This window comes from Budorcas taxicolor, chromosome 5 (assembly GCF_023091745.1).
Source record: "Budorcas taxicolor isolate Tak-1 chromosome 5, Takin1.1, whole genome shotgun sequence".
In the NCBI taxonomy this organism is placed as follows: domain Eukaryota; kingdom Metazoa; phylum Chordata; class Mammalia; order Artiodactyla; family Bovidae; genus Budorcas; species Budorcas taxicolor.
The window spans coordinates 64,366,780-64,655,137 of NC_068914.1; the positions used below are offsets into that span (position 1 = coordinate 64,366,780).

The following is a 288,358-nucleotide window of genomic DNA, read 5'->3' on the forward strand; positions in this document are numbered from 1 at the left end:
ATGTTGCATGCTATGAGATACCAGGATATGCTGCCCCCAAATATGCCTCTTTTGCATAAGGATTATTGTAATCTGATTATTTTGAGAAAGAGCAGACACCAAAGGCACTCTGAAATCAGAGTAGAAATTACCCTTTTGTAAGGAAAATTTCCATTCATAAAAGAAATCTCCATTTGTAAAAAGTGTCTCTCTATACCAGAGAGAAGAAGACTTTAAATCACAGAAACCTCTTCTCCATAGAGAAGGAAGGCGCAGACGTCATTCTGCAAAACAAGACTTACTCTTGTTTATTATATTTTCCTGGTCACCTTCCCTTAACTTGGCACTTCCCCTCCCACCTTTCTTCTTTTGTTGTAGCGGAAGATAGTGTTTAAGTCCAAATTCTAAACCACTTCTGAGTCACTCTTCCCAGAGTTTCTCTCTGTATATGAGGCATGCTGCTGCTGCAGCTATTTAGTCACTCATTCGTGTCCATCTCTTTGTGACCCCATGGACTGTAGTCCCCCAGCTCCTTTGTCCATGGCATTTCCCAGGCAAGAATACTGGAGTGGGTTGTCATTTCTTTCTCCAGGGGATCTTTCCAAGCCAGGGATTGAACCTGCATCTCTTGCTTCTCCTGCATTGGCAAATGGATTCTTAACCACTGTGCCACCTGGAAGCCCAGGTATCAGTTCAGTTCAGCTCAGTTCAGTCGCTCAGTCGTGTCCGACTCTTTGCGACCCCATGAATCGCAGCACGCCAGGCCTCCCTGTCCATCACCAACTCCTGGAGTTCACTCAGATTCATTTCCATCGAGTCCGTGATGCCATCCAGCCATCTCATCCTCTGTCGTCCCCTTCTCCTCCTGCCCCCAATCCCTCCCAGCATCAGGGTCTTTTCCAATGAGTCAACTCTTCACATGAGGTGGCCAAAGTACTGGAGCTTCAGCTTTAGCATCATTCCTTCCAAAGAAATCCTAGGGCTGATCTCCTTTAGAATGGACTGGTTGGATCTCTTTGCAGTCCAAGGGATTCTCAAGAGTCTTCTCCAGCACCACAGTTCGAAAGCATCAATTCTTCGGCACTCCGCCTTCTTCACAGTCCAACTCTCACATCCATACATGACCACTGGAAAAACAATAGCCTTGACTAGACAGACCTTTGTTAGCAAAGTAATATCTCTACTTTTGAATATGCTATCTAGGTTGGTCATAACTTTTCTTCCAAGGAGTAAGCGTCTTTTAATTTCAAGGCTGCAGTCACCATCTGCAGTGATTCTGGAGCCCAAAAAAATTAAGTCTGACACTGTTTCCACTGTTTCCCCATCTATTTCCCATGAAGTGATGGGACCAGATGCCATGATCTTCGTTTTCTGAATGTTGAGCTTTAAGCCAACTTTTTCACTCTTCACTTTCACTTTCATCAAGAGGCTGTTTAGTTCTTCTTCACTTTCTGCCATAAGGGTGGTGTCATCTGCATATCTGAGGTGATTGATATTTCTCCTGGCAATCTTGATTCCAGCTTGTGTTTCTTCCAGTCCAGCGTTTCTCATGATGTACTCTGCATAGAAGTTAAATAAGCAAGGTGACAATATACAGCCTTGACACACTTCTTTTCCTATTTGGAACCAGTCTGTTGTTCCATGTCCAGTTCTAACTGTTGCTTCCTGACCTGCATATAGGTTTCTCAAGAGGCAGGCCAGGTGGTCTGGTATTCCCATCTCTCAGAATTTTCCACAGTTTATTGTGATCCACACAGTCAAAGGTTTTAACATAGTCAATAAAGCAGAAATAGATGTTTTTCTGGAATTCTCTTGCTTTTTTGATGATGCAGCGGACGTTGGCAATTACACATGTTAATAAACTTCTGTTTGTTTTTGTCTTTTAAACTGTCTTTTGTTACAGGCTTCCCTGGTGGCTCAGATGGTAAAGCATCTGCCTGCAATGTGGGAGATGAGGGTTCAATCCCTGGGTTGGGAAGATCCCCTGAAGAAAGAAAACCCGCTCAGTACTCTTGCCTGGAAAATTCCATGGATGGAGGAGTCTGGTAGGCTACAGTCCATGGGATCACAAAGAATCGGACACACTGAGCAACTTTACTTTGTTACAGGGACCCCAGGTGAGAACCTCAAAGAGAGGAAGTAGGATTTTTTCCTCCCCTAAGGCCCATCGTATGGTAATGAAGGTATCAAGCTGGAATTTTCCTGGCAGTCCAGCAGTTGAGATTTTGCCTTCCAATGCAGGGGGTTGCAGGTTCGAGTCCTAGTTGGGGAGCTAAGATTCCACATTCCTTGTAGCCAAAAAACCAAAACATAAAACAGAAGCAATATTGTAAAGACTTTAAAAATGGTCCATTTCAGTTCAGTCGCTCATTCATGTCTGACTCTTTGTGACCCCATGGACTGCAGCATACCAGGCCTCCTTGTCCATCACCAACCCCTGGAGCTTGCTCAAACTCATGTCCATCAAGTTGATGATGCCATCCAACCATCTCATCCTCTGTCATCCCCTTCTCCTCCCACCTTCTATCTTTCCCAGCATCAGGGTCTTTTCAAATAAGTCAACTCTTTGCATGAAGTGGCCAAAGTATTGGAGCTTCAGCTTCAGCTTCAGCATCAGTCCTTCCAATGAATATTCAGGAATGATTTCCTTTAGGATTGACTGGTTGGATCTCCTTGCAGTCCAAGGGACTATCAAGAGTCTTCTCCAACACCACAGTTCAAAAGTATCAATTCTTTGGTGCTCAGCTTTCTTTACAGTCCAACTCTCACATCCATACATGGCCACTGGAAAAACCAAAGCCTTGACTAGATGGACCTTTGTTGGCAAAGTAATGTCTCTGCTTTTTAATATGCTGTCTAGGTTAGCCATAACTTTTCTTCCAAGGACCAAGTGTCTTTTCATTTCATGGCTGCAGTCACCAGCTGCAGTGATTTTGGAGCCCAAAAAGATAAAGTCTGACACTGTTTCCACTGTTTCCCCATCTATTTCCCATGAAGTGATGGGACCAAATGCCATCATCTTAGTTTCCTGAATGCTGAGTTTTAAGGCAGGTTTTTCACTTTCCTCTTTCATTTTCATCAAGAGGATCTTTAGTTCCTCTTCACTTTCTGGCCCACATAAAAGAAATAAAAAGGAAAACAAATAATCAGGATGCGGTAGAGTGTTACTCTCAGGAGGGTGACTAGGGAGGCATCACTGTAGAAATAACATTGGTGGAAGAGTCTGAGTGAAGTGAGGCAGGAGCCACACGGCTTTCGGGAGAGGTGCTCTCAGCAAGAGAACGGTAAGCAAAGGACCAGCAGCAGTGGCGACATGGGTGGCGTGTTGCTGCCCTCACTCAGCCAAACATCAGGTGGTACAGCCTGCCATCGCCACCCTACACCTGATCAGTGGGAGGTACTCATAGCAGTGGGCAAACAGTGAGGCTGTAGATGTACTGTTTCAACTCTCAGATGGTTCTCCTCTTGTTCTTAGTTCTTTCTCCTGAGACAGGAAGGAAGTGGGCAGGAACAACCATAAAAAGACAGACGGAGCTACTGAGGATACAGCATAAACTGCTTAGAACCTACTAGGCCCAAGATGGCAGAAGACTTGGTTTCCAGTAGACCCTGAGTCCAGAGAAAGCAGTGGCACCCCACTCCAGTACTCTTGCCTGGAAAATCCACGGACAGAGGAGCCTGGTAGGCTGGAGTCTATGGGGTCGTGAAGAGTCAGACACGACTGAGCAACTTAACTTTCACTTTTCCCTTTCATGCATTGGAGAAGGAAATGGCAACCCACTCCGGTGTTCTTGCCTGGAGAATCCCAGGGACGGGGGAGCCTGGTGGGCTGCCATCTATAGGGTCACACAGAGCTGGACACAACTGAAGTGACTTGGCAGACCCTGAGTCTCATTATATGCTCACTGTAACACACCAGCATGCTAAATGACATACCCACAGATGCCATGAAAGTTCTAAGGCCAACACTAAAAGGCCAAAAAGTAGGTGGTGATCCAATTCCCGCAAATTCTCACCCCTTCCCCCAAATAGCTGGAACAATTCTCCCACTCATTAGCCTAGGAAATAACCCAGCTGGTAAAAATTAACCACCCCCACACTAGGGGGTTGCTCTTGCCTTTTGAAATGGACCTGCATTCTACCTATGGAGTGTGCATCTCTGTTTTCACTTTACTCTGGCTCATTCTTGAATTCTTTCCTGCAAGAAGCCAGGGAACTTTGTGAGACCTGGGACATGACCATTCTCTCAAGCCCCATTTCCTGCAACCTCTTTACAAAGGATATAAATAAACCTACTTCTTACCTAGCACTTTGCCTCTCACTGAATGCCTTCTGCACCTAAACATAAAAACTTGAGTTTCATTAAGTCCGGAGATGAGTCATGAAGCTTCAGTTGGAAGATTCGAGTCCCATCTGAGGTGTGCAGTTTCACTCCCACTTGCCATGGCAGCCCTTCCAAACATGCACACATCTCCAAACCAAAAATAAAACTAAAACACAGCAATGAAACACAGCCCTTCCAAACATGCACGCATCTTCCAAACCAAAGATAAAATGAAAAACACAGCAACAAACTTTTACTTGAAGCCTCTATGCTGCCGGCAACATGTTAAATTTTTTCCCACACATTTAATTCATTTAGTCTCCAAAAATATAGGTTCAGTTCAGTTCAGTCGCTCAGTTGTGTCCAACTTTTTGTGACTCCAGGAACTGCAGCATGCCAGGCCTCCCTGTCCATCACCAACTCCTGAAGTTTACCCAAACTCATGTCCATTGAGTCGGTGATGCCATCCAACCACCTCATCCTCTGTCGTTTCCTTCTCCTCCTGCCCTCCATCTTTCCCAGCATCAGGGTCTTTTCCAATGAGTCAGCTCTTCACATCAGGTGGCCAAAGTATTAGAGTTTCAGCTTCAGTATCAGTCCTTCCAATGAACACCCAGGACTGATCTCCTTTAGGATGGACTGGTTGGATCTCCTTGCAATTCAAGGGACTCTCAAGAGTCTTCTCCAACACCACAGTTCAAAAGCATCAATTCTTCAGTGCTCAGCTTCCAGTGGCACCCCACTCCAGTATTCTTGCCTGGAAAATCCCATGGACGGAGGATTCTGGTAGGCTGCAGTCCATGGGGTCACGAAGAGTTGGACACGACTGAGTGCCTTCACTTTCACTTTTCACTTTCATGCATTGGAGAAGGAAATGGCAACCCACTCCAGTGTTCTTGCTTGGAGAATCCCAGGGATGGGGGAGCCTGCTGGGCTGCCATCTATGGGGTCCCACAGAGTCAGACATGACTGAAGTGACTTAGCAGCAGCAGCAGCTTTCTTTATAGTCCAACTTTCACATCCATACATGAATGAAGGCTATGAAAAAGCATAGCCTTGACTAGATGGACCTTCGCTGACAAAGAAATGTCTCTGCTTTTTAATATGCTGTCTAGGTTGGTCATAACTTTCATATTTAGGCACTTCTATTTTATAGATGAGAAAATTGAAGCATAGGGATGTTAAACTTGACCAAGGATCTCACTAGTAACTGGTGGAAAGTGAAAGTGAAAGGGTTAGTCACTCAGTCAGGTCTGACTCTTTGGAACCCCGTGGACTGTAACCTGTTAGGCTCCTCTGTCCATGAAATTCTACAGGCAAGAATACAGGAGTAGGTAGCCATTTCCTTCTCCAGGGGATCTTCCCAACCCAGGGACTGAACCTGGGTCTTCTGCATTGCAGGAGGATTCGTTACCATCTGAACCACTAGGGAAGTACAGTAACTGGTAGAGCTAAGAGTCATTTTTTTTTAAAGACAATTTACTTCTTGAATCTTTTCTATAGGAATTGTCAACATTTTTGTCCATAGTTGAAGCAATTTTTTAGTGTTATATGAAATAATGGTGCTTCTGATAATCAGCAATCACTTAGATGTGATGATAGTTGGTGGGTAATTGTATCAGTAATTGTTTGACCATCCCCATGCTCTTCATATTCTGAGCAGATGAAGTAAGAGATTTAGAGAGGTCGTTTGCCACTGTAAGATGATGGAGTAGAAGGACGTGTGCTTATCTTCTGCGAGAACTTCAAAATTGCAGCTTGCTGCTGAGCAACCATCGACAGGAGAATGTTGAATCCCACCAAAAATAGGTACTCCATACTCAAGGGTAAAGGAGAGGCCCCAACCAGACAGAAGGAGGGCGAAATCACTTAGAGTCAAACCCCATAGCCGTCAGAGACACTCAGAAGGGTTGAAATAGAGATGAGATCAGTTCAGCCCTGACTCTGAAGTAACTGGTAGAACCGATAGTCAGTTCAGAGCCAGGGCTGAACTGACCTTATCTAAATTTCAACCTCATCCCTGCTGGCAAACAACCTCTCTGCATCTCTTACTTCATCTGCTCAGAATACGAAGAGCATGGGGATGGTCAATTACTGACACAATCACCCACCAAATTTCATCAAATCTAAGTGACTATTGATTAAGAAGCGCTATTATTAAAAGTGCTTCAAGTAAATTAAGGAAAAAAATGTTAAGACGACTCCTATATAAGAGATGGTTCAAGCGGTAAATTTTCTTTAAAAAACGGATGATTTTTAAGTATGGTACATCCATACCCCTCAAAACCTTTTTCTTTCCTGTGTCAAAAGCTGAGATATCCCTCCTCCAAACTAAAATTCTCTCATTATGTTCTCTATTTTTTTTCTCCTCCTTGACCTTTTCCCACTGATTTTTTCCCTTTCTCTCCAGTGTTTTTCAGTCCAACTTCCTCAGACTAAAAACATCTCCAGGTCTGTTTTGTCTAGAAAGTCATCAGCCTGGCTCTCATAATGTCATCCTCTAGCTATTATTATTCCATTTTGCTCTTTCTCTTATTTTCCTTCTTTCCTTTCTACTATTTATGTTGAGGCTCATAAAGGCTATCAGACATCAGATATTCAGATACTAATTATAAAAGCCTACTGTGTATCTGCAACATCTTTGTCTTTTCTTTGCCCAGAAGCCCCCCACTAGGGAACCCATCTTCCCTCACACCAACCCTCAGAAACATTGCTTAGGAGAGCTGACTCACCCAGCTACTTCCACCAGGAATGCACATGTGATCCAGGCCCCGATAGAATGCTACCTCAAGACTGACACCATGGGCAGGCACATGATCTAAGCCAGACCCAATCAGATTTCTGCCCTGAACTTTCCTCTTAGCGCGCATGAGAGATGGAGTCTTTCTATGGAGACTGTCCTTTCACTGCTGGTGGCCATTTGGTCCATAATGTGAAAACAGCCTAAGTGGTGGAGAAAGATACGGACCCTTCAGGTCATTCTTTGATGTCATAGATACAAATATGCATCAGACGAGGATCCTCCTAGACTGTCCCCTACATGAGTTAAAAACGTTCCTTTTTCTTCATGCTGCTTGATTTGTGTTTTAGTTACTTGCAATCAAAGGTGTTCACACAGTCTTCTGTGTGCTTTTATGTGATGGTCAGTCAAGGGCAGCCACAGGAGGAGACACAGGCGAGCACAAGAAAACCAAGTTTATTATACTCACGGGTCTAGACTGGAGTCACTGTTGCCATACAGGGTCACAGGAAAAGCACCAGAATTTGGGTTTTATCTTCAAGCAGAAGACAAGAAAAAGGAGGAAAGCTGAGGCTAGAACTTTTTTGCAGTTTCCTGGGGAAAGTCAAGGCATCCCAGGGTAAACAGTCTTGTTTCTGTGGGCTCTAAAGTATAGTGTCAGCCACTCAGTCATGTCCGACTCTTTGTGACCCCAAAAACTGTAGCCTGCCAGGCTCCTCTGTCCATGGGAATTCTCCAGGCAAGAATACTGGAGTGGATTGCCATTTCCTTCTCCAGGGGATCTTCCCAACCCAGGGGTTTAACCCTCATCTCCTGCATTGCAGGTGGATTCTTTACCATCTGAACCACCAGAGAAGTCCTAGTCACCTGACCCCTGGCCTAGGATGGTTAAGGCAGAGGGATATTGCCTGCTGGGATGTGAGGCCTGATAGAGGACAGCTCTAATTGGTTTGTTGGTATATCAAAGGTGTGCTCCCAGACAGGCTCTTGAAGCTAAGCAGTCACTAAATTGTGTTCGACTCTTTGTGACCCCATGGACTGCAGCCTGCAGTGGTTCTTTACCACTTGAGCCACCTGGGAAGCCCTTGGCTACCTCTTAAGTTTGCTAGCTCTGGGAAGAACAGTCTCTCTCCAGCCAGAAAGGCTTTTAAATTTGTTTTAAATTCATTTACCTTTTATTGAAGGATAATCGCTTTACAGAAGTTTGCCATTTTCTGTCAAACCTCAGGTGTCAAAATAGCAAATAAACAGAAAATAAAAATATATAATACTTAAAGTTTCACAGTTTTCAAAGAGCTTTGACACTCTTTGTTTCACTTGATCTGATGGCTTTGCAGGGCAGGACATGTTTGTCTTGTCTTGCTTTTGCTCATGAGTAAATTTCTGGGACTTAGCACGTGCTGGACATATGACAGTTGCTCAAAAGTATTTGTTGAGTTAAATGAGAAGGATATATGTTATTATTTCTCCCATTTTAAAGAACAGGATACCGAAATCAGAGAACTAGTTAGGTCCTAGAGTTGATTTAGAATGGTCTAGATTAGGAAATTCTCTGGCAGTCCAGTGCATGAGGCTCTGCCTTCCAATGCAGGGGGCACAGGTCAATACCTAGTCAGGAAGCTAAGATCTCACATGCCAGCACGGTTCAGCCAAAAAAGGAGAATGGTCTAAGTTAGACTAGGGTAGGAGGCTATGGTGAGAAACTAAACTGGAAGTGTAGGATGGACTTGGATTGCAATACAGGTGACAAATTCCATCTTAGTTTTTTTTTTTTTTTTGGAGTTCTGCAGCAGCTCTTAACTGTCTCCCATTAACTTTTCCTCCTCTGCAATCACTCCATCCACTCAACAGCCAGAGTGAACTTTTTAAAGTGTCAAATCAGATCCTATCACTCTTCTGCTGCAAAGTCTTCAATCATGCCCCTTTACTTTCAGAAATAAGAGCTCCAATCTTCAATACATAGTGTGAGGTCCTTATGACCTGGCTGCTTCTGCCCATCCCTTGGACATCTCCTCCTGTCCTCCATTTCCTCCTATCCTTCTTGCTGCTCCAGCCCCTGTAGACTTCTTTCCATTCTAGAAAAATACAGTCCTCTCCCAATTCAACGCCTTTGCCTGGAACACTCTCCCTCCTTCCCTCTGTTTTTTTTTTTTTAAAGTATAATTTCCATTTTATTGCATTTCAGAGAACCCAGTATTTCTTTAATCTTTAAGGGCTTGGATTCTTACGTGGGCTTTGGAGGAGGGCATGGGGTAGCACCTGGACATCTAAATCAAGGGTAGAGGTGTTCGGTCCTTCGGGGCTTCCGAGAGAGTCTCAACTACCTTACTATGCATTGCACAATACATGCAGTAATGGAAGCTTAGGAAGCACATGGGCATCAAAGGCACTCGCTTCAAAAATGTCCCTGAAGGCTGCGAGCTCCACGATGTTCTAAATAAAGAACTTCTTAATAGACTTATCCTCGGGCAGGCAGCAGGCGCAGTTGGTACAGCGAATAGGCTGCACGTGCCCGAGGCCCTTGTTGGTCCAACCATTATTGTTTTTGGTCATGATTCTTTTCTTGGTCATCTTGGAAGCGCCAGAGGCAAGAGAGGTCCTCCTTCACTCTTTATCTAGTTAATTCCTCCTCGGTGTTGAATTTTCAGTTCCAACATCATTTACTCTCGAGCTTTCTGAGCTCTCCTTCCCCACTCTCATTCTAGACCAGCTCTCTTGCTACCCACCCTTATCCCCGTGTTTTGATTTCATAGCCTCTCTCATGATTTATTGAGTACAGACTCTCCAAAAGACCACCAGCATAACCTGTCACTCAAGTAAAACTTAGAAATGTCTCAGAAAGGGGAAGTCAGGAGCTGATATGATAGAGTTTTGAGGTCTTGACTCAAGTGATTTTAAGGGGATTCAGTTGAGATCAGCCAAAGTTCTTTATTTAATCATTTAGAAGTAGTGAATTAAGAGTGAGCTGGGGGTCTTGAAGCAAGGAGTTATACAGTGAAGAGTTCTGTTATCCTGAGAAATTGACTGTTTGAGCAGCTAAAGTTCAGATAAATTGATTTTTTTAGGAAGTTCCTAAAGCAAACAATAAAGGTACTTACCAGTGTATAGTCTTAGCTCCCTGGGCAGGAATTATTGGAATAAATCATGCAGTCTTGTTGATGTAGGTGGCCTTAGTTCTGAGTCCCAAGTTACAATGATATGTATGCAAGCAGTCTCAGTCCTCTTGACATGCCTGTGTCTCTGTCATCTGTGGCAATTGTAACTTTAAACCAGACTGATGCCCATCTCTACCATGGACTCTATGCTTTGTAAGGGGAAGTTGTACATCTGTTTTGCTTACCATTTTATTCCCTATACCAATCAGAGAACCTGGAACATACAAGGTATTCACCTGATATTTGCTTAATGACTGAGACCTTTGACAAGAGCCTCTGGGAGGATGGGATAGAAATCAGAACCTGCATTTGTCTTCACGCCTACATTTGAGTGGCTCTAGTAATGCCAAGTTGGGTGCTGGAAGAATTTCTTTAAAGATGAGAAGTTCCACTTTGGGAAATGGAATTTCATCTCTGACAGCAAACACACATCTAGAATTCAGGAAAGGTAAAAGTCAGGGCAATATATGCAAATGTAATGAATTTTGTTGATTCACAATGGCTTAAAAAGCAAAGTAATGTGGAGCTGTCAGCTAACTATCGTTGCTATAAATCTGATTTTATCAGAAAAAAATCCTTAAAAATCCATTTAGATTGAAAGTCCTCCTCAATCTTGCACAGGCAAGACTAATTAAAGTGTACTAGGTTGGAAAGATGATGATAAATACATACATAATACCTTCTGTGTGCCAGGTACTTTTTCTAAGTGCTTAACCTCCATTAGCTCATTAAACCTCATAATAACTCTATGAGGTAAGTGCTAGAATCATCTCCATTTACAGATAAGAGACATAAAGAATTGAGCAAATCTTCTTACAACTATACAAAATAGGACTCCATGAACATAACTTTCTACACCAGGAAGTTCTTGGCCAGAAGATAGAGCTTGTAAAATATTTGTCTCAAGAACATCCTGAAATCTGAAGGCTAGACAGCTCAACTGGGAAAACCAGACTGCTTATCAAAGAGTTGTCTACTTATCAAGAGTCATTTCAAAACCTACACCTTGCTGAATTCACCAGTCTTAAACTGTGTGTCACACACTTGGTCTAGCCACAAGCAAGTTCCCACACTGGAAATCTCACCTTCACCTTATAAATACCCATCCTTGAAGTTCCACTTTGAGACACCCTAAGATGATGCCAATACAAGGCTCTCTCCTTCATTGCAATGAGCAGCAAACTCAGCTTTGCTTGAGCAATAGATTAATTTGGTGTTCTTTTCAGGGGCCCAGCAGTTAACAGAACCACAAGACTAATGCCTTGTGACTTGACTAATGGGTTCACTAATTCTGTGTGGAGAAGGAAGAAAAACCAGAATTTATTATCCAAATAGATGCCCACTTCATTTGGGTAAAGACAGTTAAGTTTTGAGAAAACTGAGGGCAAAATTCTTTGTATCTGAACCAGAGTCGAGTAGAGCTTTAAACTGCATTAAATAAAATCATAGAGAACTCAGTGCTTTCACTGCCATGGGCCCTGGTTCAATCCCTGGTCAGGGAACTAAGATCCTGCAACCCATGTGGCAAAAAAAAAAAAAAAAAAAAAAAAAATTAAAAACAGATACATATATATATATACATATATATGTATATATATAGTCATAGGCTAACAGATAAAAGCAAGATACTTCAGTGAATATAGCCAAAAATGTCATCAAAACCAGCCAGGTGAGAAGGAAGGTTAGGATGCAGAAGGTCCTGTCAGGCACGGAGATGAAAAGCACTGGCTTTGCATTCAGAAATGAGTTTAACTTCTGGCTTCAACACGTAACAGCAATTTGACTTCGGGCAATTAACTTCCCAAACCTCAGCAGCTCACCTGTAAAACAGAAATAATGTTCATACCTACATCACAGAGTTAACATGAGAACTGAACGGGACAGCATATGCCGAGTTGGCCATGGTGTAATTGGTGTACGTGCTGCAGTTCATGGGGTCGCAAAGAGTCGGACACGACTGAGCAACTGAACTAAACTGAACTGAACTGACTGATGGCACCCCACTCCAGTACTCTTGCGTGGAAAATCCCATGGACAGAGGAGCCTGGTAGGCTGCGGTCCGTGGGGTAGCGAAGAGTCGGACACGACTGAGTGACTTCCCTTTCACTTTTCACTTTCCTGCATTGGAGAAGGAAATGGCAACCCACTCCAGTGTTCTTGCCCGGAGAATCCCAGGGACGGGGGAGCCTGGTGGGCTACCGTCTATGGGGTCGCACAGAGTTGGACATGACTGAAGTGACTTAGCAGTGACTTAGCAGCAGGATTTTAGGGCTTGGGAAGAGGGAAGATAAGATCAGTGGTGTACTTGAAGGAAACTGGAGAATTCAAAGAGAAGAAGAAAACTGTCTTGCTGGCTAGGAATTCAGTGTTGGGCTTTTCTGTCATAATCTGGTATTTTTCCAGGAAGACTAGTTACCAAGGCCCGAGGGGTAGTTCCCCAGCGAAACTTTCTCTCTCTTTTTGACACTAAAAAAGATGCCTCTGTTTATCTCCCAAGAGGCAGAGTGTAGGACTGTAGCTGAAGTTAGATATTAAAAGTTTAAGAATTCAGAACCCTGAGAGAGAGAGGGAATCTGTCAATGAGAAACACCTAGGCATTTTTGTGTGGCTGGCTATGCATGAGGTGAGCACTGTGCAAAGGAACAGGAGCTCACTCAGCCAAGACGTGTTCTTTTCCAAACTTGCTTTTTCATCAACCATGCAAGTCTTGCCCAGAAGCACAGATAGGAGGTGTTGGGTGGGTTCAGCGCTTACTGGAGCCACCCCAGCTTTTTGTCAGGTCCCCAAAGATGAATAATCTTGGAAAGGGAGGCCGTTTTCTCATGACGAAGAGAACTGTGGAGTCAATGTTTATTTTGTATTTATCATGAGCCTCTAGGGGCTGCTGCTTTGCCTGCAATACCTTATCGGATCCTTCTCCCAAACCTTTGCAGGTATCATCATTCTCGTCATTGAACTCCTCCTTGATTTACTTGTGTTTTCTTTATTAAGTACTCACAGCTTTGCGAAAGAGCCCCAGGGTCGGGAAAATTCAATGCTTTGTAAGCAGGCAGGATAGACGTGGTGTGGCGTTTCACTGAATGTGGAAACAGAAAACAGTAGAGGATCAGCGATCCCAAGTGCTAAGTAGAAGCAACAGGATGGAAAGATGGTAGGCTGAAAACTAAGAAAGGCTGCTGCTGCTGCTGCTAAGTCTCGTCAGTCATGTCCGACTCTGTGCGACCCCATAGACGGAAGCCCACCAGGCTCCCCCGCCCCTGGGATTCTCCAGGCAAGAACACTAGAGTGGGTTGCCATTTCCTTCTCCAATGCAGGAAAGTGAAAAGTGAAAGTGAAGTCTAATAACCCCTATTTTAACAGCGTGGCCTTGAATCGTAATTTCACATGCAGGAAAAAGTCTCTAAAAAAAAAGATGAGTTTTGAGGGTGAACCTGAGAATATGAGACTCGAAAGGGTGAATTTCTTTCTGATGCTAATGTGGCCACTTGGATAACTGGGTGCTTTTCCAGATCCTAAATGAATTCTTGGAATAAGGTTAAAAGGTATAAAACAGAATATTGTATGTATATTTTCAGTCTCACCTTCAGCTTTATCTCATGCGACTTGATTTTAAGTTAATACTATGTCAAGATACAGTCCACATGGGTTTTAATAATCTAAAGTCCATCTCTTATTGCTGTGTAAGAGATAGGAGAGTGTACACGAGATATCCTATAAGATAGGAGAGTGATTCACTCCTGTGTTAGTTAATTTCAACCCTTTCTCAGATACAGTCAAAATTAATCAAAGTTCTTCAAAAGTAACCTAAGGGCAATAGAGCTGTGCCAGTGTTGTGAGATAGACATAAATCCTTTCACAAATGTTCTAACTTGTTGAACTGTGTATTTCCAAGTTTCAAGCGTAACGAATCCATTATGTAATCTTAAAAGAGGAAACATCATCCCAGAAGAAATGAGAATTGCCAAACTCTTCAAACCTTCTTCAACAACTTAGCGAACATTCCTGAGCTTCTTTTATGGGTGATGCTCTCTGCATGTTTTCATATATATATGGAAATGAGAGAGCATAAGCTGGACAAAAGTTATAACACAAAGTAGGAAACGAGTTAGCACCAAATCTCACTGAGTTTAGAAAAATCAGACATGGGATTGTTCAATGGAATACCTTAGGAAGCAGGTGGGGTTTGAATTTTTTCTTGGGTAAGTGGGATGCGGTGGAGGGTAAGCAGTGGGAGTTTGGAATAAGTAGAATGGTTAAAGGGCTTCCCTGGTGGCTCAGATGATAAAGAATCTGCCTGCAATACAGGAAAGTGAAAGTCACTCAGTCGTGTCCAACTCTTTGCAATCCCATGGACTGTAGCCTACCAGGCTCCTCCATCCATGGGATTTTCCAAGCAAGAGTACTGGAGTGGGGTGCCATTGCCTTCTCCAGGTGATCTTCCCAACCCAGGGATCGAACCCAGATCTCCCACATTGCAGGCAGATGCTTGACCGTCTGAGCCACCAGGGAAGCTGGAATACAGGAACCTGGGTTCAATCCCTGGGTCAGGAAGATCCCTAGGAAGGAACCTGGTTTCAGTCCCTGGGTCAGGAAGATCCCCAGGAGAAGGAAATGACAATCGACTCCAGTATTCTTGCCTGGAGAATTCCATGGACAGAGGACCCTGTCAGGCTACAGTCCATGGGGTTGCAGAGTTGGACATGACTGAGTGACTCACACACACACGCACACACACACACACACACACACACACAGAATGGTTAATAGCCTACTTTGATTGAAAAGGGGATTATGGTGATTAGGGTCCCATGATAGGTCCGATGCTGTAAGCTTGCTGGTTTGCTTCCTAGAGAGAGCCATTGAATATTGCGCAGAGAAGTGATTTCCTTTGCTGTTAGTAAGTAATGTGAACAGGATCAGGGCCTAGGATGTCCCTCTGCCCTCCAGACACATTTCTACTCTTTCCTCCTGCTCTCCTCCCCGGTGGGCAGGCCTGTGGAGGCAATAGGACAAGCATCTCCCTTACCTCCTGGTTCAGCCGCAGAGTGACTTGCGAGTGATCCGAGGGAAGGAGGTGAGTGATCCAAGGGAACCTATCTTCCAGGCTCCATCCTTGCAGGGTCATCCATGCTGCTGCACCCCATAGAAGAATTGCACACTTCCCCTTGGGTTCTGATAGCCATTCCTTCTTTTCTGGTTGGGTCCAGGGGTGGGGACAGCCCAGATTGAGTGCTATCTTGTTCCTGCTCCCTAGAGCCTGCTCACCTTGTTAGTTGTCTTTTTCTTACACTTTCCTCAAGTTGTCCTAAGATGAGTGCACTCTCTCTTCCTCACTGAGACCTCCCTCAGTCCTGAGGTAGAGACGTGCAGGGCATCTGCTCACCCTGATCCCAGGCGGGGTGCCAAGGATCCATGTTTGTAAAATGGGGTTCCACGCTCCAGGCTATAGTTCATTCAAAGAATGTTTTGACACCTCACCCAAATTAGTCCAGTCAGATATTCTTCTGGGGAGAATGCCTGAAGGAGTTCTCCATCTGGACTGAAGAGGAGGGGAATGCAGGGGTTGTGCTGTGCCATTTCCACCCACCAAGTGGCCTGACAAGCTGAGTAAATTGGTCCATAGAGAAATTCACTCATTGAAATCGTGTGAGTTCTGAATGGTTGTGCAGTTTTAGCTTCCAGTCCCTCTTGAGGACCAGGTAGGTTCTAGTCCTCAGGCCCCATGAGATAACTATTTTTTTTACAATAAACACCACACCACCACATCCCACATTCTGCGTGTGCAAACACACACACACACACACACATGCATGCACACAATTCTTTGTTGATTTTAATATGTTGCAGTTATTTTCTGTTCACAGAGATTTAACAGAAGACCCAATACATATACCCCTCTTACCACTTATGAAGCGTTTAGTGTGCACCAGACTTCGTATGACTTATCTCGTTAAACCCTTCTAACTCCCTGAGAAGTAGTTCTTGTGACTCAGCTCTCTCTTGGGTTAAAAGTTTCCTCTAATAGCTTCGAGTATCCCCAAATATTTTCTTGTGTTACCCAAAGGTGCCTCATTAAAGGGGCCCTGGTCACTAGTTCCTGAAGGGAGAGGGATTTCCTCATAACACCAACAAACAACTCTCCAGCATCAGCTGGTGTCCTGCCATTCAGCTCAATTCGGACTCTATCCACTCTAAGACCGCGTCAGTTTCCATAGGTAAAGGGCTCAGTCCCACGAGACCATGCTCTATTTCAGATGCCAGTGGCAAACCCAGATTGTTACCTGTACCTCTGATTGATGGAGTGTGAATCAGAGGGTCCCAGGACTCCCTCCTTGGGTTTGATTAATTTGAGGGAGTGGCTCACAAGACTCAGGAAACCCATTTATTCACCAGATAACCAATTCATTACAAAGGGTACAACTCAGGACCAGCGAGATGAGAGAGATGCCTAGGGCAAGACATGAGGAAAACGTGGAGCTCTAGTGTCTTCTCCAAGGGCAACGCTGTCCCCATATCTCCATGTGTTCGCCAGGCCAGAAGCTCTCCGAACCCCACTCTTTTGGGTTTCAGGGAGGCTTCATTACACTGGCATGATGGATTACATCATTAGCCATTGATGACTGAATGCAATCTCCGGCTCCCATGCTCCCCGGGGGTTGGGGAGTGGGGCTAAAAGTTCCAGCACTTCAGTCATGCTCAATTCCCTTGGCAGCCAGCCTCCACATTTAGGGCTTACAAAATTCACCTCATTAACATAAACACAATTGTGGTGGAAAGGGGCTTGTTATAAACAAAAAGGCATCTATTCCACCTTTATGGTCCTGAAGCGATTTCCAGAACTGAGGACAAAAGACCAAATATTATGACTCCCATAACTCTCATCACCCAGGAAATCCCAAGGGTTCTGAAAGCTGCGAGCCAGGAACCTAGGACAAAGACCAAATATATATGAGAAATATATTTTAGTCATCTGAATGACCAAATATATGTTCCTTCTAAATCGCAATATCTCACTCATAGTTTCTTATAAACCAGCTCAGTCACCACACAGACTGTTCTGTTCTCTTTCTTCACACGCAGATGTCACTGTGAAACAGCATCTACATTCAAGATCTCAGCTACAGATGCTACTGAATGTTCTGGTCCTTGGGGTGCCCAGACATCTCTGAGTTTAATGAAGAGACAGGGAGAATGTTTCCTTGCCCTCTGTGTCAACGCATACCTTTAGCAGTTCTTTGCATGGCCAGTGAGTAGCTTGTCAAATCTCCTAATGAGAAGCAGGGCTTCCTAATAGTGTGCCTGGTGGCACTGATGACCCACAGAAGCTACTGGGGATATTGGTCCCCTTGGTCCTTGGGGCAGCCTGGTGGGACTGGAGTGACATAGCTCAAACACCTCCATCTAACCTTGAGCAGTCTTTTTCATCACCCCCCAGTGTGGCCTATAGATACTATCATTTTCTGTACATACTATGATATGAATCTAGCCATCTATACAAATTCAACCACACAAACCTGTGCCAACCACAAAAGGGATAAAAATCCAATCTGGACCAGCTCAACAACAGACACTATGCCATTACTTGACTGCTTGCCTTTCCTGTTTTCTGGTTTCTCTTCTTTGTTAGGAAATAAAACTTGCATGCAAAGGAAGAGGCAGACTGTGGTGTATGTATGAGTGTGTGGGTGGGTGTATGTATATATTGTTAGATATAATATTGTCTATACAGATCTTCCTTGACTTATGATGGGGTTATATCCTGATAAACCCATCACAAGTTCAAAATACTGAAAGCAAAAATGAATTTTATACCCTAAACATACCAAACATCAGAGTTTAGCCTTACCTAGCTTAAAACTCCAGTGTTCTTGCCTGGAGAATCCCAGGGACGGGGGAGCCTGGTGGGCTGCCGTCTATGGGGTCGCATAGAATTGGACACGACTGAAGCGACTTAGCAGCAGCAGCAGCAGCAGCTTAAAAAAGAAACTGTAGGGTTACAGTCGGGCAAGATCATCTAACACAAAGCCTATTTTATAGTAAAGTGTCAAATACCTTATGGAATTTATTGAATACTGTACTGAAAGGGAAGAATGGTTGCCAGTGTATTGGTCACTTATGGTTGCGGGGTTCCCTGGAAGCTGAGCTCACTGCCACCGCACAGCATCATAAAAGAGTATCATATTAACAGCCCGGGGAAAGATCAAAATTTGAAATTCAAGCTACAGTTTCTACTGGATGTGTATTGCTTTCACACCATCATAAAAGTTGAAAACTCATGAGTCAAATCATAAGTTAGGGACTGCTTGAACTCTCTTTGTTGTTGTTCAATCGTGTCCAACTCTTTTGTGACACCATGGACTGTAGCCTGCCAGGCTCCTCTGTTCAAAGGATTTCCCAGGCAAGAATTTTGCAGTGAGTTGTCACTTCCTCCTCCAAGGAATCTTCCCTAGCTCAGGGATCAAATCCATGTCTCCTGAATAGACAGGCAGATTCTTTTCCACTGAGCCACCGGGGAAGCCCTGAACTCTCATTGCTGCTGCTGCTGCTAAGTTGCTTCAGTCATGTCCGACTCTCTGCGACCCCATAGACGGCAGCCCATCAGGCTCCCCCGTCCCTGGGATTCTCCAGGCAAGAATACTGGAGTGGATTGCCATTTCCTTCTCCGGAACTCTCATTAGCCAGCCCCAGAGACCCTCTTAGAACGACCCCACCCTGACCACTGTGGACTGTCTTGGCCAGCCAGGTCACCTACCTGAGGTCCCATGTTAAATGACAGCTGAGATTCCAATCTAGGCCCATTTGGCTCCAGAGACATGTGCCTGAGTCTTCATGATCGCCACATCCTTCTTCTTGATGCTGCATTGATTAGGATGAGAACTTTAACTGTCCGTTCAGAGACCAAGTTCTGGGGCAGCTATGGAAGCATGCCTCTCAGCACTCCCCCACAAGAGGGAACTTCATAAGGAGTGGAGTCAGGTGACAGCTTCCAGATGCAACAACTTCGGGGTTTGGTGCGACGTTTGAGGCAAGGACACACTGTCTTGGCATAGCTGTGGCCAGCGACTGAGCATGGTAGGGATACCAGGGCCTGGCCACTTCTGCTTAAGTTGGGACTCCTCTTCAGCAAGTCAGTGAGCTGGAGCTCTCCCTTGGGCTAGCCAGGATGGTCTCAGAGCTGCATCATGGTCCAAGGCTCATGGTGCCTTTTGCTTTACCCCTTTACCATTCATAAGCATTACCCCCTGTAGATCTCCTGCCCTCCTAGCTCTGTCTTGGTGTTCCTTCCTAACACAAGTTCCTGGAGAGGTGGGCCCTCCCATATAATTCTATTTATCCTCCATCAGCACCTAGTACATACAACGTTTTGCACATAATGAGTGCAAACATAAATTATTCTTTTTTGTGGTGGGGTTTAGGGAGAGGTTAACAAGCAGTTTTGCATGGTGGTAATGAGCAGTTTCAATATTTTTTTATACCAGTTCTGGGGAAGCTCTGGACCCATAGTAACAGAGGTCAAAGATCCCCCCCGCCACCTTTTTGGCCGTGCTGCACAACTTTCAGGATCTTAGTTCCCTGACCAGGGGTCAAACTCCTGCCCCTGGCAGTGAAAGCACCAAATCCTAACCACTGAAAAACCAGGATATTCCCAAGGATGGCTTTAGAGCATCAGATTCAACTTTAGATTTTGTTTAAATGAGGATTCTTGTGTCCCACGCTCAAAGATTCTGACTCAGAGCCATAGGGAAGGGCTAGGACACCTCATTTTCAGTGAGAATCCCCAGCGGATTCTGAGCCAGAGGTCCTCAGACCATACCTGAGAAGCACGGATTTTGAGACTGATTGCACGGCTCCAAAATTCTCCTCTTCTTCCACCGCTACCATATTCAGTGGTGCATGCATCCCTGAGAACTGGGGGTCGGGGTGGGGGAACCTTGGCATAGTCTAGAATGAGGGTTTTTCTAACTTCTAAATATATTCCCGCCTGCATTTAGAAATGAATAGGGCCCCAAGGACTGAAAGGAGATCAAACCAGTCAATCCCAAAGGAAATCAACCCTGAGAATTCACTGGAAGGACCAATGCTGAAGCTAAAGCTCCAATACTTTGGCCACCTGATGTGAAGAGCTGACTCATTGGAAAAGACCCTGATGATGGGACAGATTGAGGGTGGGAGGAGAAGGGGACGACAGAGGATGAGATGGCTGTATGGCATCACCGACTCAATGGACGTGAATCTGAGCAAACTCTGGGAGATAGTGGAGGACAGGGGAGCCTGGCCTGCTGCAGTTCACGTGGTCATAGAGAGTCAGACACAACTTAGCTACTGAACAACAATGGCGCCAAGAATAGAGTGTAAAGATTTCCTTGAACTTGGAAGAGACATAAATTGATGCTATTCCCAGCTGAATATGGACTGGACTGGGATATGTGGATATGGATGGGGATCATGAAAGGGAAGTACTAGGCTCATCTTCCAGTGTGGATTTTTGGCACGGGAGTATGAGGGTAGCCATTCAGTTTAATCCAGCCTTGTCCCTTTGTTATTCAAGCAGAATGTCTTCTGTTCATCTCTTATCTTTCCTACAAGGAAAGTCTCAAATCACTTTCTGACTCCTCCAAGTGCACAGCTGCTACCCAGACCCCATTGCCCCTTGTATTTTTTTTTTTAATGAAATACATTATATTTAAGTTACTTACTTCATGTATCCTTTTCACTCACTCGCTCACCTGAAAATTATTTGAGAGTGAAGTCCATTTCCTTTTATGTCTTCATTCCAATGCCTACCCCAGGATAGACTGTAGTAGGAGCTCAATTAATGGGATGGATGGAAAGAGGGAAGGATGGGAGGATAGTAGCAGGGATGAACTCAAGGTGACCAGACACCTCCTTGAGACTGCTTCGGTTCACTTCACTTTGCTTCCCATATGTTCATTCAATATCACATGAACTTAAAAATAAATGCTTATGTCATAGAAATGTATACACAAATATCTTTTCTTTGTGCTTTCAACGGATTTAAATCTACATATTTTTAAAATTGTAATTACCACATATTTATTTGTGGCTGTGCTGGGTCTTCATTGCTGTGTGTGGGCTTTCTCTAACTTCAGTGAGTGGGGCTACTCTCTAGTTGTGGTGCGTGTGCTTCTCGCGGCAGCGACTTCTCTTGTTGCAGAACATGGGCTCTAGAGAATGTGGGCTTCCATAGTTGCGGCATGAAGCCTCAGTAGTGGCAGCACACAGGCCTAGTTGCCCCGAGGCATGTGGAATCTTCCTGGACCAGGGATGGAAACCTTGTCCCTTGCATTGGAAGGCAGACCACCAGGGAAGGCCTTAAATTCACTTTAGGTGAATTTAAAAATATGAGAACATTTTTAAAAAGTAAAAAAAAGAAAATTTTCTAATCACAATGAAAATTTATATTGTAGGAGGCAGTGTGATATAGCAGGCTGTGGAATCCATTATGCTGAGGTTAAAAATCCCACTTTGTGACTTACTGGTTATATAGCTTCAGTATCCTCACATGTAAAATGGGATCCATAATATTTATGTCATAACAGTTATACAAGCCCAGGCCAAATCCCCGACACATAGTAAGGGCTCAACAAATATTAATTAGCTTCTTCTTCTTTGGCCAAAACTTAATAGAATCCTTGTACTTGGAGAACAAACCCATGTCGTCACTTTAAAAAAATTTCTAAACGCACACACATAGATTAGATACTCAATAAGTACATGTTAGATGAATGAGAAAATTGTTTCATTGCTTCTAGCTTATTCCAAATTCTAATTTTAGTTCACTTCAGTGTTCAGAAATGAATTTAAAAGCATAGTGACATGACTCAAAAGATTAAGATTTTCTGTCCAGAAATCTAGATTTAAATCTTCAGTGGTTGACTTCTGAGTGGAGTGCAAATGTTGGCATTATCTTCTTTATTAGCAATTTGTAAAGAGCTGGGATCTCACACAGCTGCGTGCAGCTCAAAGATGTACCGAGCAAAGAATAAATTTCCTGCCCACGCAAACTCGAGGCAAAAAAACCACAAGCTGTCTTATATTATTCTGACAGCCCAAGCAAGACTTCTCCTTTTTCTCATAAAAAGACTTGACACAATTACAAGAATTTTCCACTATGTAGAGTTTTTACCTTATGGGATTGGTAAAGCTGATGATATATTTGTTTTAGGAGAGACCAAAGTCTCAAGAGTTACAAAAATGTACAGATCTCACTCTAGCAATTCAGTGAACGAAACATTTCTCTTTTAAGCCTTCAGGTGATTACTCCTATGAACTGAACTGGGTCTGCTCCCAGCATCTGCTGAGTTACATTTCACACTTTGTCCTCACAGTCATAGTGTACCCAAACTTGTGGCCCAGGTCAAAGTGGCCCACTCCACCTTGAAACTGTGCTGGAACCTGGTTCTTATATAAAGTGGACAACAAAGGGAAAAAGGGGTTCAACGGGGGTTCTGCTTACAGGTCTATGTATCAGAACCCATCAGTGTGAAGCACAGACAGGGCTGTAGACATCTAACCTTCTCAATGAAGCTCAGGACTAAGCAAAGACCAAGAAAATCCATATCTTGGGCATTTATTCTGGAATAGGCACTTAACATTATTAAGTATTTGTGTATTTATTTTATTTATGCCTTCTTTCCAGAAGGAATATAAAACTTATATTTTAAGTTATAAGACAACACATAGGAAAAGTGGGAACGCTATACAATAGGAAATAGCAGTGAATCCAGAAGTCAGGGGTATAGATGGCACAGCAGTCCCAGTGCTCCTGCCAGCAGGGGCCTGCCATCTCAGCTCAGAAATTTGTCCCAGTCAATGAAAGATCACTCCACGTGGTTCTTGGTGTCCAAAAGGCAAAAGCTCATCAGTTCTTCTGAAACACAGAGCAATTCTTGATACTGAGGCTTCAGGGAGATATTTTCCTCTCTATGCTTCTGCAGGGTGAGAAGTTTTAGTGTTTTATACAACTACCCTACCTGCTCCACACACACTGTCCCAGAGCTCATTCTTCAAGACCCTGTATACACAAAAATAGAAGAACAGGAATCAGATTACTACCTGCTTAATAGATGCTCAGCCACTCATTATTTTCCCAAGCCAAGGTGGTCTGGGCTAACCACCTTTGGCATGATCTGAAGGCTTGCAGCAGCAGCAGAAGTCAGCTGTCCCCCTCCCCCTGGAAACGCACATGTAGGTCAGTTTTCGGAGTCTGCCTCCCCTACTAGATGGAGTGCGAGAAAGAGCAGGACATAATTAACCTGGGAAAGAGAATGTTGTCATCTGTGCGATAAACCACCCCAAACTTGGTGGCACAAACAGTAACAGGTTCTCATGACCATTGTCTCTCACGGCTCTGAGAGCTGAGGCGGCGAAGTGAAGCGTCCTCACACACAGCCTCTCCCATGGGTGCAGTCCTGTAGCAGCCGGGGCTGGGATCATCTTAGAGGCCTCCTCACACATGTGTCTGGTGCTTGATGTTGGCTGTCATTCGAAACTATCCCTGGGACTGTCAGCTGGAATGTATGTATCAGGTGCCGCCAGGGACACTGGACGTTCTCACCCCTTGACATCTGGAATCAAGAATAAGTGGGGTGTGTGAGGGGAGAGGTGGGGGAAGGAGGGGAGGTCTGGATGAAGCTATAGTGTTAAAGTGTTAGTTGCTCAGTCATGTCCGACTCTTCACGACCCCATGGACTGTAGCCCTGCCAGGCTCTTCTGTCCATGGGATTTCCCAGGCCAGAATACTGGGGTGGGTAGCCATTCCCTCCTCCAGGGGATCTTCCCTACCCAGGCATTGAACCTGGGTTCCCTGCAATTGCAGGCAGATTCTTTACCATCTGAGCCACCAGGGAAGCCTAGATGAACCTATATCACCTCCTTATTTTCAAACACACTTTATCTTGGAATAACTTTAGATTTATAGAAAAGTTGCAAACAAAGTAAAGAGTTTCTATACATGCCTCACCCAGGTTCACTTTCCCCTAACGTTACCATGTTAAAATTAAGAAACTAACATTGGCTCATAACTATTCATTAAACTCTAGACTTCATCAGGATTTCACTAATTTTTTTCAATAATGTCCTTAATTTTTTTTTTTTCTGTTCCAGGATCCAATCTGGGATCCCACTTTGCATTTATTTTCATGTCTCCTTAGTCTGCTTGGGTCTATGATAGTTTTGAGGGGTACTAGTCAGCTACTTTGTAGAACACCCCTCAAATTGGATTCATCTGATGTTTTTCTCATGACTAGACTGAGGGGATGGATTTTTGGAAAAAATACCACAAAGGGGAAGGGCCTTTCCCACATGTAGGTATACAATATTCATGTGATATCACTGGTGATATTCGCCATGTTTTACCAGAGCAAAGTTTTTATTTCCCCCTCCCCCCATATGCTATTCTTAGGAAGCAAGTCACTAAGTCTATCCCACTCTCAAAAGGGAGGGTGAGGCTAAACTCCACATCCTGGTGAGGTAGTGTCTGCAAGGATCATTTGGAATTCTTTTCTTTGAAATATCTCTTTCCTTCCTCACTTACTTATATCAGTGTGGATTCACATATATTTATTTTATACTTTGGATTATACTACTACAAGACTTCCCTGCAGGTCCAGTGACTAACATCCCATGCTCCCAATGCTGGGTGCCCAAGTTTGATCCCTGGTCAGGGAATAAGACCCCACAAGCCACAGTGAAGAGTGCATACGCCACAACTAAAGATCCCACATGCCTCAACAAAGGTTGGAGATCCCGTGTGCAACCATTAAGATCCAGTGCAGCCAAATAAATAAATGAATATATTTTTCAAAATTACTACAATAATACATTCCTTTATTGCTCAAATTATTCCAGCTTTGGGCATTGGGGGGTCCTTTAGTTCACCCTTGCGTTCCTTTGACATGCCTTCATTCTTTAATTTTTTAAAGCACTTCCTGGTACTATAAGACATTTGCAGTATCACTTGGATTTTCCCTATCCTATGCTCTAATTTCTAAAAGAAACCTTGGTTCCTTTCGCTGGAGAATGGTATTGCATTGCTTTTTGTGACTTAGCCTCAAGTCACAGATTCTCTGTCTGCCGACTGAGTGAGGCACAAAGTTTCATCCAGGTTCAAAGGGAAAGGGGCATCAAGGCCGTATGTTAGCGAGAGAGTGAAAAGGGATATTGTTAGGAGAGTCTCAGGATGAGATATTTTCTTGGCCATATTTGGAAGATTCAAGCTGTCACAGGGGGTAATGGCATCAAAGACTCACAGGAGGTGAGGAAGTCAGCTATGTGGCTATCTGTGGGAAGTGTCCAGACAGAGGAAACAATGAGTGCAGAGGCCTTACAATGAGACCACACCTGGTTAGAGAAGGGGATGATGAGCAGGGTCATAGAAGATGAGGATGCAGGGGTACAGGGCTGAAGACGCTTGGAGAGAAGGAAGGGGTGAATGGCTTGTGTGTGTGTGTGCATGTGGTTAGGAGGTAAGGTTGAAGTTAAGTGAGCTTCTTCGCTGGCACCAAGAGAGAGAAAGTCCCAGCTTCCATAACCGCTTTCCCAGCTGTGCAGCAGAAAAAGAAGGGGGATCGAAAAGCTACCAGCTGTCATGCATTAACAATGGAGTCAAGGGCCCTTATTACAAATACGTGCCACAAATCTCTTAGGCGACAAGAATAGCATGGTGCTTAAAACTTTAAGCCTGGAGTGAGGCTGAAGTTTCAATCCTAGCTCCTTAGCTATGTGATTTTCATTAGCTCTTTGAGCTTGTTAGGCAAATTAGTTTCTTTGCTGCATCTCAGTTTCTTCATCTGGAACAAGGCCACAAATTAGGTAACTCCTTGGTTGTGGTGAAGCTTAATGATGTTGGTAAACTGTATGCACAGCTTTGCAATTTAGCATGCCACATACTCTTCTCTGAAAATTCTGTGATTGAGGTTTCTATTTCAGACATATGTGATCTTCATGGTAGAGCCATGTCAGGTTGCCATCCGTTCTAAAAATGTTATTTTTCAAAATAGTTGATTTCCTTTAATTTTGAAATCATTGCATATTCACTGCACAAAATTTAAACTCTTCCTTTATTCTCTAAGCTCCTCTAATAGTTTACAGTTAGAAAACAAAACAACACTTAAAAAACCAGAGACGGAATCTTGGGTAAATCATTTTGTAAGTAAAGAGTTCTTTCAATTTAGATATTAATTTATCTTTGAAGTTTAATTTTCATAGATAGATTTTCTTAAGTCATAGGATGCACTTGATGTGTTTTGAGATAGTAAAAGCATGACTTTTCAACATTGGTTATTGGCATCTCCTATATGTTTAACACTCATTCGTTCATCAAATAACTATTGTGTGCTTAGTTGCTCAGTCATGTCTGACTCTTTGCAACCCCATGGACTGGAGCCCGCCAGGGTCCTCAGTCCATGGGATTCTCCAGGCATTCCCTTACTCGAGGGAATCTTCCCAACCTAGGTATCAAACCTGGGTCTCCTGCATTGTAGGCAGATTCTTTACCATCTGATCCACCAAGGAAGCACCAACTTTGTTTGAAACCAGGGAATTATGCCATGTGAACAACCAAATAAAGACTATACTCTTAAGGGATTTGGTTGTCTAGTGGGTTTGATGGACAATCAAATAATATCATTCTAATAGGGTTTTTATTTGTAAAAGACAGAAACTCTGGTTACCATAAAGGGAAGAGGCTGTTTTGGAATGATGCTGCATAGCCCGTAGATACTGTAGGAAATCACGAGAGCAATCTGCATAGAAAACGGGTATGTTGCTAAGGGAGTCTGAGCCCCTGAATCAGGTCAGAGCCCAGTCCAGACATCCCTGCTGCCTCTGCTGGGTCCTGCATGGAAATCACTGCCACCACGGACCATCAGTGCAGCCTCTGCCTTCGCTTCCTCATGGCACCCACTCTATGCAAATCCAGGAACAAAGGCATTCAACTAGAGGAGCCCACAGCTTTGCTGTTGGGTTGAAGAGGTCAAGAGGAGGAGGTTTTGTTGAGGAGGTCATGAGGAGGACCTCCAGCTGGGAGGTAAGAAATGCTGGGTTTTCAACCAATCAACTGAATATAATTACATCCATCACAGGCGCAAAGAAGAGTTTACTCTTGTTGAGTGCTTTGACGGGGCACCCACAACAAAAACACCCATTCTTGTGCTTCCCAGTCTTCTCTAGGGCTGCAACCGCTGCTGGCATGCCTCCTGGGGAAGCATCTTCATCCAGGGTTAACCATACCTCGTTATTCTCACGTCTCCTTCCCCAGGTGGCCAGAGCCGTGCCCTGTCTACATTCACACTACATTCACACTCTCTTACTTAAATAAATGTATTTACGTGTCGATGTATCACTGCTGTAAATGGAAAGACAGCATCATTCATCATAAATAGATGGTAGAAGTAAGAATAAATACAATGGAAGGAAACAAAGCTAGGAAGACCTAGCTACCTCCTTTACTGAAAGCTCTGAGGCTGTGGCCCACTTACAGCAAATGTTAGGTACTGAAAACAAACTGTCATCAATCAAGAGATTTTATCTTTGACCATATTAGAAAACTTAAAAGAGGACAGAAAAGGGTCAAACCATCAAACTTTGTATTCAATGCTTTTCAGAATGCTTCCTGGGCACCATTTAAAATTACCTTTCATGCCATTAGTAACATGTTTCATGCATTGAGTGATAAATGTCAGAAGGAGTGTGGGCTTAAACATGGGCAAGCTTTGAGTCTGAATTTTAGCCCCTACACTTATGAGCTCTGTGACTTTAGACACATTATGCAACCTCTCGGAGCCTCAATACGTTGTTGTTGTTGTTCAGTCGCTCAGTCATTGACTCTTCGCGACCCCATGGACTGCAGCACATCAGGCCTCCCTGGCTCTTCATGAATCACTGCCTTGCTGTGGCCAAGGGGCTTGCGTAACTCAATGAAGCTATGAGCCAGGCTGTGCAGGGCCGCCCAAGACAGATGGGTTGTAATGAAGAGTTCTGGCCAAACGTGGTCCACTAGAGGAGGGAACAACAACCCACTCCAGTATTCTTACTGCGAGAACCCCATGAACAGTATAAAGGGTATAAAAAGAGCCTTAATATACCTCTATAAAATAGATGCAATAATACCAGTTTTCCTGGTGTCTTAAATAGATCAGTGCTTCCTGAACTATATTCTACATATGAATCACTGGGAAATCTTGCTAACTGTAGATTCTGATTCAGTAAGTCTGGGGTGAGGCCCAAGATTCTGCATTTCCAAGAAAATCCCAGATGATGCTAGTGTGTGGGCCACACTTTCAGTAGCAAGGCTATAGTTCTGTGCTGTCAGGATGGAAGTTATCAGTTACATGTGCTATTGAGCCCTTGAAATGTGGGCTAGTGCACCAAAGAAGTGGAATACTTTAATTTCAATTAATTTTTTAAAAACTGATGCTTGGTTCAGTTATCTGAAAACATTTTTTCGTATGTTCAGAACAACTTGTGAATCTATCTTTTCAGCTATCAATTGAATGAAATCTAAATAGCTGAACATCTTTTTCCAATGGAAACTTAACATCTGAATTGAAATAAGCTCTGAGCATAAACAACAGATTTTGAAGACTTAGTTAAAAAAAGGAAAATATCTTTTTAATAAATTTTCTAATGATTGCACATTGATATCTTAGCTATGTTAGGTTAAAATATACTATTTTTGAAAAATGCATTTATTTTTGGCAGCCCTGGGTCTTTGTTGTTTTGCATGGGCTTTCTCTAGTTGCGGCGAGCAGGGGCTACACTTCATTGCAGCACTGGGGGGTCTCATTGCAGCACTGGGGGGTCTCATTGCAGCGGCTTCTCTTATTGCGGAGCATAGCTCTAGGTGTGGGGCTTCAGTATTTGCGGCTCATGGCTCTAAAGGATGGATTCAGTAGTTGTAACACACATACTTAGTTGCTCCATAGCATGTGGGATCTTCCTGGACCAGGGATAGAATCCTTGTCCCCTGCACTGGCAGGCAGATTCTTATCCAGTGTTACCACCAGGGAAGTCCAAAAAATATACTGTTAAAGTTATTAATTTCATCTGTTTATTTTTATTTTTTAAATAAAATAAAATAGTGTGGCTCCAAGAAAATTTAAAACCACCCTTGTGGCTTACTTTATATTCTAGTGAGTCTAGGGGCTGGCTTGGTCAGCTCTCTTCCTTGGGTCTGAATTGGGTAGGTGAACTCCGGCTGGAAAGAGCAAGTGAAGTGGTGGAAAAAGACTAAGTTTCTTCCTTCCACAGTCAGGAGGCCATGGCAAAAAGCCAACATTAGCAGCAAGTTCTTTGGCCCACTGATGATTTCTTCTGTGGTGAGTTATTTCCACCACATTCCAAAGCAGGCTCTGCTTTCTGAAGAGGTAAAAAAAAAAAAGAAACACATCAGCACCCCAAAGTAAGTTGCTCCAAGCTGGCTCTCCTAAGATGATCACTTTTCAAGAGTTAAGGGTCATGGCGAGGGGCCCACTCAACCCAACCTTCTCTGTGACATTCAGGCAAATTAATTAAAACAGGCTGGCCTCCCGCAAATAAGTTGCATTATCTGCTGGTCCACTCAGCAGTTCCCAAGGAGGCTGAAAGTTTAATGAGGAGCAGTAATGAAGGCGTCTGCAAATTTGACAACAGCTAAGAATTCAGCCAGAAGAAGTTATGCAGAAATCAAAGTTAGGTTTTTTCATAAGTTTCATTATGGTAACTTCGCTCCCCCTATTTGTGTGGAAAAAGAAAATGTAACCCACTCAGGCAAATATTTACATGTCGAATCAGACCTGGCAGCAGATTCAAAGGCCAGCAAGAGCTGCTTCTGTATCAGAGGCCTGGAGACTCCAGATCTCCATTAACCTTTCTAAACAGGAACTGACAGCCTTGGATGGAAAATGTGGGGGGAGATGCAAATGTTTCTGAAGAATGTTTGACTACAAAGTAAACAGCCCAAATAGAAAATATTAAATCAGATGCTGCCTCCACATTCCATAAAACTGAGTACACAGTAACATATACTTTAAAAAGTCTTCTATAAAAGAAATCAAGAAACAGTTTTAGCTTTGTGATGATTCAAATGTCATGGACTTGGTTATGTTGGCATAACACAGAGAATTTATTTTTTCTAATTATATTAGATCTTGACATGAAGTTATATAGTTGGCAATGAAGGTATGATTTTAAAGATATTTATCTTTAGGCCTTCTTGTTCTTTCTGTCACCAAATTAAACCATGAGAAAATATTTACTAGGTAAACCATTCATTAAAGGGTAGACTGTTCTTTCAGTAACCAAAAAAAAAAAAAAAAAAAGTTTTTAAAAAAAACACAAAATAGTACAGTAAATATTTATTATTCTGATTCAGGATTTGTTCTGCTTTAGATGCAAGTGAAAGAAGGTGAGTTTAGCAAATTCTTAGTATAATCAAGATCGTAAGGGAAAAGGAACAGCGCATGTTAAAATCACACATTTCTAAGCTATTCATTGTCAGTTTCTAAAATTCTTATTATCCAACAGTCATTCTTGTCTGAACGCCTTGGTATGTTTAATACAAGCCCACATCTTCAAGAATCTAGCTGATCAAGATAAGCCTTTCCCATTAGCCTGTTCTACAGAGATTTTTACTGTATTTTAAACATTCATTATTCAATTAACCTTAAAGGGTAGTGGATTCAGAACAACTGCTTACCTGACAAACTTGCAGATGATCACGGCAAAAACATCTCCATCTTCTCTGCATGCTGCATCAGCTGCTTTCTCTCTGGACTGCCTCTGTCTGTCTCTCTGGGCCGGCAGAGCTCCCTCTCTCTCTCTCGATCTCTTGCCCTGAGGACTTCTCTGATAAGCATTCTTTACCCCTGGATTCCCATCTTTGTTGGAGCTAACCCCAACATATATTGTTTGACATCATTATTGCATTTATCACATTATCATAATTGTTCCCGAATCAGTCTCAGATACTGAGGATTTTGTCTTTTTCATCTGGTACATTTTCTGCCAAGGACAGTCCCTTCATAAGATGGATACCCAATGAGGTTTCTGAACCAGAATTTAAAGCATCAGTTTTGGCTTCCCTGGTGGCTCAGAGGTTAAAGCTTCTGCCTCCAATGTGGGAGACCCAGGTTCGATCCCTGGGTCGGGAAGATCCCCTGGAGAAGGAAATGGCAACCCACTCCAGTATTCTTGCCTGGAGAATCCCATGGACTGAGGAGCCTGGTGGGCTGCAGTCCATGGGGTCTCAAAGAGTAGGACACGACTGAGTGATTTTACTTACTTACTTACTTGAGTGATTAGCATAACCAAACTGCTTATTTCTGCTCTGGTCTGCTCTCCCATTGGGTCTTCCCATTGGGAAGTTTGCTTCCCAATGGAAGTTCCCATTGGGACTATGCCATTTGACCTTCTTGAAAATCTACCTCCATCTCCTTCTCTGACTGACGGAGAAATGGCTTCTCTGTGTATGTCCTTGCCTCAGTTTTTGATGGTTCCATAGGAGAGTGGCTGGGTTCATGGCAACAAGGCTGTTTCATCCCACAGTCCTCTTGGAAGGTGGCCTTTACTGCATAGTTGCCAGGCCTCTGACCACACAGCTCTTCTGTTTCATGTCTTCTTTCTCAGGAACAGCACTTACTGTGAGCCAAGGTCCTCGGCCTTCATCCCCTCTGCTGGTCTGCTCACTAAGGATCGGCAGGCCATGACTTCAACCTTCACAGATGTGGACTTTTTTTTCAGGGTGTCCCTTGTTCCTTCCACCAATTATCATGGGATTGCATTAGACTCGTCCTAAAATCCATCTAATTTTTTTTTTTAATATCTAAAACTCCAGTTGTGGACAGTTCTGAAGACATGAGCTGTGGTATTAACTCACCGAACAAAAGCTTCTAAATATACATTCATATTTTAAGTCTGTGTGATGGGGTTAAGGGTAGTTTTTCTTGTCATCAGATACTTTCCTTATTTAATAATGAGTATAGATTATTCTTATAATCTAAATAATACTAATAATCTTTGAAATAAAAAACAAAACTATTTATGCTTAGGATTGTTTCATAATGAATATAATCCAAAATCTCCTATATAAAACTGTTTTAAATCCAATGATAAAAGGTAATATTCCCAAGGGAAAATATAAAATGTTTTCTTAATGGAATTACTAGCCATGTTGCTTTGTTCTATCTTTAAATTGACTCAATTAATCACACCATAAATCTCAAAAGAACTTTTTGTTTTTATACATCCTAATTATATCTCTCGGCATCACCGACTCAATGGACAAGAGTTTGAGTGAACCCTGGGAGTTGGTGATGGACAGGGAGGCCTGGAGTGCTGTAATTCATGGGGTCGCAAACAGTCGGACACGACTGAGAGACTGAACTGAATTATATCTCACTTAGGAGAGTCATTTGTGAATTATCCATGTCATCTGCTTTCCAACTCCTTTGGGCTGTTTCCCTTTCCAGAAACTGGAGAGGGGAAGAAAAAGAACATAAAAGTACTGAAAAATGGTTTAATTCAGCTGTTTGTTATTTGTATTCAGTACTGTTTTGGAGAAGCTTGAAATCAATAGTTAAGAGTAATTACAGACACATGCATGAATCTATTATTCACGGGGCTTCTGGTTTCACAGGTAGTCAAGAGCCACGTCCGCAACAGACAACACCAAAAATGCCTCCACATACAGGTTTCAAGGCTGCATGGCCTTCAGGGACAAATTCTGTCCAGGTTCTCCATTCTTGAAAAAAACGAAAACCATCAATGCAAAGTACAGCACTTTTCAAATGGTCTTTTAAAATTCACTATAAGCACTGCAACAAAACTATAGCTTCTTGAACTAAAAAGCTTCTTGACATTATTGGAAAAACGCTAAAAATATGCATTTAAAAAGCCATGAATTACATATGTATTTTGTAGAGGGAAGAGGTATTAGAGAGTTTGTTTCTGAAGAGAATTGACACTAATTTCCATTATTTAAAAATTAAGACAAAAATGATAACATGTTTAGGAGTCTGAAAAATAGACAAAACTCTACATGTGATTCAGCCTCAAATTTGTTTCTAACTAAAATCTTGGGCATGTCACTGTCTCTGAGGGGTCTTAACTCACGCATACAATGAAGAAAAGATGATTACCTGGTCTAAAGTGCTGGTTTGTTACAGCTCTAGAATTTTATGACAGGCTACAGGTTACATACAAACACCTATGGGGTCAGGTAGGTAACACATATTGAGTGAAAAAGACCTGAGTGAGAAGAATTTTTCTTGAATGCTTATCAATCTTACCTTATTATTCTACACTTGATAGCAATAAACATATTTCACTTTGCTCTTAGTTTTACTCTGAAAGAAACAGTAATAAAGGGCCACCAATACTGATAAATGACGGTGTGGCCCTATAGGGAGACATAGAGGCTGTGGCAAACCAGCGAGGGCAGGTAAAGCAACAAGACGGCATTACCATATGGGAAGCAGGGTCTAGTTTTGCCAGATACTAATCATTTGAACGTTTTTAGTGCAATCTAATTGTCAATGCAGGCAATCAATTAAGAACATTGGAAAAACAAAAACAACCTTTTTTGGACCATTACCGTTCTGGCCAAATGAAACACACTAATGGATCAAATATGGCTCCCAGACTACTAAGCTTACAATATCAGATCTATTTGTCTCCCTCATGGTGCTGGGATCAGCACACAGTAAATAATTTGCTAATAATACTCCTTTAATGAAAGCTCATACTGTCATGACCCACAGAGTATTTACTGAGGTTTTTTTACATGCTACGCTCTGTGCTAGGACTCTTTGACATTTAATCTCCTTTCATGATTACAGTAATCCTGAGAGGTGGGTAGATATACTGTTATCCTAACATCTCAGGATGAAATAAGGCTCACAGAGACCAAATAACATGTCCTAAGTCATGTAACTTATTTTTTAAGAAGCTGAATCTAAAGTATTGACATGTAATTATTTATAATATAATGCATGATGAAAACAGACAGCTATAAAAGTATACATGACATAAACTTCCTTTTTCAGACTTTTAATGATTCCTTATTATTCTATCATGAAGATGTGGTATAATATACATTAAAAACCTTTGCTACTGAACACTTGAGTTGCTAGTAAAATCAAGTAGGGAAGTCTTTTTGCAAAATCCTGACTTCATTCACTTGAAATTATTAATTGATGGCCTATACATCAGTCATTTGATTATATGCTGTTCTCGAAGAAATGTCTGATTTGTAATTGTATCTTTGGTGAGCATAGATACACACCACCTGCCCTATCCCTACCCTACCCCCCACACACATGGTACAGGGCTTCTATGAATTTTAAGGAAGTCCTCCGATCAGCTTCAAAAAAATTTAAGACATTTAAGCATTCACCTCTGAATCAGAGGTCAGGTCCCAAATTATATCTATACTTGGTCTCTTGGGTGGAAAGCAGCTGTCCTCCAGATAGCTCAGTGTGGAGAATTACACAGTAGATTACTAGCTGGACTTCTCAGCTAGAAACTTTAGGAGATTTATTGAGATTTATGTGCTGAACTTTTGCAAGATACCCCTACCAACAGGATGTACTTTGGAGTCTCTTTGTCATCCATGCCAATGACAAAAAAAAAAAAAAAAAAAAAGGCTCCCCATCTTTTCTCAATTTTCCACTTGTCAAAGCAGTAGAATTTCAAACTCCACGATTTCAAAATAATAGCTGTCCGACTATAGACACAGGATATAGACACATTAGACCAAAGGGACCAAGATGATGTTACAACTTAAAATATAATTTTTATCATTCCATCTAGAACACTTTTGAAAGTAAAAGACAGGAGATCTTAATAATCACATAGGGATGGCAGGTTTGTATACAAAGACTATCCCTGGGAACCTGAGACGTATGGTCAACCTACTATGAAGAACAGTTGTAGAAACTGGCAATGGTGAGCATGGAGGAGAGAAGGTGAAGACGTGGAGGGACCTGCAAGCTGCCTCACGTATCTGCTGCTGCCGCTGCTGCTGCTAAGTCGCTTCAGTCGTGTCCGACTCTGTGCAACCCCATAGATGGCAGCCCACCAGGCTCCAGGCAAGAACACTGGAGTGGGTTGCCATTTCCTTCTCCAGTGCATGAAAGTGAAAAGTGAAAGTGAAGTCACTCAGTCATGTTCGACTCTGTGCGACCCCATGGACTGCAGCCCACCAGGCTCCTCCATCCATGGGATTCTCCAGGCATGAGTACTGGAGTGGGGTACCATTGCCTTCTCCTCAGGTATCTGAAAACCCCACAAAGAACTGGTTTGATATGATCCTTATTCTAGCCCTTGGAGTGACTGAACCAAGCTCAAGAGGCTTTACCATCTGATGTAATGGTCACAGTCTTGGCTGTTGAACAGTTCTGGATTCAGCCCCAGATGAGGCTAACTAGCTGTGTGAGCATAGGTAAGTCTCTTCTTATAAAAGGGGAACAGAGTTGTAATGACATACTGTAAAATAGCAGAGCAAGTGACCCAGAATAGGGGTTCAATAAATATTGCTGGGAACAGCCGAGCACAGGGACAGCGGTGCAATGCTGCCTTAGGGATTAGCTAAATGGATGATCAGAGCCAACCTTTTATTTTCCTGAGTAATTTAACTTTTATTCTTATAAATAGAAGAAATAAATTAGTAATTTTTTCCAGGTACAAGATAAAGTGATTTTATGCAAATCTTTAAGATGCTCAAATAATGAATGATAAATATTTTAATATAATATTTAATATTCATCATAAAATGACATTTTCCTGTCAAGCTATATATGCTGTTTACTTTTAACAATGCAAAAAAAGCATGTTAGAAAAAATTTTTAAATGGCATATAGCTTGATTTTGAGACTGCATCTGTAAAGAGATTAGAATTTAAGAAACAAACTTCCATTTTATTTGAAATCCCTTCATTAAAGACAATTGATTTTAAAATTAGTCATAATCTATTTTTCAAATAATAAGACAAAGAGGTTTTTACTTCTTACTAAAATGTATTTTGTTAGTTTTTAATGACAGTAAATTAAAAAAAAATCTAAATATAGTCCTCTAGTTTATTTTCTCTTGCTAACATTGATTTTTTTAAAAGTACTAAAGAGCCTGATTTTTTAAATGCATTTTGTCCAAGTAAACAGAACTTCTGGTACTGAACATCTTGAAGGGCAAGTTTATAAAAAGATTACTGTTTATCCTCTTCATTATACCTTCTTTTCCTTCAGCATTGTAGTTCTCAATGCCTCATTGTTTACCCCAGTAGTTTCCAAACTTTGGCTGCATAGTAGGATCACCTGGGAAGTTTTTAAAACTCCTGAAACCCAGGCCACAGCCTCTACCACAACGCCTGGGGAGTGGAAGCCAGTATGTTTTAACGTTCCCTGGGTGACTCCACTGTACAACCAAGTTTGGGAAACATGGCCTTATCCCCTGGCCCATTATAGAAATAGTTATGACTAGGATTTAAAAAGCCATTAAAACTGGGTTCCAAAACCATCAGTGGTGTTTAGCTAAATACCATAGTTAAAAAAAAAAAAAACTTGAGTGGGTTTCTAGCACACTCATCTGATCTCCACCTCCAGATGTGCAAGAGGCAAGCAAACTGCTTCTTTTTAAAATGTAGAATGTTTATAGTGACTAAAAGCACAGAAAAAAGGAAATGGAAGCGAACACTACTACTTCTAGCAAGATGAATCTCCAGGGTACTCTTCACAAAGCCTTGGGTGTTTATAAACCAGTTGAGATTTAAGGGCACTTTTCAACTCTGAAATTTTCTATTTAAACCAAATTTATTGGGAGAGACAGGAATAGCTCTTCACAGGATTATTTCTGTCGCTATTGAGTCAACAGTACCATCTTGCATTGCCCTTTATAATTATCAAAGTGCTTTCATGACTCCAAGCCCATCTGAACACCCAGAGCTGTGGAAGAATCGTAATGGTTGCACTTCTGTGGAGGAAAATAAGGGCTCAAGGTATTATAAGCTGGCACAAAGCACAGTTGGAACCAGACCCCAGGGGTGACTTCCATGGAAATGCTCTTCTGATATCACATCACCTCCACCTAAACCTCAGCAATCTTTAAGCCTCAACGTCCTCTGCTGGGGAGCTGATTTTTCCTCTAGGAAAACACTCCTCCCTATTTCTCCCTAATACATCTGAGACGTTGAGGTCCGGTGGTTCAAGCACTACAAAGAGGTGTGAAGTACCAAAGGGGCCAGGAACATGGAGCTTCAAGGAGGAATCCATAAGAAAGGGGAGAGAAGACGGACAGAGAACGTGCTCAGGGCATGGAGAGCGGGCACGCGACAACCATGTAAGGCCAGAATTATCAAGGAGCAATTAAGGGGCATTTAAAGTGTTTGGAGAAGGCAATGGCACCCCACTCCATCACTCTTGCCTGGAAAATCCCATGCATGGAGGAGCCTGGTAGGCTACAGTCCATGGGGTTGCGAAGAGTTGGACTCGACTGAGTGACTTCACTTTTACTTTTCACTTTCATGCATTAGAGAAGAAAATGGCAACCCACTCCAGTGTTCTTGCCTGGAGAATCCCAGGGACGGGGGAGCCTGGTGGGCTGCCGTCTACGGGGTCGCAGAGAGTCGGACATGACTGAAGCGACTTAGCAGCAGCAGCAGGGGTTACGTGTTATAATGGACTGATGATGGGAGAGGACAGGACAGGGATGTGGATCATATGGTTAAGAAACCTAAGTATATGGGTTTGAGGTAAAGAGGGAATAGATTAGGGCAGTAAGAGTGAAAATCAAGAAACTGACAAAATGCTGGAAAGCAAGGATGAAGTATCTATAGCAAAATAGGAAATGCAGCTATTTCAGTAAGATATTTGCTTTCGGATCTGATGGCTGTGTGTAGGATGACAGAATACTTAATGAGGTGACCCCTAATTGGTTGAATGACTGGATTAAAAGGGCATTAATAGACTCTGATGCTGGGAGGGACTGGGGGCAGAAGAAGGGGACGACAGAGGATGAGATGGCTGGATGGCATCACTGACTCGATGGACGTGAGTCTGAGTGAACTCCGGGAGTTGGTGATGGACAGGGAGGCCTGGTGTGCTGCGATTCATGGGGTCGCAAAGAGTCGGACATGACTGAGTGACTGAACTGAACTGAATACCAACCTGGTAGTGGTTTTGAAAAGCAAGGTGAAGGGTTGTTGGCAGATCTGTCTTATGTCTTTCCATTTTGGTGAGAAACTGGTTTCCATAAAGGAGTAGAAAGAAAGCTAATCACTGTCTTGGGCAGCATTAAATTGAGAAGGGTCAGGGATGAAACTAGATGATCAAAATAGGAGTCACAGTGATATGAAAGGACTAACACAACAGTTTACTATCAACAGAGGTAAAATCTTGTTCTTTGGGACCCCAAACCAGTAGTAGAAGTACAAGGTGAGGCAGATGTCTGCTAAAAACGTGTGAATAAATACAGGATTGGTTGACAGTGAGAGGTAAAACGGAAAGGTATGTTCTAAACTGAGACAAACCACATCTTGAATCCTTGCCCTGAGAAAAATGTAAAAAGGTTTGGAATATATACAAAGAAGAATGACCCTTAAGATAATAAGGGATTCAAGTCTGGTTTGAGCATCAGTGAGAAAAACCAGAAAATGAATGTGAACTGTGTTCACCAGCAAGACTGTGAGCATACTCTGAAGCTGAGCACAGATGTGAAGCTAGGGGTGGTTCAGGATTGCGCACCAAGGTGTGAAATGTCAAGGAGCAAAGCCATCTTGGTCGATGACAGAGCAGGTATGAGGCAGCCTACTGGAGTGCCTTCAATAGGATGGGGCCAGGAAACTAGCTAAAAAAGACTAGGAGATGAAGGAATCAAGACTAGCAGTCACGCTTGGTATAAAAAATAAAGTTAGCAGGTGTAAAGAGCTTTCACAAAGGAAAAAAAAAAAGAAAGAAAAAAAGGCTAGTTTGGAGAAGGTGCAATTATAATCTTAGAGACTGAACAGCTGAAAAATGACTATATTCTATTTGTGACCACGTTTCTGAATAACACAGTAAAAACGTAGTACTGTAATTCATGTGGGAAAATGCAGAGACTGAAGCAAATGAGGAAAATACCTAGGTTCTGCGAGGTGACTAAAAATGCCAGCCTTCTGTCATCTGTATCAAGCATAAAGGTAAAACATATAACAAAATAAGGGGTCCACAAGACTTTTTTAGTAGCCTGAAGCTTCTACAATACAGCTTTGGGGCTACAAAAACAGAATAAGCTAAGCTGGCATGGAAAGCATCCAAAAAAGGCAACAGTTTCCTAACTGGTTTTCTAACTTCCAACCTCTCGCTCTGTTGAACAGCCAATGAGCCTCTCAAAGGTTGGACCTGCTGCTGCCCGGCTCAGAAACCTCCACTGGCTTCCCATCTCACTCAGCCTAAGAGCCAACACTCCTGCCAAGGCTTATAAGGTCACGCAAGTCCTTGCATTACACCTCTCAGGCTATACTCTACCACAGTCACACTGGTTCACTCCACTCCAGCCACACTTGTTTTTCCCCAGCTACCAAGCACCAGCTACTGGACCCTTTCTTTGGAAGGGTCTTCCAGGCAACCACGAAGCTGGCTCCTTCACTTCCTTCAGGTCTCTGCTCAAATGTCACCTCGTTTGAGAGGCTTCCCTGACCACACTATGTAACATAGCACCGTCTCCTATCACCTGATATAGGTCTCCCACCCATTACAATACAGTCTCCAAGAGGAAGGACCTTGATTTGTTCTCCTGTCTAGAATGGTATGAATTTTCCCTTGACCAAATGACTGGAGAGGAGACGCAGACAAAGAGCAGGAGAGTAGTTGCTGGGAGGGAGGAACCAGGAGACAGACACTAGAGTAATGTTCTTAAGAAGTTAAATCCCAGACTCAGGAAACACGGCGTGGTTTCACTGTCATACTCTCCTCCACACTGTAGATTAAGAACTATGTGCCATTCTAAGTCTGTAAGTGAGACAGTGAAATATTTCAGATACTTACAGACTACCCTTCTTGGAGGATTTGAAGCCAACTGAGAGTAGGCTTATGGTTGAAAGAGCAGAATCCTAGATCCATCAGAAACATTCGACATTTGAAATTCTAACCTCAGATAACACAACTCTCCCTGAGTTCACATTAAAAAAATTTTGCATTCGTCTCAAACTACTCATTAAGGTATGCCTTACGCTAAATTTTTATGATTCTAAGAACAGCCTTACAGGAAAAAAAAGAAAGAATCTTAAAATATTTTATCATCAGTAAGATAATGTTACCTTAAAGATTATAAAAATCAGCAAGTATCTCATTTTGACAGACTGGGAGGATGGCTGTTCACAAACTATAAACAATGTTAATATAAAACGGTATTAAAACAGCTGTGAAATAATGGGTGCAATTTGCTTATTTTAAAAATTATTGAAGTCTAATGTGCAATAGGGTTACTCCCTTAGGCTAAATACTAAAACATTAAAAATTTTCACCAAGGAAAATACAACTGGAAGACAGAATAATTCTTTAAGAAATATACCCTATTGTTTTGGTTTCAAAAATTTCAAGACAAATGCTACTATCTCATCAGAGTGATCAATTTTCACTATACATCACTTAGGAAAAGAAGCAATTGCTACTGAGTTTACCTTACACGAGGTCTGATTATAAGGAAAGCTTGGGTTATACATCTTAATATGTGATTCTTTCCCTGTCTCTTCATAACCTAGCAAGGTTGCGAAGAATCTTCAAGACCAACTCTGATGCATTTGATGTCAGAAAAGAACAACAACAAAGATACATTTAAAAGTTAAGGTTTTTAGGCACTGGGCCTGGATTCCAGATAACAAGATGTTAGCACTGCAGTAAAGCCAATAGCTACCAGCCTGGGCTCTTGCAAAGATTTGTTTAGTGTCAATTCCAGCTCATCATGTGACCCAGAACACGTTACTTAAACTTGCTAAGCCTCAGTCTCTCCTTATGTAAAATGGCAGAAGTAACACAGGGTTCTTACTTACATAGTCCACATAAACAGCTTAGCATATAGACAGATCAGGTACTCTATACATATTCACCTGTGATGTGACAAGATTCCTTTGAATAGTAAGGAAAGTATCAGTGTCTATATTTAATTACCTAAAAAGTAATTTGGAAGCTATGTGGCCCTTGTAATTTGGATTTAATTCAGACTTCCCTGGTGGCTCAGACAGTAAAGCGTCTGTCTACAATGCAGGAGACCTGGGTTCGATCCCTGGGTTGGGAAGATCCCCTGGAAAAGGAAATGGCAATCCACTCCAGTACTACTGCCTGGAAAATCCCATGGACAGAGGAGCCTGGTAGGCTACAGTCCTTGGGGTCGCAAAAAGTGACTGAGCGACTTCACTTTCCTTTAAGACAATCTTAGAAACTTACCACATTGAACCCCCACACCCAGATTCACGTAATACTGACTTGGAAACTTGTTTTCCTAGGATACAGTGCGGGTTAAGAAAGTTGGGCCAAAGACTGATAATATATAAGCACATAGGCCTACTTCTTCCTTTAGTTTTCTACTTTGGAACCATTAATGTTAACCAGTTTAATAATGACACTGAATTCAGAGAATATAGCTTAAACATGCTATAATATGTTTAGTATTATCATCTATAAGCAGAATAGGGACAATGTTAAAGAAGTTGTTCTTAAGACAAAAAGTGGAGAAGTAAATTATCGAGAATCTGAGACAAAACCACCCTTACAAATTACAGAAGGATATTTCCTTTTGCACTGAGGTACTGCTGAGAAGTACAGGAACAGAACCAAGACTCCTCTTCCAGCATGGAACATTCTTTATGGTATTTTTATAATGCCTATTCTAACAGAAAAAATTGGGGGCAGGAGAAGGGATGACAGAGGATGAGATGGCTGGATGGCATCACTGACTTGATGGACGTGAGTCTGAGTGAACTCCGGGAGTTGGTGATGGACAGGGAGGCCTGGCGAGATGCGATTCATGGGGTCGCAAAGAGTCGGACACGACTGAGCGACTGAACTGAACAGAAAAAAATTTTCAAGGATCTTTCTAAGATTGCTTTTAGGTAGGTAGTATCACTACACTAATAAAATTTTTTGGTCTACAAGTGAATGTAAGACCAACTGGAAAGGGTAAAAGGCAATGTGGGATCTGGACATTAGGGTCCCAGAGTGGCAGAGGTTAAAGGAAAGAAAGCAGCTGTAGTGTAACAGGAGCTCTCTAAAGACACAGGCAAGAAAAAAAATGTCAATACACAAAAACTTATAGAAACTTTCCTTATTCTGTGAATTTTACAAAGGGATTTCATTCAAAATTAAATCCTAATATTTAGTACACTTACAGAATTGAACTTGATAAAGTGGAAGAAATCTCTCCTCATAAATATGGTACTCATATACTCATCAATTGAATAATATTTACTAATGGAAAAGAATAGTATTTGTAATCAAAAAAATTCAAAGTTTTCTCAGTAGTTCAAAGTTGCTAATTTATGTTAAAAATTTGTTATAAAAATACCAGCAGAGGGCAAATTGATTAATTTTGTTACCATAAACTTTAGATAATTGCTATTGACAAGTTTGGATTAGTTAATGAAAAAATCAGGTCTTACAGTTAATGTGAAAATATAATCTTTTCTAAAACCAAAACTTTACTTTCCCCTGGACTGCAGAAATTAACTCTTGAGCTACAAAGACTGAAGATGGTGGGCATGAGAGAATGGACAACATACCCACATTCATTCTAGGGGCAAGATCATGCATATTAGGACAGTGATTCACTGTAACAGAACCATAACATTTCAAGTACATTACAGAATTCTCATTAATTAGATTTTTAAAATTTCAAGTAGAAAAAAGTAATTTTAAAATATGATGTTCAGATTAACTTAAATATTCAAAAAGTTCAGTCAGTCCCCATTCAGAAACAGATAAACAGTATATTTATTAAATGAGTTAAGACAAATAAACTTTACAAATAGACAAATAATAAAAGGCTCAGTGGCTAAAATAGATGGTAAGCATCATTGAAAGAAATCAACACCATCACGGTATCTCAGTTGGCTTACACGTGTAAAAAGAAATTTTCAAAGAGCAGTTTCACAGAAATGAAGCCAGTTTTTTTTTTTCTTATAAACAAATTGCCATTTCTTGGTTCAAAACTGACATCTGTTATGAAAATTACCATATCACATATTTATAAGATGACAAGGAGTAACTCATCTTCAAAGTGCAAGTAAGTCTATTTACAACCACAAAAAAGGCAATGATGAGGAGAAAAAGATTTTTAAAAAATATACAAAGATTAAAAACATTTGGGATGCAAAATTAAACAATTTTTTGGTTAGAGGATAAAAGAGAAAAAGTGATTGAATTACAGATGCTGATTTCGGCAATACATACTATATAATGGGATCCAAGATCTTTAACAGCTTGCTTGCATTTTTTTCCTACTTACATAATGCTCTGGAAATTTCTGGTAGAAATTACAGTGTCTCAAAGAGAGAAATACACACTAAGCATGTCTTGCTATACTTCATGGATGTCATAAGACCCGTTTATGGATTAGAGTTGGTGTAAAAAGCCATTGCCTTGAGTTGAAAAACGAATACTGTAAAAGCTCAGTACAAACCCTCCAAAGCACATGCACTTCTATATCTTTTGGTAATTACATTCATATTTAAGCATAATCAAAAGAAAAAAGAAAACTGAAAACACTTCCCTTTTCTCTATTCCCTATGCCTTGTAGGCTCTCCAGTTGATAGGATAAATTTTTAGAGTTAAAAAGGGTTCTTCCAGATAGTCGAGTCCACCACCCTTGTGTAGGGGAGATGATTTTCCCAAGGTCATGCAGCACATTAATAGCAAAACCCAGACTAGAAACCAGGACTTGATTTCCAGCCTAGTAAGCTTTCCAGCATATCATGCTACCTCTTTTTACAGTATGGTCACTCTAAATACCTGATGAGTAATGTACAATTACAAATGCTGACAGAGCCAGTGTGTTTCTAAGTCTTGCAGAGGATAACTGCAAAGGATTGATGGAGAGAAAAAGATTCTCCCCCACCCACCAAAAATATCAAGCACCATCAACTAAATGTCTCTTTGCTGGGTCAGCATTTTCAGATGTTGTAGTAGTCCTTGTAAACTTTATGTCAGCCTGAGGATTGTATATCTGGTGAAATCTGGGCCCTAACACAGTGCCAGTTCCTAAATGGTGAAGACAGAGGCCAAAGGGGAGAAGGCAGACAAAAGAAATAAAGACTTAAAAAATCCAACTGGGTTAGACACAGGCATTCCAGCATATGGTTAAGTAAGATATCTAAATATATATCTTTAGGGCCTTTCCCATCTTTTCACATTATCATTTTAACTGATTTGTTATTTGGCCACTTAAGAATGAAAACAAATGTATCAGAGACAATGCGGTTGTTATTATTATTTTTTTAAACTCTGAGATTATTTTAAGCAAACTAAATAAACTCTATGAAGAACATGTCAAACTGCAATGATTTTCTTAATCTGGTTCTAGTAGATTGCCACCAAGGAATTAAAGAGGGTACCTCATGGGGCTGTTACCATCTTGAAATTTATTCCAATTGCAGTTAAAGAGAACAGACCGATGTACCACATAGGCAGAATTGAGTAAAGAAGCTCAAAGTTCTTTTTTAAAAAAATTGCTGTGTATTTATTTAATAAAAGGGCATATTTATTTATGTTTACAAACAAGTTTCAAAAACAAAAGGAAAACATGTATGCTTCTACTTATTAACCTTTTTCAAAATGCCAACAGCCCTCATGCTGTATGAAGGTTTCTAAGGATTTATTAGAAAAAAATAAAATCAATACAGTTCACTCACAGTTCACCAAGACATCACTGAACTAACATGTTTAGACAAAAACAAAAAGGACTAAAATTCTCTTGTCGTTTGATAGTTTGATTTAATTTGATTTGCCTGAAATAACAAAAGCATTTCAAGCATCTTTCATTATGTCGTCGATGTCCTGCATTAAACAATCTACTAAATTCTGAACAAAGGTTATTAGCAAGTTTTCAAAAATTTTAAAAATTAAACAGTTGTTTCAAAACCATTAAGTAGTAAATGTATTTAAGAAACTAATTAAGACAGATGCCATAACTTCATTAGAACACCACTGCTCATGTTTTTTTTTTTGTTTTGTTTTTTTCATTGTTGTTTTTTTTAAAACAAAGCATTAGTGTTATCTATTTGGCTATTAGTATTAGCAATTTATCTACAGTATTTAACAAGGTAAATTGTAGGCAAAAATTTAGTACAGTTTCAATAGAAACACCCCCCTCCTTTTTTTTTTTTCCTGAAAATACAGCAGTATTTGAAGGACTAATTTTATCTCTGCATCAGTTATAAGGAAGCGTCCCATCTATGAACAGGAACAAAAAAAGTATCTACAAACCTTGTAAACAGATCTGCATCATTTATAAACATAAATAATCCAAATTATTAACAGCCAACAGCAGAAATTAAAGCATCAATTCAATGATCCAGGGCTCTTTGCTTGTTTGCCCAGCTTTACTCCTCCCTCTCTCCCATCAAGGATTGAGATCAACTAAAACTTTGCTAATATACTGTTCAGGACCATTCTTAGGTTCTACTGATGATCCACAGGTCGACTTATGCTGAGTTACTGTTTATCTGTCAGTTCATTACTCCCACCCCCCAAAAAGCACCCTCAGTCTGGCAGAAAGCTTTGCTTTTTTTTTTTAAAAAAATAAATCTACATTCGTACAAGTATGTCTTCTGTTGAAGTCCAGAGACAAGAATACTATCTTGTCCGTCACAATATGTGAAAAGACCCAGTTTCAATTTGTCTCTTTACAATGCAGCTAGTGTGTTGACATTCAGCTTACAATCAGAGTGATGTCTCCAAGCTATGTAGTGGGCTTCCTGGGGATGAAGAGGTAGCAGACTTGCTCATTTCTATTGTAAGGTAGATCCCGCTGTCAACAGCATTGTTATTTTTGTTGGGAGAGGGTGGAGGACTGGAGTTACGTTTTGTAGGAGCATCATCTTCAGCATCAGTGTCATCAATAAGGGGAATATGAGGCTCTGAATCTTCTATCCTAAACTCAGGATGTGTCATAAAGTTGTGAATTGAACTTCTTGATTCCGGTTTTTCTAACCCTTCATATAAAGAACTACGAAATGCATTCACCACTCGAATCTGTAAATATCAGAAAACACAGAGACATATCAGTACGCTGTTACCTTAATTTAAAAATGGTTCATTTATGAGTCTGAATCCACAAACAGCTAGGGATGAGTGAATCATATTTGCATGTAATGCAGTGGAACTTGCAATACACTGTAAAAAAAATGAATATTTTAGTAGGACACTACAGAACAACGAAACCACATACTCTAAGAATTAAGGGGTATAGAATTCAAAGTAATACTAAGAATATCTCATTGTCACTGGCTTAGAATTTAACAGCCATTTTATAGGATATTTTTCCCTAAGAAAACAAAATCAAAGAGAAAACAAACATAAAATTAACCATACACAAGCGTTAGCTGATTTTTTAAATAAAAGAAATATAATTTTTAAAAACAATTCAAATAAGTTAACGAAGTCAAGCACAGAGGGTTACTACTCATCATGCTAGGAATTAGGGAGTCACCGACTATGAAAAAGCCAAGCAAATATAAGCTGAATGCCACAATGAACTCACATCTACCCCACTACACCCTTAATTAAAAAAATAAAAATAAAGACAAAACCCAAATAAATATCTATGAAGTGCCATTAAACAGCTATAAATATTTGAGTATATGCCATTTGTCTATAAAGTGTTAGTATTTTTCTCTATAATAATAAAACTTAAATAACTTTATGTACTACACTCCACTGGAAAGAACAGATTTAAAATAAAAAAACTTTCAGAGATTCTTCTGTGAAAAATTTCCCAAGGAGAAGAAAAAGTGTTCAAGCATTTTCACCCTTAAACACAGAGACCAACAATTCATCTTCCTTCTCAGAATTCTGCTATATGGAAGAAAAGAGGTCAATGAGTAATCAACTCAAATACATTACTAAACATACAGACTAGGGGTCTCATTAATCCAGTATCATAAAGACTTAACCCCAAATAACTGGATTATTATTATTTATTATGTCAGTTATCCAGATATTACTGACATTGACATTTCAGGAAAAAACATGACTAAAGTCCTAAGTCACCAAAATCACCTCATAAAACAATGGTATTCAAAAAATAAATTTCTTCACAGGGATATTTCAATTTATTTTGTAAAAATGGAACAATTTATGCCCACTTTTTTACTGCATATATTTAAGGCATACAAGACTATTTGATACACATCTACAGCATGGAACAGTCACTACAATCCAGTTAATCAACATATTCACTACCCCACATAGTTATTGTCTGTGTGTGTTGAGAACACCTGAGGTTGGACTCTGCTAGCAAATTTCAAGTAGACAGTAGTGTTGTTACCTACAGTCACCATGCTATACATCAGACTTCCGGAACTCATTCATCTTGCATAACTGAAACTCTGTACCCCTTGAACAGCATCTTGCAATTGCCCCTCCCCCTGGTAATCCCCATTCTACTCTACTCATATGCATTTGACTCTTTCAGATCCCCACTTCTGAGACTTTAACCAAAGGAACTAAAATCAAGATTTTGGAGTGATTCCTGCACTCCCGTGTTCGCCGCTGCCAGTGGCCAGTATGCACAGAGAATCTGAACTGGAGGACCAGCCAGCCTATCTGGCAGGTGATGAGCTGCTTAACGTGACTCTTATTGGTGCTTATTGGACTTGTTCGCTGGTATTGCTAACGGAGCTAGAGAAGCAGTCGAGGTCTTTCTTTTGTTCTGACCAGTCTGGCTGGAGGAGAGTAGTGAAGAATCACAGGGAAAATGAATCAATTTTTGAAATGTTAAATTTGTTAAACAACCAAAGTGAAAATATTAAGAGTTCAGAAGAAAGTTATGGGTGTAAGTTAGAGATCTGGGAGTTTAGCAAAGCTGCAGGACGGGTAGAGTGTAAAAAGTAATAAGCAGGTGAGGGCAGCAAGTGTATTTATACATACAATTACACACACCGGTGACAGCTGAAATCAGATTCCTTTCCACTGAAGTTTTTCAATTTTTCCCCCATCTGACAAAATTTATTATGTTATCCTAGAACATCGAAGCTTGAAAGGATATTTGAGATAGTTTTTCAACCACTTTACAAATAATACAACTGAGCAACTGAAGACAGGTGGCTGCCTTGCCAGGTCCCTCCAAATTAGCGCCAGAAAGTCTTAAGAGCTAAGGTTTCTGGACTCCAAACTCCAGGTTCTTTCAAGTCAATAAGAGAAGAGAATACATGGACATTAACTTTATAACTAACTTTACTAGAATAAGGTACTTCCTAGGATTAAGGTAAGCACAGTACAAGGGAAGCTTAGAAATGCTCCAAAGCAATATACTTTTCAAGACAACAGTTCTCATATTAGGCACACAAAATAACATCTAGATTAACTAGGGGTCACTGAAACAAATTTGTTTTACTTCCTGCTCATTAAATAAGAAAGCACCGGATCTAAGGCATGCCACTGAACTAGTTATATTTGCTCTCATCTCTGTAACTTTTATAGGTAAAATTCTCACAGTACAATAATAATTCTGAATAATGAAAAAGCACAATTGCATGCATTATACTGTAGGTAGATAGAAAATTATTTTAATACCACAAAGAAATCAGTTTAAGCAGAAACTGATTACCTATTTTTGACAATTCAACCCCTACTGTTTATTTAATCCAGTCTTTAAATGCTATTCTTTTAATAGCAATTAAGACCTACTATGTACAACACTATTTAAGGAAAATTCAACAATTCCTATGTCAAGAAAAATTTTTTAAGAATAAATTATTGAGAGGAAAAAATCTGAGGCATGAGGCACATATGGCAAACAATACATTGAAATGATTATTATAATAATAAAGTAATTTTAGGAAACTGGAAGTGATGACTAAGGTAAGCACTACATTAAATCTAGCAAAGTAAGACCATGTACCATGCTAAACCACCCATTTTCTTAAATATAATCCTAACTTTCGATAGGAGAAAAGAATATTACTGACCAAAACATGGTACACAGGAGACAGTTCTATTTTACCTTCTACAACAGACTTTTCCTGAACTTTGTCATCATACTTTTACTACAGGCACTATAAATTAAAGAATTTCAATGGTAAAGTAAAAGATACTTTGCAACAGGAAAGAAAATTCTAGGTTGCTTTTCCAAGTTGTGTCTTTGTACATCGAATTTTATCAAAGTGACACCTGTGTAATACCTAATGTCTTAATTATCTGCAGTAGGAGTTGGGAAATATTTTCTGTCAAGTGCCAGATAGTACCTACTGCATAGCACAGAGGACTACGTTCAGCATCTCGTAATAATCTAGGATGGAAAAGAATTTGAAAAAGAGTGGATATATATGTATAACAATCACTCTGCCGTACCCTTGAAACTAATACAATATTGTAAATTAACTACACTCCAATTTAAAAAAGAGGTTAAAAAAAAGAGTCAAAGAAGTTTGACATAGATATTCCTAAGATTATTCTCTACTAGGGCAGGAACCCAGTGATAAAATTAAACCTTCCATTAAATGAATTAACACCATTACCCTGGCTACCTGTGCCCATCAACTCAGAGGTTTCGTACAGAGTTGTGCGTCAGAAAAGAAGTCTGCAGCAGGTGTGGGTGTGTAAGACTTAAAACAGAGCTTGTGACTGATTTGATATTTAATATAGAGCCTGGGACACAATTCTACAGAAATATACAGTTAATATGATACCACACCTAGTGAAAAAAGTCAACTGTTTAAAATTTTGCTGAAATAAAAATCAACAGAATTTATACCACCTAGTAGATAAAACTTGTCAAAAGAAGTTTAACTTCAAGCTAATCAAGAGGAAACAGTCAAATTCAGAATGTAGGACACTTTATGAAACAATCTGCCTGGATTTTTAAAAAAGAAAATCAATGTTATGAAAAATAAAGGTAGAGAAAATGGATCCAGGTTAAAGGAGAGAAGAGTCATAACATACACTATTGAATGTCCTTTCTTGGACCCAGGATCAAAAAAGCTGTAACATATGACATTCTGGGGGCAACTGAAGAAATCTAAATATGGACTGTGTATTAGATAAAATGGTTTATATTAATATTATAAAGATAAAGCAGACATCATAAAACATTAAGTAAGTAAGTGAAGCCGCTCAGTCGTGCCCGACTCTTTGCATGGACTGTAGCCTACCAGGCTTCTCCGTTCATGGGATTCTCCAGGCAAAAATACTGGAGTGGGTTACCATTTCCTTCTCCAGGGGATCTTCCCAACCCAGGGATCAAACCCGGGTCTCCCGCATTGGAGGCAGATGCTTTAACCTCTGAGCCACCAGGGAAGATACCATAAAACATTAATAAGTGGTAAATCCAGGCAAAGGGATTTTGTATGGATTAACCTTTCAACTTGTCTATCAGTTTGCAATTTTTCAGTTTTGAGGGGAGGGAATATATCAGGATTAAGTCTCAGTTTGGCTCCTTCTGTGGATATAAATAGAAGCTTACTTTCCATTCCAGCCTCATCAACTCCTTCATTTCATTACTCTTTTAGTTTTAAACTGTATCAGCTGGGATCTGCTTTCCTCAACCAACAAATTTTATCAAGGGGTCAGCTTGGGAGTAATTTCCTTAGGTAATTTTCCCTGACTTCTCAGGGAGGGGTGAAGACTCTGTTGTAACACTGTTTCATCACCATGTCGAAATTCCTATCTTCTCATCTGCTTCTCTCCCTAAACGACAAAGTCGGGAGGTTCCAGGGCATGTGGCAGGCCTTGCAGTGTTTATGAAATACAACAAAGTGAACACTAAGGGCAGGAGATGAAGGCAGGAGTGGTGACATGCCCTCGAAAGCCAGGAATCACGTGGACTCCAGATGAGGGAGGCATGCAAGTGACGTCAGCCATCCCAGGCCTAAGGCCGGGCATAAGGCTGCCCATTCCACGTCATTCAGGCAGGTGGCACCACGGTAACTTCTACGAGGAAGATTGCTATCTGTCCATGGATACAAATGTAACATCCTAAAGTCAGTCACCCTAAAGATATAACACGTCTAAAGTTACAGGGTCAGTTTGTCTTTTCAGCACCTGGGTGCTCTTTGTTCATGCTGCCTCTGCTTATTAGCTATGGACACGTCATTTAAACTCTAAGTCAGCATTCAGACCTGTAAAATGGGGATAGTTCCTATTCTGCCTGCTGTGCAACACTGTCAAAAATAGCAAATGAAAATTACTTAAACAAACAGTGAACAGGTAGACTCTTAAGTGAACAGTCTTTCTTTTTCTTTAAATAGCATTGTTTTCTCTTTTAATTTATCCTCTCCCCAGTTTCCCAATGGATGTGAGCTTGAGCCAACTCTGGAAGATGGTGAAGGACAAGGAAGCCTGGTGCAGTCTGTAGGGTTGCAAAGAGTTGGACACAAGTGAGCGACTGAACAACGTTTCCCAAGATTTCTCTTTAGTCTCTCACTGGCTAAAGATCAAATGGAAAAGATAAGTCACTGCCCAAATCAGGTATCACGACTGAGTTGGAGGGTATGGATGAGGGGTGGGTGCGTTTATATCTTTAATGCTTCTAATATACTGAGAATCCACCATGGAATCAACAAGCTAATTCAGAGTAAGGATGATAAAGGTTATAAGACTTCTGGAGAGTTTACTAAAATGCAACAATCTGTTGTATTTCTTTATACTAATAACTACGTGAAAGGGAAATTAAGAAAACAAATCTCATTTACAATTGCATTAAAAATAATAAAGTATCTAAGGAATAAATTTAACCAAGGAAGTGAAAGACCTGTATACTGAAAACTACAAGACAGTAATAAAAGAAACTGAAGATGACACAAATAAATGCAAAGATATTCCATATTCATAGGCTGGAAGGATTAATAGTGTTAAAATGTGCATGCTACCCAAAGCAATACAGATTCAATGTAATCCCTAGCAAAATTCCAATGGCATTTTTCACAGAAATAGAACAAACAAGCCTAAAATTTGTATGGAATCACAAAAGACCCTGAATAGCCAAGCAATCTTGAGAAATAAAAACAAAGCCAGAGGCATCACACTCCCTGATTTCAACTGCATTACAAAGATGTAGTAATTAAAACAGTATGATATTGGCATGAGTTTGTATAAAAATGGACATACAGATCGATGGACAAGAACAGAGACCCCAGAAATAAACCTATGCACAGGCGGTCAATTAATTCACAACAAAGGAATCAAGAATATACAATGGGGGAAGTCAGTCACTTCAATAGATGGTGTTAGGAAAGTGGGACAACCACATGCAAAAGAATGAAACTGGACCACTACCTTACATCACACACAAAAATGAACTCAGAATTATAACGACTTTAACATGAGATATGATACCATAAAGCTCCTAGAAAAAACACAGATGCTAAGCTTCTTGACATAGGTTTTGATGACGATTTTTTGAATCTGACACCAAAAGCATAAAAGGAAAAATAAACAAGTGGGATTACATCAAACTGAAAAGTTTCTACATATCATGAAAACCATGACCAAAATGAAAAGGCAATATTTTGTTCTCATAAAATGTGAGAAAAAATTTGCAAATCTATGTATATAATATGGGGTAGATATTCAAAAAATATATATATATATATATATTTACAAATCTATACAAATCAATAACAAAACCCCCAAATAGTCCAATTAAAATATGGTCAAAAGATCTGAACAGCCATTTTCCCAGAAAATATATACAAATGGCCAAGTGGTACATGAAAAGATGCTCAATATTGCTAATCACAGAAATGCAAGTCAAAATCACAACGACGTATTACTTCACATCTATTAGCATGAAATGGAAACAAGGTTAAGTGTTCACTGATGAATGAGTGGATAAACAAAGTATGGTGGACACACACATGAATAGTATTTAACCATAAAAAATAAGGAATTCTGGACATTTACAAAAACACAGGTGAACCCTGAGAGTATTATTATCCTAAATGAAATAAAACAGACAGAGAAAGACACATACCATATGATTTCTCTTGCATGTATATGTGACATATAAACTGCCCCCCCCAAACCAAGCTCACAGATATTAAAAAAGCAAATGGTTGCTGTAAGAGGTGGGAGTAGGCAGCGGTGGGACAGCTGAGTAAACTTAAAAAAAAAAAATTGTATAAAAAAAAATCTTAATGCATTTTCCCTACTTCTTTGGAAAACTCAATAGAATATCTTATCTAGGAAGCAATTTTAAATTGATTGTATAAATTAAAAAAAAAAACCTCACATAAATACCAAAGAACTTAGAAGCTTCTATAGGGTTTCCACCTCAAAACAAAACAAAATAAATACAAAATTCACAGCAAGCCCACAAAGTCCAGGCTAAGGAGGCAAGTGAGTGAAGTGAAATCACTCAGTCGTGTCCGACTCCTTGTGACCCCATGGATTGTAGCCTACCACGCTCCTCTGTCTATGGGATTTTCCAGGCCAAGAGTACTGGAGTGGGTTGCCATTTGCTTCTCCAGAGGATCCTCCCAGGGATAGATACCATATACCCAGGGATCAAACCCGGGTCTCCTGCATTGGAGGCAGATGCTTTACTGTCTGAGCCACCAGGGAAGTCTAAGAAGGCAAATACCTGGGTATATGCTCAGAACTTTTCTTCAGGGTACCAACTTACTTTCTAAACTGATCAAGATACAAGTCAAGGCACTAAGTTCATTTTCAGCTTTAAAAACACAATTTCTTGGTTCTGTTAGATCAGTTTCAAATCACATGCTTTTGGGAATCATGCAGAATGGAATATGTTTAAAGGCATATACTCAAAAATTTATAGTAGTTTCACAAATTCTAAGCTACAGTTTTATTCCCCATATTAACTATCAGAGTTAGCGTAGAGACAAAGATTTCATGTCTGATCTTTGGTTTCAATTGTTCCACCTGTTATCTAGCCCTCTAAGAAATAAAACGACAACAACGACAACACTTTGAGGTCTCAATCCACTTTACGAAAAGAAAGCTTTATGAAAAGCCTGAACAATGAATTTAAACATTAAGGAGAAAATGAGAAACGTTAGGTGTGTGAAGTAGGAAATGTTAATTTCATGCACTTAGGAACACACACTCACACCCCACAGTAGTAGAAGCAGTAGAAGAGGAAAACACTACATGTGTAGGGGTAGAAATATTTGTTACATCATGATGCTGGCTGGCGATGGAGGGTTGCCGCCTTAGTGCCCCCTGAATGGAACTTCCACTCTGGAAAGCATTCACTACATCCATCTGCAAGGAATCAGAGATTGTGACAGCTTGCTCAGCAAGAGAGAGAGAGAACAAGAGAAAGGACCATTCCATCTATCAACATATAAAAAGTAAAGAAAAAGGCACTTTTTACAGAGCAGATAAATAGGCAAGAGGAGCATTTGGAGATGAAGGGGGTGGAAAAAAAGCTAGGAGAAAAGGAGCTTAGGGGCATACGGACACATTCTTTCGTGGTCAGTTAAAACTTGCACTCATTCCAGGCACCAGTACTATTTTTCAAAGAGTAAGTTCTGTGGGTTGGGGAGGCTAGAAAGGAAGCGAAGGAGCACATTCAAACCTCCTCCCCAGCTCCAGAGGCCCCTGGCTCCCGCTCCCATCGTCTCTCCTACCTCTCCACCAGGCCCATACCTGCGTCTGGATTCTGTTCAGACCTCTAAACCACAAGATCTGGCCACGCCGCAACTCCCGCTCAGCGTGATCAATCTCTTCCACATCCTCCGCTAACTCCTCCTCGGGTATTTCCTCCTTTTGTGTGCCATGACCAGCTTCTTTGAGGAATTTTAAACGGCTAGTTGGAATTGTTGAAATAAGCTACAACACAGGGGAGAGAACTTAGAGACAAACCATATCAAGATACAATGAAACTGATCAACTTCAATACAGAAAAGGAATGAAAAGCTGCACTCAAGAGCCAACTATCTTTACCAATGAAGCAATGAAACCTTGTCCATCATAGGCCTTCGTTCTCAGAACAAAAAACATTCTTCTGTTAGCCACACAAAAGATTTAAGTTTGAAGGGCAAAAGTTTCCCTGAATGAAAATAATCTGATTACATTTGCAAATTTTATTTAAGACATTCGAGACCATGAATCATTCAACCATGCTTTGATATATATACATATATACACACTTAAACTCATATTTATTTCAAATAAAATGAAAATCGATCTTATAGGATGCAAAAGAAGTTTACATTTCATTAGCGCTTTAAGAATTCAATGAGGAAAAAACACACTAAAGTTCAGAAAACCTTCGAGGCTGCACTGAAAATAGATTTTATTCAATGTATTTATTTTCATAAAGTATAACTATTTAAAATTGGATTAACACTGATTGAGAATGATACCAAACAGGAACAAATGCCCCAGAAGACATAAAAGAGAGAACAATACCAATATGCATTAACTTGTAAGTGTTAATAGCCATTTCTTAAGGAAGTTAGGAGAAACAGGCATGCAGTGAGTATCAGAACTGCTCCGAGAACTTCTAGTTCAACCACCTCATTTTAGAGACGAAACAGGTTCAGAGACACAGAAAGTGACTTGTTCATGGAGTGACTAAGACCCTAGGTTTCCTGACTTAACAAATCAGTGCTTTCTACCATGGCACCTAAAAATCAATGGACAATGTCAACCAAAGACAGTTGCTAATGCCTACTAGGCATGTACATGATATTGAATTTCCTCTTCTTGAAAATAGCCAGGTGTGGGGGGACGTTGGGGGGGTTGGCTTTGCCTGTGAGGGAACATTATAAAGTAACTAGAACAGTTAAAAGAAAAATGTGGACCTAGTACAGACCCTACTTAAAAGAAGATCTCTGTTAGAAAAGGTCTTTACAATGAGTAAGAAGAGAAAGCTCAGAGCCTAGAAGCAAAAGAAAAAGATAAAAAGCACATAAAGATTGAGTTAAGGTTAAGCACAATCTGAATGTTTAGTCTGACTTGCAAAATAACCATAAATTAGTTCACATCAATTACACACTGTAACATGTGCTAACTTGCATTTATGAAAATGTTAGTAGATTCTCTATCAGTTTTCTAGTCATGGTAATAGACTTAAAATGAACATACACACTGTTATCACTTATCTCTGAAGAAACAGTGACATACATCTGCAAGTCAGCTACCCATAGTGAAGATGAAGGACATCTCATTTTGGAGGCAGTGTATTTTATATGTACACTGTTAAAGTCATTCAATCCAAATCATCTAAAATGTCATTTTGTGGCCTATTTTTCCAGACACCAGGAGTTTTATGGAAACACTTGTCATATCAACTGAAACCCAAGATTTTTTTAATGCTACATTTCAATGAAATTATATAACAGAATGATAAAATGGCTAAAGCATATTTTTATTAAAATATTAATTCTGAAAATGCAAGGTAGGTCATAGAGCAAAAGATACAGATATTAGCATTCTGACCAGTTATAAATGTATCATTTTAGTAACAGTTGTAAAACTTGTTCTAAAATACAAGTTAAAAGACTACGTAAGAAATTAGTGTTTTATTGCATAGGCATAATCATAATTAATACCAAGTGACATACTAGAACAAATATTACATTAAAAAGAATCTCTGAATGTCCTTTCTTGACCCAGAATGAAAACTACTTAGAATCAAGTTATAGAATTGATGAAAGAGTATACACACTAGAAATTAAAAAAAAAAAAATCACTTTAGGTTTGAACAAAAAGTGATGAGATTTTTTTACCTGGCCCCAGAGTAATGTTCCCATTCCTAGGAATATTGACCATAGCCACTGTTCTATTGAAAGTTCTGAACAACTGAAAGGTTTTCCACCAAACTGCACAATTATTATCTGGAGGAATAATCAAGAATAAATTTGTTTAGTGAAGCTGCTGACTTACACTCTGACCCATGCTCCTTATATCTCACTGTGGACTTGCAATGAACAAACAAAATAGCTGATCCAGACATGCTTTGAGTAGCACAAAGGCACTGAAGAATGACCTTACTTCCATCAGTTGTCCTGGGCATATCAATCTAGGCCAGCAACTAAGTGTTATCAGACTTGCTTGGTAGAGAGACAAGAAGTTATGTTTTTGCTATCCCCATATATTAAAAACATAAAATAAACCTAACTTTGACAGTAAGGAGGAACTAACATTTTAGTGTATCAAGAATAATGATTTCTTTTAAATAAAATACTTCCAGAAACTATACAACAACTAAGCAAGCAACAGTTCCTCTCAAGTTGACAGAAAAACTGAAAGCTAAAACAGAAATGGTTTGCAGAGAAATAATTGAGAGTTTGGGTTTCAGAATCCAGTGCCCAAGGCATAGAATGAATAAACGCTTCAAAATTCTTAGACCTTCATTTTGAAACTAGCACCGTCACTGTCTGATTCTATCTTTGAAAAGCTCACTTTTTAAATCTTACTGTGTTTACTGACCTCCTGATGTGATCATGCACCATTCACCCACCTGCTTTGATTCCAGATTCTGCTATTAACAGTCGTTTGCATAGAAGAGTACCACAGAATTCAAGGTGGTATAAAACATAGGTATAACACATAATTACGTAAAATTTACCACACGTAAAGTGATGCTTAGTTTGCTCTTATTATGGTCTTTATAAAAATGGCAAAATTCGGTCCTTTCTATTCCTTCTCAGCCTCACTATTCATACCCCATCCTCCACTTCTCTTCTGCCTTGTTTTGACAATATTACAAAACATAAAACTGGCATATAACCAACTCAGGATGCAGTCGTTTAAAATCATGTGGATTTTAAAATACTTATTTCAAAACCTATTTTTACTTAATAATGAACTCAACTGTAGAAATACAACTGCTATTAATTGCTAGAAGCAATTAAGGGATCACTCTAGGTAGACTAAGAAGTGGTTAGCTGTTAAGACTGGCCTTAAATAAGATCAACAGTATAACAGTTTTCATAAAAGCAATGTAGAATAGATAATCAGAAACAGAGTGAGCGTGAGCAAACACTGCTGTGAGCAGTGTCGCAGCCGCAGAACCAGTAGTGCCACTGAAGGGGTCCTAGTTTAATATGCTCATTCATAGGCAGAACTTCAGGATGGGGCAGATTTTCACTTGAGTTGTGATATTTAAAATTCTTATTTGATGTCATCAAGGCAATTCACAGAAGGCCCACACATTGAGGTCAAGTATTTTCTGGAATAAGCCACCTGCTTACCTAAGATCTTCACACAGTAATCATATTTGAAACGCTCTTTTACAATTACCCACCTGTACCACAAAAGTGCCTAAAACAATTGTGCAGAAGATGGCATTATTAAAGATTCCTTCAAACACATTTCTTTCACCGTGAATTTTCCGTGCATTTATTTCGTTGAAAAGTTGCATCAGTACAAAGGTGTTAAAAACAATAGTATAATGTTCCGATGGAGGAGCATGCAAAGGAGCATTTCTTCCGCTATCAATATCAAAAAACTTTTCTCCTGAAAGAATGGAAAATTATTGCTTTGTAATTATCATACAAAATAACTGAACATTTTAAGGAAGCATGCAATAAAACCTAGCCAGACCTTTCTTTGATCTCTAACAGCAGCACAGAAAGAGTTGTGAGGGACCTGGGATCCTCCAGTACCACTCTCTTATCTTAGATGGAAGGAGACTGAAGCCCCCCTGAACTATGGTGACATGTTCAAGATCACATCTAAGTTAGTGGCAGGGCCAAGGATAAGAAATCAGGACCCTTTACTTCCCACTACTATCACACTGCCTCTCAAAATGTACTAAGCATCCACTGACAGAAGAAATTAAAGATAAATGGGGAGCCAGAAAGAAAAATAGCATACATTCTTGAAAAATCTGCAATATGAGCTCAGGACCAAAACAACTGAAGCTTTACTGGGCCCTGAATTCTTACCGGCAAACAAGAGTGTAAAGACTACAACAAGCTGATAGAATGCGTGACCCAGAATATTCTTCATCATCGTGCGTGAGATGAGAGGCTTATTTCTACCATAAGGTTTCCGAAGCAAGAGAGATTCAGTGGGGGGTTCGGTCGCCAGAGCCAGGGAAGCAAGCGTATCCATGATGAGGTTTACCCATAGCATCTGCACAGCTTTAAGTGGCGAGTCCTAGAAAAGACAGGTGTCTTAACAGACACTCACAACTTTTCAGGGATTCAGCAATTCTCAGGAAGCCATTTCTATTTAAAAACTTAAAGTACAGGAGTTAAAAATTACATGTCTGTATTAATTAACCTAAAATGCTAAGCCTGAACTTATTTAAATACTTAAATATTCGAAAAAGGCAGGTTATATACATTTGTGCTCTAAAATAAGCAAGTTTTAATAAACAAATTGTCAACCTACTTGAGTAATACAGGCGCCCGTGAAAGCAACAATCACTGCTACTACATTAACGGTAAGCTGGAACTGAAGGAATTTTGAGATGCTGTCATAGACATTTCGTCCCCACATAACTGCTTTAACAATGCTTGTAAAATTGTCATCCGTGAGAATAATATCAGATGCTTCTTTAGCTACATCAGTTCCAGCGATACCCTATTAAAGAAAATTTCTGAGAATTAGACTGAATGTTTAAAATACAACTTTTAAATATTTGAAAGGATATGTATTTTACAAACAAAAATTTACTATTATACTTAATAATTATTGACTTACATTTACTGTAAAAGTCTAAGACACTGTCTCCCAGAAAGACATTCATCTCAGTAGAAATTGAAAATAATAAATGAGACATTTACAGTAAAGTTCAACTTCGGTTTAAAAAAAAGAGAGAGAAATGGACACAAGTACTACCCCAAGTTCCTTCCAAAAGTCACATAAAAGATTTTTTTAAATTAAAAAATAAAAATTCTCAATGGCTAAAAGTTAGTGGGAAAAGAGATACATCATAAGAGGTTGGAAAGCAGATAACTAAATAGTTAAGAAACTCAACAGACCCAGAAAGCTGAGCCCTAAACCAACAGTAGGGAGAGCAGAGTAGCCGCTTTTTTTGCACCCCAGGACTCTTCTAAGTAAGGCTCAGGACTTACAGCATCGGATGAAGAGGTGAAGGCGTGAATAAAAACAGAAGAAATTCTTACGTTTACTGAAGACACTGAGGAAGTACTTAGAAGGTCTAAACTAAAATAACAGAGTCTCTCAACAGGGGAATGGGATAGATGAGTAAGTTGTGGATTAATAAAAATGAGTGAACTACAGCTCTATGCAACTACACAGATGAATCTCACCACAATGATGCATAAAGGAAGATGGACTCAAAAATCACATGTAACAGATAATCATAATTACAAAGTATAAAAACAGACAAAGGGAATCTTCAGAATACTGGTTATCTCTGTGGAGAGACACAGCAGTAATTAGGAGAGAGTGTGGGTGAGGAATATGGGAACACAGAACATATATTTCTTGCCTTGCACGGAACAGGTCTGTTGATTCGGGGTAATCCATTCAGTGCATACTTATGACAGAGAAACTTTTCTGTATGTGTTACATTTTAATAACAAAATTAAAAGAAAAGGCAACTGGAGCCCCAGAAGCCCTCCCCAAGCCCACACAACTGGGCACTTTGCTACTCTCTGGCCTGGCAGGAGACCGCCTGCTAACTGACCAAAGAGGGCCCAACAGCGAACTTTAGACTCAAGGGTGCCACGTGCTGCTGAGTACAGTACTCTTTTTCTTCTACTTGTTTCCCAGAAATCAAGATTGCCCTGTAGGCAGCAGATTTGAAAACTCTTTCCTGAAAATCTGACCATCCTAGGAGATAAGACCGACAGATACCAAAAATTCACGGCACCCTAAGAAAGTGAAATGGCCAAGCCAGATCACTTTACTGGGAAGCTTCTGGTTGATACGTTGTACATAGAGGCCTCAGGCTTTCCAGCTTTTCAGCTTCCTACTGGTAAAAATATGCAGAAACAACCAACCATCACTTTGACATGTGATGAAAGCACTAACCTGAAAGACACAGATTAAATTAAAGGGAGATAGAGACAGACTCTACAGAGGCACACAAGCTGATTTAAAAAAAAAAAAAATCGGGGTATCCCAGGTGGTGTTAGTGGTAAAGAACTCACATAGGAGACATTAAAATTAAAAAAAAAAAAAAAAAATCAAATCCTTAAAATGACAAAAGGCACAGCAATGAAACAAGAACTCAGAGATCTAAAAACAACTCTTGGAAATTAAATATATGATAACAGATATGAAAATACAACAGAAGCTGAGGAAATACTCCTGTACTCCTGCAAGATGATAAAAGTATGGCAGAGAGGAGGAAAAAAAAAGACAAAATAAGGCAAGCCCACGAGGTTAAACAACCAGGGGGACAAATCCACAAAGAATAAACAGTGGAGAAGAAATAAGACGAGTATAAGAAAATGTCACAAAATTGAAGACAATGAGTTTTCATAGAAAAAAGTTGCCCTGAGACAAAACATCATGACGTTTCAGAGGACTGAGAACAAAGGAAAGACTTACATACCACCAAAATGGAAAGAAAAGCAAAAGGAGGTTCAAAATTCAAAATGATACGCAGTAACAATGAAGGTACAAATCCAAAATTCTGAGCGAAAGTAATTTTCGATCTAGATTTTTATACCAAGCAGGACTAAGTATCAAGGAGAAGTCTTTGAAGAAAGAGAGATTTCACTCATAAAAGTTATGAAAAAGTTTAACTTTCATGAATCCTTTTTCTCAGGAATCTATTGGAGATGGCATTACTACATGAGAGGGTAAACCAAAAAAGATGATGACATCACACAACTTCATAAATCAAAAAGAAAATTACATCAAATCTAAGAAATTCAAATGCAACATAATAGAGGGGTAAGGAGACAGCTGTGCAGCAGGCTGAGCAAACAGTTCAGATGAAAGCCATGTCAAAAGATCTGGGAGAGGTAGTAGTAAGAAGGCAGAACGGTAAAACTGCCTGACATCTCTGGCATAATGGAAGGAGAAGATGCTGATGAATTAGTGTTAAGAACATTACAAAAAAACTAAGAAAATAAACAGATAAAGATTAAAAGGTGAATTGAAAAAGAAAATGTATAGTGAGTGCAAAAAGTCACACAAGGAAGTAACAGGAATTATCAGCGACCACATGGCTCAGCTTTCCATTAAATATAACCAGTCACACTAAGGATGGTATACTGACAGATCTCTAACTCTGATGGAAGAAGGCAGGATAAGAAAGTGTGCATGAAAGCTTACAGATGTCTCTGTGTGTGCCTATCAAAGTGCTAAATCCTTACCTCCCTAAATGAAAAGTCATCAACAGATGCTTTTTATTAAACAAATTTAAAAAATCCTTGTTATTGTGCCATTTAGATACATGGAGGCAAACAACTAAGGAAAAGAAACAGCAAAAATAGTTGGTTTTCTTTAGTCAGAAAATGAGCTGTAAGAAATGATAAGTGGTAGGGGATATAGTTTATCAAGTCTTATACAACTGTCTGACTTTTTAAAAGCTATGTAATATTGTTTTGATAAACAAAAACAAAGTCCAAATCAAGCTTTTCTTAAAATAGTTCATGAAGGAGCAATCTTAATTTAAAATTTTGGTTTCTAGCCCCTAATCTGAATATTTTACTTTTAATGTGCGACATGCTTAACACATCCAAACCCAACACATTTCCCTGCCTCTAATGGTTCTCCATCTTTAGCAAATGCAAATCTCACAGTCCCCAGCTCAAAATCTTTTGAAATTTGAAAAGCAACTTTAAGATGTTAATTGGTGTCCAAATAAAAACTAGTTCCATTGTGAAACAAGCCTGGGAAACTTTATATCAAAAAGAGTTTAAAATAGCTTTTTTATGAGCTTCTTAAAGCTGTATGCTGCGGCTTTCCAGGTGGCTCAGTGTTAAAGAACCCGCCTGCCAATGTAGGAGACCTGGGTTCAATCCCTAGGTTGGGAAGATTCCCTGGACAGGGTTGCCAGTAGTATTCTTGATACTGGCAACCCACTCCAGTATTCTTGCCTGGAGAGTCCCATGGACAGAGGAGCCTGGCAGGCTACAGTCCAAAGGGCTGCGAAGAGTCAGACCTCAGAAGTTTGCGTGGGAACTGCTGATCTACAGGATAAAAGAACAAATTGCCCAGCTTCATAGTCAAGGCCCTTCTGATCCTCACATCTAGTATCCACCACCACACCCTCTTCTAGTGAAGTCAGGCTACTTGCAATTCTTGGGAGTCTCCTGGCAGTACTTTTCTCCCTCCCTCGGCTCAAATGGCACCTCTTTCAGAAAACCTTTCTTAGCCTCTAGAGGCAGAGTCTAGGACTTCTTCCTGGAGGCACTCTCCGTGCTGTGTTTAGCCCTTCACTGTTGCCACTGTGCTTCACTGATGTACTCCCTTATGTGCTGAACCCTTAGGAGGCAGCAACTACTCACCTCTGGACCAGATACTGGGAACAGCTTCTTAATGTTTGGAGATGAAACAAATGTTTATTAACCCAAAGTCTGAAAGCATTTTAAATTAAGATATTTTAACTACCTCAGGGAAGATTTTATTACCACAGATGCATGCCTGCTTTTAGAAATATTAATACATCATGGCGTTAGGCAGTTAGAATAGAAAACAGGAGTCCAAAATGGCAGTGACTAAAAGACAAGGAAGGGAAAAGCTGGCGAAAACAGAACAGAGGAAAGTCAAAGGAAGGTCCGAGGACCGGAGTGAGGACTTCAGGTAGAACAAACAGCCCTCCTGGCTGAGCCCAATTTGCACAGAGCAGGCCCGGGGGGAAGAAAGCACACAAAAAGAGGAGCCAAAGGGCGCGCTTTCGCTGCCCCCCACCCCCGCGCACCGGGGCGCTCTTCTCTTCACGTCTTTGACTCAACATGCCCTCACACCTGGAAGACGGATTTTCCTGCTATTATCTAAATAAAATAGAGCTGTAACCCTGACTTGTCTAAGAGCTATAACACGGTCCGTTCGAGACCTGAGAGCTATAACATGGTCTAGGACCCAGGAGCTGGGACATGCTGAGGGGGCTTTAATGTCCGTCACTCCAAACCTTTGTTGTGACGAGACAGAACCGAGGAGCATACACTCGCCTGACATCGATGGTGCCGTGACTCGGATTTAACCTGGCTGAACAAACCGGGGCGCTGGCTGCAAGGATAAGCCAAGCACAGCAGGAGCCCAACGCAGTGCAAGCTCCCGCAGAAGCGGGACACCAAGAAAACCTAGAGCAAGGGAACTGACAAAAGAGGCCCATCGTGCTGGAAACCAGGACAGCGAAAAACGAACCCAGCAGAAAGGTCACGCGTCTCAGTCTCAGATTCCAGAAGACCTCCAGTTAAGGTAGCAGGTCCTTGCTCCTATGGCTGGAGGGACATGCCTACCAAAATCTTAATTCCTTTACAATCTCTCATTTCTTGTTTCCTTGAACCCCCGTGAACAGGCGGGAGGCAGTAGGTGCAACTGAGGGACTCTGGAGAGGCTACTCCTAGGCACGTCCCAAAGGCGCTACCTGCTGGGCCCCAGTAGCTGTTACCCAAGCCGGTGCGGGTTCTTCTGTCCTTTCTCTTCTCTGTGCCAAGGATCAGGCCAATGAAAGCTGTGAGCACAGGTCAGGAATTTAGCAGGCTTTCTGGCAGGCTACGAAGGGGATCCCTTGGCATGTTTTTCCCACTGCTTTTTCCTCCTGTCCTTCAGCTCTCTCTCTCCCAGGACTCAAGCCTGGCCAAAACCCATGAAGCTCAGGCTCGGTCTCACTGCAAAAACTCATTGAGACAAAGTGGTAAGTAAGAGGTAGATTTGTTAGGATTCAGAGAAGCCATTCTTCAGGGTGTGGGCCATTGCCAAAGACAAGGGCTGGGGCCATGGAATGCAGCCTGGCTAGGTTTTGCTGGCGGGGTGAACTCATATGCTAACGAGTGGGAGGATCATCCCAATCATTGAGGAACCACCCACCCCTCCCTCTTTTGACACTGCCTTAGAGCTGTCCTGCCATCTCTGGGTGTGTCTTTTGGTTTACAGATTGAGGATTAAGGTTTACTTGAATTTAACTTCATGGGAAATAGATGGGGAAACAGTGTCAGACTTTATTTTTCTGGGCTCCAAAATCACTGCAGATGGTGACTGCAGCCATGAAATTAAAAGACGCTTACTCCTTGGAAGGAAAGTTATGACCAACCTAGACAGCACATTCAAAAGCAGAGACATTACTTTGCCAACAAAGGTCCATCTAGTCAAGGTTATGGTTTTTCCAGTGGTCATGTATGGATGTGAGAGTTGGACTGTGAAGAAAGCTGAGTGCCGAAGAATTGATGCTTTTGAACTGTGGTGTTGGAGAAGACTCTTGAGAGTTCCTTGGACTGCAAGGAGATCCAACTAGTCCATCCTAAAGGAGATTGGTCCTGGGTGTTCTTTGGAAGGACTGATGCTAAAGCTCAGTTAAACTCCAGGACTTTGGCCACCTCATGCGAAGAGTTGACTCATTGGAAAAGACTCTGATGCTGGGAGGGATTGGGGGCAGGAGGAGAAGGGGACGACAGAGGATGAGATGGCTGGATGGCATCACCAACTCGATGGACCTGAGTTTGAGTGAACTCCGGGAGTTGGTGATGGACAAGAAGGCCTGGTGTGCTGGAATTCATAAGGTGGCAAAGAGTCAGACACGACTGAGCAACTGAACTGAACTGAATTTAACTTGTCATGTTGGACCCAACTGATTTTAATTGGTTTGCGTTATGCCCTTGTGCTATGTTATTCTTTCAAAGATTGTGCTCTGCCCCATTCCCTCCTGTTTCACGCTCCTTTCCTCAGCCCCATCCAGGCCCACAATGTTGCCTCTACAATCTTTTGGAGGGACAACCAGAAAATAGCTGGCCTTGGGAGGGAAATACTATATAATATCCAACCCCTTAATCCTACTCAGCACTGGTCACGCTGGAGGTCTTGGGGATGCCCAACTCCAGTCCGGGGGTCCCAGGAGGTCAACCTGCCTTGACCTGCCTAGGGATTTGGTCCTCGAAAGGGTGTCACGCCTCAACCTGCTCAGAGATCCGCCAGTCCCAGGGAACCCAGGAGGTCGTCACACCTCGATCTGCTCAGGGACCCAATTCTTGGGAGGCCGTCAAGCCTCAACCTGCCCGGGGATTACATCTCCAGGAGGCTGTCACGCCTCAGCCTGCCTGGGGATCTGCATCTTGACCTGGGAACGCCTGGCTCTCAGGTTGCAACAGTACTGGGTAGGATAAGCTTCAGAAAGACTCACCCCTAAGGAAGTCCACCCATGGAAGTTGAAGGAGGCCTATTAGTTTTTTCTCTTCCTTTCCCTCCCTGTCATGACTGTTTTTCAGATGGGAAATAACCAATCCACTTCCCAGCAGACACCCTTGAGATGCATCCTTGATAACTGGAAGCTGTTCGATCTTCTAACTCTGAGGAGGAGTCGCTTAAAATTTTTTTCTGCCACTGTGTGACCACAGTATCCACTGGGGGATGAGGAACACTGGCCTGAGGATGGGACTTTTAAATTACAATACCATCCTGCAATTAGAATTATTCTGCAAAATACAAGGGAAATGGACAGAGATCCCCTATGTCCAAATTTTCTTCCGATTAAGAGATATGAAGGAACTCTGTTTTAAGTACAGGACTATTGTATGCCCTAAAAGTGAGCCTACTAGGCAAATGGTGTTAGGCACAGGCAACCAAGAGGAGGAATTCCCCCCCCCCCGGCCCGCCCCCATAAAGGCTCACCTCCCACAGCTCACAAGTTGTCTGATGCTCCTTCCTTGTATCCAAACGTGCCCCCATATCCAGGAGCACCCCCTCCACAAAAGCCACCTCAAGTATGTCCCTTAGTTGAAACTGGAGAATTCAGACCAACCCGGGTCCATAAGCCCTCTCCCTCTTAGAACTAAGACAGATCAAGTAAGACCTGGGAAGCTATACAGATGACCCAGGCAAATATCTAGATACTTTCCAACATATTACCTTGGCCTTTGACTTGACATGGAAGGACATCATGGTCATATTTAGTTAAACTTTATCTGACCCTGAGCACCCTAGGGTCTTAAAGGAAGCCTGAAGGCATGCAACAGGGCTTCACAAGTCAAGCGATAAATACCCAGTAGAGGAAACTGCAGTCCCCTCTTCCGACCTAATTGGAATTATAATGACCCTGAGCACATCTGGGAAAGGGATCATTTTCTAATCTGCGTGAAGGCAGGATCAGTTATGCCCACGTCTCAGCAATAACTCAGGAGCCCAACGAGAACCTCATTGCCTTTCTGGAGAGGCTAAAAGAGGCCCTCCAGGAGTTTACCAATCTGGACTCAGAATCTTACGAGGGACAGGTGATTTTAAAGGACAAATTCCCGTCCCAGTGTACATCAGACATCAGAATTAAGTTACAACAGCTACAGCAGCAGGACCCTGCTGCCTCTTTAGATGAGATGGTCCAGACAGACACCAATACCCTTTACAACAGAGAACAGGAGAGGGAGGCCAAGCCCAGGAAAGGGAGAAAAGGAAAGAGTGTCCGAACCGTGACAAGTCTCCCAGAACGGCTTGCCACAAATGCCATCAACTAGGACACTGGGCAGCACTCTGCCCTTGGGACCCAAGAGCCTCAAGGTCAAGCGCCAAGCCTTCCCTCATGATGGTTCAAGAGGACTGAAGTGGCCCGCTCCAGCCAGCCCGCCTGTCACAGATAACCATCACGGGGCTGGAGCCAAGGGTGCAACTGGATGTGGCAGGTAGGTCTGAGAGCTTCTTGGCTGACACAGGGGCTACCTACTCTGTCTTGATCTCCTTCTCCGGAGCCTTCTCCTCCCAAACCTGTACCATTCTGGGTGCTACAGGAAAAACAATTACTAAAAGATTCACCCGAGCACTTCTTTGTTGCTGGGATGGACAAATATTTTCCCACCAGTTTCTGGTGGTCCCTGAGTATCCTACTCCCTTATTGGGAACAGATATACTCATTAAACTGGGGACCACCCTTGTGATGGGAAGCTTTTCAGCCCTTAGAGCTCTACAGCTCCTGGCTACTACTGAAGAACCCATAGAGAGGGACCAAAAACTAGGGGAAGACAAAATTAACCCCCAGGTGTGGGACCAAGGGATTCCTGGATGAGCCCACCAAGCTGAACCGGTCATCATTGTCCTCCGAGATCCCACTCGGTTTCCTAACCGGAAACAATACCCCTCTCAGAAGAGAGGCTCGGGAGGGACTACAGCCTTTAATAAACAAATTCCTTACTTGTGGGCTATTGGTCCCCACCAATTCACCATGGAACACCCCAGTCCTCTCAGAAAAGAAAAAGGACGGAACCTGGTGAACGGTTCAAGACCTCTGGATCATAAATGAAGCTGTAGCCTCCCTCCATCCCACAGTACCCGATCCCTATGCAGTCTTGGGAGAAATCCCACCCAGGGCCAAGTGGTTTACAGTCTTGGATCTCAAAGATGCCTTTTTTTGCATACCACTGGCTAAAGAATCCCAATATCTTTTTGCCTTTGAGTGGGAGGCCCCAGGAGAAAAATACCAACAGACGACTTGGACAGTATTATCTCAGGGGTTCAGAGATAGCCCCCATCTGTTTGAACAGCCCCTTAGCTGGGATCTCCTAGATCTGGACCTGGGACCTAACGGGAAAATATTACAATATGTAGATGACCTACTAGTCTGCTCTCCAGATGAGAAAAGCGCCCAACAACATGCAATTCAGGTTCTAAACTTTTTGGCAGAAAGGGGATATAAAGTCTTCTGTGCTAAGGCACAGATGGTCGAGACAAAAGTCACTTACCTGGGAGTTCAGATTACACATGGGTCCGGGAGGCTGTCCTCTGATCGGGTACAAGGAATCCTCCAGTTGCCCTCTAGTTGCCCACGACTTGAAAAAACTGTGAGCTTTTCTGGGGCTAACTGGGTATTGGAGTATCTGGATACCCAACTGTGGTCTAATTGCCCAGCCCTTATATGAAAGCTTAAAGGGACAGGATGATTCAATCCCACTGATGTAGGGAACTCCTCAAAAGAAGGCAGAGGCTACACTAAAACAGGCCTTAACTCAGGCACCTGCCTTGAGGTTGCCAGACCCAGAAAAAGCATTCCAACTTTATGTCCATGAAAGAGAGGGAATAGCCTTGGAAGTGTTAACTTGAAGGTTGGGATCTGAGGCCCAGCCTGTAGCTTACTTATCCAAGAGGCTTGATCCAACTGCCTGAGGCTGGCCCACCGCCTTTGAAATCTTGCAGCTATTGCAATCATGATAGAAGATGCTTTAAAACTCTTCTTTGGGGGCAGACAATTTTTACCAGCCACCAAGTAAAACAACTCCTAAATGGGAAAGGCCATTTATGGATGTCTGATCAAATAATCCTCAGATATCAAGTAATGCTGATGGAAAATCCAGGCCTCACTATATCCCCTTGTGAGGTTCTTAACCCAGCCACCCTCCTGCCTACCCCTGAGGGCTCTCTCCCCTTTCACTCTTGTCTAGAAACCTTGGACCACTGGACAAAACCCCGAGAGGGATTGTCAGAAGATCCTCTGACCAATCCTGAGGAAACCTGGTACACTGATGGAAGCAGCTTTGTCTTGGATGGAATAAGAAGAGCTGGGTATGCAGTAGTCTCCAGTTTTGAGATCATCGAGGCTAAGCCTCTGCCACCAGGTCAACAAGCTACAGCGTGCAGTGCCAGTTCAACAAAGATATAAAACTACGGCCAGCCATGGAAAATGTCACTCACCCTTAGGTGGACCCCACTATAAGGACTCTGAGGCTTGAGACTAGCAAGAGGGAGAGGCCCAATGCCCCTCGCCGTCCCCGTTCAGCAGGAAGTAGCCAGAGAGACCCTGACACCCCTATTCCCAAAGAATTGGGCCTCTCGTCTCTTGAGGGGGGAATGTTAGGTAGTTAGAAGACAGGAGTCCAAAACGGTGGTGGCTAAAAGACAAGGAAGGGAAAGGCCCGGGAAAATAGAACAAAGGAAGGTCAAAGGAAGGTCCGAGGACCGCAGTGAGGATTTCAGGTGGAACAAACAGCGCTCCTGGCTAAGCCCAATTTGCACAGGGCAGGCCCAGGGGGAAGAAAACACATAAAAAGAGGAGCCAAAGGGCGCGCACTCTCTCTCTTCCCCACGCGCTGGGGCGCTCTTCTCTTCACGTCTTTGGCTTGACATGCCCTCACGCCTCGAAGATGGATTTTCCTGCTATTCTCTAAATGAAATAGAGCTGTCACACTAAGCTGTCTAAGAGCTATAACACTGATTTGTCTAAGAGCTATAACACGGTCCGTTCGAGACCTGAGAGCTATAACACAGTCTGTCTAAGACCCGAAAGCTGCGACACGCCGAGGGGGGCTTTAATGTCCGTCACCCCAAATCTTTGTTGCGATGAGACAGAACCGAGGAGCATACAGTGGCCTGACAATGGCATTCAGGCTTTGACGACAGAAATATCTGTAGATGTGTGGTTAACTGAATTTTGGTAAGAATGCGTGGATGCTAAGTTGCTTCAGTTGTGTCCGACTCTTTGTGACCCCATGGACTGTAGCCCATCAGGCTCCTCTGTCCAAGGGATTTTCCAGGCAAGAATACTGGAGTGGGCTGCCATGCCCTCCTCCAGGGGATGGTCTCAACCCAGGGATTGAACCCACTGTCTCCTGCATTGGCAGGTGGGTTCTTTACCACTAGTGCCACCTGGGAAGGCCCTCGGTAAGAATAATGCAATATAATTTTAAAAATAAGGTAATCATATTTTAAACACAGCATGGAGACTTGCCATCTAAAGGAATTCTAAAAGGAGTGGCTAAGTAGGGGAAAATGCCAGGTCTCTTTGCAAGCTAATAATGTACTCACATTAGAGCCCCTTTATTTTATTGTTGTAAATTTTAATGTTGAATTTGCCAAATACACATAGATACAGACACAGAGAAAGAGAGAGAAAAAGGGAAAGAGAGAGAGGAAAAAAGGAGAAGAGAATAGACTTTTAAAATACTATTTGTCTGAAATTTAAGAGACAGGTTTAGAAAGATCTAATCGATAGCAATTTTTTGTGAGTCTCTAATAAAATCCTGAGATAAATAATTTTGTCTTTCAGTTTTAAAATATGAAATTGAAGAAGTGAACAAATACACAAATTAAATTCAAGCTTGAGCAAGAATGCTTTCAAGTCACTTGAAAGTGCTTTTCAAGTGGCTTCCAAGCCACTAAGTACTTTCTCTTTCTCCATACAAAAAAAAAAAAAAATCTAAAATAAATTTAGACTTTTTTTTGACATGCTACCTTTAAAAAAACAGGTGGTAAAATGGGCTTAAAACTTTCATGTCTTAAAAATCAAATAAGACTAGCAACTGTATTGTGCTTTTGTTTGAAATACTATATTTACCTGTCTTTATTTAAAGCCCTTAGCATCTGCCTTATGCACTGAAGTTTCAGGAAGAAAGTTTTTTGTTTTTGAATTTTAAAGTGCACTGTACATAAATACATTCCTGGTCAGCTGTCCAGATGAGAGCAGAAGTAAGGATCCTGCTAAATGCTCAAGAGCAATGATTCTGTGTTTCCAAAGTGAACCTGTTTTACTTACAGCCAAAGCAACGGCCCTGAAATATTCCTTATCCTCTCAGCTACTTTTCTCCACTCTTCAGAGGTTCCCACCAACGTCCTGCTTACCATAATGAGTCTGGGACAAGGCAGAGTGGGAAACTCTGGGTTCACAGCTACTAGTTGAGGGTACTTTACCCGTATCATTTCCTTCTTCCATCTCCCTAACTTCTGCTGAAAGGCAGCCACCATCGTGATGGTTCTGCTAAACCTCTATTTTAGCAGTGAAACATCAGAGGGATAAATTATGTAAACAAACACGGGTACACATAAATATTCTCTTTTCTGAAACACCTGGGCCTGACTGTATTTCAGAATTCAAAGCCTGATCATACTCTAAAAGCACACACCTTCTATCACAAATTCTCCCAGACAGGCTTAGCATCCCATAACACACATTAATATTTCTATTTCTACAATGACTATGAATGTTCATATTAAGTGTGATAAATAACACCCTCACATTATCCAGAATATTTTTTTGCAATAAATGAGTGTGCTGCAAATTTAGGGGAAAAAATTCAGTTTTGTATTTTTGTATTTGAGAATTGTGATTTTGGACTTGTATATTCTAAAAGTTAAATAAATCAAATTAAAATTAAATAAAATACTTAAATTTTCTATGTCATGGTAAGTACAAAGATTCATCCCAACACTGAAACATTAGGATTGGACTCAAAGATTCAACAGTCTAATTTTAATCATTAAACATTTATGTAGCATGCGTATTTCATGATATCTATTTTATAGTAAACACTTCATCAGTACTATGGCTACAGTATAAAGAAAATAATGAAAGGCTAAAATTTCCTTGCACTTTTTAAATAATCAAATATAAATTGAGAACTTAGGTGGCGTGAAGCAGATTGTTTTCAATCAAACAAGATTAGATCTATTATACATTAAATGATTATTCTGAAAAGTTATTTAAGACATTTTCAGTTGAGTGCAAGATTTCTAATTTTATTCTTAAATACGCATAACTAATTTAATGCATAACTATTTATATGCATAAATAATTTGACAGGACCACTATAAGGTTTAGATGAGATACAGATACTTCTGTACTTTACAGAGTACAATGTAAATGTATGATCGTATTATAACTGTTCAAAAGAAGTCTTCTTCCAGCATCAAAAAAAGTTATTATATAAACTAATTAGACTTATAAACCAATTTCGGCTTACATGTTGTTCCTCAAGAGTAGAGGGACGGTGTTTAAAATCAACAGCAATTTAGTAACAAAGAAACCAAACAAACAGAAAATTCAGCCAGTAAATTATGTCTAACTGAATATTTGAATTAGGTGAGTGCCTACCATTGCAAATCCAACATCAGCTTTCTTTAACGCTGGGCCATCATTTGTACCATCACCAGTGACAGCTACCACCTGGCGTTGTTCGGAAACAGTGCTGTCAATTATACCTGGAATAAAAGTATTTGTGCTGTAAAAACGATTTGTTTAATTTAATAGTGATTCTGTAGGATATACCTTGGCTGGCCAGTTATATAGACTCAAAGTTCAAAATAAATAACTAAGCATAGAGAAATGGAAACTGCTGAGATGCTGGGCAAGGAACAACTCCAGAAACTGTGGTATTAGCTATTATATCCTGTTTTACTCACTGAGAATAAACACAATCCACCTAAGGTATCAACAGGAAATGTATTTAGATTTTATTGGCAAAGATGACATCCATGAGTCAATCTAATATTCAGTATCTGTTACTATTTTAGGAAACAATGCATTTCTGTATCAAAAAGTTGTGGGAAAATTGCAAAACCTACTCACCTTTAACCAGTGTATGTTTGTCAGTAGGAGATGATCTTGCAAGCACTCGAAGCTTTGGCCAAATCTTGTCTATCCGCTCTTGCTCAATCTATAAATTTTCGTCAAAGTTAAAACATGCCCAAGCCTAGTTTTCTAATTCCAAATTAGCTATCTAGCATTTGTATCAGTGGTTCTCAAAGGAGGGTTACCAGACCAGCAGTATCAGCAACTCCTGGGAACTTGTTAGAAATGGAAATTGCTGAGCAAGATCCAAGGCCTAGCTGATAAAGATAACTGTGAAGTGGGGCCTAGTAATCCATGTACTACACAAAGCTCTCCAGGTCACTCTGATGCAGACTCAAGTTTGAGAACAATGTTATACATATTATTACAAGATCAGATTTTAACCATCTCCCCACTGCCTATGAACATAAGAACTCCTTAGCATAAGCAGTACAAAGTCTGGGGCTTCCTAAAATATGTTCCATAGCAACCTGTCCAAAATCATCTCCCCTTACTGGCTTACACATACTGTGTTTCTTGGGCTCGGACTGAAAAAAAGAACCGCTCACTCCCTTCAAGGCAAACTTCTTTATCACTTGTTCCCTCTATTTCCTAAAATGTTTTGCTTCTTGAGATGAGGGCTGCACCTTTCCAGGTGTGATGCCTAACACACAGTGCATATTCAAAGTGTATCTGTTGAAGGAAATTCCTAATATACTAAAAATATAGCAGCTTGAAAAGCAAAACACCCTTACCTCTCCTTTTTCATTTCGTATTCTCCTGTTGAAATCTTTACCTTCTAGGCAAAGAAAATCTTCCCCAGGATGTAAAATACCACATTTGGTGGCAATAGCCCGAGCAGTATTAATATTATCACCAGTGACCATCCGCACAGTAATTCCAGCCCTCTGACATTTCTTTATTGCATCTGGCACCTGGTTAATGTGGAAAAAATTCATATCATGAAAGAAAATTAGAGTATTTCCAGGATGGGGAAAAAAAATCCCACTGAACAAATATAGTTTGCCTCACAGTCCCACAAATGACAACCTTCATTTCATCTCAAGATATTAAATATTTCTTGCAGTATTCCCAATAACCTCTTCTTTCCTTTTCCACTGCCACAGTCCTAGTTTAGGTTTCACTTTATCATTTGACTTAACTTGCCTGCATTATTCATTTGCCAACGGCCTTTCCCAGAGCCTTTCCCCTGGTAACCAACAGGCAATTCTTTCCTGGTTGGCTTTCTACCTTTAGGGTTCTACTGCTCAGACATCAGCATATACTGTTGGTGTTCTTGGGGTAAAGAGAGACTCACTTTCCACCCAACTCTTTATTTTTTAAGGGTCATCTCTCCTGTTCTAGAACCTCCAACCACCATCTACGTGCTAATTACCACCATCTACGTGCTAATTACTACATGTTTTTCCCAGCTCACTGTGAGAGTTGGATTCTTAGTTATACCAGAAAAGCAGACATCAGAATGTGGGTGTCCAAAAGGAAAACTATGCTTTCTATCTAACAGAAACCTAATGATGATCTGACCTCCTCCATCTCCCTTACCCCCTACATCCTTAAGGGCGAAAGAATCCTGCAAATTGGATCGCAAACCTTCCCTGAAATTCCCATCACCATGCTTGTTGCCCGAGCTATTGCAAAAGCTTTTTTTTTTTCATTGGCATCCCTGTGTTTATGTTTGTTTCCCCTTTAAAACATCTGATATATCTGACAATAGAGTTCTTTTTCTAATACACTTTCTTAAAAATACATGATGATTACTCAACTGTTATACTATAAACCACAAAGTTCTCAGTATAACAGAGTATCACACTTGAGCTTCAGAATAGTTTCCTAGTTGATAAACAAGGATTTATTGTATAGCACAGGGAACTATATTCAATATCTTGTAACAACCTATAATGGAAAAGAATAAAAAAAGAAAAAAATGTATAGCTGAATCACTTGGCTGTATACCTGAAACTAACACAGTATTGTAAACTGAATACATTTCAATTAAAAAAAATACAAGATGACCAAATACTATACTACTGGACACGCTTACATTAAAAAAAAAAAAAACCTGTTTAGATAAAATTGAAAATTTAGTTGGGTGTACAGTATTTTATCTGGAAACCCTACTCTAGATCTAACTACCAGTTTACAGGGAACAGAAGGAAAGCACTCAGCAAAATCTGGAATGTAGGAAACTCCCCAGGACACATGTCCTTCTACAAATAATCTGCAAAAATACGACAGTGTATTTGCTGATTAGGAGAAAATAAAACTATTTGTTCTTTGACAGATAATCTGAAAGAATGGAAAAGAGAGGAAACCTATAGATGCTCTAGATGAAGACTTTGAGGGGCATGGCAACAGATTTAATGTGTGCACTGGGTGATTCTGATTTGAATACACATTTGTGGTATAATTTAGGAAATTTTAAAAATAATGAATACTTAGGAATTATTGTTAAAAGTCTTAAGTATCATGATTGTGTTTCAGAAAAGAATTAGAAAAAAAAAAGCTTCCAAGATCTAAATTTTTTTCTATTATACACTTAATCTATGTATAATTTTGGGGTCTCTGCTTCTGCAGTTCCCTTTGCCTAGAAAATCCTTTCCTGTTCTTCTCTAACCAGAAAATCCATGACGATCCTTTCAGAACAGAGGCTGCAAATGCAAATACCCAGAGGGCCATGCAGGTAACAGAAATGAGGAAAGCAGGCTAAGAAAGTGACAATTGGTCTCGGTTAAAGCTATGCGGCAAACGGTATTTAAGAGAGCAAACTAAATTATTAATAGTCCACTAATCACCAAACACATCCACTTAAAACTCACGAGTTACCTCCAATTTTACAGAGAAACTGAAGAGAAGCCAAATCTTTTTAAAGCATCTATGCATATTCAATAAAGCTGGATTTAGTCCAGGTATCTAACTAATCAGGATTCTCTACATGAGGACTATACTGTCCAGGAGACGCACTCTGGAAAGCTACCTCCTGTTACACTGTCTCATTCCTCTGAAAGCACTCATCTCATTTCGTGATACTGAAGCAACGAATTGCCACTTTCATGTTAACAAAAAAATAAACCTGTCAACCTCAGTGCCAGGAACACAAAATGAGCAATACATCTTCCAAAGGACAAAAGTTGAAGGAATCCTGATTTAACATTGTATTTAGATGAGATTTAAGCCATAAATCAATGTATAAAACTTTGAATGGTTTTCCTTTGACCAAAGGTTGGCAAACATGATTTATCTGGATGTCTCACAAGCATCTGAAACTCTAGAACTCCGAACTGAATTTACCTTGATCTCTAAATAGGCAGCTTTGTCTCTTATACCATCTACCAGCCACTCGGGTATGCAAGCTGAAGAGGGATTCCTACTCCTCCAGAAGAGTTACTAGGAGATAGCTCTGTCCTAAGTCTCTAGCTATACATTTTCCTCCAGAGATTCTCTTGCCTACTTCACCTTCAGGCTTCTAGTTCCAAATGTCTACTTGACATATAACTGGCTCTTTCGGACACCTCCACAATGTCAGATAAATATATCCAAATCCAACATATGAATATCTAGCAGTTCTACCTCCATTTCCTTTGAAATCAAACTTTTCCTTCCAACTTCCCTGGCACAGCTGAAGTACTAAGCCATGATCATCTCTGTCTGAGATCACTGCAATCAGCTCATTGGGTTCTGTGTGTCCACTTTTCTATTTCTTAGAGTACTCCGTGTACAATTTTAACATGAATCATGTCACTTCCCAGCCTGAATTTCTTCAATGACTTCCCACTGCATTTCAGAATACAATTCAGAGCCCTTACTGCCTGGTAAGGCCAAAGATAATCTCATCTGCCCTTTCTTGTTCAGGCTTACAGCCACACTGCCCTCCTTTCTATATTCAAAAAACTAAATACTTCCTGCGTAGCTCAGTCGGCAAAGCATCTGCCTGCAATGTGGGAGACCTGGGTTCAATATCTGGGTCAGGAAGTTCCTCTGGAGAAAGAAATGGCAACCCACTCCAGTATTCTTGCCTGGAGAATCCCATGGACATAGGAACCTGGCAGGCTCCAGTTCACGGTATCGCAAGAGTCGGACATGACTTAGCACTATCTTTTTTCTTGCCTTAAGGCTCCTGTATTTTTTGTCCCCTTTTCCTGGAATACTGTTCTTGCAACTACTTAACATGGTTGGCTCACTGCTAGCCATCAGAACTCAACTTAAATGTTAAATCCTCAGAAGTCTTTAACGTGGGGTCTCTGTTATCTTTATTACTCTGTGCATATTCTTTATGGCCCTTATTTCACTTGTACTAGTCAGAGTTGATGCCCCCTCATACCCCATGCCAACTAGATTAGAAGGCCTATGATGGCAGGGACCAAGTCTTATTCCTTACAGAAGTGTTTTCACTTGGCACACTGAGTACCTCTCATTTTATCTGTTGTGTTACCTCTCTAGAGTATAAGTTTCATAATTATTGTGTTTACTACAGTATTTCCAGTTCCTAGATGACTGCCTGGTATTACATATTGGGTGCTGAAACAATTGATGATAGTTACTGAACAAAAGCTATTTTTGCCTTTGTGCTTTTTATTCATGTTGCTTTTTTGCTCAAATGTGCTTTCCTCTCTCTCTCTCAGTCTAGCTAATACCTCTTCAATCTGTAAGACTCACATCAGGTAATCTCTGGGAAGTCAGTTACTTGATACCTCTCAGGGTTAATATAGCACAGTGGATTTTTAAGCACACATAGCTTAAGGAGAGCTAGGTTTGAACATACTAGCTCTATGGTTTACAGCTAACTTCTATAAATCTCAATTTTTTTCTTCATCTTTCTGTAAGTTATAATACTTATAGCTCAGAGGTGAATATTAAGTAAAATAATACACGTAAAGCACTAAGCACAATAGCTGGCACCCAGTAAGAAGGCATTAAACGTTATTGCTTTCAAAGGCTGGGGGCTCAAGTTCTGTGCTCATATAACACACTTTCCATATGTATCTGTGCACTAATATGCTGGTCATAACTATGTATTTGTCCACTCCCATCCAGGACAGTGACTTCTTTGAGGCTAGGAACGAGATCTCAAAAATCTTTTTGTCTCCAGTATCCTCGTATAGTCTCAATAACTTTAAAAAAGTTGTTGCTCAATAAACTTTAAAAAAAAGAAACTAAGAAAAAAAGCAAAGTCTAGAGCTGCGGACTGTCCAATATGGTAGCAAGATGTTTAAACTGAAAAAAATTTTTTTTCATTCCGTTTTTCAGTTGAACTAGCCACAGTTCAAAAGCTCAGTAGTCACATGTGGCTGGTGGCTGTGATATGGAACAACACAGGACAATTCCATGGTTGCAGAAAGTCCTATTGGACAGTGCTGGACCACAGAGCATGAACACAGATAACTTTAAGGTGTGTACTATATAATTTAATATAAGTATCAATGGGAAAAAACCTGCTGAGTTCAAGGCACTGGTTATGGTGCTATATAAACATGGAGGGTCCCAAAGAGCAGTTACTGAATTAAAAACCATGAATAGGCAGCACATGCATCCCAAGTACTATTATTTCACTCATCTTGGATTCACATTGGAAAGAAAATCACAAAGGCTAAGAATTTTACTAGAAAACCGGTTACAGTTAGTGCCTTCTGCACATGCAGAACACAGAACGTTTCACCACCTCAGGTCTCACAGGATCTTCAATCCCCACAACAGCAATGCATGTAAGGCCGGTGACAATATCATTTTCATTATCCCACTCTGGTTCTGGTTCTCCTGCTGGGAAATCTCTGAATGCAAGACATATGGTTCTCAAGCCTTCTGATGCCATCGGTTCAATCACAGTTTTTACAATATCATCACGGTCCCTTGGTCTGAATACTTTTGCCTCACCATTAGCACTCAAGATTTTGAAACACCTATAAGGAAATGTTGAATCCAAACATCAATAATTAACAAAGATAAAAGTTAATGCCATTTAAGTGACTTGGACGGGCTAGAAATCATGTAATCTGATTATCGGGAATTCAGAGAACTATGCATGTTGCGTTTTTACAGGCTTCAACCATATTTACTTTTCACTCTCCCCTTTACAAAACAGTTCTTTTTTTATAGTTCTCCTTTGATCATTCTTCATTGAATCAGTTACTGAAGATATTCTTAAAACTTCTCTTTAGGAAATGCAGGGCTTTAAAATTTTCACCAAAAACCCCTAGTGGCAGAGAAGAATAAACTACGTACCTGAACATTTTGGTATAGATTTAGATATTAGTCTTAAGTAACACAAAATTGCCAAATATGTCCTTCTTTTAAAGTAAAAAGCCACGTTCAATCAACCCCTTACCTGAGATGTTGTTTCATCACCTATATTGTTTTAACCATGAAAGAAAAAAGTAACTTACTGTTAAAATCAGCCTTCTATTAGAATGAAAGATAATGCCAAAATAGTTTTAGTTTCAGTGAAATGAACTACAACCTTTTAACAATGTAGTAAATAAAACTGGCATACATAAAACTGTATATACTTCCCTACCTAAAGGTTTTCACATTGCCTCTCTTGTTCTTCCTGCTTGGTGATGCCACTGCTTCCTGCTTCTAGGAAAGTGATTCCCAAATCCCCATCTTCTGTTCTGATTGTTTTTCCATCCTAAGAGTCCACTCAGATGTTGTACCAGTACCTTAAATTGACTGCAGGCGAGACTACAGGCCATCTCCTCACTGACTATTGAATATATATCAACATTACTACCAGTAATTTCAATGGGAAGTCTAAACTCTCACTTGAATACTTCCTTTCCCCTCGTCATCTATATAGTATTAGCTCCCAAGTCCTATGTACCTGTCCTCTGAACAGTCTTCTGAATATTTCCTCTCCTTCCTATTGCCCCTGCTTCTTCTTGCTCTTACTTGGAGCTAAAGCTGCTGTAATAGCCTTTTAATTGATATCAGTCTCCAGCCCATCCTTTCCCCTCCTCCCAAACCACCTTATTCCCTGATGCAAGAATTATCCTCAGTTCCACAGTTTTTTTGCTCACTCTGCTACCTGATGAAAAAAGTTCTTTAGCTGCATTATCTGGCCTACTTACCTGTTTTAACTGCTGAGTCTAGAATTTAAGAGCCTCCACAACAAAATGTAAATTTCACTGTGAGAAGAATACTGTCTACTTAGCATACTCCATGTGAGATGTTTCACATGCATTGTTTTATCTCACCGTCTTGGAATTCGGGGTCATTATCCTCATTTTTTAGTGAAGTAAAAATGGAAGCTAAAGGAAGATCTCAAAGCTAATGAGTTGCAACAGAGCCACTACCTGACTAGTTTTGACTCAAAAATCTCCTCCATCCATCTACCTGCTTCCCAACAAGCCTCGGAAACAAGATAACTCACACTTCAGGGAAGTCAGATAACCAAGCACATGTAAAGGGAAGAAAGCAGTCCTATGCGTCACAAAAGCCCATCACCACTCAGCTGAACTGTGCGACTATTAGCTATTCTCCCAACATGGTCTGCACATTCTCACCTCCTTCCCTCCAACGCGGCCTCCTTCACCTTCACGTTCCAACTTCACACCAAAACCTGTCTTAAATGCTACACCCTTCACAGTGTCATCTCTCAGCTTAAAATTTTGTGTGCATCTGTCATATTTTGCATTAACATTTATGTATTTTTCTCTTAATCCGTGAGATTATAATCTGCTGAACACGTTATAACATTGGATTATAATCCATTTATAAGCAAACTAAAATGGAAATATTTTAAATATTGCAATTTCAAGTGAGTTCTAATTTTCCAGAACTGCCCTCAAGTTTTTAAAAAAGTTTTCTATTGGAATTAAAAAGTCAAAATAATTTCAATGCTTGTAATAACAGATAAGCATTAGGAAAATTATATTTAAACATGTGATGTCAAAACTGGGGCCACTGGTCTGTATATGGACAGTACGAAAAAAAAAAAGATTACCATCCAAAATGAGAGCAGGTGTTTAAATACAACAATGCAGTAGCATTAAGTATGATAAAATCTCACTCTGATATAAAAGGAGGAGCCTCAAGATCAAGTTTTAATGCTTTATTATTCTAAAAACTAATGTATAATTCATTCATCACTATCTACAATGCCGTATAGAAGACATGACCATGAATTTTTCTTCCCAGGAGGCTTTTATTTTTTGTGATCCTATACAGCAATGGACTCAACATGCCTAAGAACAAATATCAATGTTCATTTTGCTAAACCATACAGATGGAATATAATGGGCTTATTTTCCCTGTAGAAGAATACTAAGAAATAAAAGAAGCTGGAGTATGAGAATGGCAGAATACCCTGGACAAAAGATCAATACCATTCAATTACACTAATAAACTCTTCAGGTCCTAGCAAATGCCTGATGTTCACAAAAAGAAAGCATCAACAATAACAACAGGGTAGGTATTCCATAAGGTGACCACAGTGAGCAATTTATTCATCTAAGCATTTTACTCTTACTTTTTCAGAATTATCTCAGATGCACCCTTGCTGAATATTCGGTAACTTCCATCTGAATTTTTCAGGACAGTGCTCATGGACTTTCTGACAGAATTGAAGGTGTAGACTTTGTATAGTGCTTCTTCTGGTATTTCATTTCTAACATCCTGATAATCCCGCTTTAAATCCAAAAGAAGTCCCAACAAGGCACATTCAGTTTTATTACCAACATGACGAGGTAATCCACCCTCTTTCTCTGGTGGCTATAAGAGAAAAAGGTTTAGAAGCTAGTACCATACAGTTTAATTTAGAACGCAAAGCAGAACGAGACATTCTAAGCAAAATCATATAGGAAACTTGTATTAGTATCAGCATTTCAAAGAGGAACATAGAAAAAGAAAGGCTGAAGGAAGGTCTGGGGCAAAAATGACATGGATTCCACTCTCAGCCCTGCCAATTACTAGCTATGTGAATTTCTGGCAAGTTAACTCAACTGCCACGGTTTTTGGCTTCAACATCAGGACAACAGGAGCATCCAAGAATTAAATGAGGTAAGACATGTAAAGTTTGAAGTTGGTTCCTGACACATGCTGCTGTTGTTCAGTCACTAAGTCATGTTTGACTCTGCAATCCCATGGACTGTAGCATGCCAGGCTTCCCTGTCTTTTACACTTTCTCCCACACTTTGCTCAAATGCATGTCTATTGAGTTGCTGATGCTATCTAACCATCTCATCCTCTTTCATCCTCTTCTCCTTTTGCCTTCAATCTTTCCCAGCATCAGGGTCTTTTCCAGTGAGCTGGCGCTTCACATCAGGTGGCCAAAATATTGGAGACTTAGCTTCAGCATCAGTCCTTCCAATGAATATTCAGAGTTGATTTCCTTTAGGATTGACTGACTGGTTTGATCTGCTTGCAGTCCAAGGGACTCTTAAGAGCCCTCTCCAACACCATAGTTCAAAAGCATCAACTCTTTGGTGCTCAGCTTTATTTATAGTCCAGCTTTCACATCCACACATGACTACTGGAAAAACCATAGCTTTGACTATATGGACCTTTATCAGCAAAGTGATGCCTCTGCTTTTTAATACACTGTCTGGGATTGTCATAACTTCCCTTCCAAGTAGCCAGTGTGTTTTAATTTCAGGGCTGCAATCACCATCTGCAGTGATTTTGGAGTTCAAGAAGATAAAATCTGTTACTGCTTCTACTTTTTCCCTTTCTATTTGCCATGAAGTGATGGGACCATATACTGTATCTTAGTTTTGCACACTGAGTTTTAAGTCAGCTTTTTCACTCTCCTCTTTCACCTTCATCAGGAGGTTCTTTAGTCCCTCTTCACTTTCTGCCATTACAGTGCTATCATCTGCATATCTGAGGCTGCTAATATTTCTCCCAGAAATCTTGATTCTGGCTTGTGATTCATGCAGCCTGATACATATAGGACTTAATAAATTTTAATTCCCTTCCTTTTCTCTTGTTTTCACAAAAGTTTGTATTAAATAGTTCAAAATTAAATCTACTTTACCATTTTTTATGGCTTAAAATTACAGTCATTAAAATATAGTTGCCTTAAATACATATAAAACCTTTATTTCCTTCAGAGTATCTTCACAAATACCTCCTTCTGTAATCACAACAGTATGAAGGGCAGATAAAACCATCTTCACTTAACAACTGAAGAAAGTAAAGCTTAGGCTTTCAGCTAGGAAAAGACAAAGCTAGATGCAGAACCAAGATCTCATAGCTTTCCAGTCCAATAATCCAATTCATGCAATATTAACTGCGTTTATGATCTTCATCCATAAGTCTAGAACACATAACAATCTCATGCTTTATGTTATAAATGAAACTTTTTAAATGTGCAAAGTTAAAAATAGTTTATTCTAAGGCACCACAAGTCTAGAGTTACTTGATTCAGTTAGTGCCAAAGGTTTAAGAATCACCTTATAGATACGATCTACTGAGAAACCAAACAGAGCCTACAGCAAGCATATATGACACATAGTAAGTTAAAATCTGGTTTCAAAATTTGCTTCAGGAAACTGAAAGTTGACTTTCTACAGTAAGATAGCCTAGTCTTTCACAAAATGAATGAAGTAGAAATGTTAAATTGAGGACTTCTTCTGATTATATGGCTCAAAAGTTTCTAAACACAGAAAATTCAAAATATAGAAGAAAAATATAAGTAAACATAATATATACACTGATCAACAAATCTTATTTAAAAACACATTTCTTCAACTTATAAATAATAGTGATAGGGCTTAAGAACAACATATAGGCAAATCATCACAAATGGAAAAATTAGTTTTCATAAATAATTAAAGAAACCTTACCAATATTTTTGATGTATAAGCACAATTCACAGAAATTCCTGTTACAAGATAGGACAAAATATTTGGTGGAATAGCTTCTGGGTCAGGAATCTTTTTATAATGTTTTTCATTTATGTAAGCTTGAACAACTGTCATTCGGTTCATTGTCAATGTTCCTGTCTTATCTGAACAAATAGCTGTAGCATTTCCCATGGTTTCACAAGCATCCAGATGTCTTACTAAATTATTATCTTTCATCATTTTCTACAGTGACAAAAAAAAGACGTAGTTAAGCTACACATAAAACCAATGACCTCATTATATCAAAATGATTGTAAATTGCTTTAAAATCAGAACTGTAACTCCCAACTTTACTTGGATACATAGTATAAAGCACCGATTTAATATTGGAAGAATTTAATATAAATGGCCTATTCAAATAAGCTAAACAAAGTACTAGCTTTCTGTGGCTTCAATAAGTTTCCCACTACATAACACAGTCTAGTAAATGAAGGCAGATATCCACATGCAAATCATGTTGACATGCCTCCAACAGCTTGTAGGAAGCATCCTCAAATTCTAAGAGCAATGACAATTTGTACTCACAGCCATGTAACAGTGTATTTACATGTAAGGTTTAAGTCTCCTTGTTAAGTGGAAAACAAAAGATTCTTGAATCAGTCAATAAGAAAAAAGTAGCTTTTATCAGTTAAAATATAGAATTTGTGGGCAAGTAGTTGCCTGAATTTTTTTTTTTTTTTTTGACTCTGACAGATTGAAGTAACATATCAAAACCAGCAAGGGTCACTTTTATCTTCTCCAAATGGTGATACACTGGTATTCTCATCCTAAGGATCATCCCTTCCTCTTATTTACAAGAAAAAGATAAGTTCCTAAAGAAAATGAGTTTTACTGTAGTTCCAAAAGGCATTTAAGCTAAAATGCTTAATAATTGATTCCTGAAACGTTAACTGGAATGGGTAAAAAAATGCAAAGAGTTATTTTACAAAGTATGTTCAGTGTCCACTGATGTGCAAGATATTCCAAGAAACTGGTTCCTTGAAGAAGTAGGTTTGGGGAAGGAAGATTACTGTGATCTGCGTTAATACTAACGATTAAAAGAAAGTTCTGCAGTAAAAAAAAAAAAAAGGTGTTCAGTTTTGCAAAACACTGACAGAGGAGCCATAAGGACGATGGCTCAGTGAAAAGGAAAGTGGTTAACGTTTGGGCTAAAGAAACATTTAATGAGAGCTTACAGAACAACAGTCAAAATGCTCCTACTCATTTTCGGTCACAGGAATGCAAATCAATTCTGCCTGTATCTTTTTGATCAACTGAAAAATCAGTATATTAATGACTACTCAAAATGAGCTAATTTCAGTACCAGTAAAATGATTTTACCTATGTGTCTAAAACTTACATTTACCCTCAATTGTTTCTAATTATTTTAAGATATCAAGTAGAGGAACAGATTGTATCTCACTATTACTTTGATACATTTACCACTTCATTTTTGAAACAAAAGATGTGAAATGCTTGAATATAAACTTAAACAGGAAGCCCCAAAATATTCTTATCAAGACAGGTCTGCTGAAAATTCTTGGGAACACGGAAGATGAGAGCGCTAGAGCAGAAACTATGATTAATTACTCTGTCTTGCTTTCTGCCATCAATGCTGCTTAGGAAGAATACTAATTAACATTAGAAAATTGGCAAAAGCAGCACTCTTCTGTTAGGTAGAATTTTATATGTGAAGGCATTTTGAAAGAAAGGTCGAAAACTGTCCAGGCTGAAGACTTGTAAGCAAGCTAGATGTCCATCAACAGATGAATGGATAAAGAAGATGTGGTACACACATACAATGGAATATTACGCAGCCATAAAAAAGGACGAATTTGAGTTAGTTCCAGGCAAGTGGATGAGCCTAGAGCTTGTTATACAGGGTAAGTCAGTCCGAAAGAGAAAAACAAATACAGTATATTAAGGCATATATACTGAATCTAGAAAAATGGTATTGATGAACCTATTTGCAGGGAAAGAACGGAGAGGCAGATGTAGGGAATGAACCTGTAGACACAGTCGGGGAGAGAGCAAGTGGGGCGAGTGGAAAAAGTACTATCAACAAACATACACTATTGTGCATAAAGTGGATAGTTGGGAAGAAACTGCTATATAACACGGGGAGCCCAGTCTGGTGCTCTGTGATGACCTAGAAGGGTAGGGTGGGGGGAAGGGAGGGAGGCTCAAGAAGGAAGGGATATATATATAAATATGGCTGATTCGTGCTGTTGATGGCAGAAATGAACACAACATTACTGTAAAAATTAAAAAAAAAATAAAACAAAAAAACTGTCCAGGCTAACTCTTTTAAAATCCAATTTGCTTTTACCATTTAGGATATAAAACTGATAAAAAGAAAATTAATAATCTTCAAACAGAATATTCCTTTAAGTAAAACAGCAGTCAGCAAAAACATCCAAGCTCATTTTTTCAGCATTCTACTTTGAGAACAGAAGGACTGTATTACTGTACACAGAGTGGTCGGAGACAGTAACATGTGAAGAGAGCTGAGTAAAGTTAGAGAGCTGATGATTCAAAGAAAGGAGCACACAGGTCGAAAAGTGAGAACAGGGCTGGAGTTTTTGAGAAACAGCAGGAAGGCTGGTGAGGCTGGACCAGAGTGGGAGAAAGATGTGGGAGATGAACAGGAGAAGAAAGAGAGATTGGGCAGACCAGGCAGGCCGTGCAGGCCACGGTGAGGGACCCTGGATCTCATTCTGATGAGAAGCCACTGGAGGGTTTTTACACAAGAAACAAAAACGATCTGAATTATTTTTTAGAAACATGAATCTGCCTCCCATGTGAAGGCAGGACCGTGGGGTCATGAGGGTCCAACAAGGAGGCCTGAGATTGTTGGAGGCAGGTCAACCACTCTGCTCTTGTCCCACAGGCAAATGACAAACATGCTTACTTCAATTTTACAGATGGGAAACAAAAGGGGACTGGACATCTTAACTATCGTATGCGGAAACGTAAGCTAGAACTTTCCCAGTGGAGTTCTGCTTAGCTCTGTGTCAAGGCTGCCCTTTCAGGCATCTATAGGCCTCGGTGCAGAGATCTTCAACTGGGGAGAGGAGGAGGGGACCAACAACAGAATTTCTAAAGGAAGCAGTGTAAATTTATGGAAGTCTCCAACTTTCAGAACCCAAAAGGAAAAGGGCAGTCGTGCATAAGTCTTTTCCGCTTACCTTGACTGAATAAGCTAGTGAGATAGTGACTGCAAGGGGCAGACCTTCTGGTACTGCCACCACCAAAACCGTAACTCCAATAATGAAGAACTTCACAAAATACTGTATGTAAATCGGTGTGCACTCCGCAAGCCACGGTCTCTTCTGAACCCAGAAGGTATCAATCACAAAATATAAGACAAGAATGATAACTGTGATGGCAGACATCAACAAACCTTTCAGCACACAAAGAGAAGGAAAATGCAATCATTAAATATTCCAGACACGACTCATTGTCAGTTACATATTAGCCACTGGAAGAATCATAACTACTTCGGTGATAATTAATTTCTCTGAGAAACTGTTACCTACTCTTCTGCACCTAACTCATCCCTTGACATTGTTAGATTTAAGTTCCGCTTCTGACTAGGAGAGCTGGAAAAAAGCGTTTATGATTCTTTTCTAGACTTAACTGCATCTTCGGTCTTTTACTAAAGCTGAGACAAAATAACAAGCAATGACAAGGAAATACCAAAAGTGTAGCATAAGCTGCTTAATGACAAAAGAGAAGTTGGTAAGAATCTGATCAATGCGGAGACCTAGAATTAAATATTCAACTCTATGTTTTTTAAGGAAAAAACACAAATTACTGAAATTAATTTTTTCATCTATCCTTACTGATTTATTAACTAAGAAAACCAAGAGTTAATCATGTATTACAAATCATTTACCTTTCCATTTTGTGGGGTGTTTAATCTCCTTATAAATGAATATTACAAAATAAGGCATGTCCACATATCTGGAACTAATAATCCAATCTGATGTTTATTAAAACACCATCACCACCTTAAAGCCATCCATTTCTGCATGATTCAGTATTACCATTTGGCTAAATATTACAGAAAGCAAATATCTCCTAGATAATAAGCTTTCTGAGGACACAGGTAAAATCTTAACTTTTTCTGAGACAATCCCAGGGAGTAATAGAATGATGCAATGTAAGTGACTTGAATTGTTGTTCAGTCGCTAAGTTATGTCTCTTTTGTGACTCCACAGACTATAGCCCAACAGGCTTCTCTGTCCATGAGATTTCCCAGGCAAGAATACTGGAGTAGGTTGCCATTTCCTTCTCCAGGGGATCTTCACGACCAAGGGATCGAACCTGAGTCTCCTGCACTGCAGGCGAATTCTTCATTATGTTTTATTTCCCCCTGAAGAGTAGTTCTATTTAACAGGTGTTTTCTAGTGATGATTCTAATTTATAACTTCAGTCTCACCAGGGTGATGCTGTAAGTATTCCACTCAATTTAAGTAAACTGCAATTTTTGGAAAAACACGTTACCTAATTTTTTTTTCATAGTCAATAAAAAGGTGAGAAGATGTGTGGTGAAATTTCTTTTTATTAAAATATAGCTCGGTAATTTGTATGGAGTAAGCCCTCTCTCTATTGTGCCCAGAAATTCAGATACGAGCTCATGGGCTTGTGAATTGGGTAGACTTAAGCACTAATCCTAACCTGACCATTTATTTATTAGCAAGTTGACAGAGGACACTCCCTCTACATAAAGTGATGATAACAGTTCCCAAGTTTCAAAATATTATGAGACTCTCTAATAACTCAAAAGGTACACTGTAGATAAAACTGAAAATATTATTAACTCCCCTTCCACTCACAAAGCAATGATTTGCAGTCTTAAGTACATCAAAAGATATTTTTAAATAGCAAGTCAGCATATTTTAAAACAAAACATCTTATTTTCTTATAATATCATACCTGCTTTGCCAATCTGAACAGCTAGTTTCGTCAGTTTCCCCTGTAAAACGGATTTTTCCTTTTTTGGCAAATTTGCTTTCTTTTTGTCTTTCTCATCACCATCTCCACCTTCTTCACTCTTCAAAGGCTGCATTTCCATGGCTGCGCCATCCTGGGCTTTTGCTATGTTGAAGTGCACAGATAATGTTAACATTTTCAAGCAATTTGGTGTGTGTGTGTGTGGGGAAATCAATTTCTTATAGAAACACAAAGATTTAAACATTTACCTTAGTGTGTATGTCTGTGCCTACCCAGAGAAAATAAGGCAATAGTGACACTAGGTTTTGAAACTTTGTACCAGATTTGAGAATGCTGTGGTAGGAAATAGAGATGAGGCATAAGAAGAAATACAGGGTCCTGAAAGAGCTAAATACCCAATCATTTCTCCTCCTGTGTGTTGTGTCATTCCAAACACCATAAATTCCTCCCAATAAGTTATAACCATAACGTAGAACATCATGTGAGACCATACAAACGAGAAATGTACATATGCTTACAGACTTAAATAGATGCCAAAAAATCTACATTACATATTTTGTTACTTATGCATTTCTGCCAGCAATCACATAGTAACCAATGATAAAATGCTTGAAATGTCTAAGTTTAAAGTTACCTACATCTGGAGCTTTCTAAGTTTACTACCACATGCCATAATTAAAATCTTATATCAAAAATGTTAAGGCAACATGAGTCAGGCACTGACCAGAGAGACATACACCCAAGTAATACAGGTTGTTAATTTTCTCTGCTACAAGTATCCTACTTTTGGATGAATACAGTACACAAGAGAAATAGTTTTGGCTATAATAAGAATAAGCTAAGTGTACTTTTAACCTCCTGAATTTACCTTTGTTGCGATTCTCAATAGCTCCATCTTGTTTCTTATCTGTAGGAACAAAACGGGAATTAAAGCTTTCCAAAAGAAATGAATACAGCCATGCTAAATTATGCAAAGGTAGTTCACATTACTATAACAGAAATGTTACACAACGGGGTGTGTGTGTACAGATTAGAAAGCATTTGGCTTGTCATGACCTGCTGGCTCAATCTCTCCCTAGGTCTTAACCATGGGGGAACATTCCAAAATAATTTGGGGCATTACATTTGGGTTGACTTCTCCATAAAATTTTACTCTTTTATGCTGCAATATCTTCAAAGGTTTTCAAACTAAATATAGATGTAAGCCTAAGAATGTAGGAAAGAGACAGGTAGAGAGGGAAGGAGTGCCCTAGGAAGACCACAGGCACACAGGACAGCTTTGATGGGAAAGAGAAGCAAATTGGTATGTGTAACAGAGAGGAGAGGCAAGCAAGTAAAACTGGAGCATGAAAATACAAAGTCAGTCAGTGAGACTACTAGGAAGGGTAATTCCTAAATTAGCTTAGATTAGAAGAACGCAGAAAGATGAGACCATCTGAAGTACAAAGTAATCAAGGAAGGAAGGGGTCTACTGTCTGGAGCAGGCAGTATAATATTAATAATAAAAATGACAAAGAGGAAAGTGAATTTATCCATCAAGGAGTGGTTCCTTCAAACTTGAAAACCTGGAGCAAATATGGTCAAAGAGGAACAGATACTCAAGACAGGCAAGGGAAACAGAATACCTAGCTACTTTGATGAGGTCAAGTCTGGAGTGAGCCCAAACATTCACATTTTGGATTATGAAGGGAACAGAAACAGATTACCCTGGATTATACTAATATATAATATTAATTTACTCAAGGGAATAGGAGAAGAGCTGAAAGTCCACAGATGAAAAAATGGTCTCTGCAATTTACACACACACAGACCCCGTAAGAATAAAAAATTGTAGACAATCAGTCAGATGCCAATTCCTGGGAATACTCTTGACTGCATTAATAAAAATAGGTGTGTAACAGATCTTAGGAAAAAATGGTGCTTACTGGAAAAGAAACTGGAGTCAATAAGAACAAGGTCATGATATGAACTTCCCTTTCTTTTTTAAATAAGGTCTGTTGACTTTAGTCTTCTGAAAATTAGGATGCAATATAATATACTGTTAAGAATACAGACTCTTGAGTTTGACAAGCGGGACTGGTCTGCCACTAACTAAAATCTTTAATCTGGAGCAAGTTATATAAGCCGCATAAGCCTCAATCTACTCATCATTTAAAAAAAAGATAGTCTTAGATTATTGAGATAATGCATATAAAGTACTCAATAAATGGTATCACCACTGCTGCTACCGCTGCTGCTAATTCGCTTCAGTCGAGTCCAACTCTGTGTGATCCCATAGACAGCAGCCCACCAGGCTCCGCTGTCCCTGGGATCCTCTAGGCAAGAACACTGGAGTGGGCTGCCATTTCTTTCTCCAATGCATGAAAGTGAAAAGTGAAAGGGAAGTCGCTCAGTCGTGTCCGACCCTCAGCGACCCCATGGACTGCAGCGTTTCAGGCTCCTCCATCTATGGGATTTTCCAGGCAAGAGTACTGGAGCGGGGTGGGTATCACCACTACTGGTTTCTAAACTGACTTCTATTCTGCCTTAAGAAACCTTAAGGTGGCATACAGAGGACTTTTGTGAGTGGGACAGGAAAACACCTAGAATGTGGAGCCTGCCACCCTTGCCTGCAGCCAGAGCTTTTCAAACATGTTTCTCTTTGAAAGAAAGATTTCACAGCTAAAGATAAAGCCCAAAGAATAAAACCTAAAGATTTAACCTAAAGATTAAAAGCAATGATGTAGATATAGCCAGCCAAGCATTTATTTTAGAAGATTTCAGAATACTTATGTGCGTGAGTAAAATATGGGCTTACTAGCCTAAGTAAAATGAAATAAATCTAAGTGGTTAAACCTCAATAAACTGCTGCTGCCCTAAAAGGAAAAACCCTGGAGTAAACGGTGGTACAGTAAATATTTAAAAGAGTAGGGAAGGCTTTTTAAAAAAAGTGACATACTGCCCAATGAAGTGATTCTGATAACTATTTCCCTATGTAACAGTGCTTCTTATAAGATCCTTGTGGATAAACTATGGTTATCAAGCTTACTAATAACAGATCTCATGTAGGGACAGTAGACACAAGGGATCAAGATTAAAATTTTTAACACCTTGATAAGGTAATAACAGGCTGAATAGAACAAGACAAATATACTAGGTGTCAAAGTGAAGTCTTGATCTTATGTCTAAAAGCCAACAACCTAAGATGCTACCTAAGCAGTAGGAAACTTGAAAAAGATGAAAAAGTTCAATAAGGCCAACATGTCATATGTCTGACATATCACAGTTGATATGAAAGTAGTTAAAAAAAAAAAGTAAATAGGAACTGGGAATTTAACTCACTTTGCTAGTCAAATGAAAATGACAGGGAGATTTTAAAGTGTTCAAGGAGGTGTTGAGTTTGTCTGACTATGGTAAAGGGGATGATGTCTTCATAAAGCCTTTTATGAACTCTTAAGTCTTAAAACAAAAAATCCCTTCTATCAATTCTAACACCTGAAAGTACTACATTGGGTAACGAACTCTTTGTAGAACTCTTTATATCAAAACCTGATGAAAGAGTGTATTTATTGGGTGAGTTATTACAATCCAGCTGCCGTATTTCCAATTACCAATTCGTATAGCATATTGCTATTCTTACTTTTCTTTTCCTTTTTCTTCTCATCTTTCTTCTCTTCCTCTTCACCTCCGGCTCCAAGTAAGGTAAAGATAATTCCAGTTTGAGAATTTATACCTACAGCAGTAACTACCATTCTTCCAGAGCCTTCCATTACATGAGTACCTATAACAATAAAAAATTTGGTTTTAAAATCCAGTAAGACATTAAATAAAGCCTAAGTTCTTGTGCTTAAGGTTTTATGTTCGTAATATGTCATCTGAGTTCAAAACCCACTCTACCACTCATTTATCCTGTGATACGGGGCAAAGTGTAACATCTCAATAACCAGTCCACAGATGGGGATAACAGTACACGTACACTTTCTAAAAATGAGAATCAAGTATAATCTAGGGGTTCAGTGAATGGTCAGTATTTAAATTATAACTGTGTTTTTATCACTAGGGACATTTCTCTGAGAAAGCCATCACTTAGAGAGAAATATGCTTAGAACCAGAAGGATTACACAGCAACAACCGCCGTATCCCTAAGACAACCCCACAACCTCTCCCTAACCCAGGCTGTCATGCCAGCCACCTGGATCACTCAACAGCTTCCTAGCGAGTTTCTGCCTTTCCAGTCCATCCTGAAAAAGGTTTAACCTTCCTCAAATGTGATTTTATCCAAGCCTCTCACGGCTCCAAAACTTCCGACTCTACATGGCCTACTCCATAAAATCCAAAATCTCCACACGGAGACCAATTTACCTTCCAAATTTTTTCATCCATTACTCTCACATAAAACTCCATTACAAAAAGCTAGCGGGCAGAGATGGGAAGGCGGACTGAATTCTGACTCTGTCCCTCACAATAATCTTGCAAGCTGACAAGGCAGATTCAATCCAGCTCTGTCAGAGGACAGAGGGCATATTCTCCTTGTAACGCTGCTAAGCTTGCTCACAGCTCTCCAACCTGTACAGCCACACCTCTGCATCTTTGCTTTACTCACTACAAGGCTTCCCACCTCTATGTTCTAATATTTTTGTGAATTTTAAGTAGCTTTCTAAACTGAAACTCTTCTTTAAATATTGAAAATCTTCTTTATAGTTATTACTTTTTTATTTGATCTCCTACTTCACAACCATCAGGAGGACGGGTCTGAAGCACCTACTAACATCCTGTGTAACAAATCAATCTTCAGTTGTTGTTTGCAAACTAAGATTGTAAAGCATGTGTACTTACTCTAGTACTTAAGGATTTGTATGTGGCTATTAATTACTAATTTATCCCATATGAATTTTTAAATCTTTGAATTTCTTGCTTTAAAAAAAATCTATATTCTGACTATTTCCCTAATTATTAGCTTCTATGCCAGCAAAAATGCAAGAGAAACAAGAAATGAAGGACAGTGAAACAATATTTACTGAGCAAGTTCAGCTCAGTTCAGTTGCTCAGTCATGTCTGACTCTGTGACCCCATGAACTGCAGCACCCCAGGCCTCCCTGTCCATCACCAACTCCTGGAGTTTACTCAAACTCAGGTCCACTGAGTCAGTGATGCCATCCAACTATCTCATCCTCTGTCGTCCCCTTCTACTCCTGCCCCCAATCTTTCCCAGCATCAGGGTCTTTTCAAATGAGTCAGCTCTTCAAATCAGGTGGTCAGGTGGCCAAAGTATTGGAGTTTCAGCTTCAACATCAGGCCTTCCAATGAACACTCAGGACTGATCCCCTTTAGGACGGACTGGTTGGATCTCCTTTCAGTCCAAGGGACTCTCAAGAGTCTTCTCCAACACCACAGTTCAAAAGCATCAATTCTTTGGCGCTCAGCTTTCTTTATAGTCCAACTCTCACATCCATACATGACCACTGGAAAAACCATAGCCTTGCCTAGATGGACCTTGTTGACAAAACAATGTCTCTGCTTTTCAATATACTGCGCAAGGACTAAATGTAGAAGACAGTTTCTTTTAACAATTCTGGCCTTATAGCAAATTTCGATTTATGTTATGTTCATCTTTACCACAGAAAATCAAATGTTGGCCGCTAATAGGCTCAGGCAAAGTAAACAGTGTTTGTTCTGGTCATACCCCCACTGCTAACTGAATAACTGCTCTTAACCATCTAAATTTAAAAAGCCAAGAACAGCAGTGAGAGATGGCATCATGAGAATAAATTTAAAAATAAATGCATTTCATGTTTTCAGTACATTTTTGGAAGAGGGAAATAAATGTAGAAAAACTTTCCCACCCGTACAATGATAAGGGACTCCAGAAAGTTATTTCAGTCTTTTCTTAAACATGGAAAATTTATCGAGTCCCTCTTGGTATATACTTGGTGTGTTGAGAACCTGAGTCTCCAAAAACTCAGCAGCCATCTCTGTTAAAACAGAAAAGGACCAAGGTTCCGTAACAGGATGTCAACCTAAGACGCTAAGAGCTGAGCACGGTGTGAATAAGCTACAAGTACAGCCAGCAAAGTCCATGAAGTCCATGTGGCAAAAACACAAGAGGAGACGGCCTCAGTTCACCAAACACTATGGCCTGGTCAGTCTATGCTTTAGGTCTGACCAGCAAGCTTCTCTTTCCTTTGGAAAGATCACAGATTTTACTTGGTTAACATGAAATGCAGTTCCTTAGAAGTATGGCAAGGAATAAGTAAAACAAGTAACGTTAAGCTTAATATACGGGCTTCCCTGGTGACTCAGATGGTAAAGAATCTGCCTGCAGTGCAGGAGACCCAGGTTCGATCCCTGGGTCAGGAAGATCCCCTGGAGAAGGGAATGGTAATCCACTCCAGTATTCTTGCCTGGAGAATTCCATGGACAGAGGGTATTATATAGCCAAGATATTTCTATCTGGAATGAATTTCAAGCACACCAAGATAAAGAAAAACTTAAAGGAGTATAAATGGTCTTAGCAGTGCAGGATACTGACGGTATACAAATCTCAAGTTTTTTCATAGAAATGAAAGTCTATATTACAACTGAAACCTTCCCCCTATATATAATGGTGTTTATAAATATACAGAGATGAAATCACTGTGATTTTTAATGGCGACATGTTTTGCAATCAGCCTTTTGGAACACAGTTACAAATCTTGAAAAGGGAAATAGTTAAACTTAGGTACGTGCCCCACAGTCGTGATTCTAACGTAACTGACCCTTGTCACAGGTTTGACTTCGGGTTGAGTAAAACCATGTCCGACCAATCAGAATATAAAGTTCACACAGAAGATGTGAAAAAGCATAGCTGCCAAGTTATTAAACAGTTAAATAGGCAGAATCTCCTTAGAATGTAGGAAATGTCAGCATTCTATTAACATCTGAAAATGATAATTGAAGACAAACAGGCAGCATGTTCTTACTCGAAACGCAAGTGTGACTCAGTCTAAACATACACCTAAGACAAATGTCTTACAAGCCATTTTGCAAATGCTATGAAGAATGCAAGAAAATTAAGATAGGAAACTGGAAAACAAAAGTTAAGGAACTGGCATACTTTTGGAGACAAGTTGTGGTACTTTGGTTTCTTTTCATTTTAGAAGGCAGCTTGTAATTTTTTTCATCATCCCTTCCATTTCATTTTCCATTAACCTCAGATCTAGTTATCAACAGTTAAGTTGTTACAAGAGCCTTCTAAGTAGACACCCACTTCTGCTTTTCAGACAGTACCCTCACCTATACACACCCTTCCATTTTCAGAACATGTCTTAACCTTGTGCAAATCATCGCTGTCTGGTAGATGTGGTGCTACTCCTGGAGCTATTTACTATTAATCATATCACCTTAGGTAAATAGTTAATGTCTCAGACTCACTCCTCAGCAATTAAAATGAGGAAGTGAGATTAGGCTAACTTTAAGGAATTTACGAGCTTTTTAAAAACAGAAAACTTGTCCTATGTAGATCATCACAGAAAACGCATTAATTTGCTTTAAACACATAATCATTCTTTAATTTTATATTTTACTAGGCCTGAAGAATAAATATGACACAGAAAAACCGATCAATTCAACAGAGATCATTAAGTTTATACTTTATCATTATACTAACATTAACAGCTGACCGCTGAAGAATTGATGCTTTTGAACTGTGGTGTTGGAGAAGACTCTTGAGAGTCCCCTGGACTGCAAGGAGATTCAACCAGTCCATTCTAAAGGAGATCAGCCCTGGGTGTTCTTTGGAAGGAATGATGCTAAAGCTGAAACTCCAGTACTTTGGCCGTCTCATGTGAAGAGCTGACTCATTGGAAAAGACTCTGATGCTGGGAGGGATTGGGGGCAGGAGGAGAAAGGGAGGACAGAGGATGAGATGGCTGGATGGCATCCCTGACTCGATGGAGGCGAGTCTGAGTGAACTCCGGGAGATGGTGATGGACAGGGAGGCCTGGCGTGCTATGATTCATGGGGTCGCAAAGAGTCAGACATGACTGAGTGACTGGACTGAACTGAACTGAACATTAACAGTGACTCTCAACTCTTCTGTTTTTTGGACTCGAGTTTCTCATTTATAAAACACAGTTCTGAATTAAAAGATCTCTAAAGTCTCTGCCAGCTTACAAAAAAAACTCTCTAAGGATTATAAGGCTAGAAGCTAATACAAACTATAGAATCCTCTTTGTATTATTGGCTCTTGGGGGAAACTACCGACAGGGGTGTACAGTCGTGGAGGAGGAAAAAGTTAAAAGTTATAAAGAAATTAATACCTGATAAAAGTAAGGGATCTTTATCTAAAGACTTCTTAACATGATCAGATTCACCGGTCAATGAGCTTTCATCAATCTTAAGATCATTGCCTTGAATAAGTATGCCATCAGCGGGAAGAAGATCACCTAAAACAAAATAATAATGGTAAGCCAAGCTGTGAACAAGATTACAATAAAATCACATCACGTGTCACATGGACTGCCCTGTTTTACTTACCATATTTCACTTGAGCGATGTCTCCAACAGTAATGTCAGCTACGGGTATCTGAATGACCTGACCACCCCTGATGACTGTGAACTTCTGTTCTTGTTCAATTCGACTCTGCAAACCTCTAAACTGCTTTTCCTTACTCCAGTCATTAAAAGCTGTTACTAACACCACACACACTACTGACAAGAGGATTGCCGCTCCTTCAATCCAACCAGTTTCACCTTCACCTTCTTCCTCTCCAACAGAAACGTCTCCACAAACTATTTGGAAAGAAAGAAAATGCTTATCAAAAAAGATTCTGAATTGATGGCAAGAGACATGTAATTATGATGCTTATATGTTCCGTTAATTTTATGTAGAGCTCTGAACACCTTACTGACTCAAAGCATTCCACAGTGAGGATGATGCTAACTCTGTTAGTTTCAAGTTCTCTGCCTCCAAAGATTCTCATCTTCAGGATAGGGAGGGAGTCCAAGGTGCTAGTTAAGAGGGAGGAAACTGGAAAGATTAAATCTCGACCTAAGGCAAGTTACTTATTTTTGAGACTCAGTTTCTTCATCTGTCAAGTTAGGGAGACCACCACTTACTGCAGAGTTGTTGCAAGGATTCCATGAGAAGACATTTATAAAGAAGGTGGCTGAAACTTGTTCATCCTCGACCAATGCTATTAATTATAACATACAGTAGGCAAGCCACATATAGAAACTAAGTATTATCTGTTACCCATGAATCACGCTTATTTGACATATCAACACCACTGAAGTATGATAAAAGCTTAACTTTCAGAAGATAAAATTTTAAGCCAAGTGCTGCTCATTAATTCAACTATTTAAGCATCTACCCTCGGTGCCAGACACTGTTTTCGAAGCTAAGGATGTGATGATGAATAAGACATATAAGCTCTCTCTCCTTAGAGAACCTATATTCAGACTGGCAGGTGTGGACAGTATATGAAGAATTCAGTTACTAAAACACAAATAGTTAATTTCAGATATTGCAAATGCCATGAAGAAAATAAAATATGATGATGTGCTATCAAATAAAAAAGAAGGCTAATCGTGGTTAAGTGAACAGAGGCCCTTCTGAAGTGTCCGTGACATTTGATTCAGGAGCCAAATGACACAAAGGAGCTAGCCGTGTTGATTTAAGGGATGAGAACTGCAGAGAGAGATTAAAGTCAGCATAAAAGAGTTTAGAAGAAGACAGGAGGAGGGAAAAAAGAAAGCTCACAACTGCAGGGTCAGGAATGGTGAAGAAAGAGCAAGGACAGCGCTCTTTTGGGATCCTGGGCTATAGTCTATTTGTGAGTCTAAAATCAATTCAGCGGCTCGTGGCCAAACTTTGAGAAATAAAACAGACAAAACAGAGAAGATATACATGCAGTAAAGACAAGTATTGTTTTCTGAAAGCTTACTTTGGTCATTTATAAACTCACTTGATGGAACGTGTTCTTCTGTGTTCCTATGTAAAGTTAATTCTTACTGAGGGTTGAGCTAAACTCTCTGAAAGTCATCGGTTCTTTTAGGACATGCAGAACAGGAAAAGGATTATTCACAAGAAAATAATAAGTAAACACAACACTAGAAATCATTAACACATATTCCAGAATAGTGAGAATAACTGAAGAGAGACTTGAGGTGCAAGGGTGCTGAATAAAGATGAATTGGTGAGAGGTGTGTAGGACAGATAAAGAGAAAACAGAAACGGGAGAAAAATCAACTGTGGTGAAACGGAACGGAGGATGTGAACAATCATAAAAAATATCCCTGTGAACATCAGTAGGATTCAGTGATCAAGGGGTATAAAGTATGTTCTCCAAAAGAGATGGCAAGATGGTCTACTGAATGTGCCAGCCTAGCCATTCAGATACTGAAACTTCTATTTTGATTATTTTCAAGCTGAACAAATAACCATGTATCACTGCATACAATAACTAGTTAAGTGAATCTAAGGTTGGTATTTTAAATAGCAGAAGCTGTAAAGACAGCTGATCCTTACCTACACCCCTGCCCAGAAGACAGGAGATTTGCTTTCTGAGTCAGATTTATCTGGCAAATCTGAACGCAAGAACAGAGAAAGGCTGACATACTGTATTGACCACTTTCACCAACTTGGAGGCAGTGCTTAAATATAATCTTCGAAATAAAGCACTGCAGGGGGCTTTGCTCTTACTAGTTAAAAACATAACAATGCAATACTTTACAAGATGAAATTTACCAGTCATATTTCAACAAAAACTTTTATGTAACTGGTGGATGTATCATAAGTAGCACGATTTAGTGAGTGCACTAAAATTTTCTACTTGGATTTATTTAACATTATGAGTTTTTTCCCACCTATGAGAGACATTAAAACCAAGTTTTGAAAGAAAACAAACTTAAGACCCAAATCAGGCCAAATCAAGATTATAAAATATAACAATATACATTCAATCATGCCATCAATAAAGATGTCTTATGGCTACTAAATATAAAAATTTAAAACTTTCACCTTTTAAATCCATTTTTGTATGTTTTAAAATGCTTACATTATATATAGCTTTAAATATATATAAAACATAAATGTATCGTTTGGAGACATTTACTCAGATCTTTTCTTTATAGGGTAAATAACTAAAAAAGTTTAAAGACAGTGAAACTGAGGTTAATGGAAAGGAATTGTGAGAGAATTATTTAATTTTCAGTTTTAAATCTCACATGCACATGTATTTTTAACTAAACTACTGAGTATTTCTAAAGAGAGCAGTTAGTGACACATTTCATTTCATATACAGTTCTACTTTATATCACACAAAGTTAGAATGCCTAGAAGTAGACAGTAGTAAAGTATTTCTAGAAATTGAATACTTTTCCTACTGATGACCATTACAAACTTTTAAGGGAGCTGCAGGGAAAGATTATTCTCTAAAATCAAAGTTAGGAAAGGGCTGTAGTTTACCAGTTATACGTGGAAAATAGAAGAAAAAGTAATGATGTTTTCAGTAAAGTCCAAGTATAAATAAAGTAATGAATACCAATTTTACTAAAAGTGCTCCCTTGTAAATACATTCACCTGAGAGGTACTTACCATTTGAATTCAGCCTATGCTATCACAGGGCAAATAGGCCATTCTCAAATCCCCTATGTGATTCTTGGGTCAAATGTGAAGTGTATATATGAACAGCACAAAAAAAACAGTTCTCAAAGTATTGTTCAGGAACTCGAGGGGGATCCTCAAGGTCAAAACTGTTTTTACAATAATACTAAGATGCTGTTTGTCTCATATTTCATGAATGTACAGTGAAATTTTCCAAAAACTACATGAGCTAAACACAACACAATAACTGCAGATGCTGATGAGAATCCAGTTATCTTCAATTAAGCCAGACATTAACTAGGCACAATGAAATTAAAAATACCACTACATTTTAAACTTCATTCATTAATTATAGTAAGTATAACTGTATGCTAACAATATTTATTATTTTTAAATGCACTGATATTTTTAAATTTCTCAGTTTTAATTTAGAATATAGTAAATACCTACTGCTATAACTCACATGATCCAAACTTTTGGAGTTCTCAGTACTTTGAGAGTGTAAAAGGGTTCTGAGACCAAGGAGTCTGAGAACCACTAGTTGTATGGGCTGCAGATTTCTGGGTTATAGTGCTTATTTTCATACCAAACAGCACTAGTAAGAAATTTTGATAATCTGGATTTCTATGACTATAGATTTATAATTACTGGATTTCCTTTTAAGCAAGTCACCACTTCTTAAGTGTTAAATACGATGAAAAGATACATGAAATACATATAAAAGCATATTTTTTTAAAGTGCAAACACTACATAACTTTTACCACAGAGCAAAAACATCTTTATATTGTTTACTAAGACCTTCTAATAGATCTTGAGTCTCTTTAAATGGCCCGAAGACACCAACAACTCTAGATTATCTTCTCAGTTGGATATAACACCAGTTATCTCCATAAGCAAATCTGAAAAAGGGCCTGTCACTATACTGTACAAATGAAGCAGGGTGAATTCCAAGATGTGTCCAGATTCTGTGAATAAAAAATCCCACTCCCACTGAAAACATTTTTCTTCAGTTTTCTTATAGTCCTGGGAAAAAAATATCACAAGTAAAAAGTTTTCACTTAAGGCTAGAATACCAATTCCAAATATTCTACAATGACAGCTGGGTAAACCCAGCAGTGAAGAAGTTAGCTGTATCACCTCCTTTTCCAGATAAAAAGGCACACACACTTACACATCCTCACGCCCACCCACTTGTGCACACATGCACATACATGAGCACCATTAGTGACAACTAAAAAAAACATTTTTTTTCATCACAGAGGATATATATATCTCAAAATGGTACAGCAGTAATCTCTAAACAGTGGGATTTTCAGTAAATATAATTTCCTTTGAAATGTCATTTTCCCTCTAAGTTTTCAACATTAAAGTATGTACCATTTATTCAACAAATAAAAGTTTAAAAAATAATCTGGCTCAATATTGCCCAGAATGTTGCCAAATCCTCTTTCATCTACATCAGAGATTTTCACCCACAGGCACTTCTGCCCCCTTGAAGGATGCTGGCTATCTTTGGAGATGTTTTGACTTGCCTCAACTAGGCGATGGTACAATGAACAGGTGACAATGATGTTCCAGTGCAAAACGTCAACAGTACCACTCTGAGAAACCCTGACCTACACAGACTTCAGCCTCAGGTAAATGTCCTTATTCTGTGACCAGCTGTCTCCTCTCACTCTGCCCCCCGACCCCCAGGAAGTTCTCTCTCACTTGAGCTCTAGGCATACCTTTGAAGAATGAATTTAAATGATTACCTAAGCCAAGTTAGCAAATACTTATTATAACTCTTCATAACTTGTAAGACAGAAGAATGAAGCTTTTGCAAACAAAAATATTTTGGTGAATCATTCTCCTGACATATAAAATACCACTGGTTCACCCTATAGCTCCTTAAATAGTGATCAAAACCAAGCTAGATCTCCAGTCAGATATAGAAAGTACTGTCAGGAAAATCCATTTAAAATAATTTGCTCTAAAGAAAAAGAAGAAATTTAAAAAAGAAATGAAAGACATAGAAAGATAGGAGAAAAACAAAGTCATCTGCAGCTACAGGTTAAAGCCAAGTTTCCTTAAGCAGAATACTTTGTAGCGTAAACATTTCTAAGACGGTAAAGAAATTATCCAAATCATGCACATAACAATAAAATATATACAATATTTGAAGTACTTGGAAAGTCATAGCCTGGGGAAAAGAATAAATTTTGCTTTTATAATGATTTTCCAAAAGGTTCTTTTAAAACACCCCAAATTAAAAACTAATTATTTCACAATAGTGTTCTAAAGAACTTAAAAACCACCATGACACATAACACATTGTATACATGCTTAGCTCCTTGTCACACACAGAATATGCGTATGTGGGCAAGTTACTTAACCTCTGTGTCTCACTTGTAAAATGCAGATGACACTATCTATCTTACAGGACTCTTGGGAAAACTATCTGAGGTAATATATTTAAAGAACTATTAAAAAGCACTATTAGAATGATTTCTAGCATACAGCAAACTTAATAAATGCTGACCTGCTATTTTTATTACGTACTAAGTAAGCAAATGTGGAGAAGGAAATGGCAACCCACTCCAGTGTTCTTGCCTGGAGAATCCCAGGGACGGGGGAGCCTGGTGGGCTGCCGTCTATGGGGTTGCACAGAGTTGGACACGACTGAAGCGACTTAGCAGCAAGTAAGGAAATGAGCTGAACTTCACACATAACAGTCTTTTTTCCCCTACCAATTTACTTACGTGCATTATCCCCTTCTGGAGGTTGATAAAAAGAAAGGCCCAATGATACTATGGCTGCAATTTCTAATATAATTAAAGTGACATCTTGTAATGCTTCCCATACTAGCTGAAGAAAGGTTTTTGGCTTTTTAGGAGGTATAAAATTCTTTCCAAATACTGCTTCTCTTCTTTCTATATCTGCAGGGTTTCCACTTAAACCTAGTAAAAAGAAAGAAATTTCAGTGAACGGTTTTACTACTTACAAATGAAAATATTTTATTCAAAACACATTCTCTACACTTGATAGATTCATTACATTTGGACACAACGCATATAAGATCTTACCAAAATGGGTTTCTTCCTGTGAGTTAGACTAACTGTACGCAATCTAAATCACCAAAAAACATGTGCAGTGCTTGAAGAAAATATTTTAAGTAGACAACACAAGGCTGAATTAAGAAACTGCACTTTTCCCAACTGCTGCTTTTTGTTCATACTACCTATACCATCTATATAGGCTGTTAAAGAACCAGAAATGATATGTTTGATAGTTTTAGATTGGAATTAAACAGTTCCCCGATCTTTCCTTGTACTTTTCTTCCAAAAGTAGGGAAGTATATAAAGATGTTTATTCGATTTACTTACGGCATCTTAGTTAACAAGTGCAAGTTTTTTTTTACTTTCTTATTTGCTGAACAATGAAAAGTTCACCTATCATAAGCCTTAAAACTTCTAAAAGTTCTAATTCAAGTGATAAAAGATTTTTAAATCACAAAAACTGGGAGACTTAGGATGACCTTTCCTTCAAGCTTGACTTTTAGGATTTATTTTCAATTGGAGAAATAGGCGGTGCTATTGACTGACTGTCACTGTTAAGGAAAAGATACATTTTGTGGGAAATACTATTTACTGCCGAGAGCATGAAATTAGAAAGCTATGAAAGTTAAGAGAGAGCTGCATGATCAAATTTGCCTTTTCTTCACCTACCAAGTTAGTCCTCCTCTAATTTAATCCTGATGATCCTGTAAAGCCTAGATACATCCCAATTAGCTACTGCAAAGGATGTCCACACTTACATTATTATGGAGGTAGGGAAACAGAAGCAGCAGTGACAAAGGACATTTTCCCCAAGTTTAAGAACAATGAAGAAGGGGACAGAGATACTGGGATGACAGGACTTTTATCATTATATATTTAAATCTAGAATGAAGTAGCCTCAACTCTTTGTTTTTTGGCAAGAACTCATTCTAGGAGAACAGCCAGGGAAGAATTCAGGACAGCAGCAGATCACTGGAAAGCTCTCGGCTCGCTTTAGCTACGATTCCGGATGTGAGGCAGGCAGAGAGTAAAGAGAGAACAAAGCAAGCTCACTGTCAGAATCAACAATGAGAAATGTATATACAGAGCTTTAAAGATTTACTTTGGTTTATTATTATTTATTTACTTGTTAAAGATACCAAAAAGCTTCCAAAGAAGGTTGTCACTAGCAACTATAACAAAGTCAGGTCCACACTGGGCGGTGTGGAAAGCACCTTAGATTTCTGATGACAAAAGTCATCAACTGAAACCTTCCACGGGGCTCGAGGCTCTGAGTCAGAGTCAGTGGAAAGACAGACAGTGAAGGACTGCACTGACAGTGTCTGGGGGAAAGGTAGCGGGAGAGAGGAAACCTGCAAAGTATGACTCAGATTTCACAAGCTATTTCTTCAGGTGAGAGCAATCCTTTCAGCAATCCTGGCTGCAGAGAGTTAACAGCCATCCACGGTTTAATTGGGGGTTTAAACTCCGGGAGCTGGTGATGGACAGGGAGGCCTGGCGTGCTTCGATTCACGGGGTCGCTAAGAGTCGGACATGACTGAGCGACTGAACTGAACTGAACTGAAGGGAATCAATGTAGTGAGGTTTTCTACAAAACGAAATGTATTTGTTTTAAAGAACTATACTTTGAAATGTCCTGAAATTATGTGCCTAATGCTTTTCAAATTAAGCAGTCTTTCTTTTATGAAGCAATGATTATTATATAGTGGGTAGGTTTGTTCTGCCTTATATTTTAATGCCATTACAGCAAAAATAAAAGATTCTTGTTCCTTCCCTGTGTTAGTCTCCACTTTTTTTCTAAGAAATATGTTTGAAGATATTAGTTCCATCAGTTTAACCTACCCTTAACAGTCAACCATCAATTACATACAACACCTCAGTTTTAAATATCATCACTGTAACTATAAAAATAATTAAGTCCTAACTTATGATGTTGGTTGTAACAGGGGCCAATAGTTTATGTTAATGCTGAAAAGAACAGCCACAGAGCTAAAGATGGCTTTAAAATGTTATCTTGGAGGGAATACAGGAAGTAAAAAAGCAACTGATCCAAAGATTAGCGAAATTCTTCTATGCTCCCCCCACATATACAAGCACACACCTAGAACACTGCACCGCCAAAGCTATCTGGTTTAGGAATTAGAAGACCTAGGTTCCAGTGAACCTACTGAAATCTTGGGCAAGTTACTTACTTCCTTTGGGGCTGGGGCTGGGGGGATGAGCAGAACTAATATTTATTGGTAAAACCTAGACTGTTTGGGAGGACCAAAGAAGGTACCAAGTATATAAATCATAAACTACAGGGCAATAGTTAATTAAGTAAGAAGGAAGACAAGTTACAAACTGAACACTATAGGTTCTAACTCTATTTTGGGGACAACGGATTCCTATTAAGTTAAAATAACAAACTTACGGAACCCAGTTAAGAGTTTTGCAGCAACAGTCTGTCCCCCTCTCTGATATTTACTGAATATTTACTACGCCCAGGTACTGTCTGTTGTGCTTTGCTAAGAAGTCAGGGTGAACAAAAAGCTCTTACATTCAGCACGCTTATACTGCACTGGAGGGAGAGAGGGAGAGTTAAAATAATAGAGAGAGGACTGGCATTTATTCTAAGTGCAATGGACACCACTAGGAGGCATCACAGGAGGGTAGTGGTAACTAATCTCATTTAAATTGGCTGAAGGACAAACTGGAGTGGAGGAGAAGACCAGCCGGGAGAGCACTGGTCTCCACGGTACAAAATGAGAGGTGGTGGTGGGTGGCTCCGGGTTTCCAAACCGGAGGCAGAGCCCCTGAATCTTCCAGGCATCTTGTACGGAAATCAGATAGAACTTGCTGAAGGACTGGGTGAGGATGAAAGGAAAAAAAAACAAAAACAGAAGGATAAAGCACAATACCTAGATTCTTTTTTGCCCATGCACCTAAATGGATGGAAGATAGCGACATTTATCAAGATACGGCAGGCTTTGGGAACAGCAGAACTGGGTGGGAAAAGGGAGGCAGGAGTTCGTGGTTCTGCTTTACAGGGTTAAACATGATATGCCTATTAGACAAACAGGTGGAAATATCTAGTAGGTGGCTGGTTATCCATATTCAGAACTCAGGGAGAGATCTGAGCCAGACAGTCTTATTATACAGATGATTCTGGAGCCATGAGCCTCATGGCAGCCCCTGGAAAGCTAGAGTCCACTGACAAGAAGGAAGCCAGACTGAGGTGGGAGCCTTGGGGCACTCCAACATTTGATGGTCAGAGAGGGTTCTCAAAACACCAAAGGCAACCGCAAAGAAATGGGGACACACACACACAGAGACACACGTTCATGGAGTACCACAGAAAGCCAGTTTTTAAAAAGGATGATGTGGCTGATCATATCAAATGGTGTTGCAAAGGTGGAATAAAATGAAGACAGACTGGACAACTGGCCTTCACTAGATGGGGGCTGATGACTGATAAGGAACCTCCAAGAGGCGGCATGGAAGCTAGTCTGGGAATGAGTTAAGTGGAAACAATGAGCACAGGTAACTGCCAGGCATGTGATACAATGACAAGAAATAGAGCAGTCAAGGAAACAGAGTAAAGGGGAAAAAAAAGGCAACCCACCTCTGCAGTCTTGCCTGGAAAATCCCACTGGCAGAGGAGCCTGGCGGGCTGCAGTTCATGGCGTCGCGGAGAGCTGGACACGACTGAACACACATGCACACAGAGGTGAACCACAGCGCTGCTGCCCTCAGTGCCACATTTTACCTTAATGCTTTACTGCTTTATTTTGCTCTTTACTACAAAATGGATAAATAAAACCATTCTGCTTTTTTAAAGATGAGTGACAGATATAACCTGTGCGCCAAAGAATTGATGCTTTTGAACTGTGGTGTTGGAGAAGACTCTTGAGAGTCCCTTGGACTGCAAGGAGATCCAACCAGTCCATTCTAAAGGAGATCGGTCGCAGGTGTTCTTTGGAAGGACTGATGTTAAAGCTGAAACTCCAGTACTTTGGCCGCCTCATGCGAAAAGTTGACTCATTGGAAAAGACTCTGATGCTGGGAGGGATTGGGGGCAGGAGGAGAAGGGGACGACAGAGGATGAGATGGCTGGATGGCACCACCGACTCGATAGACATGAGTCTGAGTGAACTCCGGGAGTTGGTGATGGGACAGGGAGGCCTGGCGTGCTGCGATTCATGGGGTCTCAGTGTCGGACACGACTGAGCAACTGAACTGAACTGACGGATATTAAGGCAAGTTATTTAGCAATTGAAATGATCGACCACACTGGTGACACAGACTAGTTAATCTAGAGCAAACCTCTGAAGAAGCCACGGTTGGGAATGGAACCCAGGGCATGGGTGTCAGGCTGCTACACGTATAGGAAGACCTTTCCACTGTGAGGAGGGAGAAAAGCAAACTGTGTGGGGAAGAGAAAGGTAAGCCCTGTTGAAATTGGTAATGAGACTACACGGTCCTAGCTTTAAAAATAGATGATATGGTATCAAATCATTTAGAAAAAATAACAGACAGATAGAATGAGAACTCTTCTGACTAGACCTACTGGCTCCACAGATTGTAGTGGAGCAGCGATGAGGCCAAGGCATTGATCTTTCAATGGCCCAGTTAGCTTCACAAAGAGGAAACGGATTTGAAAACAGATTAAAAACCCATCAAAAGTAGCCTCAGAATTTATGCTTTCGGGGTCTGGATCCACCATTCTATGAATAGATAATGGCTCAAGAATACTGTCTGTATATCTGAAAGAGACATATTATGGGAAAAAATGCAAACGCTATCAAGATACTGATGTTTTACCAGAAAATGTAGCATTCCAACTGCTGAGGCTAATAAAACCATGTCTCAATTTAGAAAATGAAGAGGAAAAAGCACTGAAATGGAGAGAGCAGATGGATTTAACCGAGAATCATGGCTAATACACAGCACATCCTAATCTCAAATTTTCTGCTTGAGATTATGTCAGCATTTCTGAGTATGTTCTGTATGTGGAACAGTGATGCCTTTTTTTAGTGAGGGTCACAGGAAAACATAGCTTCCCAAGTGGCACAGAGGTCAAGAATCCGCCTGCCAATGCAAGAGACACGGGTTTGAGCCCCGAGTTGGGAAGATCCCCTAGAGGAGGAAACGGCAACCCACTCTGGTATTCTTGCCTGGGAAATCCCATGGACATAGAAGCCTGGTGGGCTACAGTTCACAGCGTTGCAAAGAGTTGGGCACAACTTAGTGACTCAACAGCAGCAACACAGGAAAAGATGCAGACCAAGAAAGTATGTGCAGATCTGTGCTGATTCTTTTTGAAAAACAGATCAATACTCTCATCATATTCTCAATTTCAAAAAAGAAGGAGACTCCCCTCAAATTTAAGTGAATCACTATCTGAAGTCAAACTCAGGCTTTGTTCCTGAACGCCAACCGCAGGCCAGATAAGGAAAGGCAAAAACATACAAAGGGAAATGAGTCAGACGGGATGCCTTTCTCCGGCACTTGCCTTCAAGGAACTCGTAGTTTGGTGGGGCAGACCGACAAGCAATCAGTTAATCACAACCCAGAGTGTTAAGCAGTAATGATGGGGGTGGTGAGGATGTTACCGGAAGCCAGCAAAAGGAACTGGAATCCAAATTTAGGGAGTTGGGGTGGATAAGGGAAATATAAGATACCAAACCTGAGCTCTCAGGAATGATTAAGAGACAGTCACAGGAAGGGTGAGGTAGCATGTTTAAGGTGAAGAGATCACAAGACCGGGAATAAGAATGAGCTTGGCACAACAGTATTTCAGAAAACTGAAAAGTTTGCTATGCCTCAAACACTGAGGAGCCAAGAGATGAGATGAAGTAAGCAGGAGCCAGACCCCAAAGACATCTGTTAATCTAAGTGAGAAGTCTGAACTTCATTCTAAGAGCAAGTGCAACACCTCTACCAGCTTTCAGCAGGAAAGTGACAGGCAGTGCGAAGGGAGACAGGAAAAAACACCCGTTAGTATGTTGTTACCTGAATTATGCAAGAGAAAGACAGCAGCCTCAACCAGGGTGGTGGGGAGCTAGAGAAGCAGACGCCTTGAGTTAAGAGGCAGGAGTCATGGAATTTCCATGTTTTGTCGACCCAGTGAGTAAGAACAGGCGAAAGACTCCTATCAAAGTTGAGTCTACCTAGCAAGGTGGGTGACAGTTTCATCAGAGAGGGGGGGAATGGGGAAGTATCCCTTCCGAAGGGAAAGTTTGGAGAGGCTGGGGAAATGAAGATGTCTACTAGCAACTGAGCTTTTGGCCCCAAAGGCTGCGAGAAAAGCCTGGACTGGTGCCACGGATGTCGGAGTCAGATGGGAAGTCTTAGAAGCGGAGAGCATCACCCAGGGAGAAGGCAGAGATGAAGAGGCGAGCGCCCCGTGATCGGAAACCCAAGGCCTGCCGACATGGAAAGGAAAGCACAGGAGGCGGATGAAACCGGTCAGACAGGAAAAAGCAAACCTTGAGAGCATAGTGTTATGAAAGCAGAAGAGAAGGCTCTGAGAAGGAAATATTATATTCAAAAAACTGAACCTGGAAAAACGAACAACGCGATGCCGCTTCAGACTCTATCAAGTACAGCCTTACAAAATAATATATATGCTACAAGATTTGAGGAGGAGTCAGCATTGCAATTATCTTCAACAAACTCATAAGCAATGAAAACTGGTAACCAGAGCAAGTATTAAATGTATAATTCTCTATATTTTAAAACTGGGGTATGCTAATTATCATAGCAGGAGTAAATTTCTAGGACTAGGTCACACAGCATCATCAACAGAACACCCTCATTGGTAACTGTACACAAGTATTAGAACATACGTGGCTGGCATACCACCACCATGCAAATCCTTGTCGAGTGCCTACAATGGCTGTGCCGACTGGCATCACCAAACACGTACATCAGGGAATCACTGTGCTCCTGCGGCAGCCTCTAAGTCAATAAGGATTTATCCTGGGCAAAGGCTGGCTTCTTTAGGGAGCTAAAATACATTTCCATGTGTGAATGCCCGTTTTGTTATATTACATCATGAAGACATGGTCAAAGCACAACGTGACCAACAGCCTCATCGCCAGCAAGTGCAAACAGAAGCTGCCATCTGAAACATGACGGAGACATCAGTCAGCCAGGGACAACTGCTGTTGGCTATCCTGCTTCCTACCTTACCTACTTTTGTTTCTCTCTACCACAGTTTCCTCATTTCCCTCCCCCACCACCTCTGTTCTCTTCTAATTTTAGCAACTCCCACCTTAGAAAGCCTGGTGTCTCTTTTTGCTTTCCTATCCTTTATAAATCCACAGAGCCATGCCTCTTACAGAAGACCATTCAGTAACTGTCTGATTTTTATCCTTTGCTTAATACAGTGCTACGAATACAAAATGATACCAAGGGCTGAGATCTGTACTCTGTAAATCTTACTACTAGAGTCTATTCTACCATCCAATAAAAAATATACTATAGATAACACAAGGAACACATTAAAATGGAAAAGATAGCAAAAGCTAGTGTAAAAATAAATAGATCGCGAGAGAAGGTTTAAAAGTTAATGTAAGGAAATAGTAATGATACAGAAGAACAAAACTGCAATGACAACTTTATACAGTGAGGTTACTTTGTTACAAGGTTGTTTTGGCATAAAAGTTCTTTCTTGGAGTCTGGGGAGACTGTAAGCTAGGTGCTTGATAACAGATAAAACTAAAAATATGAATAACTCACATTTCCAGTTTACACTGAAATTTATAGTTCTAATTCTTTTAAGAGTGAAGATGATCAATCAGAACCACTAGTCCATGGGGTTGCACAGAGTCGGACACAACTGAGCGACAGAACTGAACTGAGGAAGTTTTTAATACGAAAATCACATCTGGCTTCAAACACTTCCTATTGATCAGTACATGAACAGTAAGGTTCAAACTCAGTCAAGTACTAGTCTGCTAGAAAACAAGCAGTGAGTTAGCAGGCCAAATGAGAAGGCACAGAAACACAACTTCCTTAGTAGGGCATATTTTAAACACTGACTGATAAACCCCCACTTTTTTTTCCATTATGTAATTCTTGTCATTAAAAAAAAAAAAAACTACTGTGAAGAGAGAACACAGATACTCCATTCTCAGTATCTCAACTCTTTTGCACACTGAATGAGGTGAGCTTTTACAACAGGCAGTACACTATAGCAGTTAAAAGCATGTTCTCTGCAGCTAGAATGTCTAGGTTTGAGTCCTTCCTCTGGGCTTATAGGCTGTAAGATTTCAGCAAAGCTGCTTAGCCTTTCTGTGCTGTGGGTTCTTGGGCTGTAGATTGGATAGAGTCGTTGTGAGGATAAGTTAATATTTCTTAGTGCTAACTACCAAGCTGGCACAAAAACCACTGTGTTGTTCTCAACATCTTCAACTGTTCCTCCAGACTTTAGAGCAATCTGAGATCTACACCCCTAATATTTTTGACTTTTCTTCTCCAGTTTTCTCTTAGGCATATTGTCACTAACATCACACACATCTCATTTTTTTTTTCTTCCCACATCTCATTTATTTGTCCTGTGAACTTGTCTCCTGGGTGGAAAAATAAGGCACCCAGTTTTGTTTTATTCATTGATGTATGCCCAGAGGGCTTCCCAGGTAGTGCCAGTGGTAAAGAACCATACAGGTTTGATCCCTGAGTTGGGAAGATCTCCTGGAGAAGGAAACAGCAACCCACTCCAGTATTCTTGCCTGGAGAATCCCATGGACAGAGGAGGCTGGCCAGCTACAGTCCACAGCGTCACGAAGAGTCTGACAAGACTGAAGCGACTTAGCATGCATGCATATGCCCACAGCCTAGAAAAGTGACAATCAGATAGAAGATACCCAATAAACACAATCGAACCCCGGTCTCCCGCATTGTAGGCAGACGCTTTACCCTCTGAGCCACCAGGGAAGCCTGATCACATATTCTTACCTTGTATTAACATCTCTGAAATTGGAATGTAATTCAATTATACACTTGCAACTCCCAACACTAATTCTTTTTTTAGGGATTATATAAAATATACGACAATGACCTAGATCTGATGAAAAACTGTAGGTATCAATGAAGAAATTAATGAATGAAACAACTAAAGGGACACATAAACATCAGTTTTACCTAAACAAAATTCCTGTACGCTGCAGAATCGTATTTCTATCTCACTTTCCATGATCATACTAACAAAAGGCTACTTATTGTCTAGATCATTTTACTCGGGCATAAAACCTCCCCAATGATGAGTCACTTGTTATCATTTGCCTAGTTGATCAGTGACAAAATATTCATTAGCTTTCTGAGTGAATTATTTCTAAATTAAACTAGAACTATTCCTTTGGAAATGACATTCTTGTGAAAGCTGTTGTTGTTTATATTTATTCTTATAAGGAGTGTAAGTACAAATATAATGCTTATAAAATTCTTTAAAAGAATACTTCACAATGACAAGCTACATATAAAGAGTAGGAGACAAAAGTCTGTACAAATTTTGACAAAAATTACATTCACTATACTAGAAGAAAGGTGAGCAAGAGTGTTCTAGTAAATGAGGGGGAAACGGCATTCACTCGTTTAATAGCACAAAACAGCAATAAAACATACACAATTCTGAGTGTTGAATATTTCTACAGACTATCCACAACTTTCATGACGTCATAAAAGAGGTACATAATCATTCCCTTCCCCTAAATTTAGAAACTAACGTATTAGGTGTAACTTTTCAGTTAATTTAAGAAACTTCACTAATTAAACCAAAATCAACGGAAGGAGCACTGTCTGAAATAAGAGAAGAAAAGAAATTGCAGTGCAAACTAAACAGAAACTAAGTCCATTAAAAATAACACACCACGGAGGGATTTTTAGTTATGAGTAGACAAAAGTTCTGAGTAACTAATAGTAGGGAAACACAGAGCTATGGTTGGGGAAAGCACAGTTAAGGGCAGGTTTCAAAGTAAAGTTCAGTATCACTTTCAGTTATATTGAGGGTTTTTAAAAAATGTTAATGCTTTTGATCAATTTGGTGATACCAAAACATCCAATGATTAGGTTTTAGATTAAATGTAGTTAAGCACAGATGGTTAAATTACTGAATCAACCAACTGAGAATAGTGTAAGTAATGTACAAATCTCTAAAGTCATATGAAGTTAGCTGAAACTTTAAAGTAAGACTTGCATAATGAACAAGCTACAATTTTGTCATATTACATTGCTTCAAGCCCATGTGTCTGTTCCGGATTCCTTGAAGCAGCTCTTAAAATGGTGCAGCATATTTAAGGTGTAACTGAGAAGTCCATGTCTCCAGTGGTTCTGACTTGAGGAAAAGATCCAGACCATCTGGAAGACTTTACAGAAAAAAGAACATATTCCAAGTGACCTGAGGAAGCCCTTTAAGGAAATGGGAATATTGACATCAGCTTCCTCAGAAAAATTAAAGTAACTACCCATCATTAAAACAATGAGCAATTCACACAGAATTATATAAGGGTTTCAAAGAATCTTTTGGTATGATTTAAAATTCTTTTGACAATTTTGGAAATGACTTTTTGCTATTACCCCAAAATTTATCACAAGTAGTGGCACGGCATAAGATGCTTCCGGAAAAATGATTTCTCTAGAACTGACTTTAGACAGATACTCCTTTCTACATAAAGATATAAAGGATATATACTAATATCCTTTAGACTTTTAACACTACTAACCACCTATTCTTACTAAAATAAACTGTAACCACCAAACACTCACCTTCATGTATTTGCCTGCCGCTTCCTTTGCAGTGTGTAGAAATGCCTCCCTGAAAATCCCTAACCTTATTTCACGTTTAACATGATCAGTGTATAAAAAAACGGTCATCCTTTGAAAACCCTTCAAAGACCATAATGTAATGAAGTTATAATGAATTCTGCTGCTTCTCAAAAAGAAATTTACTACAAATCAAGGATTATAAAACCGAAGACTTCTTTGAACACGGAAATTGAATATAATTCTAAGATTGGGAACTATTTTTAATCAAAGGAAATGTCTGCTAAATAAAAAATTGCCATCTAATCTACTCCACTTGCTCTGCTACCTTCTGAACAAATTGCTAAAGTTTTAGGTTTTTTTTTTTTTTTTTTAAACAAAAAACAACTCAGTCAGCTACAGGCAGTGAAAACTATTTTAAGCTGCCTGGCAAAATGAAGGATAGTGAGCAGGGTTTATTTCTACAGAATCTCCTGGGAACTACCAAGCCTGGTTCCACCCTCCAAAGCTCAAGTGGAAAGACAACCATGCTCTTTAAAAAACAAGCAGCAACATGTGTGACAGTACGAAATCCTTCCTCCCACCAACTTAAAATAAATTACTGTGCAATACTATTTTTTGATCTAAAGTTACTTTACACCAATCTGATAGCTGCTGCTGCTGCTGCTAAGTCGCTTCAGTCGTGTACGACTCTGTGCGACCCCACAGACAGCAGCCCACCAGGCTCCCCTGTTCTGGGATTCTCCAGGCAAGAACACTGGAGTGGGTTGCCATTTCCTTCTCCAATGCGTGAAAGTGAAAAGTGAAAGTGAAGTCGCTCAGTCGTGTCCAACTCTTTGAGACCCCATGGACTGCAGCCCACCAGGTTCCTCTGTCCATGGGATTTTCCAGGAAAGAGTACTGGAGTGGGGTGCCATTGCCTTCTCCGAACCTGATAGCTAAACCACCTTAAATGTTAAAAAAGTATGGCATCATCAAACAACAGCTAAGACAATTTAAGCATGCTTCTTTATGAGCCAATCACAGGACTTACTGAACAAAGTACTAAAGAGGGATGTAACACAGCTCACCTTCATTGGGAGATGTTTTTAACCTGGCGCAGATTCCAGAGACGTCTCCATAGCTTTCCTGTATTTTCCGTAATGCGTCTGTGGACCTGAGCTCCATGAGGGCTCGCAGCTCTGCGAGTGTAATTCCAAAGTCTCCATCGTGATTAGCTTCCTTCAAAGAGTTTTTTACTCCACCATATGCAACTGAGTTGTTTGCCATGTCGCCCATTACAGGTATAATTTATTAGGAGGAAAATGTTTCCCAAAAGACTCTATAATTTTCACTTGATATATTTCCAAGATGAAAATCTCTTAAATAGGAAAATCTTTCTTAAACCAAACATTCATCATATGACTTTGTAAAGAAGCATCAGCAGCATTTCCCAGGGAAGTATCTTGACCTTTGGCCCATGACTAGTTTCTTCCTATCAGTCATGAGAGGTACATATCTGTAAGAAGAAAATATTTAAAGTGAGTAAAATCCATCTGAGAGTGTTATGCATATAAGCATACTTTGTCATCAGATACCTTATCAAAATATACCATTTAACTGCAAAAATAACAGTCTAGCACCCCTTAAAATGTTTTGCATGATAAAAGTTCAAAGTATAACTTCTAAATAAAACTGGGTATCAAGAGACATGATTATTTCACCATTATTAAATAAAACTGTATTTCACATGACCAATCGAGATAATTATCATTAAGCACATGTTACAAGAAATACGTTAGCTGCTTTAAATTCATTCTCTCACTTAATCATCACAATTTAATCCCATGAGGTGTTATTACTCCTTACTCTACTGAGAAGAATAGGGCTCAGATAAATTGAGGAGTTTCTACACAGCCAACAAATGCCTGACATGAATGACCTAGAATGCCTCTAAGCTCATGTTCCTTCAAATACACACTATCCCCTCTCTCCAAACCTTTCATATAGAAGAGTGCCTGAAAAGGCGAAAAGCACCAGGACCCTTCTCACCTGCTTTCTTGCAGTTCTCCTGGGCCACTCTGTGATGCCAGCACCTCTTGGCTTCCTAAAACTATCCTTCACCTGTTTCACATTTTTCAGCTGGTTTCTGTCACATGCTGCCAGCTCGGGTCTTCACCGACTAGCTATCTGAAGAAATCCTCTACCCCTTAGCCACTCTTCACTGTTACTCTATTTTCTTTGCTGGCCCTTAGTATTACCTGAAATTATCTTGCTCACTTATTTACTTATTTGTTGTCTCCCTCCACCCACAACATTAGTTCCGAAGGCTGGGCACGGGTTGGTCCATTTTTATATTCTAAGAACCTAGAACTGTGCCGGACCCGTGCTAGATATTCAGTAAGCATTTCAAGAATGAGTGAATGCATTACTGTAATTTTCTTCACAACAACCGGTTGGCTGAATGGGCAAATGTGGAACCCATAGATAGACGGCCCACATGAGTATCTGCAGATTTTAGTATTGGGGGGTTGGGGGGCTGTTTTGGCCTAGAACCAATCTCCTGCCAATACCAAGGGACAAATGTGCTTTCAAGTTCTCCTCTTACTCTAAACCAACTAAAAACGAGCTCTCAACTTTTCCCTTTCAATATATGTCCTTTTCAACTAGGACCACAAACTTAACATGCCTGACAATGGATTCATTTTATTCCCTAATTGGAAAGCTCCTTCCCAACTATCATCATCCTAATCATGTGGGCTTCAGCTCTTCAATCATCTTTGATTCTGTCCACCTCAGCTTCAGTGAGTTAACTGAGCTCAGGTAATCGTTCCTTTGAAAAGCCTCTTCTGCACATCCCCTTTTCTCCCCTATCTTCAAGTGCCCTACACAGATTACAATCAATACCCGCTAGTTTCTTTCTCATTCCATTATCTCCTTTAACCAATCCCTTCTACATTTTGAGGCTCTATTTAGTCTTTTAAATAACCACCGTGCCACTCTATCTAAACCTATACGATGAAAATACAGTCTTAATGTTAATATCTGTTGGGCATTCAAGACTAGGCTCAATTTTACCTACTCAATTTCTTTGAGTAGGAATGCCCCATATTTAAGTAAGTAAGCGTTAGTCGCTCAGTCATGTCCAACTCTTTGTGACCCCATGGACAGCAGCCCACCAGGCTCCTCTGTCCATGAGATTTTCCAGGCAAGGATACTGGAGTGGGTAGTCATTTCCTTCTCCAGGGGATCTTCCTGACCCAGGGATCAAACCTGGGTTTCCTGCAGTGCAGGCAGATTCTTCACCAACTAAGCTACAAGAGAAGCCCATATTTAATAAATGCTTAATGACTGGGCTTCCCTTGTGGCTCAGCTGGTAAAGAATCCACCTGCAATGCAGGAAACCAGGGTTCGATCCCTGGGTTGGGAAGATCCCCTGGAGTAGGAAAAGGCTACCCACTCCAGTGTTCTGGCCTGGAGAATCCCACAGACTGTATAGTCCATGGGGTCGCAAAGAGTCGGACACAACTGAGCGACTTTCACTTTCACGAATGATGAGGAGCTAGAAAAGATTACTTGCAAGTGCAACTGGTCTTCAGCTATGGAATTGTTACAGGGATGTTCGCAAAATCGTGGTGTGTGTTTCTCCCAGTTCAATATCCATCAGAACTGGCTAGAGGACTTGTTAGACTACAGATGCCAGTTGCAGAGTTTCAGCACGGCTAGGGCGGGCTCCACAGTCTCTGCTTCTAACAAACTATCAGGTGACACGCTAGTAGTTCAGAGAGTGCAACGTGAGGACCCCTGGACAGGAGAACAGACAAAGTGCTGATTCTCTCTGCCCGCTGCTTAAAGACGGCCGGGGAAGGAAAAGCTCGCTGGCCTTGGCTTAAGTTTACAGGGATGTGGCAGTTGTGAATTCTGTAAGACATTTTCTTTCGTTGCCTGCTTCCACCCACTTCACAAATCCTTATGCTTGCCCAATTATTACTCATGTTACTCATCCCCTTGGCAAAGTGGGTTCATACTCACACAACAATTATTATAATAACTCAACTTCAAAAGCTGGAGAGGGTGGTTATTTTTACGATCTCTGTGTTTTCCTACCTAAAATTTCTTGGTATCTGAGCATCACACCAATCCTAGAGTAAATCATTATTATTTATTTAAGAAATAAAACAATTAAGATTCATCAGTCTACATGTTGGAAGCATGTATGTCACCATTCCTCCGGTTTCCAGAAAGAGAAATTTTCCTCAACAAGTTCTGGCCTCCTACCCATCATCATCGAGCCGAAATGAACTGCTTGACTGATTCTCCGAGAACAAGGAGCTTCCTCACCTCCTTGCCTTCTTTGTAAACAGCATGTCCGTAAGACTCACACAATCTGGTCTGAATTAGTAGGGGCAGACCCCCAGGTAAAAAATCCTAGCATCCTTCAAAATGCCTGGGGTGGAGGTAAGTAACTGTTTAGTTCTGGGTTCAATACTAGAATCTCAGCTATCACACAAAACCTAAGTCATTCATTTCAGCTTTTGTCAGTAATAAAAGTAGTATTTTTATTCCTACGTGCCAATATTTGCCTTTTCTCTTGACAAAATTCACGCCAGAGAGAAGGGTGTTATTTACTGGGTGGCCCTTAAATTTCTCAACAATAAGGATACATAATAGAGCTAGAATCTGAAACCTATTTGCAAATCTAAAGTCATGTTTCTTATACTATCTGTCTCTGCTTGAAGTCTTCACGTTTATCAGGCTGAAATGGAAATTTTGGTAGGTTAAACAGTCCAACAATACCAAATGTACCAATTTATATGATAAGACAAGAATTCACTAGGCATTAGAGTGGTATTTGTTATCTGCTACCTCTGCCCTTCCCCAACTCTCAGTGGTCCATCCCCATATCCGGATACTGCCCTGTCCATAAGGATGATGGGTTCGGTCACGTGCATGTGACTCAACAAAGGCCAACAGGGGGCAACGGGGCTTCTGCTGTGACTCTGGAATACAGACTTGTTTCTTCTTACTGAACTTAAAACTGAGATGTAGAAAGCCTCTGAGAACGCGTCTAAAAGGAAGGGAGGGAGAAAATACAGTTGTCGGTGCTGGATCCTTTGGGCTCCTGTGTCAACCAACACCTAAAGTCTGTCCTAACCGTGATCGTTTCGTTCTTTGTCAATAAACTCCTTCTGGAGGTTTTTCTATCACTTTGCAACTCGCAGGGCTTTGGTAAGTACACGATCACCACGTTCAGTTCCCCCTACTGTGTAAAGAAAGAGAAGTTCAGAGAAAACTACCCTACGCAAATGAACCACCTTCCCAAAGTGGACTATCTGAACCACTAATTAACCCACAAATGATAAATCGAACTGCTGTCTATTTCTAGACTGTCTAACACCTCTTCTGTTTTCCTCTCTTCCCTACTATTATTCATGCTTCTAGTCACCTAACCAGTAAACTGCCAAAATGCCAAGGACAACAAAAGAGCTTTGCTCTTTATTGTTAGCTACACCATGACAATCAGGAGAGAGAGACACTATTTAGAACTGAGATACAACAGAAAGTAGAACATTTCCTTTGCTTCTCATTGTTCATGAAGAGATTCTGATCTTCCATTTGAAAAGTTTAAGAAGAAATCTTGGAAGCTGAGGCTCCACAAGAGGGGGGTTTTAAAGAAAACACCTATCTCCATACATAATTTATCCCAGAATCCCTAGATAATGTCTCTGATCCAAGAACTGTTGGTAATCTTTGAGTTATTACATAAAAAGACAGATGGTTTAAGACTAGAGTTGGGCAAAAATAGCTAGAGTCTTCAAAAAGAATGAGATGGATTCCAAATGACACATAAGCTTTACTGTGAATGGGCAGCCAGGACCCCAAGAGAAAACAAAAGGATGCCTATGAAGTCTTAGCACTGAGTGAAGCTCATAAAAAGACAGTTTTGTTAATGTTACAAATCAATGCTTTCTTTCACAAGCTCACCTGACTCTGGATCACAGAATGGCTGTATGATATTATTTAGACTCAACAATGATGAGGACAACAAAAATACCACACATTAGAAAAACTGAAAGAAATAGCTGGACAGCTAAATAAATTTGGTGATGAAATATGGAGTTGGATGAAACACTGAACTCTAAAGTGATTATTATATTATGCAGTAACATGATGATTCCTGCAGGCAAGAAAACATATGCTACTGTAACTAAGTGTACTAGCATGAGAGGAACAACCTGAAAGGTGTTATTTAATGCATTATTGGGTTCCAAATTCCCGACTGTTCTAAACTTCTATTAGTGATGTGAAAACACAGAAGTTATATTTCTCCAATCTATAGATGACTTGAAGCTAGCTAACTCAGCAAGTGTACCAGATGACAGAATTAGAATCTGGAAAGACAGGTGGGAATGGGAAGTTAACTATAATTAATACAAAGGTATGATCTCTTACATTTAATTTCAAAAACACAACTGTACAAATATGACATACAAGAAACCCAACAGTGTACATTCAAAGACAAAGGTTCAGTTTACTCAAAGCACTGGCTTGATGTTCATTAACATGATGTAAGTGCTTTCCCCTCCCATTCCCAAGCTGTCTTAGGCAGCAATGACAGGAGTACTAAAAACTAACAAAGGGAGTTAACAAACCCTTCCTACTTTGCCTTGCACAAACACACTTATAATGTTACAGGATCATGCAACACAGACACAACATAACACGCCTCCCTAAACGTGTGACTGTACATAAGACAATGTGAACTTAGCCCGGCACACAGTAAACTGTAAATGCATGTGAGCTAGTTTTATTGTTGGGCTTCCCTGGTGCCTGAGTGGTAAAGAATCTGCCTACCAATGTATGAGATGCAGTCCAACCCCTGAGTCAGAAAGATCCCCTGGAGAAGGAAATGGTAGCCCACTCCAGTATTCCTGCCTGAGAAATCCCACGGACAGAGGAGCCTGGCGGGCTACTGTCCATACAGCCACAAAAGAGCTGGCCATGACTTAGCAACTAAACAACAACAAACAAATTTCTATCGTTAAGATGTCTAAACCTAAATAAACAGAATTCTGCTAAGTCTAATATAGGTGAGGCTCTGCTATACAGATAAAGCATATGATGACTGAATACATCAAAAAGACTAACGAACAAAAGAGGGGCGCCAACTTTTACATGTATTACAGAAACAGGCCAACTAGACTTTGCACTGGTTAGGTCTGAATTACCATGAGATGCACAGTGTGAAAAATAATAAAGAGAATGCTGGAGACGTCAGAAAACCAGCCCATTACAGATGTGGAAAGAATTTAGGAGACGAATATCTCAAGATGGCTATTTTCAAACATTTGAAATTTAAAAAAAAACTTTCACTGAAGTATTGCTGATTTACAGTGTTAATTTCTGCTATATAGCAAAGGGAATCAGTTATGCATATACATATATACATTCTTTTTCATATTCATTTCCATTCTGTTTTATCACGGGATACTGAATAAAGTTCCCTGTCCTACACAGTAGGACCTTGCTGCTTCTCCATCCTGTGTATAACAGTTTACATCGGCTAGTCCCAGACTCCGACCCCTTCTCCCTCCCTCTCCACTCTTCTACTTGTGTGCAGGCAACCACAAGTCTGTTTGCTATGTCTGTGGGTCTATCGGTTTCATAGATGTGTTCATTTGTGTTGAATTGTAGATTTCTCATATAAGTGACAGCATAAAACATTTGAAAATTTGCAGTGTAGAATAGTGACTAGATATATTCTGTAGTGGAGGGCACAGCTAGTATGAAAAGAAAGTTACAGAGAGGCAGATTTTTGGCTGAGGCAGCACTTGTTAGTAACAAGTCATGCCATACTGGAACGGATCTGTAACAGTTATTAATTTTATGTCAATTTGACTAGATCCCATGGAGCTCAGATATTTGGCCAAACATTATTTATGGGTATGCCTACAACGGTGTTTCTGGATGAGATTAGCACGTGAATGAATAGACTAAGTAAACAGACCGCTCTTTGTGATGTAGGTGGGCATCATCCAATCCACCCCAATAAAACAAAAAATGGTAAATCGTACCCCACTTCCTGCCTGACTGTCCAGTCTTTGGCCCTCAGACTGGGAATTACCCATCGATTTCCTTGGCTCTCAGGCCTTCAATCTGAATGAAACCACAAGCTTCCCTGAGTCTTTACTTTGTAGACGGCAGATTGTGGGACTTAGTCCCCGTAACTGCCTGAGCAAATTCCTCCTGATAAATCACTATATGGGTAGATGATAAATCACTATACAGACAGATTTCCCATTGGTTCTTTCTTTTCTCTGGAGAGGGAGAACTCTGACCAATAAAGGGTCCCTTGGTCAGTTAGACTCTCTACCCTTGGAGTTGATGAAGCTATACTGAAAGAATGTATGGAGGACGGTTCAAAACTTGAAGACAGCCCATTTGTTCTGGTGATGACTCAAGTCCTGACAGGTTTCCCTGGTGGCTCACTCGGTAAAGAATCCACCTGCAACGCGGGAGACCTGGGTTTATCTCTGGGTTGGGAAGATCCCCTGGATGAGGGCATGGCAACCCACTCCAGTATTCTTGCCTGGAGAATCCCCATGGATAGAGGAGCCTGGTGGGCTATACAGTCCATGCGGTTGCAGAGAGTTGGACATAGCTGAGTGACTAAGCACACGTGCGCGCGCGCGCACACACACACACACGTCTTGAAAGTCCATCCCTGTTTTAAAAAATAACACCATCAGTCCTGATGCAGTAAGTACGCTTTATACATGTACACAACTTCTATTCAGCACTCCATTGCTATGATCCTAAACTGCTTAGCTTTTAAAAATCAAGATTCCTTTTAGACAAGATTAGGTCAAAGACAACATAACCCAGATGGGAAAACTTACTCTTTTTTGTATACAGTGTATGAAACATAACATCTAATTTGAAGATCTGCTAATTGTGGTCATCAGCTTAGGAAAGACATTTCATTAATTTCAACTTTAGATTTATGCAAACTGGTTACAAATCAAAATTTGTTAGAAACTAATCTTTTCATTTAAACTTTCATTAATCTCTTAATGTGTCCTTCAAGTCAACTAAAGATTCCCAAGTAATTTTGATTTTTCCAAATCACTCCCAACTCAGGATAAAATTCCAAAACTAACAGAAAAAGTTACAGTCCTAAATCTTAATCTTTAATTTTTTAATGCTTACAGATTCTGTAATTAATTCAGTACCTGAAGTTACTTCTGATTTCATATATTCTTTCCCAAGGAAATTCCAACATTTCTCTTAAGGTATCTACACTGAAATAACTCAAAGTCTTCAAATTTTCATTCATATACCAAAGTAACTTAAGTGTTAGGTCAAATTTCTATTTACTAGATCTATCATATATCTCAGTAAACATGAAAGTTAAAAAAAAAAAAAGTATTTACAAAGATTCTTAGTCCATGACTCCTTCTGAAGAAGTGAAGTGAAGTCACTCAGTCGTGTCCGACTCTTTGCGATCCAATGGACTGTAGTCTACCAGGCTTCTCTGTCCATGCGATTTTACTGGAGTGGGTTGCCATTTCCTTCTCCAGGGGACCTTCCTGACCCAGGGATCGAACCCAGGTCTCCTGCATTGCAGGCAGACGCTTTACCCTCTGAGCCACCAGGGAAAGCCACGACTCCTTCTATAGGAACACAAATTATGGATCTGGGGTTTGGCAGGGGACTCTCTAAAGATAAAGACAGCTTATTTTCATTCACTTAATGATAAAAGTTATAAGTTTCTAAATCAATACACCAACAATGAACAAAATTTAAAAAGCCAGTATTCTGCTAAGAAAATTATTACATAACAAACAATCAGAATTTAACATCTGAAAGGCATGTTGAAGATCAAATCCATTGGTTCATTTTATAGCAATGAAACCAAACACTCATCATCATCTACTGCCAAAAAGAACAAAAGAAAGCAAGCATTAAATGCTCACAAAAACCATTAAAAGAAGGGTAGAAAGATCAAAATTTAAAACATGGGATAAATCATAACCTATAAGTTCTACGGAGGCTACTATCAAGAAATAGCTTGGCAGTATACCTCAAATGGGTACTACTACCTAAGCTGCTACACCCCATCTGACTGACAGCCTTTCAAAAAAGAAGACTCAAGTTATCTCCATTTTCATATATATTTTTTAAAATTTAAATTTATTTAACTGGAGGCTAATTACTTTACAATATTGTATTGGTTTTGCCATACATCAACATGAATCCGCCACGGGTGTACACGTGCTCCCCATCCTGAACCCCGCTCCCTCCTCCCTCCCCGTACCATCCCTCTGGGTCATCCCAGTGCACCAGCCCCAAGCATCCTGTATCCTGCATCAAACCTAGACTGGCAATTCGTTTCCTATATGATATTATACGTTTCAATGCCATTCTCCCAAATCATCCCACCCTCTCCCTCTCCCTCTCCCACAGAGTCCAAAAGACCGTTCTATACATCTGTGTTTCTTTTGCTATGTCGCATACAGGGTTATCATTACCATCTTTCTAATTTCCATATATATGCATTAGTATACTGTATTGGTGTTTTTCTTTCTGGCTCACTTCACTCTGTATAATCGGCTCCAGTTTCACCCACCTCATTAGAACTGATACAAATGTATTCTATTTAATGGCTGAATAATACTCCATTGTGTATATGTACCACAGCTTTCTTATCCATTCATCTGCTGATGGACATCTAGGTTGCTTTCATGTCCTGGCTATTGTAAACAGTGCTGCGATGAACATTGGGGTACATGTATCTCTTTCAATTCTGGTTTCCTTGGTGTGTATGCCCAGCAGTGGGATTGCTGGGTCATAAGGCAGTTCTATTTCCAGTTTTTTAAGGAATCTCCACACTGTTCTCCATAGTGGCTGTACTAGTTTGCATTCCCACCAACAGTGTAAGAGGGTCCCCTTTTCTCCACACCCTCTCCAGCATTTATTGCTTGTCATAGTTTTTTTTTAAAACATAAAAATTCATTCAAATTCCGTGGTAGACAGGTAGCTATGAGAAGAGGGACAGTATCTTTATAGCTGTTTCTCACTGTGGCTCCTATTGGCATTTTATTGACTGTGAGCACTATTTCATAAATTCAGAAATCCAGCCTCACCCAGCCCCTCCCTGCCCCACCCCATCAGATACTAGCAGTAACTCTCAGCCAGGGTGAGCAACCTGAAACTCCCCACCTTAAATGTTCCCTAAGGGAGGCAGACTGTATACCTATGATTAAACTTAAGAGGAAATGGTAATCCATTCCAGGAGTCCTGTGTGAAAAAACCCATGGACAGAGGAGCCAGGCAGGCTTCAGACCATGGGGTGGCAAAGTGTCAGACACGACCGGGTGACTAAGCATCCTTTCTACACACTGAACATTTATTTACCTTTGATCTTCATATCTTAAACAAGAGGTACTACCCTCCTTCAAGTTCCTTATATAGTCACCTTCGGCAGAAAAAAACATTACACCTGCCTGACTCATATCCTAAAATGAAGTTTTAAAAAACTTAAAACATTTTTAATAAGAAATGATAAAAATTTACAAAAATTGTTGAACAGGTTAAGTACCTATTGTAATATATGACTATAATGGAGGAAAGAGCAGACGATATAATATCATACATACGAAGGAACAGACATCACAAGACCATGAGTGGCGGGAAGTTTCTTTCACAGGATTTTGTTATATTCAAATTATTTCATTAAAACACTGTGAAGAACCAAGGGACTGTTTGCTTTTAATATTACCCTGAACTGACTTTAATCGCATTTTAAGGGGCTTAAAGAAAACATACACACTTGCATAAAATATTAAGCTTGTTTAGAAAGGTAATTTACCTCAGGTGTGTAAAGAACGATACACATATACAACATAAAATCCACCGAACAGGATTTGCTTCATAAGAACTGACAAGCAGAAAATAAGCACTATCTACAAGGCCTGATTTATACGTCCCCCCAGATTCATGAATATCATGGCTGTGTCTGTGCTGACAAAAAAACTAGCCCTACTCCTCCCAGCAAGTGACTTATCCACCAGTCTTTGAGAGACAAACTAAATACAATACTTGGAAGGGCAAGTTACAGATGCTGCCAGTGATAAATTCAGCATGACCGCTTCAGCAAATCTCTCAGTGTGGGAAGCAAGTCGATTAGAATAGTGGAGGCGCTAATTTGTTCTTCTAGCACCGCTTTTAACACACGGCTGCAATGATTTGTTTACCACTCTGTCTTCCCCAATGATCTGTGAACTCAAGGCAGGATTCATGCCATTTAATTTTAACCCCCAGCACTCTCAGGAATATAGTAGGTGCTCCATGTCTACTGAATAGAGACATTCTTTTTTGAACCTTAGCTAAAAATCTATTTGAAAAGTAATCAATGCCAATTAAAACAGCAGAGCAAAACAAAATCTTCTAAACTTCTGTTTAAAATAATACGCTAGGTGTTTAGTTTGTTAAGAGAAAGTCATGATTCAAAGAGTTTTCAAACCAGTTTGGTATGCAAATACACAAACTTTCCTTTAAATTCTTTCAGACAATGTAAGTTAAGATTTCCAAGTAAATTATACAATGACTGCTACAAGGCAGTGGTTCTTAACCAGGTGCTAGACTCTATGCCAAGTAATAATGCTGAGTTTCAAAACTTCACAAAGCCTAGCAAAAAGGATGCATTTATTTGAGAAATAATTTGTTAGGATTACTCATGCTAAAATGATGCCAAATCAATATGTAAGAAAGTTAGTGATTAGATCTAAATAATAAAGAAATAATCTCACCCATAAAAGTCCATTGGAAAAATGATCCTCAATCCCACATCCAGCTACCGTCCTCTTAAATCTGCCATTTCTGTTTCATCTCCAACTCACAGATCACCCCATTTCTATCTAGCTGCTGCTCCTATGCCACACTGAAACAACTCTTCAAGGTGATCACTGACCCCTCTTGTTCCTGAATCTAATGGACACATTTAGTCCCTTTTATCTGACCTGGTGGCAACCTCTGTTATTACCAACCACTTCGCTCTTGAAATGTTCTATCGCCTTCATTTCTCTGATGTTTGACTCCCGTTCCCACCATGGTGCCATCTCTGGTGGCCAGTTCTCTTTTTCACTGCTTGTTCCCCTTCTTGAATTAACTGTCAAGGGAATCAGTGGAGAGAGACTGGGTGGCACTGCAATCCTGACCATGATTGTTTCCATCTATTTGCAGTTAGCAAGTGTGAGATCAGTTTGTAGGTAACAACAAAAATTTATCTGTATGTGCATTTACAAGACTCATTTTTTTCCTTGCACGGCTCAGAATCTCACCGTTCAATTAAAATGATGAACCCACACTATAGCACTCTGGCTTAGTGAAAGTGTGAAAAAAAACACCCAGTTTCCTTATCGTAGTTCCCACTACAGCTCCCATTCCTTAGTCTTTACTTTATGAAGAAATAACTTTGTCAGCCCAAAGCAGAACAGTTCCTGTTAAACTGGGGCTTCACTGTCGTCCCTGGGGCTGCAAGACAATCACTCTTTTGATATCTGTCATTTCCAGCATGGATGATTTATTTATGACATCAAAGTCCTTAATTAAGCAGAATATATGATAAAATTGTAGTGTGAATGATTCCCAACACAGAGATCTTCAAGTTCACTATAGATATTTTTGCTTTAGGGTCAAGGAACCATCTTGCCCCAAACACCGATGATGCCTGTGTCTCTGGAAAGGTTGTCCTGAGCACCGATGAGTGCTTCCCAAACCTCAGCCTGCATCAGAATCACCTGAGGGGCTCCTTAATCCACAGACTGCTGGCGATCTCTGACTCCAGTTCAGTAGATCTAGGATAGGACGTAAGAAGAATTTGCGCTTCGAAAAACTTCTCTGGCAATGGAGACGCTACTGGTCTGGACAACCACTATTAGAGATACTAAGTAATCCCTGAAACTGGATTAAGGAACAAACTGTTGGATTACCACCTTAACCCCAAATTTCCCAACAACAATAGAAACAAATTACTCACAGTTCTTTATTATCCTATTCTTAATCTGCATGAATATTTGAAAGTAGACCATACTCTAAAAATAGCCGTTACTTTGATTTTTAATACCAAATATACTGATGTATTACACAAATGCTGCAAATAATTTCCTTCAAAGAAACATGAAGATGTACTGCTTTATTCTGAATTTACATAAAATGATTTTAAACTAAATATATCAAACTTTAACGAATTTAACAGATAACTACAATTCAGAGATCTACCTTCTCCTACCTGCCCCCACCCCTCTGAGCCTCTGAAAAGCTCAGAAGTAAGTAATTTTACATAATCCAGTGCTGCTTACTAACAAATATAAGAACATATTATATCTACAGTTAAATATGAGAACGAAATGTTCTATCATTTTTCTAGCCTCCCTGGCTTGGAGCATTTCAGCTATAGTCAAGAAAGCGATTTCTAAATTAAAACAGTGTTTTTCCCCTTCTGTTCAGGAGCTCGAAGGCAACATGAACACTTGAATGTCACACCAGCTGCTCTACCAGCCTACTCAGTTCTTAAGAGCTTCTCTCCTGTCAGTTCACAAGAACCTACACTTAACTGCTTAAGGAGGCAGGATGCTCATTATGTCACAGAACAAACTCACAAAAATAAAGTTGGCAATATTTAAGGAAGCATAACTCTCATCTGTAAATTTAACATGAGCTGTCTGTTTTCTTAATTAAAACTTCTAGATTTCAAGGACTATTTATTCCAATATTTAAACAACGGAACACAGAACGAAGGGCAGAAGACCCTTTTCCATTCCTTTCTCTCCTTTTTTCCTTTAAACCGTGTGATAGTACCTTGACAGTCTTTGGCATTTTCCAGCCACAGACACTAAAGAATGGTCCAGTATATCAATACTCACTTCTGCAACGCATTCAAAGCATCTGGCTAAAATATAAGGTAAGTTTATTTTAAGATGATGTGAGGCAAGAAGCTGACTTATAGTTCACTCGCCAAAACGCAAAGAATAAGGACACTAGTGGACGTGTTGAATCATAACCACCCCAACACATCACACTGATGATCGTTTAAACTCGGGCTTCACACAATTCCTGACCTTCCTTCCAAGACTCTGATTTGTACTCTGTGACTCCTATTCAAGGGGAGAGCTGCACATTACAAGTCATGCTCACTGCGAACTGTTCTATATTCAAGACTTCCTCTCTGGTACAACTTCTCTTTATTTCTCTTATAGAGAATGGAATCTTATGTAGACATTCTGACCTTCAGGCTCAAAGGCAATCAAGACCCTTTCTGATCATACCTGCCTTCCTAAAAAAGGCTAGCTTCCCAACGGCCAGTGACTGCAGTTTTGCTCGTCTGTCCTCTGTGCTCTTTCATTCTCAGCCTACACCCATCTGGTTACTTAGCTACCCCTGAAAAGACATATCAACTGGCTGAGCAACGGTGGAAGAAATTTTAAAAATTGAGTTCTTAGTTCCATTAGAAACTTGTTTTTCTCCGTCACATACGATCCCCTGACACATCTCCAGCATCCGAGCCTGTTCATTTTTCTATTCAGATTCTCCTGAATTTCCTCCTGCTCCTGCCTCTCCGGGCTTCTCAAGTCTACTCCCAGACCTTATTTCCTGAACTGCCACTGCAAGCCCCAACCACCACTTTATACTGGTTCCTTCAACTTCCATATCCAGATACACGCTACCCCGTAAGACTGTTCTCTCCTCCTCTTCCCAAAACAAGCCCCTCCTGGAATTCACTAGCCAAACTAGATCTCTGCTCTGCTCAGTCATATCTGACTCTCTGTGGCCCCATGTAGACTGTCCATGGGAGTCTACAGGCAAGAATACTGGATAGAGCGGGTTGCCATTTCCTACCCCCGGGAATCTTCCAGACCCTGGATTGAACCCGTGCCTCTTGCATCTCCTGCACTGGCAGGTGGGTTCTTTACCCTGGTGGCTCAGCTGGTAAAGAATCCACCTGCAATGTGGGCGACCTGAGTTCAATCCGCGGAAGATGCCCTGGAGAAGGAAACAGCTACCCAGTCTAGGATTCTGGCCTGGAGCATTCCATGGACAGAGGAAGAGGACCCTGGCAGGCTACAGTCCATGGGGTCACACAGAGTTGGACGTGACTGAGCGACCTTCACTTTCTTTACTGTAAGTGCCAGCTGGTAAGTCCATCCTTTAGCTCTGAATGAGGTCGCTCTTAGCTCTTCCTGGATCCTCACTCACTGTGATGAGCAACCTGGATCCATCCTCACTCCTGAGTTGGCTGCTTGTGTTGATTAACAATCTCGGGCTTCTTCTCAGTCCTCATCCTCCTATATATTTTTGTGTCGTTTGACAGTATTCTTCCCCCCTCTCCATTATCTTGCTTAGCACTCCCAGGTCTCTAGGCAATTCTCAGCCCACATATTTCCTGGCTTTTTACATTTTTACCATATCTTAAATGAGGTTCTCACCCAAGGATATCTCCATAGGCCTCTCAGAACAGCAAATACCACATCATAACCTATATCACAGCATTTGATCAAGCCCCAGGCCAATGTTTTCAACTGTTTCAACATCTGAATGTCTTGCAGCAAATCAAACTCAATCACCAATATTATCCTTATCTTCCTGAATCTGTTTTCTCTGAAGTTCCTATTAGTCCCAAACAAGTTCCTGAAGTTCCTGAGTAGGGGCTTCCCTGGTGGCTCAGATGGTAAAGAATCTGTCTCCAATGCAGATTGGAGGATCAAACCCAGGGTCGATCCCAAATAAAAGCAATGCCAAAGAATCCTCAAACTACTGCACAATTGGACTCATCTCACACGCTAGTTGGAGAAGGCAGTGGCAATGCACTCCGGTACTCTTGCCTGGAAAATCCCAAGGGCGGAAGAGCCTGGTAGGCTGCAGTCCATGGGGTGGCGAAGAGTCAGACATGACTGAGTGACTTCACTTTCCCTTTTCACTTTCATACATTGGAAAAGGAAATGGCAACCCACTCCAGTGTTCTCGCCTGGAGAATCCCAGGGATGGAGGAGCCTGGTGGGCTGCCATCCATGGGATTGCACAGAGTCAGACATGACTGAAGCGACCTAGCAGCAGCAGCAGCACATGCTAGTAAAGTAATGCTCAAAATTCTCCAAGCCAGGCTTCAGCAATACATGAACCGGGAACTTCCAGACATTCAAGCTGGATTTTAAAAAGGCAGAGAAACAAGAGATCAAACTGCCAACATCAGTTGGATCATCGAAAAAGCAAGAGAGTTCCAGAAAAACATCTATTTTTGCTTAATTGACTATGCCAAAGCCTTTGACTGTGTGGATCACAACACACTGTGGAAAATTCTTAAAGAGCTGGGAATACCAGACCATCTGACCTGCCTCTTGAGAAATCTGTATACAGGTCAGGAAGCAACAGTTAGAACTGGACATGGAACAACAGACGGGTTCCAAATCAGGAAAGGAGTATGTCAAGGCTGTATACTGTCACCCTGCTTCTTTAATTTATATGCAGAGTACATCATGAGAAAAGTGGGCTGGATGAAGCACAGGCTGGAATCAAGATTGACAGGAGAAATATCAATAACCTCAGACATGCAGAGGACACCACCCTTTAGGCAGAAAGAGAAGAGGAACTAAAAAGCCTCTTGATGAAAGTGAAAGAGGAGAATGAAAAAGTTGGCTTAAAACTCAACATTCAGAAAATGAAGATCACGGCATCTGGTCCCATCACTTCATGGCAAGTAGATGGGGAAACAGTGACAGATTTTATTTTTGTGGGCTCCAAAATCACTGCAGATGGTGATTGCAGCCATGAAATTAAAAGACACTTACTCCTTGGAAGAAAAGTCATGACCAACCTTGACAGCATATTAAAAAGCAGAGACATTGCTCTGCCAACAAGGTCTGTCTAGTCAAAGTTATGGTTTTTCCAGTGGTCATGTAGGGATGTGAGAGTTGGACTATAAAGAAAGCTGAGTGGTGAAGAATTGATGCTTTTGAACTGTGGTGCTAGAGAAGGCTCTTGAGAGTCCCTTGGACTGCAAGGAGATCCAACCAGTCCATCCTAAAGGAAATCAGTCCTGAATATTCACTGGAAGGCCTGATGCTGAAGATGAAACTTCAATACTCTGGCCACCTGTTGCAAAGAGCTGACTCATTTGAAAAGACCCTGATGCTGGGAAAGATTGAAGGCGGGAGGAGAAGGGGATAACAGAGGATGAGGTGGTTGGATGGCATCACCGACTCAATGGACATGAGTTTGAGTAAACTCTGGGAGTTGGTGATGGACAGGGAGGCCTGATGTGCTGTAGTACATGGGGTCTCAAAGAGTTGGACAACTGAGCAACTGAACTGAACTGATACCTGAGTAAAGCCCTACATCCACGGCAATTTCTTCAAGTTTACAGCCTAAACGAGGGAGAAAGACAAGTAAACAAGCTGGACTCAAGACTGCCAGGAGAAATATCAACAATCTCAGATATGCAGAGGATACCACTTCAATGGCAGAAAGCAAAGAGGAACTGAAGAGCCTCTTGATGAAGGTGAAAGAGGAGAGTCAGAAAGCTGGCTTAAAATTCAACATTCAAAAAATTAAGATCTTGGTATCCAGTCCCATCACTTCACGGCAAATATATGGGGAAAGAGTGGAAACAGTGACAGATTTTACTTTCTTGGGCTCCAAAACCACTGCAGAGAGTGACTGCAACCATGAAGTTAAAAGATGCTTGCTCCTTAGAAGAAAAGCTATGACAAACCTAGACAGTGTTTGAGAGACAAAGATATCACTTTGCTGACAAAGGTCCGTCTAGGCAAAGGTATGGGTTTTTCCAGTAGTCATGTATGGATGTGAGAGTTGGACCATGAAGAAGGCTGAGAGCCGAAGAATTGATGCTTTTGAACTGTCATGCAGAAGAAGACGCTTCAGAGTTCCTTGGACTGCAAGGAGAACAAGCCAGTCAATGCTAAAGGAAATCAACCCTGAATATTCAGTGGAAGGACCGATACTGAAACTGAAGCTCCAATACTTTGGCCACTTGATGAGAAGAGCTGACTCACTAGAAAAGAGCCTGATGCTGGGGAAAACTGAGGGCAAGAGAAGAAGGGGCAGCGGCAGATGAGCTGGTTGGATGGCACCACTGATTCAATGGGTATGGCTTTGAGCAAACTCTGGGAGGTGGTGAAGGACGGGAAGCCTGGTGTGCTGCAGTGTATGGAGCTGCAGTCAGATATGACTCAGTGACTAAACAACAACAAGCAAACACAATGGGTTGCTGTAGAGAGCATCAGGAACGGTTTGGTGAGCACACAAAGCGTTGAGTGTTACTGGGGATGTGGATCAGAGAAAGGCTTCACTGTCAGGAACACCCTGGACTGAGGTGGGACGGGGCAAAGTGGATGAAGCGGTTAAACACAGAGGGGTGGATACATCTGAGCAAAGGAGAATAAGGAGGTAGCTCAGTAAAGAGTTGATAGCATGATAAAAACAACAACAACAATAATATCTACTTGTATCTTTGGAAGGTTTCTTGAAAGAAACCTTTTCTTCTTAAATACAACTAAAGCTTTCTGAGGGAACCCCAACTACTGTTCTTTTTACGGTTCTTACAGAGGCTAATAAATTGCTTAACTATTCACTAGAATAAAAATGGTTAAGAGTCAATCTGAATTGTGGACGATCAATGCAATTAGAATCTTCAAACTCCCCAACAGAGTGTTTAAACAAACAAGAATACACATAATAACCAAAACTTCAGATTATTATAGTACTCAGGGGGAAAAAACATACAGATTTCAAAAGCTCTTGGCTTTTTGTTTCTTTATGATAATTTCTTAATACAAATGATTTTAAATCATCTTATAAAATAATGAGAGACTTTTAATCGCTTTTGAGAAGGTCGGAACATGTTTAATTTCCTTTCTTGTGTGTTCAGTTGCTAAGTCGTCTCCGGACTCTTTGTCATCTCGTGGACTGCAGCCCACCAGGCTCCTCTGTCCATGGAATTTTCCAGGCAAGAATACTGGAGCGGGTTGCCATTTCTTCCTCTGGGGGATCCCAGACACAGGGACGGAAGCCACATCTCCTGTGTCTCCTGCATTGGCAGGCAGATTCTTTATCACTGAGCCATGTGGGAAATTTCCTTTCTTAGCACTAGCAAAAAGTAAAATGAAGGAACCAAGAAGGCGATCAGAAGGAAGCGGGTCTTTTAAGATGGTGGTAAGGCACTGGGCAGCATTCAGCCTATGGGCATCTCCCCTGTGCAGAGGTCTTCAAAAGGAGAAACGCAGATGCTGAGGGCCTCAGCGTAGGATCATGTATCCAACCAACATCCCTTCTCTCATCCATTTGTTTTGGTACTGCTCTCAGACTCCCTAACTCCTTTGTCTTTGCACATGTTTCAAATAAGTCTCCGAGCATCATCTTTCCTAATGAAAACTGGCCTATTTCCTTCACCTTTCTCGTAACCTCTCCTTCAAGGTAAAGTTAACATGCCCGACTTTTTCGACCCCATGGACTGTAGCTCACCAGGCTCCTCTGTCCATGGATTCTCCAGGCGAGAATACTGGAGTGGATTGCCAGTATCTGATTGCCCTCTTCCAGGGGATCCTCCCCACTCAGGGATGGAACCCTCATCACTTAAGTCTCCTGCACTGGCAGGTGGGTTCTCTGCCACTAGCGCCACCTGGCAAGCCATACCTACTTAATTGGTAAATTAATAATTAGCAGTGACACTGACACTATAACACATTTTTAGTTTCCAATAAACCGTCACATGCAGCATTCACTGTATAATACTTAAGTCAGCCTACCAATATAGAAGGCACATAATATATACTTGTTAAATAAATGAAGACATTAAATTCAATATCTGAATGTGATGTCCTCACATATAATGACATATAATAGCATTTAAAAATTAAAAAGTGAGAGGCCTGGATCACATTCAGAATTTTCTAATAGTTGATCTACTTTAGAAAAACAGTAGTTACACCTAGAGGGAGAAAAAGGTTTTCTTGCCACAATTAAAATTAGACAATTAACCACTGAGATTCTTCAAAACTTAAAAATAATGATTAGGAAATCTAAATACCAACTTGGAAAACTCTCTGTGACACAATATTCAGGGAATAAACACAGATCTATGTCTGTACGATGATTACCACCATTTAGAATTCACATATTGTAAATGGGTAAGAACCAGAAACCACAAGGAAGAAATAGCCAATTTGTCAGAGCAGCCTTTAGATCATTTTCTTTACCTAAAAGCCAGTGGATGTTAGTTGAGCATTATAAAAGTGATGTATTTGCCTTCAATGATCAGGCCTTCTGACTTGATCTAGTCAGCATTATGCTGAAATTCTAGTGCAGTGAAGGAATCTGCCAACTTTGGTACTGATCCACAGTATCCTCACTGGAACTGTCAACATTTTAAACTTAATGGCCACAATCTAGGATATAAAACCAGTAGTCATGTACAGATGTGAGAGCTGGACCATAAAAAAAGCTGCCTGCTGAAGAATTGATGCTTTTGAATGGTGGTGCTGAAGACGACTCTTGAGAGTCCCTTGGACTGCAAGGAGATCCAACCAGTCCATCCTAAAGGAAATCAGTCCTGAATATTCACTGGAAGGACTGACGCTGAAGCTGAAGCTCCAATACTTTGGCCACCTGATGTGAAGAGCCAACTCACTGGAAAAGACTCTGATGCTGGGAAAGACTGAAGGCAGGAGGAGAAGGGGACTCCAGAGGATGAGATGGTTGGATGGCATCACCGACTCAATGGACATGAGTTTGGGCAAGCTCCAGGAGATGGCGAAGGACAGGGAAGCCTGGAGTGCTGCAGTCCATGGGGTCACAAAGAGTTGACGAGTCAGAGCAACTGAACAACAACATATGGAATGTACAATGGGCAGCAAACAGTGGCTTAATAATTTAAACAGAAAATGCACCATGATCAGTCAAGGGATTACAAATAATCATTCACATGTTTGATGCTGGCCTGAGGAGGTAAAAGAGTAAATGAAAAAGAAGAGGAAAAATTCTATTACAACACAAAGGATACAAGCAGACACACAACAGAAGAACCTCAGAACCTAGTTACAGGAAGAGAAGTATGCCGGTATACACACCTCTTTGTATTTAAAGGAAAGACTTCTGAATTCATCAACAGACTTAGCTTCTCATGAAAGAAACTACTGGGACCACTTGGAAGGAATTAACTTTAAAAATCAAGGTATTCTATTAAGCCATATGACACTGACATTTTTGTATATGAGAAGCAACAAAAAATCTGCAATTTCATATGGTTCAACCTAATATGATCGATTGAGCAGAGTATCCGTATCAAGCATACTAAAAAGGTTAAAATGGATCCCAGGACTGAAGATCAGATATCACCTAAATTGAATGAGTTAATTAAATGGGTGGGAGGGGCAGAGAGCAAGAGTCAGAAATGGGTTGGTCAACCGGAAAAGAACAAGGAAAGAATAGCTGTCAAAACATCAAAAGAAAACTTGGTCTTCATCATTTAAGCAGGGTTTAGGCGAATATTCTCTGGAGGAGGGCATGGCAACCCACTCCAGTACTCTTACCTGGAGAACCCCTCGGACAGAGAAGCCTGAAGGACTATGGTCCACAGGGTTGCAAAGAGTTGGGCACAACTGAAGCGACTTAGCATGCACGTAGGGGAGTATACTAAGCCACAATGAGGTTCCAGTAGTAGCTGTATCCTAGTTGGGAGATGGTGAGACAGGGAAGCCTGGCGTGCTGCAGTCCCTGAGGTCCCAAAGAGTCGGACACAACTTAGTGACTGAACACCACCACCTGGGAAGAACTGTAACACTGATGGTATGCACGTGGCAGGAACTATGCTAAGCAATGACCGTATATCCGGCCTAATCCTTTCAACACCCTACGAACAAGGTACTATTATTATTACCCCAACTGCCAGATGAGGTAACTGGTCTTTGAGAGCATAAGAGAAGCCTGACTCCATTACACATTCCAAAGATTGTACCACTTGTTCTGCCTACATACTCACTGAGCAACCTTCTAATTATAATGTGGATTCCCATGTGGCAGCATCTATGGGAAAGAGAATGTGCTAGCCAGAACTTGAGAATCTGTTTCCCAAGGCAGTTATTTTTTCCCCCTACTGTAAATTAATAAATTGACATTCTAATATTTTATATGAATCTTATGAGGCTTTGATAACGTGAGCCTGATCCCCAAAAATAGATTATTAAGAGTACCGATCAACTGGGTTTCAGAACCTGCAAGTTTCAGCCTCTTTATCATGGTAAACCTACTAAGGGATATAATAAACCCTATCCAGTGAGGGCCCCTGGGGGGACAGCCAGTCCTCATTCTCCCAAAAGACGAGATACATCAACATCATCATTAGCATTTCCTTCCCTTTTGACATCTCTAGGGGACTAAGAGATAACAGAAGTGACCAGATTCTAATCCTGACTGTGCTGTGCTAACATAACTGGAGCCACTCTCCTTCCTCATTCCCAGTTCTTCATGGATAAAACGGAGGAGCTGGGCTCAGTGATCTGATATCCCTTTCTCATCTACACCACTGGCTGTCTATCCTGTTCAGCACGCCTCCCTCACCCTCCCCAAGCGCTTTCCAGTTTTACATTTCTTCCTCTTAGCATTGCCCTGTTTCTCCGACTGGCTCCCCCATTCACTTTCTGTCCCTCCACCTATCCCAGCAAAGTCTGGGGTCCTCTACTCCCACCTCAGCAACACTCAGTCACGACTCTAGATCTGTACTCATAAACACTACCTATGCTCCCCATTATACCGGGCCTAGCATGGTATCCGTGTATACTTGTGGTACCGAAAAGCTGGGCCTTTATCTGAAAGACCCACATGCAGTTCAACAGTCTTAGGTTCAGGATTTCAACTGGATATTAGTATTTCCTTTTCCAAGTATTGTCTCTTGGTTTCATTTCATTTACCTACAAGACTCTATTTCAGACCTCATTTCTCACTCATCTCCAAAATCCTCATAGTAACTGAAGGTTTAGTCCTAACCTCAAGCTCAAACCTCACAACCCATTCCTATTACCAGTCCCCAAATTCCTCTAGACCAGACTTCCGAACTGGTGTCCTAGAGAAGGCCAATTCACAATACGTTAACAGCTATGACATGAAGAGGTCAGCACAGCAAATAGGCTTCTTTAGTCAGACTTCAAACAACCTTGCGATTTTGTGGATCTACAAGAGGGGAATAATGTATGTAGCATTTCCTGAACTTATTTTTAACTACTATTCCCCCCTCCCTCTCCATGGAGCACCTATTAATATCTCCTGGAACCAGTGTTTCACAGAATATTTTAGGAAACGGTGTTCTGTCCTTTCCTAGTTCAGTCGGAGTATCCACCACTTAGGTTCAGAAGTGCCTCTGATCTCGCGCTTTCTCCCCAAAATCCAGTCAGTAGCTAAATTCCTTTGCCTTCTCAACCTAATCATCTCCATCCTTTCTATTCCCTCCTAAACACTGAATTCCAGACCCTGTCATAAAAGTGATAGATCATGTCTACAAAATAAATATTAGATATGTGGCTCTCAACCCCTCAAGGCTGTCATGAGGATTAGAAAGAGAATGAAAGTGACATCTTGAATAATGTGTCTTTCATAAGCACTCATCATTTCTCCCTGAGACTCAGGCAGAATTTGTGCTTTATGACGACAAATTTTAACTCGAAGCTCAAGGATACCATCTCCATAAAAAAGGCCGCACTGGCCTTATACCTACCAGCCAGGACTGGAAACTTTTAAACGGGTAAATGAGAAATGTGCATAGTATGAATACGGCCCGAGTAACACCAGTGGCGGAGTGAATGTCACGCCCAACACGGTCGTCAGGAGGCACAGACAGGTGACAGCTTACAGCTAGTTTTCTCTTCCATTCAGGCGTTTGCAGCTGGGCTTTTCTAACTCTCTAGACCGCGTGCCTCCTCCACTACTCTCTCAGGTTTCAGGGGAGGTGAAGGCCTTCACTCACCTACACTGACTTGTCCCTCAGTGACATCAGCATGAAGAGAACAGGCCGGCAAACGTGTCCCCTCATCCAAGGTGCATTTGAGTGCTAGGTGCTGAGGCCACAGGGGGAAACGAAACACAATCATCTCCATCCACAGATCTCACATTCTTCGGAGAGGACACACATATGAAACTACTACAATGACTAGCTGTATGTATTAACCTACATGCAGCTATTTAACGACAACTGTGATACGGACGCCTCAGTTGATACGTTTTTAACCTTCAGTTATTCATAGTTCAGGAAGGAGAAAAAAGTGGGAATTAAGCTCTAACAGGCTTCAAAATAGTATGCCTCGTTAGAACCTTTTAAAACCTGCCGGAAAACAAAAAAGGAACCTGGGATATTCCAGGGAACACAGGGGTGGCTAAGGGGGAAAGCTTTGGCCACAAGGTAAAATGAAGAGCAGGTTCCCTGTGACAGCAAAAGCCGTAAGAGAAAAACCACCCAATCTTGAGTGTTTACTACACAGAGAGCACTGCTACAGTTTTATATGAAACTGAATGATGATGATGGTAACAACAATAATTAACATTTCCATAGTGCTGTACGGACACTGTGGCCCTATGGGATTGGCAGTATTACATTCCATTTCACAGCTGAGGAAACTGAAGTGAAACAGGTTAAATAATTTGTCCAAGGTCACAAAGCTGTTATGGAGAGCTGGGATTCCCACCCCAGCAGTGTGGTTTGCTCCTCCCCACTCTGCCCTCTTTTGCATACGCACTCACAAATATACTGAGGCATGGTACAGACCTGAGATGTTCATCTGTTTGGAAGTTCAGCACATCACTAAAATTCTCTGGGAATTTTCATTATCATCAATATTTCCTGAAGCTCATTATGTGAAAAGAATTACACTACATTATGAAAAAACAAAGAAGCTAAAAAAAAAAAGGTTTGTTATCTATACAAACCAAGAAGAGAATTCTTCATTAAAAACAGACAGGAAAACCTCAACTTATTCTACAGTTAAGCTTATGCTCAATGCTTTTTACAGTTAAGACATGCGTGTAACAGTATGAGTGAGGTCGCTCAGTCGTGTCTGACTCTTTGCGACCCCGTGGACTGTGGCCCACCAGGCTCCTCTGTCCATGGGATTCTCCAGGCAGGAATACTGACGTACATGTAACTGTATACAGGGAATCATATTACATAAACGTCAACAAATCTCTTTCAGAGCCCAAATACTCATCCATTATGAACCATGGCAAACTTGTATCTGAAGGCAGCATTACTATTCATCCTTTTACATATATTATTCTGAACTCTGAGAATATCTGTGTTCTTCCTTTATTAACAATGAGCCTAAGGGGTACATCTTTTACCCGCAGAGAGGAATATGTGGTCTGGGACAAGGTAGGCATGTGAATGTTTGCTAAATGAACAAACGGCACTATTTAATTATAATGGTAGAAAAGCCATGCAAATATAAAATGTGCACCCGTCCCAATATTACTTTTATGTAACTTAAAACTGAAACAATGAAGTGTGTACTACATTCCAAAAAGGTGGCCCTTACAACTCAAGATCCTAACTATGAAAATATTTCACCTGATTCAACCTGAGTGAGTGAAAGTCGCTCAGTTGTGTCCGACTCTTTGCAACTCTATGGTCTATACAGTCCATGGAATTCTCCAGGCCAGAATACTGGAGTGGGTAGCCTTCCCCTTCTCCAGGGGATCTTCCCAACCCAGGGATCGAACCCAGGTCTCCTGCACTGCAGGCGGATTCTTTACTAGCTGAGCCACCAGGGAAGCCCCTGATTCAACCATTAGTTACCACTATAATAAAACAGGTAAGAAAAAAGTCCTTCCTAGGCTGCCCCAGAATCTGATTGGGTTCCACTATTGCTTTTTTACCTTAACGCCCTAACTACCTAGGACTTATTCTTATGTATAATTATTTCCCTTCACAATGATAAAAGGCTCTCAGAAAACAGTACTGCTTAAGGAATACCTAACAGATCTACTTAGGCCAGAGATCCGTTTTTACAACCTCAGAGACTTGTTGTTATCAAAATGTTTCCTCAGTGGAGAGAGAGGGCAAGGAGAAAAGAGGAGTCTGCTTTGAAAGCAGTTGAAAACCTGTTGTCTGTGGGTGACCAGAATGTAAAACACAAACTCCAAGCTGGGGCTGGGCACTGTGAGAAGACAGACGTGCAGGCATGGAGAGAAACCTTCCAAGCTCCCCCTCCACCGCAGGTTCTAAAGGACAAATTCAAGGGAAAAACCCAAAGGTCTTTGATTTATCTTCAACAGTATTTCCCCTTGAATGCACAGAGCCACAAGGCGCTGCACCAGAGTTACCCACATGGTTTCTCCAGCTGATGGCCGGCAGAATTACTGACAACAGATTCTGTTAAGACTTTGTGTGGCAGCGCCAGCTAGAACTGCATTTAAAAACTGTAATGTTCTCCTAGAAAAGATCTGAAAAATAAGCATTTCCTATACTTCAGTTTTTAAGTGAAAGGAGTGTTTCTACTGCTGTTGTTTTTGTAGGTATTATTTACATTAAAAGGACAACAAAGTTTGTATGCAAAGATTGGGGACTACTCTACTATATGAAGACACCACTGATACTTATACAAGGGTATAAAAGTCGCCAATAGATGCAGCTTTTACAGCTGTGGCCACTTCTCATAACACAAAATAAAATTTTCTGGCTCCCACAGTCTTACAAGATAAGTACCCTTCTAAATTCACATTTTAAAAACAATTATAATTCCCAGATTCACAAAGCAGTCATTTTTATTATTACTACTATTACTACAGAACACAAACAAAAGAAAAAGGTATCCCTTTTTTTTACAGTTTCAAACCACCTTCTCTCCTTAGAAGAAAACTCTGTAGGAAACAGTATCCATTATGGATCAAAAATTTTTCCATAAGTCTCTCTCAAAAACAAAAAATAACCACTATTGCTCCAAAAAAACAATCACAGTCCTAGTCCGAAAAGGACTTCACAATTCTGACTATCAACAATACCGCATATAAGCAGTAGTGCCCAAAAAGCAACACAAGGACCAGCAGACAGATGCCTTCTCTATCACTGCCAAATGATACTGAATACACACCCTGCAGGATATTAAACACCTTGTATTTCTCAGGGATACAGGGCCCAGCTTCTGCGATACTCCTATGCAAAGCCCAGCTGTTTTGAGTGATTTATCCACAGGAGTTTAATTTCAATTGTGTGCTAGTAAGTGGGAAGCAGTGATTATACCCTCCCCAAATCTTTCTGGCACACTAATGAACATTTTAAGGAATAGTTTCCAACTGAGATTAATTTGTCCTTCAAATACTCTCCTCCTAACTCACTAATGGCACTATCTGATTCACCATCCTTTAAATGGAAGAACACAGGACCAAGGTGCTAATGAAACTGATGCTTTCTTCATTTGAAGACTTAACATGACACAGAACAAGTATACTCTCTTGTGTGTCCTCCCCTACTATCTTCAAAAGAAAAGTGAACTGGGACAAATACCACTTACACTTCCTTGAAAATACATCACCAGGTTCCTTCACCACTTTCTGCTCTTGCTGATTTCGCCTGGTATTAGACAGCACCAGTGTTCATTTCTCCTTCTCTATAGTACCAGAAAATCAGGTGTGGCTGCTCCTAAGCTTACCAGTAGTAGTCTATCACATCAATTAAATTTTATGTTCATTCTGTCCAATGCTTTTAATCAAAAACCTAAAGGCAGACATAAAAGATGCACGATTTTCAAATGCTACAACCAGGGGAGATCTCGTATACCAGATGGCAGGCTACATGTTCAATAAAAGGGACAGAAAAGGAAAAACACGAAGTATATAAATACTAAACCCTGCATTTAGATTTTCTAAGGGGGGGGAGACTTAAGTACAGAATGGAGAAATCTTCAAAAACTATTAGGAGTTTTAGTTTGCTACACCCAAAGCCTGCCTGCATTAACATCACAGTACAAAAGAAGGGTATAATGCAACACGGGAGACCAGTGTTTGATCCCTGGTTGGGAAAATCCCCTGGAGAAGGGAATGGCTACCTACTCCAGTATTGTTGCCTAGGAAATCCCATGGACAGAGAAGCCTGGTGGGTTGCAGTCCATGAGGTCATCAAGAGTCAGACATGACTGAGTGACTTAACACACTGACTAACGCTCTTGGGGGCTTTGCTGATGGCTCAGTTGATAAAGAATCTGCCTGCAATGTGGGAGACCCAGGTTCAGTCCCCAGGTCAGGAAGATTCCCAGAGAAGGAAACAGCAACCCGTTCCAGTATGCTTGCCTGGAGAATTCCATGGACAGAGAAGCCTGGCAGACTACAGTCCATGGGATTTCAAAGCGACTGACACGACTGAGTGACTAACACTTTCACATAAGCAGGGAGGGCAGCAGTGATCTTCAAAGTCTCCTGAGCATTTCCCTAAATAAGTCTTAGATACTGAGGACACTTGGCCAGTTAGTTTTAAAAGCACTTGATTACATATCATGGGGAATGGGGTAAGGGTGGTGCTGAGTGTAAGACTTGACGGTACCAATCCCGGGGTCTGGAAGATTCCCTGGAGAAGGGATAGGCTACCCACTCCAGTATTCTTGGACTTCCCTGGTGGCTCAGCTGGTAAAGAATCCACCTGCAATGCGGGAGACCTGGGTTCGATCCCTCAGCTGGGAAAATTCCCTGGAGGAGGGAAAGGCTACTCACACTCCAGTATTCTGCCCTGGAGAATTCCATGAACGGAGGAGCCTGGCAGGCTACAGTCCATGGGGTAGCAAACAGTTGGACTTTCGCAACTCTTTCACAAAGAGTGACTTTCACTTTCAACAGTAACAAGGAAGAAGCCTCAAGAACATGTGAGGGAAGAAGCACTCCTGTGGAGGAAACAGGAAGGTCCTAAGGTAGAAACAAAGCTGAAATGTCATCTCAAAGAGACAGGAGGAAGCCCAATGGGCCAGTGCACAGTGTGTGAGCAGGCAGAGGCTGGCTGGGAGTAACCGGGAGAGACGGAGCGGGCCAGATATGGAGGGCCTGGTGGGCCATGGCAAGGCGTTTGAACGTTAACTACAAGGTGATGTGATCTGATTTGTGCTTTACGATTATGCTGGCTCCCATGAAAAATGGACCACAGCATCAGGGTATCCAACTGCTTCTGTCCATTTTTCTTGTTTGGCAAGGAAGTGAAAATCATAATCCCTCCCAAAAAGTGGAGGAGCCAAGGACAATGCATCAAGCAAAATCACTAACCTGCCGACTGTCCCTTCCTCCTGCACAAAGGGAGAGTCTGTGAGCGACTTTTACACACTAACTGCAGCAGTGAATAGCGAAGAGAAACAGGATGACTTGTCACCAAAAATACAGGTGACTAACATAGCGCCGTTTTTTAAGCCCATGCTTCAAACCACAGCGATTTCACAATAGAAATCCATCTCCTCGTGGATTCCAGAAAGCTACATGACTCCTGAAGTTTCAAACGACCTTCCTTTTTTGAGGCCACTTTGACCTCCATTTCATGATTTCTCGGGCTTCCCTGGTGGCTCAGTCAGTAAAGGATCACCTGCGATGCAGGAGACCTGGGTTCAAACCCTGGCTTGGGAAGATGCCCTGGAGAAGGGAAGCAACCCACTCCAGTATCCTTGCCTGGAGAATCCCAGGGACAGAGGAGCCTGGCGGGCTGCAGTCCACGGGGTCGCAAAGAGTCAGACACAACTGAGCGCCTAACACTTTCACTCTTCTTTCATGTTTTCTTACAGTAGGGGTAAGAGAACCTGCCAGTAAATGGCTTTCAGAGATGGCTAAAGACTAATAATAACGAGCCTGCTAATTAAGCCTTATTCTTTCTTACCTCTGTATCTCCACAATACTGTTATTCATGTTACTTCACCTTCCAGAATGATCTCTCTGCTCCTCGCGTTAAAATTGTGCTGTAAAAGCCTGTTTAAAACTAGTGCTGGAGAATCAGAAGTGGTAAGGGTGGTTGTCGACACAGTACTAGTTCACGCACTTTCTCCAATACATTTACAGACAATAGAATAACAGCTTTAAGACTAAAAACGTGCCCTCTGGTCCTGGGAAATAGAAAGCTATTTTGTGCCCGCCTTACTAACAGAAATCAAAAATTGCCTTAAGAAGGAACTGAATCTGTACGTGGTCAGAAAAGTTCATTGCCAGCTGTGCAAAAAGTCAAAGTAAATTTGGTATAAATCCTTAAAATTTAAACAAATAACTCTTGAGGGATAACTGTGACTCTGAGGCTCCTGATCCCATAGTAATACACACTGTGCCGGTCGACGTCCTAGGCACCCATCCAAGCGCAGTATTCTGTGAAACAAGGTGGTTTACGGGAGTCACATACAGTGCTTTCGTTCTTGAAGCAGTTAGCCAGCAACACCTACATTTCCCTTTTCCGTTTCACATCGTTCCTTCCGTTCTCTCTGGCTTGTCGCTCAGCCCATCTCTTGGCTTACACACCCGAGGAGATCCAAAGCTGCTTAAGGCACTGAAGGGCCCTGAAAACATTCACTGTTGCAGGCTCTCAGAAAACAGTAAACATCAGTCAGTAAACGCTAGCTCTCAGGCCAAACTCATAAAAAGGCAGCTGAAGATGTTCTGTGGCAGGTTATCGGCCAAACCTGCCTTTACCCTGTTTTTCTAAGGCCTAAAGATAAGAATGACTTTGAAAAGGTTAAAAAAAAAAAAAAAAAAACAGATTATGCAGCAAAGACTGAAGAGGCTCTTGAACACCTAAGATATTAATATCTGTCCCTTACAGAACTTGCTAATCTTTGGTCTCAGGCAAGCAGTTCCCCAAACTAGCTCTGTATCTAATCTAGACAGCTTTCACTTCACCCTACACCAACAGAATCCAAGTCCCCAGGACGAGGATCTGAGAATCTTCATTTTAAAAAGCTTACTGTAGTGTTGGAGAAGACTCTCGAAAGTCCCTTGGACTGCAAGGAGATCAAATCAGTCAATCCTAAAGGAAATCAATCCTGAATATTCATTAGAAGGGCTGATGCTGAAGCCCCAATACTTTGGCTACCTGATGTGAAGAGCTGACTCACTGGAAAAGACCCTGATGCTGGGAAAGACTGAAGGCCTGAGGGGAAGGGGATGACAGAGGATGAGAAGGTTGGATGGCATCACCGACTTGATGGACATGAGTTTGAGCAAGCCCCAGGAGACAGTGAAGGACAGGAAAGCCTGGCGTGCTGCAGCCCATGGGTCACAAAGAGTCAGACACCACTGAGCGACTGAACAAGCACCACCACCTCTGGGACAGCCGCGTCAGGAGGATAATGGTAACAGCCTGAATCCCAATCTCTCTGTTCCCAAAATACATAAAAACATGAAGAGCGCAAATAAGACCACACATGACCTCTAGTATTAACAAGGAGACAGAACACCACAAACTTCAAATTACCTCAAAATCCAAGAGAGCTCCCACTGCCCTGGCAAACCTATGGGCACAGGCACCTGAGATTCTGCAAAAACAGACGGGACCTAAGGACACAGATGAAGCACAGACCACATCACCCACTGGAGAAGGAGGCCACATCAAATGCTGAAGTAACACTGCGATTTTGTAGTCTGCATCGCTGGTGACACATAAAGACAACAGCAACAAAAAATGCAAGCTCAAACAAGCAGCACTTCTGAGGAAGCAGCAGATGAAAAGAGGAGAGAGGCGCCCCTTAGAGAGCAAACAGTGAAGAAAGGAACTGTGAGGAGCCTGGGGAAACCAAAGAGGAAAAAAACAAATTCCTGCCGAATCCTCTTTACCATTGCCATGATTCATTAAAAAAAGTCCTTTACTATTTTGATGGGAGGCACTTATAAACCAAGAGTCTTGTCCAAAAAAATGTCTATGACTAGATGGGGGAAATCACATCGATTCCATCAAGAGCTACTGAAAGAAGCAGAAAATGCAAATTACGTTCCAGCCAATGAACATGCTCCCCACAAAACATGACAACATACAACAAACCCACAAAACATTAGGAAATTATAAAGTGATGTTCCAAATTGAATTAAAGACCCTCAAGCAAGTACCTGAAGACACTGAAAACAACGTTAAAAATCACCTAGAATAAAACATTCAAAAACTAAAAGCAGAAATGAACAAAATTCTAGGAAGAAATGCAACAGGAATTGATCGGTCTTAAAGAAGAAAAGATAAAACCGTTTCTGAAATTAAGAATAAATTATAAAGTGCTCCGGAGAGAATGGATTTGAGTGAAAATCCAAGAAGAGACGTTTGAAGAAAAGGCAGGAAAATAAGAGAATGAGAATAAAAAAGGAATAAAAAGGGTCAGAAAAGAATGTAAGAAATATAAGACATGCCAGCGATCCAACACTGTATAACTGGAGTCCTTTAAGAAAAGAAAAAGGGAACAGAATATTTAAAACTATTGTTCAAGAAATCTTTCCAGAAATAAGAGAAAATCTAAACTTGAACCTTGAAAGGGTCCACTATATACCTGAGAAAGGCGATCTAGAACAACCTACTTCAAGATATTTCTTAGCAAAATGGCAAAAACCACCACCACCAACAAAAACCCCAAACACTAAGAAACAATAGTGGAGTGGAGAAGCATTTTTGAGACATTTAAGAATGTGGGAGCCAAGCCTCCCTTCAAATATTCAGTCTACCAAAGAGAACAGTTGTGGATTCACAAAAACTCAGAAATACTAATATGCACGTGCCCTTCCTGAAGAATTTACTAGATGATGAACTTCATCAAATCAAAGGATCCTTGGGGAATTTTCAGTGAGAAGTTCAAGGGTGGGCATTTTAACACGCTTAACAACAGATCTAAGACAAAGACGAGAACGTGGCTAAGAGAAGAGAATGAACAGGTTATACAGGCTGACAAACTAGAAAGAATGCACAAATATACTAAAATAAAGTGACAACAGGAAAAAAACTATGCATAGGAAACTTCAAAACACAGGTTAAAGACCTCTTTAAAAATAAATCTTAAAACCTAGATGAAATGGGTAACTTCTTAAGAAAATACAGCTTATCAAAACTGACCACAGCAAAGATAAAGAGAAAACACTACCAAAGAAAAACCTCTACAGAAGAGCAGCAGGTTCAAAGGGTTCACAGAGAAATTCTACCAACACGTTGCAGGCCAGAGTCCCAGTGCTAATTTTCCTTCAACACTCAAGGTATTTTTTAGGTTGCTGGGAAAAAGACCGAATATCCTATTAAAAAGTCAGACAATTCACTAAAATATAAAAGCAGACCTTAAAAACAGGCAAAGATGCTCAATGTCATTTATAAGAGAAATGTAAATTAAATCTACAGTGAAACACCATCTCTCACCATGTGTGCTAATAAAACTTCAAAAGCTGGAACCTGCACTGTTTAGTAAGGCTTTGAGGAAACAAACTATGTACCAGCAATGTATGCAAAGCATCAGGCAGCAGCTGTAAAACAGAGTTGCAAATTTTTGGACACGACTCCCACGGAGAGGTGAAGTTGGAGTCCCCACCCTTGAATCTGGACAGTCCGCTGAACAGAGTACTGAGGAGCAGATTAGGAGGCCTGAGGCTTGGCCATAAACGGCCACTGTGCTGCTTCTGTCTGGCTGTCTTGGACTGCTCCGTCTCCTCATATCTATGCCTTCTCAGAGTCCAGGCTGCCAACTCTGTGAAGAAGTCCAGGGTCACTTTGAGAGCATGGGTACATATTCTGGTTGACCATCTGAACTGAGCCCAATTTCAGTTCAGGCACCAGATGTGGGTAAAGAACTATGGTCCCTAACAGTTCTAGTCACCTCCCGTCAGCTGAGACTTCCTGGTGGAAGCTCCAGACACTGTGGAGCAGAGATGAGCCACTATAAAGTCTCCTACCCGTATTTCTGACCTAGAATCTAGAAGCTTAACAAAGGAATGTTACACAATTAAGTTTGGGGTAGTATCTTAAGCAGAGAGATAACCAGAGCATGGCATGTCCTTAACTAGACAATAGCTAATAAAATTACTATTATTGATGCTTCACATCAGCACAGAAATTTTATTTTGAAGTATATCTTAAACAATATAAAAACACGCATGCACACTCATTACAGCATTATTTATAACTTCAAAATGCTAGAAACTACCTAAAATGTCCAAACACAGGAGAGTGGTTGCAGAAGATATACAGCAAAATACTAGGAAGCTATAAAAAACAAAAAACCAAAGAAGCCTTCTACAAGCTTATATGAAGGGATGTGCAGAGAATGTAGCGTAGGGGAAAAAAGCAGACTCTGTACAGCACTTTTTGTGTAAGGAAACAGAAATAACAAATGATATATAAGTCTGTTTATTTTTCAAAGAAACAGAAAGAATAAAGCAGAAAACAAAACAACTGGTTACCTGCAAAAAGAGCAGGGATAGAAGGGAAAAGGAAAAGAACCAACTACTCTGAGTACGCTTTCCTGATAGCTCAGTTGGTGAAGAATCCGCCTGCAACGCAGGAGACCCCAGTTTGAATCCTGAGTCTGGAAGATCCCCTGGAGAAGGGATAGCAATCCCTCCAGTATTCTGGGGCTTCCCTGTGGCTCAGCTGGTAAAGAATCTGCCTGCAATGCTAGAGACTTTGGGTTGGGAAGATCGCCTGGAGAAGGGAAAGGCTACGCATTCCAGTATTCTGGCCTGGAGAATTCCATGGACTATACAGTCCATGGGGTCGTAAAGAGTCGGACAGAATTGAGCGACTTTCATCTTGAGTACACATTTTTCATGTGTAGTTTTGGAAGCACATTAGTGTTCTACATACTCAGAATATAAAATTGAAATGAAAATGGTTGGAGGAGTTGAAAGAGGATACAACATAAATAAATGAGCCCAACTGTATTTCAAATGAATAAAACAACTCTGAAAGTGTGTTTGAGGACACAATGCAAGTTAACTTTTAGACACAGTATTTTTACTTCATAGCTCTTGTCTAGAAGAAAGGGAACTATAAACAAGTCTTAAATTTCTTAGTAGCTCTGTCTGGCATAGCAGCATGGATGCAGATGTTCCTAAAAGAAGCGTTCATGTGAGGAGCTATATTTCTCACTCTAGAAGTAGAGAGAGAAAAAAAGATGGAACAGGGGAAGGCAAAGAAGAGCCCTGTGGGCTGGACTGGTATGGAAGCTATCAGTATGAATTTGCTATTTCATATATATATATATGTATGTGTACATATATGTGTGTGTATATATGTATACATGTATATGTATATGAAACATGCATACACACATATACATGTCTTAAAACATAAGAACTTCTAAGGACGAGGAAAAAAGTGATTTAGGGCTATTTCAATACCCAGCCAAAATCAGCCGCACCAAGAGTCATGTTTTAAAAGAAAAGCTAGGTTATTTTGGAGTATCTAATACAGAGCTTTGCAGTCACACTGTAAAACTCACTGTCCTCTCAGTCCATCTGAGGCTGGGTGAGAAAAGGGGACTCGGCCTCTCTCCCTCTTACCTGCCACTCAAGTTAACGAAATGGGGACTCCTAGATCTCGGGCCAGTACAGCACTACGGACTTAGCTTCGTTTTTGGATCTTCCTGACGTACTGTTACAGTTCTGTTTCTATGAGAAAATTTTGTTTCAAGATCTCAATCAACAAAATTGAACTTCTGAAGCACAACCCAATTTTAGTCACTGCCTGTATTTCAACCCAAAAGTCTGTTTAAACTAGCAAATATTAAACACTAAAGCATCAGAGACCACTCTTTCTAATTTGTATTCTTCACTTTAGCACCTACCTCTGCCCTCTTTTCTTGGGATAAAGTCTGTATCTTCACAGATACAATTTAATAGGATGGTCAGGGAATCCCTGACCCAAGAGGGGGGACATTTCAGGAAAGATTTCAAGGATGTGATAAATATTCTAGGAATTAAACTCCATAATAGTCAACCAAGTCTAGAGTCCACTCTCCTCCTGGAACAGACAACATAAGTAAGTGCTTGCTTTCAACAGCCAATCAAATGTCTCTTTAACTTACTGAGAGTAAGCCTGGTGGCCAGTGAGCAGTATTTCTTCCACATTCCCACCAAGCCTTCTATTTTACACTGCAGTCCATCTCTCACTCTCACTCCAGGAACTCTCAGAGGTATTCTTCTCCAACTTCTCCCAATTCAAATGAGAGATATAACCACCTCAGAGATCTCAAAGCAAGGTGTGCAGACCAGTAGCATCAGCATACCCTGGAGCTTATTGTAAATGCAAATTCTCAGACCCATTCCAGAACCATTAAGTCAATGGGTGGGACCCAAGAATGAGTTCTGACGAGCATCCGAGTGATTTTGATGCATGCTACAATTTGAGAACCATTTTCTAACTGACGAAAATCACACTTCAAAGAGTGAGCTTCTTTGTTTTTCCTGTTACCACTGGACTGCATCTCCTCAAAATTCTTACGTGTAAGCCCTAACCCAAAAGGGGACTGTCTTTGGAGACAGGGCTTTCTAAAGAGGTAACTAGTGTTAAATGCGGTCATAAAGTAAGTGAAAGTCGATTAGTCATGTCCCACTTTTGGCGACCCCATGGACTGTAGTGCTCCAGGCTCCTCTGTCCATGGAATTCTCCAGGCAAGAGTACTGGAGTGCATCAGTTCAGTTCAATCGCTCAGCTGTCTGACTCTGTGACCCCATGGACCGCAGCACGCCAGGCCTCCCTGTCCATCACCAACTCCCGGAGTTTACTCAAACTCAGGTCCGTTGAGTCGGTGATGCCATCCAACCTTCTCATCCTGTGTCGTCCCCTTCTCTTCCTGCCCTCAATCTTTCCCAGCATCAGGGTCTTTTCAAATGAGTCAGTTCTTCGCATCAAGTGGCCAAAGTACTGGGAGTTTCAGCTTCAACATCAGTCCTTCCAATGAATAGTCAGGACTGATTTCCTTTAGTTGGACTGGTTGGGTCTCCTTGCCATCCAAGGGACTCTCAAGCGTCTTCTCCAACACCACAGTTCAAAAGCATCAATTCTTCGACATTCACATTTCTTTATAGTCCAACTCTCACATCTTTACATGAGTACTGGAAAAACCAGAGCTTTGACTAGTCGGACCTTTGTGGGCAAAGTAATGTCTCTGCTTTTTAATATGCTATCTAGGTTGGGCATAACTTTTCTTCCAAGGAGCAAATGTCTTTTAATTTCATGGTTGCAGTCACCATCTGCAGCGATTTTGGAGCCCCGCCAACGTAAGTTTACCACTGTTTCCACTGTTTCCCCATCTATTTGCCAGGAAGTGATGGGACCAGATGCCATGATCTTAGTTTTCTGAAAGTTGAGCTTTAAGCCAACTTTTTCATTCTCCTCTTTCACTTTCATCAAGAGGCTCTTTAGTTCTTTGCTTTCTGCCATAAGGGTGGTGTCATCTGTGTATCTGAGGTTATTGATATTTCTCCCGGCATAGCCATTTCTTTCTCCACAATCTTTCCAATCCAGAGATCAAACCCTGGTCTCCTGCACTGCAGGTGGATTCTTTACTGTCTGAGCCACGAGGGAAGCCCTGCCGTCATGAAGGTGGGGCCCAATCCAACAGATTGGCTGCTCTTATTCGAAGAGAAGTCAGAGAAGTACACAGGGAGAAAAGGCCAGATAAGGGCACAGCAAGACAGCCACTTACAAGCCTCGCGGAGAGGCCTCAGGAGGAAATGCAACTTGCCGACACATCCTCCTGTGAGACTTCCAGTATCTGCAACTGTGAGAAACATTAATTTCTGTTGTTTAATCCACACAGTCTGTGGTTATTTTGTCATGGTAGCTCAAGCAGACTCTTACGTTCCATTTTACCTCACGCAATATTTGATGCTCTTTTTCTTTAGATATGAACTGAAAACACTGACCATTGTTAAAAGGAAACTGTCTGAAGTCTCCTTAGGCATCTGTAAAACTCATTCTTCCAGTCACTCTTTCACCCTCTTTAGATGATAAAGGAAGGGTTACCTTATACCCCACTTTCCTGGGAAGATCAGAAGCATAGGCAGTTTAATCTGCTGGAAATCTGTTTCCAAATACAAAATGGTGCTGCTCCAATCATCTGCAATCCATACTAATTTAACTTTGGTCTACTCTTTACTTGTCTAAGCAAAGACTAGACCCCTTTCTTGAATTCTCACCCCCTATCTTCCCCTCACTACAAGAATATCAGATAAGGAATATGCTTTTGAGCACACCCACTTTTATTTCAGTTTGCAGTTAAGGATTTTAAAACTCACAACTGTATTTCCCATTTTATCCAGTTTACCTTGAATAAAATGTGATGTGGAGCACACCATGAAACCTTCCATAAATCCTAACAGGAAATTTTAGCAAAAATAATACTACACTGAGTGCACGCTTCATTAAGAAATATAAACATGCATTTCTTATACATGTTATACAAATGAACATCAGCCAACCAACCAGATTCATCAACAGCCTAACCAGCCTAAGAGCGCTTTCCAGGCACAGGCACTTCCACCATGTGTACCTCAGGGCACAACATACTCCTGCTCAATCTCACCATGAAACTACATGACTGGGAACAGTTTCATATTTCAAGTGGTGTGTGTGTGCATGCATAGACACTAAGAGAAAACTGGGTTCAGTTCAGTCGCTAGGTTGTGTCCAACCTTGCGACCCCATGGACTGCAGCACGCCAGGTTTGCCTGTTCATCACCAACTCCCGGAACTTGCTTGAAAACTGGGTATTAAGCCAGATATAAGTATGATCCTGACTCTACCACCCATAAATGATTAGCCACGGCCAACTTACCAGACAGTAAGGCCAAAAAAGTGGCCAATCTAGCCCTCTGGTCCCCTCCCCACTTAAATAATACTGACAGTATTGCGTGTGGTCAGTCGAGTCCGACTCTTTGCGACCCCACACACAGTTGCCTGCCAGGCTCCTCTGTCCGTGGGATTCTCCGGATAAGAATACTGGAGTGGCTTGCCATTTCCTATTCCAAGGGGTCTTCCTGACCCAGGAATTGAACCTGAGTCTCCTTTATTGGCAGGCGGATTCTTTACCACTGAGCCACCAGGGAAGCCCTGAACTCTCACTAGCCAGCCCCATCTCATCCTCTGCTGTCGCCTTCTCCTGCCCTCAATCTTTCCCAGCACCAGGGTCTTTTCCAACGAGTCAGCGCTTTGCATCAGGTGACCAAAGTATTGGAGCTTCAGCATCAGTCCTTCCAATGAATACTCTGAGTTGATTTCCTTTAGGAGTGACTGGCTTGATTTCTTTGCAATCCAAAGCATTCTCAAGAGTCTTCTCTTGCCCACAATTCAACAAGTTTTATTTTTTTAGATTCCATACATAAGTGAGACCATATAGTATCTGTCTTCCTCGTCTGACTTATTCAGCATAATGACCTTGAAGTTTATCCATGCTATCATAAAAGGTAAGATATCCTTTTTTATAGCTGGATAACATTCCATTGTGTATAAATGCACGCTACATTTTATATAAATCATCAATATGGCTTCTTAATCCTCATTTATTCTCTAATTTGCAATTATAAATACTTATATTCATCTATAAACCCAATACATCATAAACCAATTAGGGATACACTTCTGTTGAATCCAAACCTTCATCTCTTATCCTACACCATACACACAGTACACACAACATTACATACATGAAGTTTAGCAAGTCTTTTCTATATATTGAAACATGGTTGAATAGTTTAGACACAAAAACTGCAACTGTCAGTACTGACTGTGTATTGATCCCACGACAAACCTGGAACTCACTTTTTGAATTAAATTTACTTGGACTGCTTGACTCAGTAGTTTAAAAATAAAATGTACAGAAATTCCAATTATGAACTTTCTGAAGAGCTGGATTCTTTCCAATAAGCATTTGTGTGAACTGTGAAAGTTGCTCAATCGTGTCTGCCTCTTTGCGACCCCAAGGACTGTATAGCCCATGGAATTCTCTACGCCAGAATACTGGAGTGGGTAGCCTTTCCCTTCTCCAGAGGATCTTCCCAACCCAGGGGACGAACCCAGGTCCCCCGCATTGCAGGCAGATTCTTTACCAACTAGCTGAGCCACAAGGGAAGCCCGTAAGCATTTACTAAGTACCTAATAAATCTAGATTCTGTCCTAGATGCTTATTATGACTGGTTAGCATGACTATAAAAAAATAGCTCATATTATCAAAATATATAGCCAGAAATATCTATTTTTACATTAAGAATTATTAATACCTTAGATCATCGTAGTAAGGCTGTCATTGCTAAAAACATTTCGAGCACTCCTATTTTAAAATTTCTTTTACAGTCTGGGGCACTTTTAAAAGAAAATACTCTCAGTAACAGGCAATCTTGATTATTTTTGAAGGATATATCATTAGAAATAATTTTATAGATTAGTTTCATTAACAAGTGAATTGCTCACACACTGTAAGTTATAGGGACACGGTTTAAAAAAATTATATCACAGAAACTGTTGTTTATCAGAGCTAAATGTCTATGAAAGGCAGAGTTTCATAACACAGAATCACTTCAATCAATTCAGAATGTCAACATCCTAAACCCAAATGACTTTTTCAACCTTGTGGAATGAATTCAACAGAATTATGGTTTTTAAAATTAACAAACATCTGTTTTACCATTTACTATTTATCACTTATTAATTTTGACATGAATGGTTTCTTGAATCTCCAGTGGTATATTTTTCTATTATAGGTCTTACTGTCAGACATACCACATTTCATTAACAACTACTACTTCCTAATATCTCTGGTAACATAAATTCTCCTCTTAAGATCAAGATACTATCAAATCTTTGTTGTCACTTTAAACTTTTTAAAAAAGTTTTGAAAAAACTTCCTACAACCTAAGCAGAACTAGATTTAAATTATTTAGAGTTAATCAGAATACTGCAAATCTCTAGCCTCCTGTACATTTTTTGTCAAACCTTAGGGAAACAGGAAAGCATGCCAAAAATCATCAAAAAAACCCCATTTTAATTTGAAGAAAAGAAAAAGGAAAAAAACCCAACCCTTGGCATTACTTTAAACTTCTGGTGACATGTCAGAGGCTCAAGAGTGCAGAGCAGAAAGAGGAACAGAGTGGGGAATTAGAGGGTTGGGTCCACAGATCTCTGCCACCGAGCATCTAGACAGGTGAACGGACTCGTTTCTCTATCTCCAGAGAAAGGAACCATCATTCCATCTTCGTATCTGGAGGGCTGCCACGCAGAATAAATGATACCGTTGCAACAAGCTTCCGACACGATCAATCCTCTTCTATCAAAGAAAATCAGATTCTTTATCCTCGTGACCTCGAGTACTAAAGCCAGTAAGTCAAATCTATTTTCTTTAACTAAAGCAATGGTCTGAAGTCTATGATTGTTTCCAGTATAATATTCAAATTCTTCATGATAAAAGCACTTAAAATGCAGCAGAATTGGGTTGTGAGATTATCTGCCATAAACTGAAGCTTATCCTTAGAAAGAAAAGTTTATCTCAAATATTTTTACACAAAAATCTTTCAACAACATACCACAAAATTATCTTGGACAATTTGAAAAATTCAAACATAATTAAACCAGCAAGTAATCACTGAAGATCATTACTCTGGGGAAAAAAAAAAACCTACAATGTGCTAGGTATTATTCTAGGTCCTGGAGACAAAGACAATCACCAACTTAAACCTTGCCCTTGAAGAACTCTGCTTATCTAGGAGTATGAACTTGACAGATAAACAGAAGATAATAAAAGATATTTTAGAAATGCCATATGTCTCCAGCTTAAATATATTTCAGAAGTCATTCTCTCCACTTCCCAGCATTTTAACCCCATAAAATAGGAAATTCCACCCTTGCCGAGTTGATGAGAATTTGAATCCCAATTTTCACTTAAAATGTCTTTTAGAAGTTTATAATTAAGAAGCAACACTGAAACCCAAAGCTAGTTTATACAGATTCTTTGTTTTTATGCAAAGTAATGAAAGGAAACAATTTGTCACCTCTCAGAAAAAAACACAAAATTATCAAACTAAGAGAGGGCAGCAGTTCCTTTTTATGCATTAACACTCAGAGTTACGTTAAAGACAAAATTAAAACACAAATTATCAAGATGTCCATTTTCAACCTGGGTGGTAATATTTCTGCCTTCTTCTGGACAACCTTTCCAGTTTCTCTAAATCTGCTCTCATTTGTAGTGTGGTGGAAAACCAGTGAGCAAAATGCTACGGAAATGTATTTAAAGTACTAGTAAAAACACCAAGTAAATACCTAAAGTGGAATGAGGTACTGAGAGATTTGATCCCTGGACTTCTGGCTTCTAAGAGGACCTATCTGTCAATGTCCTGGTTTTCTGCATGTTTTACATGGTTCAGGAAGTTAGATAAACAACAGCCTTCAGGCTAGCAGAGAAACTATCCCACACCTCTATTCTTCTAGTCTCTTTCCTCTTTCATCCTCTCCCTTTCAGAGGTATTTCAGATGGCAATCAGTCTACTAAATAGCGCTCCACAAGACCACCATTATTTACGGACATCAACATCAGAGCTATGTCATTACAGTTTAATTCCTTTACACCTTTAACTTTTCTAAGTAATTAAGAGGCAGGACTTAAGAGGAAAAAAGCCTGCTTTGAATATTCAAATATATATGATGTCTGTCTACTAACTAAATGCGCTCACTTTTTTAGTTACATTCAGTTAACTACATAATCTGTCCTATTTTTCCTCTGGTCATATCCCACTTCTGCAGCTGTCTAAAGTCCTCAACAATGCTATAATGTAGTCACTTCTGATGACTCTAATCTCTCTGCTTTAAGTTAAACTATAATCTCTCTAGATCCCAAAAACCACTCAAAATTCGTTACTTTTAACTCCCTGCAGACCAGCCTTTTGGGGCTACTAGGCACTGAATACACTGGAGGGACGGAGCCAAAGAAGCTCCTTAAAGGAGTTTTCCCTTTTTTTGGCACAAAGACCTTCACCAACACAGCCTGGGCTTGGAGAAACATTCAGTTTGAATCTATGGTACACATCAAAAAAGGAGACTGACTACAGGGGCAAGTCCAAGATTACGATGCAACTCCGAACTGACAGGCTGGCTCTCTACTGTGGTTGAGGGCAGAATACAAGCAGAGCTCACTGCAACTTAAAAAAAAAAAGAAAATCCTTTAAGAGTAGTAGTGACAGGAGAGAGATCACCATCAAGAGTTCCAAGAACAGGAAACGATGGTAGCAAAACTACTAAGATGACGGTTGGACAGCCGACTTCAAAATGTCTCTCTTCTAGAATAGTTGGGGACAATATATTCCTATTCATTATAGGAAGAGATCAGACTAGGAAAGCGACATGTGCATACACTTAACGCTGGTTTCCCTGGAAGCATACGGCACCTGATGAATCACCGCACCAAAAAAGAAACCGAGAAGGACACTGGACACACCAAGTGCGACGGACCACAAGCTGTGCCCAACAGCCTCTCTTTCTTGGCAGGTCACAGCTGTTACTCTTTAGCACACTGATCAGGTATCTCTTTTTTGAAGGAAATTATTTATGCAAAATCTTAAGTTTTCCACTCAAAGACTGAGCATTAAAAAAAAAGAAATCAGCCACGATGTCACAGGAAGAACCTGCCAAGACACCTTTCTAAACCTTTATTAAAGTTTTATTTCACATGCAAATGTAGACCCTCCACTTTTTTGGATTAACTCAGCATACACTTGCATTTAAAAGCTTAATGCCAAACTTTTGTAGGATTTCCTCCTCTGTGTTAAAAAAAAGATATATTAATCTGTAAGAAGTATTCTAGGAAAACTTTATCAGCATTATGAAATAAATAATAAAGGTAACATCCATTTCTGTGGGCTTCTTAATATTCTACTCCTCTTAGTAGTCTATGTTACTCTAAAAAAAAGTAGGGAGGGTGAACAATTTCAGAAAGAATTAAACCTATACAGCACAGTTACGACAAGCTATTTCTCATCTTCAGTAGTATGATTCAGCTGTCATATTATTCAGCTTACAATGAGTGCCTTGTGATAAATTCTCACTGCAAGTGTAACAGTTTCTAAAGAAAGACAAAACAAGCATTTCACAGAAGTTCGATGTCACAAGATGCTCGTTCCAGAGTCATTAAGAACATCGCAGGTAAAAGGCACTGTGCCAGAGGTAAGAGAGAGAAAGATTAAGTCCCTGCCCTCAAAGTGAACATTTCATGGAGGTGTCAAACATGTAGAACAACAAATTTATGACATTGTAAGAGGGCTATGTGAATTTGAGAAAATAAATGAAAGACCTAGAAGCTGAATGGCACAAACTATACACACAGTAGAAAATGACACAGAACCCCAAATACTTAATCAGCCTCTCAGAAATGAGGCTAGCAGAAAATGTTAATCAAATGATAACAAACTACTGAAATCTCTTAAACCTAACAGTTACAAAATAAACAATCATAAATGAAGATAAAAGCTACAAAAAAAAAATCCTAGATGTTCACTGGAGGACTATTTAACTAACATAAGAGAAAAATTTTTAAAACCCAAACATCCAGTAACAAGGGACTAGCCGTGGGATGGATTATCATTTCATTAAAATGATGTTAGTGAAAAAAATTTGAGAACAGGAGAAAATGATATAAACTTTTTTAAATCAAAAATTCACACCTACATTATCTCAAGCATGCTAACAGGTGTACAACTTTTTTTAAAGGTCAAAAATAAAATGTTAAAGCTGGCTATTTCTCAGAGGCAGTGATTTTGTTTCATTTTTAATTCTGTATTCTCCCAAAATTATAGTGTTGTTATATTTCAAACTGGTAGAAAAGTTATGTAAGTCACTGTATTCCAGAATTCTCTTTTAAAACCATTAATAACTCTTTTCATCTTTTTCGGCAGAGACTATCTCACCCCAAATTCCACAGAGCCTATTCACTGAAACAGGTTAATATCTGCAAGTTGCTTGGAACAGTATCTGGCAGATAGAGAGCAGCTACATCAGGACTTCCCTGATGGCTCAGTGGTAAAGAAAACTGGCCTGCCAATACAGGGGACACAAGTTCCATCCCTGTGCTGGGAAGTTCCCACGTGCTGCACACCAGACTAAGCCAGTGAGCCACAACTACTGAGCCTGCGCGCTGGAACTACTGACGCCCTCGCTCCCTACAGCCTGAGCGCACAACAGGAGAAGCCACGTAAGCCCGTGCGCCACAGCGAGAGAGCAGCGCCTAGAGAAAGCCTGCGTGCACAACCAAGACCCAGCATAGCCAAAACAAGTAAGTGAACTCTAAAAAAGATAAGCAAGGAGCCATACCAGTGTTCATTTTATCCACGACTTTTAAATTCCCTATGTCCCATCAAAGTAATTAGTGTGTTTTAGAGCTGGTCTATTTTTCATGGCACTTTGACAACAGAACCATGGGTTTTTTTGTTTTTCCCTGCTGAATTCCAGCGTCTTTCAAGAGATGTCAGCTGTCTCCCTTTGAGACTTTTCCTTCAAAGAAAGAGCAGGAGGAAGGAATTCTGTCAAATATAAAATTCTTCAAAGAGAAGATGGGAAATTAATGAAGGGGGTGGAATTTTAAAATATGGTAAACTGTTTCAACACGCACAGAATAGTATCCTTAACATATTAATAAAGAAGTGTCTCACAAATCAACATTTCATGGGATGAAAGTTTAACATTAAGAATATATACTTATCCAGATAAAGAAATGGAGAAATCACATGAACTCTTAATCTGGGACAGGGCTATATGTACCTGGCTATATTATTTGGAAAAATGTCTTCATATGTTTTCAGGAGCTGCGTGGAGTGCCTGTGGAGTAGCGGTGGTGCTGAGCAACAACCCAGGGGAAACTCAACTGAAGAAGGCAACCAACTGTTCTACATAATAAAGGAGGGGGAATGTGAACTGGCAAAGTGGGGGAGCACTCGAGGGAGAACTCAGGGAACTTAGTGGACTTGGCTTCCCGAAACAAGTATTCAATCAAGTCTATACTACTTACTTACATGCTTTAGTAAAAATGAATTCTCTTATCCAAAATAGTACTGAATTCTGCATCTCAGTTGCCCACGACTGCATGCAGACTCAAAAACAACAGGAGACAAACCTAGTGGTAAAGAACCCACTCCATATTCTCGCCTGGAGAATCCTACAGACAGAGGAGCCTGGCGGCTTACAGTCCATAGCGTTGCACAGAGTTGGACACAACCGAAGAGACTTTGCACACACACACACACGCATGCAGACTCAAGAACTGAACAACAGGGGACATACCTGTCTTATCCACACATACAAACATTCCACTCATGTTTTCATTTTTAGTTTCAACAAACGTATACATGCATAAAGTTTGTGTGAAACAAGTCTACAAGGCTCTTTAAAAATATCAGCCCCCTTGTCCCATTCTCCATTCAGAGGCAACAAGGTACAGGTGACTTTTGTTTAAGTGTCTACTTCCACTTCTACAAAAAATATTTGCAGCGCTCCCATTTGCTTTTCCAGTTTGAGGTGATACCTATCTATAGATATAGATGTGTAGATATCTTTTAACATCATTCCTGCCCCCACCCCTTGCACAAGTACACATGCTCCCAAAGTACTTTTAGAGTATACAAAGAAATGACAACTCAATAATAACACAACCTAATGGAAAAGTAGATTGAAGATCTGAACAGACACCGTAAGTTACCAGAACCCAAAAGGTCCATCGATGGGTAAATGGATAAACAAACTGCAGTATCTCCATGCACTCAATGAGGGGTGTGGAATTTTAAAACATGGTAATATTCTTGTTTTACTATAAACAGTATCAGCAGTAACAAGAATTGAACTATTAATATATGCAGCATGGATGAATTTCCAATAATTACGCTGAATGAAAGCCAGACCAGGAGCACATACCTTGTGATTCCAGGTACATAAACCTTAGAAAGTTCAAATTAATCTAGAAAGACAGAAAGCAGATTAGTGGTTGCTTTTAGAAAGAAGGTGGTGGGAGAAGAAGAGGGAGGGAAGCTGATTACAAAAAGGTACAAGAAATGTTTAGGGGAATGGCTGTGTTCATCAATGTGACTGTGGAAGGAGTTTCACTGCAAAACACATCCAACAAAACTTGAGTTTTTCATTTTAAATATATGCACTGGACTACATATCAATGGTGCCTCAATAAGGCTGGAACAAATTTTCTTTTTTTAATTATGAGGGAAAACAAAAGGACACAAGTTAAATAGGAGTTCTTGACTTGCATGTGTGGTTTCTGACTAGGGACACTACTGATAGGCTGGTCTGCAGGGGACAGGCTCTTTGGACAGCCCCTCCAGCAAACACAGAGTTGGGTTAGGACTCTTTCGGTCCTTTCTCTTGAGGTTATCAGAGTCCTTAGAGAAGACACTTCAACTCTGGTCAGCATCTTGAAAGCAAAGTGAGGGAAGGGGGCTGAGGATCTTCACAAATACTGAAAAGGCCCACTCATTCTCATTTCAGTGCACTTTGGCAGGGAGAGGGTTAAATGCCAGCGCCAAGTCACTTCTGTAACTGGAAGTCTCAGATAAATATACTTATTGAAAAGCTAAACTGTCCCCATGAATGAAACAGCGTATCACCGATGAAACATCAAATGGTAAGTTAAAGGCAAAATTAGGTGGCAAACCTAAAAAACAACTGAAAATTTGGGACAAGGCGGAGGGAGAAGACCACCTAGTGTAGACATATATATTGTTTTAAAAGCCAAAAGTTCCAGGAAAAAAATTAACAGAACTCGGATTTTGCACTTGGTACTTTTTGCGAGGTAACAAATAAACCAAGTGACGCACCCACGGTCACTTGGCTTTTTAGTGGCAACGAAAAAACTCAACTTCAAATGTGGAGAGATCTTAAGAACAACATCACAGAGTTAAAAACCAAAATCAGAAGTTTTAGGTCTAGTCACACACAGGAATACCATGAAAATACACAGGCTCAAGGACCTATTATACAGCACAGGAAACTATACTCACTATTTTGTGACAACCAATAAGGGGAAAGAATGTGAAATTCAGTCATAACTATTTATCACTATGTATATATGTGTGTATGCACACACACACACACACACACACATATAGGGCTTCCCTGGTAACTCAGCTGGTAAAGAATCCACCTGCGATGCAGGAGACCCCCTAATTCCTAGGCTGGGAAGATCTGCTGGAGAAGAGACAGGCGCCAGACTATCCCCCCACTCCAGTATTCTTGGCCTTCCCTGGTGGCTCAGAGGATAAATAATCCGCTTGCAATGTGGGAGACTTGGGTTTGATCCCTGGTTTGGGAAGATCCTCTGGAGGATCTATACTCACTATTTTGTGAGTATAGATCACTAGGAATTATACTATTTTGTAACAACCTATAAGGTGGAAAGAATCTGAAAGTCAGTCATATCTATATATCATATAGATAAAAGATAGTTATCTGAATCACCGTGCTTTACACCTGACACATGACACTGTAAAACAACTATAATTCATTCAATTAAAAAAAAAAAAGATATACATGCTCTGAGAAAGGTAGGCATTCCTGGCAAAAGGAATGATGTAGCAAGAGTCCAGAGGCAAAAGAGAATCAGGTGAGCTCCAATGTTCAATATATCTCAGGTGAGTTCAGTTACTCAGTCGGGTCCAACTCTGAGACCCAGTGGACTACAGCATGCCAGGCCTCCCTGCCCATCACCAACTCCCAGAGTTTACTCAAACTCATGCCCACTGAGCCAGTGATGCGAACCAGCCATCTCATCCTCTGTCGTCCCCTTCTCCTCTCGCCTTCAACCTTTCCCAGCATCAGGGTATTTTGAAATGAGTCAGTTCTTTGCACCAGGTGGCCGAAGTACTGGGAGTTTCAGCTTCAACATCAGTCCTTCCAATGAATATTCAAGACTGATTTCCTTTAGTTGGACTGGCTGGGTATCCTTGGCATCCAAGGGACTCTCAAGCATCTTCTCCAACACCACAGTTCAAAAGCATCAATTTTTCGGCATTCACATTTCTTTATAGTCCAAGTCTCACATCTATACATGACCACTGGAAAAACCAGAGCTTTGACCAGTCGGACCTTTGTGGGCAAAGTAATGTCTCTGCTTTTTAATATGCTGCCTAGGTTGGTCATAACTTTTCTTCCAAGGAGCAAGTGTCTTTTCATTTCATGGCTGCAGTCACCATCTGCAGTGATTTTGGAGCCCAAAAAAATAAAGTCTGACACTGTTTCCACTGTTTCCCTATCTATTTCCCATGAAGTGATGGGACCAGATGCCATGATCTTAGTTTTCTGACTGCTGGGTCTTAAGCCAACTTTTTCACTCTCCTCTTTCACTTTCATCAAGAGGCTCTCTAGTTCTTCTTTGCTTTCTGCCATAAGGGTGATGTCATCTGCATATCTGAGGTTATTGATATTTGTCCCAGCAATCTTGATTCCAGCTTGTGCTTCATCCAGCCCAGCGTTTCTCATGATGTACTCTGCATATAAGTTAAGTAAGCAGGGTGACTATGCAGCCTTGACGTCCTCCTTTCCCTATTTGGAACCAGTCTGCTGTTCCATGTGCAGTTCTAACTGCTGCTTCTTGACTTGCCTACAGGTTTCTCAAAAGGCAGGTCAGGTGTTCCCATCTCTTTAAGAATTTTCTACAGTTTGTAGTTATCTACACAGCCAAAGGCTTTGGCATAGTCAATAAAGCAGATGTTTTCCTGGAACTCTATTGCTTTTTCAATGATCCAACAGATGTTGGCCATTTGATCTCTGGTTCCTCTGCCTTTTATAAAACCAGCTTGAACATCTGGAAGCTCACGGTTCACCTACTGCTAAAGCCTGGCTTGGAAAATTTTGAGCATTACTTTACTAGCATGTGAGATGAGTGCAACTGTGCAGTAGTTTGAACATTCTTTGGCATTGCCTTTCTTTGGGATTGGAATGAAAACTGACCTTTTCCAGTCCTGTGGCCACTGCAGAGTTTTCCAAATTTGCTGGCATATTGAGTGCGCAGCACTTTCACAGCATCATCTTTGAGGATTTGAAATAGCTCAACTGGAATTCCATCACCTCCACTAGCTTTGTTCACAGCGATACTTCCTAAGGCCCACTTGACTTCACATTCCAGGATATCTGATCACACGACCGTGATTATCTGGGTCATAAAGATCTTTTTTGCATAGTTCTTCTGTGTATTCTTGCCACCTCTTCTTAATATCTTCTGCTTCTGTTAGGTCCACACTATTTCTGTCCTTTATTGTGCCCATCTTTGCATGAAGAGTTCCCTCAGTATCTCTGATTTTCTTGAAGAGATTTCTAGTCTTTCCCATTGTATTGTTTTCCTCTATTTCTTTGCACTGATCCCTGAAGAAGGCTTTCTTATCTCTCCTTGCTACTCTTTGGAACTCTGCATTCAAATGGGTATATCTTTCCTTTTCTCCTTTGCCTTTCCCTTCTCTTATTTTCACAGCTATTTGTAAGGCCTCCTCAGAGAACGATTTTGCCTTTTCACATTTCTTTTTCTTGGGCAATGTCTTGATCACTGCCTCCTGTACAATGTCACGAACTTCTGTCCATAGTTCTTCAGGCACTCTCTCAGATCTAATCCCTTGCATCTATTTGTCACTTCCACCATATAGTCGTAGGGGATTTGATTTAGGTCATACCTGAATGGTCTAGTGGTTTTCCCTACTTTCTTCAATTTAAGTCTGAATTTGGCAATAAGGAGTTCATGATCTGAGCCACAGTCAGCTTCGGGTCTTATTTTTGCTGCCTGTGTAGAACTTCTCCATCTTTGGCTGCAAGGAATATAATCATTCTAATTTGAGCATTGACCATCTGGTGATGTCCATGTATACAGTCTTCTCTTGTGTTGTTGGAAGAGGGTGTTTGCTATGACCAGTGCATTCTCCTGTCAAAACTCTATTAGCCTTTGCCCTGTTTCATTCTGTACTCCAAGGCCAAATGTGCCTGTTACTCCAGGTGTTTCTTGACTTCCTACTTTTGCATTTCAGCCCCCTATAATGAAAAGGACATCTTTTGGGGGTGTTAGTTCTAGAAGGTTAGTTGTAGAAGGTTATAGTGCAGTTTAAGCTTAAGAGCAGATGAATTTAAACTTTAAATCTACTCTTCATGTAAAAAAGGGCTGGTTGACTGACTGACGTTTGTTTTTCTGATACCTGACATTCAGAGGGTCTGAGGCTGGAGGAGCTCCTTTTCCTGGACTTGGCCAGCATCTCTTCCCCATTTCACTGCTGACATTCCTTGTTCTCAGCCCCCTGTATCTGCCCTTGAACTGAGCAGTTCTCCACCATAGTACTAATTATCTGTAATGTGCAAAGTAAAGTTCCTCAAGTTTGTGATTCACTTTTTAAACAAAAAAGGGTAGCTAAGGCATCACTCACTTGATTTGGGGTAAAAGTAGGAGAAAAAAGGACAGTGTAACAGCAGAGGAACTGAAAATTTCGCACCAACTTCTGCATAACTAAAAGCAAAGCAGCATGCAGTCCATGGCAATGCCATCCATGTCTGTCCCAGAAGGAAAAGATCCTTCTCTAAGCCATTTATTTCACTTTTGCGGATTCCACTGATGACTTGCCTTCACAGAACTTTAATTTTATTCACTACTAAAACCATCTACCCCCCTGTATTATTAACAATTAATTCCTTCTACAATACTTTTTTCTACATTACCCCTGTACAGTTTCAGTGGTGCTAAATGCTGGAAAGTGAATAATCTATGAAGAGCAACTTTTTAAAGCATTTAAAACTACCACAGCTTATACACCAAATCTACCCCAATTGTTAATTGCTTAGCTGTTTGAAATTATGACTCCAGGTACTACATGAGCATTCAACAGAAATGACAAAGTCAAGGACAGGTTTTCCTGCCTCGACCTAAGGAAGGTACTTAGAAGAAAAACCATACTGCTGTGCTCCAACACTTAACAGAAACCATCTACACATCTTCCTGATGCCTACAGTGATACTGCCCCAGGTCATGGGCCAAAAGTCCACCCTCAATTCATGAAAAAGAACTCTCAGAAAATAAGAATCTGCAATAAATTGACATTTAAAAACTTGGCTCCAAGGGTATTCCTATCAATAAAGAGTAACTACAAGAGTATCATATTTTAAACTTTAAAGCATAATATACGCTTTGAATTATGGCATTTTGCATCACACAATATGCTAATGGATAGCAGATGCAAAAACATCTTAAGAACATCAATGCTGATGAAAGGAAAAGATGTCACAGCTAAAAGAAAAGTGAAACTGGTTGTTTTAGGACAAATTTTAGCTAAGAAAGGGGAAAGACTTCCTACATAGAAGCTAAATTTGATTGTCCTAGCAACACCCTATGAAATGTAGCTGCTCTCCAGAAGTAACACAAGTTGTCCTATGAATTCATCTGAGCAAAGTTAAAATTTCAAAGGTAAAAAGCCTTTAGAAATTGCCCAAGAAAAATTCTTCCATCTTACCTACTTTACCTTCACGTCAGCTACACAATGTCCAAGTTCTAATCAATATACACACAGAAAAATACTGACTGAATGTTTGTGGGATAAAACTCTATATATCCTCAAGAACTCAAGTTCTTACCTGAAGTCCCATATTATCCCAAAGACAAAAAGGATATATAATAGATGGGAAATATATGAACCAGATCCACCAATGTAGTGAAATTCACACAAGAAAATTACTGAGCGACAACTGGGAAAGGCCGATGAATGCTGAGTTTTAAAGGATGGGAACATTTAGATAGGTAAGATCGAGGGTCCTATCAGGGAGAGAAAAAACAGGATGAAGTTACAGCAAAAGGAGGGACAGAGTATATGCAGTATATAGAGAGAGACTGCCAGACTTGACTGGCTCGCAGCAAGAAGCAGTGCTCTCAGCTCCCAGAAACACGATTCCCACTGTGAACAGCATCCCCCAGAGCTGTGCAAAGTGGCGATCCTGGTTAACTCGTTTAGAAAAGTAACAGGTGGAGGCTTCACTAAAAGGGATACGTGAGCAAAATACTAAACACATTTAGACAGGTTCAGTCCATACTACCATATCAAAGTATGGGAGAAGTCCCAAACGGGAAACTGCATCAGCCAGGCCTAACTCAAATTTCGGGTTTGGCCCTCTCCCTCCATAACCCTTCCTATTAATATTTCTCAGAATCAGTGTCCTAAGGCCTTCAGAGCCAAGTTCCATCTTGATAAAGAGAAAAACGAGAAACCACTGAGAGTTTTAGTCAAGAAATGACAGCAGGCAAATTATGTAAAAAACACAACAAAACAAAAAATTCTGGCACAAATATCAAAGGTAGATTAAAGCAGCATAAAGCAGCAGATCTAAGAATTCTGAGAGTAAAACTGCTTAAAATCCTTCTGGGAGCAAACTCACCCACTGAGTTAATACAATGAGCAATAAATCTACATTGCTAATAATCAAGTTATTTAAAAAGCATCTTTTCAACAGTCAAATCCTTTTTAAGATCTACTTTTCAGGGCACGCAACTTTTAGTCCCATATTTGTCAAATCTTCACAGTAGTCATACCAGTTTACAGTTAGAGTATAATCTCAGATTTCACAATGTAAGCAAGCAGTAAACCATCATTTTTTCCTTCCAAGGCCCAAGTGACAAAAATATTAATATAAAGCAGGTATCCCAGATATTGAGATGCCATATTGTTGAAAATTACCCAACTCAGAAATACTAAATAATATTCTTACCAAAGAGGTAACTGCATACTAATGTTTAGAATAACTAACACAGTTCTAGGAAAATTTTAATAAAAATAGCTTTAAAAGAATAAAAGAAATAGCTTTAAAAGGGTTACCTACAATTTATCTGGATCTCCCTGCCAGAAATCTTTATTAGTTTTAATTTCCACAATCATTAGTAAATTATAGCCCACGATTCCTAAATATATTCTAAAGCATAGCCAACAAGCCTAAGTTTTTGGAACAAATGAACAAAAAAATGTTCAGCACAGTCTTGAGATGGACTTGCTTTGCAATTAAGTTCAATATAAAATGTATTTTAAAAACAGATACAGGCTAGTTACTATAGTGTCATAAATGAAGCAAAAATAATTGCATTTTAAATCTGGTTTTCAACTGTAATCCATACGGGATATACAGTATTAGACAAAATTAGTTTAAAAGTCAGATCAGTTTGTATAAAATGAATCTTACAGTACATTGCTGAACTACATAAATTGTTATTTAACATTTAAGAAAAACAGCAGTAACTTTTGTTTTCATGCACAGAATGGTAAATTATTATTTGGTCTTATGTCATTAATATTCTTGAAAGATCATAAAGGACTAACACTGTTTCTGAAGGAACAGCTACTTGTTAACTGAAGTTAATAAGGACCACTACTTATCCACCAATTTATGTCCTTTTAGTTTGAAGGAACATCTGATATAAATGTCCCTTTCAACATAAAATCAGAGCTAGACTAAAGCATAAATATACAGTACTGTACTGACATAGCATTCAGCATTTTTACATAAATAGGCCGCCATTTTCAACTCATTTGGAAATGGCATACACTGGGGCATGAAAACAAAGAGAACATTCTCCACTTAGGGCTTTTACAGTGCTTAATAAGTAACTTAATAACTATAGATGGATCTTCTGAAAGAAGACAGTGCACACAGATATCACAAATATTTTCAATTTACTGGTTTTACAATTATCACAAAACCAACCAACCCCACAAATCAAACTTGGCTACAACAGTCAAAACTACTTGAAAGCCCAATGTTCAAAGTCAAATAAATCAATAACACCCTTCTAAGTTATAAAGGCATCTCTACTATGCAATATAATTTTAACCTAGATGTAAATTTAACGTCAGTGTTTCTCAAAATGCTGACTGCTGGGCCCCACTCAGATCTGCTGAATCAGATCTGCAGGGGCAATGCCAGGGAATCTGCACTTTCAATAACTCTCCCAGGTGATCCTCTTGCACACATTTTAGAGAACCACCACCTTTCTTGTGAGATTTCCAACAAGGTTTTGGATTTCGAGAACGAAAATCTCTTCATTTGGGACCTTTTAAAACCAAACTTCATTACGTACCAAGTTAACATTTCAAAAAGCTTTAGGTAAAAAACATGTGGTGGCAGGGGAAAAAAAAAATGCATGAAAAAATTTACAGCAGTAATTGAAAGAAATTTTCAGTATAGGCCTCTTTTAGTTTTAACTCATGATTTAAGACATCCCTGATCATTTCAAGGACTAACAGGTCTTTGAGAACAAAACTCCTAACTTAAAAATAATCCAATCCACAATATTAAAAATACAGTACTTCAAACATGGTCAAATTCATTTACTCAGCTGTTAAGCAAATCAGGGTATGAACTGCTTACTTACATTATACCAAATACAAGCAAAGATTAAGTTTATAAAGTTAAACCCAAACAAATCTGTTTATATTCCACTATTAAATTTACTCTGGTCGGAAACTGATTTTCATAAACTTATATAACTTTCACAAACTTACATAAACATTTATAATGGAAAGAGCAATGAAGCAAAAACTAGAAGCCGCCTAGAGTCCAGTTCTAGTTAATCTAGCTGCTGACTGTATTATATGACCTTAGGGCCCAGACAAATCATTTTACCTATCTAAAAGACAAGAAAAGTATAGCTATCTACTTTGCTCATTTCACAGAATTACTGACTGTGAGAATCAGATGAGATAGTATGTAATACATTCCAAAATACTGTAAAGCATTTTATAACTCAAAGGCATTATCATTAAGAGTGAAATTTGAGAGACACTATCTTTAGATGCCTGCTATAAAAGACTTATTACAGAAACAAGGAACATAAAAACTGACCTTTTAGATTCCATTAGATATTGGACATTATTGTATATATCCTAGAAATTATAAATAAAAAACGTAAGAATTTAATTCAGTCATCTGTCTTATGTCCCCACTTATAATAGATCTATTTCTTGTTTAAAAATAGAAATGAAATTAGATGCGCCATGAATTGATAACTGTCAAAACTGGACAGTAAGTATCTTATTCTACTTTCACATTCTGGACAATTTCCATAATAAAAAGTTTAACAACACAACTGTGTATGTGTGTGTATAAAATATTTATAAAAGCTAAAAAAAATCTTTAAGCTTTTCTTTCAAAATTATTCCCGTATCTATTCCATCATTTTCCTTCCATGTTACCTCAGATTCTATATATTCCAAAATAAGCTACTCTCACAGTACCCTTCTACATATCATGACACCTATTAGAAAATATTCCCCACAACGGGGCAAGTAAATGCTCATACCTAAGCTGCAAAAACTTAATTCTTAGGTTTCTGTATTCTGATCTTACTCCTTTAATTTTTTGCTCATTCATTACAAAATCTCATAATTAAAAAGTTAGAATGAACAGTTTCAACTGCATGTATGTGTAAAAACATAAAGAAAGAGGATTCTCACACACTTTTTGGTTAGTATTGCAAAAGACCACCAAAAGTTGTAGCTGGCCATTCCTCTTAAAACCTGTGAACCAATATAATTCAACTCACATGGTAAGAGAATGCTGCACCCAAAATGAAGTTAACATATCTGTCAGACAAAAGAAATCCGTATATTTAACCCCCAAATCAGGATTCTATCAAGATATGAGTAACACTGTATAATTACTCTATATACATCAACCTAATTGCTCAAATGATGTCCTTTAACCTGGGGCCATATTCCACAGACTTACAAGCATAAACTACTTTTCACCTTAAGCAGATTTTTTTACCTTAATAAAACTATCTGGAGCTCAATAGCATACACTTTACAGTAGTCTATGAAGAAACTGTTCAAGTGTTGAATTAAAAATTAAACGCAGATAGGAATGCTGTCAACCTTGCGGCTTGTGATTAAAACTATATTTGGTAATATTCACACATTTATTCATTCATTACTTGAAAGCTAAATCTTTTTTCTGTTACATCTGCAGTCACAATCATCAGAAGGTATCCATGTCTGAACAGACAGTGCACCTTAAGTTTTTGATCTGTGAGGGAGGGGGACAGGAAGGAGCAAGTGGTTGGGAAGGAAATCCCATCCATTCAGCTGTCACTACAGCATTTGTTTCCTAAGCATTAAAAACTCCATTTATTTTTATACGAGCTACATTTGAGAAAAGGCACACACAGAAACCACCTTTTCCAATAAGGTCTTCAATAACTTTGAGTGTTAAGTACGCCTGCTGAAGTCCTTGTTCGCATTATCTAAAAACAAGTAATTGGAAAACTCGCAAACCATAAAAGGCAAGCTGCTGGAAGATGAAAAACAAAAAAGAATTACTACGCCTTACTCAAACAAGGTTAATAATTTTGCACATTTACTTTAGAATTTGTTAATATAGCACAGAAGCTAAAAAAAATTTATAAAACCAGTCATGCTAGTGAGTACCCTTATCTGTGGCAACACCTAGTTTCAAATATCTATTTACAATGAAGCTGTTACTTTCCTTCTTTTCCTAAACAGATCCAAAGTATTATTGTCCCTGTTATTTTATAAGCACAAGTCAAATCTAGTTTCTCATCTCATCTCAGAGTTCTATATTAAAATCCCAGGCTTCAGTGAAAAAAACTATGATTTCCCATACAATTGCAGAAACCTCCTTAAAGGAGTGAAGAATTACAAAATACAGAAAAATGAAGACAGTTTCATCTTACACATCTAAATGGGGATGCCAGTAACGACAACAACTCCAACAAAAGTCAAGAAGGCGTAATCTGAATATTCACCATTTTAATAAAAGAATATGCCGAAATCTTAAAATTAAAGGTGGCGCTCTGTCCTCAATTCACCCGATTGTGACTCACTTTTGCAGACTGTATGGTAGGAAATAACTGTTACTTTTCAAAGATCTTTGCAGTTACACCCAAGCCAAAATCAGGACAGAGATCCACCCTTAATTACAGCAATTTAACTGTCTCATGCAAAGCAAGGTAGAAACTAAAACGTCCCCCTGAAATCTTGGCTAAATAAGCCCATTTCATATACAAGTTCTCAAAGGCTCCCTTTAAGGAACATGTTTCTATTTGCTTCAAATCTAAACTCACCAGGACAAAAAAAGAAAAAAAGGGGGGGAGGAGCAGGGGGACCAAATGAAACGCTCAAGTATAAAAAGCAGATTCTCCTCCAATCCCTTTAATTCCCCTCAATCCGCCTCTGCCACACACAAGGGCAGGGAGTCTGGGGAAGAAGGCTGGCAGCAGGGCGAGCGGTGAAGGCCCTTCATTCACTCACGTGGGCCACTATCCAAAGGGTTACACACCCTCTGCCCGACAAGAGCCTCATACAAAGCAGAGCCTCACAAGTACTTCTTATTATAAAATACACCCACGCTGAACAAGAGCTTTATTTTAAAATAAGACTGTCCTCAGGTGGGGGAGGTTAAACACAACAAAGCCTTCCATATTGAAAGGCAGACAGTCCAAATAGATGCATATACCTACACTCCGAGGAAGAAAAATCCATAGAACTAATTTATCATGAACAGCAATCGATACCAACAGGGGCCATTAGATTATTAATAAACCCAGAAAACTAGCGCGCACAGCGGCCCGAGGTGGCTGTCTGCTGCGCTCCCACCCCAGGAAGGGCACAATTACGCCTGCAGAGGAGGACCAAGGCTTCCGCTGGTTGAAAGACCCCCCTGGCACCTCTGGCCCGCCCCGGCACCGCTGCACCGCACAGGATTCGTGCACTCCCGGCGTTGCCAGTTCCGAGACGCTCTCCTGGCGTCTGCCAGGTGCCAGAAAACTGGTGAATGAAATGCGCACAGACACCAACCTGGCCAGGGACCGCGGCGCAGAACCAGGGGTCGCTAACTAGCCTAGCCAGAGGATTCGCCTACAGGATGGAATCAAGGGAGCACATCCCCCGACACACACCCCCGCGAATGCGGTTCCTATTGACCCTTCCAAAAAAAGAGTAGAGGACGCAAGATTTTTTTTCTTTCTTTTAAACTAAGTCTAAGAACGCAAATCGGACGGAAGCAACCATGAACATCCTGGGGGGCCAGACTGGAGACGCCGGGAGAAAGGCGAGGCGGTTCTCCAACTCCCGGGGAATCATCGTCCAGTGTGACACATATCAATTAGCTAGCCCTAGTCGGGGGTCCGCTCTCCGCCCGCGGAGCGCCAGTGGGGCCGAAGCCAGGGATTAGAGGGGTGACCCTCCCGGGGCTCAGGGAAAGAGTGCCGGGCACCGCTGCCCTCAAGGTCACCAGGCGCCGGGGCGGGGGCGGCCGGCCGCAGGATGGGCTACGGCGCGGCCGAGGCGGCTCAGAGAAGCCATAAAAAGCTGCGGGTATAGACGCGAAGTCCCACCGAGCCCCGTCCCTCGAGCCCTAGGCGGGGACACCCGGTCGGACACGGCGCTGAGGCGCACGCCGAGGAACCCGCTCACCTTTACGATCTGCCGGGGCGGGCGCAGCGGGGAGACCACCTGCGAGGGGCCCCGCGGACCGCCCCCGCCAACTTCTCCCGAATCGCCGCCGTCCGCGGAGAACCCAGCGGTCAGAATCCCCGCCGCGACGCCCGGACCTCCGCGTTCCGCCCGGCCTCCCCCGCAGGTGACCTGCCCAGCCGCCCCCGCCGCTGGCGGGCGGCGGCCGCGACTCACCTCGCCCGGCAGCAGGAACCATTTTCCGAAGGGGAAAGAAAGGGGAGGCTGCAGGACGGTCGGGGGAGAGAGCGGTGGGAGCTGCGGGAAGCACGAGATCGAGGGCTCGGTCCTCGGCTAATCCGCAGGCGGCTCGGCGGACTTGGGGCGCCACGCGGAGGATCGGCTGCACCTCGAGGATGAGGTGACCGCGCAGCCGAGAGGCTCGGCGTCCACCAGCCTGGGCTCCCTACTCACGCTGCACTGCGAGGAGGCGGCAGCGGCGGAGGAGGAGGCGGCGCCCGGGCCGGCCCCCGCCCAGAGCCCGGCAGCCGCCGAGTGGCCGCCCGCGTCCCCGCAGGACCCGCCTCCCGGGCTCCGCAGAGCCGCACATAGGGCGCGCCGCGCTCAGCACGGGCAGCTCCGCCGGCCTCACGCCGCCGTCCGCAAAGGCAGCGGCGGGCGGGGGTACAGCCCCCTCGTTGAACCGCGCAGCCCGACCCCCTCGGGGAGGGACCCGCAGCGCCCCGGGAGCACACCACCGAGCACGAGGGGGGCTGCGCGAAGCTTCAGGCAGGGGCCCCGTTTGCACCCGGTGGCCCGCAGGATTGCCGGGGGAGACAAGGGGAGGAGGACGCTCACCCGTTCCGGTCTGGCGCTCCCTTCTCTCCACACCCTCTTGCCTCCCGCTCCACGCTGGCGGCGCAGCTGCTGCCGCTTCCACTGCCGCCGCCGCCGCCGCCGAAGCTCGAGCCGCCGCCGCTGCCGCCTTGGCTAGGCGCGGTCACGTGACGCGGCCCGCGGGGAGCCTGGGGGCGGGCAGGCGCGCGCGCGCGCGCGCGCGCGCGCGGGAGGAAGCGCGACTCGGACGGAGACTGGGAGTCGAGCGTCGCGGAGAGGGCGTTTAAGGGGAGGACCCGGCGAGCGCGCTCCCGGCTGGCGAGCACGCGCCCAACGATTAGAACTTGCCGCGCGGCGGAGAAAGGGTGGCCGGAGTGAAGGGCGGGGGACTCGCGCCTCCGCGCGCCTCTCCCTCTTTTCCTCCGCTGAGCGCCCCGACCGGCCGCTGCCCCCGCCCCCTCCTGCTCGCCCCTTTCCTCCAGTCGCTGTCAGCGATTGGCTGAGAGGCTCTGACGTCCGTGTTTCCATGACGTATCAGGGCGGGGGGGGCAGGGGGGACAGTGGGGGGAAGAGGGGGTGGCTCGGACGCGGGGGGCGGTGACTCCGTCAGTCACAGCCGCTGTTTCAGCGCGGCTCCAGGCGGCTCCCGCAACTGTGGAGGCTGGAAAGCGATGACTGCCGCAGGCAGACTTGATCACCCTTCACCTTGGGGCCACCCCAGGGCCTGCGCCTCTCCGAGCCCGGGAGCCAGGCGGGCTGGCGGGTGAGCTAGGGTGAGCCCTCCATGCCAGGACAGGTTAACGTTGACCCCCGCGTCCGCGGACATTAGAGCGGCTTCCTCCGCCGCGTCTCTGCTCCACTCAGTACTGGACTCAGTGCCTGTCTTGGGCCGTGACTCACGCGCCGGACGACAAAAGTGCCACCGAACTCGGTCCCCTTCTTGTGGAACGATAGCCCATACCCCGCACAGGCTCGGGGCGCCCCATCTCTGTTCCTGCAGGTCAGGCCCGTAGACTCCGGGGATCCCCGCTGCAGCGCCCAAAGGGTTAACCCAGTTGTTTGGCGGGTGCACACAGGCCCGTGATGGTCTGCGCTCAGAATCCCCGCGTTTTTGTTTGGCGTTTGCTTTTTCTACCTATGCCAAGCTGTTGGCTCTTTTAATTCACTTGTGGCATCTCGACCCAGCACTCTTCTTTGAGGGGGGCGGGGGGGCGAGGGGTGATACACGATAATTGAGATGCTGAAAGGTAACATGTTTTTCGCCAACCTTCAAGAGATTTTGCAAGTTAGTAAAAAACCACCGTAGTGACATCTTTAAGAATAAAACGGTTTTTCTTTCCTACACAACACATACACACGTGTAAACACTTGTACCTTACCTAAGACATCCTGCTCCATCTTCCTCTCATCACCTCTGACCTGTCGCCGCTGCTTTAGAGACTATGTCAATGTTATTTTCAGTGCCACTTAGAGCAGAAAGATAAGTTCATCAGAGACTCCTTTCTACTCACTCCAGGGCTGGAAAAAGTAATGTCTGTAACGTCTTCCTGAAAAACAAATAGGTGATACGAAGGACTTTATTTTATTTTGTTTGTTCACTCTGATAGTGTTTAAAATATTTTTGAAGGATTAAAAACTAAAAATGTGAAAAGTTAAAAAAAAAACACCAAGTTAACCTTGTTGAAAAAATTTTATCAATTTACGTATCTTTCCAGGTCAAACAGTGCCAACATTTTGAGCTGTGCCCTAGACATGCAAAATAAGCACTGGGCATGATGATACTTTTTTTTTTTTCCTCTCTGTCTTTAATCACTGTTAAGAAATTGGTGGTGGGTACAACAGCCATTCCTGACACTATTTCTAAACTTCTTAACAGAAGAACAGATTAACTTTTCTAAACGGCTTAGAGACATTTAAGAATCACTGGCTTTTGTCCAACTTTTCCTCCAATAGAAAATTGAATTATGTATTCTACTTTAATCAAGAATTTGACATTAAAGTAATATATGATTCATTACTATAGTGCACTAGCAAAATGGGAAATAGATTAAACTAGGATCTGTTCACTTTGTGGGTTTGTTGCAGTCCCAGATAATAAAATATATGCTGATAAGTGTTGTGGTTGTGAAAAGTTACTCAACATCTTCACTTTAAAACATGATTTCAATAGAGTTTTCATGTATGGGGCTCATATACATATATGGCTGGTGGCTTAGCCGCTAAGTCCTGTCTGACTCTTGTGACCCCATGGGCTGCAGCCTGTCAGGCTCCTCTGTCCATAGGATTTCCTTATCCTAGAACATATTTATATGCATTTTAATGACATGTGAGTTACATGCAATAGTATATGTTTAATGCCATAATTAAGATGATTATACTGTGTCATTTGGTTTTTATAATTTCAAGTAGAAAGCAATATATAAATAATTGTACACATTAAATTAGGAAATTCATCTTTTTTTCCCAAAAGTTTAGCAATGAAACCTTCTTAATGGCATATTTTTCATTGTTAAAAGTCAAGAGTTTTGGTTTGCTTAATTAGCATTTATGTAAAAAAATGAAGCTACTTACAAGATGCCACTGTGTTTGATATAATCATATCCTTTTAATCTTATACTTCACTTATTTTATGGGTTTAATTGATCCGGAGATATATCACTGCATAAGAACAAAATAATGATGCAATTTATTGTTGAAATACTTAATTTTGCAAAATTATCTGAATACAATTTAAATATCTTTTTTGGTTACAATGAAAACAGTATATAAAGATATTTAAATCCTATGGCAAGTTACCATTTGAAATGTTAACATTGTTTGAAGACAGACTGTGTATTCAAAATGATGTATTTTGCAAACTGTTAAAAGTATGTTCCATTTTGTTGTTCAGTCCCCAAGTTGTGTCTGACTCTTGGTGACCCCATGGATTGCAGCACGCCAGACTTCTGTGTCCCTCACCATCTCCCACAGTTTGCCCAAGTTCATGCTCACTGAATTGGTGATGCCATCCAACCATCTCATCTTGTGTTGCCCTCTTCTGCTTTCAATCTTTCCCAGCATCAGAGTCTTTTCCAAATGTTCCATTTAGTGGCATAAATCTAAACTATTGACATCTTTTCTGATAAGTTGACCAATTCAATATGAACTAATCTTGTATAACTCATGGAGAGAGCTTTCTAAAACCCTCAATGTAATTAAGTGTAAATGGAAGCATTTGACTCTTTATTCCCTCAAAAATTCTGTCACATGCACCTAGCAAGGGGACAAAATAGAGACATACCAACAGCAGCATATTTTAAAACCATATCATTTCCCAAAATACACATTTATACATATGCGAATGTGTCACTTCTAATCACTTCAGACTGTTAAAGAAAGCTGACAGGTGTATGGAGGTAGGAGAGGAAAAATATTCAATGCTTCACAGAAAGTAGTTGTGTGTGTTCTCAAATTTCCACTAACCTGGATCACCAGTGACAGATATGAAGAGAAACATTACTTAGCCGAAAACAACAGAGAACTGTTATCTATTAGTTCTGAATTAAATGATGAATGATTACAGGTAACCCTAGAATAAGAATTTTCAAGTCACAGAATGGAAAATTTTTATAGATGAAAAATGTGAGCAGTTAGATGTCAAAATTTGATGGAATTATTTAATGTCCTGTACTCTTCAAGGTATAAGGCTTTTTTTTTTTTTCCTACCCCATATGTAATATCTAGGTCATGGGTTATGGCACTAAATCTAAATTCCAGAGAATCAAAAAAAAAAAAAAAAAGAGGGAGGAGCTCTTACTTAAATGTTGTTGAGGAAGACTTCCTACAGGAGGATTTGGACCTGATTTGTGCCACAAAATGTCTAGGAGATTCAAATTAATGCAAAATAAGATGGGCAATAGAAATACCAGGAAATGTACTGAGAATAAACAGGTTTACCATGTCCATTTTCCTATCCTTGTAGTATCTATGGGCATCCCTGCTGGCTCAGGTAGTAAAGAATCTGCCTGCAATACAGGAGACCCAGGTTCAGTCTCTGGGTTGGCAAGATCCCCTGGAGAAGTAAATGGCAACCCACTCCAGTAATTCTTGCCTGGAGAATTTCATGGACAGAGGAGCCTGGTGGGCTACAGTCCATGGGTAACAAAGAGTTGGACACAACTGAGCGACTAACACTTCATGAAACAGATTTCTACCTTTGTTATATTTCACTTCCTTGAGTAACTCATTTATTTCTCTGTTAGTAATGGTGAGTTACAGTGCATCTAGGCTTGTTGTGATGTTTGGTGAGTTGTTTATGTACAGCTCTTAGAATATTTGGTGTGTACTAAATGCTCAATAAATCTTGTCATTATTATTAATAAGCATATAGTCTTTATCACTTATTAGAAAGTGAATGTGCTATAAACAAGAAAGTATATTTTTATTTCATTAGTAAGTAGGGACTTACTCTCACATTAAAAGTTCAGGGGTAGGTGATAATATGATTGATTTAGCTGTTGAACACAGACATCAAGGATCCACACTCACAGCTTTCTGCTCCACCCTCCCTGATCTGTGTTTACTTCAGTATGTTTTTATGCGAAAAATAGGAAAATCAGAAGGGTTTTCTCACATCTGTGGTACATTTTACATTTTTCAGATTTAGTGTTTATGTTGTTATTGTTGTTGTTCGGTCACTAAGTTGTGTCTGATTCTTTGTGACCCCCGTAAACTGCAGCACACCAGTCTTCCTTGTCCTTCACTGTCTTCTAGAGTTTACTTAAATTCACATCCATTGAGTCGGTGATGCCATCCAACCATCTCATCCTCTGCCACCCCCTTCTCCTCTTGCCCTCAATCATTCCCATCATTAGAGTCTTTTGCAATGAGTCATCTCATCCCATCAGGTGGCCAAAGTATTGGAGCTTCAGCATCAGTCTTTCCAATGAATATTCAGGGTTGAATCCCTTTAGGATTGACTGGTTGGATCTCCTTGCTGTCCAAGGGACTCTCAAGAGTCTTCTCCAGCACCACAGTGGTTTTATATAATTTTTCCTTATTGCCTTCCTTTCCTTTGAAACTCCTCCTTTATTTCTCAAGATATCAGAATGTGGGGCAGAATCACCTGTGTGAACTTCGCAGTGCAGGTTCCTGGAGCCAGCGTGGCAGAGCTTCTGATTCAGACTGTTTGGAGTGGAACTACAACATCTACACTTTGGGCAGTTCCTTTAGGTGACTCTGAGAAGGCGATGGCACCCCACTCCAGTACTCTTGCCTGGAGAATCCCGTGGACGGAGGAGCTTGGTGGGCTGCCGTCCATGGGGTCGCGAAGAGTCGGAAACGACTGAAGCGACTTAGCAGTAGCAGTTAGGTGACTCTGGTGCCCTCACAGTCTCTGTTTCCCCTCTTCGTCATGACATTCTCTTATTGTGTTTCTCATTAGTTCTTCTTTGTCTTTCCCTGTTTCCAACAGTGAGTTCTTATACTTAAGCATTTCTATCCTAACTTTCATAAAATTTACCTATTTGCATGACTTCAGACCCTTGAGGTAAGGATAATGTTAATCATTAATTTATTCATTAATCATTTGTTGATCTTGACAGTTATCCTCCCAGCATACTAAGGAAGAAAAACATAGAAGATACCTACTTAGGAGGCATTAGCACTGACATCGGGAGAAGGCGATGGCACCCCACTCCAGTACTCTTGCCTGGAAAATTCCATGGGTGGAGTAGCCTGGTAGGCTGCAGTCCATGGGGTCGCAAAGAGTCGGACATGACTGAGCGACTTCACTTTCACTTTTCACTTTCATGCATTGGAGAAGGAAATGACACCCCACTCCAGTGTTCTTGCCTGGAGAATCCCAGGGACGGGGGAGCCATCTATGGGGTCGCACAGAGTCGGACACGACTGAAGCGACTTAGCAGTAGCAGCAGCAGCAGCATTGACACAGTAATTAATCTATCTTTTTATACAAAGAAACTTGTATTAAGCATTTATTACACGCCAGGCTTAATAAGATCTGGCACATAATAGGTGATTAAAATAAAATTAGTTTGAAATGAATAAACAAATGAACTATCGCCTCTCCAATGATGAATTCTAAATGTTTATTCACTGCCTTGTTCTTTTATTCTGGTGACCTGAGGGAACTCCTTTCAGGGTCTTTTTTTTTTTTTTTCTTCCAGGTAGAAATAAAGTTGAACCTTGAACAACACAGCTGTTAAGGGGCACCCACACTCCCAGAAGTTGAAAATCTGCCTCTAACTTTAGAGTCAGCCTTCCTTCTGTGCCAGAGGTTCTGAATCCTCAGATTCAATCAACTGCAAATGGAGCAGTACTATAGTATATATGTACCAAAAAAAAAAAAAAAAAATCCACGTGTAAGTGAACCCAAACCAATGTGTTCAAGGGTGACCTATGTTGAAAAAAAAAAAAAAAAGCCAATTTACCAATCATCAAAAACCAGGTCAGAAAGTCAATTTGTTGACATATGTGGTTTTGATGGTGAGGAAAGCTGATAATGCTGGGGAGTGTGCCGATCAGAATAAGATAGGTTCTAAGACAGAGGGGAGTCACTTTGGAAAGAAAAAGGAGCATCTCCTTCTCTGATGTACAAGAAAAAGGCAAGAAGAAAAGAGTGTGAGAAAAGTAAAACTTGAAGTTTAGAGGAGGGGTGACACAGGGACACAAATGCCATCTTAATATTCATTATACAATCTTAGGTGTTTATGGTCATAAGCCAGAACTGAATAAGGTTAAGGAAGTACTGGAACGGGCTGATGATAGAAACTGAAGGGTGAGCAAAGGATAAAATGTTACCCAAGGCCCAGGCAAATTTAGCATACAATTTTATAGCAATATAGGTTTGCACAATATTCTCTGGTGACTCAGAGCTGGGGTTTCCCATTGTGGTTACAGTTGTTAAGAGTTCAAGGGAGTCTGGTGCAGTTCTTCTCAGTAGGGATGGTCATGGGCCCTGATAATTGGACTGTATTAGTCAGCCAGGGCTGCCATAATAACACACCACATGCTGGATGGATGACTTAAGGTACTTAAGTTTACTTTCTTACAATTCTGCAGGCTAGAAGTCCAGTGAGTGAAAGTGTTAGTCACCTCAACTGTGTCCGACTCTTTTGACCCCATGGACTGTAGCCTGCCAGGCTCCTCTGTCTGTGGAATTCTCAAGGCAAGAATACTGGAGTGAGTTGCCCTTTCCTTCTCCAGGCGATCTTCCCAATGCAGGGAAAGAACTCAGGTCTCCCGCACTACAGGCAGATTCTTTACAATCTAAGCCACCAGGGAAGCCCCTAGGAGTCCAAGATCTGACTGTTTGCTTTGCGTTTCTCTTTTGGAATCTATGGCTTCCAGGTTCTCACACTCTGCCAGTAACCGTGCTGGTAAATACTCATTTCAGTAGCTCTTTAAACTCCAGTGACCGTGTCCTCATGATCTTCTGCTTGCCTCTCCAGTTTCTTACCCAGTGAGTAGACTTACTTCTCACATCTATTTATACTCACTTCTGCTTACTTATTGCTTAGTTTCTGACCTCCCTGGTTCATCTTGAATTTTACTTAGGCCTGTTTCTTGAAAAAATGCTCTGATGGCTGATTACCTTGTCTTGTCAAGATTTTCACTTCGTCTGCCTCTCTGGCTTTCCCAGTTCCAAACTCTAGCCCCCTTTTAATGTTCTGCTACCATCACACACAGTCCCTGAATTGAGTTATATGTCTGGCCACTGGCATTTCATTTCTTATATAATTCACCTAACTTTTTATATTTAAATTTTAAAATATTTATTACATTCCTTGTTTCTGTGTAAGCTATATGAAGCCACTTTACCATTGAATAAAGAGTTTATCACAGCAAAATTATTTCCCCAAGTAATAGTGCCTCATTTATAGGACTACAACAATACTTCAACACTAAACAATCTAACAACAAGGATGAAAATTTTATCATTCTGGTTTGGGGTGTTAAATTCTCTTTGAACTATCATTATCCTACTGATAAAGCATGTGTACATGGCCTTCTGTATTCCTGGGAACGTTTTTTGAGGTGGTTCTGTCACTGAGTCATGTCTGACTCTTTGTGACACCATGGACTGTAGCATGCTAGGCTTCCCTTTCCTTCACTATCTCCCAGACTTTGCTCAAACTGATGTCCATTAAGTTGGTGATGCCATCCAATCATCTCATTCTCTGACACCCCTTCTCCTCCTGTCAATTTTTCCCAGTACCAGGGTCTTTTCCAATGAGTCGGCTCTTTGCATTAGGTAGCCAAAATACTGGAGCTTCAGCTTCAGCCTCAGTCCTTCCAATGAAGATTCAAGGTTGATTTCCTTTAGGATTGACTGGTTGGATCTCCTTGCTGTCCAAGGGCCTCTCAAGAGCCTTCTCCAGCACCACAATTCGAAAGCATCAATTCTTTGGCTCTCAGCCTTCTTCATTGAGGTCTTCATTGAGGTAGTCCTATTCTAACTAAAGATCTCTGTAATCATACCCTGATAAAACCAGTGTAAAAGATTGTATCACTTGTCCAAAGTGGTTCTCGCTGGGAGGCATAAAAGAACATAGAGGGTCTGGACCCAGGGAATATGTACATCCAGTAGCCTCAACAAGTCATAAAGTAACAATAAAAATAATTCCAAAGAAATACCTAAATATGTGACAGTATAGTACATATTGTGTAAACTCATGCCAAGAGAATTAAACTGAATATTATGTGAAAGATGAATCTTAAACTTGGGTTTGAGGAGGAGGCAAAATGACATTTAGAAACAGCTTGAGCTTTGATGGAAATCAGGCCTGGATGCAAATCCCAGTTCTGAAATTTGCCAGTTATGTGACTTTGAACAAGTGCCTTAACTATTCTGATTCTTTGGTTCTCCCTGTGTAAACGGAGACAGTCTTCTGGTGTGGCTGTAAGTATAAAATTAAATCATGTAGTTTTTTTCTAGTAGCCATTAAATGAATATGTATTTATATTCAACTCCCATTTAACTGCCACATTTTATATTGTCTTCATATTTTGTAGTATATATGCAAATAATACAATTTACTGGAAAATGTAGAAAATATAGTCAAATTGAATACAGCTTAAAAGGGACTTTATTAAAATTTTATAATCTATATTCTTCACCACCAGTAGTCATGTATGGATGTGAGAGTTGGACCATAAAGAAGGCTGAGCACTGGAGAACTAATGCTCTCAAACTGTGGTGTTGGAGAAGAGTCTTGAGAGTCTTTTGGACTGAAAGGAAATCCAACCAGTCAATCCCAAAGGAAATCAACCCTGAATATTCATTGGAAGGACTGATGCTGAAGTTGAAGGTCCAATACTTTGGCCACCTGATGTGAAGAGTTGACTCTTAGAAAAGACCCTGATTCTGGGAAAGATTGAAGGTGGGAGGAGAAGGGGATGACAGAGGACAAGATGGTTGGATGACATCACCAACTCAATGGACATGAGTTTGAGCAAGCTCTGGGAGTTGGTGAAGGACAGGGAAGCCTGGTGTGTAGTAGGCCGTAGGGTCACAAAGAGTTAGACACGATCGAGGGACTGAACAACAAATATTCATCATTAAAAAGGAGATTTTAAAAGCTTAATGAATTTTGAAATAGTAAAGCACTTGAGATTTCGGCTCTGTGTGACTTACATACTAGTTAAACTAGTAACTCAGATAATTTTTTGATCCCACAGGCTCCTTCTATGTCTAGAAGATTGCCACCATTTAATATATTAAGGCCAAATCAACAGCTATAAAGTAATCATGACAAGATTACTAGTAAGTGTTTCTGAGTAATGATTAAGCAAGAGAGTATATGGTCTTCCTTAAAAGCAAATACAAGCAATTCTTTAAGAATGCTTAAAATGACCACTGAACTATGAACCAGAGCCCAAATGAAAATCAAGCTAACTCCTCAACAAGAAATGTTATCCCAGCAGTGCAGCTGTGAGCTAATTAAACAGCCTAGATCGCTGTGCTGAACTTTAGTACTGCATTTATAGAATTAATTCAGAGGACATGTTATTAAAGTCTGGGGTTTATCAGAAGAAGGCAGCCTCTTTTTTTTGAGCAGCATTTAAAAAATTAACATACTGAATAAGCCGCTTATTATAGATGGAGCCTATCAGATCCTCCATATAGATGCAAAAACCATGCAATGAATTTCTAACCAAAACAATCAGGCTATTGCCTCCTGACACTAAAATCCAAAACTAGTGATTTAGATACTTTGAGAGCATGTTCAAGAATAAATTTATATTCTATATGATTGTTCCTAAGATTCTAAAAGACATATTGATAACCACAAATACACTAGAATCTAACAGTTAGATATATATCCAAAATATGTAGCAATTCTCAACTTAGCATAAATCAGTAATTGGAAGAAGTAAGTCAAAAGTAATTTAAATTACTGTGAAGTATAATACTTTCCCTCCTAATTAATCTTAGTAACTGGGCTTTAAAGTTTATCTCTAGAAGTCTAAATAGTAAACAAAAATTATACTTTATCAATAAATTCTGAAAGCTGTAGTTATTTAAGATATTACACATGGGCCGTAGGGCTTCCCAGGTGACTCGAGAGGTAAAGAATCTGCCCGCTGATGCAGGAGATGCAGGAGATGCAGGAGATGCGGGGATTGATCCCTGGTCAGGAAAATTCCCTGGAGGAGGAAATGACAACCCATGCCAGTATTTGTGCTTGGAAAATTCCATGAGCCAGCCCATGGGGCCTCAAAGAGTTGGACACATCGAAACAACCGAGCATGACACATGGGCAGTAAGGATAGAAGATATGAAGGCAGTTAATGATGAAACTTTTTGTAGGCCGTAAAGTGTTACCATTTCAGGGACCGTGATGTAGTGATTCAGAAAGACACAGAGCCAGACAGGGATGCATTTACAGCTGCATCCACTCATCTCTAAAATGGAGAGAGCAGCACTCATCCTCCATTTCTTCCAGTGCTGTAAAAACGAAAAAAAGGGACGATAGCTTTTGCAGAGTTAAATAGTTTTAGTACTTACATTGGAAGAGGTAAAAACCATTCTGAAAAAAATAATAGAAGCCTCAGTAGACACTTCATATTGACAAACAAATAAACCTCACATACAGTACATACTCTTATTTACAACTTTAATAGATGGGTAAGGGTTTAAGTCACGCAGTGGGGCAAGGCAAAAGAAAGTTTCTGCATAGCTTTTCAACGTTATTTTCAGTTTTCATTTTGAAAATTTTAAAAATACAGTTAAGTATAGAAAAATAATATCACAGGTATCCATGTGCCATATCTACTTTCAAACTGGGAAGGCACAGAAAGTTTGACAGTAATTTTGTTAACAGGTTGACCTTTTTTTGAAAAGTAGGTGCACGTATCTCTTCTCATTGTTCCATACAGACTTACTCTTCCACGTAGAAGGCGGCGCCATTCTCCCAGGTGCCACTAGTGGCAAAGAACTCGCCTGCCGATGAGACTCCAGTTCAGTCCCTGGGTGGGGAAGATCCGTTGGAGGGTGGCATAGCAACCCTTCGGAGAAGGCAATGGCACCCCACTCCAGTACTCTTGCCTGGAAAATCCCATGGATGGAGGGGCCTAGTGAGCTGCAGTCCGTGGGGTCGCTAAGAGTTGGACACCACTGAGTGACTTCACTTTCACTTTTCACGTTCATGCATTGCAGAAGGACATGGCAACCCACTCCTGGGTTCTTGCCTGGAGAATCCCAGGGGCGGGGGTGCCTGGTGGGCTGCCGTCTATGGGGTCGCACAGAGTCGGACACGACTGAAGCGACTTAGCAGCAGCAATGGCAGCTAGATCTTGCAAACACCTTCCTAAATAATTTTAAGTAGGAATGAAAGACTTTTGTAAGGATTGGTGTTTCAGAGCTAATTATTAGCTTTGTTGAGTTTTCAGCAGTCTTAACTTTTTAAGCTAAGACATGTGCATGCATGCTAAGTTGCTTCAGTCATGTCGGACTCTTTGCAACCCTAAGGACTGTAGCCGGCCAAGGTGCCCTGTCCATGAATTCTCCAGGCAAGAATACTGGAGGGGTTTCAGTGCCCAAGGGATCTTACCGACCCAGGGATCCAGCCCAAGTCTCCTATGTATCCTCATTGGCAGGTGGGTTCTTTACCATTAATGCAACCTGGGAAGCCCCTTAGTCATAATCAGTTCAGTTCAGTTCAGTCACTCAGTCATGTCTGACTCTTTGAGACCCCATGAATCGCAGCATGCCAGGCCTCTCTGTCCATCACCAACTCCCAGAGTTCCCCCAAACTCATGTGCATCGAGTCAGAGATGCCATCCAACCATCTCATCCTCTGTCGTCCCCTTCTCCTCCTGCCCCCAATCCCTCCTAGCATCAGGATCTTTTCTAATGAGTCAACTCTTCGCATGAGGTGGCCAAAGTACTGGAGTTTCAGCCTCAGTATCAGTCCTTCCAATGAACACCCAGGACTGGTCTCCTTCAGAATGGACTGGTTGGACCTCCTTGCAGTCCAAGGAACTCTCAAGAGTCTTCTCCAACACCACAGTCCAAAAGCATCAATTCTTCGACACTCAGCTTTCTTTATTGTCCAACTCTCACATCCATACATGGCCACTGGAAAAACCATAGCCTTGACTAGATGGACCTTTGTTGGCAAAGTAATATCTCTGCTTTTTAATATCATAATAGCTGTCTTCAAATAATTTTTGGCTTAACAGAAACAATTTCTCACGTTCATTCAAAACTGAGTACTTAGCTATAGTTCAGCTGCTCTAATAGTACTAGAGACAACTCATGGAAAAGACGCCCATGCTGGGAAAGACAGAAAGCAAAAGGAGCAGGGGGAGGCACAGGATGAGATAGCTAGATAGTGTCACAGACTCAATGCAGATGAATTGGAACAAACTCCAGGAGATAGTGAAGAACAGAGGAGCCTGGCAAGCTGCAGTCCATTGGGTCACAAAGAATTGAACACGACTTAACAACTGAAAAAAATAGTAATATAGGTACCATAGGAGATGAGATATAAGGCTCACAATCAAGTGGGAAAACCAAAGAAGAAAAACAATTCTAATTCAGTGTGAGGAGTGCAAGGTATGCCTGTAGATTGTGACAGCTTCACAGGGGAAATGATATCAAAGCTGAATTTTTGAAAAGTTAGCTTGGCCATAAGAAGGTTGAGGAGACATTTCAGATAGAAGGAATCACACATAGAAAGATAGGGAAGCATGAGGAAATGCTAGCTTTTTGCAAATTATTAGGTTATTCACAATGCTGGAGTACAGGATGTAACTGAGGTTAGACATAGACATTCCCTTCCCTGTGAGTGTCCAGGAGTCTCCAGCGGAGGCATGGGTCAGTGGTGGCCTGCTGCAGGGTTGGGGGCACTGAGTGTAGCAGTACATGCATGGGACTTTTTGAAGGAGGTCGCCATTATCTTCATTACCTCTGCCATAGTTGGGCCCCAGGTAAATAGCAGGTAAATAGCAGTCTACAGCCATACCACCCTAAACGCTCCCGATCTCATGTGATCTCGGGAGCTAAGCCAGGTCAGGCCTGTTAGTACTTGGATGGGAGACCACCTGGGAATGGCTGGTGCTGTAGGCATTTTTTTTGTTTGTTTTGGCTTCCCTGGTGGTTCAGATGGTAAAGTGTCTGCCTGCAATGCTGAAGACCTGGGTTCATTCCCCGGGCGGGGAAGATCCCTTGGAGAAGGAAATGGCAACCCACTCCAGTACTCTTGCCTGGAAAATTCCATGGACAGAGGAGCCTTGTAGGCTACATTCCATGGGGTCGCAGAGTCGGATACGGTTGAGCCACTTCAGTTCAGTTCAGTCGCTCAGTCGTGTCTGACTCTTTGTGAACCCATGAATCACAGCATGCCAGGCCTTGCTGTCCATCACCAACTCCCAGAGTTCACTCAGACTCATATCCATCGAGTCCGTGATGCCATCCAGCCATCTCATCCTCTGTCGTCCCCTTCTCCTCCTGCCCCCAATCCCTCCCAGCATCAGAGTCTTTTCCAATGAATCAACTCTTCGCATGAGGTGGCCAAAGTACTGGAGTTTCAGCTTCAGCATCATTCCTTCCAAAGAAATCCCAGGACTGATCTCCTTCAGAATGGACTGATTGGATCTCCTTGCAGTCCAAGGGACTCTCAAGCGTCTTCTCCAATACCACAGTTCAAAAGCATCAATTCTTTGGCACTCAGATTTCTTCATAGTCCAACTCTCACATCCATACATGACCAATGGAAAAATCATAGCCTTGACTAGACGGACCTTTGTTGGCAAAGTAATGTCTCTGCTTTTTAATATGCTATCTAGGTTGGTCATAACTTTTCTTCCAAGGAGTAAGCGTCTTTTAATTTCATGGCTTCAGTCACCATCTGCAGTGATTTTGGAGCCCCCCAAAATAAAGTCTGACACTGAGCGACTTCACTTCAAATACCAGGAAGGGAGCACAGCTCCACCCATCAACAGAAAATTGGATTAATGATTTACTGAGCATGTCCCGCCCATCAGAACTAGACCCAGTTTCCCCCGCAGTCAGTCTCTCCCATCTGGAAGCTTACATAAGCCTCTTCTCCTTCTCCATCAGAGGGCAGACAGACTGAAAACCACAATCACAGAAAACTAACCAATCTAATCACATGGAGCACAGCCTTGTCTAACTCAGTGAAACTATGAGCATGCCGTGTAGGGCCACCCAAGACAGACAGGTCATGGTGGAGAGTTCTGACAAAATATGGTCCACCGGAGAAGGGAATGGCAAACCACTTCAGTATACTTCTCTTGGGAACCCTATGATCAGTACGAAAAGGCAGAAATCTAGGACACTGAAAGATGAACTCCCCAGGATGGTAGGTGCCCAATATGTTACTGGAGATCAGTGGAGAAATAACTCCAGAAAGAATGAAAAGACAGAGCCAAAGCAAAAACACCCAGCTGGGGATGTGACTGGTATGGAAGCAAGGTCTGATGCTGTAAAGAGCAATATTGCATAGGAACCTGGAATGTTACGTCCCTGCTGCTGCTGCTAAGTCACTTCAGTCGTGTCCGACTTTGTGCAACCACATAGACGGCAGCCCACCAGGCTCCCCCATCCCTGGGATTCTCCAGGCAAGAACACTGGAGTGGGTTGCCATTTCCTTCTCCAGTGCATGAAAGTGAAATGTGAAAGTGCAGTCACTCAGTCATGTCCGACTCTTCGCAACCTCATGGACTGAAGCCTGACAGGTGGCTCCGTCCATGGGATTTTCCAGGCAAAAGAGTACTGAAGTGGGGTGCCATTGCCTTTTCCATGGTAGGTCCATGAGCCAAGGCAAATTGGAAGTGGTCAAACAGGAGACGGCAAGAGTGAATGTTGACATTCTAGGAATCAGCAAACTAAAATGGACTGCAATGGGTGAATTTGACTTTGATGATCATTATATTTACTCTTGTGGCCAAGAATCCCTTAGAAGAAATGGAGTAGCCATCATAGACAACAAAAGAGTCTGAAATGCATTACTTGCATGCAATCTCAAAAGCAACAGAATGATCTTTGTTTGTTTCCAAGGCAAACCACTCAATATCACGGTAATCCAAGTCTATGCCCTGACCAGCAATGCTGAAGAAGCTGATGTTGAATGGTTCTATGAAGACCTACAAGACCTTCTAGAACTACCACCCAAAAAAGATGTCCTTTTCATTGTAGGTGATTGGAATGCAAAAGTATGAAGTCAAGAAACACCTGAAGTAACAGGCAAATTTGGCCTTGGAGTACAGAATGAAGCAGGGCAAAGGCTAATAGAGTTTTTTTTTTTTTTTTTCAATTGCCTCATGCACATTCCTGTCTCCTTTATTTTTTATTTTTATTTTTTTTAATTTTTATTTTTACTTTATTTTACTTTACAATACTGTATTGGTTTCACCATACATTGACATGAATCCACCACAGGTGTACATGCGATGCCAAACATGAACCCGCCTCTCACCTCCCTCCCCACAACATCCCTCTGGGTCATCCCCATGCACCAGCCCCAAGCATGCTGTATCCTGCATCAGACATAGACTGGTGATTCGATTCTTACATGATAGTATACATGTTTCAATGCCATTCTCCCAAATCATGCACTGGTCATAGTAAAACCCTCTTCCAACAACACAAGAGAAGACTCTACACGTGGACACACCAGATGGTCCACACCGAAACCAGATTGATTATATTCTTTGCAGCCAAAGAGGGAGAAGCTCTATACAGTTAGCAAAAACAAGACTGGGAGCTGACTGTGGCTCAGATCATGAGCTCCTTATTGCCAAATTCAGACTTAAATTGAAGAAAGTAGGGAAAACCACTAGACCATTCAGGTATGACCTTAATCGAATCCCTTATGATTATACAGTGGAAGTGAGAAATAGATTTAAGGGACTAGATCTGATAGACAGAGTGCCTGATGAACTATGGATGGAGGTTTGTGATATTGTATAGGAGACAGGGATCAAGACCATCCCCAAGAAAAAGAAATGCAAAAAAAGCAAAATGGCTGTCTGGGGAGGCCTTACAAATAGCTTTGAAGGTAAGAGAAGTGAAAAGCAAAGGAGAAAAGGAAAGATATAAGCATCTGAATGTAGAGTTCCAAAGAATAGCAAGAAGAGATAAGAAAGCCTTCCTCAGGGATCAATGCAAAGTAATAGAGGACAACAATAGAATGGGAAACACTAGAGATCTCTTCCAGAAAATTAGAGATACCAAGGGAACATTTCATGCAACATTTCATGGGCTCGATAAAGGACAGAAATGGTATGGACCTAACAGAAGCAGAAGATATTAAGAATATGTGGCAAGAATACACAGAAGAACTATCCAAAAAGATCTTCACGACCCAGATAATCATGATGGTGTGATCACTCACCTAGAGCCAGACATCCTGGACTGTGAAGTCAAGTGGGCCTTAGAAAGTATCACTATGAACAAAGCTAGTGGAGGTGATGGAATTCCAGTGGAGTTATTTCAAATCCTGAAAGATGATGCTGTGAAAGTGCTGCAGTCAATATGCCAGCAAATTTGGAAAACTCAGCAGTGGCCAAAGCACTGGACAAGGTCAGTTTTCATTCCAATCCCAAAGAAAGGCAATGCCAAAGAATGCTCAAACTACTGCACAATTGCACTCATCTCACATGCTAGTAAAGTAATGCTCAAACTTCTCCAAGCCAGGCTTCAGCAATACATGAACCATGAACTTCCAGATGTTCAATCTGGTTTTAGAAAAGGCAGAGGAACCAGACATCAAATTGCCAACATCCGTTGGATCATTGAAAAAGCAAGAGAATTCCCGAAAAACATGTATTTCTGCTTTATTGACTATGTCAAAGCATTTGACTGTGTGGATCACAATTCTGAAAAGAGATGGGAATACCAGACCACCTGACCTGCCTCTTGATAAACCTATATGCAGGTCAGGAAGCAACAGTTTGAACTCAACATGGAACAACAGACTGGTTCCAAAGAGGGAAAGGAGTACATCAATGCTGTAAATTGTCACCCTGCTTATTTAGCTTATGTGCAGAGTACATAATGAGAAACTCAGGGCTGGATAACGCACAAGCTGGAATCAAGATTGCCAGGAGAAATATCAATAACCTCAGAGATGCAGATGACACCACCCTTATGGCAGAAAGTGAAGAAGAACTGAAGAGCTTCTTGATGAAAGTGAAAGAGGAGAGTGAAAAAGTTGGCTTAAAGCTCAACATTCAGAAAACTAAGATCATGGCATCTGGTCCCATCACTTCATGGGAAATAGATGGGAAAACAGTGGAAACAGTGTCAGACTTTATTTTTGTGGGCTTCAAAATCCCTGCAGATGGTGACTGCAGCCATGAAATTAAAAGACACTCCTTGGAAGGAAATCTATGACTAACGTAGACAGCATATTAAAAAGCAGAGACATTACTTTGCCAACAAAGGTCCGTCTAGTCAAGGCTATGGTTTTTCCAGTGGTCATGTATGGATGTGAGAGTTGGACAATAAAGAAAGCTGAGTGCCAAAGAACTGATGCTTTTACACTGTGGTGTTGGAGAAGACTCTTGAGAGTCTCTTGGATTGCAAGTCCCAGTCCATTCTAAAGGAAATCAGTCCGGAGTATTCATTGGAAGGACTGATACTGAAGCTGAAACTCCAATACTTTGACCACTTAATGCGAATAACTGACTCATTTGAAAAGGCCCTGATACTGGGAAAGACTGAAGCCGGGAGGAGAAGGGGAGAACAGAGGATGAGATGGCTGGATGGCATCACTGACTCAATGGGCATGAGTTTGAGTAAACTCTGGGTGTTGGTGATGGACAGGGAGGCTTGGTTTGCTGCAGTCCATGGGGTTGCAAAGAGTCAGACACGACTGAGCAACTGGAATGAACTGAACTGAGGTTAGATATAGGAATGAGTTTGGAGAGGAAGAATAAGGTAGGCTGGGACCAAAGTCTTTACTATAAATTCAAGAAGTATGGTTTTAAGCAGCAGAGGATCAGATGTATGTTTTAAAAAGCTACTCTGATAGCATCATGAATTAATGGTTACAAGGGGTGGAGACAACTCCTTGGGAAGTTTGGGCTATTTTAGTAATGCAATTGGTAGCGATGAGTGTGTAAAACAGGGAAGTGGTGATGAGCACGGAGTTTGCGGAAAATATTAAGGAGTTGAACTCTAAAGGACTCTGAGATCGACTGAATTGGAGGGGTAGAAGGACAATGGAGGGGAAGAATTCAAACTTATCTCAGGTTAAGGTTGGAATTCTATGCTTACAAAGTAGTGAGTTCCTCATCTCTGGAACAGGGAAGCCCTTCAGCAAAATCTGCATTTTTAACTGTTGGGGACTTTTGCATTAAATAGAGGATTGGAATCTCATTGTCTCTAATCCTTTTTACTCAAAGAAAAGTCCTATTTACATTTGTCTTACTAGAAAGTTAAACTATCAGAGAGTCATTTTAAATGAACAACTTCTCTAAAGATGAAATCTATAGGCTTTCTTCTGTTTCTTCAGTAACTTACATAGGGCCATAGTGATTTTCTAATAATCACGTAAATAATTCCTCATCTTGTCCTTCAGTCACTCAGTCATCCCTGACTCTTTTCGACCCTGTGGACTGCAGCATGCCAGGCTTCCCTGTCCTTCACTATCTCCTGAAGTTTGCTCAAACTCATGTCCATTGAATTGGCGATACCATCCAACCATCTCATCCTTTGTTGTCCCCCTCTCCTCCTGCTTTCAATCTTTCTCAGCATCAGGGTCTTTTCCAATGAGTAGGCTTCTCGCATAAGGTGGCCAAAGTACTGGAGCTTCAGCTTCAGCATCAGTCCTCCTAATGAATATTCAGGGTTGATTTCCTTTAGGATTGACTGGCTTCATCTCCTTGCTATCTAAGGGACTCTCAAGAGTCTTCTCTTGAGAAATTCTCTTGTGGTTCTCTTGAGCATCGCAGTTGAAGGGCATCAGTTTTTTGACTCTCAGCCTTTTTCATTGCCCAGCTCTCACATTCATACAAGAGTAATTGTCTAGATAGAGTGTCTTAAGATATTAAGTTAATGCTTTAAATGAGCATATACATTTGTTTGTTTCTTTCTCTATATATCTAGATGAAGAAAGATAGAGATATATATATTTGAAAGTTCTATCTATACAGAAGTTTCTGTAGTATATACCTATGGTTCCTATAAACATTCTATCTGAATGAATTCCACAGATTTAGGTAAAAATGTGTTTTGAATTTGATACAAATCTTTGGGCTTCCCTGATGGCTCAGACAGTAAAGAGTCTGCCTGCAGTGCAGGAGACCTGGGTTCGATTCTTGGATTGAGAAGATTCCCCAGAGAATGAAATGGCAACCCACTCCAGTATTCTTGCCTGGGAAATCCATAGTGGGCTACAGTCCACGGGGTCGCAAAGAGTCAGACACGACTGAGCAATTTAATACTTAATACTTAATCTCCATATTAAGGCACTTACTCCATCTGAAGCTGAAAGTTGTCAAAATCAATAGTCATTAATGGTGATTAAAAAGGAACGATCAGGAAAGGAGCAAGTAGCAAAATTTGTTTCCTAAAAAAAAAAAAGGTTCCTAATAAACACACAAAACACAACTTAGTAAGTGGCAAAAATAATTGAGGCCAAAATGACCAATTCAGTGAGTGAGATAAAAGGACTGAAAATATCACTCTTATTCCCTTTGGACCAAATTTTTGGACAATATTACTAAGATGTTAAGACTGCCCTTTCTGTGTCTTCCATTGAATACAAAGTGTTTTCCTGTTGCCCAGACTCCTTCCTGGTGCTCCACTCTGGCCTCATCCCAACAGACCTAGGGTCTTCCTTTCCTTCGGTAAACCTAAAGTGATAAAGGATGGTGTGAATTTTAGACTCCTCAGTAAATAGGAGACATATTTTTCATTAGAAAACAGGCACTCCTTCGGGTGAGTCTCAAGTCAAAGAACACCCAAGGAACTGCCGGCTTTATAACACTTTCTTTCCAAAACTGCCCACTGTAATACCACACCTGAACGGTCATTCACTATTTTCTATTGTGTATACTTGACCTCTCTTCTTGTCTTTAAAAAAAAGAAAACAAAATGAAACAAAATAAAAAACCAGGATGTGTGGCAATCAGCTGATTCATATTCTTGCCACAGTGATGACTCAGGACATTGATAAGTATGTGTCTTTCATACTTCCCTCCACCCCTGTCACTTTTCCACTATATCTCATTTAATGGGTGTGCTAATCACAAAAATCCCCAGTGCAATAATACACAAAATTTTCCATGACTATAAAGAAAGATTGAGTTTTATAGGGCTTGAATACCATCATTGAGTCCACTTTCTTTTGATTTTATTTTCTTGTTTGCCTTCCAGATTTGGTGAATAAAAACTTAATAGGCAAAGAGTAGACCATTATCCCTTTAATTGACCTCCACTGGCTAATTCATAGGTGGCTTTTAGAAACGCACTTATTATACAATTAACAGAGATTTGTGTCTCCTTTGTAAGTCATTGGCTGTAAAAGCTTTGTTTAATATTAGGTTGGTGCAAACGTAATTACAGTTTTGGACCGTTAATTTCAAATCATTATAACTAGGCTCAAACACATCTTTATTAATCAAAATAGGAACCATTACAATCAACACATTTTTGCTAACAAAAAACAAGTTTGTTTATTATTATAGCATAAAAATCTGGGCTTCAGGATCAGATGAAATTTTGGGAAAACATTTTCTGCATCCCGCTGATTGTGGAAGCGTTTTCCCTGCAAAAAGTTGTCAAGATGCTTGAAGTGTTAGTCAGTTGGTGAGAGGTCAGGCGAATGTAGAGGATGAGGCAAAACTTTGTAGCCCAGTTTGTTCAACTTTTGAAGCCTTGGTTGTGTGATGTGCAGTCAGGAATTGCAGTAGAGAAGAATTGGGCCCATTCTGTTGACCAATGCTGACTGCAGGCATTGCAGTTTTCAGTGCATCTCATCAATTTGCTGAGTATAATTCTCAGATGTAATGATTTTGCCAGGATTCAGAAAGCTGTAGTGGATCAGACCAGCAGTAGACCACCACCGAACAGCGACTGTGACCTTTTTTTGGTGTAAGTTTGGCTTTGGGAAGAACTTTGGAACTTATTCTTGATTTATTCTTGATCCAACCACTGAGTTGGTCATTGCTGGTTGTCATATACAATCCACTTTTTGCTGCACATCACAATCCAATCGAGAAATGGTTCATTGTTGTTGCATACAAAAAGAGGAGATGACACTTCAAAATGAAATTTTTGTTTCAGTCAGTTCACAAGGCACCCACTTATCTATGTTTTCACCTTTCTGATTTGCTTCAAATGCCAAATTGTAGAATGGTCAATGTTGAGTTCGTGGGTAACTTCTCATGTAGTTGTAAGAGGATCAGCTTCCTTGTCAACTTCCGATGGCCAGTCACTGCACTCCTCATCTTCAAGTTTCTCATCTCCTTTGCAAAACTTCTTGAATCGCCGCTGCTCTGTATGATCATTAGCAGTTCCTGGGCCAAATTCATTGTTGATGTTGCAAGTTGTCTTCACTACTCAACAACTGAGTTTGAACTCAAATAAGAAAATCACTCGAATTTACTTTTTGTCTAAGGTTATTTTCATAGTCTAAAATAAATATAAAATAAACAACAAGTGATAAATCATAGCAAAAAACATAAAGTGAGAAAAGCACATTAAAATGATGTATAAGATAACCACATTTATATAGAATGCCTTCCAATATCAAAGGGCAAATTTCAACAATGCAGAAACCGCAATTACTTCTGCACCAACCTAACACTTGCCTATCACATTCGATTTCTGTGTCAACAATAGTTTGCTGCTCAAAGACTGATTTCTCAAAGTCTAGGCAGTCTCCTCGATCTTCCACATTTCTCTTAAGGTTCTCTCTGAAATCTTTCTCTTCAAAATCCTGGTGCTTCTGGTGGTCTTCTTTGTAAAAAACAAAACAAAACAAAACAAAACAAAAAACTTTATATTTTCAAGAAGACTGGAATAATCAGACTTTGTTTCCCTGCCCATGTCTCTTCTGTAATTATCATATCCTGTTGCTTTAGAGGGATCCTTCTAGTCTAAGATTCATACTCTGGTTTTATAATTTAGGTAATTATGAAATATATTCCAGGCAACAATTCTGGTCTTCAAGTGAGGTGCTTGTAAATATAGCATTATTAGAATTCAAGAGTGTTTCCATCTTTTGTATTTGTCATATATTTGTCTTCACTTCAAGGCTGAAATATTCTGCACTTGACTTGTATCTACTTTTTCCTCCTCCTTCCTCTGATAGTTACAAGCTTTTTCCTTCCATCATCACAAGCTGTCCTAGTTCTTCCCTAGTCTAATGGTGCCCTTATGTTCCATATACTTGGGCTTCCTGTTTGCTCTCGAGTTTATTTCTTCTCCCTTTTAAGAGAGTACAGAATTTGAGCATGGTAAATGCAATTGATATTCTCTGTTATTTGTCAGGCAAGTAGCTAATTTAAGACTTAAAATAGTAGTGTACATTGTTATACATAACAATTATAAGTGGCCAAGTACCAATTTTGTGCTTTTAGCTGTAGAAAAGAAAGTTTTCTTACAAAACCATGCCTATATACTATCAGTAATAAAATATTCATGCTAATCATAGTAGTACGATTATGAAAGTTAGAAATGCTGATATTCTGATACCACCATCTCTCTGCCGTGATTCTTAGCAGAACACGGAACTAGGAACTAAATCTACAGCATTTTTCTTTACAGTTTAATTTCTCAGCTCATTCTAACTAAGAAGTAAGTCTTTTCTAAAACTACTTCTATTACCACTGAACAATGTTGTTGACAGGCCATTACTATTGTGTCAGTGGTAACCTTGCTTTTAATAGAATTGATTCTATCGTCCACACTAGATAGGGCAGAAACTGAACTGGTGAAGGTTGTTGTTGTTTAGTCGCTAAGTTGTGTCCGACTCTTTGCGACCCCATGCACTGGAGCGCACCAGGCTCTTCTGTCCATGGGATTCTCCAGGCAAGAGTACTGGAGTGGGTTACCATTTCCTCCTCCAGGGGATCTTCCCGACCCAGGGATCGAACCCTAGTCTCTTGCATCTCCTGCACTGCCAGGTGTGTTTTTTACCACCGAGCCACCAAAGGATAAGTCTAAATTTCTGGAGCATCTTTTTTTTTTTTTCCCTTTCAGAATAAATATTTAATTATACCAGGAAAACTTCTGAAAAAATTGTGACACCCAATGGGATTGATTTTCCCTACAAGTAGGGCACTCATTATGTATTTGAGAAAGGAACTAACGCTTTTTAAGTCTTTGTAAGTGATGGCTCTATTCTAGGCACTTTAAAATATTCACTTTCATCTTCACTGTATCCTACAAACTAGATATCATCATCCCAGTTTTACAGATGAGTAATTAAGAAATGACTTGCCCACAGTTGCACAGTTATTACTAGGAAGGGCCAGGGTTATGACAAAGAGCTGATTCTAAAGCTCACATTCTTTTCACTTTCTTTAAATAGGCCCTTCCTCCTCTTTCTTAAGGAGAAATATCAGCCTTGCAGTATATGATGATGCCTACTTTGAGAGCATTATAGCTTAATGGATAAGAATGTAGGCTCTGGAGTTGAACTACTTGGGTTCCTGCTGCTGCTGCTGTTAAGTCGCTTCAGTCGTGTCCGACTCTCTGCGACCCCATAGACGGCAGCCCACCAGGCTCCCCCATCCCTGGGATTCTCCAGGCAAGAACACTGGAGTGGCTTGCCATTTCCTTCTCCAATGCATGAAAGTGAAAAGTGAAAGTGAAGTCACTCAGTCGTGTCCGACTCTTCACGACCCCATGGACTGCAGCCTACCAGGCTTCTCTGTCCATGGGATTTTCCAGGCAAGAGTACTGGACGTGGGTTCCTACCACTCACTGATGGTGTATTAATATCTTAAACAATGACTTGATGTATCTGTGCCTCAGTTTCTTCATCTCTAAGATGGGGGTGACTATAGTTGACACCATAGTGTGGTTTTTGTGAGGACCAATTCAAAGAATACGTGTCAAGTAGTCACCTGAGTGGCTGACATATAGAGAGTATTTAATAGGCCCCATATTCTAGGAGTTTGCTAAAAATTGGTCTTTCTGTGGGTAGAGAAAAGAAGTCTGGGTTGTAATTTATTTTCTCTTGGCTACTTATGTCTAGCTTACCTAGCAATCAATGTTTTCAACCCTTACCCAATTTTACATATTCATTACTTTTCTTTCATGCAACATAGAAGATTAAAGCATGACCATGTATTCTTTGCTAACCCTCCCTTTGAGACATGGAGTCCAATTCTCCTTCTCTTGAATATAGGCTAGACTTGGTGACTTGCTTGATGAATAGAGAGAGTGCGATATGGGAAGCTAATTAACAGAGAGTCTTGAATCTTCTGCCTATACCTCTTTGAATGTTCATTTAGAAGCTCTCAACCACTGAGGAAGAAACCTGATTGCCTTAAGAACTCCATCTTGGACAGTCAGATGTAGGCCCTCCGGGCGTCAGGCCTATCGAAGCCCAGCCTTCTAGTCATCTCTGGCAAGGAGTCAGAAATGTGAGCATATCTGTCTTGGATCCTCCAGATTAGCCCACCTCCAAGATGAATATCACTGAAGATTCCTCAGTTGTTAGAAGAATCTCCCAACTGACCCTTGCCCTAATTCCTGACCCTCACAAGCATGAGATATAATAAAATTGTTGTTGTTTTAAGCCACTACATTTTGGGGTAATTTATTACATAACAACATATAACTGAAAATGCATCTATTTGTTTAAAAAGAAAGTATTCTGCCAGTAGCTGTTGTAGACACTTGGGGGATGCATCTGTGAATAACCCAGACAAGGCCATTGTTCTCATGAAGGCTACATTCTACTGAGGGAGACAGACAATAAAAAATAGATAGCACATACATAATTTCAGATACACATAAATACTCTGGAAAAAAAGTAAAGCAAATAAAAACACAGAGACGGACAGGGATAGCAGTGTGTAGATATTTAGGTGAGCTGATGGGGAAAGACTTCTTTGAGCCATTTGAGCAGAAATTCAATTATGCTTCACTTACTCACTCACTCATTAATCCACCTACCTATTTAATGGGCAAGCAATTATTAACCACTGCTCTGTGTCGGGCATGGTAGTGAAGAATAAAATAATGATGCTCTTGTGAAGTAAACCTACATGTGGTGATAACAATATTATATGAATGTGCTATCAAAGAGATATGCACATAGAGCTTTGGAAGACAATAAAGAGGCATCCAGCCCAACCATGAAGAAGCTTGGAAGATATAACACTTCTTTAAGTAATATGCCTCTCAAAGGAATCAACTGGGGGACCTTAATATTTATTCAAATGGTGCTTCTTGCTCAAATGCTATGGCTCAAAACACATCAGCAGCTTCCTTTTTGCTACTGTGCACAAAGAGCACAGTGCTTAGCCTATAGACACTGCAGAAATATATATTGAATTAAAATTGCTTTAAAATTCAGTTATAAGTCAGAGAAGAAAATTTCTTGCTATTGCTACTTCCTTTTTTTTAAATCAAAATGATCTTAGATAATAATATGATTATTCATTTCCTTTATTCATCAGACTTAGCCTTGAAGTTTTTCTTCCTCCCCCCCAATAAAAGTTATACTAAATAATGAAGATTTGCCATCACAGAGAATGTTCAAAAAAATACCCTTTTCACTTTTCAAAGGATGGCTCCAAAAAAAAAGTGTTGAAAATATTTTTAGCAGTAGTAGCAGCAGAGACAGCATGAATGCAGGGCTTCCTGGGGCAGCTCAGCTGAAGGAAGCATCAATTCTTTTGTATGTCTAAGTGAAGCTGTTTTTGTTTTGATGAAGCAATTGTAACTGTATAATCATGCCATGTTTTTGCAGATGAATTGGGCTTGGTCTCATTTGGACCCCTATTTTCAACTATCTTCTGTGCTCCATGTGTGTGTGAGTTGCTCAGCCGTGTCTGACTCTTATGACCCCACGGACTGTAGCCCACTGGTCTCCTCTGTTCATTTCCAGGCAGGAATACTGGAGTAGGTTGCCATTCCCTTCTGGAGGGAGATCTTCCCTATCCAAAGATCGAACCTGGGTCTCCTTCACTGCAGGCAGATTCCTTACAGTCTGAGCCAGCAGGGAAGCCTAAGAATACTGGAGTGGGCAGCCTATCCCGTCTCCAGGGGATCTTCCCAACCCAGGAATCCAACCAGAGTCTCTTACATTGCAGGCAGATTCACGGACTCCCTCAAACATGTCTTCCACTTCAAACTTTGATTTCTTATTATCTATACCCAAAGTTTCCCCAGTTCCCCAAATTCTGTTTATCCTAAGCTTAGCTAACTTTCTTGGCTTTCCAAACATGTACTGCTCTTTTAACCCATACTTAATAAATGGTGTTATTCCCACTGTAGTCGCCTCAGGTAAAAATGCAGAAGTCATTTTGAACACTTGTTTCCTCAATATTCTCAACCAATCTCTCAACACACAATATTGATTCTACTTTCAAAATATATCTGAATTTCCAGTCACCCCCTCCCACTACAGTTACCTTGATTCGGGATTTTAGTAGTCTTTTGTAGCTATTATCTCTTCTGCATGAAATGCTCTACCTGGTCAACACATTTTTCAAGCCATGGGTTAAACTCACTTGTTCTGTATACTGTAGCATCTTGTTCATGACTCTGTAGTAGCCTTAGCCACTTTGCAGTATTATGTTAGGTCTGTCTTTAGTTTTCTTTTATCACAGTTTATACGACGTCTCATTAATTTCTTTAGTCAACAAGTATATATGCAACATGGGGCAGGCAATCTGCTAGATCCTGATGTGCAAAGCAGACATTATCTTAGAACTCGTGGAGCATATAAGTGACAAAGATGGATAATAAAGAAAATAATTATAGTATAGAACAACGAGCATAATGATAGGTGGATGACAGGCAGCCATGAAAATACATAATGTGAACATATGGGGTTAGAAAAAGGTTTTCCTGAGGCAATAACGCTTATCTGCGACCTGAAAGTTGAGTTAGAGTCAGCGAGATTGAGATACCGGGAGCTAGAATTAAAAGGGAGAATGTCCCATTCAGAGGAAATAGCATACGGAAACACTCGGAGGCCACAGAGAGAGGGAAAGGGTTGAACTATAGAGCTATCAGTAAACATCTACTGAGTGAAGATAAGGGGACATGAGTCCAATTAGGCTGAGCATTCTGAAGAACATAAAACTCTTTTTGGTTTAATTACACAAAAACTTTTACAATAGTTTGTGGGCTTCCCTGAATTCTTAAACAGAAACCACATAATTTCACTTCTATTTGACACTTTAAAATTATCAATAATTATTTCAGTAATTGCACTGATGTGGCAGTCATTATTAGGTGCCTTTATTCATATCCCCAATCTCTTTTCCCCTTGTTAATAAAACCTGATCTAAAATGATTTTATATGTAAAAATAACCTCTTTTATAGTCATGGTGATTCCTCCACGGATAGCACTGGTGTAATCTCCACACCTTCCACAGTGGCAATTCTGTACTTTTTGGGGTAGTCCTTATTTTCATTTTATATGAGCTCATGCTCCAATGCTAAGGCAGAAAATATCCCAAATGTTCAGAAGAATTTAAAGGTACTATTAAAACTATTCCATTTACATTTTGAGCTTCTGTGAATGTATCAATTAAGAATGCTTTCAGGTGCAAGTAACAGAAAACTAGAACCACAATGACTTAATCTCAGGATATTGTTTTCCCAACAAGACATCTGGAGATAAATGGCAGTTCAGTGATTTAATAAGAATCCTAGCTCTTTTCTTTCTGCCATTCCACCACTCTCAGCTGTTGGCTTTTATTTTCCAACTTAGAATCTCATGAGGACAAGATGGCTGCCGCAACTTCGAGCACCGTGGCCTCAAACAAGTATTCAAAGGAAAACAAGGCGGGAAGGACTCAAAACACTTTTTTCTTATACCCTCTCTCTTTTATTATGAAAGAAATGTTTTATCAGAAATCTCTTAACTCAATTCCTCATATTTCATAGTCAGCAAAAGTAGGTCACTTACGTATGACAAGATCAATCACTGGCAAAAGGGATTGGAGTTGCTATGTTGCCTTAGATAAGGGTTTGACAAACTATGGTCCTGGAGCAAACCCAGACTGATGCCTGTTTTTGTGAATAAAGTTTTATTGGAACACAGCCACACCCATTCACATACATACTGTCTACGGTTGTTTTGTACTACAGTGGCAAAACTGATGGGTTGTGAGAGATCATATGAACTGCAAAGCCCCAAATATTTATTACCTGGCTTTTTATTTTTAAAAAAATTGTCTTCCTCTAGTGCAGACTATGATTAATTCCCTAAAGCTGGCCATAAAGCCAGGATTCTTTAAACAAAAAGAAGAAAGAATGGCTCTTGGAAAGGCAACTAATACTGACTAGACCCACCCCCTCCCCCTCTCCCCCTCCTCATACCCCCTCCCCCTCCCCCCACCCCCCCTCCACTGCCTCACCATCTTTCATAACATCATTTATCTGGTGCTAATGCAAATTTCAACAAATGGCGAAGCAGATACCCTTTTTGAAAACTCCCTCCCCCCGCCCCCCCCACCCCCCCCACCCCCCCCCCCACCCCCTGCCTCCTCAAATATCAGTGTGGAACCTTTACCTTGTGTTTTTGTTGCCATTCCACCCAATCCTTAATTACATCCCTAATCTCTAATCTCTTTCAAGACTTTCTTTCAACCTTTAGAAATTAAGACACATTCTTCAGAATCACAGGCCCTGGAGGGACTATGGCATAGAATTCAATTACTGAGTAAAACTGAATTTCAATTTTTTTCCATCCTGCAACACATAAGAAGATACCTCACCCCTTCACGTTACTCTAGTGTCTGATTTCCTATTTGCTTCCCTGAAAGGACACTGTGGGCCTGGTTGGTGTTTTCCCCCCAAGTGTAGGCCACTCTCCTCTGAGCTAAGGGAGAAACACTAGAAAAAAATTTCTTAGAAATATTAGTAACAATTTGAAGATGCACCATCAGATGCTAAATAAGAAGAGGTAGCAATCTTCAAGTTTGAAGTAGATGAAAGCAGGAGGTGGTGGATGAATTTTCTGGTGTGTGCTTTTCTTGGTGTGCAGGTTCTAAATGTCTGTTGTGAGTTTGGGCTGAAACCCGTTGAAGGAGCTTATGAGAGTCAAAGCATTTTTCTATCACCACATAGTCTCCTACTCTTTTACCCCCAAATCCTACAGCTTTTTATCTAGATGTCACAAGGGAAGCTTTTAAAAATAGACGCACTGGATGAGGAACAAGGGTCTGGAACATGAAGGGACTGTATCACTTTGTTCGACAGCTATCAGAAGTCAGTTTCAACTTTTTAGATCTAATGGTATGGAGAGGTTTAACCCACAGTTTGATGAAAAAGTTCAACCAGTATGAAATTTTGGAATACAGAATATCTATGAGTTAGGACGCACAGACCTTTTATGACCCATTTTATGGTTCAAACTTCAGTTCAAAGAAGAGACAATTCAGTTGAGTTGATCTAATTGTGCTTCCGCTTTACTTGGAACAATAGCCCTGTAGGGCAGGAGGGATAAAAAAGTGCTTCCAGGGTTCTACCTATTTAAGGCCCTGGACCTCTCAGCCTCCCCACATCTCCTTGCTCAGGCCCTCTCCACAGTGGCCACTTAGGATTTGTCCCTGTTGCCAACGCTTATTCTCCACCTGCTACTGGATTGGGTCTATCCTCTCACTACAGCTGTGTCACCCCTTCCTTTCTCTCAGAGGTGTGCAGGCGATCCCGCCTCACCATTGTTCACAGCTTTGATTCCCGATCCCAGCGTCAATAAGCCTGACTTATTTACAGGCATTTCTGCAAAAGAATCTGCAGCACTTCCTAGGGCCTGGGAGGAAGTCAAGTTGAGGGACATAATCACGTCTTAAAATGTTCTCTTCCACACCGCTGTGAACAGGTATCACAGGATGGATTCTAAACATAGTGACCTCTTTCCTATGTTCGGTGGGGTGGTTCATCCCTTTCTTTTTGGGTGACAGAGTGTCAACCATGGTTTCATAGGCTTTCCATCTCGATTTTTCTCTCAAGGGGTCTGGTATATTCTTTAGCAGTTACAACTCTTGGAAGCCTGTTTTTGTTTGTTTGTTTTAAATTCCCAATTCCAATGTAAATATACTGGCTCAATTCTTCCCCACTTTTCCATCTTTTCTCATCTGCTGGTCCTTAAAGCACTGGCATCTTAAAGTCAGGCTATCAATATCCATGGTAAATCTTGGTTTTTAGGATATTAAAAAAAAATAGTTCTCTGTGTGTTCTAGCTGGTGGCCTCTTTCCTTCCTACTGAGAACATCTCAGCTTTAACACACGCTGGCGCATGTGGGACCATGCTGCTGCTGCTGCTGCTCCTGCTGTCCCTTCAGTTGTGTCCGACGCTGTGCGACCCCATGGACGGAGGAGCCTCGTAGGGTCCATGCGACCCCATGGACTGCAGCCTACCAGGCTCCTCTGTCCATGGGATTTTCCAGGCAAGAGTACTGGAGTGGGGTGCCATTGCCTTCTCTGGTGGGACCATGCAGGAGGTGCTAAAACATGTGTTTGGGTTTTGAGGTAGTGGGAGGTCCAACACCCATGACTCTGGTATTCACTCATTTATTCACTTATTAGACTTCTAGTAAGCATTTTCTGTTTAAGATAATCTGATAATGATGTTGGAAAATATAAAGATGTAAAAGGCACACGGTCCAATTTATGTACAAGGAAGAGGATAATTTAGACAGAATGGGGGGAATTTGATATAGAGCCTATTTGAGTTATACATTTGGAAATATTTCCCATGGAGATGACATCTGAAGTTTTGTGACAGGTGATCATTCATTGAAATTGAAAGTGAAAGTGAAAGTTGCTCAGTCGTGTCTGACTCTTTGCCACCCCATGGACTATATACAGTCCATGGAATTCTCCAGGCCAGAATACTGGAGTGGGTAGCCTTTCCCTTCTCCAGGGGGTCTTCCCAACTCAGGGGTTGAACCCAGGTCTCCCACATTGCAGGCAGATTCTTTACCAGCTGAGCCACAAGGGAAGCACAAAAATACTGGAGTGGGTAACCTATCCCTTCTCCAGGGGCTCTTCCCGACCCAGGAATCGAACCAGGGTCTCATTCATTGCAGGTGGATTCTTTACCAACTGAACTATGAGGGAAGCCCACAGATTTTGGAAATATTTCCCATGGAGATGACATCTGAAGTTCTGTGACATGTAATCATTAAGTCCACAAAAAATTATTAAGTACCTATGTGGTAGGCACTTACAGAGCATGAGCAAACAGAAGTGGGGAGTTATTGTTTAATGGGTACAGAGTTTGAGTTTTGCAAGATGAAAAGAGTTCTGAAAATGGTAGTATGGCAATGGTTGCACAACAGTATGAAGGTAATTAACATAACTGAACTATACATTAAAAACTGGTTACAGTAGTGAGTATTATATTATGTGGGGTTTATCACACACACACACACACACACGCACACAAAACTGAACAAACAACACAATAAAAATAAATAAATAAACACACAATTTTTAAAATGAGGTATAAATGATGTTCAATGTTATTTAAGTTTCCAGTAGACAACATAGTGATTCACAATTTTTGAAGGTTATATTCTATTCACAGTTACTATAAAATATTAGCTATATTCCTTATGATGTATAATATATCCTTGTAGATTATCTATTTGATACACAGTGGTTTGTACCTCTAATCCCCTACTCCAACCTTGCCTCCCTGCTTCCCTTTCCCCACAGGTAATCTCTAGTTTGTTCTCTGTCTGTGAGTCTGTTTCTTTTTTGTCATATTCACTGCTTTATTTTACTTTTTAGATTTCATATATGTGATATCATACAGTATATGTCTTTCTTTCTTCGACTTCCTTTTCTTAGCATAATACCCTCCAAGTCTGTCCATGGTGCTGCAAATGACAAAATTTCAATCTTTTTATGGCTGAGCAGTTTTCCATTGCATACATACTTTATCTGTTCATCTGTTGATGGACACAGGTTGCTTCCATGACGATTGTAAATAATGCTGCCGTGAACATTGGGCTGCATGTACCTTTTTGAGTCAGTTTTTTTTTTTTTTCAGATGTATACCCAGGAGGAGAATTGTGGGTCATATGGTAGTTCTATTTTCAGTTTTTTGAGTAACCTCCATTCTGTTTTCCATAGTGGCTGTACCAATGTACATTCTCACTAACAGTGTATAAAGTTTCCCTTTTCTGCACATTCTTGCCAACATCTATTAATGTGTAAGGAACACATGAATTAAAAAATAATATATGAATAAACAAAAAAGATCTTTGCCTCTATGGAGCTTATAATCCAGTAGGAAGAGATAGAGCACATGCAATTAACTTACTCCTATGTTAAAAGGTGATAAGTACTATAGGCACAAAAAGAAGAACAGGGTAAGGACAGATTAGACATCCTAAGGTGGGATGCTATTTTATATCAAATTGTCAGCATGGGCGTTTCCAAGGAGGTGACTTGAGCAGAGACATGGAGATGACAGAATTAACCACATGAATATCTAGAAAACACTCAGTATGAAGGTTCTAAGGTGGGAGCATGCCAGGCATGTTGAAGGGACCACAAGGAGGCCAGTGTGGCTGGTCAAGGTGAGTGGGTGGGGTAGAGGAGAGTAGGAGCTGTGGTCAGACATAAAGGGAGCTCAGTTCTTGATATCTCTTGAAGGAGTTTTACTTTTATTTGGAAATGAGAGCCATCGCAAGGTTGTCAGGAGAGTAATGCCATGGTGTGATACAACGTAAAAGGAGAACTCTACATGGATGGCACAGGGAGCGAGAGAAGAAATAGGAGATCCCTCAGCAGACTGTTGAATCATCTCTAGGTGAGAGATGATGGTGGTCTGGGCCAGGATAGTAGCAGTGGAGGTGAAGGGAAATGATTAGATTTTAAAAGTTATTTTAAAGTTAGAGCTGACAGAATATTCTGAAAAAGTAGAAGTGAGTGGAGAAAAGAAAATCAAGATGACTCCAATATTTTTGACTTAAGTAGCTGGACAGATGGAGTGCCATTAGGGAAGCATGCTCTGAGTGAGCAGTATTTTTTGGAAGAGGGGATAGGTTGAGGCGAGACCAGGAGTTCAGTTTTGAATGCCCCGAGTTAGCTCTGTTTTCAGCGCAATTCATTTTAAAGCTATAGCAGAGAGGGCCATGGAAAGCATGAGTCAGAGATACAGCATCTGTCACAGGGTATAGGCTCAGAGTAGGTGTGTCCTTTAAGATGTGGAAGAAAAAAGAGGATGCAAGATTCTAAGAACCCCATGACTGACTCATGCTTTTCATGACCCTCATTTGTGCAATTTGAAGCAATTAACTGCAGTGATAATAGAGCTAACATGTGTTGATCTCTTACTGTGTACTTGACACAAGACATGTAAGTCATGCCTATGTGTATAATTGGAAAAAGTGATAAATTTCACTTAGAGACTACAGACAGCAAAGGTGTAACTTTCCCCTTATCCAAATGCACGGCACCCTGTCTTGTATCCTTGGACTGCAAGTTGACAATTCTAGGGTGCTTTATAGTTCACAAACTCCTCTTCACATACATTACACATCTTTAGAGCAATCTTATGAGGAGATCAGTGAGGTAATCCTTTTCAAGCTCAAGGGGCTGAAGCTGCCAAGAGAGAAACACTAGTTTGAGCTTCCAGGCTGTCTGACTTTAAGGCTCACAATTTCCCAACACCACCTTGCTGTCCAGTTTTTTATTTCGAATGCTTTAAACCTATGAACAGTTTATAATAGTATAACAAACACTTGTTCACCAATTACATTTTGCCACATTTGATTTATGCCTTTACACACACACACACACACACGCACACACACACACACAGTTTTTTGGTGACCTATTTGAAAGTAAGTTGCAGACATCCTGTTACCTCCAAGTATATTTAGCCTGCATCTCTTAAGAATAAGGACATCTCCTACATAATAAATGTTTTCACACCTAAAAAACTAATAATAATGATTCAGTGACATCACCTAATATATCATCTTTATTTACATTTCTGTAACTGTCCCCCTATTTTTTTATTGCTCTGTTTTTTTCTATCTAGGAACCAACCTAGGATCATCCATAGCATTTGAGTAGTCTATCTTTAATCTTTTTTCACAGAACACTTTCCCCATTTTTTATCTTTTATGCCATTATCTTTTGTGAAAAGTCAGGTCACTTGTCATGCAGAGTGTCCTAAATTCTGTATCTGTTTGATTGTTTCCTCATAGCTCGGTTTAGGTTAAAATATTTTGGGCAGGAACAGTACAGAGGTGGATGTCAAGTTGTTCCCCTGTTGGTGGTGCTTAGTTTGGTTACTTGTATAAGATGGTGACCGCCAGATTTCTCCTTTGTAAACATAAACTTTCCCCCTTTTAATTAATAAGTCATCTATGGAGTAATACTTTGAGACCAAGGTTTCAGCACCCATTGATGACACTTGCCTAAATTACTTACTACACTGATGGCTACAAAATTCCCATGATCCTCCCGTGCTACCTATGGACCTAGATATTCCTTTTCTTAAAGCTTTACTTCCAGTACTGAGCCAACTGTGTCTAGTATATTCCTCTGGACATGGGGCATGCACCGAGGAAGGAGCAGGAAATGAGCCATGGGATCAGATAGCAGATCAGATAGCAGATGGAGTGATCTTCGTGTTCCAGAAATGCCAGGCAGGGCATATTATTGTGAAGCAATAGGGCTATTTGGTAACAGAAAAGTTTCAGTTCTGCAATTCTTGGGTGGTTACAGTTTGTGTTTTATAAAATTTAGCCATTTTTCTCTTCAGAATAGTTGGGGGGGGGTGGAAAGAAAAATAAGGCACATTAGCTATAAATCTATTTTGATTCCTTTATTATCCTCTTTGCCTTCCTTTTCTCTTTTTAAAAAATACATGTTTATTTTTGGCCGCTTTTGGTCTTTGTTGCTGCATGAAGGCCTTCTCTAGTTGCGGAGAGTGGGGGCTACTCTTCATTGTGGTGCACGGGCGTCTTATTGCCACGATTTCTCTTGCTGTAAAGCACAGGGTCTAGGCGTGCATGCTAGGTGTTGTGGCGTAGGGCTTAGTTGCTCCCACACATGTGGGATCTTCCCAGACCAGGGACTGAACTGGTGTTCCCTGCACTGCGAGGAGGATTCTTAATCACTGGAGCACCAGGGAAGCCCTGTTTTCTTCTTTTTCTTTCTTCTTGTTTTCTATTCTTTCCATTTATCTCTCTCTCAATGCCCTTCTTCTTTTTAAAATCTTCTTAAAGTTCTCTTTCTGATGTTTCTTTTTTTTTTTCAACTTCTTCCAATTGACCAGTTTCTACTTTTTCCTTCTAGTTAATCTGTCCCTCCTGCCTTTCTACATAAGAAGAGGGCCTCAGAAATTACAAGGCAATTTTAAATTAGGGCATATGATGTTCAACTTGTCATATAATAAAGATTTTATTCTTTATTAATTTATTTATTTTATTCTTCATATAATACCTGATTTTAGAAGACTTTAAAAATATATTGCATTATATTCTGAAACAACCATTGATGGATTTAGTTGTCTCAACAGGACATGTGTTACTTTAAAACACACTATTTTGTTAACCACACTCTTTCTCTTATAAAGCTAAGAAATAAGATTTTTTCTCTCTCTCTCTCTCTCTCTCTTTTTTTGGGTAGTTTCTAACCACATTTTTATTGTGTTTTCATATAAGCACTTGATAATCAACTGACAGGTGTTGTTATGTACAGAAGTTATGCTTATGAAGTATGGCAAGGAGTGAAACAACATTTGAAGAAAGTGTATATTTAACTCTCAAAACATTGTTACTATGGCAAGAAAGACAAATGATTTTTCTCTAATGTGCTCACCTGTTCCACAAACAGCCCTTTGGTTGTTCAAAGATTATTGTCACAATCCACTTTGTAATTTAAAATAAAGATTAAAAACATTGTTTTTGCCTCAATGCACTTTTGTTGTTTATTTAAAAAATTCCACACGCTCTAGCGACTCTCTCTTAATTTATAACTCAAAATACTAATAACAGTAGCAAAGCATATGGAGTAGCTTTAAACTGATGAGAATAATTTTATTGATTGATAATGATTCACAATTCGAGCCTCTGAACCAAATTTAGGAACGAGACGCACGTACATGGGTTAGAGAAGGCCTTCTCTGTTGGCAGTGCATGAACCTGTTTGTCAATCTCTTTCAGTAGTTTGGAAAGAAAAAGTTGAAGGAGACTTTTGTTCTGCCCCCAGGACATCCTTGGCCTACCCCTGCCAGACAAGGAATGCTGTTTTCCTCCAAATGCTAACCCAAGCCTTACATAAAACTTCTGAGGGTAGTAATTAGGGCAAATAGAGTAAATTATATTCCAGAAGAATAGATTTTCTGAAGATCAGCTTTGAATCCTGTTTAAGATTAACCAAGAGTTTCCTAAACTTAGTTGAACTTAGAAATTATCCTTCTTATTGAATAAAATAAAACAACACAAAGCATGTGTTTTTTTTTGTTTTATTTTTAAATGGTGGTACTTGCATTCTGTGGAATTCACTTTGGAAATTAAACTTTAACGACTCTATACTGAAAGTTGAGGCCTAAACCAGATATCTTTTGAAGGTTCTTTCAGTTTCTATAGCAATAAAATCCCAGTATAATGTGTTAACAAGATCTCATTTTCAACCTGAAGTGTTAACAAAATACTATAGATTTTATAAATCTACAAAAATTGTGTAAAGCAAAAAAAAAGGTGTTGTTTACTAATATTAATGCAATTTTAAGGGGAATTAAAATAGTTTTAACGACATGATTTTTTTTTTTGGTGGTTAAAAATGACATTGTTTTAAATTGAAAGGTTTAATATTTGATTATAATATGAATATTAATGGTTATGACTCAGAAATTTTATTATACTTTTAAAAACATTCTCCTGTTATCTTTCAAAATTCAAAATCCTTGGTGAAAACCTGCCAATGCAGATTTTCTGATGTCTAAGTCATTACCTTTGAAATCTGTGGTACCACTTAGAAATAACCTAAAAACTAAATTGCAGGTGGCTTTATCTAATTGATTTCTATGTTTCAGTTCACAAGTTTACAAGTCACCAAATCATGGGGTAAATAACAAATCTGATTTGTCTATGATACCTGAATATCCACAGTAAAGTGGAATTTATGTGAAGGAACCAGTAATGTTTAAGAACCTGCCAATGAAAGATGATGTTGAATAAATGATAGAGTCCGGCCTTAAAATGGTAACCACTCTGATTCTTTAGTGACACAGGTTCTTTATTAGTTGTTTATTTACTATAGGCTCAAGTAGAGACACAAATCTGTAAAACTGCTACATTTTACCCGTTCTCAACCTATTCTTTTGGATATAATATTCATCAGATTAGACCTCATCAATTAGTAATTTTCATCAGAGTGAGTAGACTACTTATGTTTTCTAATCTGGGAATATGGTATCAAATGTTGTAGGCCAGGGATTGGGCAATCTACAACCTTCAGGCCAAATCCAGCTGACCATCTATTTTCAGAAATACGGTTTGATTGGATGTATAAGCATGTCAATTTACTTGTTGTCTATGGCTGTCTGGCATGCTGCAGCTACACAGTTGAACAGTTGTGATAGAGACCATATGGCCCACAAAGCCGACAATATTTACTTTCTGGTCTTTTATGGGGAAAGTTGGCCAATTCATGGTCTAGATGGCTGTGTGAGGGGGGAAAAAGGTGTTTGTTTTTGTGTTTATTTTAGTTTTTATTTTATAAGTTTACCAGGGACAGACCTTTTGGTTTCTAGAGTAAAAAATGATTCCCATGTTACTAATGACCTGGACAGCATATTTCTGAAATGGAACACATGGGTTATATGCTTCATTGAACTAAGTTTTTCTTATTTACAGCTGCTTGTAATTAGTAGTTATTTTGCTGGTATCATTACTTATTTCTGTTGCAAGAAGCTAGTTGTAGAACTGGAAAATGGAAGGTTGTCCAGAGGCATCATGTGTTTGGAGTACTTTTGACCTGATGTTTCTTGATGCCAAGAAGATGCCTGCACTCACCGTCAGCGGCTTCATTTCCTGAGAGGAAATCACGAAGGGCACATAATAGCGGGCTCAGTACATTCTTGCTGCTTGATTAGTTCATTGATTTAAAAGAACTGAAATAATGAAGAAAAGTATTTCTATTTTGGAAATGAATTAAAACAAAACATTTTTAATAATGTGACCTTAGAAATTTACCTCATCTCTCTCAGCTTCAGTGACTTTCTCTCTAAAATGGAGCTAATAAAAACACACATCTCACAGTGTTTTGAAGATTAAATGAGATTGCCCACTTAAAACGTTTTTGACTGAGTATCTTGCATATAATTAAGGCATACTCTATTTGCAGTATTATTATTATTGATATCTCTTTAGTTTCATATCCTTATTCCCCCACCATATTTTAACTATACATACTATTATTCATTCATCCATTTTGTTTACTGATGCTATTGTATTAGTCTGGGTCCTATAGAAAAACAGAACTCAGACACACATACTTATGTGTGAATACACACATGTACACATGCATATTATAAGAAATTGGCTTACATGGTTGTGGAGGCTAAGCGGTCCCAAGAGCTGTGGTCAGTAAGCTGGAGACCCAGGAGAGCCTGTGGTCTAGTTCAAGTCTGAGTCCAAAGGCAGGACAAGACTGACGTCCTATTTCAAAGACAGTGTGGCAGAGAGATCCATTCTCCATCATTTTACCTTTCTGTATGATGACTGGAACTACAGAGCTTAGAGGCAGGGCAACTGGATGGTTATCTGCAGCTCTGGTGCAGTCATCAAGTATGATGACCATGTTGGCAATGGAGAAAGAGTTGATGAGTCTTGTGGCTAAATATTTCATGAAGTCATTCTATGAGAGAGCCATGATTTTCTTATTTCTGAGACTTGCATGTACTACTTCTGTTCGGAATACTCTTTCTTTTCCTCTGGAAAGTTCCATTTGTTCTTCCATTGTAGATGCTACTTTCTCTAAAGAGCAGGTACTGACTTTCCCCATATAGACAGCTTTTCCTTTGTGATCACATAGCACCTCATAACACTTTTGTCATGACACTTAGCAAATGGAAGAGGAAGTTGTGTGTATAAATCTGCCTCTCCATGTAAACTGGGATGTCCCAGAATGCAGAGATTACATCTTATATATCTTTGTTTCCATTCAATAAATGTTTGTCAAGTGAATGCTCTCCTATTAGAATAAGAGCAAATTAAGGGCAAATTATTACATTTCCAGTGCATGTCACTATGTCCAACCATAGTAGAATGCCAATAAATATTTATTAAGGTCAACTATCAGTTTTCAAAAAAAAAAAAAAAGCCCAGATTCATTGAAAATAATCATTTTCAAGTGTCCCTAGTAGACAAATACTTGGTAGCATGAGCAACCCAGTTAATATTTGATTACAGTAAAATATGAATCATATCTGAGCTTTTCTATCTATAAATCTTTAAACCATTCTAGCTGACTAATACAGGCAAATGGAAAATTGAACTACACTTACACAGTTAAAGTTTAGGAGAGAGTTGGAGGGATTTAGATTCAAAGGCTGGGGTGGTTTGCATTGGAAATATGCTTGGAATTTATCGCAGCTGCTGAAAGTGGGATCGCCTGGAGGTGCACAGATTGTGGAATTACAGCTGTTCTGTGGAACTGAGGTAACTCTTCTGAGAAGTGGTCAAACTCTCCTTGTCAGGGAACACTTTAGTTTTTAGGTTTGCATGGCAATATCCTAACTAATTCCCCACAGAGAAACGTCACTGAAGAACCATTTATGTGTTTATGAATTGCTTATATCAGAAGTCTCAATCTTGTTTGTGCATTGAAGTCATCTGTAGAATTTTTTTTTTTTTCCCCAGATAAATAAGTCCAGGCTGTACCTTCAGAGGTTCTGACTCAGCAGGTGTTTTTCTAAAGCTTTGCAAGTCATTCTGATACATGGTCAAGGTTGAGGACAACTGAAATGTAGAGTCAAATTCCAGCGAAGGACTTTTACTGTGAATTACTTCTCCTAAATTTAACATTAACTGAAATCTTTTGTGCTTACTGAATGGTTTTAAAATTGCATGTTTAAAAAGTGTCAAGTTCTTTTGTGGAAAGGTCTGTATTATGCTATGATTCATCCATTAGAAAGAAACATTTTAGTTTCTGTCATGCTGCACAGGTTAAACATGTTCATTTATATGGACAAGTCTCTGGGTTTCAGTTCTCGAACTTCATGACTAAACTGTGAGTTGACGATAGCTCTATTCTGAGATAAATGTTCAAGAACAACATGTCTACAGAGGTAGAGAGCATTTGACACTCTTGGATGGGAAAACATCACATCCAATTTCTAAATAATATGGAAAATATTAAAATTTCAGATTTAAAATATCTTATCACTTAATCTTTTTTTGAGTTCAGGGAGTACTCCAAATATTATCACAGAATATGAGGTAATTTTTGGACTCTGTGTTAACAAATGATATATTAAAAACAATGCTACTTATTCTGAGTGCATCTTTCCTATATATCTTTTTAGCATATATTTATCCAGCTTATATCTTATTATTTGTCTTAACATTATTCTTATTTCCTATTGTGTTCTTACTCTTCAAAGATAGTGGTGTCTTTTTCTATTGTATCTTGTATCTTTTATCAGGACACTCTGTAGCAGATCGTATTCCTTTGTTCACCGTGTATTTAGAGAAGAACCATGCCCTTTCGCTGCACACCAAATTCAAAGCCAAAGACCTAGCTTTGAATCCACATTCTGCCATAACACTATGACCTTACTCAGCCTTTCTGAGGCTCCATTTCCACACATGCACACACACAGGCCATCATCATACAGGTAATTCTAATTCTTGGGATTGCCTCTGTCCTTTGCTGTTTGCATTTAAATCATATTGGTTCCACAAAATAGTATTTGGTTTCTTTCTGGCTTCACCATGCCTCCATTATTTTGAGGACCCTTCTAATTCATCTCACACGTTGCTAATGAATTATCTTTTCTTTTACTCCCATTCTGTGTGGTTTGTTGAATCCAGGCCATTTTTGTTTTTGCCCTGGGCTCCCCTGGTGGCTCAGTTGTAAAGAATCCGCCTGTAATGCAGGAGCCACAGGAGATGCAGGTTCAATCCTTGGGTTGGGAAGATCCCCTGGAATGAATCATGGCAATGCACTCCAGTATTTTTGCCTGAAGAATCCCATGGACAGAGGAGCCTAGTGGGCTACAGTCCATGGGGTCACAAAGAGTGGGACACAACTTAGCAACTAGTCAACAACAACCAGTAAAGTAGGGTTCACTATAAATTGATGGAATTTAGATTAAAATACTGTTAGTTGGTGCTTTTGATACACTAACAAAAACACATGCCATTATAGCATACTCTTTCTTACTATTAAGGTTTATTTTATTGGAGGGACACAAAAAGAATGAATGTTCAGTTTGGTTCAGTCGCTTAGTCGTGTCTGACTCTGCCACCCCATGAATCCCAGCACGCCAGGCCTTCCTGTCCATCACCAACTCCCAGAGTTCACTCGAGTCCGTGATGCCATCCAGCCATCTCATCCCCTGTCATCCCTTTCTCCTCCTGCCCCCAATCCCTCCCAGCATCAGAGTCTTTTCCAATGAGTCAACTCTTCACATGAGGTGGCCAAAGTACTGGAGTTTCAGCTTTAGCATCAGTCCTTCCAAAGAAATCCCAGGGCTGATCTTCAGAATGGACTGGTTGGATCTCCTTGTAGTCCAAGGGACTCTCAAGAGTCTTCTCCAACACCACAGTTCAAAGCATCAATTCCTCAGCACTCAGCTTTCTTCACAGTCCAACTCTCACATCCATATATGACTACTGGAAAAACCATAGCCTTGACTAGAATGAATGTTAGATATTAGTAAAAATTCACTGAGGAAGTCATAATACTATGGTGTGCATCCATTGGTTTTGTGTTATGAAGTAAGCATTCAAGTTCCTACTACTCTGATAGAGTACTTATTGAACTGTTACTGGGAATCTGAATTCCTCTGACTGTGCCCCAATTGGAAAGGCAAAGGTATAAATGGTTTCATCTTTCCTCTGAAGATTTAGTCACTTCCATGACCGTTTCCTCTGCCTGATTTAATTTTTTACATAAGGAATCGCTACAAACCAATAGAAATTTTTTATATGCTTGCAACTAGCATGTACAGGAAATCAGATTAAAATCCTAGATGAAGTTCTCAATGGAATCTCAGCATTTGATCATGCCACCAAGGCTTTAATTCTTAAAGTGTGACAAGCTGATCAGAGAATTTTAAGATCTTGGTACCAGGATAGAGTTGAAGGCTGCCATGAAATCTGCTTCTTAGGCAGGCTATCTCCTCTGAGGTGCTGACAAAGAAGTAGAATCTTAAGTAAAGAAGTTGAAAGTCAAATCAAGATGAATAAAGGATATTTGGAATGCTGTCACACATACTCTGGACTTTACTAAGCACCAGACCTTGACCCAAATTAGGAAATAATAAAAATTTAAGGCCTAGATTTAATACAGGTCCCATATATAACTCCAGGTAGTTTTATAATTATTCTCCCACATATATAATTTTAAATGTGGGCTTCTAGTGTCCCTTGCTCCCAGTCATTGTCCACTATAGCACTACCTTGAGGGAGATCTACCTTGTGCAACAAATACACCTGCTCTTCTCCATTTCCCTACAGATCTACTAGGTGACCAGTTACCAGCTTTCAGACTCCACATGGGCTGTTGAATTAATGTGCTACTGCCCCTCTTCCACTTTTATATCATTTGCTTTTCAGTAGGATCTTCTTGGGAGAAGGAAATGGCAACCGACTCTAGTATCTTTGCCTGGAAAATCCCATGGACAGAGGAGCCTGGCAGGCTACAGAGTCCATGGGGTCTCAAAGAGTCAGACCCAACTTAGTGACTAAAGCACCACCACCCGGACCTTAGGGCTTCCCTGGTGGCTCAGTGGGTAAAGGATCTTCCTGCAGTGCAGGAGACAGGGGACACATGGGTTTGACCCCCGGGTCAGGAAGATCCCTTGGAGAAGGAGATAGCAACCCACTCTAGTATTCTTGCCTCGAGAATCCCATGGACAGAGGAACCTGGCGGGCTACAGTCCATGGGGCCACAGAGTCAGACATGACTGAGCAACTAAACACACAGCACAGAATCTTCTTAGCGCGTTGTTAAAAATAAAATAATAATAATAGCTAATTTAATGGCACTACATGGTAACCATTACCTTACACCCAATCATATTTAATGCTATACCAACTCTATGAACTATTGACTATTATTAGTATTATATCCATTTTACACATCATGGACCTGGAGTGTAGAGATGCCAAGTAGGTCATAAACTGAGAAGCAGTTTTGGAACACTTTTAAAAGTTTAACTCCACCATCCCTTTGCACCACTAAGCTGTCCTGTCTATATATGGCCGGGGATATACAGTGGGTAATGGGAAACACTTGTGCACTAGGGTCAGAAATACCTATTCAAATCTTGTCTCCACCCTTTACTGGTATGCAGCTTGGGTAAGATATTTAATTTCTCTGAATTTAATTTTCTAAAATGTAGAATAATGACAATAGTACTTATATTACATATTTAGTATGGAATTAAACAAATTAGTGCCTAGACAATACCTATCACCAAAATATAAAGCACTCTTCACATCTGAATGTATGACTGGGAAGAAATGGGGAAGGTATTTTTGTGTAAAGGGATTTTGTGAAACAGCTCAGCTGCTCTTCCCAACCTGTGGAAACAGCAGCATCAGAGGAGTAAACCCAGGGCTCATAGTCAGAATTGGGAGAAGATATAGGCTTCCCTTGTGGCTTAGCTGGTAAAGAATCTGCCTGCAATGCGGGAGACCTGGGTTTGATCCCTGGGTTGAGAAGATCCCCTGGAGAAGAGAAAGGCAAACACTCCAGTATTCTGACCTAGAGAATTCCATGGACAGTATAGTCCATGGGGTCGCGAAGAGTCAGACACGACTGAGCAACTTTCACTTTTTCAAGGGCAATATAAATCCAAGAGGCAGAGGTGATAGTCACCGTACCTACAGGCCAGAGGAGACCCAAATTACAGGGTCAACCGACTTTCCAATTGACATGCATTTGTGGGTAGTCAACTTTTAGAAGGAGATGATAGAAGTATCAGGCAGAGGTCCATTTAAGGAGGCTGTGTCCCCAAATACAAGTATATATGATATACTTTCTTCCCATGTATAAATATAAAATCTACACTTAAATAGAATATAGAAATCACTGTAAATGTTTTAAATTGTCTTTCTTTTTGACATATCAAGTAGAAAGTGAATTTCCTTTTTTTTTGTATTTTCTCCATATGTTCCTTAAAACACAAAATTTGAGCTTTGTTTTTCCTATAATTCTTTTGAAGTCTACATACTAACAGAAAAATCTGTCAGGAAGCTCTATTCATTTTTTTCCTTCTAATTTTGTACACGTCAGGAAAGATATTACATGTCAAAAAACTCACATTAGCCAATGGGATTATGGAGGCTGTACTCAGAAAAAACAGTAACTTCCCAAGTATTGATTACTGAGATAATGATAATTAAGATATTTGTCTTTCAAAACCAAATTCTAATAGGTAAAATGAGTCTTGTTATTTTAAAGGTTATTTGGAGAGAGTGAACATTAAGAACATTTTGTATTTGATACATGTCATTAATAGTTTACCTTAGCTTCCCCTATAAGGGAAGATACTATCCTACTTTATAAATAGGTCTCATGGGAAAATTACTTCTTCCTTGAGGTTAAACAATCTGATGTACATTTTTAATGTAGGGATAGTTAAAGGGAATTTGAAAGCTAACCCACGTTAGGTTGTAATATGCCAAATGTCTGAACAAAGACTTCATTAATCATGGTGTTTTAAAGACTCATTAAATTTGGCCTCCATACTTTATGGAACAAAGAAGCTCCATAAATAAAGGAATAAAGAATCTAGAAAATGAACTAAAAAGATTAAACAATATTTCTCAAGAGTTAAAAAGCAGGCAATAGCTAAGTAGGACAAAATGCCACATAGGAGAAAATGTTTAGGTATTAGTAAATCCTGATAAAGTTAAACATGAAAATTATGAGGTAAGTGACAATGATTACCAGATCTTTTCCTAATTCATTAAGGATGGAAAAAGGAGTAGTTTGAAATTGAAGTAGGAGAGATTTAGGTTAGATATCAGAAAGAACTTCCTAACTATGAATGTTGCTGATCAATGTTAAAGGGCATATCACATTCTGAAAGAGCTCCTTGGAGACATTTAAGAATGAGACATAAACCTTTTCCTCAGGGGTGGTTTAAAAGCTATCCCACCCAATCACAGGAGTGGATGGTACAAGTTCACTTGCTGGTGGCAAAGCCTGGGACCAAACTCAGTGGCTGCTGCCCTGCCGCCTCCCCGCTCCGCCCCACTTTTATGGGCTCTTTCTGTCTGTCGGAGTGGTGGCTGCGCGGGTGCAGGAGGGCCTAGAGGAGCTATTCCACGTTCAAGGTCAGGAGAGGCGGCAGTGAGGAGATACCCCTCGTCCAAGGTAAGGAGCAGCGGCTGCGCTTTGCTGGAACAGCCGTGGAGAGATACCCCACGCCCAAGGTAAGAAAAACCCAAGTAAGATGGTACGTGTTGTGAGAGGCATCAGAGGGCAGACACACTGAAACCATACTCACAGAAAACTAGTCAGTCTAATCACACTAGGACCACAGCCTTGTCTAACTCAGTGAAACTAAGCCATGCCTATGGGGCCACCCAAGTTGGGCGGGTCATGGAGGAGAGGTCTGACAGAATGTGGTCCACTGGAGAAGGGAATGGCAAACCACTTCAGTATTCTTGCCTTGAGAACCCCATGAACAGTATGAAAAGGCAAAATGATAGGATACTGAAAGACGAACTCCCCAGGTCAGTAGGTGCCCAACACGCTACTGGAGATCAGTGGAGAAATGACTCCAGAAAGAATGAAGGGATGGAGCCAAAGCAAAAACAATACCCAGCTGTGGATGTGACTGGTGATAGAAACAAGGTCCGATGCTGTAAAGAGAAATATTGCATAGGAACCTGGAATGTCAGGTTCATGAATCAAGGCAAATTGGAAGTGGTCAAACAAGAGATGGCAAGAGTGAATGTCAACATTCTAGGAATCAGTGAACTAAAATGGACTGGAATGGGTGAATTTAACTCAGATGACCATTATATTTACTACTGTGGGCAGGAATCCCTCAGAAGAAATGGAGTAGCCATCATGGTCAACAAAAGAGTCCAAAATGCAGTACTTGGATGCAATCTCAAAAACGACAGGATGATCTCTGCTCGTTTCCAAGGAAAACCATTCAATATCACAGTAATCCAAGTCTATGCCCCAACCAGTAATGCTGAAGAAGCTGAAGTTGAACGGGTTTATGAAGACCTACAAGACCTTTTAGAACTAACACTCAAAAAGATGTCCTTTTCATTATAGGGGACTGGAATGCAAAAGTAGAAAGTCAAGAAACACCTGGAGTAACAGGCAACAGTTAGAACTGGACATGGAACAACAGACTGGTTCCAAATAGGAAAAGGAATACATCAAGGCTGTATATTGTCACTCTGCTTATTTAACTTATATGCAGAGTACATCACGAGAAATGCTGGACTGGAAGAAACACAAGCTGGAATCAAGATTGCTGGGAGAAATATCAATAACCTCAGATATGCAGATGACACCACCCTTATGGCAGAAAGTGAAGAGGAACTAAAAAGCCTCTTGATGAAAGTGAAAGAGGAGAGTGAAAAAGTTGGCTTAAAGGTCAACATTTAGAAAATGAAGATCATGGCATCTGGTTCCATCACTTCATGGGAAATAGATGGGGAAACAGTGGAAACAGTGTCAGACTTTATTTTTTGGGGCTCCAAAATCACTGCAGATGGTGACTGCAGCCATGAAATTAAAAGACGCTTACTCCTTGGAAGAAAAGTTATGACCAACCTAGATAGTATATTCAAAAGCAGAGACATGACTTTGCCGACTAAGGTCCATCTAGTCAAGGCTGTGGTTTTTCCTGTGGTCATGTATGGATGTGAGAATTGGACTGTGAAGAAGGCTGAGCACTGAAGAATTGATGCTTTTGAATTGGGGTGTTGGAGAAGACTCTTGAGAGTGTCCTTGGACTGCAAGGAGATCCAACCAGTCCATTCTGAAGGAGATCAACCCTGGGATTTCTTTGGAAGGACTGATGCTAAAGCTGAAACTCCAGTACTTTGGCCACCCCATGCGAAGTGTTGACTCATTGGAAAAGACTCATTGCTTGGAGGGATTGGGGGCAGGAGGAGAAGGGGACGACAGAGGATGAGATGGCTGGATGGCATCACTGACTCGATGGATGTGAGTCTGAGTGAACTCTGGGAGTTGGTGATGGACAGGGAGGCCTGGCATGCTGTGATTCATGGGGTCGCAAAGAGCCGGACACGACTGAGTGACTGGACTGAACTGAACTCTGTCTGTCAACAGCCTGGAGCGTTGGTTGCTCAGATAGTCAGTTTCCTCTCCAGAATTCCCTCTTTCTCTAGGCACCGTCCTCTGCCAAAGGGAAGCTGCCTTGCTCAAGTCTATGCCTTTGCCCCCAGGTACAGCCTGCATTCCGGTCTATCTGGTATTGGGACTGTGGAAAATTCAAAGGACTAGCCTCTTTGCTTCAGTTCAGGACAATTCATGACCTTTTGAAGGGGCCACTCATGCTCTTCCACCAGCACACCCTCTGAGGGATCAGCTGAGGCCTTCGGTTCAACTGAATCACAGTTTCTCCATCTGTCCTACCCTGTTTCCTCTGCTTCTCTTAGGAAAGACAGAATGAACTTTCCAGAATGTTTATGTTTCTTTCTGTGCTGCCACTATTAGGGAAGAAGACAGAGGAGGGAAGCAGTTAGCTGAAGGGTAAAGTTGGAAGTGAAGTGGAGGAATAGATGGAGAAGGCAAAAAAAAAAAGGAAGTGAAATCAAAGTATTTGTGTCTTCCTCCACCCCAAGTTTCACTTGTGCACAGAGACTGGGAGGAGCGGGTCAACCCCAGCTTCTTCCTGACTGGAAATTAGACCTTTGTCTTTAGTGTCCCCTATTTCATTTTCTTACCTCCTAATTCATTTCCTTTTCTCTACCCATCCTTCCAATTTATGTAAACTATTGGATAATGTAAATGTATTCAATAGTTAGCTTTGAATTGTACAGTGAAGAGTTGGGCTTTCTAGATCTAAGAGGATCACGGCCTCAGCTTTTGTTCTAGTCTACTCCAGCTTTTGGAGTCATCTTATGAACACCTCCTCTGTACTCAGAGCCACCAGCCAGCAACACCCCGTACATTTGCACTGAAGGGTTCACATCCTGATCACAGACCATCTTGGCTATCATAGCAGCTGCGCCAATGTCTAGGGAGGTAGCTGCCAGCCACATGTGGACATTCACTTTTAATTAAGATTAAATTTGTTAATTAATTAATAAGATGAAATTAACTAAAGTTTTAAAGAAATAGTTCCTTAGTTGCACTTGTTGTTGTTCAGTTGCTAAGTCGTGTCCAACTCTTTGTGACCCTAGAGTGTGGACTTACTCTATGGACTGTAGCATGCTAGCCTTCCCTGTCCTTCATTATCTCCTGGAGTTTGCTCAAACTCATATCCATTGAATCGGATCTTCTCCTCTGTTGCCCGCTTCTCCTCTTGTCCTCAGTCTTTCCCAGAATCAGGTCTTTTCCAATGAACCGGCTCTTTGCATCAGGTGGCCAAAATATTCAGCTTCAGCTCCACTAGCCACACTTCTATGGCTCAATAGCCACATGCGGCTAGTGTCTGTCATATTGCACATTTCCAATACAGAACATTTATTTCACTGTAGAAAGCTCTGTTGGACAGCCTTGTTAAATTGGAGGTCTTTAGAGTACAATCCTGACCATATTTTGCCCTATGTAGGCAGAAATGATTTAGGGTGACATATTTGGAGTGAAGATCTAGATTGACTCAGGTTTTAGGCTGTACCAACTTCCTAAACAATTAAGTGTTATTGATAAGTTAGAAAGTTTGGGGATATTTACTGTGTCCTGATCATATTGCCTTCAAAATGACCTTTGTCTCTTCTCTTTCCATTTCATTGCCACCATTGTTAATAATCATGATAATAATAGCAGCTAAAAGTTATTGAGTGTTTTCTACTTGTTAGATGCTATGTGCTTCTTATATAGCAGCTCATTTAATTCTGACAATTCCAAGAATTGGATAATATCATCATCTCCATTTTATAGATGAAAACATTGAGTTTTAAAGTAATCAAGTATCTTGCTCAAAGATAAAGAGCTGGTAAGGAAAAAGCCAGAATTTGGCCCAATATTTGTCAGACTCTAGAGCCAGTCAGGAATGCTCAAACTACTGGACAATTGCACTCATCTCACACGCTAGTAAAGTAATGCTCAAAATTCTCCAAGCCAGGCTTTAGCAATATGCGAACCCTGAAATTCCAGATGTTCAAGCTGGTTTTAGAAAAGGCAGAGGAACCAGACATCAAATTGCCAACATCTGCTGGATCATGGAAAAAGCAAGAGAGTTCCAGAGAAACATCTATTTCTGCTTTATTGACTATGCCAAAGCCTTTGACTATGTGGATCACAATAAACTGTGGAAAATTCTGAAAGAGATGGGAATACCGGACCACCTGACCTGCCTCTTGAGAAACCTATATGCAGATCAGGAAGCAACAGTTAGAACTGGACATGGAACAACAGATTGGTTCCAAATAGGAAAAGGAGTACGTCAAGGCTGTATATTGTCACTCTGCTTATTTAACTTATACTCAGAGTACATCATGAGAATGCTGGGCTGGAAGAAGCACAAGCTGGAATCAAGATTGCTGGGAGAAATATCAATAACCTCAGATATGCAGATGACACCACCCTTTTGGCAGAAAGTGAAGAAGAACTAAAGAGCTTCTTGATGAAAGTGAAAGAGGAGAGTGAAAAAGTTGGCTTAAAGCTCAACATTCAGAAAACTAAGATCATGGCATCTGGTCCCATCACTTCATGGGAAACAGATGGGGAAACAGTGGAAACAGTGGCTGACTTTATTTTTTTGGGGCTCCAAAATCACTGCAGATGGTGACTGCAGCCATGAAATTAAAAGACGCTTACTCCTTGGAAGGAAAGTTATGACCAACCTCAGTTCAGTTCAGTTCAGTCGCTCAGTCATGTCCGGCTCTTTGTGACCCCATGAATCGCAGCATGCCAGGCCTCCCTGTCCATCACCAACTCCTGGAGTTCACTCAGATTCATATCCATCGAGTCAGTGATGCCATCCAGCCATCTCATTCTCTGTCGTCCCCTTCTCCTCCTGCCCCCAATCCCTCCCAGCATCAGACTCTTTTCCAATGAGTCAACTCTTCGCATGAGGTGGCCAAAGTACTGGAGGTTCAGCTTTAGCATTATTCCTTCCAAAGAAATCCCACGGTTGATCTCCTTCAGACATAGATAGCATATTAAAAAGCAGAGACATTACTTTGCCAACAAAGGTCCATCTAGTCAAGGCTATGGTTTTTCTAGTGGTCCTGTATGGATGTGAGAGTTGGATGATAAAGAAAGCTGAGCGCCGAAGAATTGATGTGTTTGAACTGTGGTGTTGGGGAAGACTCTTGAGAGTCCCTTGGACTGCAAGGAGATCCAACCAGTCCATCCTAAAGGAAAGTAGTCCTGGGTGTTCTTTGGAAGGACTGATGCTAAAGCTGAAACTCCAATACTTTGGCCACTTCATGTGAAGAGTTGACTCATTGGAAAAGACCCTGATGTTGAGAGGGATTGGGGGCAGGAGGAGAAGGGGACGACAGAGGATGAGACGGGTGGATGCCATCACCGACTTGATGGACATGAGTTTGAGTGAACTCCAGGAGTTGGTGATGGACAGGGAGGCCTGGCATGCTGAGATTCATGGGGTCACAAAAGTCGGACATGACTGAGCCACTGAACTGAATTGAACTGATAGCCAGTCAACTATACAATTACACTGCCTTCATTATCACAGACTGAGATGGCTGGAAAGCATTTGGCTCACACCCGTCCTTATTTTCCTCCACTTACAGTTCAGATTGGGTGCTGTTGTCAGACTAATTTTGCTTAAATTTCTGTTAAAGTTTAAGTGTCTTAAATTTTAAAATGTAAATTAAAATTAAACATTTTCAATGTGTCTATTTTTCTTTGCATCTACTCCATGTCCTGGCCTTTTTACAAATGAGTTTTATTGATTTAATTTTGTAATTGATAGAAATATATCAAAATGCATAAACTGATCACTTCTACTTTTCAAGATTAAAAAAAAATAAAAACATTTATTTATTTATTTTTTCTTGTATATGACTGATTATGGCCAGGCTTTTACCATGTTCTCTATATTTCTGCATACAACCAACTTGAATTTACTGTTCACCTTTCTTTAAAGAGCATTTTCTACTTCTAGTCAGAATAGTCACCTTATATTTCAGGAACATGATTGTTTGCAGACTACAGTCTGGGCTCTACAATTTTCCATTTAATCATATATTCCCTTGAGTTGCCTATCACCATTTTATATTTATTAATGGGTTTAATAAATACTTACTGGTCAACTGAAATCACATGAAAATAAATTTGAAATTATGTTTCTAAATCCCAGTAACAAGATAGGAGCCTGGAAATACTATTTTCTAGGAAATGTGAAGTGATCAGTCCTATCTCAAATGAATGTTGAACATTTCAGTATCAAATTGTTAAGTACATCTTTTGAGAAGAATTGTGAGATAACCTAAGTGTAAACTTCTTTTAGTGCTCAGCCCATCAGAATATATATTTTCTTTATAGCTCCAGCTGAAAGTATCCAATTGTTGGCAAAATAATGCTTTCAATGGTGTAAGTCCTGGAAGAAATTACATCAAAATCAGTAGAAATGCAACTAAACTTTGGCTTCTTTTTGGAAGCTTTGGAAAATGCATTAATTCCTGAAGAATGTCAGCCTTGAATATAGTTAATGGAAGTGTGGGTTTACATGTGGGTGGGAGGGAGGGACAATGCAAGAGCAAAAAATGCCAAATTGCCTTTCAGAGAATAAACTGTTGGAAGAACACTGACTTGGGTTTGGAGTAAAACAACTTAGGGATTTGGGTCCATTCTTTGCTGCTTATTGTGCATTCTTTGCAAGGCTCTTATTCTCTTTGATCTTCATTATTCTTCTTGAAGATGTGGATAATGATAACGGTGGAAGGAAAATTAATGAATCCCCCAAGATGTTGTTGTTGTATTAGTTACTCAGTTGTGTTCAGCTCTTTGTGACCCCATGGACTGTAGCTGGCCAGGCTCCTCTGTCCATGGAGTTCTCCAGGCAAGAATGCTGGAGTGGGTTGCCATGCCCTTCTCCATCTCCCAGGATGTCTATGTCTTAATCCCTAGCACTTGTGAATCTGCTATGTTACATGATAAAAGGGGCTTTGCAGATGTGATTAAAGACACGGACTCTGAGATGGACAGTTATCCTGGAGTATTCAAGTGGGCCCAATCTAATCACACAAACATTTAAAACTGGGAAACTTCTCCTGACTGAAATCAGAAAGATGTTGTGCCAGATGAGGCAGGAAAGATTTAAAACATGATTGCAAGTCTGAAAGTGTTCGTCATTTCAGTCGTATCTGACGCTTTGTGACCCTGTGGACTGTAGCCTGCCAGGCTTCCCTGTTCAGGCAAGAACACGGAGTGGTTTGCCATTCCCTTCTCCAGGGGATCTTCCAGATCCAAGGATTAAGCCTGGGTCTCCTGCATCGCAGGTAGATTCTTTACTGTCTGAACCGCCAGTGAAGCCTGGCAAAAATGAATGGGACTCATCCTAATGTTGCTGGCTTTAATGGAGGGAAGAGGCCATGAGCTGAGCAACAGGGCAGACTCTGGAAGCTGGAATGGCTGTCAGTTGACAACCAGCAAGGTAATAGGGACCTTAGTCCTATGACTGCAAGGAACTAAATTCCACTCACAACCTGGGTAAGCAAGGAACTCAATTCTCCCCTAAAGCCTCCAGAAAGAAACACAGCCCTACTGACACCTTGATTTTAGCTTGGTGAGACCCCTGTTGGAATTCTTACGTACAGAACTATAAGATAATATATTTGTATCATTTAATTCAGTAAATTTATGGCCATTTGTTATGCAGCAATGAAAAACTAATATAATCACACTATCCATCTACCTCACAGAGTTGTGTGATTATTGTATAAAATGCATCAGAAATTATTAAGCAACATACATAAGCTAACTGCTATCATTTATGTTCTTAGCATTATCAGTCTCTATCTTGCTCTTGAATTGCCAGCTATTAAAATGCCAGTTTTAGAAAATAATAGCTACTATTTGGGCTTCCCAGGTGGCGCAATGGTAAAGAATCAGCCTTCAATGCAGGAGACGTAGGTTGGAGAAGGGAATGGTTACCCACTCCAGTATTCTTGCTTGGAGAATTCCACGGACAGAGGAGCTTGGCAAGCTACAGTCCAGGGGTTGCAAAGAGTCAGACATGACTAAAAATCTATTTACTAAGTGTCCATTCTGTGCAAGATATGTATGTAATATAACTTCATGTGCTATCATGACTATGTGAGATAGAAGGCCTAATGCTATTTTACATATGTGGGGCCTGACCAGAGAGTTGACCCTCCTGGATTTTATTACATTCTATCAAATTTTTAAAATTTAAAAACCATTTTAATTATTTTAAAAATCGAGTTATAATTGGCATATAACATTATGTTAGGTTTAGGAAACAGAGTGGGAAAAATTTAGAAATGTAGTTCCAATGACAAAAAACTAGGAGAAAAATTACTGTAAGTTTTTCTTTGCTCTTTTTTTGGTCACTAAAGATGAAAATTAAAATAGAAGTTACCAGCGAGAAAGAGAGGCAACACTTGAAGTGATTAAATATAAGCCATTATCCAGAGTGTGTTCATGAGGACACTCGGGGTTTACCTTTAGATCTTGGTTGGAAGATCCCTCCTGCTGAACTGTGGGCTCTGATCAGACACAGGTCCCAGGGAGCTCTCCACTATGTGCACACTCTGTGTGATGAGAAAAATTAAAGAGGATGATCAGTTTGAAAATGAAGCTTAAGGTACAGTGCTTTGAATCCTGAAATCCCAAACATACCTCGATGGAAGGAAATGTTCTTTGAAAATTAATTGAAGAAGTTCAGCCCCATGCTTGGAGATATTCTTCCAAACAGCCGCAGATTTCAGTGATGCTCTTTTATGTGGTCAGAACAAAACTTTGTTTTTGGCAGAGAGAGAATGCTAGAAATGGCAGGTCATAGGAAGGTAAGCAAATAGGGAAGATAAGCAAACATCCTGGATTATTTTATGATTTTGACGTTACTTCCCACACTTAAAAGCATGGGCTCTGGAAATTCTAGTTATTATTTGAATTCCTGCACTCTTGCTCCTCAACTCTCATTCTGATACAATGTGTTTGTCAAAATTGGGGATGTAGATTGTAGCCTTGGAAAAAAATTTCTTGATTGGACAAAGTTAAAGAAAACACACCATATACTCACGGCCTTAGTTTTACGGCCAGTCCCAGGGAAAGCTGTGAAGCAGGCAGATTTTCTTTTCTTTTTCTTTCTCTAAAACTTTGCACTTCCCCATTCTCCACCCTTTTCTCCATTTTTAAATCTTCCCCTTTCAGACCTGAAAATACTCTTATATTATCCTCATCCTTGATAATAGTTAATAAATTGATTTACCCTTTTGAATTATTGACATACGTTAAGGGTATTTGCATTTTAAAGGAGACCTTGATAGGTGTGGTTATTCCTAAGGAAGAGATTTTTAATGGTAACCCTGCAGAATCTATGGTATTTAACGGTTACCTATGGGATTTAATGGTAACCTTGTGAAATCTGGGCTTCCTTCGTGGCTCAGCTGGTAAAGAATCTGCCTGAAATATGGGAAACCTGGGTTTCAGCCCTTGACTGGGAAGATCCCCTGGAGAAGGGAAACGCTACCCACTCCAGTATTCTAACCTGGAGAATTCCATAAGTCCATGGGGTTGCAAAGAGTTGGACACTAACTGAGCGACTTTCACTTCACTTGCAGAATCTGTGGGATCCTGAAGCATCTCAAAATGACAATCAATTAGTAACCAGTTGCCTATTTCACCTCAATATAATTCCCTTCTAAGCCCAGTAGTTGACTGTGGGTGCACTAGCTGCTGCTTGTTCAATAGAATCCATCAATATTGAGGTATTTCAGTTATAACAAATATCTCACTAGGACTCAGAGTAATGAAAACAGATAAAACTCATATTCACTAGGCATTAAATCCATAATCACAATTAGTCACACAAAACTCACACTATTATGATAAATACAGCAGAAAAGTTATACCCCTAAGTCTCCATTTCCTGCCAAGTATGAGTTATACCTACCCGTAAATCTGACACTGATTGAAAGCTGATGTAATGGTAAGTGTTTGGTACATGTTTGTTGAATTTGTTGAATAGACTATAGCTTAAAAAACTGGGCTTTGTACCGTGGGATAGGACACATGGGATGATCAGAGAAATGCAGCTAATTTCTCACAGTGGCGACTACTTGAGATTGATGGAAGCCTATAAGACATATGACTTTCTTTCTCAACTTTGTGTTTTACATGAGAGGAGAAGAGTTTGGAATACTCTCTCTTACAACTGGCTTCTAATATCAGTTTCAGGTAACTGCTCTCTCACAGGTCTGAGTTATTTTGCATTCTAAATGTTCTTCTGATGTTTAGAAAGAGCTCTAATAGGCTCTGTAACCCTGGAGAAGAGGGACTGATTTGGCAGGGGCATTCTTTCGCCCCTTGCTGGGTAAATTCATAATTGCTTGCTCTTCCAGGGGGAAAGAATTAAACTCTTACTACTATTGATGATGGCAGTATTTAGGATCTTGTTTTGAATCTACTAATATTTAAATGACTGTGTCAATCTGATGGGAAAATAGCAAATTATAGAAATAGACACTTAAATTATAGCCAGGGCACATTTAATATATCATTCAGACAACTTAACAACTCATGCTAACAGTACCAAAAATGATGATATTCTGTACTATGCAGTGGCCAAAACCATACGTGTTATGTCCACTGTAGACCCCTCCCGCATAAATTCATAGCTTAAATCAGACCCATGTTCCCTCCCACATTGTTCTTGTATATGTTCCTTTCTCTCTAACCCCACTGCTATTGCACCAGCTCAAGGTCTCATCACTTTTATCTTTATCCTTATTTTGACATAATTTTCTACTTCAAGAAAAATTGCAAAAATAGTAAAGGAACTTTTATATATCCATCACCTGAATTCCCCAAATTTTACCATTTTATAGTATTTTCTGTCTTTTCTTTCTCTCTGTGCCTTTTTTCCCCTGAACTGTTTGAGGGTAGACACAGGGCATCTTTACACCTCAATACCTCATTATGTATTTTTTAAAAACAAGGGCTTTTTATCACATAACTGCAGTACAAGAGTCAAAATCAGGAAACTAACACAGATATAACACTGTTACCTGATTTACAGACCTAATTCAAATTTCACAGTGTGTCCTCCAATGTCCTTGTAGCAGGAGAAAGCACTGTCGTGTGCTGCATTCAGCCACCTTGTCTCTAGTCTCCTTTCACCAGGAATGACTGTGCAGTCTTTCTTTGCCTTTCATGACACTGACATTTCTCAAGTGAATGGACTAATTGTTTTGCAAGCTGCACCTCGGTCTGGGTTTGTCTGCTGAGTCTTCATAATTAGACTCCAGTGTGCATTTCTTCTCAGTGAATCATACAGGGAGGCACCTGATACCACTTTGACCTGTATCTGGTGATGCTAACTTGATCATCTAGGCAAGGTGGAGTCTGCTAGTGTCTTTTACTGTAAACTTACTATTTTTCCTTTGTAAAGGATAAGTATCCCATGGGAAGAACCTCATTATTTGTCACCAGGAGGACATGACAGCCTGTGCTGGATAATTTTTATCAGCTTTGCTGTGTCCCTATCCCAACCTTCTGCATCCTTCTTTGTGGCCTACAACATTGACCTATACGGACTAGTTAAGTTGGTCCTCTGGCGGCAGAGTGGGTTTGGTCAATGGGGAGTCCTGCAGAAGAACTGAAGAGGGTGGAGAGTGCATCCAGGTTTATGCCCCCTTGATTTCCTCTCCGTAGGTGGCCACCCTCCTTCCATCCTAGGGCTGAGAATGTCCCTCAACTGGAGGCTGGAGGCATCTCTCAGGCTGCAGTTATGGCTTTTGTAACTACCCCCTCCCCTTGCTGTCCCAAGCCTAGAAGCGGAGCACACATCCCCTGTAGATTCTCAGGATTTCCTACATTCTTCCCACAGCTTTGTAAACTCTCCTTATGTTTCCCAACTTGAATGTGTCATCCACTTCCTGCAGGGACCATTATAATACAGTCTCTGATAGCCCTGATACTTCTTTTCCTTCCTGTTTGCTCAATGGCCCATGTGCTGGTCTTCACTAGTCTCAATCCTGACTTGTTCTTCTGTGAATCCTGATCCAGGCAGAAAGTACTTCCGATGCTAAAGGCATCAGTGAGCTGGATCTAGAATGAGCATTTCTGCTCTGCAGCCAGTCCTCCAGCACGCCTGGGGACTTTCTCCTCCTCCCACATCTCTGGCAGAGCATGTGCCAGCAGACTTGGTTTGATGGTTAGCATCTGACTTCCTACGTGGGTGGAGTCCTCCGACACAATTTCTGTTTTTTTTTTTTTTTTGATGAGGCTGTAATATTCTGCTTCCCTCTGTTGGCCCTTCTCCGGATGCTGAACCCTCATCCCTAGACTCCCACATATTTTGGGGGATCCTGTTTATGTCACCATTTTTTTGTTTGCTCTGCCAGCCTCTTCTCCACCCTCTTCTACTTTGCATTCTTCCTCTCTTGTCCACACTGACCTATATGAACCTACCAATCCTCGCCCTCTGGTTCTGGCTGGGTTTGGCCAGAATTTATATATTTATATCTCTGGATTCTTCCATCTGAGGCTACCTTGAGCTGCCTGCCTCCTTCCACAGAAGGTCAGAGCTCTGTTCCAGGTGGTCCTCTGTTTCCACACTCTAGGAACTGCTTTCACTTCTCACCCCTTCTGGTTAGGGATGGTTATAGCCTAGCTAGGTATTGGGGCTTCCCTGGTGGCTCAGAAGGTAGAAATCTGCCTGCAATGCAGGAGACCCAGGTTTGATCCCTGGGTAGGGAAGATCCCTTGGAGAAGGGACTGGTAACCCATTATAGTATTCTTGCCTGGAGAACTCCATGGACAGAGGAACCTGGTGGGTTCCATGGGGTCACAAAGAGTCAGACATGACTGACTGACTAGTACTTTCATTTTCAGGAACTGAGGAATTGTATTTTCCCTTTTGATTTCATCCTACAACATTTGAAATAGTCCCTTACTTGAACTTTCTTGAATTTTCCTAACCTGAGTGTGATTCCTCTAGGACCCTGACTGACACAGGTTCTGCGGTGACAATGGCATCTGTCTTGGCAGGTCACCTGCTGCCTGAATCCTCATTTTGCCAAATTGTACCTTCTCAGTGGATCTCAGGTGCTGATGACGGCTGCAACCACGCTGGAGGATCACTGTGCCCCTTTGGAATGGTCATTTGACTGCAGACTGCCTCCTTGGGTACCAGCCCTGGAGCTGGGTTGGTTTCTCCCAGCTTTGTCCCTGCCCAGTCCTGACCTCATTTCCCTCATTACTCACTCAGTGTTGGAGTATTAGCATGCCTAACAGCAGAAGCAACACCTGCCCAGGTGACAACAGGAGTCTCCTTGTCTGTAAGCCACGAGACAGACTTTTTATCTGGACCTGCCCCTTACGATGACAGAAAGACCTCAGAAAAGTGTCCTAATCCAGTTCTCCAAGGGATGCAAAGAAGTATCTAAAATATTTATATATGAACCACCAAGGACATGCTTGTCAATACGAGCGCATAATACAGTTTGCTAATTTAAATTTGTAGTTCTTTAGGATATTGAACAATGAGTATAAATTAGCTTCATTCTATAAGAATTTACTGGTCAAGAAAATCCTGTACCTAATTGATAACTCTAAAAATCTCTCCATTTATGGAGATATTTGAAAGTGTTTCAAAAATTGAGACAGTAGATTACTAGTCATGTTTTAATGTTTTGCAGCTTACTGTTTTTATGATAATAAAAATTTCACCATAACCCAGACATGCATCTTTGTATCTTAAATTGTGCCAAGTATGAAGGATAATTTGTAGTGAAATGCCCTAAATTAGAATTTGTTATTTTGAAGCATTCCTGGCTCAGACTACATCACAAGATCATCACAAGATCATTACATTTAGAATTTTCTACTATGTTATTTTAATTGTACATTAAAATTTGTTTGTTGGCCATGTGTAAACTCTATACCTTTTGATAGGATATTACCTACTAAAACATTTTGGAAATGCTCTTTTGTACTCAGTTTTGAGTTGGTAGGTTCATCATTTGATAGGCTGTGCTATTTATCTTACGCTAAATGATGAATGGTCTTAGTCCATTTCCTAATGGGCTTGTGTTTATTTTTGTTGAGGTTGGCATTAATAGGTCTTCTCAGCAAAGATGCCAAGGACTGACCTGGAACAGACTCTAAATTAACATTCAGCTTTGAAGATGTTCCTTCTGGGTCAGGATTGAGGCCAACTAGTAGCACAATGCACTGGAGCAGACTCGTCAGTGCTGTGTTTCTCTTCTATGAATGGGCGGCGGGGGCGGACATGACTCATCAACAATGTTAAATCAATTCTTTAGTTAGAAGGTAAGCAACCCTGGGTAGGATCTCACCTGAAACATTTTAAGGCCTAATCCATTTCCAGTAAAGATAGATAAAGGAGGAATTTTCAATAAATTTCATAAGTGGTTCTGTGGAATCTTGATAATGGCCAGTGCTTTATTATTGAGAGATCAGCTGTTTGTCCCCCTACCCACACGTTTATTTATTGACAAATAGAATTGTATATAGTTAGTCCAGCACAATAAGTTGATACACATGTATGTTGCAGAGTAACTACCAACATCAATAAACTAAACATGTTCATCACTCACATAGGTTTTTTTTTTTTTTTGGTGGTGATAAAGGTGAAGATCTACTATCAGCAACTTCCAAATATACGATACCATGTTATTACCAGTAGCCCCCATGCTGTACATCTGATCTTCAGGACTTACTCTACCTATGGCTGAAAGTTTGTATTTTTTGACCTACATCTCTTCTGTCTATGCCATCTATTTGACCTTTCATTTCCATTTGTGCAACTACCAAAAAATAAGCAGGCAGAAGAGAAAAAGACATTTAGGGAAAGAAGAGCCAAAAACGAATTGATAAAGTTAGGTTTTAGTTTTATCAGTTATGTTAGATACATTAATTTCATCCCAGTTAATTCAAGAGCTGTCTGCATCCCTTTGCCTTTTGAAATAGAAGCATAGAGTATTAGTGCTTGGAGGGACTCCAGAAATGCTTGGTTCAATTCTTGATTTATCAGTTAAGAAAGTGCTTGGACATGTCACAGGTCGGTCTCAATTTGCTAATTATATTACCCTATTTTTTTTAAATGGCTGTGATAAAATGATATAATAATTCTGCTTGCAGATTTTTTTAATTGTTGGGAAAGGCAGTCTAAAGCTTTATTAATTACTGTTTTACGTGAACAAGCTCATGGTGATGAAGCAGAAAATAACTGTACAACTATCAGAAGCCTGGAAGAGGTAGAACTAATTAAAACATCAGATTTTCTACCCCTGCTCCCTGGATTTTATTAAAATTTCTGCTTCTCCACCATGCATCCTCTAGTAGACTTGGTCTAGTCTATTGCTAGCCTTCAACCTGGGAATCTATGCTATTTAACTTTGTTGTGTTATACAGTACAGAAGGTGAATGGAAAAAAACAAAGGAGCCTCGTGGTAAATGAGATTTGGACTCTCCCAGACATCTTCATCTAGCCATGCAAACCAACCCGCTAATGGAAACTCTCAAAGTCCTGGTCCCATATCTTAGCTTCCAGATATAATGTGGTTGTGAAGCAGCAAAGCTAGGGAAAAGTATCAGTTTATTTGTAGAAATTGTTCTTGCTATTTTAATATCTGAAAACTGAAAGCTGACATTTTAACCACTGGCAGTGAGACTGCTGTCATGATGCTAATGTTTGAGCTGGTTCTGTTTCTACCAGTCATGTTCTCATAGAACTCTATCCCTTCAATCCCAAAGACCACACAAACAAGATGATGCTACCACTTTCTGGAAAATAACCTGTTCCAGGTTGAATACCTAGGTGACAAAGTGACCATGTCTTCGTTCATGGACAAGGTTCCCTTCTAGGTCCTTCTGATAACTGAATTGAGAAACTACATTGCTACTCTAATTTAGTTGTTCCTTAAGTAGGTTAATAGTTTACCTTTAGGCTAAAATCAGTTTAAATAAATGTGAGAGCCTTTGCTGAAATGCCTCCCAATTCCTAACAGTGACTTAACCTCACTAGGGTAGCTGAGCCCCAGGTGTTTGCATCCTGCCTCATTTTTCTTATCAACCAGCCTACAGGGCTGTAACATGTGATAGCTGAAACACTGTAATATTGAGGACAGCGGAAAACTGGTCTCCAGCTAAAGCTGAGTATCTTTGGCCTGCTGCTGGTACCATCCTGAGGCACCAATGGACTGATCTCAGCTTTACGAAACATTGAATAGTTTTCAGGCCTAAGGACAGGCCACATGGTTTGGGCCTTTGAACTTGATGTTTTTATGTCAGAATTAGCTTTGGGATATATATGAACTGCCATAACTAATTGCTTCATTTTCTGACAATGTGGCTTTAAAGCAGGAGAATACCCGCTACTAGTTGAGTGAAATTGTATCCCAAATGCCTTGCATTTGCAAAATGCTTTCACATGCGCTGTCTTCTCTGATTCTTCTAACAATCCAGCTGGGCAGACCAGAAGATATTTTTATCCTATTTTACAGATGAAAAAACTGAGAGTTACAAGGGCTGAGAGATTTTCCCAGGGACACTGTGGAGCTGATATTTGAGCTTCCGGCTCCTCATCCAGGGCTTGTGCTACCTGGGCTGTCTGAGACAGAGAGACCTGCAGTCAGCCCGCCAGCTGATCAGCTAAAGTGGATGACTCAGGGACTGGTAATCGTTCCCAAGATATATAGAGATTTTTCTCTTTGGAAACCTAAAATGACTAGGTAAATAATTTCACTTATTTAGTATTCATGTTGATCAAAGAGTATTCAATATAGCAAATTCACAAGCTAATTAACTTGAAACCTTTGGATAAGAAATCATATCCCATATTGCACAGAAGGATATTATAATTGAAAAGTAATTTTGTGAAGATTTTCAGTTCAGTCTCCCTGAAAGACTATACTCAATATCATAGGGTCCAGGTTTCAGAATTTAAACAAAGAAGTTTCCATTCAGTGATCAGAAAGGCAAACTATTTTTGGTGCCCATAGAGTCAAAGAAAGGGAAACATGAACAGAACTAGAGTATATTAAATGTGACATATTAATATATAATCTTATATCATAGAAATGAAGGAAGAGAAAGAAAGAAAAGAAGGAAGGAAAGAAGGAAGAAACTGGACAAATAATAGAAGTATGAAATAAAAGTTTTTGTCAAATATTACTCTGGAATTTTCCACATCTGCTAATATACAGACATTTTAACTCTGCTATTCCTAGCCATCTGAAGCATGTTCTAGCTCTGTCTTCTGTATTTTCTATATTCTGGTGCGTTTTTGCTCCCTGAAAGCTCCCCTTTTCTTTTCCATAAACGTGGTTTCACATTTAATATGGCATTTGCATTACCCGTGCTACATTCCACCTACCATACATTCCACAATCTTAATGAATAATCCTCTTGCTTTCTCCGACAAAAACTCTAACTTCAAAGATCAGAGAGCAGGGCTTCCCTGGTGGTTTGGTAGTTAAGAATCTGCTTTGCAATGTAAGGGACATCAGGAGGATCCCTGTTCCAGGACAATCCCACATGCTACAGAGCAGCTAATCCCATGTACCACAACTACTGAGCCAGCACTCTAGATCCCATGAGCCGCAATTACTGAGCTCATGCACTGAAACTACTGAAGCTAGTGCTCCTAGAGTCTGTGTTCTGCAACAAGAGACGTCACTGCAATGAGAAGCTGGCACACCGCAACTAAAAGTAACCCCCATTCTCTGCAACTAGAGAAAGCCCGCTTGCAGCAATGAAGACTCACCACAGCTAAACAAGGAAAAGATCAGAGAGCAGAATTTCAGAGTTGAAAAAGTAAGCGGAGACATTCCATGATTCAGGTGGGTCCAATTAATATTAAATACATAACTTTCGTGCCTATATTACTAAGATATGAAGGCCCTAAAAATGGCAGATTTTGTGGTGATCCTATCCATCCCCACTTCCTTTTTGTTGTCATAGCTTTCTTAGGAAAGAAGAGTTCTTAGGAAACTTAAAGAAACACAGAGATCATTAGCAGGAAAAATACTGGGAGATTTTAGTTATCACACGGTGTTTACTACACAGTGGAGTCAGATACTAATCTAGATTAAACTTGATTCTACAGCACATTTTTATAAAGATTTTGAATTTATGCTTCCGTTGTAGCCAAAGAAGATGTGTGATTGGTATCTCCAACTAAAACTCTGCAAGTGGAGATCTACTGGTATTACTACCACAGTTCAAGGATATTATCAATTAAGTAGGTTTTTCGTGGGATGTCGAGATCAGCCCTGGGATTTCTTTGGAAGGAATGATGCTAAAGCTGAAACTCCAGTACTTTGGCCACCTCATGCGAAGAGTTGACTCATTGGAAAAGACTCTGATGCTGGGAGGGACTGGGGGCAGGAGGCGAAGGGGACGACCGAGGATGAGATGGCTGGATGGCATCACGGACTCGATGGACGTGAGTCTGAGTGAACTCCGGGAGCTGGTGATGGACAGCGAGGCCTGGCATGCTGCGATTCATGGGGTCGCAGAGTCGGACACGACTGAGTGACTGAACTGAACTGAACTGACAAGGACCTGACTGTCAGGTTGATAAACCACAAAAAGGCAACACTGGCAACTTCTTATGGGCTCCATGCTGACAAAAGCCCAGAGATTAAACTGTCGAGGAGGTGAAACACTGTTGTAATAGTGGTCTGGAGTTTAAGTGAAAGGTAGATCAGAGGGGAAATAGAGATGAACATTAGGCCTGAATCCTAAATTTCAGAATAAGAGAGGGGTGGAGGGAAAATTCACTTGGATTCTAGACCTGGTTGCAGAGTGTTGAAGAAAAAAATGTGTCTTTTCATGAAAGTAACCTAAGTGTTCACCAACAGAAGGAACTGATAAAGAAGATGTGTGTATCTGAGCATACACATATGCATACACTCTCTCTCACACACACACACATTGGAATATTACTTAGTCATGAAAAGAATGAAATAATGCCATTTGCAGCCACCACATGGATGGACCCAGAGATTATTATACAAAGTGAAGTAAGTCAGACAGTGAAAGACAAATATAATATGGTATCCACTTATATGTGGAATCTAGAGATATAGAGAACAAACTTATAGTTACCAAAAAGGAAAAAGGGGGATAAATTAGGAGTACAGGATGAACAGATACACACTTCTATATATAAAAGAGATAAACCATAAGGATTTCCCATATAGCACGTTGAACTACATTCAACATCTTATGATAACCTATAATGGAAAAGAATCTGAAAAACAAATAACTGAATCATTTTGTTGTACACCAAGAACTAACAACATTGTAAATCAACTCTACTTCAATTAAAATAAAATAAAATAAAGTCAGGAATAAATCTGACCTGGGAGAATAAAGTTGGTAAAGGGATACAAGCTTTCAGTTATCAGTAAGAGCCGAGAATCTAATATATAACATAGTGAATATATATTGAATCATACAATTAAAAAATATGCCTAAGAGAGTAGAACTTGAATGTTCTCACCAAAAAAAAAAAACAATAAAATAATTGATAAAACATGTATCTTTTGGCCATCCTTTCAGAAATAAAACACGACAGGAATTCTGATCAACTGGGTGGAGCACTACAGTTGGTGAATACTACAGTTGATTAAAACTCTTCCTTTATTTTCTTGTCTATTTATTTAAATTTTTTTTTTTTTTAGCTTAGGATTCTTGGCTTATCTAGAGGAACATGGAAACTCATGGTCTAAAATGAGGTTTTTGTTAGCCACATGACATTCATCATGTCACAGGAATCAGATCAGGCTCCAATTGAAGCTAACACAAAATTTTGACAGGTATTCTAACGGTATGGGGCTTGCCTCATAGCTCAGTTGGTAAAGAATCCACCTGTGATACAGGAGACCCTGGTTTGATTCCTGGGTTGGGAAGATCTGCTGGAAAAGGGCTAGGCTACCCACTCCAGTATTCTTGGGTTTCCCTTGTGGCTCAGCTGGTAAAGAATCTGCCTGCAATGCAGGATACCTGGGTTTGATCCCTGAGTTGGGAAGATCCCCTGGAGAGGGAAAGGCTACCCACTCCAGTACTCTGGCCTGGAGAATTCCATGGACTATGCAGTCCATGGAGTCACAAAGAGTTGGACAGGACTAAGCGACTTTCACTTCACTAATGGTATGATATTGTCATCTTCTCCAGCCTTCTAAGTCTACCCCTCCTCTGCTTATCAGGGCAGCCCATTTTACAAGGGGAACAGTCTTGTCTGGGAACTTTGAATTATTCTTTGTTACTTATAGACTCTCAATGCCATGGGGTCCTGATTATTGTAAGTTTATGTATCAGTTTCATCAGAGACAGCTGGAGATAGCAGAAATATTCAAAAGTGGCTAGTTGGGGCAGCAGAAGCAACCAAAGGGACACAGTCTCTGTCCATTCTTGGTTCCCTGCCTTGGTGTCCCAGCAAACTTCTAGCAGAGAACTAGAGGAGGGCAGTCAGTTCTACACCTCTTATAAATATTAGAAGTTAAATCTCTAAACTCAGATGTATGAAATCTTAATTTAGCAATATCACTCAATATTGAGCAGGTCTTAAATCAACCTATGGGCTGTGGATCCTGGGCAACTGCTCTAGATTTTAGCCTCAAAATGTGGGGGTTCAACACAGGACTTCATCTGGAGGTTCGCAGGCAATCGTATATGTAATTACATAGAAATGTATGGTTTTGGAACTGACAAGTTACAGACATTGCCTAGAAGCTGATGAGAATTTGCTTTTCTACAAGTGCTGAAGTGCGTTTGTGGTGGCAGAAAGTAAGAGTGTCTCATGGGCCCTGAGAGTCTAAGGAACTCTGCTTGTATCTCACCTCTCAGGGTTATCTGTGTGACCTCTCTGGTTCCTGTCAAGTAAGGAGGTATATCAGTGTTTCCCAGCTTTCTTTTTGACTTGAACACCTTTCAGTGAGATAAATAATCTATAGAAAGTGGCTAGAAGTTAAAAATAATTATTATCTGTGTGAAATGTAGATTTGAAGGGCAAGGAAAACTTCCAAGACAGTATGTCTTCAAAGAGCACTATACACATTTTTATTCTTTTTCTTAATATTGCTTTGTATATATTGTGCATTAGTCACCATATATTTAAATGTACCATTTGGCTTTAGAAAGCATTTTAATTTTATTTTTATTCTTAAAATTGAGGTATAATACAATATTCTATTAGTTTGGGGTGTACCACATCACAATGATTTAATATTTGAATATATTGCAAAATGGTCACCATGACCACTATAGTTGATATCCATAGCCATACATAGCTACAGAATTGTTTTTCTTGTGATGAAGACTTTTGAGATCAACTCTCTCAGCAACTTTCAAATGCACAATACAGTATCATTAACTATAGTTGTCCTGTACATTACATTCCTATGACTTATTCAGAAAAAGCTTAATTCTCTTTAGTTTTCCTGAATTTTATTGCATGAGAAAAAGCATAATCTGTTGGTGAATCAACTAAAAATAATATTACATTATGTTTCTTTGGGGATTAAATACATATTAAAATATATACTAAAATTTTACTGCCTATTATGCATCAAACCTTGACAAAAAGCCACTTTTGTAGCTATACTTAGAATTTTAACATTTAAAGCAGTTTTGCTTTAAAAAAGAAGCTAGCTTATTTTCATATTTTTTTTCTTTTGTTTCTAAATGGTAAGATAAAAGAGAAGGCTTCAAGCTGCTATTCCCAACCACTCATCCACAAATAACACATTGAGAGTTTAGAAAGATTTTATTCCTAACAAATTATAAGTCAGATTGGATAAAATGTTATTAGATTTTCCCTTTCAACAATGATTTTTAAAGTACTAGAGGTACATTCATGCGTTGTAATTTTTTTTGATCAGATATGCAATTTATTAATTCAGTGTTGATCATTTTGAAGGAAATGTTCATAATCATCATTTTTATGCTTCTCTTCAGGATTGTATGTTGCAAACCATAAAACCTATTCTTGAAAAACTCAAACAAAAAGAGAATTGACTGGAGGGCCATGGGTGACTCACACATCAAAGGACACTCAAGGGCCAGGTTAGAAACAGCAAGAACCTGGAAAGCTCTTAGGTTTTGTGAGCTGTAGGTAATTTAGTAGTCATGTTAAGGTATCATCACAGAGATGAATCAGCCCTGCCAGTCTTTCTTGTCCCAGGAAAAGGAATTTGGTTGGCCTGTTGCGAGTCACATGTCCACTGCTTGGTTATGGGACAGAGGGACATCATGATTAATGTTGTTGCTGTTTAGCTGTTAAATTGTGTCTGACTCTTGTAGCCCACCAGGCTCCTCTGTCCATGGGATTTCCCTGGGTAAGAATACTGGTGTGGGTTGCCATTTCCTTTTCTAGGGAATCTTCCCTACCCAGGGATCAAACCTGCATCTCTTGCGTCTCCTGCATTGGCAGGGTTCTTTACCACCGAGCCACTAGGGAAACCCTAGTCCTGCTTATATTGTGCCCACTAGGAAAGAGCTGCTGGTGCTGTGCTCAGTCTTTCAGTCATGTCCAAATGTTTGTGACCCCATGGACTGTATAGCCCATCAGGCTACTCTGTCCATGGGATTTCCCAGGCAAGAGTACTGGAATGGGTTGTCATTTCCTTCTCCAGGGGATCTTCCCACCCGAGGGATAGAATCCATGTCTCCTGCATCTCCTGAGTTGGCAGCTGGATTCTTTACCACTGAGCCACCTAGTAAGTCCCAAAGTGTTGGTACCCTCCTATAAGAAAACTGTGGTTCTATCAGAAGGTGCTGGGTGAACATGAACAACATATCAATATGTATACCTGTCTCGAAACAGCAGTCCCTTGTAGATGCTAAATTATACAATACACAACTAAGAATAAAAATTATCTTAAGGTGAAGAACAAATAAAGCATTAAACTAGTAGTATTAATCTAGATAGTAAACTGACTGAATGATTGAGTCTTGAGAATATCCTCCTGATGTCCACTGGCTGCCATGAATGGTCATCTGATAAACTCTTGGCAGCTCTAAGATGCATCTAATTTGAAAGAAAACATTCGAACAATTATTTCACTTATCAATTTTAAATCTCTCCCGCTCCCCCAGGTATGGCAGACATTTGCCGTTTCAGGCTTCTTGGCATTCATTGCATTTTCCTATGGCAGTAGTATCTTTGTTTTCCATTTGTCTCATGAGAAAAGAACTTCCCCCCTAGCTCTAGGACTTGGCCCTGATCGAGGTCCAGTTCATTCTCTGGACCACAAGGGTTATGTCCCATAAACCAACCTGGGCTAAAGGAAAACCAGAATATATTTTTCAAGGATTTCTAGAAAAAGAGAATTCTTATTTTTCTTCAGCGTTTATCTGGAGTGACACTTTCTCTTTGGATGGTATGGGCTGTGATGAGAGGCCTGATACTGTGGCAGCTGTTTTGCTACAATGACGGACATCCAGTTTGAAGTCAAAGTCGATTGCCATAAGGAGGAGATTGAAACCAAGAGAGTGGCAGAGAAATGGAGGTGGGGCAAACTGTGCCTGAAACTGTCATTAGTCGTGGACCTAAGCTGAGTGAGCCTAAGTGCTTGATCGTTTATGCTGCTTTGAGTTGGAGCTACTGTTATTCACGTCCTTCAACTATTACCTTGCCAGAAAACTTTTGTGAGCTCTTGAGTCTGTGAATTACTGGTTGCAAAATGCTGGATTATATGATATCTAAAACCATCTCTAGCAAAGACTTTGCACCATTAGGGTGATTGAAGACAAGTTGGAGAAATGTATGTTGGATAATTGGACATGCATTCTGCAATGGATTTCAACCTTATAATTGAAGCACATTTACTATTTAGCTAGCTATTTTCAATTCAGAAAGAAGAAATTTCATAATGTATTTTTCTTTTTGTATTCTCTGTGATTGAATATTTGCGGTTCTTACAGCTTTCTGTTTTAATGCATCATCTTTCTGCATAGTTTCAAAGGTTGTTAATAATCTCACTTTCAGTTGTTTTCTTGGGCAACAGGAAATTCCAAAACATGGCAGGTATTAAATAATTGCATGTTTAATTAAAGTTATGATTTTATCGATAGTTTATTCCCAAATTAGTGGTTCTTAAATGCCACTGCACATCAGCATCACCTGGGTCATTTTAGGATGTGTGTGTGTGCGTGCTCAGTTGCTTCAGTCATGTCTGACTCTTTGCGACCCTATGGACTGTAGCCCACCAGGCTCCTCTGTTTGTGGGATTCTCCAGGCAAGAATACTAGAGTGGGTTGCCATGCCCTCCTCCAGGGGATCTTCCTGACCCGGGGACTGAACCCACATCTGTGTTATAAGCAGTTCATTACCCACTGAGCCATTTGAGAAGCACCAGTTTTAGAACAGTGGCACTTAAAAGTTCAGTGTACATCAAAATGCCTAGTAGGCTTGTTGAAACAAAGATTTCCTGTGCCAACCTCAAGAAGTTTTTGATTCAGGTGTTATGGGGTTGGTGGGGAGAACCCACAGTTTGCTTTTGAAACTAGTGCCTAGGTAATACTGATGCCACTGATCTGGGGACCATTATTGTAAAAATTGTTCATCCTAGATTGTTTAGGTCAGAATCTCCTTGGTGGGAATAATTTTTAAGACTCTCCATACTATTTTGATGGAGAACCAGGTTGAGAAACAAACAGAGAAGGCAGACTAGCTTTTGTCTCCTAACTAAGCACTTACAGAACCCTTTTATTATCCCAATTATGTTTCATCTGTCAAAGGAAATCCTTGATCCACACACACTAGATCACTGGGAAAAGTTAATAAATTCACATAAAAAAAAAAAAAGACAGTCACTGGATATCCCTGGTGGCTCAGTGGTACAGAATCCTCCTGCCAATGCAGGAGATACAGGTTTGATCCCTGGTCCGGGAAGATCCCACAAGCTGCCGAGCAATTGAGCCCGTGTGCCACGACTATGGAGCCTGTGCTCTAGGGTGTTGGAGCCACAGCTACTGGGCCCACACTCGGCAGCCACTGAAGCCCGAGCACCCTAAAGCCTGTGCTCTGCAACAGGAGAAGCCGCTGCTATGAGAAGCCCTCCTACCGCAATGAAGAGGAGCCCCCGCTCGCTGCAACCGGTGAAAAGTCCCTGCATAGCAACAAAGACCCAGCACAGCCAGAAGGAAAGAAAAATTAGGAAAAAAGACAATCACTAAAGTTGATTTCGAATCACAGGCCAAGTACCAACTATCTCTTACCCCAAGGAAGCGGGGGGCGGGGGGGGGGACTGCAGATCAACTCAAAAGAATTATGACAATAATTTTATCAGTCAGAGTCCAATCAGGAAAACAGAAATCATCATGTAGATTAGCAACTGCTGGAGAGCCTCAAGGAGGAGGTAATATTATCAGAGCCCAGCGTTCAGGGTTATCTAAAGGAAGGTGAAACCAAGATGGGCTTTTTAATGATAGCTGGGGTCAAGGAGGAAATCTATATGCTGCCAGAGATGATTCCCAAGGCAGAGAGGGAGAAATGACCTTCCTTCTCTCTTCCTTTCCCATCCTCTGTTCAGCATTTCTCATTGACCACATCCAGCAAAACAGCAGCTGCCAAAGAAGTCTGGGAAAAACAGTGTGTGAGACAGCCCCTCTGCATACAGAGCAGACCAGAGGAGCAGGAGGGGGGAGGAGCGGGAGGGGGAGCTGTGAGTCTGAGGACAGTCTAAGGACCGACACACTGTTCTTATTTCAGGGACATTCAGTCTCTCATTGATGAAATCATTAGAATGTGCATATCACTTCATTTCTAACAACATTTGGAAAGTGTTAATCTCTCAGTCATGTCTTTGTGACGCTATGGACTGTAGCTTGTCAGGCTCCTCTGTCCATGGGATTCTCCAGGCAAGAATACTGAAGTAGGTGGCCATTCCCTTCCCCAGAGGATCTTCCCCACCCAGGGACTGAACCCACATCTCCTGCATTGCAGGCAGAATCTTTACCATCTGAACTACCAGGGAAGCCCTCAATATGATATATAGTCATATATAAATGTATAGTTTTATTAGCTATTAGGACTTCCCTGGAGGCTCAGATGGTAAAGTGTCTGTCTACAATGCAAATCATTGACTTCTCAATAAATGCTATGTCTTCTGAGAGGATCAGTTTCAGGAATTCTTCTAATGGAATTAACTTTTTAATTAGCTTTAGTTAGGTGGATGATCCCATCTGGGGCCTGTGAATGAATTAGCAGCTGCAGCATTGCAAAATTACTGTTCTTTGGCTCACCCAACATCACTCCAATCTTTGGATCACACGTTATTGAAAAGAAGTGGCTGGAAGTCAAAGCCTACATTTCACCATTTCCCTTATATTTGGGATTTTCCAAATATAATTTTTGGAAGTGAGTAATGAGGTGATTGTGCTTCTGTTACTTTGCACAAGTTTGTTTATGAAATGTTTGGTTGTGAAGCATTTGTTTTGGGGCAAGAGTGTGGTTGGTTGTTCCTAACTTCTTGAGTGGTTTTTTTTTTTTCCCTAACTTCTTGAGTGTTGAGAAGTAGGACACCAAGCATCCATTTTGCTGTGTGGATTGTGGTTAAGATGGTGTGTTCTTGAAACGAGCAATTACATTTTTCCTTTTTTCTAGATTTCTGATGGAGAAATAGCAGTTCCCATGCAGGTTCACTGTTATACCTGGGAATCATTTCTGGAAGCTAAGACTAGATCTTGCTCCTCAAACTCTGTGTGTAAATGTTTCTCTGTATTGGTCATGTTTCTGACTAGATAAGCTGGAGTGTTTCTGCATACCAGAACTTAATTGACTACAACTAAAATCTAATTAACTGCTAAACACTAAAAATATAAATGGCAATATTTCCTCTGATTTCCATGAAACATACTGCATACTGGAGATCAGTGGAGAAATAACTCCAGAAAGAATGAAGGGATGGAGCCAAAGCAAAACAACACCCAGTTGTGGATGGGACTGGTGATAGAAGCAAGGTCCGATGCTGTAAGGAGCAATATTGCACAGGAACCTGGAATGTTAGGTCCATGAATCAAGGCAAATTGGAAGTGGTCAAACAGGAGATGGCAAGAGTGAACGTCGACATTCTAGGAATCAGCAAACTAAAATGGACTAGAATGCGTGAATTTAACTCAGATGACCATTATATCTACTGTGGGCAGGAACCCTTTAGAAGAAATGGAGTAGCCATCATGGTCAACAAAAGAGTCCGAAATGCAGTACTTGGATGCAATCTCAAAAATGACAGAATGATCTCTTCATTTTCAAGGCAAGCCATTCAATATCACAGTAATCCAAGTCTATGCCTGGACCAGTAATGCTGAAGAAGCTGAGGTTGAACAGTTCTATGAAGACCTATAAGACCTTTTAGAACTAACACCCCCAAAAGATGTTCTTTTCATTATAGGGGACTGAAATGCAAAAGTAGGAAGTCAAGAAACTCCTGGAGTAACATGCAAATTTGGCCTTGGAGTACGGAATGAAGCAGGGCAAAGGCTAACAGAGTTTTGCTGAGAGAATGCACTGGTCATAGCAAACACCCTCTTCCAACAACACAAGAGAAGACTCCACACATGGACATCACCAGATGATCAACACCGAAATCAGATTGATTTCATTCTTTGCAGCCAAAGATGGAGAAGCTCTATACAGTCAGCAAAAACAAGACCAGGAGCTGACTGTGGCTCAGATCATGAACTCCTTATTGCCAAATTCAGACTTAAATTGAATAAAGTAGGGGAAACCACTAGACCATCAGGCATGACCTGAATCATATCCCTTACGATTATCCACTGGAAGTGACAAATAGATTTAAGGGACTAGATCTGATAGACAGAGTGCCTGATGAACTATGGAATGAGGTTCGTGACATTGTACAGGAGACAGAGATCAAGACCATCCCCATGGAAAAGAAATGCAAAAAAGCAAAATGGCTGTCTGGGGAGGCCTTACAAATAGCTGTGAAGAGAAGAGAAGCGAAAAGCAAAGGAGAAAAGGAAAGATATAAGCATCTGAATGCAGAGTTCCAAAGAATAGCAAGGAGAGAGAAGAAAGCCTTCCTCAGAGATCAGTGCAAAGAAACAGAGGAAGAAAATAGAATGGGAAAGACTAGAGATCTCTTCAGGAAAATTAAAGATACCAAGGGAACATTTCATGCAAAGATGGGCTCGATAAGATATTAAGAAGAGGTGGCAAGAATACACAGGAAAACTGTACAAAGAAGATCTTCATGACCCAGGTATTCACGATGGTGTGATCACTCACCTAGAGCCAGATGTCCTGGAATGTGAAGTCAAGTGGGCCTTAGAAAGCATCACTACGAACAAAGCTAGAGGAGGTGACGGAGTTCCAGTTGAGCTATTTCAAATCCTGAAAGATGATGCTGTGAAAGTGCTGCACTCAATATGCCAGCAAATTTGGAAAACTCCGCAGTGGCCACAGGACTACAAAAGGTCAGTTTTCATTCCAATCCCAAAGAAAGGCAATGCCAAAGAATGCTCAAACTACTGCACAATTGCACTCATCTCACACACTAGGTAAGAAATGCTCAAAATTCTCCAAGCCAAGCTTCAGCAGTACATGAACCGTGAACTTCCAGATGTTCAATCTGGTTTTAGAAAAGGCAGAGGAACCAGAGATCAAATTGTCAACATCTGCTGGATCATGGAAAAATCAAGAGAGTTCCAGAAAAACATCTATTTCTGCCTTATTGACTATGCCAAAGCCTTTGACTTTGTGGATCACAATAAACTGTGGAAAATTCTGAAAGAGATGGGAATACCAGACCACCTGACCTGCCTCTTGAGAAACCTATATGCAGGTCAGGAAGCAACAGTTAGAACTGGGCATGGAACATCAAGGCTGTATATTGTCACCCTGCTTATATAACTTATATGCAGAGTACATTATGAGAAACGCTGGGCTGGAAAAAGCACAAGCTGGAATCAAGATTGCCAGGAGAAATATTAATAACCTCAGATATGCAGATGACACCACTCTTATGGCAGAAAGTGAAGAGGAACTAAAAAGCCTCTTGATGAAAGCAAAAGAGGAGAGTGAAAAAGTTGGCTTAAAGCTCAACATTCAGAAAACTAAGATCATGGCATCTGGTTCCATCACTTCATGGCAAATAGATGGGGAAACAGTGGAAACAGTGTCAGACTTTATTTTTTTGGGCTCCAAAATCACTGTAGGTGGTGATTAAAGCCATGAAATTAAAAGACGCTTACTCCTTGGAAGGAAAGTTATGACCAACCTGCTAAGTCATGTTAGTCGTGCGACCCCATAGACGGCAGCCCATTAGGCTCCGCTGTCTCTGGGATTCTCCAGGCAAGAACACTGGAGTGGGTTGCCATTTCCTTCTCCAATGCATGAAAGTGAAAAGTGAAAGTGAAGTTGCTCAGTCGTATCCAACTCTTAGCGACCCCATGGACTGCAGCCAACCAGGCTCCTCCGTCCATGGGATTTTCCAGGCAAGAGTACTGGAGCAGGGTGCCATTGCCTTCTCTGATGACCAATCTGGATAGCATATTAAAGAGCAAAGATATTACTTTGCCAACAAAGGTCTGTCTAGTCAAGGTTATTGTTTTTCCAGTAGTCATGTATGGCTGTGAGAGTTGGACTGTGAAGAAAGCTGAGTGCCGAAGAATTGATGCTTTTGAACTGTGGTGTTGGAGAAGACTCTTGAGAGTCCTTTGGACTGCAAGGAGGTCCAACCAGTCCATCTTAAAGGTGATCAGTCCTGGGTGTTCATTGGAAGGACCAATGCTGATGATGAAGATGAAACTCCATGTACTCCAGGTACTTTGGCTACCTCATGCGAAGAGTTGACTCATTGGAAAAGACCCTGATGCTGGGAGGGATTGGAGGCAGGAGGAGAAGGGGACGACAGAGGATGAGATGGCTGGATGGCATCACTAACTCAATGGACATGAGTCTGAATGAACTCCGGGAGTTGGTGATGGACAGGGAGGCCTGGCATGCTGTGGTTCATGGGGTCGCAAAGAGTCGGACACGACTGAGCGACTGAACTGAACTGAACGGGACTGATCTATTCAACAGGTTGGTTCTTACAGTTATCAAAGATATATCTGTAAGCAAATTCATCTTTACTGGGCAAAATGGATTTAATGTCACTGAAAATTATATTTGGCAGGAAACGAGATGCTTAATAAATGTTTAGATCAGCTATATACTCATATCTACCTTGAAATTCCAGGTTTGCTTTATCTCTACTGTGATATATGCTGAGCCGTTGGCCTTAGCCAAGTATTCATTGAGATACTCAACATGATGAAATGTTGCTTCTGTAGAAAATTTTAGCTCTGTAGAGTCCCAGTAAGAAATGGTGTAGTTGGCACTATCCCCAAGTGAGACTACAAACTGTTCTTTTTTTGGCAGACTCCTTCTCTGAATTTGTATGAGAGGGTTGAGCACATGTAGAAGGAATTTGCTTTATGAGAGTACATCGGTTATTTATTGCTGCATAACAAGCTACCCCAACATTTAGCAGCTTTAAACAGCAACAATTTTTTGAGCTCACAGTTCTATAGGCTAGCAATCTGGGCTAGGCTCAGCTAGATAGTTATTTTGATATCTGTGGATATTGCACATTTGTCCACAGTCAGCTGTTGGCAGGTCAACCGAGAGTTGGTTGGCCTAAGATGACCTCACTCACAGGTCCAGCAGATGGTTCACTGTTAGGTTGGACAACGGAGGACACCTGGGTCCCTTGTCTCTTGCATCCAGTGGGATAGGCCAGGCTTATTCACATGGAAATACAGAGGGTTCCAGATGAGAGGAAGAAAGCATGCAAGCTCTCCTGAGGCCCAGACTAGGAGCTGGCAGAATGTTGCTTCTGCAGCATTCTACTGGCCAAAGCAACAGACGGCGTGAAGAAACCAACCATATTTCTTAAGGAGAGAATCTGCTAATTCACATGGCAAAGGGGTATGGACACAGAGAGGAGTGGATATCGTAATGAAAATATTTTTGCAGGCTATCAGAGAATCATATGTAGTATGAGGTGGCTTGAGAGATCAATAAGTGTATTAGTTTCTTATGGCTGCTGTAACAAATTATCACAAACTCAATTACTTAAAAACAACATACATTTACTCTTGTTTAGTTCTGGAAGTCAGACATCTGCAATCAGTTCATTAGCTGAATCAAGGTATTAGCATTCATCTAAAATTATATAAGACAATGTCATCTTTGTCATGGGCAAATTTGGCACTAACAGAATATAGGCATTATAGAACACTTATATTCCACATAGTCCACATTCTTTCATTCATTCCATAGCATTATGAGCACCCAAAGGGCCAGACATGACTATGCTAATCTAGGTTCTAGAGATATACCAGTGAATAAGAGTTTATATTTTAAGTTGTTCTGTCTAGTATGGCAGCCAAACAGCCCCATGAACCTATTGAACATTTGAATGTGGCTACTGAGAACCAACCTAGATAGCATATTCAAAAGCAGAGACATTACTTTGCTGACTAAGGTCCGTCTAGTCAAGGCTATGGTTTTTCCAGTGGTCATGTATGGATGTGAGAGTTGGACTGTGAAGAAAGCTGAGCACTGAAGAATTGATGCTTTTGAACTGTGGTGCTGGAGAAGACTCTTGAGAGTCCCTTGGACTCAAGGAGATCTAACCAGTCCATTCTGAAGAAGATCAGTCCTGGGATTTCTTTGGAAGGAATGATGCTAAAGCTGAAACTCCAATACTTTGGCCACCTCGTGCAAAGAGTTGACTCATTGGAAAAGACCCTGATGCTGGGAGGGATTAGGGGCAGGAGGAGAAGGGGACGACAGAGGATGATTTGGCTGGATGGCATCACCAACTCAATGGACATGGGTTTGGGTGGACTCTGGGGGTTGGTGATGGATAGGGAGGCCTGGCGTTCTGCGGTTCGTGGGGTTGCAAAGAGTTGGACACGACTGAGCGACTGAACTGAACTGAGAACCTGAAATGTGGCTCATTTGAATTTCAGTGTGTTGCCAATAAAAAATAAACCCTGGATTTTGAATACTTAGCATGAAAAAAAGAATGTTAAATATTTCTTTAATTTTTTATTGGTTGCTATGGAAATGGTAATATTTGAGATATACTGAGTTAAAGAAAATATATTACTAAAATTAATAAAATTTCTTTATATATGTATATTTTTTGGTGTGACAACTAGACAGTTCAAAATTACAAGTGTGACTTGCATTTATGATTCACAGTATATTTCTATTTGCACAATTCTAGAGGTTATGAGAACAGAATAAATGAAATACCAATAAACAGACTGAAAATAAAATCTAGTGATGCATTAGAGAGTATCTGAGTAGGGTTCTCTAGATTGCGTGGTCAAGGAGGAACTAGTTTGACTTCTGCTGGGATCTGGTTATGTGAAAGCATCAGTCATGGAAAGAATTTTGGGAAATATTTTCTAGGTAAAGGGTATTTTTTCCAAGTGTAAAGCCCTAATATGTGTGGAAGACATTTGGTTGGTAAGAGGCATTTTATTTCTTTGTAAAAATTCACTGAGGAAAGAGGGTAAAAGAGTTAGATAACATTGGAAAGGCAGGAGTGGCGCAACTCATCTTAAAGACAACAGACTCAAGAATTTTGAGTCTTGAGCTCAAACTCAAGAATTTTGTTATTCAACTGCTTTTGAATTCTTGAATAAGATCATTAATATTTGAAGGAGAAAAAAGGTAAGAGGAATATTACCAATGTTGGTGTGTGAACTGGGCAAGTTATTCACTTCTTTGCCTCAGTTTTCTCATCTGTAAAATGGGAATGGTAATAATTGTACTAACCACAAAAGTTTTTGTGAAGATTAAATGAGATGTTGCATGTACACTCCTTCTAAATGATACATGCTGGCTATGACCAGATTTGATTCCATATAAAGTTATAGCATCAGAGATATGGGTATATATTACTTGAATTGCTTATAGAAATGCCTTTATAGGAATATAATGAAATATGTTCTCAGTTTCATTGATGGTAGCTCTACGTATAGTATTTTTGTTTATTCTATTAGACCACATTTGCGTAACAGTTTATTAAACATTCCTTGTATGAGTCCGTGTGAAAAATTTCTGAGAATTTAGTACAAAGAAAATGTGTCTCCTGATGAATCAGTATATATCATTTTAGACAATAAGAATTAAAAATGAGGTTTAAAAAGCAAAAAAGGAAAAAGAATCCCATAATTTTCTCCCTTTCATATTGTATTGGCTGACAAGATTCTCAGTTATTTCTATGTGGTTTTGGATTAGTGTAGGCTTATTAGATTTATGATATAATTACTTTCCATAGGTCAAATATATTGTTAATAGACTTTCTTTCATTACTTTAATAGTTTATGACATGTGCATTTTATTATATACTACCTTAAATCATTTTAAAATAATTTAAGTCTAAACTAAATAAAATATATATAAAACATTGTTTCTATGAGAAAATGCGTTCCAAGTTTCACAGAACCAAGTTATAAAAGAATGTTTGGAACATGGCTCATTTACAAGTTCAGGAGTTCCTCATATATTTGTGGGATATTCTAAAATATCTTATTAGATGTTTTTCCTAAAAGATTTGTTTCCTAAAATAAAGAAGCAAAATTTAAGACCCTATTTTTTTGGATGATACATGTTAAGCTTTAAAATAGAGAAGCTATGTGAATTTATATACGTGTAAAAATTATTTTTTAAAGATTTTTTTTGATGTGGACTATTTTTAAAGCCTTATTGAATTTGTTACAATATTGCTTCTGTTTTATGTTTTGGTCTTTTGGCCATGAGGCATGCGGGATCTTAGCTCCCTGACCAGGGATCAAACTTGCACCGCCTGCATCAGAAGAAGATGTTTTAACCACGGACTTCCAGGGAAGTCCCTGGATAAAAGTCATTATTTGTTGAGATAAATAAAATCAACATAACATTTTTTAAAAATTTCAGGACATCTTTTCCAGAATTCTTTCATTCATTCATTCAGTAGGTGCTTATCAAAGGCCTATCTTGTACTAGGGCTATTAATATAGAGATCAATATATCTGTGAGATGCCAGATAATGAAAGGCCTTATAAGGGAGACATACTACAGAGGTAAAATTTCATCCTTGAGGTAATGTGGAACCATTGAAGTATTTTAGGCACAAAAATGGCATGATAAGATTTGGTTTTTAGAATGGCCTTTGACAGCTTGTTTTAGAGATGAATTGAGTGGTGATGGGGAAATGGGGGCAAGTGAGTAGGTGGATCATACACAGGTGGGCCAAATAAAAGCCTTTTTTCATAAAAACCAGGAGAAATATTTTGAGAGCAGCAGTGAGCATGAGAAAAATGGGCCAAATACAAGAAATATTTAGAAAGTAGAATTGAAAGGATTTGGCAGAATAATCTGGAATGACTGAAGTTTCCAATGTGGAGAGATAATACTGGTATTCATGGGGACAGGGAGTCAATGATGAGAATATTGGTGGGATTTAATATAATGCAACTGATTTAGGGCATGCTGAAACTGCAGGATAGCTGAAGTGTTTGTGGATTTATTAATGGAGACCAAGATTTGGGAGACATTAAATCAATACTCATTGAAGGCACAGGAGTATATAAGATTTCCTAATAGAGTATGTAGACAGAAAAGACTGTTGACAATGGAGCCTTGGGGAATAATAGTGTTCAAGAGAGATGATTTCAGTGAGAAGGGGTAAATAGGGGAAATCGAGGGAATGTGGTCTTCCAGGGAGAGAGTTTTAAGAATGAAGTTATAATGTCAAATGCCAGAGAGAGGTCAAATAAGATAAGGGATAAGAAGAATACTTTGAAATTGAAATTAGTATATGGTATCAGAAACTGGCAAGAACAAGTTTAGCAGAATAGAGGGTATGAAAACCGAGTCACAGTATGAAAAATGAATGAGAAATGAAGAACTGGAGACAATGAGTTTAGACTTTAGTTTCTGAATGGAAGGAAAGAATGCAGTTGTTATAGGGAGATACCAGGACGAGCCAGGATTGTTTTAATATTGGAACTGATGGTTGTAATTTTACATTGAGTAAACCTACAAATGAAGAGGGGGTATTTGATGGCAAAAAACCCCCTAGGGTGTGACGGGGGATGGAATTTACAGTGCAGGTGGAGGAGAGGTATTTTTTCATTCTAATTTTGCTGAAACTTTATACAGCTCCACAACAATAGGGTAACTTATATGTGTCCTTCATCAATTAGTAATCTTCATTTATAACCAATGGGAACTTCAAGAACTGATTCATTTTCATTACGCTTTCAAAAAAGAATAATATCGACAGTCATGGCCCTCGTAAAGTCTCCAGAGTTCCGTTTTCCCTCTACTCATTCTTCAGATTTTATGTCCCATCAGGACTTGTTCTCCATTAATTCAACCAAAATTACGCTTGGTGTCAGGGATATGATGATGAATGAATGCAGTGCTGGCTTCTGAGACCTTGCAGATGCACACAGGCCCGAGCTAGGAGTTGCTCTCAAGGTGCTTGTGATTGCTGCTGGCAATAGCAACATGACTGTGACATACTGATGATAACGATACAGTCCGCTGTTTGTCCGTTTAGTATGATAGTGACAAAAGAAAGTGTCCACTTCTGCTTTGCACATGCTGTTAGAAGTTCCACAAAGCAGTCCTGTAGAATTCCTCTAATGGAAAGAAAGTGAGGTAGTACCAGTAAAGCACAAATCAGTTCTTCACACAAAAGTGCTTTCAAGGGCATCCGTTTTTTTCTGCTATTAATTAGATATCTTGAGGGTAAGGCTATTGTCTAATACAATCCTTTCAAGATAGGCCACACTGGGAAATACACAGTGTTTAGGATTCACAGCAAGTGGAGTCAACTAGGAATCAGCGGTGCAATTTACTAGCTGAGAGACCTTGAGCACATCATTTAATGACATCTAAAAGATGAAGGTGGAGAAGGCAATGGCACCCCACTCCAGTACCCTTGCCTGGAAAATCCCATGGGCAAAGGAGCCTGATGGGCTGCAGTCCATGGGGTCCCTAAGAATCGGACACGAGTGAGTGACGTCACTTTCACTTTTCACTCTCATGCACTGGAGAAGGAAATGGCAACCCACTCCAGTGTTCTTGTCTGGAGAATCCCAGGGACAGGGCAGCCTGGTGGGCTGCCGTCTCTGGGGTCGCACAGAGTCGGACATGACTGAAGTGACTTAGCAGAAGATGAAGGTAAGACCTGTCCTGCCCATCCGTCCACTGCTTTATCAATCTATCTACCTACCTACCTACCTGCCTATCTCCATTATCTATTAATAGCAATCCAATAAATGTAAACATTCTTTGTAACTTAAAAACTCTGGGCCCATGGTTTGGAAGGGTTCATACCTAAACTTTTTCATTTAGGAAAGAGAATAACTTCCTAGTTCTTCCTAAACAAATTTCATCTTGGATTCTGTCCTTTGTAACAGATAGAATCCTGACTTACATAGTCATTTCCTACAGAATTCGGGCACCTGCGTTATCTGACAGTTCATCTGAATCAGATGAAAAGCAGCAAGGGGGCACAACGAAACCAACACGAATAGAATGCCTTCTGGGGGCAAGCCCAGAGGCAGGTGCTTCCCCTCAGGACCATCTCTTGAAAGTGCAAGGGTGGCCGTGGGAACTGACCATACATGTGTGATGCTGGCTGGGAAGATGAGAACAAGACTGTAAGCATACCCTTCACACATATACTCAGACTGGATCTCTGACTGGGGAAGGACCAGATCTTCTGGACCCTATGGGAACACTGATCTGTTCTTGTTATTGGTAGAAAGAAATTCTCGTCACATCTTTAAAGTTCAAGATTATTCTTGGAGGAAATAAACATGTGTATCAACTTGTAACGTTAGGAATTCTGGTTGATTTAGGGGGGCAGAATAGAAGTTGGAAGAAAATGCAATCAGGTTTCCTTGTAGTGAATTAGCAGTTACAATCTTGTTCAACGGTCAGTTGAGAAGGAACCATCCATGAGGGATGGATCTCTTAAGAAACTAAATACCTTTGCTACTCAGGTTACTATTTCAGGGACATTAATGATTGACAGTACAAGGAGAATGATCTGAGTTATACATCCTTCTGTAATTAAAGTTTTCTTTTGCCTTCTCTTGATTTTTGTGACTTGATATGTGTTGGTCAACTTTACCTTGTCTACATTTTTGGGTTTGGGAATTGGGAATAATATCGACAGCTTCTGTATTTTGAAAGAGCCTAGATCCTAGATATTAAGTCATAGGGCATTAACTTTTGCTAAGCACCTGGCAAAACACACCCACATAGATGCTTAATGAACAACAGCCTTTGCCCTGAGCTGCTTGGTCCCATAAGAAGGCTTTCCACCCTCATATCCATCAAGTAAGATGTACTATAATCAACCTACCCTTACCAATGTTGCTTCCTACTTTTGGAAGCTTCATCTCTTTCCACATCACTGAAATAAGAAAATATAAATATTTACAAAGAAAATACAATTTCCCAATAAAAAATAGTTTATATTGAATTAAATGATGATTATGTATGAATACATTAGGACTTGCTGCCTGTTTTTTTCAGACATGACTATTTTTTTTCAATGCCTAGCCTAGTTTCATGGTTCATATAAATAATATTTACTAAGCAGCTATAGCCTTTAGATAGCTGTGTGCTTTAATCCTTCCGTCAGCTTCACCTCTGCAAGTTCTGTCTTATGTTCAACAGAGAGTGAGGCTGTTTTGATCAGCTTATCTCACGTGAGCATGAACAGGAGGGGTGGTTAAGAGTGAAAACTCTGAAATCCTACAGAGCAGCATCCAGATGCAAGCTCTGTTTTATTCTGATTTTGAACCTGGGCAAGTGGCTTCAACCCTTTAAGCCTCCATTTCTTCATCTGTGAAATGAGGATTACTCGAACCTCCTTGCTGTTGTAAGATTAAAGAAGTTAATACAGGCAAATAGTTTAGCTGGGTGTCTTCCACAGAGTAATCCCAGATGACTACTGCTGTTAGCATTTATGGCTTTTTCAGAAAATAATGGGATTTGTCTCTAGGTTAAATCAGTGGTTCTCAACTGTGAGATGGTGTGGCCCCCTATGCTCCGCCCCCACCTGGGAACATTTAGTGACGTCTGTGGACATTTTGCGCCTTCCCAGGCAGTTCAGTCAGTAAAGAATCTGCCTGCAATGCAGGAGACTCAGGAGATGTGGGTTTGATCCCTGGGCTGAGACAATCCCTGGAGAAGGGTATGGCAACCCACTCCAGTATTCTTGCCTGGAGAACCCATAGAGAGACGAGTCTGGTGGGCTACAGTCTATAAGGTCACAGAGAGTCAGACATGACTGAAGTGACTGAGCACGTATGTGGTTTTGGTTGTCTCACTTCATAAGGGTCGAGTGGGGAGGGGAGGCTGCTATTGATATCTAGGGCTAGACATAGTGCAGTGTTTGGTTTCTAAACACTCTACAATGCACAGGTAATCCCCACCCTCACGTTTCACATTTCAGCAAAGAATTATCTGGTGCATAATGTCAACAGTGTTGGGGCTGAGAGCCCTGAAGTAAATGGAAAGGAATCCTTCCATAGGTGAGTCATGAATAAATCCTAATCTTGAAACCAGTCTACCAACAACTGTTTGTTGATCTTTCTGCTCGAGGTATAATATCATTGCCTTCCAGCAGTGGAGCTTTTTACAGTTTATGTGACATCTTCACACATATTAATCTATTAACTTTGACAGAATCCCTAAAAAACCCAAGCAGGACTGGAATTAACCATCCACTTCCCTATTTTTTTTTTTTTCTTTTGCAGATGAGGAGTTGGGCTGAGAGGCTGACTTTCTCATAAAAGCACAGATGGTAATTAAACCCAGATGCTCTGAGTTTCAAATACAGAGTTTCTGCTGCTCTCACATGCCCAGCATTGCATTTCTGTGGGGAAGGCAGCAGGCATTTTAGACACGGTTCCTCCTCCAAGATTCTTACTCAATTGTTACAGAGATTCACACCCATGAACACTTATTTATACCTATTGGGCTATAATTGGTGTGCATCCCCACCCCCTCCCCATCCTTCAGTAGAGAACATTGCAATACAGCTAACCTGAAACCAGAGTGTTTTTTTCCTCCTGAGTCTTAGAGGGCTCTTTTGCAACATAAATGTAGTTACTCGTCTGCAAAACAAGGGTGCTACCCTTCTTCACAATCTGTGCTTTTATAGCATATGCCATTACGTTCCTTTTTCCCCAGCAGTCCTCCTACATAGCCCAGATGGTGCCTGGCCTGCTCCTGCAAACTTCTGATTGCCTCTGTTTCTTTTTCATACTCATCCTCTTCTGAGCTGTGAGAAGCTGAGGTTTATCCATACACATCCAACTTGATGCCCAGATGTTAGAATATTCCAAAATGCAACCAGTTTTGGCATGTTAACTTTGTTCTCAGCTCAGCGGCCATCAGCATGTTAACACCTGCAGATTATTTCATGAGGTTCTGGACAGCACTGATTTTTAATTCAGATTTTACGAAAGTCATAGGAATTTATTTTTGAAAAATGAGAAATGTAAAGCCCAGTCATTGCATAGCTGCTGGATATCTCTAAAGAACGATGTACCTTTTTCTTTGCACACATTGTGTTTATGCTGTCAAATTAGCTCGATTATTTTGACAAATGAGTAAAACTGATTCTAGCTGACAGTCACAGAGAAGTTTTAATACCTAAGCTATTAAAAAAGGAGCTCAAATACCAAGTAATAATCCTTACTGCTGAGGGAATAAACAATTAGTAATTAATTTAGTGCATAGTTATTATCAAAAAGTTATCAAAAGATGCTTAGAAAACTTTTTATGAGGAGTTCTTTGACGATGATAATAAAATTTGTCCTTGCATTTCTTATTCATATATGTGTAGCCATTATCAACACAAACATTAGCAAATATTATATCAGTATATAACACTTCAACAGATAATATATAAAGTTTAGAGCTACTTTTACCCAAACAAGGAGGTTTTTGTTTGTCCCTATGTTTATTTTACTTGGGAAATATATACCTTAATTAAAATCATTGAAAGTTCAATGTTGCTTCAGACATTTTCAAGATAAATGACTGGGAAAGATACAGACCCTCCAAGCCTGTCTTTCTTCCTGCCTAAGGACACTCAGGGAAGTGAAGTATAAAACACAATCCTTCTTGATTTGTTTTTACTTGAGTGACTTTGGAGGTTACTCAGAACTTACATGCTCCATAAAAGACAGAACTGAAAGTGTACAAGATGCAACTCAAGTGGAAACTACCGGCTACAAATATTTTCCAGACTCTGCCCCTGACTCTCGAGGGGGGCTATTAAATCACCCTTAGAGCTAATCACATAAAGACATGCTAAGTTACGCCAATGCTGAAGGATACACATGCTGCTTCTCTCTGAGCAGTCCTTCCTTATGTCACTGCCCTGATCAGAGCCCTTGCATTGCTTCCCATTAAATCTTTAAAGGCTTTAATCCCTAACATGTCATATAGACATCTTTCTAGATCCGGTCTCTGACTAGCTCTCCAGTCTCAGTTGACACCACCCAAACAGGCAGGAGTATGCAGGAAACTGCTAGCAGTTGATTCATCAAACACTTGTGGAGTGCCTGCTCAATCATAGGCATAGGGCTTGGCACAGCTGGCCGTTATCAGAGTGTGAAAAAGGAAGCAGGGCATGGGGGCAATGCAGCCACCAGCTCTAGAGGCCTTGAGTGTCAGGATAAGGATCTTGAACTTAATTTTAATCGTGATAGGTAGTCCCTAAAGCCAGGCTTCAACAGCATGTGAACCGTGAACTTCCAGATGTTCAAGCTGGATTTAGAAGAGGCAGAGGAACCAGAGGTCAAATTGCCAACATCTGCTGGATCATCAAAATAACAAGAGAGTTCCAGCAAAACATCTGCTTCTGCTTTATTGACTATGCCAAAGCCTTCGACTGTGTGGATCACAACAAACTCTGGAAAATTCTTAAAGAGATGGGAATAACATGCTACCTGACCTGCCACCTGAGAAATCTGTATGCAGGTCAGGAAGCAACAGTTAGAACTGGACATGGAACAACAGACTGGTTTCAAAGAGGGAAAGGAGTACGTCAAGGCTGTATATTGTTGCCCTGCTTATTTAACTTATATGCAGAATACATCATGTGAAATGCCAGGCTGGATGAAGCACAAGCTGGATCAAGATTGCCAGGAGAAATATCAATAACCTCAGATGTGGAGATGACGCCACCCTTATGGCAGAAAGTGAAGAAGAAATAAAGAGCCTCTTGATGAAAGTGAAAGAGAAGAGTGAAAAAGTTGACTTAGAGCTCAACATTCAGAAATCAAAGATCATGGCATCCAATCCCATCACTTCATCGGAAATAGATGGGGAAACAGTGGAAACAGTGTCAGACTTTATTTTTTGGGCTCCAAAACCACTGCAGATAGTGACTGCAGCCATGAAACTAAAAGACACTTACTTCTTGGAAGGAAAGCTATGACAACCTACACAACATATTAAAAAGCAGAGACATTACTTTACCAACAAAGGTCCGTCTAGTCAAAGCTGTGGTTTTCCCAGTGGTCATGCATGGATGTGAGAGTTGGGCTATAAACAAAGCTGAGCATCAAAGAACTGATGCTTTTGAACTGTGGTGTTGGAGAAGACTCTTGAGAGTCCCTTGGACTGCAAGGAGATCCAACCAGTCCATCCTAAACGAAACCAGTCCTGAGTCTTCACTGGAAGGACTGATGTTGAAGCTGAAACTCCAACACTTTGGCTACCTGATGCGAAGAAGTAACTCATTTGAAAATACCCTGATGCTGGGAAAGACTGAAGGTGGGAGGAGAAGGGGACGACAGAGGATGAGATAGTTAGATGGCATCACTGACTCAATGGACATGAGTTTGAGTAAACTCTGGGAGTTGGTGATGGACAGGGAGGCTTGGCGTGCTTCCATCCATGGGGTTGCAAAGAGTCAGACATGACTGAGTGACTGAACTGAACTGAACTGAGTCCCTAAAACATTTTAAAATAATTTTGTAGAATGAATTGCTTTGCAAGGACTTAGTTTATATGGTGGTGACAGAGGCAGTATTCTCAGCATAGATTTTAAAAAGAAATGACTTGCCAACATAAAGGCATAAAATAGTCTTCCAGTATGACCTCTTCTTGGGCATCAATTAAATTACTGATCAAATGTTTATTGAGAATTTACCAAAGGCAGGCACAGGGATATGTACTCACACTACAGTATAGAACTCACATTCTGATCCTCTTGCCAGGGAGCATGCAATGGGATGGAGGTCAAATAACGAGGCAAATGACAAATGATGGCATGTGTTAAGAAAAACACAAACAAGGGACTGTTCCTATTCCTCAAATAGGAACTAACAAGGAGGGTTCCTATTGTGACAAATTACTGGGAAAGGCCTGACAGGGAAGGTGATATTTAAGCTGAGGCCTGAGTGATAAGCAAGTGACCATTCAAGGAGAGAAAAGATAAGCATTCCAAGAAGAGGGGAAAGCTAGGGGAGGGCTAGATATGGTTGTCGAGCTGAGAGATCAGTGTGGCTGGGTTCTATAGGGTGAGTGAAGAGGAATAAAGCATGAAAGGAAATTGCAAAGACAAAAGCCAGAATAGGAAGGAAGTTGTAAACTGTAGTCCTAGTGTTCATTGCTCAGTCGTGTCCAACTCTTTGCAACCCCATGGACTATAGCCTGTTGGGCTCCCCTGCCCTTGGAATTCTCCAGGCAAAAATACTGGAGTGGGTAGCATTCTCTTCTCCAGGTGGGGGATCTTTCTGACTCAGAGATCAAACCTGGGTCTCCTGCATTGAAGTTTGGATATTGTTTTCATTTTCTCTTTGGGGACAGGATGCAGGGTCTTTTAAACATGGTTACATGGGAATTTTTACCTGAATTGTCCTAAATATATATATTTCCACAAGTACTTAAAAACATTTAAAATAGATAGAGAACGATTGTAATTATTTTTCTGTGAAAAAGAGTTAAAGTATTTATAGCTTTAAGATGATCTATTTTATCTTTGGGATAAAAAAGGAAAACAAAATACTATTATTGGATAAAACAGGGAAAATAACCACCATTTTAACTGGTCTTCTAGGAAAAACCTAGTAATGTCTTAATCTTCCAGCTGATCATTATTTGCTAAGACTATGAAAGGATTTTGACTTTCAGAAGAGATTTTCTTAGAAAGTTTTGGTTATACAATCTGAAGGTTAGATCCTTCTTCTGTAAACTACCAATCAATTTCACTCTCTAGTGTATGTCATACTCGACAGAGAAGACAATTCTGTGAAGCTGATTCCTAAGTCAGGAGGCTGATACCATTTACAGCGCAGCCTCTTAGACAAGGTTTCAGTCCCTTTAGTGCAGTAAGATATTAGGTCTAACGATGCTGCCTGGACCATTGTAATTTTGACCATGGCAGGGTTCTAAGTACAAGTTATAGGTAGACTAGATTTCAAAGTGGCTTGAGAAATAGTTTTACAAATCTTATTTCCTTGAATGGCACTCCCCCCAAACACATATATTAAAAATCATGATTGCCTTCACTATTAACTGTATAACACTTAAAATGTAATGATTCCAATATTTAATAGTAATTGGAGCAAATTCTAAGGTTGTTTGAAATCTAAAAGGCCACTTAGACAAATTAAAAACTCATTTACCGCTGTCTGACATGTATTTAATACAGAGTGAAAAAGACCAATGACTCCAGCTTGTCACTAAGAGCTGAGTAAAAATTACCTGCCATCAGATTTAAAGCTGTGTTGCTGCTGCTGCTGCTAAGTCACTTCAGTCGTGTCCGACTCTTCGCGACCCCATAGATGACAGCCCACTAGGCTCCCCCGTCCCTAGGATTCTCAGGCAAGAACACTGGAGGGGGTTGCCATTTCCTTCTCCAGTGCGTGAAAGTGATAAGTGAAAGTGAAGTCGCTCAGTCGTGTCCGACTCTTTGCAGCCCCATGGATTGCAGTTCACCAGGCTCCCCCGTCCATGGGATTTTCCAGGCAAGAGTACTGGAGTGGGGTGCCATTGCCTTCTCCTTAAAGCTGTGTTAGTGTCCAGCTAAATTTATAACCAAGCTATTAAAGCAAATGAAAAATGACAACATGCTTGATATTCTTTTATCCCAAACATTCTCCCAGGATTCTTTCATTCTCTTTGTTTCAAAAATATGCTTTCACTGAGAGAACTTTATTCCTTTGTCACTCTCTATTAATGAGATTCCAGTTTAACAATATATTGAAATTATAATAGAGTTAATACAAGCTGTCCTGTATGTGAGTTACATAATATGCTGAGTAGATCCCTACAAAGCCATACTTATCTAATTATAATGAGACCAACTCCTTAAAGAACACATGTTTGTGTCTCATATAACTAATTAATGAAGACGGAAATAATTGATGGCGAATGTAACAGAAGTATACCAGTAGATACTGAAGTTTATCTCCTTTTTCACCATTGGTTCTTTATTGGTAGTGCTAATATTAATTGAATAATGTGATGAAGCTATAGCTTCGTTTATATTTTTTTTCCAAATGGTGCAACATTCCTACAGGACACAGTATATAAGATTGAAAATTTTAAAAATAATGAATGGTGGATTACTGTAGAAAATTAAAATTAATATCAAATAGTCATTTTTGAATCAGTTTCTTAAGTTTCCAGATCATGGTGGTCTCTTTTCATGGGTGAATAAGTGTTGTCTGAGTCCAAGCTCAGTTTCTTCATTTTTAAATGACTGGACCTTTCACTTTCATTAAGCTTGATATAAAAAGACTGCACTGATTGATCATTCCAGGAAGGAAACAATTTTCATTTCCATGAAATAAATTCTAAGACCTCCCTTTTGCAGTAACACAATAGCATAAGCTGGTTAACTAGGCCTGTGGATATCTTTGTAAATACAATGTTGGATGAATGAATTTTTAATAAAGTTGAGAATAGGAGATAAAGATAAAAATAAGAAAAATTAAAAAGAATGATATGTTTCATGATTTATGGACCCACCAATGGTAAATAATAAAGCCGAGTTAGCTGAGAGGCAAAATCGGATGGAGATCCCCGTAGCTATAAGGAACTTTTATAAGGATGACATTACAACTGTAATGTTTTGAAAAGCAGTGAGAGATAAATCAGGAATAGTACCATTATCCAGATCCCATAGGAAACCACATACAGGTCAAGGGGTTTTGAATGAAATGAGTGTTTTTGTTCCTCCACATTTTTAATCTTTCCTTTCCCATTCAGTATTGGGATTCCTTTCCAAGTAACTACTCAGCTAATTGAGACCAAAAAGCTTTTAGCAAAGGTACAACTCTGTTACTGGAAAAACCTAAGAACTTTCCTCAAATAGCTACATATACATCAAGATCTTATATCTTTTTAACTGTGTTAGATTGAGTTTTCTAAATTTGTCCATCTCTTGGAAAAATCTTATTGGATTTATGCAGATAGTTTTCAAAAATAATATACTCCACAGGTCTTTTGTAGTTGTTGGAAGTATTAGGAATTTACCTTTTTCTCATTTTAAGCTCGTGTATTTTTCCTTCTGAGGTAAATCGAACAGGCTATAGTTATCAATCTTCTTCCTGTTTTTTTTTTTTTTTTTTGCCTCTTTTTGGATGGGTGAAGGGAGAGTTATGTGAGTTTCTGTATATGTCTTTGGCTTACAGTACAGAGATAATGGATTACCTTTTCTGAGGGCCTGACTCCCACATACATATGTATATATATCTTTGTATAGCTGCACCAATACCTGCTTTACTGAAAAGGAGACCTTAATTCATCTCTTAAACTTTGATCAGAATGGCTGTGACCCTGGGGAAGGTGATTATTGCCAAATACTCATTGTTCAAACAGAAATACTTTCACAATAATATAAGGTAGGAATGAAAAACTTAAACGGTATACAGTTCTTAAAGGAAAACTAGTTTATAAGCAATGAACAATTTTAACTTATATTTTTAGATTTTATTAAATAGTTTAATAGGAACAGTGCAAAGTCACAAGGTATTGCAATTTTTTTCCTCTTATTGATGGGTTAAAAAAATGCATCTCTGTGGAGGGAGGCTTAAGAAGGAGGTGATGTATGTATAATTATGGCTGATTTGCGTTGTTGTATGGCAGAAACCAACACAATATTGTAAAGCAATTGTCCTGCAATTAAAAAATAAATTAAAAAAAAAGAAAAAAGCAGAAAAAAAACGCAACTCTGAAAACGCTCTATTTACTTTACAATCTGAGATGTAGATAACAGACTTCATGAACTTTTGATTCTCTGCTGTTCTCAAATAAGCCACAATTTAATCATGAGTAATTACAAAATTCACACACTCGTGCTGAGTATGAATTATATAAGATTTCCAGAACTAAGTGAATGAACGCAAGTACTGTGCACAATCTCATGGTAGGTAAACTGTTAAATTTTCTTTTTTCCAGATCAGTTTACGTGGTGTAACTATAGCTTTGCTTTATCTACCTTTAAACTCAATTCACCCAACGGTAGAGGATCTGAATTGGTAACACAGTCTAGACAACAGATAAGCTCGTGTCACGTGGTACAAATGGAGGCTTCCATTCTCTTTTTTAAAGAAACCTCTTAAGACAGGCACTTGACTTAAAGACATTTTTGCACACTGCAAGCCCAGGACATTGTTTGTAACCTGTGGTGACAAATCAGATTATTTCAAGCTGAGAAACATTTTCTCCTATAAGATAAAAGACAATTTTATTTGTGGATAAAATGCCCTATGGGAGGCTCTTAATCAGATCACCCATTATCACAATCATCAAATGCATACAACATCTAAGTTCAATTAGTGGAAGATGGGACCATATGGACGTCTGTTACAATGGCATGCTAAGAAGATAACGCTTCGTGTCTTCAGTTCAAGTGCTTTGAGTTCAAGCATTAAGCTTCTCAGTACCTTTGTGAACTAGGTAAGCAATTTCCTATGCTCCATTTTCCCTTTGTGCCTCAATATATCCAAGGTAAGGCTGCTGCTGCTGATTATCTTTGAATGTGTAATGATAACTATGAATTTAAAATGTCTAAGTTTCCTCAGGAGGGATCATAGCTCATTCTATGTTTTATGTGATGTCTTAATGAGGAAAAGACCCACATCTCTTCATTATATCACTTCTACTGTGCTTGTTAAAGTGACCTCATTCACAAAGCAAGTGCTCAGGCAAAGGCAGCTTTTATCACAGACATACCTGAGGATGCTTTCTGTGAGCTCTCTGCTGAATGTGGGGGAGGTGAAGCACTTTTGACACAAAAGGTCAACTCAGGTGACTTTGCCCTCGCACTTTCTTTCTAGCTGCCTGTCTCTGCCTGTCTACTGTCTAGGGAGGAGCTGGGAGCTGGCAAGAACCGGTGCTCATGTGGCCATGACGATTTTGTACCTGTATGCTCAGCGGTGTCAGCTACATGAAGGGAATATGCTGCAGGGCAGCAAAAGAATGCTTTGCTTAGATGTGTGGCTCAGGTGGTAAAGAATCTGCCTGCAATGCAAGAGAGAGGGATTCAATCCCTGAGTAGGGAAGATCCCCTGGAAAAGGGAATGGCTGCCCACTCTGGTATTCTCGTCTGGAGAATTCCATGGACAGAAGAGCCTGGTGGGCTGCAGTCCATGGGGTCTCAAAGAGTCAGAAGCGACTGAGAGACTAAGACTTTCAGTTTTTCTCATAAATAGGTGAAAAGGTTTTTGAGCTCAAAGGGAAGATGCAGAGCACAGATATTATGTAATTCTGTATAGTGTCATACAAGTCAAAGAAATGCTGAGGCAATGTGGACAGTCGGCATCATGGAATACATTATTTTATGGTTTGATGGCACTGATATGATGTTTTTACAACTTATACACATACTGTCAGTGTTAGTTAAGCGAAAGCTTGATTCCTATAGAACATTTGTAAATATTGACTGTGATAATTCCGAAAAAAATTACTATTTTTGAATTATCCTTTACTATTGCCATATTGACTTCCATAGACACACAATCCAAAAGTTGGGCACAGAATATCACTTCTTTTTTTGTTGTGAAAATGATATTTAAGACATTGTTGATTCTTTTTCTTCATAAATATATGGGTTTTAGAATTTGATACTGGAAAAAATGTTTTTCTCAAGGTCTTGGTACAAGAATTATGCAGCTCACCATATTTGCTTTGTCGCCTTGGCTCCCATGCAGCTTAAAGATAAATAATAACTGTGATGATACAGTCTTTGCATAATGACAGGATTTATTTTCTCATTTATATAAAAAATAGTCACCTCAGGCAGACTAGAAAGACTTACAGTTTTTCTTGAATTTAACAAATTGTTTGGCAAATCTTTTGGCATTAATTTGGCTAACCTCCACTTGAAGAAAAATGGAATGACAAAAATATTGAACTTATAGTCTCCTTGTTACTAACAGAAGGCAGCAAAGTGTGTTCACTGGTAGAGGAGATTCGAATTCAGAGTCAGACTGACTTGGATTTGAATCACAATTCTACCTTTTTGGTAGGATTGGAGCATATTGTTATCATTTCTGAGTTTCAGTATTCTATTTGTGGAATATGTGAAACTCTTAAAATGATGCCTAGCACATGATAAATAATCAATAAATATTGACTACTGTTATTTTTCATGGGGTCACAAAGAGTTGGAAATGACTTAGTGACAGAACAACTGTTCTTTTTAATAATAATTATTGGTTAAAATGTAGACTAGGTAATACTGATTAAAGTTTAAACAGGATGTTTTTAGATGATTTTGTAAGAGGTGCAAAAGAAATATTGATGGACTAATGAGCATTTTCTATTTGAATGTAGAAGTTTCATAAGTAGAGTAGACCCGTGAACAAAAGTTTTAGCTGTGCAATTCCACTTATACACAGACTTTTTTCGATAAATACAGTACTTGAATTTTTATTTTGTTTTAGTTGTTCAGTTGCTAAGTCGTGTTCGACTCTTTGTGACCCCATGGACGGCAGGTTCCCCTGTCCTTCACCATCTCCTGGAGTTTGCTCAAATTCATGTCCATTGCGGTGGTGATGCCATCCAACCATCTAATGCTCTGCCACCCCCTTCTCCTTTTGCCTTCAATCCTTCCCAGCATCAGGGTCTCTACAATGGCTCTTCCCATCATGTGGGCAAAGTACTGGAGCTTCAACTTCAACATCAGTCCTTCCAACGAATATTCAGGGTTGATTTCCTTTAGGATCAACTGGTTTGATCTCCTTACAGTCTGAAGGACTCTTAAAAATTTTCTCCAGGACCACAATTCGAAAGCATCAATTCTTTGGCTCTCAGCCTTCTTTATGGTCCATTTCTCACGTCTGTACATGATTACTGGAAAAACCATAGCTTTGATGATATGGACTTTGTCGGCAAAGTGATGTTTTTAATACGCTGTCTAGGTTTGTCATAGCTTTCCTTCCAAGGAGCAAGTGTCTTTTAATTTCATGGCTGCAGTCACTGTTTGCAGTGATTTTGGAGCCCAAGAAAATAAAATCTGTCACTGTTTCCATTTTTTCCCTTTCTATTTGCCACGAAGTGATGGGATTGGATGCCATGATCTTAACTTTTTGAATGTTGAGTTTAAGCCAGCTTTTTCACTCTCCTCTCAAGAGGCCATTTAGTTCCTCTTCATTTTCTGCCATTAGACTGGTATCATCTGCATATCTGAGGTTGTTGGTATTTCTCCCCAAAATTTTGATTCCAGCTTGTGCTTCATCTAGCCTGGCCGCTGCATGATGTACTCTGCATAGAAATTAAATAAGCAGGGTGACAGTAGACAGCTTTGATGTACTCCTTTCCTAGTTTCGAACCACTGTTTTTCCATGGCCAGTTCTAACTGTTGCTTCTTGACCCACATACAGGTTTCTTAGGAGACAGGTAGGGTGGTCTGGTACTCCCATCTTTTTAAGAATTCTCCACACTTTGTTGTGATCCACACAGTCAAAGGCTTTAGTGTAGTCAATGAAACAGAAGTAGATGTTTTTCTGGAATTCTCTTGCTTTCTCTATGATCCAACAAACGTTGGCAATTTCATTTTTATTTTATAGATCTTTTAACTAAGTGTGAGGAAATTTTGTGTTTGATTAGAGATCATAATATGTGGAATCAAAAGAACCAGGGTTTGAGTCTTGTCTGTATCCACACTGTTTCAGCTTCTTGTCCTTGGGTAAGTCATTTATCAATTCCTTTTTTTTTGAGACTGAGGTGGCAGTATGTGGATTTTCCACTGCTTTGGTTGGTGCCCCAACTCCTGTGTTGTTCATAGGACAGCTATATTCCATTACATATATTGAAACATTATATAGAATGACTTGATAATATTCTTTATTTTACTTGTATGATATAGTTCACAGACTCACAGATTTAGAGAACAAACTAGTGGTTACCAGAAGGAAGAGGGAAGCGGGAGGGGAAAGATAGGAGGAGGGGATTCAGAGGTAGAAACTATTAGTACTGTGTATAAAATAAATAAGTTACAAGGAGTTATTGTATAGCACAGAACATATACTCAATATTTTACAATAATGATAAATGGACTATAAACTTTAAAAACTGTGAATCACTATGTTGTACACCTGAAAAGTATATCTTATTGTAAATCTACTATACCTCAATATTAAAAAAGAAAAACAAACTGAGTGCTAAAACTATAGTCATTATTTTAATAGGATGAAATCTAATAAGTTATGATTAAAGAATATCCTAAGGTTTTATAGTTTCCAAAATCCAGAAACTATAGTACTGATATTTGGATTTTACACATCTATATATAGCCCCTACTCACCAATTTACAAATATTTATTTTCTAAAAGCTTTGGTGTAACTTGCTAGTTTAAAACTCAAGATAATTATTGAGCCTTATATAACATTGTTAATACGATATACAATATACATTATATTGTCTTAACAGAAAATACATTGTAATACTAACTTGTTTTCAGTTTAGTTCTTCTTTTTAAAGCTATTCTAATCCCCAATAATAAAGCTAAAGTTTGTTTTCAATAAAAGGCACAAAACAATATTTTGGTCACCTTTTATTCAAAAGCTAATAAAATATATTTAAGCATATGGAATATTCATAAAGCATTTTATTTAAATATTTTCCTATTATGAAACCTCTGATCAAGAAAGACTGAAAAGAAACAATTATAAAATTTATTTGGAATGGATTTAATTAGATGTAGACAATAAGACCAGGAGGAACTTTGGTGTATAACTCAATGGAGAATTCTGAGCCCTTCCAGTGGTTTTTGAAGTTCAATTCAATAAATATATTTTTCAGTTGAACCTGCTGTATTGAGACTGTGAAGCATATTTTCAATGAAGAGTGATTAAAGCATCATCTCTGTACTTCTATACCACTGAAGATCAAGTTCAGCTGCATATCACAGGAAAATCCAAACTGACCTCAGATTAAATGAAAGAGAAGCATATTTCCCTCCCGCTAATAAAGAAGTCTGGAGTGACACAGTTGGAGCTGGTGAAGGGCTTTGTTTCTTTCCTCTTCCTTTTCTCGTGCAAGTGGCTTATATTACCAAGGCCATCCCATGGTCCATGACGGGCTTAGGAATTTAGCCATCTTATCTCTGACTACAGCAGCAGGAAAGAGGAAGGAGGCAGAGACAGGCACAGCCCTCATTAGAAAAAAAAATAGAATTTTTTCTGTTTTTTGTAAGAGCAGGTTTAGGTCCACAGCACAACTGAGTGGAAGGTACAGAGATTTAGCATATATCTCCTGTCCTCACACATGCGTTATCAACATGCTCCGTAGTCTCCTCATTTTTAAGGACATTTTCTAGAAGTCTCGGTCAACATTTCTGCTTACCTCTCATTTGGTGAGAGCTTAGTTGTATGGGGCACTCATATATCTATGGTAGATTGAGAGGTGGCGTCTTTTAGCTGCTGGGTAATGCACCTAGCTAAAGTGGAAGATTCTATCGTAAAAGAAGGGGAGAGTGGCTGTTGAGGGCAACGAGCAGTCTGTACAGAACTCTCAAGGCACTTCCAACGTAGAAGCTGGTTGGCCAGTATAAAGAGAATGATAATAGTAGTCATCATGAGAGAAGGATGATAAGAGAGGTCCATACAAAAGACAATGGGCTTCAGAGAGCAAACGCAGTTGGGAGTCCTGAGATGTTTTCACAGCAGGAGCCATATCTGAAGACAACCTAGTGGGTGGGCAGTGGGTCAGACCCTATTGCCCACCTCAGTTCCTTGTGCTCTCTCATTTCTGGTTGGTAGGCCCCAAATTTGAGGCCCCTGCTAACATGAAACCCCTCTTAACAAGCAGCTTTTCCAAAGAATGGAAAAACTATGTCAGTTGTAACCTAAGCCTCACTTAAGTTGAGAACTGGGGCTTCCCAGTGTTTCCCTGGTGGCTCAGATGGTAGAGAGTCAGCCTGCAATGTGGGAGGCCTGGGTTCCATTCCTGGGTTGGGAAGATTCCCTGGAGGAGGGCATGGCAACCCACTCCAGTATTTCTGCCTGGAGAATCCCCATCCACAGAGGAGCCTGGCAGGGGCAGTCTATGGGGTTGCAAAGACTCAGACACAACTGAGTGACTAAGCACCCATGGGGCTTCCCAGGTGGTGCTAGAGGTAAAGAACTCACCTGCTAATGGAGGAGAAGTAAGAGTTGTGGGTTCGATCCCTGGGTCAGGGAGATCCCCTGGAAGACAGCATGGCAACCCACTCCAGTATTCTTGCCTGGAGGATCCCATGGACAGAGGAGCCTGGTGGGCTATAGTCCATGGGGTCACAAAGAGATGGACATGACTGACGCGACTTGGTAACACATGCTACAGTGCAAGCTGAGAACTAAACATAAAATGAAAATCTTGAAGAGAAGAGCCTTTTAAAACACATCTGAAGGGTTCAGGGGATCTTGAACCTCAGGTTGAGAAACAGTGGTCTAAGACCATAAGAAGGAACAAAATATTTTCCTAACTATCAGGGGCAGTATGTTATGGTGCTGAAGAGCTCGGTCTAAGGCCAAACTGCCTACATTTAAATCTTAATCTTGTCTTGACTAACAGCACGTTTCTCGGCACAGAAGTTAATGTTTTTATATTTCATTTTCCTCGTCTTTGAAATGAGGATAGTAATAGTGTCCATTTCATAGGTTAGTATAAAGATTGAATGAGCCGATATTTATGAAGTTCCTAGAACAGTGTCTGACATACATTTTGTGCTACATTGTACGTGCTTAGTTGCTAAGCTGTGTCTGACTCTGTGACTCCATGAGACTATGGAGGCTCCTCTGTCCATGGGGTTTCCCAGGCAAGAGTACTGGAGTGAGTTGCCATTCCCTTCTCCAGGGGATCTTCTGGACCAGGAACTGAACCCACATCTCCTGCACTGCGAGCAGATACTTTACCCGCTGAGCCACTGGGGAATAAGTGTTAATTAAATATATTAAAGAAACCTTCAGATTGTTTCTCCGTCCACAAAATCAGAAATCCTCAACATTTTGTAAAGTCTGGTTTCTTTACTTCATTTCATATCCTCTTCTCCCTTTGTGTTTTCTGAGAATAGAAGATGGGACCTTTTGCTGCCTCATTCCCCTTATGGCCTTACTTCCTCAGTCATACGAAGAGAACCTCAGAGACTCTGAGCTTAGCGAAGATTCGACTCAGTGCTGAACCACTGCCTCTTGTTCTTCTCAGATTCTGCATTGGGGAAGAGAGGGAGTGGTTCATTCCTTTTCTTTGAAAAATGAGCAGACCTGGGTTTGAATGCAGGCTCTGCAGCTTCTATCTGCAGGTTCCCTGAACCTTCTATATTTTAGTTTCTTCGTATGTCAAAGGGAATAGCAAGAACTCAGGATTTGTGCTAAGAGTTAAATTAAAAATGATTCAAAGGGTAAATAGATAAATAAAGTGTGGCACCATCCACAGCATGGAATATTACTAGGTACTAAAAACAAACAAGCTATCAAGACACAAAAATGTGGAAGAACGTTAAAAGCATAATGCTATGGTTAATTCATGTTGATGTACGACAGAAATCAAACCAATATTGCAAAACAATCATCAGTCTATTTAAAAAAAAAAAGCTATGGAGTGATGTCAATTAATTTGTCCTTCCAAATGCTAAGCATGTAGTAATAAGTAGAAGCTGGGAAATCACAGAGACGTCAAAGAGAAATCATGGTAGCTAAGGAGATGAGACATTGAGGGAAATCCTGATGACAGGGAGGTGAGTTTTTGGTCAGGGCCTCACAAATCTGCCTTACAAATTGTACAGTCTTAACTTGAATACTAAACGTAAAAGGAAAACTGACTGCTATATTTTTTTCCAAAGAGAAGTTTTGAAATTATGCAAAGATCAAAACTGAAATTTGGGCAAAGTGAATTTCTGATCATTTCACGAAGTGGAAACAATTGCTATGATGCATAATATGAAAACTCCATGCAGAAATAATGGACTTTAACAACATATGAAAGTGACATTTCAACTTCTATCTTGAAATTTCTGGGCAGAAGTAAGAATACCCTCAATATAATAAATTATGTAAGGAAATTAAAAAGGGCAAAACTGTCTTTTGCATAGCTAATGAATTCCTATAATAAACAGATAATTCCATAATGTGCTTTAGCTTTCTTTCATTATTTTGGATTCACAGATCCTGTGATATACAAACAGATACCATTCTCCTTAGTTGAAACCAAATATTGGTCTGCTGTTAGATTCAAGTTTTCTCAGATGGCATTGGAGAATGAAAAGTGACTCAGTATACCATACTATCTAATTAATATTTTCTTTCTTAAGTTCAGAGGGACTTTTACAGAACTGTATCTTTGGAAACATCTATTGCTGTGATGAAAGGCTGTCACCATGGGATTTCCATCATTCAGGGAAACTGTGCACATAGTAGCCTGAAGTAGAGGCCCATTATTTTCTTTTCTGCTTTTTGATCCATGCCAGAAATTTCTTGGGGGAGGTTTAAATAATATTCAAGTTCATTTGTTGGCAAAGGCAAGATGTTAATGATTGACACAGACACGTAGTGTATAATGTCTAAAATTTTTTTCCATATCATCTTGAGTTATTTTTGACAAAGAAAAATTAATACAAAATTTTATTTTCTTATTATTTTATGAAGAGGTGACTCCTAAAACATTACATATTTTTGGTGCAAAAAAGCACACGTGAATTTGCTCTGAGTAGTACATCTGCGCTTACGATGGCATTCGCCCTACAGAGGACAAAATGCCCAAACTATTCTGAGATCTCTTATTATGCAGCAGACAGGACAATGTTAGTATAAAACACATGGTTAAAGCTGAACAGGAACAGTCAGAATGAACTGCTGTGAACCTTCAATGAACTAAGAAGTAACAATTTCCACCAAGAAATTGCTCTGTTTGGGGCCAAAATGATAGTTTTGTTAAGGAAGAAAGAGTTCACCAGATGGGAGGTTGCTGGAATTTACAACCATATATATCTTTTTCTTCTGCAAGAAAGAGGCATTTGTTTCCTGACACATTATCAGAAAAATTGTTCATTTTTATTCTTCATCTGTCACTCAAAGTTGTCACTACATTTAGTGGCTATTTATTCTGCACATCATGCCTACCTCTAATAGCGCTGTCAGCCTGACTGGTATTCATATGCCAATAACACATTTCTTTCTACTTCAAACACAACTTCTGGAGAGTAACTTCCTCCTTCTGTTATAAATCCTAAACGAGTCATTGCAAGAAGTTCCAGTCTGTTCACCCTTCTTTCTGTTCCTCATTTTTAATCAAAATAGGAACTAGTGACATTTTCCATGATTAGTGGGGCTTTGTTTTAAATTGTTCTTTGAGTTGAAGTGCTTGATTCAAACTAATCTTTCCATGCATTTCTGCTGAGTCTTCTTTGGGACAAATGACACAAACTCAAATTTGAGTAGTGGAGGCTAAAGCTGCAAATTGATCTGTAATCTTCATATCATAAACGTTTAAATCAACTTAGCTCAATAGAAAATATTCAGAAATGGTAATATCAGCTTTTATTACTCATTTCTTTCACATTACCTGAGAGCTCAGAAGCATGCCCTCCTAGGGTGGATGTAGGCTGAACAACAAGCTGGGCATTAAAACCAATGCATAATTTAAAAGCATTTGCTTTGCAAAATAAAAGCAAACAAAACCAAAAAACCAAATTCAAAACAAAACAAGAAAATTGAGTACTAGAATCCTTTCTTTACCACTAGTGTACTGCATGATTACAAATAAGTTAATTAAACTCTCCATTCCAGTAATTCTTTTGTCAATGAAGGGAACACCAAAGTTACTACATAGAACAAAAATACTTATTAAGATTGTTCTTGAGAGAGTTTAAGATTTCCTCATCTAAATGTCTATTATAATAATCTGTTTACCAAGACAAAGTCTTAACATAATTATTTGAAGCAACGATAATAATATTCTGAAATGTATTATCTAAAAGAGCTTAAAAGTAAAAAATGCCAGATGACTTTAGAATTCCCACTTCCAAAATGGAATTTTAGTGTTTGATCTTGTCTGCCTCAGAGGACAAGTGTTTCATCATATATTACTGTCGCAGTTATTTTCTACCTTATGTTTTAGTGAAACTGGTTAGCACAGTCGCTAGATGCAGAAAGGCTCGTTTGTCCTTAGAAAGAAATACTCTGCCAAAGAAAAACTGAGTCCTTCTCATTTACATAATGGTTGCGTTGTGCGATGCTGTAAAGAAGCACTGGAATACCAGTCAGGAGATGTAGGATCCAGTCTACTCCTGTCATTACAGAGTCCCTGGACCACTTTGGGTCTCACTTTCTTCTCGCTTCCAATCTAGCTGCTGCTGCTGCTAAGTCACTTCAGTCGTGTCCGACTCTGTGCGACCCCATAGATGGCAGCCCACCAGGCTCCCCCATCCCTGGGATTCTCCAGGCAGGAACACTGGAGTAGGTTGCCATTTCCTTCTCCAATGCATGAAAGTGAAAAGTGAAAGTGAAGTCGCTCAGTCGTGTCCCGACTCTTAGCTACCCCATGGACTGCAGCCTACCAGGCTCCGACGTCCACGGGATTTTCCAGGCAAGAGTACTAGAGTGGGGTGCCATTTCCTTCTCCCTTCCAATCTAGACATTTTATTTAAAAATTTGGAAATGGATTTATATTGCATACAAAAATGGAAAATATAGTAATAATAATAGTGTAAAATATTTAAAATAATAATTTAAATAATTAAAATTATTTGAATAATAATTTAAAAAGTTGAGATGGTAATTTTGAATGTAAGGTGAAACAAACTGTGTTATATGACTGGTATGTAAATGGTAGTATTCTCAATCTTAAAAATAAAATCTATACTTTGCCTCAGATAATAAATTGGTAAACAAACCAACCACAAATAACACAGGCAATGCTGATAACCTGACCTCAGAATAACTTTTTTCCTGAACCAGGATTTCTCAACTTTAGTGCAACTAACATTTTGAAATGGGTACTTCTTTGCTGTGGTTGTGGGGGGAACTGTCCTGTGTTTGGGTGTGTAGGATGTTTAGGTAGCCTTCCTGGCATCTGTCCACTACATACCAGTAACATTCTTGACTCCTCAAATTGTGATAACCAAATCTGTCTCCAGATATGTGTCTCTACTTGATAATCACCGCTATAAAGTGAACTAACCTTCTCTGGCTTCCTGTCTTGTCATGTGCTCAAGGTATGAGAGTTGTCAGGATATTTCAAGACCTCCTAAATAGGTATTTCTATGAACCAGAGCACCAAACACAAGAATTATTACTATTACTATGGGAGCTATAATAAATGGATGCTTACTTGTGCCAGGCATCAAACAATCTTTACTTCTTCAAGCCAGTATCCATTCAGTTCACTCCTCTACTAAATGGGAAAGAGAAGCTTTATCCCCAAAGACCTTACTTTATGGCATGGGAGACACACAATCCCTGAATATAAACTGGGCCTCAGACCATTTACAAAGTAGGACACTGATGAAGTAAGTGTGACTACAGAGGGTGCTGAGTGAAGGGCTGATAAGAGTGGATGGGAAGGCAGGTGGCCGAGAGGAGTAGAGTGACGCTTACCAGGGAGGTTCCGCTGGAGACGAGCCTTGCATTTTATTTTCCAGGATGGCAGTCCCAGGGTGATTTTGTAGTGTTTCCTTTCCACTCCCACCTCAAAAGGTGATCAGTGTGGACATTTATGAGTCTAAAAAAAAAAAAAAAATTTATGAGTCTAACAAGCCTTATACACAATCATTTCAGAGCAGCTAAATGATTCTGCGACCAAGACTGTGCAGTAATTATGTCTTTGTTGCAGGATGGTGGAAAGTGCCACACTTCTTGCCAAATAAATGCCAAAGACAGCAATGCCAGAGTTATTCAAAGCAAGAAACCATGCAGAATACTGACCAGAAAACGAATGGTGTGGTCATATGGATTTGGTCTTGAGTCCCGACTCCCATCATGTGCTATTTGTGATCCTCTATTTTTCCTTCTGTAAAATGGAAATAAGAGGTACACTGAAAGGACTCATAGTACATTGAAAATATTAGATAAATCAATTATATATAATTTATACTATAAAGCACTTAGCAGAATCTCTGGTGCCTACTAAGGAAACAATAATATAAGCTACATTATTATTCATTTTAAAATGTAAATACTTCTCTTTCAGGGTTCTACATATGTACCAGAATCCCCTTGAGGTTGCTTTTCACATGTGAATATGTGAATCCACAAAATGAGAAATTTTTAGTATATGTTCTGCTGAAGAGAGTATGAGAAATTTTTAAATAAAAACCAATTGTATGAGAAGGAAGGTTTCAATTATGCCTGGAGAATATAAAGTGATCAAAAGGGCTTTCTGGCATAATGAAAAGGTTAGAGAAGGAATGAGCAGATCAGGTTCTGAGTTCCTGAGAAAGGGTTACATAGAGAGGATAGGCTGAGGCAAAGCTGATGCATTGCAGTGAGCCCAGGGCGCATGTGGGATGGTGCAGTCCTGCTGAGGGGGCCATCTTTTGGAAGGACTGTTAACTGAATTCAGGTTCAACACTTGTAAGCCCATCCTCTAGAGACAAGTGTGAGTAGGAAAGGAAAGTCTGCTTTATTCTGGAGGCCAGCAACCTGGGAAAAAGTTGGACTCCTGTACAAGGCCAACTCCCAACTGCCTTTTAAGGGGAATTTCAAGGACTTCCCTGGTAGTCAAGTGGTTAAAACTTTGGGCTTCCCAGGCAAGGGGGTGTGGGTTTGATCCCTGATTGGGGAACTAATATCCCACATTCTGCCTGGTGTTACAAAAAAAAAAATTAGTAAAGAGGAATTTCAGGGTCAGGAGCGTACAAGTGGAAGGAGGGGACAATGTGCAGAATAGCACAATCATCTTGGTTAGGCGGAGGTCTAATCAGCATCACCTTGACTGTTTTAAGTTCAGTTCATCTTTAGTTCTGGGGCTGGTTTGTTTTCATTTCTCTGAGGACAGTTCTTGAAATTGTGCCAGATGGAGCACATGCCATGGCTACAATCTGGTCATCGTGTAGTTAACTTCCATCTGCTTCAGTTCTGCCCCACTCTTTGTAACATTATAGACTGTAGCCTGCCAGGCTCCTCTATCCATGGGTTTTCCCAGGCAAGAATTCTGGGGTGGGTTGCCATGCGCTCCTGCAGGGGATCTTCCCGACCCAGGGATGGAACCCACGTCTCTTACATCTCCTGTATTGACAGGCAGGTTCTTTACCACTAACACCAGCTGGGAAGCCCCCTCTACCTGGTGGGAATTTCAGTATTTGTAAAACAGCTCAAAGGGTATGGCTTAGAATATTATCTATAGCCCTTGACGAGGAACCAAAAGGTCCCTGACTTTGTTTAATGCTAAATTATTATGATTTTCGTTGCTTGACTATTTTCCTTTGTTTCTGCATTTTTTCTAAATTTACTCTCTGACTAAGGTGACTTCCCTGGTGGCTCAGATGGTAAAGCCTCTGTCTATAATGCGGGAGACCCGGGTTCGAGCCCTGGGTTGGGGAGATCCCCTGGAGAAGGAAATGGCAATCCACTCCAGTACTATTGCCTAGAAAATCCCATGGACAGAGGAGCCTGGCAGGCTGCAGTCTATGGGGTCACAAAGAGCTGGACACGACTGAGTGACTTCACTTCACTTCACTGACAAGAGGCAGGTAGAGCAAATGGGGAGTGGGGAGTGTGCTCTGTCCTGGGAAGGCCCCTTAGGGTTCTACTCTGTTACAGGAGCTTTCAGTACTTTTGGGCATCCCTGAGGGTACTGTTTTCTCCATATCGTTTTCTGAACCCCCTTCTTCCTCAACTCCAAAATAAATAGGAAGGATTTTGAGCTGCTCAAACATATCTTGCCACTTTCAAACCTGGGAAAGAATGTTCTTGTTTAAAATGAGCTGAGGACATATAAGATGGAAAGGAGTGAGATATCTCTTGCATGAGTGAGGAGGTGGCTTTGGATATGGTAGTTTCAACCAGAAATCCAAGGATTCTATGAAGAATATAACATAAGTCAAACTCATTAACCAAAAGGGCATCTGACCTTCTGTGAAACTAGAGAATGGGAGTTAGGGTAGATAGGAGAGAAAGACCCGACTCCAAGATCAAAAAGTTGCTGGTTCTCAGGGAGTTGAATGAGAGGTGCTGGTTTACCAAATCCAGTGCCTTCATCTTTTAAAAAACCTTTTTATTTAGTATTGGGGTATAGCCAATTAACAATGTTGTGGTAGTTTCAGGTGTGAGTTTCAGACTCAGCAATACATATGCATGCGTCCATTCCCTGCTCCCCGCCCCCCCACCCCGCCCAAACTCCCCTCCCACCTAATGCATTCATATTAATCTCTTGGATCTATGTCCAAGCTGCCAATCTGTGGATCTTGAGTCATCAGGAGGGATAAGCAGTATCCTTCCATTCGAGGCAGGTCTTGTTTCTTCAGTAGTGCCTTATCCTGACCTGATCTCTCGGGTTTCAGGTTTTTTGTCTGACTCTGACTCCACAGTTACTTCTATCTTTTGGTTTTTATATATCTCTGTCCCCAGGATGTCTGTTCGGTGTATTCTTTTAATCTGGTTCCAGCTTCTTCCTTAGTTCATTTTCTGCTATAGTTCTTCTGGCTCTGGTTTATAATCCTTCATTTCACAATCCACTGTTGCTCAAGTGTCGGCGTAACGAAGGAGGAGGGTCTATGCAACCTCAGAAGAGACTCTTCAGCGTTGCACAAAAGAGGAACACAGGCTGATCATCATGAATACTGAACTTCTATGTGTCCTTAACACTGCTATAACTTAGTTGAGTCCATGAACTGACAGTGTGTGCTAGCCTACAGTGTGTAGAACTTGTGATGGGGGGAGGCAGTGGAAGAGGGGATCATTCAGGAAAGACCCGATGAGACAGAATTGTGTGGTTCTGAAAGGAAGAAATCTTCCCTACTGTCCTTGCCCTTTCTGCCCACCTTCCTTGCACTCTGTGATGGTTATGCTGGAGCTCACTTGAGCTCAATCTGGGAATGAGATGGACTCCTTATCTGCTTTATTACTCAGATGTCATCCTGCCATTTGATGTTCATGAAGTATGGCATCTTGTTACTATAGAGGACACTTTCCAGAGACCAAGTGTGACAGCAAAAGTTTGTTCAGGTCTCACATACATCATTATTTTGGAAAGAATATAACCTTTTTCACTGTTTAATTCCTGTCCATTCCTTCAAATGAGTAAACACTCTCTGACTTTCTTACGATGTTTTTAACTTACTTAGAAGTACAGCTGTATTGTTATATTGTCTGACAGCATATAGAGATAACACGATTCCATGCTGGCCCTGTATTCTGAGCTGTTACCCTTCATCTCTTTCTCCTCATTATCCAGTCTGTAAGTATATGTCATGTTTGTCCAAATGTTGCTTTTAACTAAAATACATCATTCTCATTGGCTAAAGTTCTTCTAAAAGTGAAAAACTATGAGTATAAATATAAAGGAGTAAAAATAGGTAAGGGGTGAAATTCAGTTATTATGCATGTATCTTATGGATAACAGACAACCATTAAAAATCACGATTTCAGAAAATGTTTAATAGCATGGAAAATGCTTATTATATAATCTAAGAGGAAAAAAAACGCCCAAGATGCAAAACCACACAAATTGTATAATTTAAAATAGGCAAAAACATAGATTACATATGAAGAAAAACATTGGGAGGAAACACCGAAAGTTAACAGTGTTTATATCTGATAAAATATGAACTGACTGACTTTGTGGCTGAGTTTATGTTTTTTAAAAATTTTTTCAAATTTTAAAGTGTGCATTGTATCATAAAAAAGCAAACACAATAAAATTTTCCTTGATCAGGTCTTACTTATAACACCCTTTCAAGTGACAGTTTCTTGTTCTACAATATTCCTGGAAATCTCCTCTCCTTTATATTAATTGCCCTTTATATATTTTAAATAGCCAAGCATTTATGTATATCTAAACAACGTTCACAGTAATATATTTAATGCTATTTCTTTGTGTAAATAGTTTCATGCTTCTTTCATAGTAAACATTTGCTTGGTATACAGTCATCAGAAGGGCACCTCTGGTTTTTTGTTTGTTTAATCTTGGTGTCTACGAAGCAGAACTGCTAAGGAGGTGCAGGTTTTAACTTGAGCTAGCAGTCAGCAATCAAAATAAAATGCCATGTGGAGAGAGAATGGGTGGCTGTGGGGTGCTCTACACTAGGCCCTTCCATGAGTGACCTCATTTTCTTTTTAGACCCCACTCAAGAGGTAGATGTTCACGCCTAATCACATATGAAGCTCTAAGACTTACAGAAGGCACACAGCTAGCAAGGGCTTCCTCTTCCAGGCCTGTTTTCTCGATTAGACTCTTCTGCTTTACCTGTTCATAAACACATCTGTCTAGCAATATGTGGATACTGAGAGAGAAACCACATAACTGGAAATGTAAGTTTGTGAATGCATGACAGGAAAGTATATGTACATATAGGTTTTTAATGCTTGTCATTTCACATCACAGCAATTTATTATGTGCATCTTGTATATAAGTTCCTTGTTGTCAGAGGACAAATATTTTTGTTCCTTTTTAACTCCCTACAGTCAACAGTATAAATGCCTTCAATCTAGATTCTCAATGGGTAATCCCACCTAGCTATTAAATACTTATACTCATGGCACACTGCTATTGTGGATCCAGAGATGGTTTGATGAATTTCATTATGTTTGGACTTCATGCAGGTGGATAATAGCTAATGAGACAACAAAGACTTCCAGACAATCAAGACAATTAATGTGGGAGCAATAGCTATGATCTCACGTGTACCTTCATAAAATTGAGAGAATTAAAACTGGACAATTTTGTGGCTCATTTTTAGACAAGAATGGTGGAAAAGACATGTGTTATTAATACTACTTATATAACTTCCTAGCAAAATGGTCTCTTAAATTAGTGATATTTTTTGAAGTGCTAAAATGTAGCAATAACCATTGAATTTCAGATGTATTGCTGAAATGAGAATGTTTTGGTAAGGTCAGTAAGCAAAGTTGTAGTAATTAAATCACCACTGACTAATGTACATGATAGTCCTTAGATTCCAATATATTGCTGAATCAGAATATGTCAAAGATCAATAAAACTGATAATATTTAAAATACCACCAACAAAATCAAAACTACTTGGCTTTCTCTCCCTGAATTTTCACTCCTTTTATTTTGCAAAACTTTGTGTGTATCCTAGAATGAATTGATTGATTAGTTAACTAACTGAATGTATGATCATGTCCCGGGTGTTCTGCCAGATATAACTCAAAATACAAAGATAAAAAAGACACAGTTCCTGGCATCAAGGATGTTAGAATCTAGCACATTATTTGTATATCAATGAGGACACAAATAACAGTAAGTGAAGATGGGGAAAGGAGAAGAGGCGATGTGGTCTGAGTATAGAATGAGTCAGTCTAAATGGGTTTTATCATTTCATCCAGGGGCAGCAAATCGTGCTGGCCAGATGATGGTGAAGGTGGTTTTCATAGCATTTCACCTTAAGGTGTGTAATGTTTGTAAAGCCATGAACCATGCAGGTCTGTCCTGGAGCAGGACTGTACGCTAACAAGCTCAGTTACCAAAAGTAATCTCAGAGCGTCTCAAACACTGCACTTGTGTTTCTCAAGTACTATAAAGGGTACAAATATCTCTCAGAAAATCTTCCTCAAATTTCCCCTTTTCTCTTTCCCACAAGCTGCCGTCACACCCCGTAGCTTTTCTCACTCCTTGCTTCTTTTCTGAGCCATTTCCTCTGCCCCCAGTTTGGGCTGTTTTTATTTTTCTCTCCCAACCCTCTCTGGCTCTTTATCATCATTTACTCAGTTATGTCTTCCTCTCTTCCTACCACCTCACAGACACTGCTCTCTGTTCGTCCTCTGATGATTCTCCATTACCAATGCCCAAAGCATTACTTTCTTTTCACATCTCTTCTCAGAAGATAAAGCAGGGGGAGAAGCAGCAAAAAGCCAGAATCTTCTTTAGCAGCCCGAAAAGACTCTTAAACAAGTAGTTTTTGCATTCTGATGGAGCATCAAAATCTTCTCTAAACCTACCCCATCCGAAGTCCTACACGAGTTCTTTAATCCCTTGCCTATAGAATCGCTTTGTCAGAGTGCTGTTGTCGATATCCTTTCATACCTCAGAAGCTGCACATTTCATTGCAGCTGTGATTCACTCAGGAAACAGCCTTCAACTATAGAAATGTAGGTCAGGATCATACATATGTAGGATGTCATTCATATGGAAGATAAAAGACAAAAATTCCTATTGTAAACTTCCTCTTTCCTTAATTCATTCTGGTATTTTCCAATACTGGAGGCCTTGGTACTTTCATTGAACTTGGTTTCAAATGGAAAAAAAGTGGATTCTTTCATATTAATATTCATAGAACTAAGTACATGTTATGAAACAATCAATAAACCATCATTAAAAAGATTATTTGTGAAGAAATGACTCATTGCAAAAGACCCTAATGCTGGGGAAGATTGAAAGCAGGAGGAGAAGGGGATGACAGAGCATGAGATGGTTGAATGGCACCACCAACTTGATGGAGATGAGTTTGAGCAAGCTCCAGGAGTTGGTGATGGACAGGGAAGCCTGGTGTGCTGCAGTCCATGGGGTGGCAAGGAGTCGGACATAAATGAGTGACTGAACTGAACTGAACTGAAAGAGATTATTTACCTTAATGTATTATTTTCCAAAATTGATCCAATAAGTACTGAATAGTTATGATTTCAGCATATGTATTATAGGAATGAATCTGATAAAGCATTCATGGGTTATGGACCAAGGGATAAATTTTCGAGTAGTTAGAAGGCTCTACTACTGTGCTGATTGACAGATTACTTATATATATATGTAACATACTATATACACACCCAATTGTTTTCATAATGACATGAGGCTGAATAGAAAAATAATTGCACATGTATTATAAAGTATTTTATCCAAGTTCTCTTCCGTTAAACTCGTCTCCAAACCAGAAATGGAGATATGAGCTTTCCCCAGCTCTTTGTTTCCTCTTTTTCTTGCAGGAAGTGTCAATGAACTGAGGGCTTACACAAAATCTAGCACATCGTTGTCACTCAAATTTTTACTGAGTGAAAAATGAAAACCCCCAAATCAGAGCATAGAAGGATATAAGGTAGGAGGGGGCTGAGTGCATCCTGCTCATGTGAACTGCATAAGTGTTCCCTGCATGATCACAGAGTGGCTGAAGATGATTCATCTGAAAGACCTATTTAAGGAAGGAAGTGAAAGTCAGAGGCTAAAAAATGACCCATAATCAGGTGCTGACAGTTGTGTGCTGAAAGGTTCTATGTAAAGCCAAACTTTCCAACCACAAAAAGGGTCCTGTTCTGTTCGACATTTTGGAGTGAAGAAATTAAGGGGAAAGTTGAGGTAAGGTGAAAGGCCTAGAAATCATTTTAATGTTCTTGCTTGACACAGAGAACAAAAAGAAATCTACTGAGTAGATTAAACAAATAAATGTTCAATCATGCATTTAATTTGAGGTCCCATGAAAACCTGTAGAATTTGTCAGAAGACTCCAAAGTTTATTTTTGATACAAGGTAGGC

General features: G+C 40.3%; 1 protein-coding gene and 1 pseudogene across 1 annotated transcript; one reads left to right on the forward strand and one right to left on the reverse strand.

Annotated features, from left to right (window-relative positions):
• Positions 1–44,669: 44,669 nt before the first annotated feature.
• On the reverse strand, positions 44,670–176,138 carry ATP2B1 (ATPase plasma membrane Ca2+ transporting 1). Its single transcript, XM_052640685.1, has 22 exons — positions 176,072–176,138; positions 115,894–116,321; positions 103,781–103,978; positions 97,969–98,223; positions 97,752–97,877; positions 93,095–93,235; positions 90,344–90,382; positions 89,458–89,619; positions 87,705–87,919; positions 84,478–84,720; positions 82,161–82,402; positions 79,356–79,593; positions 74,434–74,613; positions 73,697–73,784; positions 73,223–73,329; positions 59,689–59,880; positions 59,238–59,451; positions 58,595–58,806; positions 57,075–57,182; positions 54,988–55,170; positions 54,514–54,600; positions 44,670–46,410 (listed from the first exon to the last, which is right to left on the reverse strand). The coding sequence occupies exons 2-22, from the start codon at positions 116,099–116,101 to the stop codon at positions 46,099–46,101; spliced, it is 3,750 nt and encodes a 1,249-aa protein (XP_052496645.1). The 5' UTR covers positions 116,102–116,321; positions 176,072–176,138; the 3' UTR covers positions 44,670–46,098.
• A 13,370-nt stretch (positions 176,139–189,508) lies between these two features.
• LOC128049220 (uncharacterized) lies at positions 189,509–189,626 on the forward strand (annotated as a pseudogene).
• The last annotated feature ends 98,732 nt before the right edge of the window (positions 189,627–288,358 follow it).

Coding starts and splice junctions, on each gene's coding strand:
- ATP2B1 (XM_052640685.1), bottom strand. CDS start 116,101: ATGGGCGACATGGCAAACAACTCAGTTGCATATGGTGGAGTAAAAAAC. Junction 97,878..97,968: donor CATCGCTCAAGTGAAATATG/GTAAGTAAAACA, acceptor ATTTTGTTTTAG/GTGATCTTCTTCCCGCTGAT. Junction 46,411..54,513: donor TCGCCAGCCAGCATCATGAT/GTAACAAATATT, acceptor TGATATTTACAG/ATTCGAGTGGTGAATGCATT.